The 286,993-nt window shown below is 42.6% G+C and overlaps 6 protein-coding genes across 26 annotated transcripts in view; 5 read left to right on the plus strand and 1 right to left on the minus strand.

Moving 5' to 3' along the window:
• The window catches only part of AMN1 (antagonist of mitotic exit network 1 homolog), a 43,132-nt gene extending 29,267 nt beyond the window's left edge, over nt 1-13,865 (plus strand). For all 7 annotated transcript variants that reach the window (XM_021389089.1, XM_021389095.1, XM_021389079.1 and 4 more), the window contains 5 exons: nt 482-626; nt 4,014-4,231; nt 7,521-7,577; nt 10,429-10,540; nt 11,444-13,865. In XM_021389089.1, coding sequence (XP_021244764.1) covers nt 482-626; nt 4,014-4,231; nt 7,521-7,577; nt 10,429-10,540; nt 11,444-11,517 — 606 coding nt within the window. In that variant the 3' untranslated portion in view covers nt 11,518-13,865. The remainder of the gene's footprint in view (nt 1-481; nt 627-4,013; nt 4,232-7,520; nt 7,578-10,428; nt 10,541-11,443) is intronic.
• Nucleotides 14,433-21,363, minus strand: ETFBKMT (electron transfer flavoprotein beta subunit lysine methyltransferase). 2 transcript variants are annotated; one of them, XM_021389129.1, is made up of 4 exons: nt 21,057-21,363; nt 18,928-19,324; nt 16,728-16,858; nt 14,433-15,353 (listed from the first exon to the last, which is right to left on the minus strand). In XM_021389129.1, the coding sequence occupies exons 2-4, from the start codon at nt 19,221-19,223 to the stop codon at nt 14,989-14,991; spliced, it is 792 nt and encodes a 263-aa protein (XP_021244804.1). In that variant the 5' UTR covers nt 19,224-19,324; nt 21,057-21,363; the 3' UTR covers nt 14,433-14,988. The 2 variants fall into 2 exon arrangements, with proteins under 2 accessions (XP_021244804.1, XP_021244810.1); XM_021389135.1 differs by lacking the exon at nt 21,057-21,363 and adding an exon at nt 20,030-21,050.
• DENND5B (DENN domain containing 5B) lies at nt 32,320-146,145 on the plus strand. 2 transcript variants are annotated; one of them, XM_021389162.1, is made up of 22 exons: nt 32,320-32,494; nt 78,778-78,843; nt 85,323-85,432; nt 90,869-91,535; nt 104,201-104,388; nt 107,932-108,468; nt 109,827-110,058; nt 112,064-112,214; nt 120,964-121,057; nt 124,087-124,218; nt 125,092-125,244; nt 125,696-125,774; nt 126,960-127,041; nt 131,289-131,417; nt 132,586-132,707; nt 133,794-133,939; nt 135,672-135,790; nt 136,883-137,070; nt 140,053-140,135; nt 140,292-140,418; nt 141,212-141,386; nt 142,241-146,145. In XM_021389162.1, the coding sequence occupies exons 1-22, from the start codon at nt 32,383-32,385 to the stop codon at nt 142,422-142,424; spliced, it is 3,876 nt and encodes a 1,291-aa protein (XP_021244837.1). In that variant the 5' UTR covers nt 32,320-32,382; the 3' UTR covers nt 142,425-146,145. The 2 variants fall into 2 exon arrangements, with proteins under 2 accessions (XP_021244837.1, XP_021244846.1); XM_021389171.1 differs by lacking the exon at nt 78,778-78,843 and having other exon boundaries at nt 32,321-32,494.
• On the plus strand, nt 160,987-178,063 carry FAM60A (family with sequence similarity 60 member A). Of its 5 annotated transcripts, XM_021389183.1 has the most exons (7): nt 160,987-161,096; nt 161,766-161,866; nt 169,740-169,887; nt 171,771-171,870; nt 173,146-173,272; nt 174,711-174,861; nt 175,739-178,063. In XM_021389183.1, the coding sequence occupies exons 1-7, from the start codon at nt 161,002-161,004 to the stop codon at nt 175,899-175,901; spliced, it is 885 nt and encodes a 294-aa protein (XP_021244858.1). In that variant the 5' UTR covers nt 160,987-161,001; the 3' UTR covers nt 175,902-178,063. The 5 variants fall into 5 exon arrangements, with proteins under 5 accessions (XP_021244858.1, XP_021244868.1, XP_021244879.1 ...); XM_021389193.1 differs by lacking the exons at nt 160,987-161,096; nt 161,766-161,866 and adding an exon at nt 162,292-162,436; XM_021389204.1 differs by lacking the exons at nt 160,987-161,096; nt 161,766-161,866 and adding an exon at nt 162,295-162,436 and having other exon boundaries at nt 169,737-169,887.
• Nucleotides 196,477-227,923, plus strand: CAPRIN2 (caprin family member 2). Of its 9 annotated transcripts, none has more exons than XM_021389236.1 (21): nt 196,477-196,601; nt 197,527-197,789; nt 199,640-199,702; nt 202,960-203,046; nt 205,357-205,595; nt 206,907-206,989; nt 208,073-208,234; nt 208,686-208,729; nt 210,117-210,959; nt 211,834-211,875; nt 214,855-214,986; nt 215,176-215,263; nt 215,943-215,998; nt 216,583-216,693; nt 218,226-218,336; nt 218,998-219,150; nt 220,909-221,092; nt 222,044-222,229; nt 223,234-223,334; nt 225,459-225,525; nt 227,002-227,923. In XM_021389236.1, exons 2-21 carry the CDS (start codon nt 197,541-197,543, stop codon nt 227,568-227,570), a joined length of 3,570 nt encoding a protein of 1,189 aa, XP_021244911.1. In that variant the 5' UTR covers nt 196,477-196,601; nt 197,527-197,540; the 3' UTR covers nt 227,571-227,923. The 9 variants fall into 9 exon arrangements, with proteins under 9 accessions (XP_021244911.1, XP_021244917.1, XP_021244928.1 ...); XM_021389242.1 differs by having other exon boundaries at nt 222,047-222,229; XM_021389267.1 differs by having other exon boundaries at nt 196,511-196,601; nt 197,516-197,789.
• Nucleotides 231,553-278,677, plus strand: IPO8 (importin 8). Its single transcript, XM_021389225.1, has 25 exons — nt 231,553-231,937; nt 237,461-237,542; nt 239,556-239,712; nt 241,879-242,037; nt 242,987-243,143; nt 244,162-244,251; nt 245,057-245,151; nt 245,712-245,796; nt 248,796-248,930; nt 249,651-249,750; nt 251,396-251,472; nt 252,761-252,877; nt 255,923-256,012; nt 256,609-256,774; nt 257,343-257,503; nt 257,921-258,046; nt 259,835-259,901; nt 260,403-260,528; nt 261,020-261,117; nt 262,148-262,243; nt 263,244-263,464; nt 269,066-269,271; nt 270,641-270,859; nt 271,516-271,632; nt 272,326-278,677. The coding sequence occupies exons 1-25, from the start codon at nt 231,614-231,616 to the stop codon at nt 272,421-272,423; spliced, it is 3,369 nt and encodes a 1,122-aa protein (XP_021244900.1). The 5' UTR covers nt 231,553-231,613; the 3' UTR covers nt 272,424-278,677.

A 286,993-nucleotide genomic window follows, 5' to 3' on the forward strand; every position in this document is an offset into this window, starting at 1 on the left:
AGAAAGGAAGACCTATGGTCTCGTGGGATTTCAAGAGCCTATTTAATGAGGATTTGGTATCTCTGCATGTGTGTGGGTGAGGAAAAATACTCTGGGGCAAAATATTTGTCAAGTCTCAACTTAAATCTGGTGAAGAGATAAAGGTTTGTTTACAAGCAGTATTTATACTTCAGCTCTCTGCCATCCAAGTTCTAATAAGTCAGAGAATATTATCCTTGGTAAACATACTGGTGTTAACAACTGTAGCATCCACTGTTTAAATAGTAGTGTTAATGTGCTCCTACTCTAGATTTGACTGCAGAAATGGAACGTTTGTGCTGTAGGAGATGAACTGTTTTGGCAAATGTAGCATGTTTTCTTTACGGATTTTAATTTCAGGACTGACAACTCCATCCTCTAGTGGGTGTTTTTCTATGTGATATCTAACTAGTATTTTGGATTAAGATATGCAGTTCTGTGACATAGCAGGTTTTCGTTACAGGTATTGCACCCTGCTGTAGAGTCCCTAGACCTCCGAGAATGTGATATTTCAGATAATGCATTATTGCAGCTTTATAACTGCAAGCAGTTGAAAAAAATCAACTTAAACTCTTGCAAAGAAAACAGACTGGGAATCACTTCAGAAGGTATGTTATCTGTGCATAGGTATCTGGGAGCTTGTTTCTGTTTCATTTTTCTTGTTAGGTTGGAGTAAACTGCGAAAATTCTTGGGGTAACTCTTGCTTTAAAAAGTCCCCAGTGCCACACCAATACTAATTGAAAGTAACTTCAGTGGTGTAAATTATCATTGTTACAGGCCTATTACCTTATGAAAGAGGGCTATCAGGTTACTGTAATGCTAGTTTTCTGATAATTCTGTGGTGCGTTTGATATTTTCCACTTCATTTTGATTATTCCTTCCTCAGGATTTGTTTCAGAGCCTTGCTAGTACTACTGGGGCTTGCAATTTCCTAAATTACCTTTTTTCCTTACGCTAAGTAAATACATTTGTTCTTTAGTAAACAAGTTTGTAGCATTTCCTCTTACTTGAAAGATTTAACTTACTTTAGGATTTGGGATTTCAAGTATTATTCTTAGCCTCCAGTCTCATGTTGTGTCAGGAGCTATTGGCTTGTAAGAATTACGTTTGCTAAGTTTCATTTCCCACAAGTTTTGTTCTGTCATTTCATTACGCTTATTTCTTTGCTCCATCGTTAGCTCATCCCTACTGAAAACTGAGGCTAAATATTTATTTAGAGTTACTATATACCTTACTTCGGATCAGCCTTTTCTGTATTTCCTCAGCACTGTGTATTGATATGCTTATTTTTCTCCTTACGTATTTAGTGAAATGGTTTTAGTTGATTTTATTTACTTGTTTTTAATGTTCCTGCATTGCTATGCTTTTTAATCACCGGGACAATTTAGTAGTCTTCCCTCCGTGCCTTCATCAGTCTACTGATATGTAGTACATTTCCTAAGGAACCAGCTGAACATAGAGGTCTTTGTGTCAATTTTTTCTCTATTTGGGTAGAGATTTCTGATTACTTTGCTGTTAATAAGTTGACAATGACATGTTCCTAGTCTGTTCAACTTTACTAACTTTCCTACTCACAAACTGAGCCGTTTATAAACTGAGAATCAGAGTTACAAAGCTTTGAAGTTGAAATAGTTCATATTCAGTCATCTCAATTATGTACACATGCACAAGCAGTTTAAAGAAACGTTAGCTTTTACTAACTCACTGATGGGTTCTTTTTGGTGGTGGGTTTTTTTTTCTGATGAAACCTGCTAGCTTCCACAGCCAGGAATATCTGGGCACTGTCATTACTAGGAAACATTTGCTCTGTAAGTTGCACATGGAGCTTTTAGTGCCCTTTAAAGCAGTATCCAGTAGTACTTGTCTCTCTGTGTAAATTCACCTGCCATTACCATATTTTCTACTGCAAACCAATTCCGAACCAAACAAATACTATTTTATCCATGTATCTTTGAAGTTCTTACATGGTAACATATACTAAAAGCATTCAACTTTTTGTTGCTGTCTGTCTGGAAATTATGTAATTTTCTGTAGTACTGGAATCACCAAGTTTCTATGATCTCTGAAATAATTTCCTTTCTTGAACTCCATCTGTAGTTCATGTACTTCTGTTATTTCTGGGGTGGTGAGGCCCTGGCACAGGCTGCCCAGAGAAGCTGTGAGTGCCCCATCCCTGGAGGCACTCAGGGCCAGGTTGGATGGGGCCCTGGGCAGCCTGAGCTGCTGGGTGGCAGCCCTGCCCACATACCTCGATGAACATTAAGGTCCCTTCCAATTGAAGCCATTCTGTGATATGATTCTGTGGTCAGGCGCTGGAATGGGCTGCCCAGGGTGGTGGTGGAGTCACCAGCCCAGGAGGTGTTCAAGGAACATTTAGACATTGTGCTGAGGGACATGGTTCAGTGAAAACTGTTGGTGATAGGTGGACGGTTGGACTGGATGGTCTTGTAGGTCTTTTCCAACCTTGGTGATTCTAAGATTCTATGATTTTATTGGCTACTTGCTGACACCTCTGTGCAAATGTTTTGGTTGTTGCTAACCCGCAGGTCTGTGAGGGCACCAACAGCCCTTAATGACCAATGTCATGACCAGTCTCGTCACAGCAGGTACCCATAGGCCTTCAGGCCCGGCCCGAGCTGTCGTGGTTCCTGTCATGCTTCTGAACTATTATTTTGATTTTTTTGAGTTGACCTTGGACGTGACCTATTGCCTTGCTTTTTGTCTGGTGTTCACTGGACTGTCAGTGGGACCTGGTACTGTCATCTCTCTGCTCTGCTCGTGCAGCTCAGTGCCACGGGGCTGTGGCCTGTGGTTGAGGGCACTGCACTGCCTGTGTTGTATCTACCCTATGCTCATGGCTTGCATTCACTTACAGAGCAGCCCTGATCTTGCTGCTCCCTGACTTCAATCCTCTACTGATTAAGCACAATCTTCTTACTAATTGTAGTTCCACGCCAAATATTGTTCTTAATTGGACTTAACTCTTCTTTTGTCTTCCTGTCCACTGATAATCACATATGTGGTAGTAGTTTTGTGTATCCCAGCTTTGACCCTCCTATCTGTTGGAGTTGTTTTCTTCCTAGATTTGCATTTAAAACCCTAACCTATCACACTATGTTCTGGATTTGCTCTGGTTGTCCGTAGCAAGGACTTCTGATGCGTATAGAGTAGCAAAAATATTTCACAAAGTATAAAAAAAAAATCTAAATATCTATCCCTATCATTCTGCATTATCTTTAAAATTACCCTTCTTATTCTTCCTCAGTTTCTCCAATCTCAGCCTATTGCCTGTCCTGTTTCCTTTCTCCTCTGGAGCAGCTCTCTCCACCACCATCCTCTCTGTAACAGGATGCCACTCCATCTTTTGTTTCTGCAAATTTCATGTGCCTGTTTTCCAGCACAGCATAATGTTGATTAACTTGACTTTTTCTCATCCCCTGTCTTTTCTCTCACTTGACTGTGTGATCGCATGTTTCCATTAATCACATTGGACCTACAGTCTGTGTAAGTGTATTGACCAAATGACTGAAATACTTCGGTTTATATGGATGGACATTGTTGCACCAAAACTATGATGCAGCTACAACACCATTTCCAGAGGCATCTCAAGCCATCGTGTGTTCATTCTTTTTTTTTTTTTCATGCACTCCCTGAGGTGATATCTTATGTAGACAACATCCCTCAGGTGTCCCTTTTGCAGTGTGGAAGGGAATTCAGCATTTAGAAATCTTTATCAGCTCTGGTATTCTTCAGCAGTATCACTTATCAGGTCTCTGCTCTTGTTAGGTGATGTGAGTTTATTTTTCTCATCCTCCAATTAGCAAAACAAAACAACCACCACAAAATGATTTTCTTGTACAGTATCTTCCTGGCATTGCATGTGATGAAAGTTGGGCAGTCCGTGACCACCAGAGGGCAGCTCAAAGATTTCAGCGGGGTGGTTATGTTAAAAAATGACTGATTTTTTTTTTTAATTGCTCTTTTTCTTTGACAGGTGTCATAGCCCTGGCCTTATCCTGCCCTTACTTGCGTGAAGCGTCCTTTAAAAGATGCTGCAATATAAGTGACAGTGGAGTTCTTGCTCTTGCACTCAATTGCCAGTTCTTACAAATACTGAACTTGGGCAGCTGCTCAGGCATCATGGATGCATCTCTGCAGGCACTAGGAGAAAACTGCAAATTTCTTCACAGTGTGGACTTTTCATCTACTCAGGTAACTATGATGGCAATAGGCTAATTGACTTTTGTTTGTTTATTTAGTTATTTATTTAAGATCGGCATGATAATCTTTATTGAACGTGATGAACAATGTCTTTTCAGGTCTATTCCTAACAAGGCTTAGGACCACAGTTTATTTCCACATTTCTCTTCTTAAGGAAGAGGACTCACACTGAACATAAAGTAACCACTCACCACTACAGTCAACTGAATGTTATATTTCATTATCTCCAAAATTCCCTCTTAAGGAAAAGAAAGATATTTTTTTGTATCCTGGTAATCAGAAGAATACATGTTTTGGTATTAACGGCACACACTGAGGACTAAAGATACATTTATTAAAATCCATGTGCTATCAGAGACTTTAGTGTCTTTATTTAGTACACTCGTGTTCTTCAAGTTATAAAATACTTGATAAAAAGAGAGTAAAACCTTGGACACATTAGTATATTCTTTCAGATAAGACAAACCAACCTGAATAGTAATAATATATAATGTTGAATTATATAAGTCCATAATGTAAGCAAGGAGTCCTTAATTAGTTCTAGTTCAAGAGTGAGTGTGTTTTCTGAATGGCTTTATCGGAGTTATGCTATGGAGTCAACGGGGAAAGAACGACATGAAAAATGTAGGAAAGAACAGATAAGAGGATTTAGCAGCAGTTACTATTTAGCATAAAAAGGAGAGAATTGGCTACAACAACACTACTAGAACAGGCTTTATAATTACGGTTAGATAATGAAGTGGATGAAAGGAATTTTTGAGATAATGAAGTGTAGCATTCTGTTGACTGTGGTGGTGAGTGATTACTTTATGCTCAGCGTGACTCATACACAGAGCATTCATAATGAAGCATCAGATATGGAAAACATGAGACACGTTTGTATTTTACATGCTGTTCTTCTCCTTGAAGCTTTTCTGATGTAGGGCATCAAAGTCATTTTTTTCTTTTCTGTGGTAATTTTTATTGCTATCTGTTACTATCACTCTGTTTCTTTAAGCTTATTTCATGATTTTCAGTTCCCTTTCCTCTCTCTCTTCCTGTCCATGAAATAGGTAAGTTTCCCAGTATGTGTTTTAAATGGGATGAACTCCTCTTGAATAACTAGATGTTTGAACATCTTTTGTTCCTTTCTGACAATTGGTCATATGGTGATGAAACCTAGAATTCTGAATTTCATTTGACTAAAATATGTGGAAACATAGTAAGTATCAATTAAACAGTCTTAACATCTTTCTCTGTGACATTGCCAGTTACAGATAAGCACACTAAAGGAGAGAAACTCTTAGTGGCTTGTGCCTGTAGAGATTGCAAGACCTAACCACATCCTGATGTTTGAGTGCCAGAAAAAACAGTAAAAATGAAGTGAAAGTGACAAACAGCGAGAAAGTTGGAAATAGATGAGCAGGCAAAGAAGGACACACAGCCTGCTACAGGAACAAGGAGAGAGGCGTAAGATAGACTGCAAAGGGGCAAGTGCCAGAGGGTGGTGTAATTGTGGGAAGAATCTTTCTGAAAGGGCTGTGCAAACTTCTGTGCAGGGCAGTTTAGTTCTCTGCAAAATGTGTTGGCAAGAGCAGGAGTGTTGCTGGTTAGCTGTTCTGTCTATCCAGACACTTCTCATGTAGAATAGAGTTGGGTTGTTTCTATGTTTGACTGCTGATAATGGAGCAACCTAAGCCTTTGCTGCGTGTACAGGAGTTTGATGACTGGTCTGTACCAAGAGGCTGATGTATTTGTGGCTTGATACTAACCACAAATGGTTAATCTGTAATGTGAGAGTATATTTCTTGATGAGAACTGGCAGTTGTAGTATTATGGATAATGCAAATAGATACCCTACTAGTAGGGTATGAAACCATACAAAACCATACCAAACTGCCATACTACTTCTACAGTATAGCAATACTTAAGGCAAACTTTTATAGAGAAGGGAAGGGGCTTTTGTTTTAATAAAAGCTGGTTTTGTGATTAATATATTAACAGTCTTAAAGACAGTGTTCAGATGGTTTGTGTGGTGTTAAGGCACCAGCCAGGAAGTCTGGTCTAGGTTTGTTTTGAGGATGTGGAGGAGAAGGGGCACGGCTATCAAATCTTAACTCGGTTTGTTCTTAGGTTGGTGTCCATGTACTGGTTTTGGATGTGCCATCTTAGACCCCTACAGTGATTAATCCCTCCATTTTGTCCCACGGAAGGGATTTATTAGAGTGTATTTGTTTACTGACTTTTGTCTCCTGGTCTGGGTGTCTAGAGAAACTAAATGTGCTGTCATCTTGATGACGTGCTGAGCTAGGCACTGCCATTCATGTAGCCCTTTGTGTACTTTCACACTGAGTTGTTAATTCTTCATTTGCTCTGATTTGATCCTTTCTATTTCAGTTCTGTATAGTCAACTTGCTATAGATGGCCAGTAGCCAAGAATACAATTTGTGCAATGGAAATACTCAAATCTTTAAACAGAAATGATGGTTGCGGTATCTGGGTTTTAGCTGTCAAATTCGGCTGAGTCTCACTATGTATAATTGGTGACTACAGTAATACAAGGCCAATTGGAAATGAGGAGGAATTTTAATGAACTTAGTTCCCAGAACCGAACGTTTAAATAGTTTTTACTTGCCTTTCTGAGGAAAGTCCTTTGTGTCTCTCTTCTTCTCTGGCAGATAATCATTGTTTTGTGGTTTTCAATAGCCAATCTTTGATAAAACCTTTCAGTGCAAATGTATGATGAGTGCTGAAAGACCGCTCGTTTGAGGGAATTTTGTCCTAATTAGCTGGTTTGCTTCCATATGAGTAAAAGTAGGACTACAGATAAAAGGCTGCTGTGATTACTCCTTTTTTTCTTTTTTTTCTTTTTTTTTTTTCCTACACAGGGTACTTTGTCCATGAACATTTCCAGCGGGGAACATTTTCAGCAGTCGTGAAAACAGCAGGAAAATTCGTTCACGTAGAGCAGAAGTGCTTTAAGGCTTATAAATTAAAAATGCCATACCCTGACCGTAGTAGTGCACCCACTGTTAAATGAGCCGGTGGAGCCGCAGAAACAGCAGTTCCACAGCTAGGCTGAATCCCATGTGCAGTATGATGCAAGTGGTTTTTTGGATGAATAAAAAATATACTCGAATAGTTTTCTCTGCAAGCCTAGTTTGGAAGAAAATACATTCATGTTAGATGTATTCAGTGACTGTAAGGAAAGAATAAATTCATATAGAAAGTTTTTTCCCAAATAGTTATGTTTGAAAACTCGAGCTTTCATCCAATGTGTTAATAACAACTTTTTTTCTAGGTAACCGATGATGGTGTTATAGCACTAGTGAGTGGAACGTGTTCAGAGAATTTAAAGGTAAGCTATCGATCCCAATAACAAAGCAATTAATTTAAAAAGTAAATTCCTACATTTGTGTTAGGAGTGTTATTACTTTCGAGGGAAGTTTATTAATTATTTTTACCTTTGTGCACACACTTGCACACTATTTTTGGTTATGAATTAAATACTTTCCGCCTGTCTGTATAGGTACCTCAAATCAATTCTTTTTTTACAAACACTATCTCTTTTTGAGATGTACAAGTTACCTTCTATTGAGTGTAGAATGCTTTCTTTAACTTGTGTTGTTTTAGAGAAGTGTATAATAAATGCAAATAGTTGCTTAACTTTTTTCCATGACTTGTTTGGAGTTACCTCCTTATTCTTTTGAACTTCTAGGCAGAATTTGTAATGTGGATAATTTCACGGGTTTATGAAATCAAGTTGTTTACATCTGCTAGAGCCTAAAGATTTCTGGCATCAATTGTCTTATCTTCCTTTGATTTCTAACATAGATGTGGTCCTGTTTAAAAAGTGACTAACTGAACAGGCCACACAAGTGTAATTGTACACATTATTTTCCCTTGCTGTGTAGTGATAGGGTGCCAAAATGGTGGCTTTGATTTCAGAAAAATGAATGGAAAATTTCAGTCACGGCTTTTTCTCTTTTGAATGACTTCATTGTATGTAAGTGTGGGATCATACCTGTTCACATGTTTTAAAAGTCCTCCAGGGTGAAAGTAATATAGAAGGAGATAGACTGAATAGTAGTGTGGATTTTTGTTTCTTTGCTTTCCTGCATTTAGTAAAATGTTCCTGTGCTTTAACTTTCTTAAAAATGGTGTATTTAAATGCTTTTGCATTTAGGTGGGTTTTTGTTGCCAGTTTTAGTAAGGCAAGATTTTATATCTTTATGTGGAATGACTTATTTTAAAAACAAAACTTTAGCTCTGTACGTTGATAGAACACGAAATGTTTAGGTCTGGTTTACAAGCAGCGACAAAAAGAAAGGAAAATGTGGCATTATTTGTTACAGTCATTTTTTCAGTCTCTTCCTTGTCTATGTCTTGATCTGCGTACGCCTGCTTCATGTCTCAAAGGTAAAGTGCAAATTTATAGGTAGTGGTCCAGTGTCAGGCACATGGTGAAATAAGTAGTGTCTTAAAGTAATCAAACTAGTCAGATCTGTCAATCTTCTTACTTCAGAGGCGTTCAGATTCCACACTTCACTTACTCATTATAATGAACTAAGAACATACACACGTACAACAGCTTTTCTGTATCTTGCTTCAGTGAATACAGTTCTTGTTTTCTGTGTCGTCATTCTGTTCAAGATTGCATTTATTGCAAAAAGTCCTTTTCATTTATGTGCTCTTTCAAGATCCTTGGAGCTCATCGTTTGGAAAGAGACTTCACAATAAAACAGTGTTTTGTTGGGGTGCCTGAAGAATATTTTCCCAGATTCTGTTTTCATTAGCTCTGATGTCTTATTTTCAACATTTCTTCTCAAATGTTGTGGTTTTTGATATAGGAAGTAGTCTAGAGAGTCCTGATTTTAACAGGAACAACAAACATTTGATAATAACCTGTTAAAGCCAAGTGGAAGAAAACTACCAGAAAGAAAGAGGATGACTTTGGGTATGGAGACTAGCAAAGAGTAAGGGGACCAGAGTCTACTACTGTATGGTGTGGAGAAAACCATTCTCTCTCTCCTTCCCATCCATGAAACAAAGATAACGATCTTTCCCTTATTCAGTCCTTTGGTTTTTTTCTTGTGCTGAAACAGCTGTTAGAGACAAGGAGTTTTGGCATTTTTTTGTTGTTTTTGTTTTTAACCTAGGTGCATGCTCGCTTCATATTACACATGACTAAGTTTGGAGCAGTGGCTTAAAACTGGAACGTAGGAAATGCTGTACTAACATGCAGAAAAACTTCTTTATGGTGAGGGTGATGGAGCACTGGAACAGGTTTCCCAGAGAGGTTGTAGAGTCTCCTTTTAAGGAGATACACAAGACCCATCTGAACACCTACCTGTGTGACCTATTGTAGGGAACCTGCATTAGCAGGGGGGCTGGACTTGATGAGACCCCTTCCAACCCCTGCGATTCTGTGAAGATCTGTTTATTAAAACTAAGCAGCAAAGATTTTTTTCTTAAACAAAATTTTTGATTACAAACAGCTGCTGAGTTTATTCTTTTTCCAGTGCGTCTAACAGGTAGTGGTTCCACAGATGCACAAAAATGAAGACAGTGACTGTTAGTCTAGTCTTGGAAGGAGTACTTTTAGGAACCGCTTATTACGTGGAACTTATTCCAGCAGAGACTGATGTTTTGTATCTGTTCTGGGAAAACCCAGAAATCATTCTGTCCTCCTGGACAACAAATAGGTAGGAGAACAGGTTGCCCAGGGAGGTTGTGGATGCCCCGTCCCTGGAGGCGTTCAAGGCCAGGCTGGACGTGGCTCTGGGCAGCCTGGTCTGGTGGTTGGCAACCCTGCACGCAGCAGGGGGGTTGAAACTCGATGATCTTGGAGGTCCTTTTCAACCCAGGCCATTCTATGATTCTATGAATGTGCGATAGGAAAACTGTTGGGACTTGAGCTCTGTAGAATCTCATAGAAAAGTGTCTTGAATGATATTTGCATTTGGAGAAAAGTTAGATCTATGTTTTCAGATGTTTCGGTGTCAAAACTAAAAAAGCTGCCTTGATTTTCCTGAAGGTGTTTTGCTGGTCTGTACACAACCACATAAAGGATTGATGCACTGAGGAACAGTAGGTTGTAACTTCTTCTGGGAAGGGAATCTCTGAAGATCATTGGGCAAATGAAAGCTTTACCTCCGAAAGTGAGGGTGCTCTGCTAGGCTTTTTACTTATTTCTGTCATCTTAACAGGAGATCCACATGGAACGCTGTGTGAATCTGACCGATGTTGCAGTAGAAGCGGTCCTTACTTGTTGTCCAAAGATACACATTTTTCTGTTCCATGGATGCCCATTGATAACAGGTGGGTCAAATCATGCTCTCTCTTTCATTCTTGGTTTTCTAAACATATTACAATTTTTGCCATTCTTGCTTGTCTGACAACAGCCTTTATAGATGGATAAATGTTCTATATGAAACTAGATTTTTTTACTCTTAATAAAGCAAGCTAGAACAAAGTCCTACAAAGTCAGAAAAAAGATGAGGCGATCGGTATTGCACAGTGATAAATATGCTTAAGAGAGTAGAATTACAGCTACTTTAGGAATTCTAACTTTGATTTTTCTGAGTTTCATGTGATTGAAATGATTTTTTAAAAATTTAATTTATATTAATGCAACAGATGCATATTTATTGAAAGTGGTACAGGGAGAAAGCCACTTAACCATAGGTCGTATGATTCTATGAACCAGTTAAGAATAAGCAAGATGTAATGGTATCAGTGTGGACCCAGTTTCAATCTTCTGTGGAGGGTGATGGGGTAAATTTTATTGAAGGAAATGAACCGTTGTCTCTGGATTCAGAAAAATGTGCTCATGCTAAAAAAAACATAAAATGCCTAAGAGCATGAGAAGCCTTTTCTTAAGGCCAAAAGAGGCCTTAATTCTTGCATGTTGTTTTATTTCCCTCTGTAAGAGTGAATTTCTATTTTAAAAAATAAAACTATGAAGTTGTTATTAAATTATGAAGTTATTTTTAAAATAGAAGTTTAGTCTTGTAGGGAGAGTAAAGTACTTTTTAGCGAGTACAGCTCAGGACAAGATGTTAAAACAGTGGTGATCTGTGTCCTTTCCATGTGTATTTATTTTCAGTGTGTATTAAAAAGTTGAGCATAAATGCAGATAAAATTGATTTATTTTGTCAGCCTTTCTAAACACCACCTATGTATTCTGAAGAAATAATAATATCTTGCATTTCTCTTTTGTAGATCGTTCTCGAGATGTTTTAGAGCAGCTCATCATCTCAAACAAAATCAAACAAGTGACATGGACCGTTTACTGACTATTTTTTGTCTGCATATGTATGAGTGTAAAGTTTACAGATGGGAGAGCTGTTTCAGAAAACAGGCACCTCAAAGAAACAGTTGGTGACTTTTTGTACCTGTGGATTGCTTCTCTCCTTCTTCCCACCAGAGGTCTCCATTGCCATTCCAGTCCTTGAATGTGAGTCTGGGCTTCCCTAGTGTCTCTGCTTAGAGCCCTGTTTGTCTTCGCAGCGCTGACAGTATTTCATTAAGAGGAAAGTTAAATTACAGTCAGCATTACACTGTCATCTCTCAGCCTCCTTGAACAATCAGATTTGGCCATTATTGAGCATGTTTTAGCATTTTAGCTGCTTATACAAACCTGGTTTTACTAAGTCCCTGTTCTGAGTTTTTAATCTCAGAGGGTAATTGCAACTAAAAATATCAAACCTACGCATAGTATTAACAGTTATGCAACACTGGGACTTTGACAAAGCCAGCAGACAGAACTGGTAAGTGGAAGTGTCATTAACAGCAGTGCAAATATATTTTATGTAGTAACAGTCTCCTTTCACCAGGAACTTTTGCTTTGCGTGGAGGAAAACTGTATGTACCTTTCATTTGATGTTATTGATGCTGTGGGTTTCGGCCTTTATTTACCATGAAATATTTACTGCAGTCTTACATATCCAAAAGTACAGTCTGAACATGTAAACACAGAAGAAAATTGGAATTGCTGTAGTGCTTTAACAAATCTCAGAATAGTGCTGATGACCGATAAAATAATCTTATATGATACTGGCTCTGGCTTCTGCCTATTGCAAAATCACTGGAGAGAACAAAACATTGGTCTTGTAAGCATAGGTGAGAGTGAAGTAAGACCGCATTTAGCATCAGAGCACGTGAATCTCAAGACAGTAGAGTTCAGCAGAGTTTGTGTTCCGCTATATGTGGTTTATTACCTCTCCTGTGGCCTCCAGAAGATGAAAATGTCTGTTTATGTATTGTTTGACTGTAGTCACTTTAAAAAAATTCGAAATATAGAATTGATTACATGACAGAATAATGGTTTCATCATAATTACAAGTCATGCTCACTGGCTTTGTTGAAGCAGTATAACTTACAGTGAGACCTGTACGATTTCTGCATTAAACTTTTAAAAATGCTAGTAACTTCAGCAATGCAGAGAGCAGACAGCACACCATGTTGATACTCTACATTTGGGAGTAGCAGGATTTAGCTGGGGAGGTCTTACATGGATCCAATGACTCTCAAAAATGTATCAGTTTAGGCAACAGTGAGGAGAGTTTATTTTATAAATTAGCCCATGCTAATTTTAAATGTCATAGAAATAAGAGTCTTCTACTAACCTATTTAAAGTTCACGTCAAATTGCATAGAAGATAATGTGTTGCATCCAGTACCGTAAAAGGATATTACAGTATCTGACAATTATCTCTGCTCCTCTCTTGATTGTATGGCTTATGGAAGAGCAAGTCCATGTAGGAAACTTGTTCATGTGTAACTTCAACTCTTTTTGCAAGAAGTAATTTATCTGCTGTGTCTGGTTTCAGGAAAGGTGCCGCATTAGCTACCTTAAGTGGGAAGGGGTCCGAGGAGCCTCCTGCCCAAAGCAGGGCCAGCTTGGAGCTCAGCCAGCTTACTCAGGGCTTTCTCTGACCAAATCTCTCAAGTGCTACATTCAAAAAGAAAATTATAAATGGAAACATGTAAAGCAGCTTAAGGTGGAAGACCACCTAGGCCTGTAAAAGCAAAGGACACTTGTAGTGCTAGCCCTTTGCTAATGTAACCTTGGATTTGTCATGTTAAAGGCAAATGCAGCTTACACTGTCCTTAAATGTGCATGCAGATTTACAGTGTTCTTCTGCAGTCTCTTGTAAATGCGTAATTTAGTGCTGTACCTCACCTAGTGCTTAAAAAAAAAAAAAAACAAAAAAAAAAGTACAGCAGTAAGATGAGTAATGCTGTATTCTTAGGTTTGAAACTTTGAGATTCAGTAATTCCTTCACTTCCAGAGCTTAAGACTGCTCTACCATAGGTTTGTTACTAGCATCATTCTACTGGAATTGCTTTCGATTCAGGTTGAGTCACAGTCATTTTCAAAAAAACGTTTAATAAGAGTGCAAGAGTGGATCTGGAGATGAACATCGTGTATGCAGTTACCAGCTCATATTGATACTGTGCTTGGATGTTACTGATGTAAATTCTTGGGTGAGCACTACAGAACATTTGTGTATTGTTTTGAATGTTAAAGTCAGTAAGTCTTCTGTTTAGCTATTTCTGAAAAACGTGTTAAGATAGACTTTATAACATATGAATGTCATATTTGTATGAGCGTTCATAAACTTTCCACTTCATAAACAGTCTCTTTTTCTGAGTGCCACATACTTTTTTATAGTTAGAAGCTTTTACCACATCATCTGGGGTTTGGATAGTTGTGGTTGCTTTGTGTTCCCTTCTTTGGTGTTTAGCTCCCTATCGCTGGTTATTTTGTAGTTAACTGCAAAGCATGATGCCTGTTTGCTTTGTTTTGAGGTTACATCTGAACATCAGGAAGCACTTCTTTACTGTGCAGGTAACAGCACTGGCACAAGCTACCAGAGAGGTTGTGGAATCTCCTCCCTGGAGATCTTCAGAAGCTGCCTGGACACAGTGCTCCCGAGCAAGCTGCTTTGGGTGTCCCTGTTGAGCAGGAGGTTTGACCCAATGACCTCCAGAGGTCCCTTCCTGCCTCAGCCTGTCTGTGATTCTGTTTCCCATCAGGATCAACTATCTTTATTTTTATGCTTGCAGTGTAACGGAACATAGACACTAAAATGTTCTCTCTAAAGGATAGTTACCCTGTGGCTGTCTAGACATTAAAAACTTTGGCTACAGCACAAGCAGCATGTTCTAGATTCATATGCAACTCCTAAATAATCATTCTTGACAGCTTCAAGGAAGAGCAGCGTTTTTTTTATTTTAGAGGGAAGGAGGAGCCTCAAATTAGTTACTTGGACATTCAGAAGAGATTAGCAAAAAAAAAAAAAAAAAGAGTAAGGCACTTGGAATTAAATATAACATAATAATCTACATCTTTACATCTTTCATCTTCACAGCTTTCTGTAAATAAGCCGCGGAACTGTGTGAAAGCAGCACAGTAATCTTTCAGCCACCCTCTTCTCTCCCCACAGTGGTATACTGGAAATCTAAAACATTTCACAATAGTGTCAAAGAGTGAGATTAGCACATAGATTGAAACATCAAGCATGCAAACTCCAAAGCGTAATTATCTTTGGATTTGCACTTCAGCATGCCTTGCTGAATAAAGTTTGCATGTAGTTTTACCTCAAACAGAGCCAAAGCCTCAATGAACATGACTGAAATAAGTACGATGAAGGAACAGTACTCTACTTTGTAGCAACAGATGTGTTCCACGTTCAATTCCCATTTTCATTCTATATACTTAGAAAACAGCCAAGTGAGACAAAGTTCACTAGAGAGCTACCTTTAACAGCTTCCTAAGCTGTTGGAGGGCTGATAACTCCAGACAATACTTGATGTTAATCCATTGCTTTCTTGTCTAGTATACTCGGGAAGTGAATATTCTATAACTTTACGCAACTGGTTGTGAATGCTGTGGCTTAAAAACTGATGCCGGCCAGGGTCACCAATCAGCACTTCAGTTTGATGTATCCTGATGCATTTCCTCAGCCAGTGATGAAGACCGTCAGCAAGTTGTTCGTCGTAAAACATATCTCCTAGAACAATGAGGTCCCAGTTGCCAGCCTCTGAGTTAATGATATTCTTAATGGTGATGGGAAAGGGAGTCACGTGGTTCAGTTCACAGTTCAAAATCATTGCTGTTCCTGCAACTGAAAAAAAAGTCACAAAGTAAAATTAAAGATGTTTTAGGATTCTACCACTCAGCCTCCCTGCAAATTTCTTTGACACAAGTTCCATCTCTCAGTTTCATCCCAAGTATTTTTGTTTATCTGATCTAGACTCCCACAGCTTTCATTATGGGTTAAAATCTAGCATGTCTTAGTCTATCATTATACTTCCTCCCTAATCACTGAGTAATCACATTATGAATAAACTAATTTCACAAGTCATATAAGGGAAGAATCACAGAATCATATAGAATCATGGAATGGCTTAGGATGGATGGGATCTTAAAGATCTTCTAGTTCCAACCTCCCTGCTGTGGGCAGGGCTGCCACCTACCAGACCAGGTTGCTGAGGATCCCATCCAAGCTGGCCCTGAGTGCCCTCAGAGATGGGGCATCCACAGCTTCTCTGGAACAGTCCAGAACAAACCCTGGGAAAAAAAAGGCAAAATCTAGGCCCTAACATATGAAACTGCAGGAAAATTCTGTGGGCCTACAGAAACCAACTTGCCAGCTGTAATGTCTCAGAACTAATTATTTGCCTTTTTTGCCTTATTAAGGTGCTTACTCAAAGTTATAGTTCTGCTTATAACTTCCAGATGTACTGCTTATCTGTGATAAATATTCTTCCTGACCACAAGACTTCTATAATAAGAGCAACATCCTTGAACTAGGGATGCAAGTCCAAGACAGAGACCAATCATCAGAGACCGGGTGTCTCGAGAAAGCCTGTGCCCAAACACGGACACAGTGAGTAGGGGGACACCTCCCCAAACAACCACCAAAGACCCCTGCACAAGTGCAGAAAGACTTGGCTATGTTTATGTAACCTTATACTGGTGTAATCCTATCAATATGTAGTAGGTATGTGTGACTTATGTATTAGATAGGCATATATTAAACATTTTTGAAGATGAATAGAAGAAGATGCGAAGACTCATTGTGCTTGATTTTGTGGAGATTACCCACCTTGTACCCTGCACAGAAATGAAGCGATGTCTCCTCTCTAAACACCTGTCGATTTAAAAATCTCTCAAAACACATTGAAAGGACAGCAGCTGCACTTGGAGTTCTCTTCCAAACACATATACATATGTTTGAAACATATAACAAATGTATAGGAAACACTTGATAGAAATTCAGGTGTTCATTCACTCTAAGGAGCTATGGAGATGCACTTGGTGCAAGACAGGGTGGTACAACCCAGCTTCTAGTACTGGCAAAAACCATTCATCTTTTTAGCATTCTTAGAACTCTGTTTGGAAACATGGATTTTGCCAAGTGACTCAGGGAAAAATGTTAAATATACTGTAAAAACGATAAAGATCTCTGCACAGAGGTAGGAAAAGAAGGGCTTACTGGGGTCAATGTCATTAGCAAGGACTTGAGATGCACCACTCATCACAGCAGCTATCGCTGTTGCTCCACATCCACTTCCAAGATCCAAAACAGATCGCCCTTTGACAACACATGGATTATCCAAGATGTACCTGCATTTAAAAGAAAAAGCTGTCAAAGCAATAACCCAGATACACAAGTTTCTCGGTTATACATTTTGCTGCAGAAAAAATTCTCATCGTACATGTAGCAAACCATGGTATCTTAAAGCACACTTATTCCAAATATACAGCTTCTACATAGACCCTTATTTGCCTCTGCTGATTTAAAAAAAAAAAATCAAGAACCTAGATCCCAACACATCTGTGTGCAGACAACCAGGAATCCAGACTGGGAAAACAAGACACCCTACCCGCAGACTAAAATAACAGTTGCAGATATTGAGAGATGGCAGCAAGAAGGTCAGGACCAGGAGTGAAGACACAGAACACCCTGATGAGGAACTCGGGACACGCAGAGGAGCTGGCATCCCATGCCTCTCATCCTGCATTTCATCACAAGGAATCCTACCAGAGAGCTTTGACAAACACAGCTTGGTGCTCGAGTATGTAGATAAGAGACCAGTGAGTGAAACTGACTTAGTTTTAATGAAAATAACCTTCTCCTGCGATGTCTGACATCCAGCTTTGTTACACAACACCAGGGCATCATTTGCTGCTGTTCAGTTGCTCTCCTTTCTGAAGGCACCAGGAAAGACATCTGTGCAGAAGTTCAGCAGCAGCTCAGCCATCTGGCAGCTGCTCCCCTCTGCAGCCGTCACTCCCCCGAGGACAGCGGATTTACTGACGGGTGGGACCACCATGGAAAGCACTCTGCTTCCTCCTTCTGGAGCTGTGCTTGCACTTGCAGTGATGTTCTTGCAGTAACAGGCAGAGCACGGTCTGGCCCGAATGCTGCAAGTGCTGTGTTTCCAGTGGAGTGCTTCTCAAGTTACCTCTCATGACTGTGGTGACTTAGGACAGTGGAACCAACATATCCCCTGGCACAGACACCGTGCTGGCATTGGAGACTGCTGTCTGCCATGCTGGGTTAACAAGCTGTCCTACATTGAGAGTTGCTTGAAATCTGGAATGGTGGAAATGCGAACTGTGAAACAAGCACGGTTAAAGAAGCAGCGTGTTCTCATGTTCCTTTTACAGACTGTGCAGCTAATTTCTGACGCTCCCAATGCATCAAAACAAGTGCATAAATAATAGGACAATCAAGTGGTGAGATGGCAATTAATCGGTATTGCTACAGAAATATCTGGGCAAATGAATCAAATAATCATATAACCAAATGTAGAGATTGCCTTATCTAATTCTATTGTGCAGTGTTTAGGACCACTCTAATTCATTTGGGTGGCAGGCTAATCAACAATTTGATTGTAAGATCCACGTTTTTCCTTGTTCAAAGTGCCTTCTTATTTACACATTTCTGCCAAAAAAACAGTAAAGCCCTAATTCAGATCTTCCCTTTTCATCTATGTTGACAATGTCTGACAGTTTGTACTTTGTTGTAACATTTACAAACTTTTTCTGCTATTCAAAGTGAGAGATTTGATTTTACAGAATAAGAGAACTCTAACTAGTTCCTGAGAATCAGGAATACCAGATGCATTTTGATTGTAGGTGGTGAAAATGAAAATGTGGCTTCCAATGTGACGAGGTAACAGTCACAGTAAGGCTTGATAATAAGGCTGCTGAAATCCTAAAGGATTGTAACAGTCCGACCAGCAGTCCCAGGCGCATCAGCACAAACCTACTTCTCTCAGTTGACCAGACACATTTCCACACTCCTGTCTGTCTCCTACAACTACCGCACGCACACACAGTCACCACAAAATAGCAGTGCTGTGTGGAGTGCCAATGAGCAATAGAATTAAACACCTTGCTGGGTTTCGGTAGTGACAGCACAGCTCTTTCATGGATCCAAATTTGGCCGTGTTGTCAACACACATCTCCACAGAAGACAATAGATGTCGGTGTAAGAGCTATAAGCTGCTCTATATACATCACATGCTGAAACTTCACTGCCAACCAGAGGAGATTGCTTCTATCCTGCATAAGCAGAGAATCATGTGCTAAGACAAATACATATCACTGTAAATCACTACAGCCAGAGCCAGGTCTGATGTCCTGGCCAGCAGTGGACTGAACTTACTGGCTTCAGTGATGCATACCTGGACAGGGCTTGGCCTCCTGGCCAGTAAATTGCCCAGAACGGGTCACCATATGGCCACAGGTCAGGCTTTTCCCTCCAGAACCTGCAGCGAGGGGTGAGGAGGCGCAGCCGGATCTCTGGCGTCAGGTGCCCACTGCTGGTCACCTCCGTATTCTCTTCCAAAAACGCTCTCACCTCAGGGTCCAGCGACTTGCCAGCACTCCAGTGGCAGCAGCGCTTCCAGCACAGAGCGGGGCCTCCCCTCCTGCAGGCCCTGCCCGACAGCAGCAGCCGCTTCCAGCTGCTGAAGGCCATGTCCCCAGAGACAAGCTCAGCTGGTCAGGGATAGCTGATGAGGCAGAAAGCTTGAAGCAAGTTCACAGCATACTGTTTTTTGTAGCGATGGGTGATGATTCCTGAAAGGAAAACATTGCTCCATGGCTTCAGGACCATGTATCAGTAGGGCTTTAGGAAGGGGAGGTTCATGTGCTGCTGTTCCATCAAGAACATGTGCTTTGCCCTGGGGAGTCTGTGAGGCCTGCAGGAAGTGTGGTAAGGAAGGAGCTATCCATCTCGGACAATGCGTCAAATATACCCAGGGAGAAACCACCAGCCCACAAAGCTAAAAACTAGACACTGCAGCCTTTTAACATCTCCGTCCCTGGAGGTGTTCAAGGCCAGGTTGGATGGGGCCCTGGGCAGCCTGGTTTAGTATTAGATATGGAGGTTGGCGGCCCTGCCTGCAGTAGCAGGGTTGGAGATGATGACCCTTGAGGTCCCTTCCAACCCAAGCTATTCTATAATTCTATGATTTTATGATCTTCCACTGCCTTGAGGATACATGCAGAGCAAGCCTCTCCCATTTAAGGTTCTACCACAATATCGTTAGTTTTGGTAGTAGGGCTCTGGAATTACAGACCTATGGACACAGCAAAGATTATCCATATGGTTTTTGAGAGATGCCACTAATTTTTAGCTTTATCACAGAGATAATCTTATACAAAATTATGTTTTTACATCAAAGGCAAGCAACTAAAGGATTTCCTCAGAAGGCTTTCCTCTTTCTCCCTCAGAATAGTCAAGCTTCCAGCTCCAAAATGAAAAACCAGCCCAAGACCAACCTTAATCAGAGTACTTCAATTTTTTGCACTTCAGGCCACATTTTAAAGGATCAGAGGCTCTCAGGTGCAGAAGAAAGTAAACCTCCACCACGGTAGCCCACTCCCTGTAAGAAACCACACTGACATGCTCCAAGCTAACACAAGAGAAACCAAACTGAGTGCATTCCAAGCTGCCTCCAGAAGCCAAGAAATCCAGACTGGGCACAGTGGCAGTCAGGGACCTGCTGACACCACTTGGGGCTGGTTTCCAGGTCACAGGCAGTGAAGCCAAGGAGAGTGGGAGCACGGTATATCAGTGTCCTACGTTTCATGTGACATTTTGTGTGTGTGCCAGCCTACGCTTTAGTTCATAGAATGGTTTGGGTTGGAAGGGATCTCAAAGCCCATCCAGCCCCAAGCCCCCGCCATGGGCAGGGCTGCCACCCAGCAGCTCAGGCTGCCCAGAGCCCCATCCAACCTGGCCCTGAGCACCTCCAGGGATGGGGCACCCGCAGCTTCTCTGGGCAGCCTAATTATTGCTTGGTGGCTTCCTAAAGCATTAAGTTGTGAACGGAACTCCCATAATGCTTGCTGTTTATGTCGATTTAGTTAAATCTTTTAATCGTTGGCTGAAGGCTCTGTATTTTTATTGCTAATAAATACCCGTGACAGTGTTTTGCATTGCTCCACATTTCAGAATGCCATTCAGCAGAGCCCACGTAATTAACGAACGTAATTAATGAATGCTTTCCTTCGCGAAGGCAGAGCTAACAGGCCCCATCTGCCTGAGGGAATCACGAAGTTAACCAGAATCAACCAGATGCATAAATCTTGTCAGCGAGCGCTGTGCGCTGTTTCTCCCCGCGAAAAGCTGCAAATCAGCAGGGCTGATGAGGCAGCTTATATTTCGCACTGCCTGTCACGACGCTGACCAGCGCCGCATTCATTTCCTGCAGGGACAAGCACCGCGCAGGGCACCCCGCGCCGCCCGCCAGACCCGGCCGCGCCGCGCCGCCTCAGGGCCGGGCAGCGCCGGGCCCGCACCTACCTGCTGCTGCCGGCACCGCACCGCTCCGCCCGCCGCGCTGCGCCACGCCACGCCACGCCGTGCCCGCCCCCTTAAAGCGGCAGCTCGGAGAGCTAAACTGTCATGTCTGGCATGGACTGCTCGGAGAAGCTGTGCGTGCCCCATCCCTGCTGGAGACATTCAGGGCCGGGTTGGATGGGGCTCTGGGCAGCGTGAGCTGCTGGGTGGCAGCCCTGCCCATGGCGGGGGGTTGGGTCTGGGTGGGCTATGAGGTCCCTCCCAACCCGAACCATTCTACGGCTTTCTGGTTGTATGAAGTTCCACGCTCCGAAAAGGCTCTCCGAGGGTGGCTGGCTGGTTTTTAAGTACAGATCGCGCGGCCTCAGCTGGATCTGCCCGCATCGCCTAGGTTATGAGGCCATCTAGTGACCTGCTGCCTTAGCACACTTAAAATGTGCTATTCAGACTTTCAGGACGTGCTTGTGCTGGTGACTTCAGGAACGTATCAAAACCCGTCCCCCTTGGGGAGAAAATCTTTCATGGGCACAGGCTATTTGTTTAGTTTAGATAGTAACATCTTGAGAATTTCTGCTGATCAAGTGCATGATGTAAGTTGCAGCCAACTACTGTAACTATGCTGGAATTTTCTCTGAGGACAAGGACGACTTTGATCACAATGTAACATCGATCTGGTAGGTGGTGAAGAAGTGCAACTCTTTCAAAAGGCAGTTGTAGAGTAGCACTCCAGGGACTCCTGTGCATCCGAGGGAATTAGTGGATTACTGGCTGATGCCACAACTGCCCGTGTCCCTGGGGAAATCTTGTTTGAGCCAATTAACAGCAAGGAAATGGAATTGCACGAGGACAGAAAGCAGGAGTAGATGGAGAGAAGCTACTGTCTCATCAGTGAGCTGATGACTCAGGAGACATTGCAGATACAAGGGTTAAACTCAAGGGAAGAAAGAGCTGCAGTGCAGCAGCCAGGTGATAACCCCAGCTTGTTCCTTCTCTCCCAGTTTGTAAAACTGAAACTCCAGTTCCATCTTCCAGATCTCGCTTTGGAAGGCCAGCTGCCACAGCTCATGGCAGAGGAAGGACCTGAGTGGAAATTCACAGAAAGGCATGTGAATGAACTCAGACTGCTATTGATTTGTAAAAAGCCTCCTCCTAACAACTCAATATCAGCAGCCAGGGTTTTGCACACCAGGATCAATCTGTGGTTAGCTGGAGGTGCAGAAACAAGTCATTACCAAAATGCAGCTGGCACATCAGCTAGTAGCTAAGGCAAAATTGAAAATGAGAGCTCTGAACAGGTAAGGGAGAGGAAGTTAAATAATTCTGTTGTGCCCTCAGGTACAGTCCGCACCTATCCATTTCAGAATCACTGCATCTTTTGCATTTGAGGAATAGATAACCTGAGAAAACAAATCACACGTTATGTATACAATGTCTGAAAACTCTAGATGTGTTCCTTGTAGGTTTACTTGTTCCACCGCCTTCCAGCTGCTCTGGGTTAGGAGCAGGAATGAGCAGTAGCTGGCAAACACAAAGGCATCAGGTGCATCTTGGCAAGGGAACCTGAAAGGTGCAACTTTGTGTGGGGTGAAATGAGCCGAAGCTGTATTAATCTATTCCTTGTACCAATGCAGGCTTAGTCTTCCTGAGATTAAGAGTCCCAGAGGTAAGACCAAAATGATGGAAGATCTCTCATTTGTCTGCATATGTAGTTAGGGCACACCTGGCACAGTCAGACAGGAGAGCATTTCTGTAGCGTGGACAAAGCCTCAAAAGACACATGGAGTCAGATGGTTTGTGCTTCTCTGTGTTCACTGCTCTTAAAAGAAAGGTGTGCCTTGCTGATGCAGCTATGTGCTGCTCCGGACTTTGGTTACCTGCTCCTGCAAGGATACCTATTTGGATACCTGTTTTGATACTAAAACTAGAGAGTACATACTTTTAAGTGTGCTTGAGTCCTGTTTTTTTAACAAGTGAAGTCTTCTTGAAATACTGGACCTTAGTTCCCACAGATCTCCTAAAATAATGGTGCTTGGGCTCCTACGTTGCAGGTCCCAGCAGTGTATTGCGACAACCAGCTAGCACGAGTGAAACCTCACTGTGGAGGAAAATTAAACAGAAACCAGCCCAGCCTGGTGGGCTGGTCTTCCTATCAATTGAGCCACATCCTGTACAAACAGGTATGCTGATGGCTTTGGTTGCCAGCATCCTATCTTGGATGGCCAGGCCCTGAATTTCAGTGGTCTATGGGAAGCTGTTGGGCATCTCCAGCTCTGCAGCCAGACCAAGGTGGGACAGAACTGCTCAGGGGAGGAGGAGGCCTGTAAATAGAGCTGAGGAATGGCTGTGACTGATACTACAGCATTTATCTGTGGTTGCTCCTGTTCTGTCATGTTCAGACTGTACTTGCCTGCCAAGCCCTGAGAAGAAGGTGATGGAAGCTGCATGCAGAGGGGCTGCTCGCGCATGAGGAATCCTTTCCAGGCAGTCTGTAGCTGTCTAAGTCTTCCTGGGTGAAATGAAGACGTTCACCATGTACCTATCCTTCCTGGCTTTCTATGATAGGAAAATCCATTCCTCTTTCCTTCTCCTCGGGGCTCTGTCTCACAGCTCCTCCATTTGTGATGTTCCAGAGATGATCTGCAGGTCTCATGGCTTCAATATTTATTAGAACTTAGCATTTCCCAGACGGGACAAACAACGCCAAACAGGGCTAAGTCAATGTTCAGTCTGGAGCAAGAGAACAGAACAGCAGCTTGGGGTCCCAGTGCAACCAGTGCTTCCCAGGCTCAGCCCTGCTTGTTGCCAGGCAGGCTGCATTCACTAGCATGTTCAAGCCTATGACTAATTCCTTCTCTCTTCTCCAGGCAGTGCTCCAGCTTGCTCCAGAAATAAACCCTGATACTGAAGTACATTTTGTTGTCTGATTTTTAAGGACGATGCTAATGCACTGGTGGCAGGGATAAGATAAGCAAATAAAGTTTTCAAGGATCTGCATCAGTTCACTGGAGCCAGTGAACTGCATTGATTCTGCGTTTCCCCAGAGCCAAAGAACTGCACAGAATGTTTTAGTTTCCTGCTGGTGCTCAGAGCCTGGCATCAGCTGAACTCCTCCTTTCACCTTCTGCGTGGTGGTCTGACAAATGTTTGGGCTCTTGTAGGGATCTGGGGACAGAGGAAATGACAGAGACGTGAGGCAGATGCAAGATGTGTGATGCTTACTGGAGAGTTCCTAGGGGAAACTTTGCATACAAAATATCTCCTTTTCTGGATGATGTTTGCTATTAAGAGGGCTGTTCCAAAAATAATGCCTCCTGTTTTATGATACTGGCAGATGTTGGTGATATAGCAGTAGATGTTAAACCTTCCCACCAATATTGCACTACATTTTGTTGCTGTGTGACAGATGGCAGGAGAGGGGCAGTCTGACAAAATGGCATCCGACTTGGAAGTAGGTATGAAGCAAAAGTGTGTCACTGAATTACTCCACGAGGAAAAAATGGCCCCCAGTGACATTCATTGACACTTGTTGAACATTTAAAGAGACCAAATAGTGAACGTGAGCAAAGTGAAGCGGTGGGTGGCATGTTTCAACAATGATGCTGTCATTGCTGCTGTGAAGCAGTGGGTCACCTCCACAGTTGCAGATTTTTATGAGTGTGGCATGCAGGATTTTGTACATCACTGGTGAAAATGCATAGCTAGTGGTGGTGACTATGTTGAAAAATAGTGTTGTGGAGCTGAGAATTTGCTCTATCAAATGGTGTTATTGTGCTCTTTGTATCTATTGTCATTTCCACAGAAATAAATAGGAGGCATTATGTTTGGAGCAAGCTACGTACATTTTGGGGCATTTCAGGTTCCTCAAGAAACTTAATTGTGAGTCAGGGTCCTGCTCTATCAGGGCAACTTTGCTCTTTGCTATTTTGCACTTGTGTCCAATGGATGTGGAAAACAAGTGGTCTCACTGCAGCGGTGCCCAGAGGAATGAGAATACAGTTCCCTGCATCCCCAGCTGGCTCGCTCATAAGTGTGTTGGAGCTTCAGTTCAACATCACCAAGCACAGAAGAGCTACTATTTATACACATGGAGGCACGGAATGGTCACAAGGGATTGGAGAATGTCCCAGTATTTGGGCTTGTCATCAATGTTTAGTGATATCTACAAAGTGTTAGTTCCACTGGCTTTCCCATCCATGCTTAGCCATGCAGGTGTACCCTCCAAAATGTGTTTGGCAACTCTGTTCTTGGGATAAAGGCAACCCTGCCATTTTTGTATTGGCAGGTTTCAAATGCACGCCTGGCCAGATCCACAGGGTTTGCTTATAGCACAGCTTGAACTGAGGTTATAATGTCTTTGTGTGCTTCAGGCCTCTCCAGGCTGGCTGGGCCCATCAGCAGCACACAGCGGTTTCCTTCCTAGCAGCAGATGTTGTGATGCAGTGCGCTCCTCGCAGCACACTCAGCCCAGAGGACCCCCAGCTTGGCACTAGGTGACCTCACAGCTCTGTCTCTATCAGCTGAGGGGTCAGGTCTCCTACAAGGAGCCGCACCCAGCCCTGATGGAAGCAGCAGCACTGCTGTGAGCATGCAGCACAGCCATTGTGCATGGCTGCAAAGATCTCTCGCCCTCAGTGCTGAGCGCTGGGAGACCAGCAGCTCTGGTTTGTCCTGGGGAAAACTCCTGGGATCGCCCCTAACAGTGATGTTTGGGCTTGGAGGGAGGCACTGAGCCCACTGCCACATCAGAGAGTGTTAAATGCTCCCACCCCCAAAGGATGTGCCTGACAGGAACCGCTGGAATTGCTCAGCATGGATCCGAGTTTAAATAAGTTGTGGCTCTTGGTTTGCAAGGAAGTCACCAAGAAACATGATCCTCAAGGAGAAGCAAGCTGCTTTGATCTTTGTTCTGTTGTTAGATGTGAACTCAGAGCAGAACTCCAGTACTTCTAAGCAAAAGCATGAGTGCAGGAAAGCTGTCATCAGTAGTAAGAATCCTAAGCAGCAAAGTACTTCAAGGCAAAATGTTGTTATCTGGCATGGGGAATGAGTGGCAGGAAGATATGACTGAACCTATGAATATAAATGTTTAGATGCCTGCTAAAAAACACAAGCTGCAATAGGGAAAATGAAGCAGACCCTTCAGTGCTTTTAATTTACAAGAAGTGCTTTTAGATTTGTAACACCACTGTGACGATCTGAGCATGTATTACAACAGCACACAGCAAAGCAGCAGTCCTTGCTAAACAGGGAAATAATTCACAATGCATATTCATTTCAGGAAATACTTTTCATCTGTCCTTGGTCTCGTGTTGTATATTGGCTATGGATTTGGTGCATTTGGATTTCTCTAGCACGCCCTTGGGCTTTCAACTGTGCGAGGATGCATTGTAATGTAGATGTGGGGTGTCTGGCACTTCTTAGTGAATAGATCTTCAAAGGGAAGTTGGGAAATTGAAATCAGGGAAGTTGAAATCAGACTCTAATTACATTTGTACAGGGGCCAAAGGCATTTTGACAAAGAGCTTACGTGCTGTTCACGAACAGATTTTGTCCAGAATGCATGAAAATGTAGCGTCGGTTCACGCTCCCACTGGAATCAGCAGACATGGGACTGGCCTGGTTTTTATGAAACAAAGATATAAGGAAATTGTGTTAGTGAGGTATATGTGACAGCCTGAGTGCTTTTGTTCTGGAAGCCTTCCCAGTGCCAGAGACAGGCTAACTGGGAGCACTGACTACTGGCACAGCTGTGCCTCAGCCATCGCAGCCAGCATCGCTGCGAGCATGTGGTCACGCAGCTATCCAGCTTCTCCCACCTTTCCCCCTGCCACAACATGTACCTCCTGTATTTCCTTGGATCTCTCCTGAGTGAAAGCACAGCAAGCTGCTGGGTGCTGGAGCACTGATATCAGAGGGATAAGAGTTTAGAGGCAGGGAAACAAACAGCCCCAGCAGGGAGCAACCCTTAACCCAAAATACGCAGCCCATTTCCAAATAAACAGGAGGGCTTTGCTCTGCACCCAGCACACACCTGCTCTCGGGACTGCTGGGAAGGCATCTGCCAGTGCTGCTGTGCTCTGGCGCGGGGCTGGACGGGCTCGTTGTCTGCCTAAAGGTGCAGGTGCATCTGCCCACGGTGCGACGCCAGCGGGGCCGCCTGCCAAACAATAGGGCTTTGTCCTGCCAGATGTCGGGGCAGCGGAGCAGCAGCGTTGGCTCTGTTCTCCTGGGTGCAGCTGAGGAGCGCGCTGACCTGATTCCAGGAGGCTGGCGCTTCAGCGCGGCTATGGGGGATTTGGCCAAGGTCATGCAGCGAGGGAGTGATGCTGTCAGAGATGGATGGAAATCGGCGTGGCGCTTTAGCTTGATGCTCACAGCACAACACCTCCATTAATGCGTGACAAGCCGGTGATTTATCCAAGCAGCATACTTTGCTGATTAGGTTTTATCTCAGACTGTGCGTCTTCTGTGACCAGAGAGCAGAAGGCAAACCTCACAGAGCCAAATACAGGCTCTGACCTCTGGGTCTTGGCACTGAATCATCTGAAACGTAATGGCTGCATACGATCCTGCTCCTCACTTGATGAGGATGAAAGCCCACCTAGTCAGTCACTTGGTAGAGGAGGTAGGTGCATCTTGCATGCTCAGTGTAAAATCAAAGGCAGAAGCGGAGCGAAGTGGCAGGCAGGAGCCCTGGGCTTTCACCATTCTGGCACAGAACGTGGATCTGTTTTCTGAGGGTGAACTGGGTGCACTAGCCAAGAGAGTGGACAAGACTGCAGTTTTTTGGGGACATAGTGCCAGTAGTGGGAGGGAGTAGTGGGAAAGAAGATGCAGGTTACTATTCAATCATTTCAATTGCCCTGTGAAACCTCTCCGCCAAGGATCCTCTCCAAAAGCAGATAAGAGTGGAATGTGTCTGTATGTGATTGCAGTGAAAGGGGATGCGTGCGATGGACGTACATAACGTGAATAAAACACAATGAGCTACAACAGGGAATTAAAGATTTTAAAGATTTAAATTTTAAATCACAGAAGCTTCAGAGATCCTGTGGCAGAAATGCAGGAAAGTGGTCTTTTGCTTCGTTATCTGTAATTCTGCTGTATGAATAATAATTATACTATGTGACAGAGGAGAGCCGTGTGCTTTTATTCAAGCTTAATCTTTATAGATACGAGGCCAGTATAGAAGATGAGCTACTTGCTTTAATGGTATTATAATTTGATTTAACATTAGAATATGTGCCTGCAGTATCTGCTTTCCAAGTAACAAGGAATTGCGCTGGAGGAAATGTTCTTTGCTTTTCTTATGGCTAGTGATCTAGTTTGCTTAGTTTTAAAGCCTGAGACAGCAAATACCTTTCCAATGTTTTAAGTAGTCTTCTTGCATAAGCTCGGAGAATAAAATTTGCTTTACTTATGAACCTTGCTGTGAGATTCACTGCTGCTGTTGTTTTTCTCCCTGTTTCTGCTGTGTGCTCTTGCCTGCCCTGAGCCTAGGATGGCTTCAGTGTCAGTCAGAAAGTCCATCCTTAACAGCAGCCTGTTTCTTCCAGCTATTTGTGCTCTGCGGCTTGCAAAGTAGCTCACAGCACTGCAAACTTCTCAAAGGAAAGTCAGCCAAAAGTAGAGAACTGTCCTTCTCAGCATCGCGGACATTCATTTTCATCTTATTTGTTTTCCCTCTCTTCTACCTGACCAGACCTTGCGAATCTTGTGAGTATATAGGTATTAGAGCAAAAGAAGGAAGGCTTTCAATGGAAAATCAATGTGGCTTGGCAGCTGGTGAAAGACTGCATGCAGGAAGCTGTAGAGCTGTGTTAAGGAGTTGAGCAATCCATCACCAGCAGCACGATTTCCAATTCATTGAAGAATGCTGAAGAAAATAAAATGTGAAGCAACAGAGTCCCAGCAAGGGTAAGTGAGATACCCTTCAAATAGCAGGGTTTTCCACCTCTCTGAAACATCGGGCATTGGCTCCTTGCAGAAGTAGGACAAAGAGCTTGACAGACCTGTAGTCTGATCTCTTATGGCAGATCCTAAGGATCTTAAGGCTTGTTAGCATTTGACCCAGTTTAAACTAACAGATCATGTAAAAAAGAAGACTTGCTGAGAGATTAAGGAGAGAGAAAGCTGAAAAAAATTTGACACTGGGAGAAAGACTCCCTGCAGCTGAAGACACGGGTGCCTAAGGAAGAACAAACGCACCAAGCCAAAAATCTTTCCTTGCTGTCACACCACTGTCAGGTGATGGGACAAAGCTGTTGCCACAGGAGATGTGAAAAGGTCATGGGTGATCTGGTCTATGCTATGAAGCTTCTGCAGTTCAGTCCTACCGTATCCCTGTTCCTCGGAGGAACACGTTGGAATCTCCTTCTGCTCTGGCACTGCTCTGTATTCTGCTGTCCTAGGGCCAGGCTTCATCTCCCCAGGATTATTCTTATCTCTGCCATCAGAGTGGTTCCAAAGATTGTTTATCAGTATGGTAATAGACACTTTGTGTATACAAATGTATTTTGGACACAGGACATCCAGCCTATCCATCATGCCTTGTGGAGCTTTGAGACCCTTGGCTGATGAAAGAAAAAATCCTTATATTCCCCAGTACCTTTGATCATCCCAGATGCACCCCACACTTCAACCCTATTGGTCACCACCTCTTCTCTGGCTGCAGAAAATGTGTGAAGAAACTGGCACAGCAGAGCATAGGGTGGGACAGAACTCTGCTGGGTGCTGCAAGCCAGCAAAACAACTGGACCTTGCCCTGCTGGGCTGGCTCCAGGCAAAGCCCCTAAGGTCTTTCCCTATGAGCAGCTGCTTGTACTTGGGCAGAAGCAAGAAGGGGCTAGGCTTGGTTTTCTGTGAAAGAAGATAAACAAAAAAAAAGTAGTTGTAAGCAGATATCCACTCATAGAATCGTCAAATTGTTTGAGTTGGAAGGAACTTTTAACGCAGCCCAGGATACAGTTGGCATTCTGGGCAGTGAGGGTGCATTGCTGTCTCATGCCCAGCTTGCCATCCACCAGTACCCCCACGTCCTTTTCAGCAGGGCTGTGCTCCATCCTTACATCCCCCAGCCAGTACTGAGAGTGGGGGGTTGCCACAACCCAGGTGCAGACCTTACAGTTGGTTTTGTTGAACCTCATGAGGTTCTCCTGGGCCCACTGTTCAAGCCTGCCTAGGTCCCTCAGGCATGTCAGCTACACCACACAGCTTGGTGTCATCCACAAACTTGCTGAGGGTGCACTCAGTCCCACTGACAATGTCACTGATGAAGATGTTAAGGAGCAGTCCTCACGCTAGAGCAGAGGAAAGAGTCACCACTGGGCAGGAAGAAAAGGGTCCTGATGTAATTGAGGTCCTCCAAGAGGGAGGCCTACAGTCAGGCCAAGGTGGTGGTTCTCCACAGTAAGAGTAATTAACTGTGAATGAGTGTCAGACTGGCTTAACTCTTATCCTCTGACCTAGGGCCCAATGAGTAGACAGGTACAAGTTAATAAATAAACCAAACTAAATAAAATAACCTGGTAAAATAACCTCTCAGTGCAAAGTCGAGGACATAGTGGGGCTCCTGGGACTCTCCTGCTTGGATCTGGAGCAGTTTGGCTTGTCATACTGAGCACTGCAACCACCAGGATCAGTGACACGAGAGAGTACTTGGGTCTTCTTTTTCCTTGGATGTTCGTGGAAATTGTTTCAGCTCTTGTCTATTTTCAGTAGAGCACTAGAAGAAGATGAGACATAAAAGGGGCGTATAATTTGCAAATCCAAGGGAAGGAGAGAGCAAGAGATGCCATTGTATTGCCAACAGGTGGGAAGCAGCAGTTCTCCATGCCTCTGTTTAATGACCTGTGCTGCAGATGAAATATCAAGTTCTTTGGAGGCATTTCCTTTTCATGGGGGGTTTTTTGTATAAGGACAAATACCAACCATGTAAGAATATGATATATGAATAAACATGGCTCGTGCACAGTCAGAGACTAACAGATTGACCGAGAAGGATGAAATAGCACATTGCATTCTGCAAACAACCTCTCTAAAGTGTGCAGATAGCAGAATTACCAAATGCCATGGTTTTATGATTTTCGGTTATTGGTATTCCACATCATAACATCATGTAGTGTATGTACCTGGTTCTCAGAAGAGAAGGACTACTACATTCCCCAGGGTACTTTGCTCCTCTGTAACCTTTTCCAGCCAGAGGGAAAAGATAAAAACTTGCAGATCATGAGACCTTGTCCCTTTTCTTTCTGCCCGTCTCTCATTCTGGCAGCATCTCGCTCCCCAGCCGTCTTATCGTCGGTAGTAGAGTAAGGCCTACCTTGATTTTGGACATTCTCTCTCTCTGTATTGGATTTATCAGCTTAAATTTTAATTATATTGTATTATAGTGTGTTGTTTTGCATTCCGATATCTTATTTAGTAAATTAGTTTGTTTCTCCTCAGATTGTTGCCGCTGTTTTTGCTCTCAGGCCCATTTCCTTATCCTTTTTTCCCTTTTCCCGGGGCGTGGGCCCATGGGTCCCCCGTCCCATTCATCACGGAACCGGGCCAAACGCCCAAAAACTGTTGACACCAAACATGAGCGGGGAGCTCATCAGATTGGAGAAAATAGCCTCAGAACTTCAGAATCATACAAGTCCTTTTAGAAGGAGATGCTACTCCCTAATTTGACTGCAGGAGCCTTGGCAGTGAGTGAGTGTAACAGGAGGACTGTGCATATAGGGATAGGATAATACTAATTTCTTCCTGGACACGGTGCAATGGCTATTAAATCTTAGGCAACCCAGGCATGAAGAAATGCTTTAGATTTTGCCTAGTGTATGTAGCAAGGAGACAGTTCTCTGCGTGACAACCGTGATATGATTAAAACCGTTAATGGTACATGAGCAGAGACCTCTGCCCCATGCACATCCATCACCCGCCCTCCGCAGCTCGCTCCTGCCCTTCGGACCTTCAGTCCAACAAAAACCCACCGCCCTCACCTCCATTCCCACAAGAAGACGCTACGGACAGCCGGAGCGCTGCTTCCCGCCCGCTGCTTTTTGTCTGGAAGCCGCCGCCCCCCATCACCCAGTACGCCGAGGGTCCCGGCGGGGCGGTGCCGCGACCGCGCAGCGTTTAAAAGCCCCGCGGGGGCGGACCGGTAGTGCAGCGCCGCCCGCTGCCCGCCCCTCTCAGCTGACAGCGGGGCCGGAGCCACCGCTCGGTGCCCGCCGGAGCCGCCCAGCGCCCGCCGCCAGCGCCCGGTGCCCGCCGCCGGGGATGGAGGGCGGCGCGCCTTGAACCCGCCGCGCTGCCGCAGGGTGACGGAGCCGCCGCCGCCGGGATGAGCGGGAGCGGCGCCCCCGGGCCCGGCGCGGCCCCGTGCCGCTTCGCCCACTACTTCGTGCTCTGCGGCATCGACGCGGAGAGCGGGCTGGAGCCCGACGAGCTCGCAGGTGAGCGGCCGGGCGCGGCGCGGGGCCGGGGAGCGGCTGCCGCAAAATGTCCGCTCCCCCCGGGGAGGGGGCGCCGGGCCTCCGGGGAACGCGGGCGGGGGGCGAGCTCCGGTCCGGCCGAGCGGCGGAGTCGGCCCGGGTGGCAGCTCCGGCCCCGCTGCTGAGCTGCTGCGGAACCCTGCAGAGCCCCGCGGCCGAGCTCGGCGCCGGGAGAATGCGTGTTCTTCCCTGTTGTGTGCTGCAAACCGGGGGGAGGGATGTGGGAAGAACGGAATAAATGCAATCGCATCGCTAGTTGCGTTGCTTTCTTTCACGTCTTCTGTCTGTTCAGAAATAGTCTTCCCGCATCCTTCGCTCTCCACCCCCAAAAAATGTTTCAGATCCAAGAATGAGATTATTACTGTAGGATCATAGAGATGCTCACGCGTTTTCTAAAATATTTATTGTTGGAGGGCTTATGCTTGGATTTGAGTATGTTGGGAGAAGACTGTACTCTCTCGTAAATGTCACTGTGCTCATCTAAAATGAAATGTTTAAGTCATTTTTTTTTTTTTAATGTGTAAAACAGGGCTGACTGTAAGCTTTGTGATGGGGTGTAATTGCATGGAAGCAGAATGTTTACTCTCTGAGTTAGGAGCCTGAAAGCACTGAGGTCCATAGGTCCTGCTGTCCATACGCACTCCCACTGCAGGTGAGGGACCTGCATGGGACAGGTGCGGGCAGTGGGGCCTGTGAGATCTCTCCTGCCGCAGCAGGAAGGACGTGGCCTTGCGTTGTGTAAGAGGGAGGCTGTGTGATCTGCACTGCTGACCCATGCACCCTGGTTGAAGTTCACATTTACGCTGGCTGTAGAAGGGCAGATATGAGCACCTGAGGTGCCACAGAGCCTTCCCTTGGCTTAGGTGTCTGTATCTTTTCCCATTGTCTTTGCACTAAGCGCAAGCTCGAGGCAGCCCTGGGGTCTCAGGGCTGAAGCGTTAGCTAAGCACTCTGCCAGCTGTTTGTTTTCTAACACGTGCTAGTGACCACAGTCGTGTGTTTTGGTTTTATTGCTTTTAATAGCAATCTCCTGGCTTGTGAGCCTTCGCCCAGCTGATAGCACACAGGGTTTGATTTGCATAATGCAACCCACTGGGGCATGGGCAACTCATGCTCTGAGTTGCCTCAAATTCTGCTTTCTGAAAAGAGCTCATCTTTAAGGCAGTGTTGGCTAGCAGTGCGTGCCTCCCCCAGTGACTACCTGGACTTCACAATGTGCCTTTTGCTGCTTTCTGCTCAGTTTCCCAGCAAGATGCACAGGTGTGCTCTTGGGGAGTGCTGCACAAGGGCAGGTGAGCACTGCGGGTTCGCACAGTACCATGGCTCTGTCTCTTCTGTGGCAATTTAGGAGATTTAGTCCAACTCTTCCAGTGAGACCAATTGGATATTAAAGCTAATTGGATAATAGGAGCATTCAGAAATTTTTGGTGATGACAGAGTGGCATTGTCAACACCTAGGAGGGTTGGGACATAGCGAAGGAAGAACTGGAGTAACAGAGCTATGATGGGACTGCTATTAGCCATGGTGTATTTTTAGGGACTCGTGACGAGAGCTTTCTGCTATCAGCTGGGAGCTGAGCAGTTGGAAGTGCTGGAGAGGAACAGGCAGTGCTGTAAGCCACGCATGTAATGCAGCCCTGCAAAAATTAACTCTGGCTTTAGATGTAGCTGAGAAAATGTTTCTGCTAAAGACTGGGGAGAGCTAATGTCACCATAGGCAGGCACAAGGGAGATCTCATCTAAAACTCTGTTACAGTTCCAAAAATGGGGCTACAAGGATTCAATTCTTAACTGGAATATGCAGAGAGAAAGATGCTCAAGGGAGCAGATGGACCGTTCTGCAAGAGGACACCCACAAATGAGGCTATTTCTTTCTAAAAAAAAAAATGCTTTTACAGTGTTTTCTGGAAAGAAATGATCCTATTATTTCGGTATTGAATTGTAGCTGTGATGGCTTTCCATGCCGCCGGCCTTGTGCTTAAGGAAGCTGCTGAGGTAAGTTGTGCCTTCCCTGAGAAGCGCTGTCACTTAAGCTGCCGTGCAGATCATCCCTAATTTAGCAAAAAAAGTAATTAAGAACCTGCTTATCTCCAAACACTTGAGTCCCTCAGCAGCTCCAGCACACAAAGCTCAAACACGTCGAGCTGCAGCAGGCCCAAGTGCTGGGTGGAGGAGTGGGGCAGGAGGTGAGCTGCAGGCCCAAGGCCTCTCCTGTGAGCAGAGGAGCAGAAGTTACAGATCCTCATGGGGTTTTCAGCTTCCAGAGGGCTGGGCTGGGGCTGGCTGGGAAGCTGCTCCACAGCTGGCTTCAAGGGAATTCGTTTTGTTATCTAAGTTCATTTTCATAGAATCACAGAATCTTCTGAGTTGGAAGGGATCCCTAAATGTCATCTAGTCCAACTCCTCCAAAATATTGAAAGCTGTTTACCTATTGCTGAACTTGGTAGTGTATCCAGGCACGCAGCAAAGCAGCATGTGGATGATAATGGTCAGTATATTTGACATGAAATATCTTGAAAAGCATGACATTTTCAATATTGGTTTCTCTGTGCTGCTGAACTGCACTCAAAAAGGATGAAGAATGCTTTTCTCTCATGTTCAGGGCTGATAGAAAATGTATTTCAGTGTGCTTTCATCTTCATGCCCACTTCTTTCAGGTAAAGTCATCTCGAGACCAGCAGCCCTGCAAATGCATGTGCTCAGATGAACACATTATAGTAAATACTTAACGTTGCCTTAAAGAAAAATACCTAATAGTTCATTGAACTGTTTCTATTACATGATTTTTCATACTGTGTGAACTTCAAGTGCGTGTGCTAGGCACAAGGATTTTCATGGCTGTAGCTGCCATTACATTTTGCTTTGATGACGTATTAAACTTTGTAGAAGAGTTGTGTATAAATTCTAAATTCTCCAATTTATAAAAAATCCAGAATACATGCGAGTCAGTCAAAGAGAATGCAATGCCTTTTAGCGAGGGAAGAAACTTGGTGTTCTGGAGGAAAGTCAGAGAGAACTATGTGTGGGAATTCTGTTGCCAAATGGAAGAATGGGTCTGAGCTCTGCACAGGTCACTGTCAGTGGAGTGGTTTGGAGGGAGAGGGGGTGCAGCGTGAGGAGTGGGGCCTGAAGGGCTCTGTGAGATGATGCCCTCTGTGCTGAAGAACATGAATATTGCTGGAGTCGCAGTAATCCTCTTGCTATGTAAAATAAAATATTATAGCTTTTCCTGTGCATAAGCCTTCAAATATTACCTCAATACTGTGCTTACAATTGGGATACAATTTCCAGTTATTGTATCTTGTCCAGCAGAATATTTTGCATTGTCTGTTTTTGATGAGTGTGTGAAGAATCAGTATCTTATAGTCCTGATTCAATTTATACTGTAAAGCTGTAGAGAGCTTCACCACTTCTAAGATCAGCTATTTATTTCCTCACTGTGCCCAGCCCAGCAACTGCTGGGAGAGCTTATAGTCATGCTAACTGGGCATGTCAAGTATCTTGGGGAAACTAATCACTGCTTCTACCTCTTGCTATAAATAGTCAGACATTGAGAATTAATTTCCTTCAACAATGAAACACTATCTGAGTTAATAATGCTGAAAAACAAACTGTGTGTGTGTGTTGCAGTCTGGCTAACTGTGCTTCTTGTCTACAGGCTCTTATTTTTAGAAAGCCGAAAGCCTTTTATTTTCTTGTGTGCTTGGCACCTGCATGCTCTTGCGTTGCACAGCCTGGCTGCAGCACGCCTGACTCTCCATCTGACTTCCTCTGCACCGGTCACGCTGGAGGGCCAGACTTTAACAAGAAAAATGTGGTGGCATTACTACGCTGATGCAACGTCATGTGTGCATGACCCTTTTCAAAATAAAGGGTTGGGTTTTTTTCCTAGGTTACTGGAAATATATTAATGAATTTCCCTTGACCAAGGAATTTCTAAACAGTTGCAGTTCCTGTTTGTGACTTACTCAGTTGTGACAAATGAAATACATGCTATGAGAGCTTTGCTTTTCATTTTTAAAGGGTAGTCTAGAGCACCACAAAGCATGCATGGGGAAAGTGTTTAGGTTAAGCAACCTGGATGTGGGTGAGACTGGTACCAGCAGAGGAGAAGATGGCTCATGTACAATTTAACAGATCGAATGTGCACCTCAGAAGCACTTGTAGTAGGATCGTAGAATTGTTTCAGATGGAAGGGACCCGTAAAGGCCATGTGGTCCAACCCCACTCAGTGAACAGAGACACCCACAGGTAGATCAGGTTGCTCAGAGCCCTGTCCATCCTTATCTTGAGTGTCTCCAGGGACAGGGCATCCACCAGCTTTCTGGAAAGCCTGCTCCAGTGCCTCACCATCCTGATTGTGAAAAGCTTCTTCCTTATATCCAGTCTAAATCTCCCCTCTTTTAGCTTGAAACCACCTCCCCTTGTCCTATCACAACAGACCCTGCTAAAGAGTCTGTCCTCTTCTTTCTTACAGCCCCCCTTCAGATACTGAAAGGCTGTAGACTGCTTAGGATTTCTGATTATTAAAGGGCTTGTGAAGGGGCGGGACTAACATTCTCTCCTTTCATTAAGACATGATGCTCAAATGGAGCACTAAATCTTCTGGGTTTGTTGCTAGAATAAGCAAGTTTCATGGAGGAGGGATAGAATGGAGTAGCTGGCAAATCAAACTGACTTTTTTTGCTAACTTGCTATAATAAGATGGAAACACAGGCTATATTAATGTAGGAAACCCTTTTGATAGAAATCTAAGTTGGGTTAAGATTTTATAATATAAAACTAAAGCTTTTGACTTTGGTCTGTTTAAGTAAACTGTTATTTATTTTTAGTTAAAGAGCATGGAGATAATCCCTGCTGCCATGCAGTCTTGGCTCAATTCTGAAGTGAAAGCAGTGGTTTTGCTCTCTTCTACTTCTTCAGAGGTGGTGGCATGGACAATGGCCATAACAGCATGTTCTTAAACATGAGGTTTTTAGCTAGCTGGGGAAAAACAAAATTCCATTGTAAGACAACACATTGTTTTTTTTAAAGATTTCTAAATTATTCACTGAAAACTTAGCTTCTATATGAGAAATTCTGCAGCTGAAGGAAACAGAGCTCCTTATAAAGAGTTGTCAATATTATTGACAAGCATTATAGCCAGCTATGGTAACCTTCTCCAAGGAGTGACTCTCTTGGATAACAGACCATCTGTGGAATTGCTAACGGCTGTGATGTGTTAATATGCTTTAGTAATATGGGTTTCATTCTCTACCCTTCATATATGCCAGAGAGATTTGAATGCTTCCCTCCCCTAGTGTAATGCTTCTGTTATGCGTTTGCTTTCCTTTGAGTTTTTATATTGTATTCCTCTGAAAGTAAGGAACCAACCAATTGGTTGGATTGGAAAATCTGTTCTTGTATTGGTAGCCCTGACTTGTTAATGCTAAACCAAAGAGAACTGTGTTTTTTCTCTTGCTCAGTAAGCTGATATTTCCCCTTAGACTAAACCCTCTCATACCCTCAGAAGGCTTTTTTACTACCAAAGGCTGCTATAATAGCACAGTAGAAGGCATACCACTGTCTGTGGGAGTGGCATTTTCTGTTGTTTTGTTTTTGGTGAAAATTCTAGTAGCAGGCCTGTTTAATATTGTGGTATGCAGACTTTTCCCTTCCCATAGTGTTAACAGCAGTACAACCTAAGTGCTTGCAGGCACTGCTGATGGCCTGACTCCCAGCCACGTTCCTGCTGTGCTGTGCCATGTGATGTGCCATGTCCTGTGTGGGGTCACCCCAGCTGTGTCCTGGCAGCCCCAAGGGGTGCCAACTGGGCAGAGACCAGGAGAAGGTTCCAGCACCCTGCTGGGTGTAACGGGGCCCTGTCCAGCCACACTGCAGCTGGGTGTTGGTAGAGATGTGAGGGAAGATGGTGTTTTTGAGGCTTGCTGGAGTAGAGACATGACATACATCAGTACCACTAAGGGCGGTGTGAGAATGCAGCGTTGATTTCTGTGCTCAGCTACTTGCCCAAGAAGCCTCTCTATCCTCACCAGTGACATGCCATTGCTGCAGGAGCCATGCCAGCACCCTGGTGCTGTGCCTGAGGCCTTGAGGCCAAGCATGGAGCTTGCCACTGAAACACCTCCTGAACGGCCTGGGGAAATGTGGCAGTGTGAGGCAGCGATGTGAGGATGTTGCAGCTCTCTGGCCTGCTGAGAACTGTAATGGACAAAATACATGAAGCTTGTGGATGTCAATAAAATTCAGTTTTTATTTTCCTTATCTGCCTCTGCTTCTGGTAGGAAGTATTACATTGAGGAAAAACAAATTGTGTCAGGAAACAGTAGGCCTTCATAGTCACATGAGCCATATAGATAATCTCAGAACTAATTAGGGAAGAAATGGTGATGGGTCATCGCAGTAAGAGATACTTAGGAGATGACTAATATGTGTCAGACTGCTGAGGTGTCAGATATTGGGATACCTGAAGAAGCCTCTGTTGCATTATCAGCATGGAAAATATAAATGACGTAGTCTGTGCTCCTTGGCTGGAGTCAAACAAGTTTCACTGAGTGGTCTGATCACCGTATCTAAATGGAGAGCTTTCTGATTGGGGTGTGCTAGGCAAAAAGAAAGTGCCTGACTGGGAATGTGAAGCCATGCACCTTCAAGGTGTGGAGTCCTGCTTCTTCCTCATTTGTCCGCACATCAACCAAATCCATCAACAATAACTTGAAGACATAAAAACAGATGCTCAAAGAGTGAAATGGAAAGAGTATTCCATTGCTAAAATGTATACTTTGTAGAGCAGGCTGAAGGGCTTTGCTAGATCCCAATGACCTGCTTTGAGTGACAGTGAAAAAATTAACTCTTGGCAGAGTACAATCCTAGGGGGAAGTGCAGCTGGTTTTAGTGGATCTGCATAGAACACTTCCTCTGAGTGGAGAACAAACTTAAACATTCTGTACAAAAATGCCACCAGTTCTTGTTTTGTGTTCGGGGCGATGCTGCTCTTGGAAAGCAAGCTTTTCTCCCTTCTTAGAGCATGAACTTAGCTTTGCTTTACAGCCATATTATTCCTGAAATTGCAATAATTCTGGGAGCTGGTATTGATTTTGTTGTTGCTGCTTTTTAAACAAATTGTGTATCCAATGGAGTCAAATTCAGCTTTGAAGCTGTGTGAGTGATAGGTTGCACAACATGAAGGGTAGAATCCTCCCTTCTACCTCCTCTTCGGTGTTCTCTTGTCATGTTAAAGGCTAACATGTGGAAGGGTGGGGGGGCTTAAGCTGAAATACCAATCTGTGTAAACAATGATGGGTTAAAAAAAAAAAAAGAAATGGAAAAAAAAAACTCAATTGCCGTGGGTGTGTAGTGGCTGCTGCTTTTCATGGATGGTTGAAATTATCTGTATAAATTTGCATTTTTTTCTTTAGCTTCTGTATACATATGCTCATTTGCATGCATAGCTATTTTCATGCACAAAGCGATTGGCGTGCAGTGGCATGTGATGCAATGTTGCCGGTGTTAGCAGTAACTATAGATGCAAGGAAAAAGTGAGTGTGACTGAATGCTTTTTACGTTGGGCTGCCCAGGTGTAAAATGTGCTTCTGGTGTCTTGTGACTGAAAACCAAGAGGACACAGCTGTTTGTGATGAAATGATGAAACCAAGCGTGCACCCAACTGTTGATTTTCTAGTAAAACATTGATCTGATGGGCCAAGCAGCCTGCTTTTGACTGATTGATGTTCTGGTATGGCTGGAGCCTGCTGGCTCAGGAGGATGCTGCCATGGTCCACATGTGTATTGCTTATACTGCTGGGAGATGGGATCCAGAATGCAGATTCTCACTGCTGGGGAGGCTGCTTGGAAGCTGATACCCCAGCTTCAGTGTGACCAGCTGAGATGCATCCAGTGTGATGTGGGAATACCTTCTGCTGCACCTTCTGCATTCCCAGGAGATGATCCAGAAAGAGACAAGAGAGAGCTCTATTTATTTTTAAATTCAAACTATGAAGTATTTGAGTGAAGAATGCAATATATAACTGAGTAAATATTTGGCTTTTCATTGAGGGAGGGGAGGATTTGCTGATCAGTTGGTTATTCACGCAGTACTGTTTTTTCATCAGTATTCCCACTTGGTATTCTTGTTTGCTTTATGCTGAGCAATACTTTGACGTTAATTTAAAATTCAGAATAATTTTATGCTGGAAAACAAAACAATAGCTCTGTAAACACAGACTTTGTCACAGCTGTGATGCTGGCTGGAACAGGAGAGATAAAGGGTGGCATTACAGTTTCTAGGATGGGACCTTTTGTCTCATGGATGTTGTATTCTTTTTATTTATTCTTCCAGTATTATGATGTGTAAATATACTGCACCAAGTATTTGGGGGCAGAATCTTACTATTTTTTTCTTCTTTAAAACAGAAAGAAAGCCACCTTTGTGTAATACATGGAGATGAGATGCCAGGTCATGACTTGCAATGCTTAAAAACTGTCAGGTGCTTTGTAAAACTACTGATTGTGGATGTATGCCCTGACACAGAGCTTTGAGTGGTGCATTCTCTTGCATGTTTTGCCTTGTAAGCACTTCAGCGATGTCAAGGTTCGGAAGAATGGTACTAAGGTGTCTTTAATGCACTCCTTTGCAGGTTGTCAACCTTTGTCTTTAATGACTTCCGTTATGAATCTACAAAAGGGAGAATATTTATCTCTGGAAATCAGCATAGCAGCTCGTCAGCGCAGATGGATCACATGTTTAGCCTTTTCCCAAGATGATGCTACTCAGGATAGGCTTGTCTTACTAGCATTTGCAAATATGTTGGCTCTTTCTGGCTTTAGCAAGTGTGATAACAGATGTTGTTTGACTCCCTTAATTCAAGCAGGGATATGTGGTCTAATGTTTCTATCTTAAATTGAGGAATGACTAGGAACTAAAGAATGCTATTAAGCAAGCATTTTTTCTTGTATGAATATGAACATCTGCACAGGGTGAGGTAGCTGTAGCTATTGTCTTATGTCATACTCAGAGAAAGGGGAATGGTGCTGGGAGATGTTAACTTTAACGTTAGCTGTTCTGGTTAATAACTTCTATAGTTTCTGTGCCTATGTCTTTGTTCTCTTTCTTCTTGGAGCCGCCTGCAGGGTAGTGAGTTGGGAGGGGAATGAAAGAGCTCAGTCTAATGCACTGATTTAAAAAAAAAAAAATAGAAGAAAAAAAAAGAAAAAAAAAATGAGAGAGACAACAAAACCCCTCTAGTTTAATGCAGGCTGAACTTCCCATGAAAGCCGTGCCTTAATGAGTGCTGACCCCTTGGCCGTGCTTTGTCCCAGCCAGCAGGTGAGAAAGAGCGGAGGTCCCCGCAGCGCCTGCCCTGGCTCTGACCCGGGGGCTCAGGGCAGTTAGTTCACCTCTTGGGCCTTCAGCAGGAATGAGAATGAGCAAACATGATGTCTTGTGGCTGGGATTCATTCGTGCTCCTTGCCTGCAGGTCTGTGCTAGCGCTGGGGAGAAAAGGTGCTGATTTGGGTCTTGCCTAGAGCTGAGAATGAATTGCTCGCAGCAACTCTGCAGTGGAGCGCCCAACATCTATTGTATTTAATAATGGTTAAGATCTGAAAACTACTTGCAATTCAAAATCTGTCTTGGGTTTCAGTCATCAGGTAATATTTTGTCAGCGCTTCATGTTGATGACTTCTGACTCTGTCCTAGCACTCGCCTGCAGTGTACTGAATAGCTAAAAAGGGAAGTTCACACTAAGCAGCAGGCCATCTGTGTTGATGATGTTGTAGTATTATCACACCCAAAACTGAGGCTTGTGTGATTGATAATGCGATCACACTAGACCCATTTACTTTTTTTTAAGTAAAAAAAAAAAAAAGCCGAAGTAATTGGTATTCTTATCTTCTGAACCCATAGGTCAGTTTAGAGTCATAGAATCAATAGGACCATAGAATCACCAAGGTTGAACAAGACCTCCAAGATTATCCAGTCCAACCATCCACCTACCACCAATATTTCCCCCTACAGAATCACCAAAGTTTAATTTTGTCAGAAGTGAAATAGAAAAGATAGGTGGATTTTAAATTTTCTTGTTGAGTTCTTGCAGCTGGAGCAGAGAACCTGATTAACCTCCCAGTAACACAAAGGCTGCTGAAAAAGCAGCAGCACTTCACCAGGCAGGACAGCCTGGGTCTGTGGGCACGCTGGTGGGCTAATGGCAGCAGTGTGGCTGGACCTGCATACAGCAGGTGTTGTCCCCTGACTGTCCACTGGGCCAGGGGATGTAGGATGATTCAAGGTAGGAAGGGGGAAGCAGGACAGATTGGAGCTAACAGGCTTGTGTGAGCAAATGAGCTAATGGCAAGAGGACCCAAGTTTCTGTCCTGGTGTATGGCTCCTAGCACTCTTCACCCGGATCTGTGAAAGCATTCTGCTGTGTTTAATGCCACTTCCTCTGGGTTGCAAATGAAGGGTATTTGTTAGGGGAGCAATTCTGCTACAGCATCTGCAATGTGATAATGGGGGGTGGGAGCAAAACTTATGTTTGGCAACAAATGGCTGTGTAAGAATGGTTGTCTGCTGGGTTGTGGATTTATTTACTTATTAAACACAGTGAGATATGTAGGAGCAGAAAGTGCAGGGAAGGGGAGTTCTGCACTTTTTTCTTTAGTTCCTAATCTGCCTCCTTCCCATGTTTAAAAACAAACCAACTCTTCCTTACGCTTTGTTGTAACCTTTCTGATAATATTGTGAAGAACCAGTATCTGAATTGTGATGTATTATAGCGCTAACGATGTGTAAAGAGTTATAAAGCTGTGTTAACTGCATTAAGTTTTGAGTGACTAACTCCAGTAAAAGACACCACAAGATGTATGGCGAATCATTTGTATTTAGGTTCTGTTTTAGGAGTAAATGGCCATATTCAGTTGAGTCTGTTCACCGTAACAGCCTGAAAGGATGTAGCGTTGCACTACAGTACGGTGGGAGGCTGGTAGTCTATGCTTGATTCATCTGATCGTGCCAAAGTGGCACTGCTCCGTGTTTCCAGCAGGCTTTTAATAGATGAGTGCATCAGTGAGCCCCACAGGGCTGAGAGGATTTAAGAAATGCCCTGGTGCTCCTGCAGCTGGGCTGGCTGGTCACTGTGGGGCTGAGTGCCTGTGGTCCCACCACAGCTGGCTGTCATCTGCTGAAACGGGCTTGGGTGCACATAGCCAAGGCAATACCAGAGTGGCAATGCCACTAAAAGACTTCCCTTGTGAGCACTTTTCATATGATTCCCTAGCAGATGTGCCTGACGGACTGTATTTTCGGTTCATGTTTGGAATAGGGGGAAGGGTTTGGAGAGGGAGAGAAAGCAGAGCTTCCCCTTGTGAGTGGAGTTGTGAAAGGCCTGCCAAAGGAAGTTGGCCACAAGAAGACTTCCATTGTGAGCTCTTCTTATGAGCCCAAGGTGGGGTGTGTTTTGGACTTGGATGCTTACAAGCATCTTGGTTAATATTAAGGTGTAGGGTTAGTGTTTGGAGGGAAAGTCAATCTTCTTTGAGTGCAGTTTTTGTTGAAAGAAGCGTGAGGACACCAAAAGAACTCAAGTTTTGTAATTAGAATTAAAAAAAAAAGTGTATTTTAGTGTTTGTCCTGGACACAGATGAGGATTTTAGTTTGTTTTTGGTGTACAGGTTCTCTTTGGAGAAAGGGAAAGCACAGACTCACCTTGTGAGTGGAGCTGCCACTGAAAGACTTCCCTTCTGGTGGCCTTCAACTTCCTTTGGCAGTGACCTTTCTGATAATATTGTTGAGAACCAGTATTTGAATTCTGGTGTATTAAAGTGTTAATGATGCATAAGGAATGATAAAGCCATGTTAAGTGCATTAAGTTTTGAGTGAGTAACTCCAGGAAAAGGCACTGCAAGATATATGGCTAATCACGCTGTGTTTATGAGCTGTCTTAAGAGTAAATAGCCATATTCATCTGAATCTGTGCACCAAAATGGCCTGAAAGGATGCAGTGTTGCACTACAGCACAGTGGGAGGCTGGCAGCCCTTGCTCAATTAATCTGATCATACCGAAGTGGCATTGCTCCCTGTTTGCAGCAGGCTTTTAATAGATGAGGGTGTTGGTGAGCCCCTGTGCAGTTACCCCCCCCCCCCCCTCCCAGTACAGTGTGTGGATTTAAGAAATGCCACTGGGACACTGTGGGGCCCATGTGTAGGAAGAAGCCCAGTGGGCCTGCTGTGGGCTGCCGCCGCTGACACAGGGACTTGGCTTGAGAAACAGAGCTTGGGCCTGCTACTCATCTCCTAAACATGTCTTGTCACCAAGAATGCCACTAGCAGGCCAGCACATACTTTTGGTGAGGAAGTAGTTATGTGGGCCCTGAGAGAGCAAGCTGAGGTCGCAGACTCCTGCCTTGCCCTCCCTAAGCTGCTGGTGTCAGTGCGTAGAGGATGAACGTGGCTGACTCAGTTTCTCCTTCTTGCGTCTTTCTGGTTACTCTCTGCTAGACTGTGCTGAGCCTTCTCTCATGACGGAGATGGTGTGGCCAAGCCTCCCAGCAGGGCCAGACAAGAGCTCTGCGGGGCGCTGGCTCTTTGGTGAATTCCACTAAATGCGTGGTAAAGTGTGCGGAGGTCCCTGAGGACTGACAATAATCTATGGGTATCTGACAATAAGCTTAACAATTATCCTGGCCTTCAGAGAAATTATTTCGGGATGCTATTTAGCTTTTGCAGAATTGTTTGTCTTTTCCTTTTTCTAATGTGTTTAATAAAAATGGGATTCTAGCTGAATTCAAGCAACCTCCTGTAGTCAAGACTTAAATTTGTTTTCCTTTATTGTCATGGCTTACTGGTGATTGTCTTTGTGATGCATTTGGATTCTACTCCTTAAAAATGTATTATCTGGTTTATTTTGGGTGAGGTCATGGGTTTCACAATATTGTATAAAACCGAAACCAGATCCTCCTGTCTGCAGCTGCAGTGTTAAATAGAGCATCATTGTCATGGGGTGAGCATGGCTGTCAAAACACTTCGGGCAAAGTGGGTAACATGAACAGTTCTTGTATGTTAAATATTTATAGAAGAAAATGCAAACTCAGAATGCTGCCAGCAGACAGACTGCTCAGGCACATTGTTGTGTCGGTCATGGCACAAATCTTCACATTGTAACTTTAGGAAGGACTTGGAGAGTTATTTCTGTTCTGTTGAAGCTCAGTGGTGTAACTTTTCTGCACATAAACTTTCAAGTCTAAAACCTCAGGAGAAAAACAGGAGCTTTACATAAGTAACTTGGTGTCCTGCTAGGGCAGTCACAGCACAGGCACTTGTGTGTCCAGCCTCAGATCCAGGGCCAGCACGTCTTCATTCCAGGTCCTCTGGTGCAAACGGGTGGTAAACCACAAGCAGAAAGACACTGAGGAGAAAGCTGTGTCATTAACTCTGGCACTGTAGGATAATAAATCTCCACTGCATTCTTTGGCTTTCTAGATGTTTTCCAAGCAATATGCAATGGCTGTGATTAAAATGACTGTTGTATTGTTTTAAATAATCTGAGCCTTCAGATCAGTGATGTCATTGAGCCACAATGAGCACCGGTTTCATGTGTTTGATCTCAGCACTTTGAATTTCAGCGTCATTGTTGCCACGTCCTTGAGAGACTGTTTTATGCCCAGGAAAACTGGTAAAGGGAGATGGGGGGGCAATTCCTATGAATGTGTGAAAAATCTAACCAATATGTTGCCCTGAGGACACTGCCTTTTTTTTGGCTGCATCTCATTTCTAAATGTGCAAGATGAAAGCAGCTGCATCATTCATAATCTGCACAGTGTTTTTCAGAGAGATTTTTTCTCTTTGACAAACACCTCGCTGGGAGGTGTCTGCCCATGGTGCCAGCGATGGGCATTTCCCTGTGTGCATCAAGCTGTATGAATACCCACAGCAAGGAAAGGGCTCTTCTCTCCTTTCCCCACCTGTCTGCCAGCTCGGCAGGCTCCTGCCTTGTTTCCTTCTCCACTGAAGGCAGCAGCTCTTTGATAGAAGTTCCTATCGCTTTCACATTTTTCTTTCCATTGCTTGGGCTCAGCACGCATGGGAAAAGCAGGACAGAAACTGTTGTATTCTACTGCCTGCAGCTACCTGGCAGCGCAGGAACAGGAGGGCTGAGAAACTACAAAGCACATCAGACCTAATTATTCACCTAATGTAAAGGCCTTTCTGGCTCTGGATATCCATTCTCGGCTGACAGAGGCGGCTGACTTCAAAGCTGTTGGACGAAGCGGCATAAATGTTTCAATCCCAAACCCATCCTCCTCAGTGGGCCTGGTCCGCTGGGCAGCCCTGGCTGCAGGTTGGGGCCCTGCCCCTCCGAGCGGGGTCGGCAGGGGCTGTCCCCCTCAGCATCACTTTTGTAGTGAGGGGGGAAAGGGATTTAAAATCCCTCACCCTTTCCTATTGAGTCTGACTCATTTTTGTCTGGTTTAGCACTGTGGCAGAAAGAAACATAATGGATTTGTTAGGGTCAGTGCTTCACAATGTGATGGTTGACTTTGGGCAATAGGGCCTAGTTTGCCACTCCAGACAAAGGATTTGTAGGTCTTGCAGGCTGCCATCTGTTTCTAAAAGCAAGTTTTTGTGGAGAAGTGATGCAGCTTGCATGCTGAAAAAGTGTGGGGCTTTTTTTTTCTTTTTTGAGAACTGCTGAGCCTTTGTGTTTCAGCTTTTAATTTCAAAACTAAGCAGAGCTTATTAACAGCAGGATTCCCCCTCCCTTGGGCAAGTTGGTCTTCCCAGTCTTGTTATTGATGGGTTGATGTCTTCTGAAATACTTCTGTTTTAGAATACACATACTCATCCCCAAATTGCTCGCTTCTTCTATCTGCCCCCCACCTAAACTATCTGAAATGCCAAGTCTAACTGCACTCAAGTTGCTTGCATTTATTTTAATATGTAATCATATAAGGGACAGATTGGAAAAGTAACACTCAGCAGTCATCTGACTTTTTCATCTAGGCTGAAGTCTGATCTTGTGCTCTCTTTAAAAACAATCCAAATTAGAAAGTCTCTTTTCTGCAGTGATTCCACTGCAGAGCCTCCCAAATAAAAGGGCCAGCCTACCTGTAGGGCTTAAGCATGCTGATAAGTACAATCTATTTATGGACCATGTGTTGCCCTGGCTGCTAGCTGATTGTTTCTATGTATAGCTACTGGAGCGGGCACAGAGCTGTGCAATCCAGGTCTGGAGGGCAGGAAAACATCCTGCTATAGGACTTAGCAAAAATAATGAACCAAGACTCTGCAGTTTTTCCTCTTTCCAGCTGCACACAAACTAGACTGACAGTGCTGATGAAGAGGTCCTGGCTCACAACCTGCCCTGCTCATTTGTTTAGCCGCTTGCTGTTCTGATGCAATGGCATAGCCAAGGCAGGTTTCTGTGCCAGTTCCTCTGCAGTGCTGCCAGGTCACTTTGGGATAGGGAGAAGCTCAGCTGCAGCAGTGCACAGTGTATCTGCAGCTTAATCTGAGTCCAACTGTCTTGGAGAAGGAGGGCAGGCTTTTCCTGCCCCTGGGCTAACAGCCGAAGAAAGCTCTCCCGTTCCTCCCTTTGAATTAGATGAATAGTGCTTTTCCTTTCTGTTTCTTGGCTGATGCTCAGACATCAGTATGGCTTTTTATCCTGAAGTGCCTGCTCCGCATGCTGCTCCTCTATGTAACTTCAAATGCCACAAAGCTGTACAAGGCCGTACCCTGTGCAGGAGGAGGCAGTGACTGGGCTGCAGAGTGTCCCTTGCCTTGCTGCACAATGGGAGTGTTGCCTGGGGTGAGAGGTGGCTTATGGAGGAAAATGCCACAGGTAAATATGGGGACTGATCCCCAGTGGGCTGTCCTGGGTAAGCGAAATACAGGATTGCGAGCCAGGTGGCAGAACTGCTGTCAGCTGGTGAGCAGCATGACAAGCTTTAATTCCCTGCCCTGACTCTCCTCAGGGCTCTGCATGGAGCCTCCAGTGCTGCTTACGCAAGGAGTGCTTTGCTATTGTGCAGGCTGCTGATGAACAGAGGGATGTTTGTTTGTTTATTTATTTATTTTGAGGGAATTACATGAATAAAATGACTGCCTCTGATGTAGTGGCCTCGTTCTTTCTGCCAAGCTTCCTTCTAATGGCTTCTGCAGGGTAGTTCCTGACTGCTTGTGGAAGTTGGGCCAATTCTTCAGTCTCTTCCTAGTCCCCATCTAAATTTCCCTCCTTGCATCTATAGTCCTTGGAGGTACCATCATCCAGAGTACTGGGAAGTTTTTCAGCTGGGGGTGATTCTAGAGCCAGCATGCAGCATATGTGCTGAGGGAAGGCAGCCTTCAGAGCAATCTGCATCTCTCCTCTGAGGAGGTGGGACTTCAGAACCCAAAGGGTATAATAAGCCTGGAGCCACACCATGGAAATACCCAAGGCCTGGAGAAACAGCATTCCTGGTCATGGGGGTTAACTGAAATGAGAGAGTACCCAGCTCTTGCATAAAGACCGGAGCTTGTGTGTTACAAGCAGTCTGATCACAGGCTAGTCCTACTAGTGCGGGCTCTGAGCTGCTTTACCTGGGCAATTTGTGGAGCTGAAATATCTTGCCAGGGAAAGGCTTCTGAGATGCTGCTATGCAATGTGGCCATCTCAAGATAGACGATACTAGCAGTTTGCTTTGCAGACCTGTGTTGGTTGAGCCATCAGGTGCATACCTCAGAAATCAGCCCACACCAATCCCCATGACTCCTTTCAAGCAGCAGAAAGACTTCCTGTCTCCTTTCAGGTGCAAGAGTGCCATGGTGTCATATCCTAACACCTACATGGCATCCTTGGAAGTATGCTTGAGGATGCCCACTGCTCTCATGCAGTTTACTTTGAAGTGCCAAAGCTGAGAATCTCTTTGTTCTCTCCCAGTAAAATACATGGAGACACAACAGGCTCTGCAGAAACATTTTGTTAGCTTAACAAGAGCAGAAGAAAATTCAAAGCGCTTCCTTTAAGGCAAAAAAAAAAAAAAGTCAGAATGGGATGCAGTAGTCAATAATTCTGCATCAAGTACTTCCTGGTGGTTGCTTTATCACTATCCTTAAAATGAGCATTTAGTTTAAGAAGCCAGTGTGCTGCTTATCATCCATTTGTGGTCTCTGGTCTTTTGGCAAAGTTTGTGTGCTGCTTCCTCAGAGCCATCAAACTTGCTGCAGTGGTAGGTCACACAGATCCTCTGCATGTTTTCTTTTTGTGTGGTCTTTTTACCTTTTACACTTTATTACAAATAAATTTAAAAAATCTACAGGTACCAGAAATGTTACTAGAAATAACATTTCATTTAGTTGGTTCAGGCAATAAAGCTTTGCCACTGTCAGAGAGGAACTTTTCTGCTTCACTCAGTTGAATTTGCCAAACTGGAACAAGTCCTGGCATAGCAGTTTCAACCCCTGCCTCTGCATCTCAGCAGCATGCAGAGGTAAAGAGAAATGCTGAGCAAATGCTGTATGAACTGGAGAGTCAGCACTGGAATGCCTCCTTGACCTGGTGGTGACAGCGGGTCACTTCCTTCCCCTGAGTCAGTCTGGGACACTTGGGCAGTGTCCAGTGCACAAAGACCAACCCGTGCGGGCAGCAGGGGCAGCAGGGGTTACTGCCCTTGCAGAAGTTGTTGCTGCCCAGTTGGGTGTCTGTGCCAGCTGTGCTCCGATGAGCGGGTCCTGTCTGATGCAAGCCTTCATGGAGCAGGAAAACTGAGATTACTCAGGAGCTGCCAAAGGAAGCAAGAGTGTTCACAGCCAGTTTCATAGGAGAGTTATTTCTGTCAGGAAGAATAAGCATATGGTCAAGGAGTCTAAATGCTGAACTTTAATCCTGATGTGCCGTTGACTATAGGTCTGGAGGAGCTTTATGTTCTGTTTCTCCTGCAGTCTACTGGAAAAAATGTGTTATTTGTACAGGGCATTGAAGGCGTTCACTGTGAAAGCTGCAGTTATGTGCACACAGCTTCTGAGCTATTTCAGTGCTGAGTGGTTCCAGCCATCCTAGTGGGATGGCAGGGGACTAAGATCCTACCAAATTGGTTATTGTTTTAATTGGGAAGGGGAGGAGTGGCGTGTAAATGAATGCCTTCCATTTGAGCTCACTTGGAGCAGTGGATGCTGTTTTTGCTTGATAAACTTGATAAACCTAATCTGCTGTAACCATGATTTCAATTGAAGGAAGATAAATTGAGGTGGAGAAGGAAATCAGAGGGCACAGACTCAAGCCTGAGCAGGAAGGCTGTTTTAATAGCCTTGTAAAATGCATGTTGCTTTTGTTCGGGATGAATGCCAGCTCTTCAAAGTTTCCAAGGTAAAAAGACAGATCTCAAGTTATTTAGGTATATTTGAATATCATATTTGAATATTTTTGAATTCTCTCTGAGAAGTAAGCGAACTTTGAGTGGGCAGACCAAGGCAGAAGGCTCTGCAACTTCCTTGGAGAAACAGGCAAGCTCTCTGCTTGGATTGCATTTATGTTCTCAGTCCTACGGCTAGAGCTTTCTCATTGTGGTATCCAAATTACTGATGAGTCAGATGTGCTGACACAAAGGAAGAATTTAACATGGGCATGGGAAGAATGATGGCATATGGCATATCTGTGAGCACAGGTGTGCCAGTGTGGGTGTGAGACTCCTGCCCTAGATTAAGGGTGGTCACATGTGCTTCTGTTGGATACAGAGGAAATGACTTTAACTGCAGGGAATAGTATTTGAAGTACGAAGAATAAGAGGTACTGTGCACAGCTTTCCTTTTAACTTAAGGTTATCACTGGGACTTGGCTTTTGTTTGATGCATCACATTAAAATAGCCAAGATGTATGGCTTCAAGTTAAAAAGGCACACTAAAGCTGGAGTACAGACTGCTGTATGGAAAAAGCAAGTGTGCAGAAATTCACAGATGGGGTTGTTTTGCTGAAGAAACAGGCAAAGTGAATAATATAGACCTGATAGTTTTGCCAGGTTATAAGGGAAAAGTTTATGAAACAGAAGGGATGAAATATGCTTGGTGGTGTTGAGTCAAATAATGTTACAACACTATTAAAAATCCTTGAGGAAAGATCCCTGATGTCTGTGAGACTGATACAGAGGGTGGTGATAATAGTTCTTTGCCCAAACCAGCAGGGAAGTTAGAGGTGTTTGTGCATCTGTGTGCAGATTGTGTTCCCATTCCCCCTCACTAGCTGCAAATTCAGAGTTTCCTGATAGTCTTAACTTAGAGACAGGAGACCTCAATGGACAACAGGCACAGCTTCAGGAAGAACCATGGGAGCATAATGGCTGCTTGCGTGTGGTTTTCCTGCACTGGGTCTGGGAATTAAGTAGCTATAATGATCTCTTGCATGGGTGTCCAGTCAATAATTACTGAGAGCAAAGAAGCCTCCCATTTGCTGCCAGTGCCCTTGCAGATAAAAACAGCGCAGTGACATTTTATGGCAGTTGACAGCTGATCCTAGTGCTTCATTCAGAGCCTCTTAAGCATATAATTCCACCAGGGTTGGTGCTCTAGATATCTCCAAACTTTTCACTTACGCTAAAGGTAAAAACTTCTGATTAGTTTCTTTGCTCTTTCCTTCAGTTCCCTAACAGAACATTGTAGAAACAAAAATCAGGTGTGTTGGTTTGGTTTGTGTGTCTGCTCATAGTAAGTCAAGATCACATTTTTAGTTTCCTTAAGTCTCTGAATGTAAAATCCATATTTTGAGATCTACAAGGCAGATAAGTAGAAAGATGTATATGCTTTTGATAAATGTATGTAAGAGGATTTGTTGAGATAGCTATAGGGATTACTCCATATCTGTGTTCTAGAAGATAAACTAATGTTAAACCTCTGACAGACCAAGTCACAGTATTTCTTAAATAGCTACAGCGTTCACGTTTTCTTGAGATGTGGCTCTGAAGCAGAGTCATTTACCATAAGCTAATCCAGAAAACAACTTTTTTTTTTTTTTTTTGCTGTAGATGCACAAGGTCATTTACATCTGCATTCACCAAAGTATTTAGTGGTCTTAGAGGCAACTCCTGGCTGACAGCTGTCAGGTACCATGCCACCTGTGAAGGTGCTGTTTTCAGGGCTACGTGACCACTGCCCATGCACTGCAGTTACCACATCATTCTGCAAAGTGTTGAACAGCTGCAGAAATTGTCCAGCTGCTCCAGCACACTGATGGTGGTTACTACAGCACTAGCAAAGCAGTGATCAGGTGAAGAGGAAAGTTACAAATTTTAGGGAGTATTGTGACTTAATGCAGACTAGCCTGTCTAGTGGTATTTAAATACACAAAAAGACTTAGCTGAATAATTAAGACAAAGATTTCGTTGGTTGAAGTGTGGAATAGATTTCAGTAACTTTCAAAGAATTAAATGCATTACTAATACCTGAATTTCTTTCCTTCAAAAAGAACATTCAAAAGTTTTTGTATTCTTTAACCTTTGACAGTTGTATCGGAGTATTAACAAAAAGGAGCGGGTTATTTGAAGGCCTGTATCACTTTACTTATTTTCTTCTCTCCCCTCAAAGGGCATCAGCGTGAAAAAGCCTTGGAGGTCTTGCTCTGATGGCAGTAGATGCCCTTTGGGAGACTGCTTTGTTTAGCAGCCTCCATCTTTCTCAACAATACTTAATACCTATTTAGTAGGCAAAAGCTCTCTGAAGACTCTGTGCTTTCTGTTTTCCCTCACAGTGCCTAAAGAACAGTTTCCTTTTCGAAACATAGACATGTTATGTAAGATGGTCAGTAGTAGTTGTTGCCGTATGTTGTATGAGTAGGTTAAATTTATTTGGAAGACTGAATTAAAAACTAGGTTGTCTCATTTAGGCAACCCCACATGCAGATGCTGTTCCGTGCTATGTATCAATGTCTGCCTTGATCACTGAAGAGTCATCCTAAAGCTGAAGAGAATTCAACATCCCTCCTATTAACCATCAGTGGGGAATGACTCATGCATGGCTATTCCTGTTCTGGTCAGATATGCTGTCCATCTTGTCTAATAGCTGGTTGTAACGCAATGGAAATCACAGCAATGACAGCAGAGGAGCAATAAAAAAAAAAAAAAAAAAAAGCCATAGTAAGCAAGGATTCACTCAGATGCGATAGCAGTGGGCACAGAAATAAGGAAAAGAAGCTGCTTACCTTCAGAAGACCTGTAAGGTCCTCAGGTAGGCAGGAATCTCTAGTAAGATACCCTCACCTCTACTGCCAACCCTGAAATGAAGTCTGGGGAGGGGTGGATCCTGGCTCCACCCCATCTGGTCACTCAGGTGCACTGCATGCACGTGAGCTCCCCTGGGTTGGCCTTGCCTTCCTACCAGGTGCTCAGTTACTGCTTCAAGCTGTGACTTGGCATTTCCACTACAGTGGTGTATGCTGTTGCTATGGAATATGATTCATAGATTATAACTCTCCCTAAGGGACACATCTTTATGCTTATCAATTGGAGAGGTTGATTTATGCACTGAAATACTAGGGAGCTTATTTGTGTGCACGTGCATCTTTCTGCTGAGCTCATTGTGCTTTGATGGCCTGACATGGGTAATGGTCAGTCAGCTTTTCATCTTCTACCAATATCAAAAGGGAATTTAATGTTGCTGTCTCTTACATACCCAGAATTCTTTTCTCCGTGAGCATTCCAGTCAGTGGAACAAGTCAAGTGATGCGTGTTTGATGGCTGGATGGAATTTATCCCCATCACTATACTTGTTTCTATTGCAACTTTTAACCTGATTTTGGATGTTTTTTTAATTTAAGGGTAAGGAGTTGGGGAGTTCAAAGCTTCTTGAGACACTGTGATATTTTTGGAAGTAATGGAGAGATTCACAGAGGCTGTACGATTGACTTTCTGAAGACTGTATTAATGAAAGCAGTACTGGCATTTTTGAAGTATATACTCTTTTACATAATATTAGGAAACTCTTCCAGGTCAAGAAGGTTCTGGGCCCTTCCAGTTGCCTAAGAAACTTGAGCAGCAGTGTGTGCATTTTTTCTGAAAGGGAGCCAGTGCACCCTGCTTTTTTGGAAGCTTATTTCAAATAGTAAAGTAGCCTCTAAGGGCGCAGTTATTCATGCTCAACAAGCCATAGTCCTCCAAACAAAGGCAAAAATAGGAAGAATAAAATATTAGGCAGATTGAACTTCAATGTAATCACCATGTTAATCAAAAATGCCCTACCATTTAGCAAAGAAACAGCTGACACAAAGTAACAGATTCAGTGATATGGATTTCCTTCATTTGCAAATGATTCCATTGGTGCTTTGTTCTTTGTATTCATTTTATCCAGTTTACCTGTTGTGTAGCTGCTACTTCTTACCAGTAAGCCTCAACCTTCCATAACAGTCACTTTTTATTTAGCATATCAGCATGTTTGTTTGGTACAGGTTTTGCAATCAAGCATGTAGACAGTTGTTGATAGGCCTTAAGTTTGAACTTGCCAATAGAAAATTCCTGGAAAAGCTTCAGAATCCCTCTAGGAAGAGCAAAAGTGAGTTCCTAGGTCCCATTTTAAAACGAGTTTTATGTTCTGGCTGGCTGAGGATTCAGCAGCCCTGAACCTCTGGGGCATGTGGGAACCAATGCCAGGCTGAAAGGGGTGTGCTCTCTTCTGATGGGAATTGATGCATAGTACCTGTGGGGTTGAGGAACGAGAAAGTTACCTTCCTAAAACTCTTCTCACAAAGAGGATTAGTACTTTGTTCAAAGAAAGCCTAAGGTCACGCTTTTTATCATGGTTCCCTACATGAATCTATTCTGTAAGAAAAGTGGGGAAAAACCCACCTCTGAAAGTTACGTGAACATGTGATATGGGTAGAATTGGCTGCTGCGTGGTTTCTGAACCACTGCTCCTGGACAAGTCAAGAGTGAAAAGATTACATATCCTTATGGTATAAGTATCTTTTGCATACTGTCCTGTGGTTTATATTCCAAGGTCATATCAGAGTTTTGTCTTTCAAGACAAAACCTTTTGATTGTGTTGTAGTGCTAGAAGTAGCTCTACCAAGCGGTTGGAAGGAGTGTATTTTCCGAGAACAGACGACAGGTCACTGGTTTGTTGTGGTATGAAGAATCTGGCTGAATAAAAAGCTTTTGCAAGTTACATAAACTATTTGATACACCATGACACTGGTTAATGCAGTGCATTATGAAATATTAATATAGAACTTAAAATCTTGCTGTAAAAATGCTGGTTAAACTTTCATTAAAACAAGCATGGTTTAGGCACCTCATTAAAATATTAGAACTTGATGTGTGAGCTCAAGCAGGAGAAGGTTATTCTGAAATATGCATGCAAACAGGGTTTCCCCTGCCCTTTTCCTCTTTCAGAATAGGAGAGAGGAAGCACCAGAAAGTTACGTGTGACATTAACAGCACCAGTTACAGGAATCTGCCCAGCTTTAAGTCACTAGGTTCACATCCATAAGAAGACTTGTCCCGGGAAGTAAAAAGCAGTTGTTCATCCTATTCTGCTTAATGGGGCCCATAAACCTCACTGACCCAGTGAAAACTGCAGAACACAAGATAGAATCCAGTTCTGTAATGCAGTTACATGCTGAGGCTCAGAGTGAGAATGAGGACGTTCCTGTCCCTGTTCCCAAGATTTGTTCCTGGGTAGTATTCTGATGCAGACAGTTCAGGTATCTCACTTTGCAGCACTGAGCTCATCCCTGCCAGATAGGTGGTCTCACCAGGGAAATATGGAACTACGCTCCCCTTATGGGGCATGTCCTGGCCATTTCACGTATGTCCTGGCTTAGCCAGGCATTATGATTCTCCTTTACCAAAGTACTCTCTGTGACATGGAAACACTGAAGTAATTAGTGTAGGCTCTGAAGGGTGTGCAAAGTGACTGACTTCACAGCACTGCGGAGCACCCTGTGTGCAGCCTGGGGGTCTGTGCCTCTGGTATGGGTTTCACTCACGTGCTGTTGCATGCATCTACAAGTGTGCTTGGACACGCTCTTGGTTGGTTGGACTAATTCCTCAACAACACAGGCAGCAGCGGTTGTTGGTGCTGTAGAACTGGTAGTCTTCTACACTCGATTCTCCAAGCTAATCATTAAAAATAAACACTAAAAAAATCTTATTGCAGGGATGAGTATTCCAAAGCAGTGAAGAGCCTCAGGCTGATCAGGTGTAGGCTTCTCACTGCAGTAGTTGCCTTGGTGTAAATTATTAATGCAGTAATGTCAAATAGCAGTGTATTATTGCGCTGCCTCACAGCAACTTGTGTGTAGGAGAGTGGGAAGGAGGGCAGAAATGAGCTGTATCCTAGGAGGAAGTTGCTAGCTAAACATCTGGAAAACCCCATGATTATCCCTTTGAAAGTCATTTTTTGATAAGGTAGCTACGGGAACCATCTTTCAAAAAGAAGTTACTAAACGTTTTTCATCATCCTGCGTTTCAGGGTAGTTTTCATGTGTTTCAGTCTTTTCCTCCATTTTTCTATGTGCTATCACTTTTACTTTGGAAGTTTGGAGTCTCAAATGCTAGAGACTGTCCTTTCTCCCTCTTTTTTCTTTTTCTTCTGAAGCAGTGCACCTTAAAGTCTTTTGTCTGAATAATGGAAATTTTTATTTAAAAGAAATTTAAAACCTCTTTTGCCTATGAGACTAGAGGCATTTCTCTTAACTGTTTAAAGCTAGTGCTGCTTGCTTCTTTTTCCCCATATCTTCCCCATCCTCCAGGTGTTATTTTAACAGAAGAGACCAAAACCACCTCTGCAGCATCACTAGCATACCATGCAATGCAGTGGTACTTGTGGAGACTTGAATGTTGTAATTAACTTGCAGATGTGTAACATGAAAAAATTATACATGGATCTGAATGAAGCATCATTTACCATCTGTAGATAAAATAAGGACAGGGCTTTACAATGACTATAGGACTCATCAGTCAAAATAAGTGTGAAATTCTCAAGCAGAGAAGTAAGAGATCCCTTTGTGAAGCTATTAGCAAAGTAAATCTGTTCAGATGCGCAGGTGCTTAAAACAAGACAGATGTAGGAAAGACAAAACTGAGGTTTCTCTCTTAAAACAAAGCCAAAACTGCTTCCAAACACAGCTAGAGGCTGCCTATTTTTAGCTAGGATAAACCTTGCTGGCAGGCCACCCATAGACTTCTGCCGACAACAGCGTTGCATTAAGTGCTGCTGGCTCAGGGTGGGACGTGAAGCATCAAAGTGATGCAAGCCTAAGTCGTCTTCAGTTTTCTCAATTCCAAAGACTGTAATTCTGAAGCTCTGATGGCAACTCCAAGGCAATTCAAGGTGACAGACATTACCCAAAACAGAAAATGGCTTGGGTTTTTACATGGTACTTACTACATCAGCTGTACCTTTAGGGAGAACTGTGGGGTCCTGAGCACCCCTGAGAAGCCGATCACTGCAGGTGAGGAAGATAGCCTCAGCATTAGCTCAAAGTGAACATGAATAAGATGGACCAGGCTGTGTTTGAGCAGGTGGAACAGACAGGAAATTATAAATTGACAAGAGAAATAGTAACATTTAAAGTTCTAGGAAAAAGACGATGGATGTGTCTGATCCGTGCTGTGTACTTGACAAGTGGTCCTAATGCAGTTGGGAAAACAGCATGTTCATCTCCTTTCTCCATCCCAGCCATAGCCCATGGAGCAGTGACACAGATGAGAAGCTAACAGAGGACTGCAGCCACTTTGAGGGCAGCAAATCTGGTTCCCCAAAACAAATGTATTTTGATGGTTACTGAAGCTTGATTATATATCATAGAATCATAGAATTAGCTAGGTTGGAAAAGACCTACAAGATCATCCAGTCCAACCATCCACCTACCACCAATAACCCCACTGAACCATGTCTCTCAATGCTATATCTAAATGTTTCTTGAATACCTCCAGGGTCGGTGACTCAACCACCTCCCTGGGCAGCCCATTCCAGCGCCTGACCACTCTTACAGAAAAGTAGTGTTTCCTAATGTCCAGCCTAAATCTCCCCTGGCGCAACTTGATGGGAGATTTAGGCTGGACATTAGGAAACACTACTTTTTAATTTTTTTTAATCCAGCTACAATTATTGACATAAATAGGCTGAAATAAGCTATACCTGCTTGATCTCTGATGTTGATTTGAAGCATTGTAAATGCTTCAAATGCTTTTTCTTTAGATTGTGCACATATGAAATCAGAAATAATTGCTTAGAAGTTACCATGTTTGCTAATTTATTAAAAAACAATAATGATGGGGAGAGCTGAGGCACTGAGCTTTCCTATTATATACAGGGCTGTCCCTTATGATTAATGCAACATGAACATGTTCCCATCTTTCATGTCCAGTTGTTTAACATAGAACAGTGTTTTTAAAAGCGGTTACAGAATAATTGAACATGTCTCCAAAAAGGCTTTCCGATGAGTCTTACTGCTGTGTGAAAAGTGACAGATGCTTTAGGGGAGCTGTTATCTTAATGTTATTTAGAAGAAATGTGTAATTCCATCAGTACAGTGTGCCTAGGTATGCATTTTCAATCCATAATTTTTCATTTCGCTTGTTCTTAAGTGCTCCTTTTAACACTAATAGTCTACTTGAGCTATGCATTTGGTTGGTTAACTCTATTCCTGTAACTAGATTTCTTTCAAGATCGATGACTTGGTTTTGTTCCTATTTCTTTAAGGGAGGAAGATGATCCAGAATTGAATAATTTTATACTTTGATGGATTAAGCAAAACACGGGTTATTAAATTTACTGCTTGGGTGGATGTGGCAGTGAAGCTGTCGTGTTACTCAGGACCTGCGCTGTTCAGTCTCTCTGCTGTGCTTCGTTAAACAAAACGACAGCTACCGGAAACATATGGTCTCAGTTTTTAGTGGCACAGTATGTTAGGCAATTCATGATTTGTGTTCTTAACCTGTTTATTGAGCCCGGCTTTAGCAGGCTCTATCAATAGGGCTTGTTTGTCCTTGGGTGCCTCGTGTCAGGCTTCCCCTTGCCAATTTATTTGCTGGGCACTGTGTCTGTTTACTCCACAGATGTCTGTCTCCTACAATACGGTCATACAGTTCCTGTTCAGATTGAGCTTTTTTTTCGAGCCATTTGAATGTTTCTAATATTCAAGCCCACTGCATTCTCATAGCTTAACCTACCAGCTGAAGTGAAGGCTTTTATGAGACTCTTCACTGCTGTTTCCATGGTTACACTGGAATAGACACCTGCTAAATGCAAGCCAGAGGGGCATAGAAAATCTTCTAGTAACAGTCGCTGTCATTATTACAACTTTATAATTTCCAATTTATTCTTTCATTTCCTTTGCAATAGTTTCTCTTTAAGTGGAAGCACGTATTTCTGAGGATTAGTGGCTGCTGCTATTAGAAAACAGTAGTTAGAAAAAGATGAGGGAGACAGACCCCCTGGAAACACGTTTTTGTTCTGCTTGCAAATGGATTTTTTCCTTTTTTTTTTTTGGTGGGGGGTGGAGTTCACTTTAATTGCAAAACACTCTTTATGTGTGATTGTAAGAGATGGTTCATATTCCTGAGTTGGCTGTAGGTGCCTTGCATTCAAACTACAACCCAGCCTCAAAGTACACATTCCTATCGGATGGTAGGAGTAATGAGTGGGATGTTAACTGCTATTGTGGGGAAATAATACATATTTAAAGCAAACAACCAGCAGTTGCTCAAGCACTGGAACTAATGGAGCCTGGGTCTCCTGTGGCTTTGCCTTATGCATGATTGATTTTTGCCATTGGAGAATGAGTACAAGACATTCTTTGCAGCTGGGGCATTTTGTGGTGTTCCACTCGCATCATGTCTCTGGGGGAGCCTCACACGGCAGTGCTGCTGGAAGCAGTGCTCTCCTTGTCCCTCCCTCATCCTCACCCCACACCCTCTGGAATGGATAAGGGTCTTGCAAATGTGCCCAACATGGCTATCTACTTCAGCCAACACAATCATGCATCAGGTCACCACTGCTGCTCATTCCTCCCACACACTGGAGAGGTGGATGAGGGGTCAGGGCATGGGGTGTCCTTGCTGGAGGTGCTAAGGATATGGCTAGCACTTGGCAGTGAGCGATGAAAATGCCTGATGGGATGCCCAGGGTGATAAGACATATATAAAAATAACACTTTAGAACCATTAAGACAGGAAAAAAAAATCAGCTGCTGTCTGGATTTTTTAATTTGCTGTGCTTCTTAGGTTATTGTACAGGATAGATAAAAGGATTGTCACAAAAGATGAGGAATGGAGGTCAGATTATATTCACATAGCAAGTTTTCATAGAATCATAGAATGGTTTGGCTTGGAAGGGACCTCTAAGATCGTCCAGTTCCAACCCCCTGCTATAGGCAGAGACACCTCCCTCTAGACCAGGTTGCTCAAAGCCCCATCCAGCCTGGCCTCAAGTGCTTCCCAGAGAGGGGGCATTCACAGCCTTGCTGGGCAACCTGTTCCAGTGTCTCACCATCATCACAGTAAAGAATTTCTTCGTAGTATCTAGCCTAAATCTGCCCTCTTCCAGTTCAAAGCCATTTCCCCTTGTCCTGTCGCTACCTGCCCTTATAAACAGTCCCTCCTCAGCTTTCCTGTAGGCCCCTTCAGATACTGGAAGGCTGCTATGAGGTCCCCCTGGAGGCTTCTGTTCTCCAGGCTGAAGAGCCCCAGCTCTCTCAGACTGTCCTCATACAGGAAGTGCTCCAACCCTCTGATCATCCTCTTGGCCCTCCTCTGGACCTGCTCCAACAGCTACATGTCCTTCTTGTGTTGGGGGCTCCAGAACTGGACGCAGTACTCCAGGTGGGCTCTCACAAGAGCAGAGTAGAGCGACAGAATCACCTTCCTCAACCTGCTAGTCACTCTTCTCTTGATGTAACCCAGGACATGGTTGGCTTTCTGGGCTGCAAGCGCACATTGCTAGCTCATGTTGAATCTTTCATCAACTGACACTCCCAAATCCAGGGCTGCTCTCAAGCCATTCTCTTCCCAACCTGTATCTGCCTTTGAGATTGCCCTGACACAGGTCCAGGACCTTACACTTGGCCTTGTTGAACTTCATGAGGTTGGCATGGGCCCACCTTTCAAGACTGTCCAGGTCCCTCTCAGTAGCATCCCTTCCCTCTAGCATGTCAACTGCATCACTCAGCTTGGTGTCGTCTGCAAACTTGCTGAGTGGTGCACTTGATCTCACTGTCCATGTTGGCTACAAAGATGTCAAATAACACCGGTCCCAACACCGATCCCTGAGGAACACCACTCATCACCAGTTTCCATTTGGACATTAAGCCATTGACCACAACTCTCTGAGCATGACTATCCAGTCAATTCCTTATCCAGCGAGTGGCCCATCCATCAAATCCATTTTTCTCCAATTTGGCAACCAGGATGTCATGCAGGGCAGAGTCAGACACTTTGCACAAGTCCAGGTAGATGACATCAGTTGCTCTTCCTTTATCTACTGATGCTGTAGCTCTGTCTTAAAAGATCACCAAGTTTGTCAGGCATGACTTGTCCTCGGTGAAGCTGTGTCAGATACCACCAGTCACCTCCTCTTTAATTTCCATGTCCCTTAGTAGGGCCTTCAGGAGGATCTATCTGCTCCATGATCTTGCCAGGCACTGAGGTGAGACTGACTGCCCTGTAGTTCTGTGGATCTTCTTTTTTTCCCTTCTTGAAAATGGGGGTTACATTTCCTCTTTTCAATCAGTGGGAACTTCACCAGACTGCCATGACCTTTCAAATACAATGAGTAGCAGCTTGGCAACCTCATCCGCCAGTTTCCTCAGAACCCATGGATGGATCTCATCAGATTCCACAGACTTGTGGACTTTCCAGTTCTTTAGATGGTCTCGAACCTGATCTTCACTTACAGCAGGCAGATCTTCCTACTCCAAGTTCTTATCCTTGCTTTCTGCAACTTGGGCGGAGTGGCTAGAGCCTTTGCTGGTGAAGACTAAGGCAAAGAAGTTATTGAGCACCTCAGCTTTCTCCATATCTCTCATGACTGGGTCTCCAGTTTCCTTCCAGAGAGTGCTCACATCTTCCCTGACCTTACTTTTATCACCTGTAGAATTTCTTCTTGTTCCCCTTTATGTCCCTGGCTAGATTTAATTCTGTTGGGGTTTTAGCCTTCCTAACCTGATCCCTGGCTGCTCAGACAACTTCTTTGCAGTCCTCCCATGTAACCCATTCCTGCTTCCACTCCCTACAGACTTTCTTTTTGCACTTCAGTAAGTCCAGAAGCTCCTTGTTGCTGCACAGAGGCCTCCTGGCATTCTTGCCTGTCTTCCTTTTTCTTGGGGTGCACTGCTTCTGGGCTTGGAGGAGATGGTCCTTGAATACTGACCAGCTTTCTTGGGCCCCTCTTCCTGCCAGGGCTTGTAACCCTGCCAAGCAATTCCCTGAAAATCTTGAAGTTGCTCTCCTGAAGTCCAGAGTAGCAAGCTTGCTGCATGCCCTCTTTGACACCCTAAGGATTTTGAACTCAACCATTTCGTGGTCACTGCAGCCAAGGCTGCCCTTGAGCCTCACATTACTCACCAGCTCCTCCTCATTGTTGGTGACAAGGTCCAGCATAGCACCTTTTCTCATGGCTTTTTGTACTACTTGGAAGAGGAAGTTATCATCAACACATTCCAGGAACCTCTTCAATTTCTGGTGCACTGCTGTGTTGTCCCTCCAACAGATATTGTAGTGGTTAAAGCCCCCCATGAAGACCACATTTTGTGAATGTGATGCTGCTCCTATCTGTTTATAGAGGGCCTCATCCACTTGGTCTTCCTGATCAGGTAGCCTATAGCGGACCCCCACTACGATGTCTCCTTCCCCTGCCTTCCCTTTAACCCTAACCCATAAGCTCTCTGTCAGCTCCTCATCCATCTCCAGGTGGAGCTCTGTGGACTCCAGGTGGTCATTGATGTAGAGGGCAACACCCCCTCCCCTTCTCCTCTGCCTGTCTTTCCCAAACATTTTATACCTATCTATGCCTACATTCCAGTCATGAGAGTCATCCTACCATGTATGCCAATGACATCATAGCCCTGTAGGCGCACACACACCTCCTGCTTTTTCCCCATGCTCTGTGCATTAGTGTACAGGCACCTGAGCTGGGCTCCCATTGAGGCTGATGTACCAATTGGAGTTCTCTTATCCTGTATCTTAGGTGCTGTCTTACAGGCCTGTGGTCCTACTCCAGGCCCAGGGCATCCATTACCATTGTCAACCTCAAAGTGCAGTGATTTGAGGATCCTCACCCCTGGCAACTCCAGTTTAAAGCCCTCCAGATAAAACTGGAAAGCTTGCTGCCAAAATGGTCTCCTTGTCTGGCAGATGAGCCCCATCTTCCCCCAGAAGACCAAATTTCTCAAAATTAGTTCCATGCAATAAGTAGCCAAAGCTCTGTTCACAGCACCACTCCCTTAACCATTTATTGATTTTCTTAATTCTGCCAGTCCTTCCATCCCCATTCCCCTAACATGGAGGATTGATGAGAAGACTACCTGTGCTCTCAAGTTCTTCTCTGCTACTCCCAGCTCTTTTTAGTCCCTCTTGATATTCTTCAGTTTGCTGACAGCTGTGTCACTGGTGCCTATGTGAAACAGCAGCAGTGGACAGTAATCTGTGGGATCTACAAGGTCTGGCAGCCTGTCAGTCACATCCTTGATGCAGGCCCCTGGCAAGCAGCAGACCTCTCTAGATAGTGGGTCAGGATGACAAATGGGTACCTCTGTACCCCTCAGAAGAGAATCACCCACCACTATCACCCATCACTTTTTCTTTGTTGCAGTAGTTGTTATGCAATGGGGAGCAGGTCTGGCTGCCTTACTTAGTTCAGATGACTAACCAGTTATAGTTTCTTTTTCCTTCTCAGCCTGGAGAACCATGAAGCAGTTCTGCAGAGGCACCTCAGCTTTTTCCTCTTGTTAGTCTTTCTCATGGCAATTCGCCATTTCTCATCACTGTTTCTTTCTCCTCTAACTGGATATGCCAGTGGGGGAGTTTCCGGCTGTTTGGCCCCGGACTTCTGCCCACTCTGCTGCTACCAGGGAATTGAAGTTATTGTTCCAGAAGCTAGTGTTTTATTGGTGTTAATTTTGAGAAGCCTAAAATCTTCTCCAGTTCTCGGTATGGTTACATTTAGAACACTGTAGGTCTTGGAGGTAAAATGGGGAACTTCAGAAAAGCTGTTAACTGCATGAATAAATTCTGAATTTGAATTAGTTACATTTCTGTCTTGTCATAAATGTAAAAGTTGACTCCCACCTCCCTTGTGCTCTGTCCGTATTTGATTTTTGACACAGTTCCTTTTCTCAGCATTTTGAGTAAGACTGACTTTTTCTTTTCTCTGTGTGTAAAAGCTATCTATTGAATAGCCAATGAGTGAAAGCTGTTTAAATTATGACTTTGAGGCTAATTTCTGCAGGGCCAGGTCATTCTCAACCAAGTTCTCCAAATAACATTAAATGCAAAGTTCCTTTGGTTGACATGCAGACACTAAGAACTAGTGAGAAATTTAAATTCTTCCTGTTTCTGTAATGAGCAAGACTTAAGTCTAAGATGAGCCAGAAAAGGCTTTAGCTAAATTCCTTCTCTTGGCAGTATTTCAATGCGAGTTGGTTGCTGGGATAATTAACTAGCAGCCAGTATCTCTGGGAACCTTTTCATGATATTGAGAACCCTGCTTTGCCCTGTAGGGGTACCTGTAGGTACCTACATGATGGGAGGATGCCTTAAGACAGCTGCCAAAATCCTTCAGACGTGTGTTTTATTTGCTCTTAATATAGTAGAAGAAAGCACTACCTCTTTAGTCAAGGTGCTGCAGTTGTCCTAAAACTTTGGTGCTATACTTGTGTGGAATGAAGCGGCATCTTTTTAAAATGAGTAAGAAAATAGATTAAACTGCTCTGGTAATACGACAGCATGTGTTTGATTCATTTATGGTTAGTTAATGTGAAACAAAAGACCCATAGCCATCACTAGGAAAGACTAGTCGAGGCATTTTCTTTTCAGTCTTTCAAAGATAACATTTTATTTCCCCTATCCCAGCCCTCCTTCCAGTGGTCTTGAACTATACAATCACAGAATGGCCTGGGTTGAAAAGGACATCAAAGATCATCTAGTTTCAATCCCCCTGCCATGGGCAGTGTTGCCAACCACTAGACCAGGCTGCCTAGAGACACATCCAGCGTGGCCTTGAATGCCTCCAGGGATGGGGGATCCACAACCTCCTTGGGCAACCTGCTCCAGCACGTCACCACCCTCTAAGTGAAAAACTTCCTCCTAATATCTAACCTAAACCTCCCCTGTCTTAATTTAAAACCATTCCCCCTTGTCCGATCACTGTCCACCCATGTAAACAGTTGTTCACCCTCCTGTTTATATGCTCCCTTCAAGTACTGGAAGGCCACAGTTGAACAAAATGAGCTGAAAAGATGAATCTTTTATTTTCTTACTCTTTCTGCTGTTTAAGAACCTATGGGACCTGAATCCTGTTAACAGGGAAAAAATGTATTTTTAAAAGGACTTTATAACTACGATAGCATATTACTTTGTTGGAACATTGCAGGTGACATAAAGTAAGCCTAAATAAGGAATATCTTTCCCTTCTTGCCCTTGACTGCTGTGATCTCCTTGCTTTATGTTGGCTAGACATGTCACTTGGGAGATACCACCCAGAGCCCGCCCCACAGCTGTCTGTGTGCTAGTTCCTGCTCTCAAGCTGTTACTTAAGCTTGAGGCCAAAGGAGATGCTCCTTAACAAATCCATAAACCCCCAATCAGTGACCTGCCAACTCTGGAAGTTCCAAAGCTGGGATTTTCATATATATATAGAAGAAAATTTTTATGGCGCTGAATCCACTTTGGGAAATGGGTTTAAAGTTTTTCAAAGGCCAGAGAGCTCAGCACTCTTACTTTTCCATTAAGTTCATTTTTGTAAGAGCCTGAGAAGTACCAGCTGTGCTGAAAATAAGTTTATGAACACAGCTTGTGTGCAAGTGTTGACTCTGTGCGTGTGCTGCCTCTGGGCAGACGATGTGATTCATGTCAAGAGGTTTATGCATCATTCTGCAATCTGAGGCAATGCTTCAGATCAAATCAATAGATTGCTCCTGTGCAGTAAATCTTCCAAACGGGATACATTCTGCATCTTAAAAGCAAGCAGTATAGCTTGCAGATACTTACTGATAACCTACTGACAAGGGCATCTTATTTCAGAGACTTTGGTAGCTTCATAAGCTTTCTTTAGAGGATCTTTGAAATTGGTGAGTGTCTTTTGCATGTAATGAGTAAGGCCATAGCAGCTCAAGGCTCTCCCCAAGGAGAGGAACAGGTAACTGTATGCCTAAGTGATGACAGAAACCTCTTTTCAGACTGCTGTTGTACAAACAACAGGCATACCCTTAACCTCTTGCTATCCAGACAACTTCCACAGCTAAGCCTAACATAGTTTTAGCCAAACCTGAGAACAGGTAGATGAGGAAGGAACAAGCACCTGTAAAAATAAATAAATAAATAACAACTTGATTTCTTCTCTTCAGAAATCTTTCTCAACTCTTCTTCCTTTCCCTATTTCCAAACCAAGAGTAGCAATCATTTAAGTGAGTCTTTACTTACACTGCTTCTCTCAGTCTTGATGCATCCTAATTTTAGTGATGCTCTGTGATCTGAAGAGTAGATTGCCAGTCTGAATGGTTTTGCACCTCGGGATGATCCATCCTCAAATACATACCGGAATGACTTCAGAAAGCATGTTGAGCTTCTCACTGGAAAGTCTGGAAGTGTCTGTGTACTTGATAAACTGTATATTGCTGTCCAATATCATCATATAAGCATCTTAAGTTGTCTGGATAAATACAGATTAATTCCAATCTTTCAGCACAGAATAGGAGGAGAAAGAAGTAGTGAGAGCATGGTCTTGAGGAAACTGTGGGACTTGTAGGGGTTGGAGGCTTCCCTCTTTCTAGAGCTGGAGCAATCAGTAATAATAATAATAATAATTACTAAATGTTCCAGGTAAAGTATGTACTCTGTCACTCAGGCTCTGGAAACTGAGGGCATTCTGCTCGTAAGTTTTTTCCCCAAATCATCTTTTTTTTTTACACCCTAACTTTACCCAGGCCGGGGTGGGATACTCTTTATACGAAGCTTATGCTTCCTTCATGGCTTGTTTGAGTCAAGGCACTGGGGCCTGACAGTTGCATCTCACACCTTCATAGCAGGTTGGCATCACTGGCTCCTAGGATTTGCTCTGTCCTTCTGTCTCATGCTGGGCTAATTTAGCCTCATCTTGGTAAACAAGAAAACGGTTCTTATTCAACAGATTTGAGCTGGAGTGACTGCAGCTGTCGTCTGGCCTGTGCGCAAACCAATTTTGTTCATTCCCTTGCCTGGCAGGAAGCCTGCACCAGAATTGTGTCGGGACTAATCAGCATTAAACCGATGTCAGGAGGGCTGCCCTGTAGCAAGGCGGGAGCAGCAGGGATGTTCAGGAAGGATTAGCCTAAGTCCTGCCTGGGATGCAGCTGGGCGAAGAAGGGCACAGAGACTGTACACAGTGTTTGTCTTGGGTCTTGTTGTTGTGAGAGTCCCTAGCCAACTGCCACAGCAGTGAGCATTGCACTGAGGAATCGGTGTGATTTGCTCCACAGAACCACAAATAGGAAAATGAGGGACAGTGCAGTGTCTGTGAAATTGCATGGCTAAGGCGTAGTGGTGGTACCTCTGAGCATGCTGGGCTTTCTTCTCCTGGAGAGGCAAGGCAGGGGGATGACAAAGCTCACTGTGCAGTCTCCAGCCGAAAGGTGATGCTGCTGCTTGTCAGATTTGTTAGTGCTAAGCAGCACGAGGGCTGGGAGATGGGAGTATTTCTGATAGAAGTCCTGAGCTTTGACAAGGGGAGATTCATGCCTCTGATTTCTCAGTCTTTGTTTACCTGCCTGCTATTTTCACTGCAAGTTTATGAGTGCCTCCTGGTTTGTGCTGTCAGCATTAAATCAGAGAGATCCGAACTTGTGCTTCTTGCTCCGAAGATGCTGAAATGTTGGAGTCTTGCTTTGCTCTTCCCTCCCTGCAGCTCTTGAATTGTCTTGGCAGTTTTTCATCTCAAAAATGTTTTCTGTCTTAATCCTGAGCGACAGGATTTAGCTCTGAAGCCAAGCCTGCTTCGAACAGGAGCTTGGACCAGGGACCTCCAGGAGTGCTTTCCAGACTGGTTCATTTGATACCCTCAGTTCCTGTCCCTGGCAATTACATGCCTGTGTTTTCGATAACGTTATGCCTAAAATCCTCCAGCTTCCTCTCAGAGTCTGTTAGGGGTCTGTCTGTCTGTCAGTCAGCTCTGCATTTGCCATCCCTTCTCTATTAATTGTTCAACCACATAAAATTGATCTGCTGTCGTATTACCCAGAGCAGGCACAGACATGCTGTAAATGCCTTTTAGTCCTCCTAAACTCCTAGGTAAATCTGCATCTGCCTAAATTCATACATCAGAACTGTTTTCTAGTACAGAGCTAAGCCCAAATGAACTTTTGAACCTTGTCCCTGACACATTAAGTGCGTTGTCGCTATTTAGGAGGCTGACTTAGATGGAGCAAGCGGACCTTCTGGCCTAAGATGCTCCAATTAATTATAAGCTACACAACATAAGAAATCCTGCTCCTTAGAGAAAAATCATTATTGACAAACTTGCCTCGGATGAGCAGAGACAGAGGAAGACAACAGCTTTCAGAGCGCTGTCATTGCTAGAAAAATCCTACAGGCTAGAAGGAAGAAGGGGCCGGCTTACCCAGCTTTGTGCATACATGAGATGGCAGCTTTGGGGTCATAGTGAGAGCGTGTTTGTCATGGGTGTGAGGATGTGTACAAGATACAGTGCTTTGTTACCAAAGCTCACGTAACCTGTCTGCTCTGCTGAGGTCTCCTTGGGTGTGGTTTATTAGCTGGACAGATGATGCTCTTGTTGTATTTTGCCAGTCATGAGCAAGAAGGAACCTGGCTGGTGTGGGAGCTCTCCAGAGCTGTGGGGCAGAGGCTGGACCTGGACCCTCCTCGCTCCCATCTCCCATGCAGCAGAGCAAACCTAACTGTGCTGTGCAGAATATGTCTCCTCCCTCTTGTTCCTTTTTTTTTTCCTTTTCTCCTTAACATCGTATTGTGACATCTTACCTGCTTTGCTCATGCTAATCATGTCTCACTTTTTTCCTTGACAAAAATGATGGAGAACTACTGTTTAAAATAAAGGGAGGGCCAGGAGCAGCAATTCCATTTTTTTTTAATTTTATCTAGTCTTTAAGACTGGCATTTTTTCTAAACAAATAGCCACTCTTTCACAGTCTATGTATCAGTCTCTGGACCTTCAGAAATGACTTTCCTAAATGCAGTGTTACACATGGATGCTGGGAGCCTGTTTCTTATGTTTAACCATATGCCATATGCTCTGCTGGCGGCCAGGAACGTCAGGCTGCTGCCCTGAAATCACTACCTCTTGCCATTTTTGATGCAGGCCTGCCCCTGCGCTTTTTAATTCAAGCCGTTTGACAAGTCTGAGCCCCCTTCCTGCGGGAGCGCAGATGGCAGCTAAAGGGATGCTGGAACTAACTCTCTCCTACCTCACTGGTGACAAACTGAGTTGCTGGAGAGAGCAGCAAGGCTCTCTGTGATTTGTTTGAGCAGATCCCTGGGGCAGTTAGCGCTGGGGCCCGGGTTTCTGCCTGCCAACCCGGGCTGTCCTGCTTGAGCATTATATCCATGGCTCCCCTCCTGTCCCGACCTCAGTTTCCCAATTACTAGTGCTCTTATGGAGCTTGCACATGTAATGTTACACGAATCCCTTTTTGGTTTTGTGAGTTGTTGTTTTTTCTCTCTCTCTTTTTTTTTTTTTCCCCTTGTACATAACTCTAAATGTCATTATTGTTTACTGAAGCGGGATTTTGTACCTGGTTACCTTTTCTCATTTATTGAGGTGTTATATTTTCTGTTGCAATATGTTCCCTTGTTTTGGGTAGTAGTGCCAGTTTGTGCAGCCCCGTCCTCCTGCTGTCCTTCACCACTTACTTTCCACCCTCCTGCAGCTTTTGTCCAGGCGTGATGAAATGGATGAAAAGAACAATGATCTTTTGGGTGTCTTTGCAGAGCTCTCATTTCTTTTGTGACTGGTGTACACTTCTTTGTAGCTTGCTTACTTGACCACACAGGATACAATATTACTCAAAAGAGTCTGATTTCTGAAATATGGAGTAGGAGAAAGGTTTGGGAAAGGGGAAAACTGACCTTCTGTCAGGACAGAACATGCCTTAAAATAAGTCCTTTTGCTTCTGCAGGTTGACACAACGTTGTGATTAAATGCATTTTCAAAGCAAGAACTAAAAAGGTTTAGGAAACCTACACTGTTGTAGATAATGGTGGTGGTGTTGCTTCTCCAGCACGCCCTGACAGTTCAGGGAGATGAAGCACTTGTATTATTTGCCTGCATGCAAGCCTTTGTCACGGTGTCAGCTGGATGACATTGCAGAGCCATGTGAGTCTGGATTTTATCATCTGGGTAGGGCAATTGCCCTTTGTGCCAGGCTGGAGGAGGAGCTGGACTTGTATGGGGCTCAAGTTTTGCTGCCATAAAGTCTGCTGCCATATGAACTGCATCAGAAGCCATTGTCTCTTTAAAGGAAGTGACAGGTGAGCAGGTGATGTGGGATGGTGCCATCACAGGGTCATCCTGTGCCCTTGCTGCTCAGGGGAAGCATTCCTGCCACTAAGGGAGCCGGGCTGAGTGCTACCCAGCAGCTGCATCCAGTGTGGTGCGGGAGCTCCACCATGGGCAGGTACCGCAGTGCCTGGACGCACACACCAGAGAGCCCAGATTGCTGGGGCAGGTGGTCAAAGGATGTGTCTTAGCCTTTGGAGAATGGTTAGTTTGGGAAGGGGTTAACCAGAAGCCCCACCAGAACTACTTCAATAGCTGGCTTAAAATACGTGGTTCCTTAGGCTGTTTATAAATAGATACTCTGATGCCACAAAATACAGATTCAGGTTGAAGTTTCACATGTCTGTACTAAAATGTCATATTCAGGCTGTCATGCCAGTATAATCACAGAATAAACCTTGCTGAATTCAAAGCTCAGGATAGGATCTTGCTTTAAGAAGCAGTGAGTGGCTTTTTATACGCAAAAAAAAAAAGATGTGTTTTTGAAGCCTTGTTGTTTTGGTTTACAAGCTTCAGTAGAAATCTGGGTATTTTGCAATTCTTTGACCCTTGAATTTGCAGCTGTAAAATGTATGTAAGTGCTCAGATTTATCTGGTGTACCTGCATACTCCTTTTGGTTTCAGAGAGGAGTTCTGTTCCCCACATGCGCCGCCTGTTTTTGTGATGACTTGGAGAGCAGCCCCACGGGGCTGATTCTATGTATACGTGTGAAGCGCTTGAAATATTCATTGCAGCTTGTGGTAACCTAATATTAGTCAGTCATCTTACAGTCCTTTTCAAGAAGGTATATTTTCAGCCTGATAACAACAGTGCAAGCTCAGTGTAAACAAATATCCAGTAATACTTGTGCTCAGCTACCCTCACAGCTGCATAACTGCTGAGATCTGCATCACTTGTTGTCACAAATATTTATAGTTTGGGTCTTTTCCCTTGTGTGTGCTTCCAATGTAAGTATCCCCCCCAAAAAAAGAATTGTTTCCTTAATGTAAATATTTAATGCAGTGCACACATGCTTGATAAGCTTTGCATAGAGGAGGTATCCATCAGGGATGGTCTTGCTGTATCTGCGTGTTACAGAATTAATCACCAGAAACTTGTCAGACCCTGGAGAGAGATGCAGATGCCTGCGTCTCTTTCATCTGTCATGTGTGCATCCTGTTTGATTTGAAATGGGAACTCTAGTCCCTTGGGAGCGATGCAGGCACTCACGTGCTACCACAGAGCTGTGAGAAATTACGAGGCAGCTGAGTCCAGGTTTTAGGAGCACCATCTCTGTTGTTGTGTAGGCTGCTTTGTGGAGATGGGAAGTGTCCTGGATGCAAGGAACAGCATTTGGATGTGTAAAAGAGCATTCCTGCCAGCCTTCTTTCAGAGAGAGAGAGAGTGTGCACAAATATCTGGCTGTGAATACCTTACACCTGTACTGTCTTACAGAGAACAATGCTCTTTAGTTGGTAGGCTCATGTGCTATAGGGCATGTGAGTGGGGGACTATTGAAACCCATTCTTATGCACCATAAACAACTCTCTTCTGTTTTAATCAAAGGAATAACAACTTCTCCCACCATGCAAAAGGATAATATTCTTGTTTTCTGTAACTGGATGCTCAGTTTTAGCTGTCCCATGTTGCCCCACCAAGAAGTGCCACCTTTGTTTTCAGTCACATTGCTATACCCATACATTTTGTTAATTCTCTTGTCTTTTGTATGCACTTCCCTGCATTTACTGAACATCTCCAAGATCTCAATACGCTCACAGAGACCATAGGTATGAAGTGTGCTCAACTCTGATGTAGTCCATGCCTCAACCAGCCTTAATCTGCTTAGTATGAATTACTTTATATATATACTTACATATATATATATATATATACTGAAACAGTTACAGAGCACTCCAAACAGCGTGGCACAGCTTGCTCTCTTACACAAAACATTGTTTAATGCCACAAAATTTCCCTTCATGCAAGAAGAAAGTATAAAACACTCCTATCTTTTTTACATTGAGATGTGTGCAGTGCCCAGGACAGCTGTCATGTCTGCCTACAGTGGCTCTTCATGCTTTGTTTTTGAATTAACCTCTCTGTAGATGGTAACAGCTCATGCTTCCTTAAAAACAGGAGCAGTAAATTGCATGCCTTCTACCTGTGTGTTTTTATTATGCCAAACAATGTGAGACCCAGGCACTAAGAGATTAGTGGTAAAGAGAAAATATTTTCTTAATGCCAGGTAATTTTAGGGTTATTTAGATCTCTGGTCACTGCTGCTTCCATCCCTACTGAGTGGGCACTAACACAGCAAGCAGAGTAAATGCATGAGTTGTGCGTATGGACTTCTCTTTCTTACTCTTACTTTTTGTGCATCTCTCCAGCTCCTCCTTCAGGGCTCCACTGGCTCTTTCCAGCCATTTTTTAGGCCAGGAAATGATCCTTGTTCCCTTTTGCGACTCTGTGTGGTCATTTTACATTCAGAAAGGTAAAAAATAAAGACTTCCCAGAAACTTGTACTGTTTTTCCATGGGTGTCTACGTTTATGTTGGAGTGGCAGTGGAAATTTGATGGGAGTGTGAGCAAGACTCTGCATTGCATCATTGGGTTAGGGCAGAGTCTCATAAGACATAGTGCTTTTTTTTTCATAGACTCCTTTGCCTGTCTGATTGGACTCTACCTTCATTCCTTAAGAGACGTTCCTGATGACAGTGGAAGATTTATCCCAAAGTCTATAGCTGGGTTTTTGGGAAAGCAAACAACCTCAAAAATGTATAGAGCTCTGCTGCAATGCAAAGGTGGAGGAGGAATCTCCATCTAACTAGTCATGGTTTACTTAAGGCATACAGAACATTTTTCATGTGGCTTAGATGTGTGATCACTGCGCACTGATAATTTTAATGATCCCTTTTGTGTAAACTCACTGGCAGCAGCATGATCTTCAAACAGTTTCTAAGCACAGGTGGTTTTGACCAAGACCTGTAGGTTCTTGTAAAGATGTTTGTGGCAGAAGAGTTACAAGGACTTCTTGTCTTCTTTCTTCTTTCAGTCTGATGATGATATTTGTTCTTCTTTACAGTGTTCAAACATTTTTAGTTGACAAAACTCAACTGTTTTGTTTTTTTCAGGAGCTAGTAAGAACTGTGTCACTCAGCACCTTGTTATAAACGTTTTGTTCCTTTGCTGTTACTTTTGCCTTCAGTAGAAGAACTTGCAGCAATACACTGATCTCCAATTACTGTAATACAGATGAGCACATTCTCCAAATTGTAGTGGCTTCTTGAGCAGCTCCTAAATAGAAGCATCAGCTGCAAAGGAGCCATTTGGCTGCTTGGGCAGCGGGTCCTTATCTGCCCATGCCTTATGGTTCCTGCTTATCACTCCTCCATCCAGCAGTTCTGATATCTTCACGCCTTGCCTGCGGGTACTTGTGATTTTTCAGGATGTGGAAAGACTTTTGTCTCTTTCTAAAAAGATTCAGTTGTTGAAAACTGGTGGAAGACTGGCTCTTGGAGGCTGTTGTATGGACAATTATCTATTGGCAGCAGCTTAAACAGAAGTTTCTCAAACAAGGTTAGTTTTGTGCTACAAAAAAGAGTGTTTCTATTCAGTGCCAATGAAAGAGCTTTCCTGATTACAAGAAGTGAAGATATTTCTCTGCTGGAACCTCTTCCCATCAATAACAAATATAACTAAATTTTCCTAAAGCTTAGCACTTGCAGCCCTTCAGAAGCAAGCACTGCCTCACTGTAAGCCTTTGCTTGTGAAGACCATGGATAAAAGTAACTCAGCACAGTGAGCTTACTCTGCACCCGCCTCTTGTCCCACCAGTTAAAAACAGGAATGCCTGTTGCCCAGTGTATCAGTGCTACATCCAGAAAGTCAAGGCCTCAAGTTTGTGTGAGATGAGTGAGAAGAAAGATGCTATAAAGCACAAGCCTAAATAGTGCATAGCTGGCTGTCAGAGCTGCTGGATGGGCATCTTCCTGTTTCTGACAGTGTTGATTAGTGCTGAAAATGGTGTGGGACAAATTAAGCTTCTTTCTTTTCTTGTCCTGATTTGCAAGCTGAGCTTAATTACTGTGACAGAAGGTGTTATTGTGAAGTTATTCACACTCTGGTGCTGGGTAAGTGCAGCTGTTGTGAAATTCGTAGCACCTGAAATTTACCACCCTTAGGAGTAAAGGGGGACAAATCCTGATGTGTGATGCTATGCCTATCGTTGATTGGTTTTAAAAAACATTAAACCTACCTTAGCACAGCCTGATTTAAAAGTTAATTAAATGTGCATTCCTCTTCTTTTCCTGAATTTCTGCACACAAACCTGAACTGTCATGGCACAGGGGCTTTTAAGATTGGAAGTTCTGGTTGTGTTTTTCATGTTTCTCCAGAAATACCAGCTGAAACAAGGCACGCCGTGAAACAAGACCCTGCGCTGCCTCTGTCCCACAGCAGAGCAGAGAACAAACTCTGCTTTAAGATTCTTTCCATTTGGAAGTGACTTTTGCATGCATGTTTCTAAAATCAATCTGAGAACATGTCGTCATGTTTTACACAGAAATCGGTTTGTTTGAACTTCATCCTGCCCTTGTAAATGAGGGGGAAGCACAAGCATGAAGGGAGGCCTGCGCAGAAGGCTGACTGGGTTTCTCACCCTACATTCAGTCTGCGGAGAGAAGCAAATATGTGAAATGAGGAGTGGGAAATGGGTATTGTGGTGAGAAAGAGGCCACCTAAACTTCTCAGAGGACAGGATGGCCTATGAAATGCTTTTTCTTGCTTGGCAGCTCAGTTCGAGCCCATAGGCTTATGCTTTAGTGGCTGCAAAGCCAGGAACCCCTTGCAGGCTGGGCCTTGGCATCCCTCTGTGTTTAGAGATGCAAGTTGGTGTCTTGCTCTTGCTTGAGCTTCTTTTGCACATCATGATCATTATCCTGGAACTGGGATAGATTTCAGGAGCTGGCTCAATGATCCTTGTGAATCCCTTCCAACTCAGGCTATTCCATGGTTCTACAATTCTAGGGAACCCTTTGGTTTCCCAGTGTTACATACATTACTCACTTGCTCTGTAACTAACCAAAAATCCAGCAGGTAACTTAACAATAATAATGTGTGAAACTTTAGATTTAAATGAGATTAAAATTTTTGCTCACGTTGTTATCTCCATTAATACAGACACTTACTCACTCCATATCAAGTATGCAAAATGAACAGGAGATCTGAGTATATAAAAATGCAATAAAAATAAGTGTGCCACTAGCTGTAGATGAGCAGGATAGACCAGACAGGCCTGAAATGTAACTAACTCCCTGTATGTAGAAGTGTAGGTCCAGTTTTACACTGCATTCACTGTTTCCCATTAACCAGCTCCAGCCATTGGGAGCAGGTGCCTGTTGTATAGATGCGCTGTGCCTCCATGTTTATTTATTGAATTCCTCTTAGCACACTGCAAAAAATTCCCCCAGATGGCATAATCATGATTCTTTGAATTTGACAGGTTATGATGCAATTTTATGCAAACCGAATTCAAGCAAAATGTGTAACTCATACTAGTTTTCTGGGGTAGTGGGATGCATCTGGCCTGCTGGCAGCTGAGACTGTGGCTATTTTAAGAAGCTGGCAGTGCTGGTGCTGTATAATGTTACTCTGTAGGCAGATAGTAAGTATCTTAATCAAGGCCAGAAGAGAAGGGATGGTGGCAAACTAAACTTCTGCTAGGTTTGAGCCTTTTCCTCATTAATTCGATTTGCGCAATAACTTTATATGAACAAATCTCCATTTTTAAAGGATCATTGACGTACTAAACCTATTCAAGGTGTAATTATTTTGGCAATAGCCAAACTCCATTTCCCTTGTGTTTCTATAAAGAATTAGTTTGCACTGTCGTGTTTGTGGCTGAGTAGCTTGCATCACTGTTGTCAATGTTCTTCTACAGTTCTTGTGCAGGAACTGGCATACCTGCTATGGTGGGTTTCTAGTACAGTTGGAAGGAACGGTCAATGAGGGCAGAAAGAGCAGAACCTGCCTTGCACATCAGGCTGTGCATCCCTTTATGAGTTACATTTTCCCTTTTTGCTATTCCTATTGCAAAGGTGGTGGCCAATTCTATGGAAGCTCAGGGCCAAATTGGTGAATGACAGTTTTGGGAAGGGCTTTTAGGGAGGGCTGTGAGGGCAGCATGTCAGAATGGCTGTAGAAACACTGTGGGTACAGGGCAGACAGAAAGGGGAGCTGCCAGCTTTGCCTTGGAGCTGTTGACCAGGAGAGTTTGGAGTCTTGGTCATGGCAGAAATCAGTAAGCATCCCTGTGTCAAAAATATGTTGTGCTTTTTGTGCTATTCTGTACCAAAATCCTAAATACATGCTCTGACAGTGTGTTTCCGGAAAAAAAACATAGGGCATTTTCTTGTTTTGTTTCCTTTAATTTAAGTATCTGTGCAACTTTTTGGTTCAAACAGCTCAAAAGTAGAACAGAAGCTTAAAGCACCTGGGATGGAAAAAATCCTCCTGCAGATATGAATATGGGTTATCTTTATGTATTTCCTAAAGAAACAAACAAACAAAAATTCCTAAAACACAAATGCATGTCTGTTTATTGAAATTACTTCTTGTGCCCTCTTATAGAGGCTACTTTCCAGAAAATTAAGACTTGACGGAATGATCTGGGTCCTTTGAACTGGTGCCTGGATTAACAGCTCATGTGGAGGGCAACAGTGGAAATCACTCTGAATTTACACCTAGAAATGGAATGAGCAGAGAGGTCAATGGCACTTCAGCTTTGATATATGCTTTAATACAGAAAAGTAAATTTAAGTTGAGGATTGCAAGTTGCCTTTGTGCAATTTAAGAATGAGACTTTGCTTGATGAAAGAACACTATGGTGGCTGTGAAAACATTCTTGTTTTGCTGCAGGAGAGGAGCCAAACAGTTGGGAGAAACCTCAGAGAGATGTGCTAGGACACCCTTTTGTTTATCATTACAAGTGCCTTTGGGGGAGATGTAACCAAAACAGTTTAAAAGTGCTCATCCAAGTTATATAGAGCTCATTTAGTCAAAACTTCATCTGAAAGCAGCCTAATTCTATTCATAATGTCCCTCTTGCAGTAGGTAACTTTAAAAAGTCCTGAAAATGTTATCCAGCACTGTATTGATGATGTAACTACATGGTTAACAGCATTAGACTGAAGAAAACCTCTTGGCTTTGGTTCAACACCAGTTAAATAACTTTTTTTTTTTATCCCCAGGCTCTGGAATGTCTTAATGTAGGAGCAAAACAGCCTTTCAAAATAAGGAAACTATATGACAGCATGCTGTTTGAAGTACTTAGAATTTAATCTTGTTACTAATTTTGACAGGCATTTCTGCAATTACTTTCAATGTGTCCAACAGCTTTGTAGTGAAACAATCACTGAGTTTTCATTTGTCACATGTATTTACCCTTTGTCAGTAGTGGGGTAGAGAGGTTGTGAAGGGGACTGTTCGCTTGTTTTACCTATTTTTGTTTCTTTTTACCCCCAGCGCACTTGTATGTCTTTCACGTTGCTCATACCTGCTTTTTTTATCTCTCTTTGTTATGTTGTGTAGTCTTGTACAAATGGCTAGAAGCAGACCTCCATGGCAAGAGCTCAGATACCGCAAACAAAGCCTCAGGTAAACAGGGGTTAAGGACAAAGCAATCAACAGCCCCTCTGTGTCTCTTTACTTTCCATCTTCTAGCTAGCTTTGAATCAAATTAAGGATCAAAGCTTAAAAACAGAAATCCTGGCCTTTTTCACCCTTTTACCTAACTTAAATCAATATCTGGTAAATTGTATTCTGTTTCTTGAAGCTCTCTTGGCAGATGTGCTTCTCCTCTCCCAAGAAATGCCACTAGTGGCATCAGGAATATTAATGGATTGATATACAGGGCTAGATCTGGTGTGTGCTTGATAAAGACCAAAAAATACCACGTGTGGGGCTGCATTAGAGCACACTTAGTGAGAAGTCCAGCTAAACTTAGTTATGTAGATTAGTGGATAAAATGTGCTGGAAGGTGTAGCTCCACCAATTTCTGCTACAGAGACTCAGGGGTTCCTGAAACCTAAAGGAAGGATCTTTTGGATTCTACATTTAAGTAGGAGTATTAGGGAGGTACACACACTCACTCACTCATATAGGATACACAACCTGCTATGTCTTCTTGCTTAAATATGATCTATCAATTCCTTGAAATATGCAGGAGTTTTAGTAGACAGGGTAGACCCTGCTCACATCCCCTCTCCGACACAAATGGATGAAGGCACTGCCGTCTTACAGACAACAGTTGCCTGCTGAATAAACTGAGATTTAAAAATTTTGAAACAAAAACCATTTAGATTGCCTTGTCCCCATCCTCCCATTCATATCATCTCCCTCCTCCACCACAAGATTATGAGAATATGTGGTAGGAGTGGTGGGAGACAGTGCCTTTGAGTTCATGTCCTTGAATACTGAGTAGCTAACCACTGCTGCCTCAGTGAAACGCAGAAGCACAAAAGAAGAGCAGCAGAACACAATTTCTGTGCTGCTCAAAATAACTGATTCCTGAACCTGACAATTAGCACTGTTATTCCTGTCCTCACGTTGTCCCCACCTGCACGCTGTATATTACTTGCTTCTCATGCAGGGTCACGCAGTTATCCAATAAGTTCAGCCTGCAGGGAAAACATAGCTGGATGTACTGAACACTTTTAATTAGAAATAGCTATCAAAGAGGTTGTCACCATGATGTACAGAACTGTGCACATTCGTGTTCCCAGTACATTCCTCCAACGGAATAAAAGATATTTTTATTTCGGTGGTCATAAGCATTCCTGTCTGCGTTCCAGAGCCCGTAAGGACCAGCAGATAGTTCACATTCCCTGGACCAGAGGGTGTGGGTAGAGGATGCCTTTGCCTATTTAGTATGGTTTTTTAATGCCTCTGTAGCGGCTTTCACTTGTGTGAAAGCCATCATGACTGACAACCTCACAACTGCAGCTTAATTTTCCTAGTAATTTTGTCCTTCATCCAAAACACAGAGACACTTAGTTTTCTACTTTTGAGAATTTTTATCACTTTGAAATGAAATTACCATGTTTTTTCTTGATCTAGCATCCATCATATCAGCATTCGCTTTTAATTTGAAACTAAATGCCCTTTAAAAATGATTGCCTTTAAGGGAAGGTGCAAGTCCCATTACATAAGGCACAGTGTCCAATTGAAACTGAACTTGAATCTGACACATTTCACAGGATTTTGAGAAATACTTTAATTGATTTTTTAAAAGCATCCTGAAGGTGAAGGGATTCTATTTAAAACCAGCTTCTTAACTTGCCTCTGGAAGGCAGCTTACCCTACTAAGTTGTGCTGCTTGCATGAATGGGTAGCACACATCGAACATGGTGTTACTATCGGTATTCACAGTACTGTTATCTGGCCATTAATATTTTAGAATATGGATTCAATTCGCATTTGATACTTGCTTCATTTTTAATGTGCCCTGCTAAATCCTCTTTTGGAAGCTAGCAAGCAAGCACTTAAAAAAACGTAGCAGATTTAATGAAAATTTGCCATTTTCCTACAGTTTCCTACGGCTACAGAAATTTTTCTTGCCACATGACTCCTCAGCTCAGACCTGAGAATGCACCACATAACATACCTTTCAGTCCAGGCCCCTTCTCGTGTTTGCCAAGAAGGTTTTGCTCTCTGTGGTTCTCCTCCAGCTCCTTCTCAGCGTGTCCACGCCTCTTACCTTGTGTCAATGAGAGTGGCTTGGCCAAATGAAAACCAGGCTGCTTTCTGTCACACCCTTGTGCTGTTTCTGTCCTAAATTATTTTTCTTATTTGAAAGCTTATCCTGCCTGGCTTCCCAGGGGGCAGCTTTGTTTGGAGGGTGCCGTGCTGTGTCCCTTCTAAGTAATGACCGATTGATTCCCTCTGGTGTGGCTTCATGGCTCTTCTCTTGTCATGATCACTGATAGAGAAAATTGTGATTTGTGTGTGTTTAATCATTAGTTTAATTTAAATACGTATAGATCTATCTGTAGTAGTAAAATGCAAACCTTGCAGAGACCGTACAAAGGTAAGTTATTTGTGTCTTTTACTTTCCTGGATAAAATGAATCTATGTTGTCAGAAGATTGTGACTGGAGTTTTTGGAAAGCTGCATTCCAGAAAGTAATGCTTGTGCTTCACAAACAGAATGTTTTAGACATCTCTAACATCTAAAGAACAACGCAAGTATTTGCAGCAGCATACAAATTATTGGTCATCTCCAAAAGCTGATTAAAAACCTCAGTTTTTCATGATTAATATTGCTTACTGGCAAATAGGCCTTGTTCCTGTGCAGATGTTTCACATAGGCAGAGAGGTTTACAGGGAAATTTGGTCTAATTTGGAAATATGTACCGCTTTATCTAGTGGAGTACTAACACCAGATTGAGCCACCAGACCAGGAGAGCAGGGTATTTTTCTCTGGAGGAGCCTTCAGGATACCTTCCCAAAGCTCTCTGAGCGATCTGTTGTTCTTCAACCAATGGTGCTCTCCTGTCAGAGGACACTAAATGCAAGGTTGCATCTGGCACCAAGCACCAGCTGCCCTCTCCTCCTCCAGGAGTGTATATTGCCCAGCTTGTAGAGGGCCCCCAAACCAGATGCACAATGCTCTCTGTTCCTGTGTGCACATGGAAGTCATTTAGGGCAAAACCAGGTGGTCTGATGTCACGCTCGATCATCCCATGCACAGGGAGCCAGGCAGAGCCTGCCCCACTTCTCCAATGCCTCTGAATGAGCGCAAGTGTTAGAAACAGTCTTTGATGTCATTCCTGTGCATTGCTACCAGACTCTCATTTGCTTTCATGTGCTAACATGGGGTGATTAATCAATTTAGTTCTTGATTGTGGCACATTTTTCAAGCAAAATGTGTTTTTGCAACACATGTATGGTACTGATGGGAAAACAGCCCCTTAAGAAACCTGCAAATGATCAGCCTGTGTGCTGTCCTCAAGCCTCATGGATTGCCCAATTAGCATCAGACAGATTACTTCACTAATATTTGTTTTAGTCATGAAAAAGGGAACCTTTAAAGAAATGTGACCTCCAGCGATCTCCACCAGCAGCAGAAAATTTAATGAAGTCATCCAGATGCTCTTCAGAATTTCAGCAGAAACAACCAAGCACGTTCAGCATGAGCTATCTGCCTTTCTGCTCATTCCGAGCTGTAAACAGTGTCAAGCGCATGAGGAAGACTGAAGACCTAATAAGAAAATAACTTAATGCGTATTTATTTGGTTTAGCATGCACATTAATTATGGTTTGTTACTAAGAATTTAAAGTGTTTCCAAATATTTTTAAGTGCATAAAACTGGACAGAGAATTTTTGCTGGGATTTTTATCCGTGAAACCTCAGGAATCAGTAGATAACACTGTGTCTTGTACTCTAATGGCTCAGCAAAGAACTTCTGGATCAAAGTGAGAGGTTATTCTACTGACATGTCACGTAATAGAGTGCTAGTCTCTGGTTTTGTGTACTTCAGTCATAGTCTTGTAACAACATGCAGAACATCTTTGCAAATTTTATGCTTCAAACTACTATAGAAGCTTGTCCAGCTTGGAAAATGTGGTGAGCTAATCAGCTAAATGCTGACGTTTTTAATTTGATCCAGGTTAGTTGATACCTCTGGTTTTCTTCACTTCTACAATGCATACACTTTTAGTGGATTTAGGAGTTGCCTCGAGTAATTTGAGAAGCAGACTGGATTCCCCTGCCAGAGCTCCTCACACCTTATCATTAACAGCTGTTGCTGCCCCAGGAAACGTGCAGCAATGACTCATCTTGGAGCATCTCTCCTAGGCACAAAATATCCTTGTAGAAGCTTATTTTTCCCCCATGTTTTTCCACAAAAATAAAGAGAAACTTGCAGTGCTAGAAAAAAACAATGCAGAAACTTTCCTAAATCATGTTAAAAATGAGCACTGGATAGAGATACCTAGATCCTTAAAATCACAAAAACATCTTTGAAAGGAAAAGTTTTTAAACTCATTCCTTGAATGCATTGAAACAGAGCCATGGGAAGAACTGGCTGGCTCTAGATCTTGCATGGCATGGCAGCTTCTAGTGGGGCACAGCTGGGTCTTGTGTCTCCAGGAATCTGCCCACAGAGGGGGTAGGTGCCCTGTCTCTGGAGACACTCAAGATCAGCCTGGACGGGGCTCTGAGCAACCTGATCTACCTCTGGGTGTCCCTGTTCACTGCAGGGAGTTTGAACAGATGGCCTTTAAGGGTCCTTTCTATCTGAAGCAATTCAGTGATTCTACAAATTTTGGCCTGCCCAAAATAGGTGTGAGAAATGCCTGACCTTTGCCTCCTGTTCCTCTGCCTGTCAGTGTGCAGGTAATGCTGCTACGGTTCGGGCTGCAGGTTGGGTTCTGCCCTCTGCATGCAAGGTGTGTTCAGGGTTTCTGTGCGCTCATTAATCTCATTAACTGTTTCTATTTCCCACCCCAGCCTGGAAAAAAATATAAATCCACGTGGTGAGGACTTTAAAAGCACTATTTTATACGACAAATGGTTTACAACTCTCCTAAAACTTTGCAGCTTTGCCAGGATAATTATTGCCTTGTGAATTGCAATGGTGTATTTGTTGTTTTTCCCTCAATTATCAGCAAATCCTAAGCTTTGCAAAAGAAAAATTGAGAAGTTCTACTTGCAAGTATCTGTTTGAATTAATACCGATTCATACCTTTCTTGCATTATAATGATAATCAATAATTATTATAAAAAATGGTCCATTGTAAGCCAAACAGTTGTGTAGCCTGTGCTTTGCAAGGAGCAAAAAGCATGTGCCAAATGGCTGAGGCCTCAGTAACATCAAGGTTACTGCACAACTATGAATTGTGCAACATGGCTTAAAGGCTGTTAGCTGTGCAAATGTTAGACTGTCAAATGGAGCTCAACAGGCACAAATTATACTCCCACAGTCCACTTTGCTTTCGGGGAAGGGTTAGTGACTCGTTTCTGCATTAATAAGGGGTTGCTTTTAGAGCCTGCCAAGTAATTGAATATTTTTTTCATCCAAAATAACCACTCATTAAAAGCAAAACAAACAAGCAAAAAGCCTGTTTCTTAAGTAGAAAGAGAAATTAAAATATTTCTATTTTTAGGGAAAATAAATTATATTTCAGTAAGAGAGTGTGTTTTTAAAAGTATCTAGGTAACACTGAGAAGTCTCCAAGGGGACCTCTGAGTGCAAAGTCGGCTTTGGTGAAAACATTTAACATTTTGAACATAAGGTTTTCAACCCATTCTCCTCTCCCAAGTGAGAAAGGGACCGAAGAGGGAAGACCTTTCCCATAGTCTTTAAAGCAAGAAGCCTTAAATTAGTTACCTGATATCTAAAATGTGCACTATATGGTAGTAGAATTCACAGATTATTTCCTATTTTAACTTCTGTGTAGCATACTGTAGACTTTCCAATGGTGGAAGCTCCACTGGCAATATCACCTTCACATACACCCTTTGTATGCTGATAATTGGATGTGTTTCTGCTTGAAGTTTAATTTCAGTCTTCCTCTTTGCACTTTCTGGAGTCCATGTGTGGAAAAGGTCTGTCCTTGAAACTCGACATAGAAAAAATAAATGTTTAATTTTCATGCAAGACTTGTGATATGAATAATAATCCATATTGAAGCCTTAAATAATTTGTAATAGCTGAAAGGTGCTCATACATTTTATTGATTCTAAGATGGTTCCTTACAAACTAGAGAGAAAATGCACTTTTGGCATCTAAGTAAAGCCATCTCTTGCTACTAAATCTATAGAGGAAGATGGAGATGTGGTTGATGGTAGGGTTTTTTCCATGAAACTCCAGCAATTATTTTTCTCCTAGCAATGCATTGTTATGCAGTAAATACTGAGCTGGAAGCTATGTTGCAACTATACTGAGATTTTGTGGGAAAAGAGGGTAAGGTTACACTGAATGTGAATCTTCTCTGCTTCTTCTTCAGAAGAGTTGATCTGTTGGGAAAATGCACTTTCACCAGGAAAAAAATGAAGTAAATGAAAGCTACCCAGGGCAGCTCTCAGTGAAACCTCACTGTTGTCTCAAGTCATTGTTTCTTCATTTTTTATAGGAGAGAATTTTGATCAGAGTCCTTTAAGAAGAACCTTCAAGTCCAAGGTTTTGGCCCATTATCCTCAGAACATTGAGTGGAACCCCTTCGACCAGGATGCTGTCAACATGGTAGGTAGAGAAATTCTCTTCTCAAGCTGTTTCCTGACAGCTTCAACTCTAACATGATTCCTGGGTTGTTTACAATAGAACATTCATATTGTTGTCAGTAGGGATCTTCTGCTGGGACTAAGTGCACCCATTAGGCATGCTGCTTTAACTGCTGTAGAGGAAAAGATATTGTGAAAATACACAATGCTTTCAGGCAAAATGAAAGTAAATTTTGTATTTCCCTCACTAGTTCTAAGTAAATCTACTGTGCAAAGAAACAAGTCTAACCACCATCTCAGTGACTGGCTGAGAAGGTTGTAGTCATCCATGATACACGTAGACTCATAGAATCACTAAGGTTGGGAAAGACCTCCAAGATCATCCAGTCCAACCGTCTACCTAGTACCAACATAGCCCACTAAACCACATCCCTAAGTAGTATATCACCATGTTTCTTGACATCTCCAGGGACAGTGACTCCACCACCTCCCTGGGCATCCTGTTCCAGTGCCCGACTGCTCTTTTTGAGAAGAATTTTTTCTTAATATTCAAATATTAGGAGTATCCTAATGTCCAGCATCAGATGGGAAGCAAACAAACCAAGGAATTCTTAAGATACTAATATTCATATGAAATTTTTCAGTACAAAAAAGTCTCGATGCTTCATATAACGAAGGAGAGAGGAATCTTTTGTCCGGTGATCACTTTTAATGGTACCTCTGCACCAGTGCATCCTCTCTACATCTCTCCTCATAGCTGAGTTTGTGAGTTTGTCTGTGTGGCTAAGTGGTGACAGAAGAGAAAACAGTTTCTGGAGTTTTATATAGGGGCAATGAGAATTAAAAGACCACTAGAAATTTCTGAAAGACTTTATATTCAAAGGATGTTTCCAAAATCATCAAAGCACGTGTTAAGACTGTCTCCTGACAAAGGCAACAGATTATTGTCATTTCACAGAGTCATACAATGGCTTGGGTTGGAAGGGACCTCAAGGGTCATCAACTTCCAATCCCCCTGGCCACAGGCAGGGTTGTCAACCACTAGACCAAGTACTAGATAATATTGCCCAGGGCCCTATCCAACCTGGCCTTTTCCACCTCCAGGGATGGGGCATCCACAGCCTCACTGGGCAACCTGTTCCAGCACCTCACCACTCTCTCAGTAAAAAAACTTCCCCCTGACATCTAATCTAATAGTATCAAATAATATTTGTTTTATAACTTAAAAGTAAACAGTTGTAATAGTATCATTAAAGCCAAGTCTGTCTAAGTCCATTTGTTTTAAAAAACCGTGTGTTTGGCCTAACTAAAATAGGGGAATTAGGGAACCCCTTCCCCCTGAGTTGAGTTCAGATGTGCTTCAGACTTGAGGAAGGTAGGTCTGCATAGTGGCTGCTTCAAATTAGAATCAACTTCAGCTTCTGGTGCAGAGATGAGAGCAGGAGACTCTCCTGGCCAAACGGAGACCTGGTGAACACACAAAAACCACAATAAAATGGCTCTTGGAAGCGCAGTCTGAATGGCATTTAGTTCACATTTTGAAACTTCTCTGCAACAATGAAGGTCTGGAAGTCTCCAAAGATCATTTTACTTTCCATGGAATTGAATTTTTTTTTGTATTGGGCCACGTATTTAACATGAAAACACAGGAGAAAGAGGTAGCAATGACACTGAGAGCTGGCACGATGGCACTGCAGTCATGTGCAGAAAGGCAGAGAAGAGCCTGAGGCCATTATCAATCACTCTGCCCACTGACAGCTGGGAATTTCTGTTCTCTGCTTCCAGATGTGCACTGATGGAGATGGTGTGATATTTGGGTTGGTCTCTGTACTACTTTGCATACACAGAAGGCACAGAGCAATCAGAATGATGCTTGACAAGCACAGTTAGGATGATAATAACTGCTGAGGCTATTTCTGCCTTTTAGTTCTGGCTCTGAATTAGGGATGATCAGAGGAGGAAGAATGATGGGGTTGGGCAGCAGGAATATGACAGCAAGAGGCAATAGCTGGAATTGCTGCATTATTTGTCCCTCACATTGAAAATGTCTTGTATTCATGAAGTATGATCACATTGTCATACGAAAATGGAATACCAAAAGCAACAAGAGAACTATTGAAATAAAATAATTGAACAAGCTGCATTCAGCTAAAATCAAATAGCTGAAGAACACAGCTCTCATTTGCAGTATCTTTGGAGGGGAAGAAAAAAGCATTTACTAACAGCAGCAGTATTTAATAGTCTTTTAAATCATCTTTTTGAAAACTTCTTTATTGTTTTGATCTGAAACATCATTTAAAGTAATATCCACCTCCACAGAATCCCTTGAGGCAATTACTGGCCTTTCTGATCTTGCCTTGCTGTATTAGTTCTGCCTATGTGTTTGCTTTATGTGAGTTTCCAGAAGCAATTTTCCTTAGAGAAGAAAATGCATAAATCCTTGAAGGTTAACTTGTGAGAACTCGGCGCTGCTGGATGCCTTGGGAATTTCAATTGCCTTTTGAAACCATCCTGTCACTTTAAAAATAACCCCCTGAAGTCCTGAGAAATCACTCTGCCTGCTAGTCATTTTTTTTCTCTCTTTTAAAGTATGCAGAGTTCTATTTAATAGGGAAATATTTCTTTCCCCCCACACTGCTTTCAGTGATTATCCCTGCCTTCTGTCACATGCTATCTTCTGTGACCGTTCTGCGAGTTATCTCTCATGCCAAACTGAAGGTCTCGGTACAGAGCAACTGTGAAATTGTTAGGAACTAATACTCCTACTTTAGTCCTTTTAGGTATGTAAATAACCACATATATTCCAGGAGTCCAAGGAAGCATTGTCTGTTTAAAATTTCATCTACTGAAATAAAATAATTACAGGTTACTTTGAAAGAACAAGCTTTAATACAAAGAATAGCCTCCCTCTCTCCACTCCCTCACCCACAGCTCAGGTTGGATGTGTGCAGCACGTTGGGAGCATGAAAAATATACAGGGGCTTAAAAAGCGAAATAGAGGATCTGATGGAGAAGAGGTGAATCATGCTGATGGGCAGTGGTCCACGGGGAGCCTTTGGTTTAGAAACATCTGAAATAGGTGATTGCTGGCAGGAGGCAGGCATTACAGCCTACATGTCCTGCCTGCGTGCTTCCGCGTTTAAGGGAAAAAAAGGCGTCTCCTACTCATCAATTCTAGAGAGGAGGTATTGATTAATTGATTATCTTTTTGTCCTGCTTTGCACAGCTTCCTTTTGTTTTTGCAGGCGATGTTATGAGCCTCATGCAAGCACAATTTAATCCCCCATTTTCCCACTGATAGATATGTTTAAATATTCTTGTAAATAGTGAAATACTCTGGAAATGAAAATCCAATCCTTGGCTCAGTAATCTTGGATAGTTTTCTGTGTTGTACATAGAAAACATATCCAAAATGCGTTTTGCCAACACTTTACTGTGGCATATATAGCAAACACAGCTATGACGGAGTGATTATGTCCAGGGCACTAAGATGAAAGTTTTCATGCATTAGCTGCAAATATGAAGCTCTCTGTGTTCCTTGGGAATGAGCGCTGGTCATTCCTTTTGATCTTAGCAGCTTAAGTGGCTCTTGGTCATTCCCTTGCCTCAGTGCTCTCCCGTCTTTTCTTGCTTTTCCCATGCCTTGTTTGAGGGCAAACGCAGCATTCTCTTTGCCAGGGTTTGCAGCCAGGCACTTAAAATATTGATATTCTGCACATGCTGAGCTGTGGCAGAAACTTAATGGATGAGAGTTCCTTTGTGTGTGTGCAATGAGTATATCAGGGAGGAGGGAATCATGTTTAAGACTTGTAGGAAATTTATTTAACAACTGTTTCAGGTGATCTGAACTTCCCTGGTGTTTATCCTTTCTTATTTGCACCAGTACGTATCATTTGCTTATCCATGTTTTTTTTGTTTTGTTTTGTTTTTTGTTTTTTGTTTTTTGGTTTTTTTTGTAAAGCAAAGAAAATATCATCTGTGACTGATAGTGCAGAGATTAAAACCTATGATTTCGGACTGGTCAGATTTGATAAGACTGTAGCCACTGTTGGAAGCCCACCTTTTTATTTTTTCAATTTGTATTAAGCAAGTCTGCCAACAAATGAGGTTAGGATATTTATTGTGCAAAATAAATTTAAATAAAGTGTAAACCAAAAGGTTTCCTTTATTGGAGGATTTCAGCACAGCGTTCACCATGGCACAGCTGTAAATGCCTCAGTGAAAACTATGAATATGTGGTTGCTGTTCAGAAATGGTTCAATCTGCAATGTTACGGTCTAGGTCAGCAAAACCCATCAATTGAATTAAATCCTTCTGCTAACTGGAGGCCACTTATTGCCCTGTATGTTACCTTTTAGAGCAATACATGGGAGCTGTCCTAGGTAACTTAGTGGCTTGCTAGCATGTTGTGAAGTGAACCTGGAAGCCTTGCCTGAATGCCAGCTGGGCTGGTCCTGACTTTATCAGGCTGTTGCAAGGTGTGCTTGTGAACTTCAGGGTAGGATGTGGCTGAGCACGTGTAATTTTTTCTCTTGACCTATTCCACCATGAGAAGAAATTACTCCTGGTCAGGATGAGATGTTAGGGGAAGCGCTCAGCTGAGTGGAGGCTCACTGCCTTTTTGACAGTTGTCTTCTAGTGTTACCTTTTGGAACAGCAGGAGTGCTTTGAAGGGTCTCCCTCTCATCTCTCCTTTTCTTCAGAGAGAAGATATGAAGGAAAGTTTCTTTATAAGCACACCGATTTGGTCAAAACATAAAAAGTTTTGTGTTTATGCACATTCCAACGTGTTTTGCTGGATACTTGTTATTATGTATTAGATAGCTGACAGAATTGCTGAGGAATGCCTGGAAGAATGCCTCAAGTTATCACTGTGGCTGTGTCTCAAAGAAACACCCAGCACAGTGTAACCACTGCAAAATATTTTGCTGAGTGTTTAATCAAAACTGAGGTTTTCATAGATTACTTTTTTTCCACTTCTTCCTTCTGCCAATCTAAGCTGTTTTGTAGTACTTACAGAGGAAAGTAAATGTGATAGCTGTCCATCAGCTGCTTTATTTTCTTTTAAGAAAATTAGGAAAGATCAGTGAATTACAAGAATTCTGCATAACTTGATTTTAAAGTACTGCGAGCGCAATTTATGCGAGAATAAATCTGAATGTCTTCATATGCTGCTTAAATAAAAGAGATAAATGCTACACAGTAGTAATGAAGATAAGTCATAATGACTTAATAGATGGGTGATTTTTAGGCTTGTTTTCTTTTCTTCAGTCATGACTCTGTTCTTTTAAGTAGCACCTGTTTTAGGCTGTTTGTTCTTGGGCTACCTTTCAGAAGGACTGTGTTTAATAACAAATAGTTTGTTATGATGCAGTGGAAAAAAGAAAAGTGCCCACAGAGCAAAGGTAACAAAATAAAATTGTAACTTAAATAACTGTTTATTTTCTCTCTTCCTCAGCTATGTATGCCCAAAGGGCTGTCTTTCAGGACACAAGCTGACAACAGAGATCCGCAGCTGCACTCATTCATAATCACCAGAGAAGATGGCTCTCGTACCTACGGTTTTGTGCTCACCTTCTATGAGGAGGTCACGAGCAAGCAGATCTGCACGGCCATGCAGACGCTGTACCAGATGCACAATGCTGAGCAGTACAGCAGCGTCTGTGCCTCATCCTCATGCAGCATGGACTCCCTGGCCAGCAGCATCGATGAGGGCGACGCCACCTCCCTTGCCAAGCTCCAGCGGTACAACTCCTACGACATCAGCAGGGACACGCTGTACGTCTCCAAGTGTATATGTCTCATCACCCCTCTGCCCTTCATGCAAGCCTGCAAGAAGTTCCTGGTCCAGCTCTACAAGGCGGTTACCTCCCAGCAGCCGCCACCGCTGCCCCTGGAGAGCTACATCCACAACATACTCTATGAGGTGCCCTTACCACCCCCGGGCCGATCGCTGAAGTTTTATGGGGTTTATGAGCCCATCATCTGCCAGCGACCTGGGCCCAATGAGCTGCCACTCTCCGACTACCCACTGCGGGAAGTCTTCGAGCTGCTGGGGCTGGAGAACTTGGTCCAGGTTTTCACCTGTGTTCTGCTGGAGATGCAGATCCTTCTGTACTCACAAGGTGAGAACTCATCCAGTGACGCATGTGGGTCTGCTCCCACCGGGCGGTTCCTGGGCAGCTGCAGTCATGGGAGCTGATAATAAGCTGCTGGTTTTCAGCAGATTTGTTAAACACAAGTATATAATGAAAAAATGCGAGAGAAATGAGGCTGTCCTAATGAAAGCACTAAATAATTGTTTCCTCCAGGCAGTCTAGGTGCCGCTTGTTTAATTATGCATCGTATTTATCACTTGTGACAGCTAGCAATAGAATTCATTTAATTATCATCCTTACACTGCCCTTGATCATGCTGCAAGACAGCATGAAACTAATCCTATCTTCTGCAAAAATACCAGCAGAAAACAATACATCTTGCAGAAAACACTTCTGCTGCCTTTATTTTGAACTTTCAGCAGCATATTGAAATTCAGTGAGACTTTTTTGTCCTATATGATGGGATATGTTCTAGTTAGGGCGTGGATGGTTTTTTAGCACTTAGAGGCTGAAGGTTTAATGCTGTGTTGGATTTGAGTGGAGATAGAGGCATTCCCTCACAGTCCTGATTGAAATACTTTCTGACAAGATTGCTGATGCTTATTTTTGGGACATTTATGACTGTAATTGGCAAAGGCTAGCTGTGCTGGCAATGGTTGCTTGCACAGAGCCTGTCCACGCTGCAGTGCGCCAGCAGGCTTTTGAAAATCTGGCTTCTACCTTTCCTCTTCTGGTTTTCTTTCTGTAATACTCTGCTGCAAGTTTTGGGAACCTTTAGTCAGTGCTGGGCATGCTCTGAGGTTTTACTCCCTGTTGGTGTTTTCTGTGTGTTGATGGTTGAGTCTGGCCCAAGAGCTAAAAGCTATATGCTGTGACTGCTGCACCAGCATGCATCGCAACAAAGAAATCAACTTCTAGTTTCCTGATGGCTTTCAAGGGGATGTCCGGGCTTTTTATAGGCTCCATTAAGTTTCACTGGACACCTGACCAAATTGTTTTTGTTCCCAAGTTGCTTCTGCGATCCTAAACTATTCACATGTGCTCTGGAGAAGAAGTTAGGGGGAGGATGTTCGGTCAGACTACAGTGAACAATATGAAGCTTAGAGGTATGAGTAAATTCTAACAAAAATGAGAAAAGATGATGCTTGCCTAAACTTCTCAAGAGATGTGGTTCAAGCAACATCTGAGAAACCAGAGAGCTTGAAATTGACAATAATGTATGATGGGTGGTTTGGGATAATGAAGTCCAGGCTCCAAAAGCGAACACTTGGTTTTATCATATAAAAGAAAAAGTCAGTAAGCGTGTAAAGGTAATACTAATGAATAAGGGACTCCGAATGGAAAAATGTTGGGGGAGGTGGAAGGAGGATAGTTCTGAAAATGACTGAATTCAAAGGGTTGTCTGTTCTTTGTGGAGCACTTCTCCACACAGACTCCAGGGGTTTGCTTTCAAGAACCAGAAATGAAGGGCTTTAGCTGCTTTCAGTTTGAAGTGTGAGCAGAAATCCTGCTGTTAAGTTTTGATTAGGCTGCTTCTCCCCTCCCTTCTGCTTCCATGTGTGGATGCTTACCTCTTTCTTCCTCTGATTTGTGTGGCCTGTGCCACCTGACAATGGGGTTCAGTACTAAGCAGCTACACTACTGAAGTGCCTCCCCATCCCTGCTCATCATTCTCTCCCTGGTCCTTGCCTGTGAACTCACTGAAAACTGGAAGTTTTTAGTATAAGCTAGTAGTATTAGCAGGGAAAAAAAAAAAAAAAGCCACCAAAGAAAAAGCCCTGCTTGTCAGATTGCATTTAAGTGGTATTCTGTGCAGATGTAGAGCACCTGGCTATTCATTACTTTTGTAGAAGTCCTTGAGATGGATGCAAAATATCCATTAAATATTTTTGACTCAAATCTCAAAGTGCCTCTACCAGAAATTCAGAAATTCAATCATAACTGTTGTTCTCTTCCAATTATTGGTCATAGTGCGTGAGTTTACTTGTTTCTGTTTTCACTGTGGGTTGTTCTTTGGTCTGGGATTGGGTTGTTTTTTTTGTTTGTTTGTTTGTTTTAAGAGGAAGATAGTGAGAATTAATCATCTCTACCCTCCAAAATTCAGATTTTTTTTCCTTTCCCTCTACTGGTGAATGTAGAGATATCCTTGAGATGACCTTTATTTCCTCATCCAATATAGACACATCCTGATGGAGCGTGGGGAAAAGCACTTGGGTAGTTGTGTTAGAGAAGCAGTGGGATTATGTAAATAGCATCGTAATGCTGATTCCCAAAGGTGAGGCATGCGGAGTGGAGTCAAGTGCAAAGCCACAGTTTTGGCATAGCCTGATAGCTGAGCACTTGGCTTGTGCACTGCGACTGCTTCTAAATGTCATTCTTGCCATTCCTGAAAGAGAAAACAAAACAGCCTTCCCCTTTTTGAGATATCACTGGCCTAGGTATTACTGAAATCTCTTCTCTAAGCTTTGAGATCCATCAGGGAGAAACACTTTCTTAACCCCAAGTTCTTTCAAAGGCAGAAGATGAAAGGAACTAATGAATGAAACAAAATTGAAATTTACCCTTCCCTCCCTTTCTGCTTTAAAGAGAATGGACTCACTGGACTGTTTCCAGTGGTCTGGGCCTTACTGAAGCCTTCCCAAATTCAACAGGAGATTAGGAGATGAACTTGCTTCCACAGGGTGTGATCTCAAGCAAGAAAGCATTATTAACCCAAAGTCAGAGTTCACTGTAATGCTGCAGTACAGCACGCAAGACATCAGAGCCCTGAGCCAAAACCTGCGTCAGCTCACTGAGCTATTTCAGTGAGTAAGCTGCTAACAACATATGTGAAAAAAGTAAGCTGACTTTTTTTTATGGTTCCCCTGGCCGTGTTGGAAGGAAACTTTTCATTCAAGCTTGCCAAGAAATGTGTTGCTTTTTTAAAGAATAAGGTCTATTTTTTGGCGGTTTGAGTGAAAACATAAATTGTTGTGCAACCCTGAGCATAGAATAAGTTTGCTGGCTGTCTGCTGAGAACCTTAAACTTCTCACAAAACATCTGCCTTCTAAAGGCAGATTACATTTTGAGGCTAGGAAAAGAGAGAGCTTTGAAAACCTCAAATACTGGGAACAACTGGCCAGAGTTCCAACATCTACTGGCTTTAAATCTTAGCTTTGTAAGCAACCTCGGGTAGTGGGCTGCCAGTGCAAAGGATGGTGTTCAAGTGAAGGTACACCTGTTCACTGACAGAGATGGGTATTAAGCAGCAAAGGTCTGGCAGGAGGGTTACACAAAGATAGTACTGTCTTTTCTGGAATGTTTTTTTCCCTTGTGAATTAGGAGTTAAGGATGAAAAAGTTTATTTCTAGCCACATTGCTGAAGAATAGTGTTTCCAGCAGCCTGAGCAAAAGAATGCTAGTGAAAGAGGAGGTGAGGGTGTTGGGTGACTTTCTACAGCTTGCCCTGAAAGTGTTCCCAGCCTGATACAACAGTGTAAGGGCCAATTGGTAGGTATGTGTGCTGTGGCTGCAGCAGTCAACTTTGGTATCTAGTTACTCTGGTTTTGGCGTTTTATGGATTTTATTTATCCCATTTGTTGTTCAAAAGAAGGAATTTCAGTGGGCAGAGAGACTACCATACGAAAATGATGAGCTCATTCTCTTAAGCTCCTTGGTTCCCAAACTTTTTGGGCTGCGGGCAGCTACTTTAACCTTCAATTTGTTTCTGGCTTACGGTTTGAGCTTTAAAGTGGTCTTGTGCTGCAGAACTGACACTGTGGCTTTATGAACCACAACTTGGGAACTGGTGTGGAGGATTGTGTACTCCTAGAGCAAAAGCCACTCTGACCAAAGTACTTCAATCCAAAGACACCAAGTATGTGGTCAAACTGTGCTGTGGTGGTGGTAGAGCAAACCTTGGACAAAGACAGAACAGGTGAGAGCTAGCAGGGACCTGTGCTTGCACCATCAGTGGCAGGACAAAAAAGACAAGTCCTTAACTCTGTTGGAGACAACGCGGAGTTCCATGGGCTTACTCTAGTTGTTTTCAGTAGGTAGGTGCAACAGACTGCTGGAAGTGCCAGATTTGGCTTGCAAAGGTGGAAACTGTTCCTGGAGACAGAACTCCCGTGGCCTCAGGCTACAGCTTTCTGGATATGGAGAATATTTTGAATAGTGCCAAATTTTAACACTGGACATTTCAAAACCAAAGTAGGGTTTAGATATTTTTTCTCTGCAATTCTACAGGGTGAAGTTTTTGTATTGCAGCCTTTTAAACTTCATCCTCTAAAAATTATAGATTGGATTATAATGTATTCCTATGACTTTCAAGAGACCTCAAGACTCCAGATAAATTAGAAAAAGCTGATATAAATAGTCATGCTTATTACTAAGCAAGGCACATGGTGTAGCACACAGCCAATGTTGTCTAAGCTTACAGACTTTCCTTTATGAAACAGATTTGCTGTTGTACATAGTTTTATTGTAGTTTATTCAATCTTAAAAATTAATACTCTTGCAAGTGCCCTTTATTTCATTCAGATCACAGCTTTCCCATGTGACTCAGGCAATGTAATGGTATTGTAAGTGTCCAGGCTTCCAGCAGTGTCCAAGTTAATAAGACTCTGTGATAGCTGCCACAATTTCCCAAGGATCGGTAGCAAAATGCTGCTGGCGTGAGATGTCAGCTGGAGAGAGATGAATTAAATCACAGGCTCTGTGGAAACCTCAGCAATCCGTCTGTATGCCTGCCTTTCTAGGGATTTAAACATGAGAGGGAATGTGGACGAGACAAAGATAAACTTCTTACAGCTTAGGCTATTTCTACTCATTATAATTTTAAGCATTTCCCAAGTTGTTTTTCAAAGGGCTTGAGTAATTGCTCCTCAAAGATTGAAGCATTCTTTGCATTATTTTTTTTAAATCGTAGGAATTATGGTTGAAATGGCTATGCTATCTGTGCTATAGATGTGCCCTAGAAAAACGTTGTGTCTGAAAGATCTTTCGTATGAAGACTGTTTTGGGTGAGATTATCTGAAACAAATACATGAATGACATGTTTGCCTGTTAGAGCATTCTAACATGAAATAGTTATGGAGAAAACCTTTGTTCTCCACTATTCCTTATTTAAGTAGTCACACTTCACACTGGTATTAGTCAAAATATATAGGAAACTATTGCAGAGTTAGTGCTAAACAATTCACCTGGGGACAAAATATGTCTGTATTGTGATAGAGATCAACGTTTTGGGCTTCAGCAGCACCATGGTCATAGGAGACCACAGTGCTTGTTCCCGAGGAAAGGAGATGAGTAGTGTGATCCAAAGAATCAAATATCCTCTTGACTTTTACCTTCAGAGAAAAGTCAAAACTGTGGTTCAAGTTCAAGTTACTCAGTTTACTCAGTTTTGTTAGAGAAGTCAATTCAGCCTGAAAAGTCAAACAGTTTTTAAGCAGCTGCAAACAAGTTGAACTGCTAGTACAGGCCTGTTCTACAGCCTCACTCTTATTAGTAATGAAGTGTAGAGGAAGATTAGTGCTGCCTTTATTGCTGCACACACACAGTCCATCACTTGGCCACTTTTTAAATTTGATCTTAATATTTCCCATTATAAAACATCTCTACATTTAAGAACTGGAGAAAAAAAAAATTGAATTAGGGCTTTGCATTCCAAATATCGCAGAATCACAGAATTGTGGGGTTTGAAAGGGACCTCTGGAGGTCATCAAGTCCAACCCCCTGCTAAAGCACATTCCCTTGAGCAGGTTCCACAGGAAAATGTCCAGGCAGGTTTTGAATACCACTAAAGAAAGAGACTCCACAGCCTCTCTGGACAACTTGTTTCAGTGCTGACACCCTCATCTTCATATGGAACTTCCTGTGTTCCAGTTTGTGCCCCATTGCTCCTTGTCCTGTTGCTGGGAACCACTAGAAAGAGCCTGGCCCCATCCACTTGACTCCCACACTTTAGATATATATGAGCATTGATAAGATCCCCTCACAGCCTTCTCTTCTCCAGGCTGAAGAGCCTCGGCTCTCAGCCTGTCCTTATAGAGGAGGTGTTCCATCCCTGGTATCTTTTTTGTGGCCCTTCTCTGGGTGCTCTCCAACAGGCCCATGTCTCTCCTGTGCTGAGGACTCCACATCTGGATGCAGTACTCCAGGTGAGGTCTCACCAGAGAGGGGCAGGATCACCTCCCTCACCTGCTGGCCACGCTCTTTGCAGTGCACCCCAGGATACCATTGGCCTTCTGGGCCACAAGAGCACACTGCTGCTTCATGGCCAATCTGTTGTCCACGAGTGGAAAATGCCAGATTAAAAAAAAAGTGGTCCTGAACAAAGTCACTTCAGGAAAGATGTCCAGTGTTGTAGGATTATTATTGTTTTCCCCATGGACCAAAAGCAGGAGCACGAGCTAATTCAGGATGCCCTTGACAGCACAGGTGGGGCCTGCAGCCTCCACCCTACTGCTGCCTGAGCATACCTGGCCTAGGGCCACTGCCAGCGGGGCCAAGCCAGGGGCCTCCCTGTGTCACTGGGTACATCATCACACATCTGCTGCTTTATTCTCAGCTTGACACAGGCTCGTGCCCCACTTTTGGAGGCTTAACTGTGCTAGTAGCAGAGCTGATTCAAGTTTTCCTGTGAATTAATTCTTAAGGTGGCTCTTAATCATAAACTAATTTATGCTGACCTGCTGTCTGTGACATAGATAAATGGTATAAATGGAAACTTATTGAAGTGGAAGTGATTTTTTCCATTAAGCTCTTGCTAGTGAGGGAAAAATAGGAGAAACTGGCGTCAGTGAATAGTGAGCTCGGGTTGTTTTCCTTTAGGCAGAGCTGACCCGCAGTCTGAGGGGATAATTCTTAGTTTATGCAATTAGATGCAGACTTGTCTCAATCATCCTGTTTAAGAAAACATGTACTTTCAGATCTGTATAAATTGCTACTCTGCTTTTATTGTGTAACCTGTATGCTGTGCCACCCGTCCCTGCCTAAGGTGGAAGACAGTGATGCCCTGGGTCATTTCCCTACAACTCTGCAGGCTACATCCCCATGTCCCCAAGCTGCTGATGTCCCCTGAAGGCAGTACGGCAATTCCTATGGCAAATAAATGTTTCCTGTAGTGAACATGCATTTCATGTGAACATCTCCTGAAAGTCACCTGACCTTATATGTCAGTGATCACTGCTTCAGTGTACAAGTCAGACATGAGAGCTTATAAACAGGAGTGAGACTGACTTTTTTACATGGGCAAGGACAAGGGGGAACAGTTTTAAACTAAAAGGAGAGATTTAGATTAGATATTAGAAGGACATTTTTCTCCCAGAGGGTGGTGATGCAGTGGCAAAGGCTGCCCAGAGAAGCTGTGGATGCCTCATCCCTGGAGTGTTCAGGGCCAGGTTGGATGGGGCTCTGGGCAGCCTGAGCTGCTGCGTGGCAGCCCTGCCCATGGCGGGGGGTTGGGGCTGGGTGGGCTTTAAGGGCCATTCCAGCCCAAGCAGTTCTATAAGTCTATGATCCTGTGCTTCTATGATTTATGATAAGGAAGCTTCCAGGGCACTTTGAAGTATGAGAGATTTGTATGCATTGCTTCCAAGAATCTTCTGAGCTCTGGTTTGAAAACCTTTGCTTTCATAAACAATTTTTGTCTCAGATGTGAATTTCAGATCTCCTTTTTCATCTGCAGAGTGCTATATATAAAACATCACAGATCTGAGGGTAGCAAGTCTCCAGACAGGTCTCATGGTTGTAGGTGACAGAGAGCTCAAAGCAAAGTGGTAATTTCTATTTTCCAGTTTCTTCAGTATACCTGACTCAGCTAATCCATACCTCATTACAGAAGTAGATGTTGAGCAGCAATTGCTTGTAATACTTTGACTGAAAAGGTAGCATGTGAAAAAGCTACTAGTCACAGAGTGTTTTAAAGCCGGGTCAGGCATTTCCCATTGAAGAATTAGCTCTTATTCATTAAGATTCATTGATTTGACACTGTCCTACATGACATCCTGGTCACCAGGATAGCGTCCTTCCAGTACCTTCAGAAAAGCTGGGGAGGGACTCCTTATAAGTGCCGGTAGTGACAGGTTGAGGGGAAATGGCTTTAAACTGAAAGAGGGTAGATTTAGACTAGATATTAGGAACAAATTCTTTACTGTGATGCCGGTGAGACACTGGGACAGGTTGCCCAGTGAGGTTGTGGATGCCCCTCCCTGGAAGCATTCAAGGCCAGGCTGGATGGGGCTGTGAGCAACCTGGTCTAGAGGGAGGTGTCCCTGCCTGTAGCAGAGGGGCTGAAACTGGATGGTTTTAAAGGTCCCTTCCAACCCAAACCATTCTATGATTCCATTATTTTTCCTTTTTTCTCTTTTTTGTTATTATTTTTTAAAACTTAGTTTTTAACTATTGCTTCGTTTTGATTTATTCCTTTCCATAAGGCACTCTTTGTGGATGTGTTTTATCATCTTCCAGGGTACGCACAAACTCGAGGGGTTGCAAAGTTGCAACTTTTATGTTGCAAGTTTTGCACATACAAGTTGTACTTGTATGTTCAAAACACTGTAGAGAAAAGGAAGCGGTGTCCAGCTAGCCCAGCTTTTCAAATACTTCCAAGTACTTGCAAATTGGATATAAAACAGAATGGCGAAAGGAGAAAAAATAGGAGGCATGGCCTATTTAGAAGATCCAGACTGGGACTTCAGCTCTGCTGTAGGCTTTGTGCTACCTCTGATAGGCTGCTGGAACGTAGTTGGAGGACTGCTGTGTTGTTGTTTTGTCAGGAAAACAGATGTAATGGAGCTAAAATAGTGTTGTACTGGTGACAGCAAGAATACAGTTTCTGGTTTGAATGGGTGTGTGTATATCCTCTTGCACATGTTTTATAATCAAATATTCTGTGATTGAGCATTTGTTGAGAAAGACCCAGGTGGAATTCTCTTCTATTTGATTATGGCATAAGATTTTAACCGGTTTTGAAAGAGTCGCCTTAACAAGAGAAGACTCAACTGTTCTGAGCAGAGTAACTGTGATTTCTCTTTCCCTTCTCAAAGGATATTTGTTTTGCTTTGCTGCAGCGTGGGAAGGATTTTTACATTTGAGACTTCCTCATACAGCAGGAGAAGCAATTTTTATGTTGAGCTTTTGAATTGCTCAGCATCTCAGAATTTCTATACCCAATCTGTAGAATGAAAGGAGTGAGATCACTTCTGGTTTGTTTTTTCAACCACTGCCTGGGTTTGAACTGCAAGTTCTTTGGGACAGATATTTCTGCATGCACAGTGTCTGTTGTAATATCATTCTGCTTAGTTGTTTGCCTTTTATTATATTATGAAGAATCAGCAAGTCTAAATATTTACCTCACGTTGCCCTCTGTCAGAAAAACATTTAGAGTGAGTTTATATTCAAATTCTGAAACAATTTCCAAACAAAACAGTGACCTATAATTACATAGGAATCTTTCTGGGCTTGCAGTTTAAGCACAGCACTGTAACTTGTGATCCCCATGAGTATTTCCACAACTTCTTAATGCTGAAATGTGGCACACACACAGCAGAGCTGCTGACCCGTGCTGGAGCGGGTCCGCACTGCAGTTTTTTTCCCTGCACAGGGAATTGAGATGCAGAGACTTGGCCGAGGGCCTCCAGCAGATGCTGCCAGAAGAAGGCATTGGATCCAGGCTCTTTGAACTCAACTCTGTTGCCCTCTTCTTCACACAGGAGGAAGGTTAAGTGTGAGAGACAGACCTGTGCCAAATCCTGCTAAGCAGCGGTTGAGAGGCAGTGGTTACAATAGAAGCCACAGGGGCCACTTGCCCTGGGATTACCCTCCTTGAGCAGTTTCTCTTGGAAGACATCCCTTGTATAAATGAGAGATTGAACATGAAGAACTTGTAGGCACTGCATTCTCCAGTGTTGTGTGTGCTGAAGAAGGTGTCCCAGAAGGGCAGGGTGAGGGAAGCAGGTATAGCTGCCAAAGGAAGAGAGAAAAATAGCCATAGAAGTAAGAGAGGAAGAAGGAATTGATTTTACACACCTCAGGAAATTGCCTTGATTTGAGCTTTTCCTCAACAAGTTTGTGACTCCTTGTGGGTAACACCCAGACAGTTTTTCTACTTTTCATATCTTTTCCGGATGTTTCCTGATGTCCGATGGATAGATGGGAAGCGGGGCTATTTTGTATGTTCTGCTCAACAAGCAGACCTTTCTCCAACCACACTTCCTGTGCTGTTGAGTACTATCTAACCTCCTGTTCTGGCTCTCAAGACTGGGTTAGGATCAGAGAACCATTTTCCTACCCAGGCTGACATGCATCCAATGGCAGGCAAAGCCTGGCTTGCAGTTGGAGGTTGCTATCGACATCTGATAGCGGTGGTGGGATAGGATCAGGAGACCCTTCCACCTTGACACAAACACACACCATCTGATTTTTCTTCCCACTTTCATTCTTTCCCTCCTTCCTTTTTTCTGTTCTGCTCTCCTTTTTCTGTCTCTGGTTTTGGAAAATGAATGAATCCCTTTATTTCCAGGTTGCCTTCCGTAACTACACAAGCTTCCCTCATGCGCCTTTAGATACAAGAATCTCAGTCAAAAAGGACTTTTTGCCTTGCAGGAAAACTTAAGTGTATCTAACCTTTTCCAGCTAGAACTTCCTTCTCTTCAGTGAAAATTTCTGGGTACCTAATTGCTTTTATTTGACAAGTTCTGCTAAATGGTAATGATTAGCTTAATAATTTGGTCATCTTTTTTTTTTTTAATTTAAAAAAAACAACACCCACATTCCTCATAGCAAATTGTTAAAAGAAATCCTGCTTGTAAATTTGTTAAATATTATTAGTACCATCAAAAAAAAAAAAAAAAAAAAAAGGCACAAATTTCCAGAGCTGAATGCCCTTATTCAAAAAAATGCTTGCAACCATGCCATGAAGATCTGTCCTTTCACATGACCATGCAGGTCAGAACAGACCTTAAAGTCATCTTATGCCTATTAAAACACGCTATTTTCTGTATTAATTTTAACAACTTTCAGAGTTATGGAATGTGTACAAAATATCATAATTCCTGAGACATCAGCAGATGCTGTAAGTTATTTTTGTATAAACTCTCCACAACAAGACCGCCAATAGTCATGAATAATTACATGCTATTTCAAAGGGAGAGATTCCTAAATGACTGATCTGCAGCTAGGGGTGGTTTTGAGGTGTAACCTTGAGACTGACTTCTATGTATGAAAATGGTTTTGAAGACTGAATGACTAGCTATTAGCAGGACAAGATGAAAACTGTTTTTGCCCTGCCAGCTGACCTGCAGATTAGAGGCTGGTTTTCTGCAGAGAGGTGCTAGCAGGAAGGAGAAAGGATTATGCAATTTGTTGTTTTAATTTACATATTTATTCAAATGCATCTTCCCAGCGACCTCCTAAAGGCAGAGCAGTGTCAGATAACAGCACTTTGCCTGTCACTGATGTCTGCCAGGAAGTCAGTCTGGCTTGTTCAGGAGCAGGAAGAGCCAGGCTGGGATCCTGTCCCCACGAAAGCAGTCAGTGGGGCTGTAGGAAAATAGGAAGAACTCTTTTTGTGATAGCACAGAGCAGTGTTCCTGTCTTTAGCCAATGGTGTTAAATGAGACATGCTGCTTCTTCATGATTATTTAATGCTTCTAAGGAGCTAGGTGTACTTTTGCACTCTTAAAAATTTAGGGAGAGTTGTTAATGCAGAAGATGCTGTAATACAGAGCAGAAGCAATCACCTGGTTTCACAGTCTTTAACAGCTTACAAGACCTAAGCGTCTTTACTTGCTTCTGAATGGGTCATTTGCAGTCTAAGTTTTGCCATAAGGATGGCTATCTCTTTAATACAAATGTGCCAATTTATTTATTTTATAATTTACTATGTTCTCAATTCAGTTCCCTCATTTATATTAAGTAGATAGTGGAATTACATCTTGCTAGCTGACTATTTGAAAAATAATCTGCTCTTATCCAAAAGCTGAAATATAAAATATTCTGGTGGCTCAGTTTGACCAAATTAAATTTCAATTTAAAAGATAGCACACAGTGGTCGTACTTGCACCACGACACTACAAAGCAATAAACTACTGAATTAAACACAAATTTGGGAAAACAATACAATGTAAAATGCTAGCTATATAGAATGTGTTAAGAACTGAATTTCCCTTGGTCTTCTCTTTGGATTTCTTTTTGAAACAGTCCTTTTCTATACCTGGGGACTATAAGCTTCTGCTGGAGTGTAAGCAGAGTGAGTCTCTTGGAAAGTACACTCAGCCTCGGTAGAAGCAGTGAGTGCAGCAGAAGCAGGTGGGCAAGAACAAGTGAGAAAACCTCACTGCAGTGTTTCCTTGAAGCTCACTTCCTTTCTTCTCCTTTTTTCTTGTAAAATGTATGCCTTTTATAGAATCAGAATATTGTTAAGCTGTACTTTAGAGAGAATTTTTGGTATCTTTTTAATAAATGAATTTAATGATGGAATAGATCTAGATAAGATATGAATATTTATGTTCAGCAGTTTCTTCCTGGGGGTAATGAGTTTTGATGAATTAAGTAATGCTTTAGGCTTTTAAATACTTCAGTACTGTCTTATTTTCAAAAGAGCATCTTACCATATAGATACAGTTTCTGTGTTGTCACTTCTGTCCTTGTGAACCAAGGGAAGGCAGGAAGGTAATCCAGTGTCTCTCTTTTTCCCCCTACCTAGATTACCAGCGCCTGATGACGGTGGCAGAGGGGATCACGACGCTGCTGTTCCCATTTCAGTGGCAGCACGTGTATGTCCCCATCCTTCCTGCCTCCCTCCTGCATTTTCTGGATGCTCCGGTTCCCTACCTGATGGGGCTGCAGTCCAAGGAGGGAACTGACCGCTCCAAGCTGGAGTTGCCACAGGAGGTAGGCCTTTGCACTTGGGGCGCTGCTCAGAAGCACTTAACTGGTGTTTGTGTGAATCCCTGCTGGAAAATACCAGGCTTTGTGCTAGGAATTGTCTCTGGTACTTGTGAAGACTCTTTCCATAGAAGCTCTGTTTTCCAACAGGAGAGAAATGGAGGGGAGAAATTCTCCACAGCCCTTCATAGAGTCATAGAATCTCCCAAGTTGGAAGGGACCCACAATGACCACCGAGTCCAGCTCCACGCAGGACTACCCAAAATCAAACCCTAAGCTTGAGAGTGGTGTCCAAATGTTTCTTGAACTGCGGCAGCTTGGGGCCATGCCCACTGCCCTGGGCAGACTGCTCCATGCCCACCATCCTCTGGTGAAGAGCGTTTTCCTAACACCCAGCTGACCTTCCCCGACACAGCTCCATACCATTCCTTTGTGTACTTCTGAATTTAGCAGGTGCAGCTAATTATGACTTCTAAATTCTTCTACTTCTTGCTGTGACACTTGAAGTTTCTCTACTGTACCTACATCACACACTGCACCATGTTTTTGTATTGTTTGTTTGTGTCACAGTCCTATTGGCCCAGAGCTAAGGAGCATTTCATTTGGGGATGGTCTTTATGAAACTGGATCTTGCGTACAACAGCTAGAAGTAATAATGTTGTCCCTGTCACCCTTTCACCAAGCATGTCCTCTTTTGCATCCGCAAGGACACCCACCTTGTCCTACCTACACGTGAACCCATGCATTCCAGACTGGGTCAAGGTCTACTACCAGACCAGCTTCCTGGCCTCAAGTCAACCAAACCTGCATTAGTACTGTGCTCATGAACCACAAAGAACGTCACTCTAGCAATGGTCTTTTGGAATAAGATCTTCCTGTCTACCACTCTTTCTCCAGAGAAAAAAACACAAAGAAAGGAGAAGTTGTCCTCTGACTGTCAGTGTTGAGGTCACTGGTGGTAGAGAGTGAAATGGAGATTTTCCTACATGGAATTTGACCACAATGTTCAAAACTGCTTCTTGTTTTAATCTGGCCACTGATCACTCTCCACACTGCAGAGTCTATGGGATATTGCTAGCCTGCTCCGTCTTCCAGAGGGTGACTGCTTTAGGACCCATCTCTTGAGAAAGCTGTATCTTTTAACTTGGGTTTCTTCTTAAAATCAGTGAGAACACCAAGAGTAACATTCTGCACAGCTGCAACGTCTTGCGGCTTCAGCACTGCAGCACCAAACTTTGTGCAGGGACCTCTCCTGGAAGCAGGAGTTTGCAGTAGGCGCTCCTACTGAGTGGGCAGTGGGAGCATCAGCAAAGGAGGATGTGTAAGAGGGTGAGCTTATGTGCGGAAGTTGATGGATAAACACAGAGCAAAGGTAATGTGGTTTCTAATAAATGTTTATTTCAGGTGTTAGGTGGAGGATTCTCAGCCTAGATGGCATGTAACAACACAAATCAGATCTTACCTCTTTGATGCAATGGCCCAATTATGTGAAATTCATACAGCCTTGGAAATGAAGCTGGTATCTAGCTATGCTTTTTAGTAAAACCATGTTAATGTTACATAATTACCGTATTAAGTTATTAGTCATATGCTTTTAGTTAGCAGATTAAGCTGTCATTTTCCTTAAATTAAAATTTTAATGTGATGGGCTTGTGGTACCACCGGAATAACAAATTGAATATTTCCAATGAGGGAACAGTAATTGGGGAGGGTGAAGAAGCACCCTGTTACAATGTTTAATAATTGGCTAAAAATTAACAGCCCAGCATTTATGGACATTGTAGGTGCAGTAAATGTGGGAGAGGGAAAGGAGACGTATTGAGCAGGGAAATCTTGAATGTCGAATTCCTCTAGACAATTAAAAAATAGTAATTCAACATGCAAGCCGCAGTGAAGCACTGTTTGCTTTAGCATTCCTTTATTGTTCAGGCCAGAGGCTGGCCTGTCAAGCTCTTGGTCTAAATATAGACCATTTGTATGTCAGAGATAAAAATTCTAACAACTGGCCATCGTGCTGTCTTAAGGTTACTAATCTCTCTGCATTAACTTTAATCATCAGATGTTTTTGAAGAGAGAAGTGACACCAATTCCCCGAGGGTTTTCTGAATCCAAATCTCATTTTTCAAATGTTGTAAATGATATGCAGAGCTGAAATTAAAAAGCCTTTGAAATGAAATATTGATGTAGATAAGAAGGCAGTCCCTGAGCTAAGGAACCGTACCGACACATCCACAACTCTTTAATGGCTGTGTAGTTAAGTAAAGCAAATTGTTTTGTATGACGGAATGCTTTTCTTTGTACAGTCCAAATTTTGTATGAAAAGCTAAGCTGAAGGGACGCTTCTACCAAATGAATCCTAATACCCTTTAAGTATTTATGCAAACTGCTATTAATGTCAAACACGTCCCTGAAATATGCAAAACATTGTAACCATGTTTGCTGTGGCATATATTGCCCTGTTGAAAATTGACTTTTTCAGAAAAGGAGGATGACAAATCCTTTCCATTCACAAAATCTGCAGGTTAGCTTGCAGTGTTTTGTGAGAAGCAGAGAGCAGACAACATGCCTTAGAGAAGCCAAAGGAGCTGTGGCAGTGGCCACCAACACAGACCTGCTCCTGCTGCCCCATGGGTGCCTGCAGCTTAGGGCCAGAGTGAAACCCATCAGAGCTTAGTTCCCTGAGAATCTGAGTCGCTTTAAGATCTTATTCAGCATGGTGTACTCAGTGAATTTCAGATGTAAGCCACAGTTGAGAAGATCAGTTACTGATTTTTGTTCTGCTGTTATTCCTAAGGGTGTACTTGCAATGTAATTAATTTTTATGTAGGGTGCTTCCCTCCCCCCGCTGACTGCTAGTATCTGCTCTGCTAGATTCATGTCTCCACTTAGCTTTAATCTTATGGGCTGAGATCCATCTCCATGCACAGAAAAGCTGTCTGAGAGCACTGTTTATATCTCAAGCAGAGCAGTTTCCAAGATTAAAAGCCAGAAGCAGAGAGATGGGAGGAGTGGGGAAATAGGACTTGGTCCCACTTGAACAAGGTGTAGTCAGCCATGATCCCAAAGGATTTAAGGATTTGCGTGGGAACCCTCTTGCGTAGCGCCACTTCTTCATCATCTTTCTCGCTTAAATCCTTGTTCCTCAGTAACTACAGAGGTTCCTGCAGAGGCTCCTGATAAAATGAACGCAGCCTTTGGATGCGGTGATTGACACAGCTAGTGGTTACACGAGCTGGGAAGTGGTGCTGCACATCCCAGCTGCTGCTGCACACCTAGCTGTGCTGGGAGGGGATGTGGAGGCTTTGCAGGAAGCTTAGGATCTGTGAATCCCAGGACAATGAACTGGGGAGGCTTTTCTCATTTATTAAATCACTGACATCCACTTGGCCAACTTTACTGAAGTCGCTCTTAGTGACTTCAGACACACTAAGACTCTTGCAAATATTTGTTCTTATCCTTTTGTCTGGACACATTCTAGTGAAATAGGGCTACTTAGAGAACCTAATTCAGTGCTGAGTATCTATTTTGAAACCCTTCTTCATATTTCAGGCAAACCTGTGCTTTGTGGACATCGATAACCATTTCATTGAGCTGCCGGAGGAGTTCCCCCAGTTTCCCAACAAGCTGGAGTTTATCCAGGAAATCTCCGAGGTCCTCCTGCAGTTTGGGATCCCACCGGAGGGCAACCTGCACTGCAGTGACAGTGCCACGAAACTCAAGAACCTGGTCCTTAGTGACTTGGTGAATGACAAAAAGAACGGGAACATCCCAGGCAATGCCCTCAACATGTACGAGCTGCTGAAAGGCAACGAAACCATCGCCCGCCTGCAAGCTCTCGCCAAGAGGACAGGCGTGACGATGGAGAAGATGACCATCACGGCTCCTCTTGCAGAAAAAGAGAAGGATATGAAGTTGCAGTGTGAGGAAGTGGAGCTGAGGGACTACAAACTGAACGTGCAGCTCCGTGAGGTGTTTGCCAACCGCTTCACACAACTATTTGCAGACTACGAGGCATTCGTCATCCAGGCTGCCCCCGATCTGGAGTCGTGGCTGACCAACAGGGAACAAATGCAGAACTTTGACAAAGTAAAGATAGCTCTATATTTATTTTTACACCTGAAAGTGCTTTTGGGAGGTGTGGGACAATAGCTATATTACGTATATGTAGACTAGATACTCTTTAATCCTCCCTTCTTTGTCTGACTCCCCGAGAGATTCATTTGCTTTGATTATACGGGACCAGGCCTTCTGCCAAAGTAACCGGTGTGGGTCCACTGAGCCAGTTAGAGCTGTCCTGGTGGGTACCAGCCCAGCAGATGTATTGCTGCCTGGCTAATGGGGCTGTCCTGTGGGTTTTCTGAACAGCAGCGATGGAAAGTGACTTTTTTTTTTTCCTTTTCCTTTTCTTTGCTGATAGGAGAGGCGCACACACAAGACAAATAGAGAATCCACTTTTCGATGTTTCTTGTTTCCTAATCTCACAGTAGGGCTTTTTGTTAGCATGTAGTCTTGTTCTGCAGAAGGTTATCGCGTCATTATGTCAGTAGAGTACTGTTATGGCTCCATTGTAGTGCATACACAAGAGTGAAAAGGAAGGTGAGATTAGAAACGGGGAAATAAGTAGACTGTGGGTTAGCAAGAGGAATGAGAAATGTTTGAGAGCTTGCACAATTATTATTTCTAAATGACTTTTCAAACTAGATAATGCTCTTAGCCATAAGCTTTTAAAGATACAAGTCCTACTCCGAGGAGAATGTCAGAGGGATAAATGGTAAGGAATAGACTAAATATTGATTTCAGTCAGCTTTTGACCATAAAAAAAAAAAGCTGCTATGTCTATTCTAGGTGTTGTTGGTACTTAGGTGTTGAGCAGTGTGGCACTCAGAAATAGGGGTTTGTTTATGCAGGCTCTGCTAGTACTTGTACAGTATAGTGGGCTTTTAAGGTGAGAGTTTTCAAAACTCAGAGATTTAGGCACACACTCAATTTTAATTGGAATTTCAAGAATAATTGCCCCATTTAATTTCACAAAAGAACATTAGCTGAATTGCACTGAGCACCTCTAAATGTACGTGGCACCTCTGTGAGCAAGCAGGGATGTGCAGACCAGAGACACACACGGGTTGCGTATGGCTCATACCTGTAGGCAATAGCCATCAGACTTCTTTGAAAGAGCTGGCAGCACAGGTACTCCTTCAGAAGCTCCATATTCCAATTACCTGAGCTGTCGCAAAGCTTCTTGTTCCTCACAGTTGTGACCAAAGGGGTGATGCATGAGACAGACTGCTTTCCAGCTGGATCCCATTCTCTCTGAGGGGTGTTTCTGTGGTGGGGAAGCCTTGCTCAAACCTCCCTGGTGGCTGCTGCACCAATTCACTGTAGGACAGCTCAATGTGTCAAGGCATGGTGTGAGTGTGGCACTAATGCTCTGCTCTCTATTTCAGGCTTCCTTCCTCTCGGACCAACCTGAGCCTTACCTCCCATTCCTATCGCACTTCATTGAGACACAGATGTTTGCAACCTTCATAGACAACAAGATAATCTCCCAGTGGGAAGAGAAGGACCCTTTTCTGAGAGTTTTTGACTCCCGAATTGAGAAAATAAGGCTATATAATGTAAGGGCCCCTGCACTGCGGACATCCAATTATCAGAAATGCAGCACTCTGAAGGAAGCAGGTACGTTCAGATGGCCTAATAAAATATTCAAAAATACAGTGTCAGCCACAAGGAGATACAGGTCCTCAGTCATCTGAGTGCTGAAGCTTGAGCTACCCGAGCAGTGCTCTTCAATGTCATTATTTCCATAGGCAAAATCTTCAGTGGGCTTTTACGTGCTAAGGACAGCAGAAGCCCCCATCTTTCCTTCAAGCCTCCTTGTGTATTTAACAATCCCAGCCAAGCCCCAGGGGGAAGCTCACTGCATCCCCTTCCAAGCAGCTCATGTCTGTCCATGGCAGGGCTTCCCCTTGCTGCACAAGTGGGACCAGTGCCAGCCACACTGAGCCTTGGCACTTGAGATGCTCACCCTATCTCCCCCTTTCCGTAAAAGGGATGATTTTTGACTTAGGCCATTTGACTAGAGCAGCAGGGGGTGTTGGGGACATAATCCTACGTGGCACATTTGGTAGCTCGTGCAGTAGATGTTCAGTGTTAGCAAACAAAGTGCTGTGTGCTGCTGTAGTCACAGGACACATTTTTCAAATTATACTCGAGTTTCTTACTGTGCAAGTCTTTATTTAATTTCCAAGTATAATGCAGAAAAATTATACTCTGTAATTCACTGGGACACAAATTAATGAACTGAGGCAAGCACATTTCTTTTGTTCTTTCTGTTCATTTTCTAATTTCTTGAGAACATCTTACTTGTTACAAATGTGACAGAAATAGAAAGAAATCCTATATCTGGTTAACCCTTTCTCTTTAAAAACAATCCTAATTTGCAGGTTGCCTGTCTATTCATCGTCTAGTTTTGGTAGACATTGTGGCACCGGAGCCTCATTTTCTGTCTCTTGAAACGCAGCAAGCTGATAGTAATGCCAGCTTTATTTCATATTTACCACTCACACACACAAGCCCAGCATCAGCACTCGTTTGTCTAACCCACTGTTTTTGAAACCCTCCAAACCCTCTGTCCCCCACTACCCAGTCCTTATCTCCAAAATAAAACCATGCAAAGAGACTTTTCTTAGGGGAGAAAAAAGCTCCTGAGTTTCTGATGATAATATGTGTAAATCTTATGACAGTTTCTTCTCAGTCACAGTTGTATAAAATAGGAAATGAGTTCTTTGTTGTTCTTGACAAATGGAAAATGGATTTAGCTTCCCCATCTTGCATTTATATTCACAGTCATGACGTGCTGAAAGAATGGCTCTGCCCATTAATGGATGGGCTGAGGGAGCTGAATACTGAAATTGTTAATTTGCTGCTGATCTCCCCCACTCGCCCCCTCTCCCATCTCGGTTAGAAGCACATCTGACACAGTGTTGAGAGGCTGATGGGTTTGATTTGCATTCTGTCAGAGAGCTGAGGTGAAACCCTCAGGCCACATCATGAGAAAACTCTGCTGGCCTCAGTGGGGTTTCCATAGAGCCCTCTCTGCCCTTGTCATAGCCTCTGGCCCATCCAAATATCTGCTCACCTCCCTTGCCCTGCTCACCTCTCAGGCCTTGCTATCTGTCCTGCTTTTTGAAAACCTGTCACCAGTACTAGGTCCTCCACTCTCAGGAGGAGGATAGCTTCTGTGCCAGGCATTTGTTAAATTTGGGTATCGCCCCAACGTGTCTGCCCTAGGAAGCATTTCTCAGGCAAAGAGAGGTGCCCAGCCCTTTCAGGGAGCTGCTCCTGACCCATCTGGCCCCAGCTGTCCGCACAAAGAGGCGCTGAGGCCAAACACCAAGCTGCAGGGAAGCTTGCACTGTCCTTGGAAGCAAGTAGTACATCCCATCCCCCAGCTCTACCAGCTAGTTTAACAGCTAACTTGTTTGTCTCAGCATCACTCGTGTGCAGTATGGAAACTAAAACCCAAATAACACAATGACACTTCTATAAGTAAAAGATTTCAGGGACTAAAATGAGTATTTAACTTCTAAGAGACTTACTCGGGATAAGAGCATGACAGCTTCTGTTGTAGTCTTCGGGTAGCTGGATAACGTGGTTGTTGACGTATGGGTGTAACTTGCAGCCCAGTCCATCGAGCAGCGGTTGATGAAGATTGACCACACGGCCATCCACCCGCATTTACTTGATATGAAGATTGGTCAAGGAAAATATGAACAAGGATTTTTTCCAAAGTTGCAATCAGATGTCTTAGCAACGGGACCTACCAATAACAAGTAAGCACACTTTTTATTTTCCGAACTTGAAAGCAGGTTTCTGTTCTGAAAGATCCATGTCAATAGACGGCAGTCCAAATTCTGGGTGGTTTTTGACCCGTTTAGTAAAGCCAGCTCAACTCTTTCCATTTCTGGTTTGTAGGTGCTGACTCTGAAGTTATAGCCATAGCTTGGGTTTTGCTAGAAAGTGTTGGCTCTGGTTTTATGAAGGTTTCTTAGTACTATTTTCTGTTCTAGTAGAAAGCACCATGTCTTCTCATACATATTTTTAGTTTTATTATTATCATAATAAATTTATAATTAGTTTTCTGTTTTGCACTGAAGAGGATAATTTGGAAACCCAAGCAATAATTCAGTTCATGAAAGAAATTTTGACATGCTGAATGAAATCAGTGTCCACTCTGTTCCTCTCTTTTCCTTTACCTGTTATTATCTGCCCCAAAGATGTTTATAGCTCTTTCAGTTTCCAAAGTGGAATAACCTGGAAAAAATAACTCAGTGAGGGTGGAGACTATGACGTTCTGCATCTGGATTACTCTTCTGAATCCAGCGAGGTTCTGTACTGTGATTTGATAAGAAGGCAGGGAGTACCTACAGCTGTGGAATCAACCATATTATTATGTAGTTAATTTGACTAATGTAAAACAAGAACCTGTAGCAACTAATGAACATGACTTTAATATAGATATAATGGAGAGTAAGTGCTATATGTTACTTTCTTTTCCTTCCTCCAAGACTCGGGAGGGAGATTATTTCCCCTCCTACCTTCAAAAATTGAATATTTGTGCATCAGTGATTACTACTTACAAAATGACGAGCTCAGGCCCTAACTTCCAGTTTCAGTGGTAGGTCAAGATGGAGCACAGATAAATCTGAGAACTCCTAAAGTTACGATTGTTCAAATTTTGAAAGCTATCTCATTCCAGAAAACAGCACGCACACATGCTGCTCTGAGCTCCTCTGTGTGATGCCCACTCAATTCTATTTATATACCTTTTGTGCCCCCCAGTGCTAGCTAATCCTATTTTAATAGCCTGCTATGCAGAAGACTTGCAAATGATAGAATAAGATATCCATGAGCACTGAATATTTAAAGAATTGCAATTCGTTTTCGAGTTAACACCCACAAAAATTAAAGGAGGAATCTGTACTTCAAAGTTCTTTGTAACCTTATTGCAAACCAAGAAAAAGGTTTACAGGTAACGTTCTTTTGAGAAATCAAAGATATCTTCAGCTTCTGGGAGAAGCTGTGTTTAGCAGTCTGTCTTTTATCCTTATGCTACGTCTCAGTTTTAGAGTATCAGCGATAGCATGAGCATGCCCAGCCTCCTCAAAGTCATTTATATGTTCAGGCTCTGTCGCAGAATCTCATTGAATTTATGAATAATCATTAAACTAAAAACAGCTTTTTCGTGCCTTCTGAGATGCTTCTGCTAGATTTGTGCCTACTCTGAAATGGGAGTTTAACTCCTTGAGTGGTAATTTTGATTTAGGTGGCAGGTTCTGGTCTTCAAATGACAGCATGTTTCAGAATTTGTAAATACCAAAATCCCGTTACTTACTGCAGAGTGATGTCGAAGTGACAAATGCTTGGAATTCCTCCAGTCATATATTGCCAAAAAGCATTGTAATTGGAAAATCTCAGGACCATCTGTTTATATCTTTCTGCTTCCTGGCATTTTATGTGAGCAGCTGAGAGGACTCTCTTTCTCTCTCATTTAAGACATGTAATTCTGCTGAATTTACACCCACGGATAAAACAGATAGCCTTTTCCTGCTCTCTGCAAATACAGCATAATTCTTTTGACCACAAAATCAATTGAACTGTAGCCTTCCATTAATTTGAATTTCCCAGTGTGTGCTTCATGGGGATATGTTATATTTGCACACGGGCCTCAGCCTTTGAGTATGGGCACAGGGGAAGAGAACATTTCAGCTGTATTCCCATGCACTTCAGTTGTAGCTAGTGTGTGCCCTCATAATGTTATCTAGCTCTTCCCTTCCTGCATCCCAGCAGAGCACTGAAGGTACCTCTGTTACTGTGCCGTTGTATGTGTAATGTATTATATGCAAGTCAGGAATATAAAGCTCAGAACAAACATTTTTAGTGTCTTTTGTCCTAGGCCCTGTACGTGATCCCAGACAGCCCGTTGCTTGGACAGGCGGAAACTTTGTTTGGAAGAGAAGGTGTCTGGCTCTCGCTTGCGGGCCGTGGAAAGTAGGGCTTGGGGGCAGAGGGAGGGCTGGCAGTCATGTTGGATCGCTTCCACCTAAACGCAGCTGGGAACAAATGTTGGTCACATTACCATGTATAAGAGTTAAAACACTGAGGTCTGTCATAAAATGAAGCCTAATAATGTTTCATCTGTCAGCCCGCGGCCGTGCTGGGCAGTGTGATTTGCCCCACTTCTGTCACTGCCGCCTCTTCTGCCATGATGTCCTTTAGAAGACCGGACAGGGGGTGGACCTGTGCTCCCCTGGCCCTAACCAGCATTATGCTCCTTGCTGCTTTCTCTTCTCTGCTTGCTCACTTGCAGGTTGGCAGAGCAGCTCCTGTTGCATGAGCTGCCGCATTCAGACTGCAGGTGCCTGCTTGGTGTCATTAGGGACGTTGGGCACCTCTTTCCCTGACTGGTTAGGAAATGTCTTGCTCAGCTGAGCGGAAACCTCACTGACACTACATCCAAACTCAGCCTTACTGAAAAGAAATGAAAAACTAAGAAGAAAAAAAGGCACACCAACCTTCCATATAGCTGAAGAACAGGCTCCCAGAAATACCATTTCTAACCATCTTTTTAATCAGAACTGACAGAACATGGAAAGACTTCAGCTGCAGAATACGTAGATCTTAACTTTAGTGAAAGGTGGTAACTATTGTATCCAAATATTTGTTTAAATTAAAATAAATGTATTTTTCAGTAAGGAAAAGGCAATTAATCCCAGCCAACAGCATCTGAGGAAACAAGCAAACAACGAAAAAAACCACAAAACACAATTCTGTCCATTTTCATATCAGGTCTCAATGTCCTGCTGAGGGGGACACATTCTGCATATCCCCCACTTCATGGGAAAACTTTCTAAATCTACAGGCAGCAGCTGCAGCTTCCTCTGGGTTCAGCAACATCCCATCCACACTGCTATGACCTCCTAAAGCAGCAGCTTCCTCAGAAGTCCTCCTAGAAAGCGTCCTGGGAGGAAACAGGCTGCAATCATTTAAGCAGTTTGTCTGCTAGCCTGGAAAAGAGCAGCATTTCCAGAGCTGTCCTTCCCTTTTTCGAACACCAGCACCACATTGTGGTTTCTACATTTTCCCCTCTTCCTTCTCTGTGTGCATTTTCTGCCAGACTTTTAAAATTGGAGCTGGTTCTCCACTGGCTGATACATTTGCAACCGTTCAAGAAAGGAATTTGAATGACAAAAAGGAAGCAAAGTAAACACTTCATGGTTTTTGATTAGCTAATTGTTAAATTATGGTGTATATGCTTACAGTGCAGAATTAGAACAATGAAGCAAGCTGTGTTTTCAGTCTAATTGATTACATTGTAACTTAATTTGTACTAAGAAGCTTGATAAATGAGATTAAATATTGCAGAGGAAAACATTGATTGCATGTCAAGCATGGGAGTATATTAGCATTCTGGCAATTTGTAGCAAATGCCCACAGAGAGCAACTGAAATTATTTTTTCCAGAATTTCTTTTTTTTTCTTTCTTTTTTTTTTTTTTTGGTAAAGGAAGGTTTTGCTTTTTTATGGTCTTACAAAATGTCTTAAATTATCCTTTTTTTTGCCTTCCTCTTTGTTTAGCTCTTTTTTTTTCCCCATCTTCTTCATCCATGCCTGGCGTTCTCCCTTGCATCCTTTTCTGACTGGTGCATTTTCCCTTTTCTGGCCACATCCCTCATCTGAGTCCTTTCCCTTGTTCTCTGGCATCCTGTGAACTTGGTGCTTTTGTCTGTCCTCTGTGTCCCTTGTTACCTGCAGCAACCCTCAAAAGATGACTCCATGCAAGTCTTCAAGCAGAAATCCCTCTGGAGCTGGCCTCCTAGCCTCAGGGTTAGCTATGTGATACGTTATTCTTATCCATAATGCAGATTTCAGAACATTCAATTGCTTTCTCCAGGTTTTCGTCCCTGTGCCGTGTTTTGCTTGAACTCATGGCTGTGTCAGTATTTGTAAAAGCCATGCATTAGGAATGTACCAGATAGGTTCATCATTGAGATCCAGGTAATGGTGTGACTTGTGTGCGTGCAGCCTTGTAGCTTCCATCACCCATTCCACTTTGCTGAATCTCTATACGACTGTAGAATTCATTCAGGCTTTAACTAAGTTATTTTTTATATGACAAATAATCTGTGTGTCTTAGTGAGTGTTCTGTATTATACATGCTTTTTCTACCTCCCTACATGTTGGGTACTGTTTTAAGGCTGGGAGTCTTTAATGAAGCTTTTATTTTTCTTAAGTCGAGCCAGACAATTGCAGTTTCAAGTGGTAGAGAGTAGCATCTCTGCAGTGCATCTCTGTGAGTAAGACATGAGTCAGCACCGAGCCATGCACACACAACACTGATGTTATTTAAAGCTGGCCAGTAGTAAAAGCTCACCTTTTAAGTATGAAAATCTGAAACAAGTGGGTACTGTACATTAGGCAACCTAATGGAGCAAACCACTGACAGGTGCAATGGGCATGTTAGCTGCTTGTGTTCAAATACATTCATTTTTTGAGAATAAAATGTGAATGACTTTGACAATCTGCTTAAAAGCAGTTTCTGAAATAGGAATTACATGCTGTGGGAACTTAAAACCTAACGGGTGATCCTTCTGCGTGCTGATCCTTGGCTCAACCCCTGTGAGGCAGTAAAAGAACAATTAACTTCTTTCAGTTACTGTATCATTTTATGACAACTATGTAGACTTAAAGTTTACAGGGAGAAAATGTGTACTGGACCTTGTGCCTCTCATCTCTTCACTGTGCCTCTCCCCTGGGCAGTGTTGCTGTCTCAAGTTTGCAACCAGAGTACCACTTTGGGCAGCGGCTGATCAGGTCTGAGGGTGGCCCTGGCCGATTGCTCCCACTTTTGCTTGCAGAGGATGGTGGTGTGGGTGCCACTCTTCACAATCGCTTCTTCTCACATAATGTGCCAAGACAGCCTTTAAAATGAGGGAGATAAGGAGAGGCAGGGAATGGAGATGAAGGCATGGTTGCAGCTCAGCACGTCCGGGCTGCTGTTTTGCTAGACTGGTTTCTGACAGTTCGGCTTTGATGCTGACTGTATTTCCATTTTATTACAGAAATCAAGCATCACAGGTTAAGGGTTGTGTTTTACAAGTGCCATCTTTACAGATCCTCCACCCCTTGCAAACCTGCTCCTATGCTTGTTGGGTCTAATTTGGCATCAAACAATACTGATTTCACTGTTGACCTTGCAGCCTTCGTATGGAATGCACTTAATGTAGAGAGCCTTTTGTTTTATTTCTCTGTATTAAACAGCACACAATCTTCCCACGTTGCTCTTCTGAAACAGCGCTCTTTTTTCACAGTCCCTGAAGGTGAAGTGTGTTTATCTTTGGATACGGGCATCAGGAGATAAGGGCATTCTGCCAAAAAGAGCTTTCTCTTCCCTGCTCCGTGTAGGGACCATGCACCACAGCACCTGAGCTGCGGCTGCTTCGCCCCCAGAGAGTTAGTGCTTGGAGCAACACCTCTGCTGTGGGGAATGAATGAAATACCTCAAGTGGGATTTCAGCAGCCCCAGAGGACGTGGTGAGGGCTTCCTGTCAGAAATACTTGGAGTGGCTGAAGGTTGAGGAGAGGTTATTTAAAATGTGACCTCTGCTGATGAGGAGCAGAGCAAGCAGTTCTTTTGATATTTAAGCATTATTTCGGGAAAATTCTGTGTGGCCCAGTAAAGAAGAGGCTTTAAAAGATTTAGCCGCTTAATGCTGCTTATCTGCTGTTAGATCTTCACCAAATCTCCCAGAGAGATTCAGAGCTTCATCCGAGTGCACAGACCTCACCCAGAACCCAGCAGCTTCTCTTCCCTCACCTGCTGCTTGGGGATGCGGGGACGTGCAGCTCACCATACGTGTCATTGCTCCACCTAATGAGCAGCCATCGCTTCCCTCATAAATGATCTTTCCACTTGCATGCTGAAAATGTTCACATAGTTCTGACTAATAATCTGGAGAATGATCTGTGCACTCTCCCAGCCGGCAGGAATTAACTGAAAATGCTTTAATGATGGTGTATTACTTGTAATTATTCTGTAGGTTTTGTTCTGCCTTCACCTTCAGTGAGACGTGTTCTCTCGAAGGATGCTTGTACCAGATCTTAAATCTTTGAATAACGGCAGAAACGCAGGTGGAAAGGGATCAAATCAGAATATATAATATGAATCAGAGCAGAAAAATATGATATAGGTAATATATGATTTATAACATAAATTTGAAATGTATTATTGACATTCTATTATGTCAAATGTAAGCATGGTATTAACTTACATTAAATGGAAGGTATCTAGAGCCAGGTAAATAAAGTCAGTTCTGCGTCTGTGTTGAGCTTTTGCCATATTTCAACTTTCTGAGATGAACAAAATACAATTTTCTTCCACTCTCAGTCATCTAATAAGGCGTTCGGTGTTGCTTTCGCAAAAAAGGTGATGATTTATTAAAGTCATAGGCTGTATATTTTTAAGACTTCTGAGGAGGTGCAAAGACGCTTATGTCAGTAATGCATTCCTCTGAGAAGGTATAAATGTTTCCTGTTCAGACACCTATTTAGTTACCGGAGACTTGAGGCTACAGGGCTCTAAAAATAAATTCCTTGTCATGTGGGTTGGTGAAGTGCTGAACCATGATTATGTGCAGACCCAGATGTTTATTTCTTACTCGGTACTTGTTTTCTTGATGTTATTTGGAAGGTGGGAAGACACTTTAATTCTGACCATAAGAACGTCACTTCTCGTGAGTTTTATTTTTTTAAGCCTTTGTGATCCTGTCAGCCAAAGTTTGGTCTTTGATTGCCTCACTAGAGCAATTGGTGAGGATAGTTAGGCACATGCCTCGTTCTCTGAAAGCAGCAGGGCTCAGATGACCAGGGGTCATGCCTGGACTTCCCACAGGCCAGGTTGCCCTGCCACACCTCCAGGGCCTTGTCAGCCATGTCATGACCCAACTCCAGCTCCAGGCTAGGGCTTCCTCCTCCAGGCTTACACCCACATATCTGCTGCCAGACAGAAACCTTGCCTGGGTAGTTCAGGTCCCAGATCCTACTTGTATATACTTTTGTTTGGGATGCACATGGAAATGGGTGGATTTGGGGTCAAGTGACTCCTGATCCTGCAGATATCCACCTGTGTGGAGAGGCTCAATGAGTACATGCTGTTTTTTGCTCTGGAATTTCTGAGTGCAGGGCAGAGGAAGAGGGTCTTTGTGAGGCGACTGAAGGGTTTAAAGGCTGTTATTATTTTCACTATATTTGAAAAGGGTTTTTTTTATTTTAATAAATGCGACCACAGTAATTATTCTGAAGATGTAGTATTCGTGTGCTTATTTTTAATGCTTGATAGATTGCTTTATATCATGTTATTTTGGTTTTCATCTATAAATAATGTATTAACTTATTTATTTTCTGCACTAGTTGAACATTTTTGTTTCAAGGATTTGACAGAATGCTATGATATTATTAGAAACCCAGCAATCACTTGAGATTGTAAATTAATTGGCACAGTGTTATCTTGTGTTTTATTACAGTGTCCGGCATAAGGAAGCTTGGACATTTGGGATTTTTAAGGTTGCTCAGTTTAAAACCTGGTTATCAAGTGCCTGCTTTAAACAACAGCTTAAGATGAGAAAAAAAATTGAATTGGACACAAACTAAGACATTGCAAAAATAGAATTTTTGTGTGCTATTTAGAAATCTGATATATAAAAAAAAAAACCACAGACATGGTGAAGACAGCAACATGATTAATCCCAGGAATGTCAGTTCTCTTTAAATCCTTTAGATGTAGGTGCTCCCAGTATCGTAGTGGAATCACCGAGTCATAGAATCACTCCAGTTGGAAAAGACCTCTAAGCTGGACCTAGTCCAGCCATCAGCCCATCTCCACCATGCCCCTCAGTGCCACATCCACACGGTTCTTGAACACCTCCAGGGATGGTGACTCCACCGCCTCCCTGGGCAGCCTGTGCCACTGCATCACCACTCTTTCTGAGAAGTTTTTCCTAATGCTCAACCTCAACCTTCCTTGGTGCAACTTGAGGCTGTTCTCTCTCATCCTTACAATCATGGTGACAGGGTTCTCTGGCATAATTCCTGCTGTGGAAACCTCACAACAGAGGATACATTTTAGAAGCTGTTACTCAAAACATTTGTATTTTGTTTGTTCATACAGATACCATTTCTGCCAAATCTCAACAAATGCAGCAAGAAAGGGCATTGCTGAGGACTCAACAGTGATTTCCCAAGTTTTGGCACCAGTGCTGCAAGGGGGATCTGTGGTGGGTTCTGCCCCACTTGGAGCCAACTATCAGTATGATAGCAGGCAGCAGGCAGGTCTCCAGCAGGTCACTGGGTTGAGTGGTGGCCTGTCACCTGCCCTGTGGTTTCCCACAGGGACGGGGGACACCAGCTTGCACCAACGGCCATTGCAGCACCCAAGTTTGCACTGTCTCTTCTCGCCCTGTGTGTGAAGTGGCTCTCCCTTCCCACTTGTTCTACTCACGTGTCTCCTCTCTTTCCAACTTCCCAGCCGCTGGGCCAGTCGCAGTGCCACCACGCAGCGGAGGAAAGACCGCCTCCGGCAGCATTCAGAACACATCGGGCTGGACAATGACTTGAGGGAGGTAGGTGGCATCTGTGAGTGGCACGAGATGTTCATCCTCAAGGTAACGTTCAAATAAAGGGACCCTTGCTGCTTTGGGCAATGTTGTTGCTACCCTAGGGTTTGCATAGGTCTTTAGCCATTTAAGTGCTGCTCATTGCCAAGGTTTGTATACGCTATACAACTTCAAAGCACACAACACTGATGATAAGCTTCTGTTAATTTGGAATAGAACAGTTCCCATGTCATCAGGAAAATGGCTTATTTGCTGATACAGACCCCTGTTGTGTAAGTGCACGTGGAGAGTAGAGCTCTAGTGCCTTTCTGGGTGCAGCTGTGAGCTCTGCCCAGGGTGAAGGTCTCTGGAAAAGCCAAGTTCCTGAATAAATGTCAGCGAGTGGACTTTTTTTTTTTTTTTTTTTTAAGGATTTTTTTTTTTTTTTTTGCCTTTACATAGATTACTGATGGGAGTAAGTCTGTTAGAAAGGTTAAGACTTCAGGGTCCTTCTTCGGCCTGAAGCTTGGGAGCTCCCACACATCTCATAAATGTCAGTCGCATGCATGCATTTCTGTCCCATCTTTTCAGTTTCTTGTCATTCATTAAGTATTTTCTGCCATATTTTTCCACTGATACCCATGTGCTTCCTTCATATGTCACTAGCAAAAATAAAACATTCGTGCTGTTTTGCAGTAAGGCTTGCTGAATAATGCTGACCAGTGTTGGCATTTGCACTAAAAAACTCAAATGAATGACTGACTCCTGAATCGCAGCTTCCTATGGTGTTTCGTGGAAACACAGCAAAACAGCATTTGTGAATGTTTGTTATTGTTTCTGCTAGGATGACTTTGCAAGTATATTTTAAACTATGCCTTGTGAGTTTATCTCAGCAAAGCCTTTTCAGTACTTTGTCATGTATTTACTTCCTTCTTTTCGGCTGTGGATCATATGCATGGTTCTTTTGCTTTGTTTCTCTTTCTGGCTATTCTGCCATCGGGGCATCTGTCTCCTCTTAGCCCTCGGAGGAGCTTTTGCTTCGCCAGAACTCAATGGCCTTCTGGGAGTGGGACCAGGGGCCGCCCCCTCCTGCACGGCCTCCTAAAAAATCCTTCTCTGAATGCTGCCTGGTATGTTTTAGTTTTTCTTGTTGAAAGCTGCTTTTGAGGTTGTAGTGTGAGGAACCACTGTGCTGCATCCCAAACCTTTCCCTTTCTCGTAGAGTAGGATCACGTCCTTGTAGTGCTTGGAAGTGTGGTTATAATCAGAAAAGTAGCTGGAAAACAGCTCTTGGCTTCCATGCCAACTCCCTGGCAAACATGACAGTTCTGAGACCGAAAGATGAAGATTTTGCTTTTCTTCCTTTTTCCCTGTGTTGCTCAGCTGGCAATTCAGCTTAGGATGTCAAAACCAAAAAGCATTGTTTTGACTGCTGAGTCTTCACATCTCAACATGGAGGAGGGTGGTGGTGTGTGTTGAACAGGCAGAGAGCATTCTGTTGGTCCTCTCATCCCATATTCATTCTTTTGTTGAACTCATGAAAGTTTTTTGGTTTTTTTTTGTTTGTTTGTTTAATAACAAGATATTCTGTGAATAAAATAAGGTTATCATTTTTTGTACTCTTCAGACTATAACCGCACTTTGCATTTTATTTATCCCTTTGCCCTTAGAAAGAAACTCTAGATTTCCTATTTACATATTCCCTGTATTACTTTTTCACTGTTCTCATTGCTAATTTTTGCACTGAATTAGATAGAAGTCACCTGTGAGATTGCTTGCTGAACAACATGCTTTCATCAGCTGTGATTTTTATTCCCATATGCAATAGTTTTTCAACTATTTCTAAGTCCATACGGTATCAGTGAAACTGTAATTACCTAGCTGAGCACTTGCTAACTAGTTGAACACAATTTCTGTGATAGAACCCTACTTTCTTGCCTTACTAGTTGGACTGATGTGAAGTGGTTCTTGTCCTTCTGGGAGAAGAATGAATGGTCGCTGTCACAAACCATCTCCCCAGAGAGGCAGCATTAATGTGATAAAAACATACATTTGGAAATTCACATATCTTGCACAAAAATTGAGAGTTTCAACATCAGGCTTTGAGCACAATGTTTCAAGACTGGTTTTTTTTTGGCAACATCCTATCATTTTACTAACAAAAACTTTATTAACAGTGTACAGATGACCTTTTGATAAACTTCCCACTTGCACACCTAAATGTGGCCAACTTCTTAGCTTTGCTCAGCACATGGTCCTCTCACTGATGGTAGGGAGAGATGACGCTTCTTGATGGGCTTGGGTTTTTTGTTCAACAAGCAAACAAATGAAACCCAACTCCAGAACAACAAGGCAGCGGAGCAAAAAGGTTTAAAAGTCTTTAATTATAGCTTGGATCTTATTTTAAAGAGCATGACATTTTTTGTCCATACTTCTCCATTACCACCCCCACAGTAAAAAAAAGCATGATCCTAAATGCCAGTTTTACTTAATATGAGCTTCAGTTGTAATTAAGAAGTTAATTGAGAATAAAATCAAGTCTTAATTTTTCCCACTTGAACTATCCAAATGCCAAGTAACTGAATAAATTTTTCTCCTTGACTACGTTTATTTCTGCTTCTTGTAATTTGTTTTTGAAGGTTTTCTTCCATTCATGTACAGTCTAGTCAACAAATTAAACAAATGGCTTTTATTTATTAGTGAAGATGAAATAACAATGGAAAGAAATTTTGCTTGGTACTTTGGCTTTGTTGCTGGATGAAGGTATCGCACTTTTATACACTTGGTGTGGCTAACTTTGTGCTAGTGGCTAACAGCACAGTTCACCAGCCAACGCTGATTGTTTCAGTACTACACTTGAAAACATCTTGCTTTTCCTGTTGTCATAAGGGAGCATTCCACTTCTCCAGCCCAATACTTCAGCATCAGACAAATCATGTTGTTGTTAGTAGATTAACAATAGCTCATTCCTTTTCACCAGCATCTGCTTGCCTAGGATTAGGATGAGGAGAATCCCTCCGACTTGTAATATCTAAAATTATTCTGTTTATTTTTAGAAATATATGCAGGAGGCGAGGAGTTTAGGAAAAAATTTAAGGCAGCCCAAACTCTCAGACCTCTCTCCGGCTGTGATTGCGCAGACCAACTCGAAATTTGTGGAAGGCTTGCTGAAGGAATGTCGCATGAAGGTACATCCTCCCCTTTTTCTCTGCTCTCTCACTGCTCTCCAGTTGCTTATGCTGAATGTAAATAGCATCTGCAGGTTGTATCCTGAAAGTCCTTCACAGCTGGAGCAGTGTTGCTCTGTTGGTTTAACAGGCTGTTTACAAGGTGGATATTTCTTTGTGTTATATATTTTTCATCTGCTAAAAAAAGAAAAATTGCATTATCACTCTTCTGTTTATGCAGTCGAAGTCGATGGGAAGAGTAAAAAGGACAGGAAGGAGAATCAGGATGATCAGACATCTGAGGGAGGATTTCCTTTAATTGTTCATATTTAAAGGTAGCCTAAACATAATGAGATTGAGACCCGTGGTCAAAAAGGACGTGCTCAGCATGTGCAAATTGTGCATGATATTTATGCAGAGCTAACATAGCATATCAGTTTCTAAAATTGAAGAAGCTTTCGTATCCATTGAAATATAATTTATTTTTGTCCATCACAGTTGGTGGTATAATGCATTGCCTGAGTTTTAAGCTTTGTTACCTGTAATAAGAACAACAGCAGATACTGAATAAGACTGAAAATGTATAGCTCTGTATTCTGTCTTTGATACTGGCCAGGAATAAATCAGCAGTGTAGGAACAGGAAAACGGGTAAAGGGGATAGAAACAGGGCAATATGGATTAATAATACATACATTATTTTAATTATTCTCTTTTAATTCACAGTCTCTATAAAAGGGATTTGATGTTTCTCAAGCCAGGCTGTTAGCAATGGTCTCTATATTGCTTTCTGCAAGAATGTTTTAGTAAAGAAACCTGTAAATTCTGTCCCTGGAGAGATAACATTTTTATAAGCTTTGTAATTTTTTTTTTTAATTATTATTTGTATTTCTTAGACTAAACGTATGCTGGTAGAGAAAATGGGCCATGAAGCAGTTGAGCTGGGACATGGAGAAGCCAACATTACAGGCCTGGAGGAAAACACATTGATTGCTAGTCTCTGTGATCTGCTAGAAAGAATCTGGAGTCATGGTCTGCAGGTCAAGCAGGTTGGTAATTAGAAACTTGGGACTTTGTTTGTACAACGCTTTAGCAAATACTGAATGCCCCCTGTACCTTCTAAGCTGCTAGCCTGTAGTGTCGTTTCAGCATGAAGATATCTTTGGGCTCAGAGTCATTGGTTCATGTTTTCTGAGGGGGTTTCTTTTGGCAAGGCAGCTCTGGAAATTGCAGTGATATTGTCATATAGATGTTTGGTTTCTTTTCTTTCAACCTTCGGAAGTTAAAGCAGAGAACAAAGAAACAAGGTAGGCAATGTGACTGCCAGGTCAGTGGGACCATCCCATCCTCTTCCTGAGGCCTTATGGCCCAAGAGAAATGTAATGACTGTCACTGCTGAACTTCTAGCCCACTGAAATGCCATCTCATTATTTTCTTCCATTCATTGGTGTCTTTTCTATTGGCCATTTTATTTATAGCTACTTCATATTCAATTTTCAGGGGAAATCTGCTTTGTGGTCCCATTTACTTCAGTACCAGGAAAGAGAAGAAAAACAAGAACATAGTGCAGAGTCCCCAGGTGAGTACCCAGCAATTCCCCCCCGATGGGTCCATCACAGTGAGTGAACTCAGGCCTGCGAGGAACAGTGCAACCACGTTCGAGATTTTCAGTATATTTGCTTGCTAATATCATACTTACATTTTGAGGCCTTTCATAATCATTATGAAGCTGTCTTGATGTCTGGACAAAATAGATTGATGTTATTGGAGGGAAATGAAGATACTTACTGTCGCTGTCTGAAAATCATTCAATGCCTGTTCGCTCCCTCCATTCCCTATTATCCATCATTGAGTAAGATGTCAGAAGCAGTGCTTTTGTAGAAGATTATTACTGAAATGGCTGAAGCCTTGGAGATACAGCTCAGACAGCTGACATTTTTCTTTCACTGAGAATAATCTGTCTCTCGAATCACAGTGCGAGTAAGTATATCTTTGGTGGATGGTACAGTTCAGAAGCTGTGTAATTAATCTCCATCCACTAATCCAGACACCTAGTTTATGCTTTATTTTGGCCTTTTACAATCACCAAATTACTTCTGTGTTGTGAGAGAAGCTGGTTTTCTGATGACCTTGAGATCTCCCTGCCCCGTGGCTGCTGCAGCACATTGTAGTAAAGGTCGCTGAACTTCCTTCCAAGGACTGAAATCCTTCATGTCCTGCAGAGGGGAACTTCTATGATCAGTCCTCAAAGACACATCGATGAATAAACTAGTCTCACGCATTAAGAGTTTTTAATAAGCTTCAGTGAGTAATGCATTAAGCAATGTGACTGGCAGGCACAAATTCCTGAGAGCAAAATGTTTCACTGCAAAGCGGTTTGATCAGAGGAGTGGAGCAGAAATGCATGGCATTCTTAACATCTAGTGCACAACTGTAGCTTAATTTTATCATATCCTCCTCAGTTGTGAGTTTTCCATTAAAACATGCTACTAATAAAAGTCATCACTGTATAGATCTATGTTAAGGTATTTCACATACAATAAAAGCAAGCTTTTATATCCCCAACGTCAGTGCTGGAGTTAGGAAGGAATGGGTAATCAGCCTCTTTGCTTCTACATACTTTTCCAGGATAGTGTTAAAGATAATGCACATAAACATTTCAGTTTCCAGTGACTTAAGATTGTTTTCAGCTTTATATAAAACAAGTGCATTGCAGGCCATCCCTATAACTTTGTATTAATTTCACATATTTTCTCCACTGTAGTTGCTGTTGGGACAGAAAGACGGAAGTCTGATACAGGAATTACTTTGCCAACTTTGAGGGTTTCCCTGATACAAGATATGAGGTACACAATTTGATTTTATTAAAGCATGATTTTAATTCGGTAGCATAATGTAGAGATCCTCACTAGCTTTGATTTTACAAAGGTTAAGTCGAATTAAACATTCTCTACAGCCTGAATTCAAATTTAGAGTTACCTTTTTGATTTACTAAACTTTTGTGTGTATTTTGAGTAAAAGATGCACAAGTTCTCCTGGGCTTCTGGCTTCGTCTTCACCAGGGCTATTTATAGCAGTAGAGCTAGAGCTAATAACAGATATGTTGAATTCTTTGGTACTTTATTTCTTTTTGTTTGTTTTAAATTATTGACCAACCAAGTACAGTTGATAGATGATGCAAGGGACAGACAAATTTTCTTGCAGTTGCTGAGCAATGTTCCTTTTTTTCAATTAGCATTTTATGACAAATAGTAATAAATGCACAAAATTAGGACTGTGCACAAGCCTAGCGGGTGAGCTTCAGCTTGGAATGTGAAGTGAGGGCAGGTACTCTGTAGGAGACAACAGCCTGGCTGTGGATAGCTTGTTGTGAAGCATTGTTTGAGATCCTGAAGGATTACAGAGTAAGAAGGATGGAGGCTGATGTGATAGCACCAGACAGTTGTTCTTGAGGGCATCTCTGTGATCAAGCCAGGTCACGCCACTGTTCTGACACTTCACTTGCCACAACTGAGTGCTTCAGTGGGGTAGAAGTGCCATAGAAAAGAGGGCAGGAGGAGTGCTATAATGCTCATCTGTAAAGAGCTGCTAGCAATTTAAAGCGTGAGGAAACATGAGCATTATTTCTTGTAATGCCTCATCCTTCATCCATGTAAAAAGAAGGCACTTCCAGCAGCACTTGCTGCTGCGTGCGTGTGTTTTGTCTTCCACATACTTGCCAAGCTCACTACTAATGGTAGTCCAGCACAAGCTCTGCTGCTTGAGTCCCAGCATCATTTCCACTGCTTTTCAGAGAATCATAAAATCACAGAATGGCTTGGGTTGGAAGAGACCTTAAAGATCATCCAGTTCCAACCCCTTGCCATGGGCAGGGATGCCCACAGTTTCAGAGAAAATGTAAAGAAGCAAAACACTACTTCTGAGTTTTGAGTATCTTGAGTATTTGAGGTTGTACACAAACTTATCTGGTCATACAAAATGCCAGACAGGTGGTGAGTTGAATTGGTCATGCAGAATCTTGTGGCATGCTTTCTCCTGCTTGGCAAGGTATTTGTTTGCACACATGGGTTTATGCTGAAGTTAGAAGGATGGGTAATTGTTAAATTGCTGGAGCTGCAGTGCTAACTGAACGGATGGCGACAGGATTTGCGTTGCCTTAAGCACAGCTTGTTTTTGATGGCTCATGCAAGGTTGTGTAAACAACTTAAACAGCAGGGCTGAATCACAGTCACACTTCTGAATGTGTGATGAGCCTGTGCTAGAGGTAATGCCGTGTGTCCTCTGCCTCCCTCGCAAAACCATCCATCTTAGATGTGGTGCAGAAAATGCTCAAGACATTTATTTTGCCTCTTGCACAGACCCCAGACCTTTGGCTAAGCTGGGCTCTGGTTTCATCAGCCAAGTTGTTCCCTGTGACTAGCAGTGGGGTCTTGCCGTGCCTCCCCTCCTTGGGGAGTGTCCAGCCAGGTGTGCACCTCGCACACAGAGGTGCTGTGTGACCTGCTGCAGCCACAACAGCCTGGGCTGTCAAAGACCTTTGCGGCACCAGTTAATATAGCTCACTTCTGACTGCAAGAGGATCAGAAGCATCGTGCCATCCTCAGTGGTGTGGTGATGCTGAGCAGCCGTAACCTTTTCTGGCAGCACAGCTACTTGCAAAGAGTTTGTCTCACCATATCCCAGGCTTACATTTGGCAGGGAAAAGAGATTTTTCTCTGTTGCTAATGGGATTAAAAAGCAAGTTTCAACCTGGGGAGTTGCACTGAAATTGCTGTTCAGCTCTCTGACAAAAAGAGTTTGTGCACTGGTGAGCATACAGGGCTTACACTGAGGTCACTGATAAAAATAGAGCTGTTCTGACTCTCAACAGTGAGAATGAAATAAATCTGAGCTCCTGAATGTTCTGTTCTCTTACACTCTGCTTCTGCTGACACCAAGACTGATCACTGAATCTTTTTAATGTTTCTGCCAACCTGCATTTTTCCCAAATGCACAGTTTATGCCAGTCTGGTCTCAACCAGAAACAAGTAATGAAGAGGCATAGAGCATGCGTGGAATACAGTTGAGTCCATCTGTATTTGAATCTACTCAAAGTAAAATAACTTAGCATTTCACATTAGATGTAATTTAAGCCAAGCAGAAGGGAGCAGGGAGGGAGATGGTCTGTGTTTTAATCTTCCCATCTCAAAAGACGAGAAATGTCTGAAGAGAGCGTCTCAGTGCTGTGTAGCTGAGTGGAGTGCGTGTCCTGTCCCCCATGCACCCAGCTGCCTGGGCTGCCAGCTCTAACACTGGCTGTCCCGCTCCGAGCCAAGAAGGGGCTGTGTCACACAGAGGGCTTTCTGGTGCCAGGAATGAGGATCTCTGCAGTGATTCAGCTGTGAGGCATCACTGCTGAAAGAGGGAGGCTCATGAGCTTGCTTACAAAGGGCAAGGACCTGTATGTGAGTGTATCGTGCCCTTCTAATTAACCTAGGTTTTACCAATGGCAAGCACCCATTACTCCTCCTATCAATCACGTATTACTGATGTGTGCATACAGCGTAGAGCAGCATGATGCAGACACCTCCGCAGGGATTGCCAGTGCTGATCTGTTTTGAGAATTTGAGTAGGTTAGCCTAGAAGGGAACAGTGCTGAGCACTGCTGAGCTGTGTCTGGTATCCACCTCACTTGTTCAGAGCAAACATGTATTTATGGACAGCGCTAAGTTGCTCATTGTAGATTTGCTCCTAAAGCCCTAGACCTGTTCCACTAGAAGATCTATAAACAAGGGAGTGGTTTTCTCCAGTAATGCGGGGTCTAAATATAATGCAGAGCACACACTGGGATATAACAGATGGGAAAAAACTGGAGACAGTGAGACTAGGCTAGTCAACATTGAAAGCATCAGTCACAGCATGACTTTGTTTGATTTTCTTTGGAGTAAATATTGCCACATTTCTTAACGCTCAGCAATGCACGGGGGGCAATAAAGGATGATGGCAACAAAGATTCAGCTGATGGTGTTTGGAGCGTGCCACGAAGGTTGGGAGGGCTGAATTGCCTGTGCACTTAACATGCAAACTGCGTGTAAATTAAGAAATTGCAGCCCTTTCTTTCCCCTGCTGGGAACTGTTACTCATTTTTCTTGCTATTTATTTAACTGAGTGGGGGGGTTTTGGAAGCAGCTTCAATCTGCCACAGCAGTTCTCTTCCTCTTCTAAAGCTCCTTATGCAGAGTTTCTGGCATCCTCCAACCTGAAATATGGGAAGTTTAAAAAAAGAAAGGCAAATCCATAGAAAAAAGCCCCAGTGGCACAGTTCTGCTTTCCTACAAACCAAGCGAGTGGTGTGCAGATTACCACTTACATGAGGACCTCGTATGTCCCTGAAAAGGTGATTCTGCCTGTCTCTGTTTTTCTCTAATAGCCCTCTTTTTTTTCCTTGGATTTCCAGTTGGGCTTGTTAGAGCCTTCAGACTAGACTGTGGTTTGGAGAAACTCTAGGATATGTATTGTCCTCTGCTCTCACAGACAACAAGCAGCTACTGAAGCATAAATGGGTTTCAGAGGTGGCTGATGGTTATTTGTGTTGAATTGGGTTTTTCTTTCCTTTTTAAATTGGGAGCAGTGTTCGCAAAGACATCTTCCCCAGGCAGTGCAGGGATGTGAAGGTCTACTCCTGCTCATCTTGGCTAAGCAGGTGCTGGGACACAGAGCAGCTGATGTAGAGCACTAGAAATGAACTTGCTGTGCCCAGGAGAAGCTACCATTGTTCCCAGGCCAGCCAGGGGCTGCTGGGGGTCTTGATGCCATGCTGTATGGTGCAGGGCTCTGCAGGACCATTCCTCTATAAATGATTTTCATATAACTTTTTATACCTAGCAGTAACCACACAGCCTTCTGTGATACTTGTCATGTGCTGGGACTGGATGGGATTTGGTTCTGTCAATCCTGCAGCATTTAAATCGAGAAACATTTTCTAGTTCAGCTACTGCATCACACTGGATGCTGCTATTTGAAACGTGTAGGGTTTTTATGATTCATCTATTATTATTGTTATTATTATTATTACTATATTATTCATTATTATTTATTTTCCCACCCATTTCAGACATGTTCAGAACATGAGCGAGATAAAGACTGATGTGGGGCGAGCCCGAGCCTGGATAAGGCTTTCTCTGGAGAAGAAGCTTTTGTCTCAGCATCTGAAGCAGCTGCTTTCCAACCAGCCACTTGCCAAGTAAGTTGGCTCTTACTCTTACAGCTTCCTTTCCACATCTTCCTCACTGGGGAGCCGAGGGGCTCTGCAGGCTGTGGGCACAGCCTGGTGCCTTGTCTGGGTTTGGTGGTTTCCAGACAGAAGGGACTGAAGGGCTGTGGAGGAGGTTCTGCACACCCAGCAGGGCAGGAGTCCACTCGTCTGCCTGGTAAACTAATGTTCAGGAAGATGAGGTTTGATTTAGGATCAGTGGATTGAACCAAGCCACTTTGCAGCCTTACAGTCCTACCATCTTGTGCAAGTGAAGCTGCAGCCTTTTTTACAGCGGTGCTGTGTTATGACTCCAGCAGGCACACGTCCCAGCTGCAGCAGGGCTGGGCTGGAGGCCAGCCCTCCCAGCCACGCAGCACTCCCAGCTCTGTCTCCTTTTGCAAGCACAGGCACTTAGGGATCTGCCTGCTCCCTGACTTGGCTTTCTCAAAGCAGTCTATTCAAAAAAGTAAATCTTATGTAAAGAAAATGTCCCAACTACTGCGTGCAGTTCTTAGCAGAACTGGCGCTGTGATGAGTTGCATGCTTGATTATACTGGAAGCTAACAAATACTGGAATCTGCCAATGAGTGAACAGCTAAAGATGAGCTGCATGCCTCTCTGAGCTGGACCAGGTTAATTCCTGGTGGGCTTTTGCACTGCACTGGGCAACCAGTGATGTGCGCTGGGTTTGCAGACCTGGAAGGGTGGCAGCAAGCTTGCTGCTTGGTTTTAGAGGGTCTGGTGCCTTCTGTTTGGTTTCATCTGTTGGAGTATGGAGCAGAACAAAGATTAAGTTATTAGACGTGGCTATTCGGTGCTGGGAAGATATATCCCATGGATGATAACCATGGGAAAGCTGAAAGAGCCTTAAATGGGGCTGCTCTGTGTAGGCTCAGGTTGTGAGTAGCACTAGTTTACATCTGCGCTTTGCAGCAAAACCCAAATTGACCCTTTAATGAGAGGAGCTCTGTAGCCCTGCTGTGGCACCATGGGAGCTCAGCGTGGTCTGAAAACACATGTAGGGTAGATAGATGCTCTCTATTGGTTTCTGGCAACTTGCATGAACTGGGGAATCTCACTTCTTACACCTCCTGTGAAGATCAGCTCTTCCTTTGGTGCTTTTTCAACAAGACAGTAATGTATTTTTTTCTACCAGGAAACTTTACAAGCGTTACGCTTTCCTGCGCTGTGAGGAAGAACGGGAGCAGTTTCTGTACCACCTTCTCTCACTCAATGCTGTGGATTACTTTTGCTTCACAAGCGTCTTCACCACAATTGGTGAGCTGGAGAATCAATTCTTTTCCCCCTGAGTAAAAAATTCTTGCTGCTGGGATTTGTGAGGGGGGACCTCACTGTGGCCTTCCAGTACCTGCAGGGAGCTTACAAGCAGGAGGGGAGTGACTTGTTACACAGTCTGATAGTGATAGGACAAGAGGGAATGGCTTTAAATTAAGAGGGGAAATCTAGGTGAGATGTTAGGCAGAAACTCTTTACTCAGAGGGCAGTGAGGCCCTGGCACAGGCTGCCCAGAGAAGCTGTGGGTGCCCCATCCCTGGAGGTGCTCAGGGCCAGGTTGGATGGGGCCCTGGGCAGCTTGAGCTGCTGGGTGGCAGCCCTGCCCACAGCACAGGGTTGGAACTGGGTTGGCATTGAGGTCCCTTCCAACCCAAACTGTTCTGTGATTCTACGTGGCTGTTGCCACTGTGTGAGGGGCTGAGCCCTTATCTGGAGCCTTTGGCTGTTGCTGCCAGCTCAGAGGTGCTGGGTGTTGCTGTGGGAAACCAGCTGGAGAGCAAGACTGTGTGGGAGTGTGCAGGATAAGAGCGTCCTCACAAAGGACGGTAATCAGCGAAGAGTGCCGCAGCACTTGGCTTTCCTCTCTGCATTGTATAGTCTCTTTCGTTTTCCCTCCCCGGCAAGTCCTCTGCATCCTAACGCTTCTCTCTGGCATCCCCTAAAAGCACACCCAGCACTCTCCGCAGGCTGACAGAGACACAGAGGTCTCGGAGGAAGAGATGCGAGACGCTTTGTGCTCCGCTGTACGGCATAAATCTCTCCCTGTCTCCTCAAACGCCCCGAAGATTCGCCCTCCTTTCCTTTCCTCCAAGAACGAGGGCAGACATTGGACGCGAGTCCCTACCCCTCAGGCTGGCGGCGGAGCGCGGCCCTGCAGCGCCCCCTCGCGGCACCAGCGGGCCCCGGCTCTCTGCGGGCAGAGGCGGCGCTGCGGGTCTGCTGGCGGTGCTGCTGGGACTAGGGGCGAGGGTTGGCCTTCAGGGGAATGGCATGGTTTGCTCCATTCGCTGTATTTACCTCAGGGGGAGTAAAAGCCAAGACTGATGTTCCCTCCCTCCCTGTTCTCAGTGATCCCTTACAGGGCAGTGATCATCCCCATCAAAAAACTGAGCAATGCGATAACCACATCAAACCCGTGGATTTGTGTTTCGGGAGAGCTAGGAGACACGGGCGTCATGCAGATCCCTAAAAACCTTCTAGAAATGACGTTTGAGGTGAGTGCACACTCTTTCCGTTTTACTGTTCAATTTGAAACACGCTTCCAAGTGAACTTTAACTTGGTGAGGATTTTTTGTTTTGAGAACGCAACATTTCACATTCTGCCCAGCTTTTCAAGGTAGCTGGAAATTCAAAATTGGGAAAATAGTGCTGCTCGCCCACACCGTGCTCAGTGGAAGTTCCCCTCGAGCACGTACCACCTGTTAACCACAGGCTGTACCGCTGCCCCTGTTCCACCCCAGGGCTCCACTTCTAACCCTGTCAGTCTGTTGCCATATCTCATTCCCTTCCAAGTCTTGCCAGCTATCCAAATTTTCCTTTTCCTGGCTCACTTACAACTTTTCATTTCCCTTCCAGTTTTTTTTCCCTTCTTTCAGTCTGCCTTCCTTCTTAACATCACCCTGGTCCCTTCCAGCCTCTGGCCAGTCCCAAATTTCCACTCCTCCTGCTACAACTCCTTGTCTGACATTACTACATCCCTTCCAAGCAGGCAGTCTAACCCCTGTGCTCTTCAGTTTCCCAGCTTCAGGTACTACCACAACCAAACTGTAGAGCTGCCATCCTCATCGGGCTCTTTTCTCAGCACCTAATGTGTTTACCTCTTTGCATTTGACTTGCCTGTACTTCCCTCTGCCTTCTCACCCACCATATAGTATAGGTTGGCTTGTTGCCACCTCAAAGCAGCTGCTGGCTGCAGGAAAGGCTCAGTCAGGCACCTGTAGCTCCAGGCTGTACCGTATCCAGTAAGCAGAGATTATGCAGGAAAATCTGCTACTAAAATTGAAGTTGCATCCATTGAGTGTATGCAGACTGATCTTAAGCAACAATAGGAAAAAAAAAAACCAACCCAAAAACATCCAAACAAAAAACTCTTACTCATAAGAGAAGTGAATTTTAACACAAAGAGAGAAATTATTTCCCTGCTGCGATGTCTGACTCATTGAAACAATGAGATTCTGTAGTAAAGTTCTCCAGATTTCTAACAAGCAAAATGACAGACTATACTAGCACTCTCCTGGAATATCCTTTTGGCTGAAGTTTTGTAAAAAATAGCAACTTGGGTAGCCATATGCTATGGAAAACGCCAGCTCAGGCTGCTTGTTTGGCAGTAACAAAAACCAAGATCTTGTAAGGGAAGTGTTTAGGTGACGTTAATAGATGTTGCTGCCAGCCCCACCTACAATTACATATTGTGCTGGAATTCGCAGTCCCTTTTTTCCTTGTTCTGTCTCATGAGAATGATTTTTGTCTTGCTCAACGATGAGCAAGCTGATTTTTGAAAAAGGAAGGATCTAGGGACTGCATCATAGTGTGGGGTGATTCCTTTTAAGCAAAGGTCAGTATGCTCAAAATGCAGTTTTGAGAAGCAGTTTCTTCTGGAGGTCTGTTTCTTCCACAAAAACACACCTTTATATCAACTTAGCTCAGACATTTGCAATAAACACTTCTCAGAATTACTCAGACTGAGTCCTTAAAACAAATAATGTCATCTCGTCATGACCTTTCAGCAGTTCTTATGTCGCAATATTTCTTTTCTCCTGTCTTACAATGAAACAGATTATTCTGCTTTTTGAAACATTCTGCCTGTTTGGTTGAAAACACTTGCTGTGTAAATCAATGAAATTGAAGAAAAGCATACATCTGGGACCATATGTATGCATGCGTGGGGGGGGGGGGGTGTTGTCTGTTGTTTTTTTTAAATGAAGCAAAAACTGTTATTCATTTCAGTGCCAGAACTTAGGAAAGCTGACGACTGTTCAGATTGGCCATGACAACTCAGGGCTGCTAGCCAAGTGGCTGGTTGATTGTGTCATGGTCCGAAACGAAATAACAGGACACACGTACAAGTAAGCAACAAGTTCTAATTGTCTTTGTCTGAAATTCCTACTGATTAGGCTAGAAGAATCAAGAAGGCATTCGTCTTTTCAACTGGGCAAAACTATGGTGGAGCAGCGTGGGCTGATTTAGGTACCAGATAGGGCTGGGTTGGTCTCCCCACCCCCAGTTCTCTCATTTCAGAAGCTCTAGTTGAAGCCAAATAATCTGATAAATATTATATGAGGCTTGAGTGTAGGATTTCCTTTACATCTCTCTGAGATAGGAGAGATGGTATGGATGCTTTTGAAGTGATTCATATGTTTACGTCTAAAAATTAAATCTCTTGATTTAATGTGGGGTGCTGGAATTGTGCACAAAAGAACTCTTAAAACCCCAAGAGCTGGTTTAGGGCAAATCTTTCAGCTTTTGGGGCTTGGGCTTTTTGGTTTTTTGTTGTTGTTGTTGTTGTTTTTAAAGCATTCAATTATTGTAAATAGTATAACAAACATACAGAAACTTAGATTACAATAAAATAAAAGGTTTTGATGATTTCTTAATCTTGTGTTGAGTACATACTTCATGCATGTAAATGATCTCCTAACTCATCATTGTTTTTACAAAACATCTGGCTAAACAGACAGTTCTTTTTCTAAATGTGGGCTTGGAAAATTCTCTCTCAGAGGGTGAGCTCCAGAGCTCAGAGCTGGGGGCAGAGTATGGGGGAAAGAGGGAGGACACAGCTACAAGCAGTGATGGCATGGATGTGTGTGTAGAGTCACTGGGACTGCCGGTGTGGTTGCAACTGAAAAATAATCCAGTAGAGAGCTACACGTGGCCCGTTAAATAAAGTGTATTGCACTTCATGTTTTCCAGTGCTTTCATTTAGGCTTTGCATATGTCCCTTTCCTTAAGGATGAAGGCAAATGTTGTTCTCTGGTTTGGTCTTTTCCATTGCGGTGCAGTGGAACACTGCCTGCTGAACTCGGGTTTGTGAAGAGCTCTTGTCTGCAGAGTGCTTCCTGCCCACTAGCAGTGTTTATGGGTGCTAACTGTCCCTCTAGCTTTGAGATAAAGCTACCTACCCGTGTGGCTGACCTGTGTATCTGCTGGGCACTCGGCAGGTTTCCCTGTGGGCGATGGCTGGGAAAGGGTGTTGATGACGGCAGCTTGGAGCGAATCCTGATTGGAGAGCTGGTGTCCTCCACGTCTGATGAAGAGCTGGGGAAGCAGTGCCGTACTCCACCCCAGCAGAAGTCTCCCACCACAGCTCGGCGGCTGAGCATCACTTCTCTCACGGGAAAGAACACCAGTAAGTCCAGTCCTTCCTCCCAGGGCTCTAGAGAAGGGGGCAGTGGCAGGACAGCTGTGAGCAGGACAGCTTCTGCTGGAGCAAGGCTTGGTGCGGAGGAACAGCCACAAGCTTCTGTTTTTCCTATTTCTGTGCCTGCAGCTTGCTCTGTGAGGGTGAACATTGCCTCTTTCATTCTCCTCTTCTGACAGTTGAGAGAGAATAAATCTCTGCCCTTGGAGCATGGAGATATGGGATGGGGGAAGAGGAAGCAGCAGAACCTGCAATAGCTGGTGCTGCTCTGCTTCCTGGCTCTCTCTCTGCGGTCAGCAAGTAGACAGACACCTCTGGGGGTCAGTTCAGAGTGATGTGGGTGCTGTGAACTGCCCTCTGGAGGATCCATCTCCAGAGAGAGTGTGGGGACATCGGCTTCATATCCCTCATTAGCTTTTGAGAATAGCAGCTACAACACAGGGCACAGGGCTGCAAGGGCTGTGTGAGGCATTCTCCCCTACAGCGTAAAAGGTGAACACAGTGCACACTGTGGGTCATATTCATAAATCTGTTCAGCTCTGGTAAAATTAGAGGAAATGATTGCTGAAATGTCAAGCAAGGAAACATGAGCCTCCAAGAGTAAATTAACTAAAAATCATTGCTGCAGCTCTTCACATGCACCAAGGAGCGGGCAGCAGAGATCCTTGCAGAGCATTTACTTAGGTCTGGGAACACTAAGGCCCAATAATTTGTTTTTGTTTTGAGCTACAGGAGATTCTTTTTCAGACCTGCCAGAGACTGTTGAGGTCATCATATACTAAAATCACAGAATCATAGAATCCTTAAAGTTGGAAGGGACTGCTGAAGGTCATCTAGTCCAACTCCCCTGTAATGAACAGGGGCACCACAGCTAGATCAGGTAAAACGATACTGAATTGTTCCATGCTTCCAGAGTAACAACTGTAGGACATGAAAATCTGTATAGATATGAAAATCTGGAAAGGAATCGTAATCATCAAAATGATTGAAGTCTGGGAGCCCCACTAAGGATGCCAGGGAGTTCCTCAGCGCTGGGGCATGCAGGGCTGGCAGGACAGCCCAGGAAGCCCCTGATAGGAGGCCATGAGGCTGGGGGTGACTGTCCTGCAGCGTGGGCATCCCAGCGGTCCTGCTGCTGGTGGAGCTCTGGCCCTGCAGCACCGGGCTGAGACAGTAGAGGTGAACCCCCTCACAAAGGGCACCATCAGTTCTTTGATGAACAGCTGCAGCCCCCAAAATAAGGCCACCTGGTCGAGCCCTAATGTACACAGGAAGCCCACAATGGTTCACTGCCCTGCCAGCACCTCCCACCACTCATCATCAAGATCCTCTCCATCTCTTCTTGGAGCCGCTGGAGCAGAGAGTCAGGGTCTTCTGAGTGTCCTTGGAAAAAGGCAGCCCAGACCTCGGCTGGGAAGTTGTGCTCTGGAGCGATGAGCACCAGCTGTGCAGGCCCCTGCTCGCCCTGCAGGCTGTTATCTGAGTGTTCTGTGGACAAGGTAATCGTCATCCAATCTCACCAAGTATGAGATGGTCATTATTTTGTCCCACATATGGCACAACTCAGCTTCTTCTTTGCCCCCTGGAAGGCACAGCCATAGCAAAGCTGATGGAAATGGGTCACAAAGGCGACATCATCACATGCTGTGCCTAAGGTAGGCAGCAGCAATGCCCCAGTCCCTCAGCAGCAAACCCGGTCAGCCCTTGCTCACCCCAGCCACCTTGGGGGCTGTGTCCCCACAACACTCACCTCCGCTGCTACAAGTGCACCCTGCGTGGCCCAGCTGCTTAAGCCAAGCAGGGCCAGGGAAATGTTGGTGATGCTGTGGGATGGGCACCGAGATCTGCTGCCAGCAGCCCTGCAGCACAACCCAACTGAGTCCTCATTCAGTGGTCCAAGTCTCACAGGTATGCTTGACTGGAATCCAGGCACTGGTCTCTGCCGGCACTCAAATGCATGTATTTGGGCACCACCTGGGCCTCCATCACCTTCCATTGTTCAGTGGCTTTCCTTTGCGATGCAGATAGATTTGGGAAAACAAAAATTGCACATTTACGCTCTCCACAGTAATCCATCTTCCGTGAACTGTATACGCTTTCTGAAACTTAGAGAGACACTTTTTGCTTGTTCTAGTTTGGATGCAATACAAATTGGTGTCAATCTTGATGTCAGGTTTGCTTTTCATACCAAGTGCTTGTATCACAACAGGTTGTTTGCTTGCGTATTCCTGCGCAACCTACTCCACAGGACCTGCTTTAGCAGGGGGTTGGGCTAGATGATCTCCAAATCCCTTTCAGTCCCTACGATTCTGTGATTCTGTGAGTGTGAGTGACTAGATAACTTTTTGGAGGTACTTGCAGAAGAAGATGAGATGGTAGCAGGTGGAAGAATAGCATCATTCAGTAGCAGAAGGATACAGCTTAACAATTTAGAGCAGAAATAGGGCATGTATTTTAATAATGAAGATAACTTCCTCTTGGAAGCATTGGTAAGAAGTTGCCTCTTGCCTCTACTTCCTCACACTGGTACAATGACTAGACACATATCTAAAGCAGTTACTTCTTGTGGCTCATGGTGGATTCAAATCAGGAATTCATAGGTGCAGGGTTTTCTGGCATGAGTTACATAGAAGCGAGTCAAACAACTTGCCTACAACCTTCCATGTGTCTTCATCAGAGGATTGCTGTACTCTGTGATGAACAAGATGTGATTAGCTCAAATAAATTTTTTATCAAGCTAGACCCTCGGGTTGTGCATTTTTAAGTAAGGCAATTTATTTGACTATTCCAGGATTGCTCCTCAGTTGCTTATAATTATGACTTGGGTTTACTCAAGACAAGTGACTCCCTGAACTCTTTCCTGTGAAAGATACAGAACAATTCCTGTAGTACAAGCTATGTCATCGTGAGAATTTGATGAATGTCTTAAAGTTGATATCTTCAGCTAGTGTCTTTTCCATGGTTTCACAGAGCCTAACGCAGGACAGATCCAAGAGGGAATTGGAGAAGCTGTGAACAATATCGTGAAGCATTTTCACAAGCCAGAGAAAGAGGTACTTCCTACTTATCATTACCTGCCTGTTGTCTACAACAGGTTGTCAGTATATTTATGAACAGAAATTGACTAGTAGAGATTGTTAACCTTTACATTTTAAGCCTGTTGGCATATGAACAGGACACGGTGTTCTTACAGACTCCCTTTCCCACAGAGAGGGAGCCTTACCATTCTGTTGTGTGGGGAGAATGGCTTGGTTGCAGCTCTGGAGCAGGTCTTCCACCACGGATTCAAATCAGCTCGCATTTTTCATAAGAATGTCTTCATCTGGGATTTCATAGGTAAGCCAGTGTGTGATTTGGAGGTAGAAGGAGATGAAAGATTAGGGCAAAATGGCTACTTATGTACAGACTTGGGATTCTGTTCAGCTAGGATGCCGTTTGTTCCTGCCTAGCAAAATCCAGATTGTTTGAAGGGAACGAGAAACAGAGTGGAAGGTGAGAAATACAGAATGCTACATAAAGAATAAGTGTGAATCTCTGCAGAAATTTAAGAGCACTTCGGGTTCTAACCACATATTCATAGATGAATGTTCAAACAGCTGTTTCCCTGCCCGAAAAGGAAGTAGGCTGGATGTTGGGGTAGAGTAGCAGTTGGTATTAGAAGAAGAGCTGGGAAAGCTCAGGGAGTGAGAAGTTTAGGTTTCTAGCTGTTTGAGAACTATCCTAACCACTGCACTGGTCTTCTGGTGATACCTGTCTGTAGGCCTGTGCTGCCGTAATTTAAGTCTTGCTTATTCCCTTAAAATATGCTGACAGGTTGAGATTCTTAGCCTGAGGGTAAGTGCTTACTCAGAGAAAGTGAAAAATCAAAGCTGATGGTATCACAGTGAAACCACTGATAGACACTGGTGCGGCTCCTTGATGTTGCATGTGTCGTGTGGCAGCATATCTGCTGACCACAGCCATGTAGCAAAGGTGGAGATCACCACCCACCTACTGTTTTCAGGGTGAGGAATCTATACATAAACTGTGCAGTCACTCTTGGCAGGTTGTTCAAGGACTCCCTTGTGTAAATCTTGGTTTTACTGAAGTGCTTCTCCTCACCGGGTTCTGATTTTTCTCCCTACCACAGAGAAAGCTGTTGCCTATTTTGAAACCAGTGACCAGATTGGAGACAACGAGGAGGCCCTTTTGCTTCAGAGATCTTCGTGCAAAACCTTCTGCCATTATGTGAATGCCATCAACACTGCTCCAAGGAACATTGGAAAGGATGGCAAATTCCAAATTCTGGTTTGCCTGGGGACAAGGTACCTAACTGCTCTTCATTATGCGTGTCCTCCTGTGCTAGACATTTTACTATTATTACCACCTCTATTTTTCCATTTTAAGAGATCTTGTACTCTATTTTTCCATTTTAAGAGATCTAATACCCAGTGCCTACTGTAGGTAATTTTAATAGTAGACAAAAAATTGCAGCAAAGGAGCAGTAACAATACACGGCTACTGTCTAAACCTCTAAGAATGTTTTTAGCTTTGTAAGTACCTGTTCACTTGACAGTCGTATGTATGAAATCTGTCTTGAAAGTGTATTTTTGATGAAGCGCAGATTTGGGGAACGCAGAGTTTCTTTACGAGAATTGGTGCATTTCTAAATCTCCGTTGAAGCACTTTGCCTATGAAAATGGGGTGTTGATTACAATTTGGACAAACTATTCTAGATTAGTCTTTCTTCCCATATAGGATGCTTCCTGTTTTGTACTTGTGGGGAGGAGGGAGACTCAGTTGTATTTTACTGGGGAGCTGGTATATCTGGAACTAAGTACCCGGACACTCTGAAAAACAGCTGAAAAAGCATATGTTGGTTTTTTTTCCCTGAGTGTTATTTACCCTATTCCTGATCAGAAAATATTGCTGAATTATTTCATAGTCAGTTGTCCAGTTTTGCTTTTATCTTTCCACTTTCATTCCTGTGTTACGGACAGTCACTTATATTTTATTAACAAAATTGCGGGTTATGATTACACAGAAAGCTTTTGTGTGCATACAACGTGCATTGCCCTCAGACAGAGACCGCGTGTTGTAGGTTCTGTTCTTGGAGAAGAATTTCAGCTGGAGATGTGTTGTATATCGTGCTACAGTCACTCCTTTCCTCCCTTGGCAGGGACCACTTGCTGCCCCAGTGGATCCCCTTACTGGCGGAATGCCCACTCATTACTAGGATGTACGAGGAGAACGCCCTGCTACGGGACCGCATGACTGTCAACTCCCTTATCCGAGTCCTACAGACATTGCAAGACTTCAACATCGTCCTAGAAGGATCGCTTATTAAAGGAGTGGATGTTTAGCATGGCTTTGCTGAGAACTTCATTATTCCTTTCCCAAGCAAGCAAGCCACAGTTGGGAGACCTGTCGGGACTTGAACGCGACGGCAGCGCCCCGCTGCAAGGCACCGCTGCCGGCTCACGTGGGAGCGGGAAGCCCAGTTTGTGCCCCGTCGGGACTGTCCTCTAAGGCTGCAGAAAGCTAAGATGCAGTATTGTAGTTTATTTGAAACAGAAATTTAGTATAAAATAGAGTATTTTCATGTGTTTAGATGTGTGTAAATACGCTATCTTCTTTAAGAAATTATATTACTCTAAGAAAATTTTCTTAGACTGAATGTTCTCGTTCTGTGAGTAGCTCAAACCCAGGGGAGGGGCCGGGGGAGGGAAGGACTGCGGTGGGAAGGGATGCTGCTACTTGCTTGCAAGGAAGAAGCCAATCAACGTGTAAATACAGCGCAAACTCAGCAGGGCTTTTTTCAGGTATTGCAAATGAATACAGCAAATATTCTTATGTAGCCATTGTGATTGTCTCACTCTTGGAAATGTTCGTGTATGTTGATTATCCTACTGTACATGGTCTCCCTTTGTTTTTTGTTTGTTCAGAGACCCAGCCCTTTCAATGCACAGAAGTTGTGAATTGTCTTTTTTTTTTTTCTGCAAGGTCTTTTGTGTCACTTCTGTTGATCTCCAGAAGGGGACACAGGAGCTGAAATGCTTAAACACTGGAGATGTGAGATGCTGAGCCTCAGAGCCTCAGAGCCTGTGGAAGTGGTGCTGGAGATGGGAAACGATGGCTTGTTGGCTCACTTGCTGTGTTCCTCATCTGTCTAGATGTTCTGGTGGTTCCCCATTATCCCTAGCCAGCTTGTATTGTGGATGGCTTTTTTTCTTTCCCCCTCCCATCTAGAGGAATTTGGCTCCTACCAAATTCTTGCTGTACTTGAGAGAATCATTGCTGCAGACACCAGTGTTGCTGTGCTACAGAGCTGGTCTTGAAATGCTGACAGGTTATTAGTCTTCCTTTATCCCACAGGACGAGTGCTCCTAGAAGTACAGGATCTTTGATTATTTTGGTGGTTTTGTTTGTTTGTTTAATTATCCAGGTACAAAAAAAAAAAAAAAAGGGAATGATGCGAAAGGAAAAAAAATGTTGGTGTTTTGAGGATCTCCTACGTTCTTTCCAGTTAATGTGTTAGTAATAAATACAGTGTGTTTGTATAGCTATGGTCTTGAAGAGGAACAGGGAGCAACTGAAGTCTGCTACGCTAAAAATTTAGCAACAGATTACATTAAAATTGTCAGATGTCATGCAGCAAATACGGAGTGTATTTTCCTTTTTTGTAGTTTGGGAGCTGTAAGGGTCTGAGGGCACCGTTAACTAGTTCCAGTTTTTCAGGTTAGTTTAAATATAGGTGTCTGCTATAACTTGTTTATTCTCTTTGATCTTGGCCATTTTGTCAGTGGATTTCTGTGGTTACCTCACAGCTGGAGCCATCAGCGGTGGCTTGGGGAAGCCCTGAGTGGTACTGTAACTGCCTGGCACTTTGCTTGCTGGCAGCATTAGGAGGGGCTTCTGAATGATGGGCAGCAGCAGGTCTCAGCATGGTGCACATGTGGTGGAGCAAGGGAGGAGAGCTAAGGAAAGGGAAAGAAGGTGAAAAGTAGGGTTTGCTCTCTCATCTGCCTCTTGTCAAGCTGCTCTCCTTTCCTGTGGTTCTTCTAATGTCCGGTTCTTACAGCAGCACGCATGTTGGTGTTGAAGGTTTGTATCATGTTCCTGGCCGGAAGGAAACTCTTCATGTGACTCCATTTCGATAGAAGGGAGAGTTTTATGTTATAGAATGGTGTTGGTTTTGGTTTTGTTTTTTAAGAAAGTAAAGAAGTCAGGAAGTCGTTGACTGTAACGGGAGTTCCAGCTTTTAATTACTGTTCCTTCCTCCTGTGCTTGTACTTTCTTAAACTGACTGAACTCATCCCAAACGCTGTAGGCAGCGCTCCTGTGTCACCACTGTGGGTGGTGAGCAACTGATGTTAGGGCGGTGAGTGGTGGCGTGAGTTGGCAGCCAGAGCCCACGGCTCTGTGACATCTCTCTCGCGTTTCCAGGAGGGTGAAATTCGAGGTGTGAGGGTTTTCTCAGTGGCCAGACAAGTCTGCTTAAAGCCTGCAAAAGATGCGTGACAGCCCTTCAGCAGCAATTGAAAATGTGTTCCTCTATCAGTAAATTATATGTTTAGCACCAGAAGCCGCATGGCAGCGTTATTTGGTAATGACTGCTTAGGCACTGTTTTGATTTCTAATACAACTCAGGCATTTTATGTCTAATAACTGCTATAGACGACTTTTTCACATGCAGCCCAGCCTAAGTGGCTTTCATTTAACTGAAATAACAACCTCTTTAGTCCTTGGATTTCTTTGCAGCAGCACCTGCATTTTCTAGCTGGATACTTCTCAAAAGTATACTGCTGCGTGGCTCTCAGATTAGTATTTATTTATGACTTAAGCAGTTATGACATTCACCCAAGAAGACATGGGTTAAGTGTGAGCAGGATAAAGTAGAAACATAGACACCTCTATAGGTCAGGAGTGGGTGAATGTACACTCCACAAAGGGCAATAAGATAAAGTATTTCTTAAGTTAAAATGAGTCAAAACCTGAGACATTTGAAAATTCAAAACAGGGACTTCCCCTATTTCAAACTACATTAAGGAACCTTTAGCACTTATCTCGAACACAGTTTCACATCTTCTTTTTTAGCGAGTGTTGACTTGTTTTATGTCAGGTTTCACATCAAATAATAATATGATAAAAATGATGTCTGTCTAATAGTTCTTTGTAGGCAATAAAGCACCCTACTGTCTGCTGAAAGGGGTGCGGCAGAGCGTCCCTGGTTCCCAGAAGAGGGAATGTTTGACAACCTTGGGAGTGCGATTCTTTGTAGTGAATTTTTATTCTTTCATGTATGATTTTTTTTGTAGACTACCTTTGTTTATTGAACTGTGAGGCTTTCTCTGTAAGGTTTACAGAAATCGTTCTGCCTGCTGGAGCGAGAAACCTATCAGGATTCTTCTAAGCTAACGCAGTTCTTACTTCAGTGTTAAAGCACCTTCATTGGTTGAGAAAGGGAATCTGGGAAAAGACCAAAGCTCCCTGGTATCTGCTTTTAAAAAAGAATTCCTACCCAATACCTGTTTGCAGATGTCTGAGTTTGCGTAGTCCTGTTATCCTAACATCCGGCATGGCGACTGGGAAGAGTCAGAGAATCCAGCGCCTCACTGTGTACAAATCCTGTATTTATAATTCTCTGAAGCGAATGCGATTCTACTGTTTAGTGACAAATCTGCTCATGTTTATTCTGAGTTGGCATGTGTAATTAGGAATCATTGTTCAAAGCTGTCTTTTTAGAATAGTTGTGCAAAGGCATACTTGAGAAAATTCCTTCTTTCAATCAAATGAAGGTGCGCATCTTATGGGGAAATGTTGTGTGTTACACTTGAAATGTACAGATGTGCCCTGTATGGCTTCTAATGACCCTTCAGTGTCTCCATTAAGTATATTTTGTCTTTACATTATTATTAACTGAATAAGAACTGGATTATTTTCAAGACAACATTAGTAAAAGTATTGTTCTATCAAGCACTTTAACATACATATCACAAACTGACATGGGTTTTTCAGGTTTTGAAGTACATTGAAATACAGCTTTTCATGCTATGTCCTTTACAAATAAAACTGTGAGAATAATGTTTGGTGTCACTTTCTCCTTGCAGAGGAACCAAGAGTCGAGTTGCAAGCCCGAGAGCTGATGCGAGCCTTTCCCCTGCGCCTGGGTTGTTCTGATACTCGAACGTGGGGTCAAAGAGCTGGAATACAATCCCTGTCAGCCTGTCTGATAGCACACACCGTGATGAGAGAGGTTGATAGAGAAGAGACAGATGGGTGCTGGCAACAAGGAAGCTGCAACAGATTGACAATGAAATGCCCTGCTTAGTAGGTGAAGGCTTTTCCAAGTTGGGCTGGATTTTCAGAAATGCCCCTGCCCTGTGCTTCCCAGCTCCAGCTCTGCTGGAATTGGCAAAAACAGGAGAATTTTTGAAAACCACACAGCTGAAATGCAATTACCTGCAGGTGTGTGTGTACAATGTCTGTGAGGTGGGGAGTGTTGCCCTTGTAAGGCCCCATCTGCAGTGCTGTGCCCAGGCCTGGGGTCTCCAGTACAGGAAGGATGTGGAGCTGTTGCAGTGAGTCTAGAGGAGGGCCATGAAGACGCTCAGGGCTGGAGCACCCCTGCTGTGAAGAAAGGCTGAGGCAGCTGGGCTTGTTCAGCCTGGAGAAGAGAAGGGACCTCATTGCGGCCTTCCAGTTCTTGAAGGGAGCTTACAAGCAGGAGGGAGACTAACTTTTTACATGGTCTGATAGTGACAGGGCAAGGGGGATGGCTTTAAATTAAAAGAGGGGAAATTTAGATTAGTTGTTAGGAAGAAATTCTTTACTCAGAGGGCAGTGAGGCCCTGGCACAGGCTGCCCAGAGAAGCTGTGGGTGCCCCATCCCTGGAGACGCTCAGGGCCAGGTTGGATGGGGCCCTGGGCAGCTTGAGCTGCTGGGTGGCAGCCCTGCGCATGGCTGGGAGGTTAGAACTGGCTGATTTTTAAGGTCCCCTCCAACCTAAGTCATTCTGTGATTCTATGATTATGAATCTGTGATGTTGACTCTTGGTTTTGCAAATGCAGATGGTCTCAGGAGAAGACTGAAAATCTCACTGCATGGGACTATGTATGTAGACATCCTCAAATACATCATTTGAGGTTACCACTGTTTATCAGCAGTGTAGCACCAAAAATATAGGATCCCACATAGGTGAGTAAGATTCACAGAACTGCTTGTTGTCAAATGTCAGTAGGAGTGATCATACTTAACACACTTCCTTACTAAATGCTTTAGGCTAACGTGTGTTAACTGGAGATAGAAGGGTCTGGCTTCCTAAAGACTGGAAATATTTGATGTACGGCAGGAGTGAACTTGTCCTGATGAGGAAGTGCAAATAACTTCCTCCCCATTACACTGCCAGTGATGCAATCTGGGAAAACTGCAGTGTTTTCTGCAAAGGGTAAGTGGAATAAAACTGTCTGAGAAAACACTCATGGGTAAGAGAACAGCTCACTGATCTGGTCTCTTCCTTGTGACATTTCAAGTAGGCTTGCTGGAACAAACTGTGCTCAAGTTAAGAGCAAAGCTACTTCCCTCTCTGTCAGCCCATCAGCTCAAAGGCTGAACTCCTGTCGCTGCCATCAGGGAGCATTTCATTGCTGACATTCACATTTTTTCTCCCATTCTTCCATCAGCCGTGTCACTATAAACTGGTTTGAGCTCAACACAGGATATGAAGGAAATGGGAAATTTTTCTGTATGGCTTTCCTCTACAGTGGCTTGTTAAGGTAAAGTGTCTGCCTTAGTCACCGTGAAGCTGATTTGTCACTGGAAAGATGTAGTTCTGCAGGAGGGGCTGACATGGTGATGCCCCATCTGTATTCTCCATAGACCTTGCAGAGCTCTTCTGAAAGAACTTTGTCAGAAGATGGTATGACCAAACAAATTATCTTCTCATGTGACTAAGCCCATCTTTCTCAAAGGGGAGCAGGGGGAAACAAACCCACCCCACAGTGCTTACTGGCAGCATATTTTTCAGAAAGCATTGCTGTAAAGGCTCTGGTTGCTGTGTAATTGAGTGACAAGCTTGTAATCATTCAATAATTGATTCAGTGGGATCCATAAATGTAAAATCGTGGTTTATGTCAGAGGGGCTCACATATATTAGAGTAAATTTTATAAGTAATCAAGTAATCTCTAAGATATTGTTTCTTCTGCTTTTGGAGGATATCCAAGTCTTGGGCAAGCCAACTTGTCTTGTATGAGGAGCAGACGTAGCCAACCCCCACAGCTGCGCTACGTGCTGCACAAGTGAGCATGGTGAAGAAGTGAGTTCTGCTTACAAAGATCAATTGGCAGAACTGTGCAGCAGGTTTAGTGCCTGAGAAGCTCTAACACTTACCATGGGGCTTCTTTCATCCCAGCAAGAGACAGGCATGGAGAATGCAAGGGGCACCCCAAGGATGCTCTGCAATCCTTGCGTTGTCCTGCTTTCAACAAGAGGTTTCCACAAAGGCTGCCATTAGCCTAGGGAAGCCATTTTCCTTGTGCTGCCTCCACAGCCAGAGGGAAGAGATGGGTTCCCCCAGTTGGCCCTGCGAGGGGAAACCTCAGTTGGCTGCTTTTAATTAAGCCTGGAGAAATCCAGCTGAGGCAACTTGTGGAGGTTAAGCAAACATTAATCTTTATGAGTATCCCCCTCAGCACTGTCCTCCCATACTGGGTTCATTTCTTTAAAGGGATCCAAGTGACATATTAGCATGTTCTTTACACATCAAAATAAAAAAGAGTTTGAAGACAATGAAATGTTAGGGGGACGGACTGAGGTTTTTGGTCTGATGGTGGATTTTTGTCTTTTTTTTTTTTTTTTGGTTTGGTTTGGTTTACAATATATTAATAATTTAGACATGAAGATAAATTCCATGTTTGTCTTGGAGAGGCACAGGATAGAGGCCAGAAAAATGTGAGTTTAGTTTCTAGGTCTCTTTGACTTCTACTGAGACCTTTAAGCAAAGTGCTGTGGTATGTCCCATTCCACAGGCAGGGAGCTGCAGTAGAGTGCTGGGACTTCCCTTCGGCCTGCCTTTGCCTTGCCAAGAGAAGCTGTTTGGCCTTTGGGTTGAACTGGTGTGTGACTGGGAGCAGCTTCTCTGTGCTGTTGTGACAGAAGTACCCTGGGGGTCTCATCTGCAGTTAATTCCGTATTAAAGGCATTTCTAAAACCTGTGGATCTTTGGCATGTGGGCATGTGCAAGTCTACCGAAATGGAGGCATGAATAACAGGTGGTTGCAAGAGCAAGTTCCCCTGGCTTTCCATCCTGAGTCCAAATCTCTCCTAGGAGGCACTCATTCTACCCCAGGAATGGTGGCTGCTGGGACACGACAAGCTGTCCAGGCCAAGAAGCTGCAGTTTTGCTCGGGTGGAGATGATGGGGATGCCTGCAAGCTTAAACTCCTTGTGCTCTGGCTCAAAGAGGGCATCGCCTGAGAATACTTTTGGAGACCGTGGTCCTGTACTTTAGATAGCTGAGAACTCTTGCATCGACACCTTAGTCTGTTTAATCTGATCGATGCTCTCACCTGAACTAAGTTTACCTGCTTGCACCCGTGCAGCTTTTCAACTGTCATTACCCAGTGAGATAAATAGGATGTGCTTAAATCAGACCACGTAGGCTGAACCCACCAGCTTGGAATTGTGTCGCTATTGGCTTGCCTGAGATCTAAACCTCTTGCAGATGGTCTGTGGTTCCTGACTGTATAAATAGCAGGAAGCTGGCTGAAAGTGGGTGTGGTGCACAGGACATTTTTCCTCCCCTATGTAAAAATGACTTTGAGCAAAACTGGGAGCTTAAGTAAAACACCACCCACGGGCTCTACCAGCTTTCATCTTGTTAAAGCTGTGGAGAAGATTTCCATTCCTGGTAACGGGAACACAGAAGAACTAGGAAAAACCTGCGGACCAGAGAAGCTATTGCATTCATCCTCTGAGCAGACTTTGTTACAAGGGAATTTCAGACGTCAGCGTGAATATGTGCGTAGCTGTGATGGGTGAGGGGCGGCTGTTCCAGGCTTCATCACTGGTGTCAGCGCAATGCTGAGAAATAAGGAATGATCAAGTACGGAGGAGTTGTGAACTCTCTGATCTTTGATTGAAACATGTGCCTGAGAAGGTGCAAATACAAAGGTGATCCACCATGGCTGCTGCACCTTGGCCTTGCTGAAGTCAGTGGAAGTTCCTAACACCGAAGAGCTTAGAAAGGCATTCCTGAGCACTGCAGTCTGCTGGTCTGTTAGCTTGTGCTCTCAGGAGGAGCATCTCTCTTTGGGAAAAATAGTAAAATGACTGTTGTTGCTGCTTTCAGGACATGATGTTTAGTGAGCCAGTGCCACCCTCATGCATAGATGTTTGTGTCTAGATGAGCTCTGCATTTTGAGTGCAGCATGCTCGTCTCTGTGGAGGGCCAGGCTCATGCCAATGAAGGTATTCAAAAGCCTTGTGTTCATCTCTTTGGTAGCCATAGCCTGTCAGAGCAGCAATAAGATGCTGTGTCTGACAGGCGGGAGATTGGCAGTGATGAAGACTTCTGCAGTATTAACTCTAGACAGAGTTAACAAACAGCATGTTTGGCCTTAGCACTAACTGCAGGAAACCCTGGGTAGAGCCCATCCAGCTTAGCAGCCCAGAGCTTTTTTCCAGGCAAATCTGAGAGCTCATTTTCCTTTAGATCAGGACCAAATAGTGCAAGGTAGTACAAGGAACAGTGCCCCTTTCCTTCCCAAGAGCTCACTCTGGGCCATAGGTACCAGAAGCACTTTGCCAGCTGGAGCTTGCATGCATCAGTCTCTTATCTGCGCTTGGCCTGCAGCTGAAGGAAGCTTTCCTGTGATGTTGTATCGGGACCAGCTCCTGCATGTTTTCAAAGCACAGGAATGTTTTCATCCAAAACTGATGCAGAGCGGCTTGCAAGTCTTCCCAAGCACTGCAAGCCTGATGCCTTGTCCTACTCCACCACCGTGGCTGGCCCTGTTCCTGGTGAAACCTCAGGCTGAGCCATTGAGTGAGGCTGCTCCTCAAGAGCCTCCTGGGATGCCCTCATCCCCTTGGACCTCCCTCCCGTCAACTTCATAAGCAGGGGTATTCTGAGTAACTGACTGCTGTGCTGAGCATGAGGGCTGTGAAGAGAAGGAAGCTGAGTTTTGCAGCAAGATGGGGGAGGAAAGAGCCTGCTGCTCATTGAAATAGTTCTCAGCAGGCAGTATCACCATGGAAGAACCTCCTCAAGTCCCCTTTGTCCCCCAGAGTACTGCATGGGGCAGGAGGGCTCACACCCTCTTCACTCATTCCAGGGCTAGAAGAGACTTTCTGACTCTGGTTCAGGCAATGAATCAGATATGTAAAAACTATTGAGGACTCCAGGCACAACACACGCTGTAACATCTTCATCCATCTCCTCATCCCCCCTTTCACAAAATGATTGCCATCAAGGGACTGTGCTATTTTCTTTTCTTGTTTTTAGCTATGTAGGCACAGGAACCATGGGTAAGGAGCTGGGAAATGATGGTAGCAGCACTGTTTCTGTCTGTATAATCACTCATGGCTCTTACTCAGCTAATTAAAACCAAATCCCCTCTAGCTACCCTGAAAAATGTAAATAACATGTATTAAAATATTGTTCTGTGGTACAACCAGCACTCAACTTACAGAAAGGCTGTTACAAAACGGGGTTTTTCTCGCAAAGTGGATGGCTGCAAATCAAGCAAATGCCATGCTTTCTTCATGAAAGCACTAAGCTGAGGACAAACAGAAGAGTGTGCAATTAAAAATGCATGAAATGCACAAACAGCTGGGAGGGACCAAGGCTATCTGAACACCTTCCTACTGTCCTTTTCCTGGCTTTGGAGCTAGCACTCATACACAGCTGTGGTATGTGCAGCAAGACAAGGGTTTTCCAAGGGCAGTGTGTTCTTAGCATGAGTTGCAAGGAAATAGAAAGGCAAAGCACATTGAAGCAAGGGAAAAAACTTTTGATGAGGCTGAAAAGAATTCATTCTTGAACCTCTAAATAAATGCACAATGTATGTTCAAGGGCTTTGTCATAAAGTAATAAAAAGGTACAAAATGTGAAAGGGAAGAACAAGGTTGAGTCCAAAGTAAGGATGCACAGCTTCGATGTATTCACATTTATATCAGAAAGCAGGAATGTTTTGTAGAAGCACAAAATGAGCCCTGGGGCAATAGCAAGCAAGTGAAGCATCTTGGTTGCTCTGTGCACCTGATAAAGGCACTGAAGAATAATTCTGATGTAGTTCTCCTTGAACTGTGCCTATTTAAGTCTAGCTAGAAAGGTCTCAATCCAACTTATGTTGCCTTATTCTTTGCTGTGTTATTAGGTTTGCAGTTTCACACTTTGGCTCAGCATGGGCAATACCACACTGTCAGGCCTGAGAAATGCTCAAACTTGTAGATTAATATTTGTAAGCAATCCATCTGTCCTAGAGAAGGTTGATTTTTCCACTCTTTGCCAAAATGCAGCTCTGTGTAGATGCAAGGGTTGGCTGTCCTGTGCCTGCCGAAGCATCTGCGGGAGCTGCAGCATTCTGTACCTGTACTTGCAGCAGCGCTGGCTGATCGCAGCGACTCCTCAAAGAAGGAATCATAGAATCATTTTGAGTTGGAAGATACCCTTAAAGGGCATCTGGTCCAACTCCCCTGCAATGAACAGGGACATCCACAGGTGGATCAGGGTGCTCAGAGCCCCGTCCAGCCTGACCTTGAGTGTCTGCAGGGACAGGGCACCCACCACCTCTCTGGGCAGCCTGTTCCAATGCCTGATCACCCTTATCCAAAAGGAATCCAAACAGATGAGGAGAGGTAGCAAAATAAGTGAGAAGACCAAATGGTTATCGAAGATGTAAAATAAATTTAAAATGTTTGAAATGTGGGAAGCCAGTGCGGGCTCAAATATAAAGTAAGAGGAGAGCTGTTGGAGAGAGGGTCTGCAGAGAAGCACACAGGCTCAGAGGGTCTGCAGAGAAGCACACAGGCTCAGCGGGCAGCAGCTGCAGGGCTGTGAACAAAACAGCAACTGGAGCATGAAGAATTTGCCTCCTCTTCCTCGGCTGCCACGCCTCAGGCCTGGTGTGTGCAGCGGCCCACCTCAGTGCTCTCAGGCAGCCGGCGCCCGCCTGCGGAGACTTCAGACAGGGACGGAGTGAAGGACTGAGGGAAACCAGAGCCATAACCCATCGAGGGGTGACAGCCTCAGTGAGCTGCAATGGCATCCTCCTGCCCACAGGAGCTGGAGGTCTCCAGGCCCTGCACCGACCACCTCCGAAAGCACGAGCACCACCTCTGTGTTGGTGGAGGTGCTGTGGGGTCAGGGCCCCTCTGAGGAGGAGAGAACCAGGGTGAGGATGTACCTGTACATTTCTTTCCTAACTGATGGGCAGCAGTGCAGCATGCACCTTTGAAATGCTAAGATAGCAATGGATCTGAAAGCCTGCCCAGATGGCAAGTGACTTAAGCAGGGGTCTCGTGTGCGCTGGCTGTTTGGGAGTTCAGGTGTGTAACTCACCCTCAGAGACCAGACATGAGCTCAGCCCACAGCAGACAGACGTGCAGGCTTTGCCAGAAAGGTTATTCTGCCCCGCAAGGCCAGAGCCACATGTGCCACTTTACATTTGAAACAGCTTATCCCACACCACAGCCGGCATCACTTCACAGCTGAACTGACCCGAGGGCACAGGAAGAAGAGGAGCCTCCAATGGAAAGAGCCTCCCGGCCCCATCACCTGTTCATTTTCATTCTGTCCAGCCCACTGTGTCCAGGTCTGTTGTGAGGGCCATCGGCAGCACGGCACAGGTTTGTTCTCTTCCTGCACTAAAACCTTCAGTGCAGAATGCACAGCCTCTCCCTTTCACATGGCTGTCACATCCACTGTCAGTGAGGGCAGTGCTGCTCTGGCACCTGCTCTGGGGTGAGAGGTGGGAGGAGACAGGCAGCCTCCACCTGCAGGATTCTCCATTCCGGCTTCTGTTATTGTGCTCAGACATAAATACAACTTCAGAGCATTCATTGCATATAGGGGACATTTATCCACCCAAAGCACGGAATTCTCTGACCCAGTGGTGCTCATGAATCAAGTCTGCCTTGCTTATTTAAAAGGCAATTTCTGCTCTCTGTTTTGAGCAGGCTGGCAGGATTTGGGTGGGCAGGTAAGTACTGAGCCTACGTACTATGGTTGGCGATGATAGGAACCGAATCATTTATAAAGGGTTTGGAAACATTAAAGGTGAGAGCAAGTGCTTTACATCTTATTTTCTTTGAGTCATCACATCGTGTGACCTCAGTTTCAGCTTCTTATTCAAAAGTATCAGAAACACAGGCACGAATACCATTGCCATCTTACAAGCAGAGCAGAGCCACAAGTATTACTGTATTCCTCTGTCAAATCAAGAATCACAGCTTCTGTCTTGTTCTACTGTTAGGAGGTGATTCTGTGTTCCGTGAAAACACTGGCCTGAGATGTTGCTTTCTGGCCTCAATCCTGCCCTGTTCAGTGCTCAGAATTTGCTCTACAACCAACAAGAGGCCCCACAGAGTAAGCTGCTCACAGGAATGCAAGCTGTGCAAAGCAGAAGTAATGCCAGGTAATAGCTGTCAGTTGGTTTTCTCTTTCTCTTATCACTCACTTTCTCATACATCCTGGGCATCCTGTATTGGTGAATAATTTGGGGTGTCAGAGCTGGCAAGTTTTATGCCCTTCTTACTAAGTTACATCATATACAATTTAAACCAGATGTTTTTCAGCAAGTTTTAGCAATCTCCAGTTCCTTAGCAGAGAATATCTGGGGCTTGCTTAGCATGCTCTCAGCAGAACCCACCTGCACAGGTGCAGGCACTGATTTCTTCCTTCTACAAAGGCTAATCTCTATTGGCTTGAGCCACCCTAGGCAGGTGGTCATGCTGGTCAGATTCATCTCACAACCCTAGAGCAAGAGGTGGTCTCTATGCCAGCTTCCTGATAAAAGGCCAGGTGTTGTTGCTAGACACAACAAGGCAGCTCACTTTCCTGGAACAGGATGTTCTCTACTTTATTATCTGTGATCCTACGGCTATGCATGATGTTATGCATGGTCCTACAGCTCTTTCAGTCCTCATGTAGAGTGGATGCTGTAACTCACTTGAAGAATGCTTTGGAAGGTGTCTTCTTATAAGCTCTTCTTCTTTTTTTTTTTCATGGTACATATACTATGCAGTTTGTTAGGGTTTAGTATTATTTTTAGTTTTCCGTGACTGGTGTTACCACAGGCTGCCTGTGGTACCTGATGGGTGTGGGGACTCTGCTTTCTTCTGTGCATTTAAGGTCTTAAAAACACATGGAGCTGGAAGCAGTGATGGTGGTGGATTACGTAAGCCTTGGAGGGAGGTATATTGTTGCAGAGCAGATAGGCAAAAGGTTGTGGGGACACTGCTAAGCACTGGGATATGGTGGGTGTAAAACCAGCACAGAATAATCCCAACTTTAAGGCAAAGAGTGGCAAGAGCATGGAGCAGGGGCTTAGGAGGGGACCCTCATGGCACAGCAGCACAGTATTTACTAGAGCTAAATAGGCTGCTGCTAAGGACAAAGAGACCTATGCAGGAAAGTGGACTATGGCAGTGAGCTACTTCAGAGTCTGTCCCCAAGACACTGAGTCTCTGGCATGTAGTACTGACATGTCACACCCAACACCCCGATCTGTTTTGGGATAGACAGAGAGGTGACACTGCTTTCAGCTGGCCTCTGGGATTTAGTGGTTGTTATTTGTCTCCCAGCACAGCCCCAAATACTGTTTTCAGAGCTCCAGCTGGCAGCTACGTGCTGACTGACAGTAAGGAGCATGCTGGGAGCCCATTGGCCGCAGCTTATAAAAGGAGCTTTAAAGGGCTGCTGCTGCGCTAAAGAATGGCACATACAACCCTCCCTCTGTTTTGTAGACCTGCTATGAATGGCTACTTTACAGCAAGATGTGTTTCATAGGTTAGGCTTGGCCCAGCCATTCAGGTGAGAAGCATTTGAACACTCTGCACACACACAGCTGGGAAACACCTGGGCCTTTGCAGCACATGCGTCTCTGTGTTCTGGCCACCAGTGCATCCTCACGCCAGAGGGCTGCCTGGAACCAGGGCAGGTGCGAAGGAAGATGTCTGGAACCTTGAGCTATCTTCCCTCTCATTCAAGCCATTAGCAAAAGGTCTAAGCAGGAGAGCTTTATCTCTTCCACAATTCTGGTTTTGATTTCGTGGATTGAATAAGATGATTTCCCAATAGCTGTTCAACTTTGAGTGCAAAGAAGGTTCGGTTCAAGAGGTCACTTTTGTAGTTATCCAAAGTCAGCCATTTATCCTACCTCCATCCTACAGATAAAGAAAAGCAACCAGTAAACATTGCTTTTGTTTCTGAAGCCTGGTGTTAGGACTAGCTCAGCCACTGCTAAGGGTAGTTGTCTTGACAAGAAGAGTCACTTATCCAGCCAAGGACAGAGATTTATTCTGACAGCATGCTTAAAATAGCATCTCACAAGCCACACTGCTAGCTGGTTTTAGAAAGGCCAGTTTTTGGAATGTCTCTGACTGACCAGTTCACGATGCTGTAAATTGCAATCACATTGCTTAGCTGTTTTTTGAAAAGTGCCCATGCCTGAAGGGTGGTGCCAGGGCACCTCATGCAGGTTGCTCTCTGCAGCTTTTCCAGAAGCCCCCAGGGCTCTTTAGAGGGGCAGGAACTCATTTGGGGCTCCATCACCCAAGTTACTCCCCAGGCACTCACCCATATTTCCTGTGGACCTGGGTGCCCCCTACATCCCGCAAACTTCAGGGCACTGCTGCTTGGCTGGGACCCCAAATGAGGTCTGGGGTGCTCAATCCCATAGAGATTATGTCCCTTTCCCATGGCAGCTCATCAGCCTTAAACCTTCCCATGTAAGGCCTGTCACCCCAGTCCAAGCAAGAAAGAGAAAAGCTCAGCTGGTAGGCTTTGCACATCTTCTGGGGAGAAGCAGACAAGCTGCAAAACACCTCCTCTGGCCTTACAGGATCAGTACCCCAATATACCCCTCCCCTCATGTGCCTACTTGTGCTGGTGCTACCTTCTTGGTGGTCTCTGCATCAAAGGGCCAGTGAAGACAGAGAAATTTTCCCACTGGCCCTAAGATGTCTGTCCGATCACCCTGTGCCTCTGCAGCACACTGCTCGTGCTGCACATAAGCTCTGATGTGCCCTGGAGGCAACAACTGGGTCCTTGTCTTCTTCGCATGCCATAATTTGCAATACGAACAGGGAGTCAGCCCTGCGGGAAGTCACTAAGGGTAGATGTGTGTCCTGGTTTGTTTGTTTAAGTCCTTCACCCCTCTGTACAGCTAGTCCCTGAACCATGAACAACCATTTTGACATTCAGCTCGCTTTTGAGGCTTTTGTGATCAACATCAAATTTGCCTGAAGCTTGCCCATCCTGCTTCTGTCCTCCCCCTATCTACATAGGTTTGTGAGCAAAGACTTTCTCTTGGAAAGTCTTTCACCTTTTCTTATCTTTCCATTTTCTGAACAGAATGCATCTGTCCTGAGGAGCTGAGTGGCTCCGTCAGCCTTCCCACTTTCTCCACCTTCAGTGTTGCTTTCTCCCTGCCTGCCCTATTCCTCTGTCTGCCCTTGGCGTGGTTTTTAGAGGATGTTAAATGTCAAATTTGGTTGATTTGTTGCAGTCCAATTAGCTGATTCAATCCAATTAAGCTATCTGAAGTTATCTGTGTAATGTGGTGGCTTTGTTAGCCAACTCCATTCCCTCTCACCCTTGCGAAAGTGTTTGCCTCCAGCTCCTCCCTCAAGATCTCAGTGGTAGATTTCCACATGGTTCTTGGCTGCTTTTTCAAAGCTCGTGATCGGGGCTCCAGGTTCTACAGTTTCCTTCACGGACCATCTCCTCCCACTCACCTCCTTCCCCTGGTTAGCCCAGGCCACCCACAGCTCTTCTTCCTCACCAGGTGACTGTAAATACTCTGCTGGTCTTTGGCAGCTTGGCGATAAGGTCAGTGTGATGCTAGCACCTCATGAGGGGTTATGAGCATGCATTGAGCTTAGTGTGGTTTGTATTGCTATCCTCTGCCTTGCTTTGGCAAATGGAAAGCTCTGTCCATAGAGAAGAGTGTTTTCTCTACATTTTCTGTGGCTCCCTACAGACAAAGTCCTCCAAGTCCCTACAGACAAACTCCTCCAAGTTTCCTTTCCTAGGGCTACTTGTGTGTTTTGTTGGTTTCATTCTTCAGTTAGCTCCTCCTTGATCTGGAAACAACTGATTTTTTTCCTGAAAAATAATCTTGTGGGCCTTTGTTCTGTCTGCTGGTACTGATAGTCAAAAAGAGATGTCGGTGGGAACAGACCTGTAGGCTAGAAGGTCTCCAGGGAGAGGATCATAGAATCACAGAATATCCTGAGTTGGAAGGGACCCACAAGGACCACCAAGTCCAACCCCTGGCTCCACAAAGCACTACCCAAAATCCAAACTCTATGTCTGAGAAAACTGCCCAAACACTCCTTGAACTCCAGCAGCTTGAAACTCCACTTGACACCAGGCCTACGCAACATTCTCTGAAGCAGTTCACAACTTTCATTTTCCTAAAGCATACTCCAAAGTTGTCCGTATGAAATTCAAAGTTTCTCCCCACACTGTTGGGAAAGACAGACCTCTTTTGGGTTTCCAAATATTTAGCCTCCAGTTTTTGAAGTGCCTCAAACGACAGCATAAGAGGAGATGATTTTCTTGACAGGAAACAGCCTGGCAGGCAGAGGGCTGATCTTCTTAATGGTGTCTTCAAATCGCCTTAATATAAATCCTCATAGAATAGTCTTATTGGCTTTAATAGGGATGAAAGCAATAGCACTGCAAAGAAATGAGTAGTGTCTTTGAAGCTGCGCTAAAGGTTTTTAAACAGTAATATAAAATTATCTTTTTTTTTTGTTGTTATAGAATTTGAGCAAACCCTGAAGAATTTAAGAGAATTATGCTCCTCTTAAGGAATTTGACACGTCAATTAAAAACTCATCAGAAAGGTTATTATTCTCTGTGAAGCCCTGATGACTTTACTACTTAGGCGAGATACAAATGCTCTGCTTTGTTCCTAGGTGAGAGAAGCAGTTTAGAGGTCTGCTGTCATTGATTCTCACAACTTCAGTGCTGCACTGAGCACTTCTCCTTGGCAGCATGAACAGAACCTCATACCTATCTTCAATATTATCAAACTTTGCTGGCACTGTTTATTTGTAGCCATCTGCCGTTTGGCCTAAATCATAACATAAATACTATGTTGCTTTACCAATATATTTGCTTTAAACTACCGGTTCTGTGAGCATTTATGCCTTCCAAAAATTCTTATGCTGTTACTCCTACAGACGACTGGCACACGTGGTCCTCATCTGTGGATGAGAGCTTTGGGTTAAATGTTACACCATAGCAAAGCCTTATTTAAAATTGTATGTCAGTCAACACTTTTATTTTCCTGAAGGAACTCCTGCTAATTTTTCAAAATCCTCTGGACAGGCATTTGGCCAATAAAGCAAATTTTCAACCGACTTAAGTTGTAAAAAGTGTTTTGTAGTGAAATCTTAAAGTGAGAACAGCTGCCCGGGTTTGGTTTTGACAGCTGCTCTTCACCTCACAAGAAGCCTATTTGTGTTTGTTTATTCATTAATATTGAAGAACAACACAATAGGATCAGATGTCGGAGCTGACAAATGCCCTACTTTTCCTGTGTTGGTGCTTGTGTCTCAGCATTCATAATATATGTATGTTTTGTATTTAAAAATCCCTTGTGGTTAGCTTTATGATTACATCGTTGACATATTTTAGCTTCCCCGATGAAACAATGAAGATCTCATCAAGGAAAGGTACCAGTTTAACTGGAATACAGCAGCAGCCGTTAGTTTTCTGGAGACCATCCATAAAGGTGAATGTTTTTAAAAGCTCTCCTGGATGAGAGCAAATTCTCTGGTCTGAAGCTCGTATTCCAGGTCACCTGTGATCCCTATGAAATCCCATATTCCTCCTTTATTGAGGTACTTAATTTTTCACAACAGCAGGACAGACAAGAGCCTTGACAGATGAGGCTTTACCTGTAGCGCTGGCACACTTCAGAAAAAAAGAGAAAGAAGGAAGCATGCACTGTTTCAGATGGCTGCACCTTCCAAATTAAACTCTTTTGGCTTGCTCTGAGTTTGAGGCTGTTTTTGACTCCTTGCTTTCCCCACAGTGTGGTCAGGCACGGAGTCCTGCTGAAGCTGCAGGGCTTGCTGTGGGACAGAGGTCCAAAAACCTCCAAGAAAGCCCATTAGCTATCTCAGTACTTTTAATTTCCTTTATTTATAAACCATTCTCGATTTATAGAGTAGCTGCTCCGCAATGCCATCAGCAAATGCTTCAAGCTAAAGCAGGAGAGATTTAGATTGGTTGTAAGGAAGAAAGTTTTACAGTAAGGGTGGTGAGGCACTGGAACAGGTTGCCCAGAGAGGTGGTGAATGCCCCATCCCTGGAGACACTCAAGGTCAGGCTGGACGGGGCTCTGAGCAACATGATCTACCTGTGGGTGTCCCTGTTCATGGCAGGGGGGTTGGACCAGATGGCCTTTAAAGGTCCCTTCCAACTCAAACGACTCTATGATTCTATGATCTTCAAGGAAATGGGAGATGTGCCAAAAATGAAAGGTCTGTACCATGCTTTTATGTTTTGCTCTTTGGACTCCTGTGCCTTTGGACTTTTGTTTTCCCCTGCAAGGGCAGGGAGGGCCACCCAACCCCAGGTGGGAGCAGCAGAATGCTTGAAAACTACAATCCTCCCCTGATGAGTGTTCTCAGCTGCTTTCACTATTGCAGGTTAGAAGCCTGTGTTCTCCACTGTGCTGAAATTTGAGGCGTAAGGAAAATGACCCTGGTGTGCAGGCGATCCGGGCCCACTGGGAGCTGGCCTGGGGCTGTGCAGCACAGTCGAGGAGGGCACCAGGAGCTGGGTTTGTTCAGGTGAGCACCAAGAGGCTGTTTGTTGTTCCATGCCTGGGAGGATGCTCCATGAAAGTGCCACCTCAGCCTCATATGGGAATTTAAACACCATACGGGATGGCGCTGGGCTGAAAGGAATGCTGCTGAGGGGACTTCAGGACTGTAGAGAAGAAACAACAACAAAAAAAGGGAGAATATGGATTTAGTGAAAAAAGGGAAAATGGTGGCAGCGACGGGGCCCCAGGGAACGGCACGGAGCTGTGTCAGGGGAGGGGCAGCTGGAGGTTAGGGACAGGTTCTGCACCAGAGGGTGGTGGGCATGGAACAGGCTGACCAGGGCAGTGGGCACGGCCCCAAGTGCCAGAGTTCAAGGGGCATTTGGGCACCGCTCTCAGACACGGGGTTTGGTTTTTGGGTGGTGCTGTGTGGAGCCGTGATTTGGGCTCGGTGGTCCCTGTGGGTCCCTTCCAACTCGGGACATTCTGTGGTTCTGATTCTGTGAAAACGCTGGGGAAAAAAATTGAGGGAATCACTCTGCCGACCAAAAAAGAAAGAGGCAAATAACAATAAACAAGCAAACAAAAGTTGCTGAGAGAGCCGGTGGGTTTCTCTGAAGTAGTGAAGTTCAGCAACAATTTTACATATGTATTCCGGGAGAACGTTTGGCAATAGGTACATTGTGTCCCACAGGTTGGAAGCGACTGGGATTAACTGTGTGTCGAAGAAAGACGGAAACTCCGGTCATTTAAACAACAAAAAGCCAACAAGCTCGCAGCTAAGCCCGGACACCGGTGAGGAATGCGCCTCGATGGCCGTGTTTGCATAGCACCGGCGGAGGAAATGGCCCGGAATTGCCCGGGATTTGCAAGTAAACAGCGACCGAGCCAGTACCCCGCGGCTCCCGCGCCGCGCTCCGGGGGCGGGAGGGAAGCGCCGCGGAGGCCCCGCCCCCGCCGCAGGGAGGCAGGTGTCGGGCCACGCCCACCGCAGGCCGGGGGCGGGGCCGGGGGAGCGGGCCGCGTGCGTGCGTGCGTGAAGTCACCGCCGCCGTCACAATGGGCGACGCCTCCCTCGTCCCAGGCTTCCCGCGCGCCTTTCTCCCTTAAAAGGACAATGGGGCGCGCGAGCGAGAGGGCTCGATTGTTGAGAATGGAGCCGTGGGAACGGCGCGTGCGCAGAGCGGCGGGCGCCGAGCGGAGGGGCGGGGCGAAGCGGAGCGGAGCTGGGGGGGGCCGCGAGAGCGCCCGCACGGGCTGGCGGCAGAGCGCGAGGGGAGGGTGCGCGGCGGCGGGAGCGCCGCACGGGGCACGGCGCGGCACGGGGCACGCGGCGCGGGACCGGTCTGCAGGAGCGGGAGCGCGGTGAGTGAGTTCCTCCCGCTCTGGGGGAACGGGAAGAAAAGTGCAGCCGAGAGGCAGCGGGAGACTTAAGGTTGGGAGTTTCTGTTGTTATTTTTTTTGCCTCTTTTTTTCTTCTTTTTTTTTTTTTTTTCCAAATCCTTTCCCCGGGCAGGCGGTGGTTTGCGTTCAGTGAGCGGAGCCGGGCGCTGCCTCCCGGTGCCTGGCGCAGGTGCGGCCGCGCACACCTGTGGCTTAGGGGGGCCCTGACATGCGCTGCCGGGGCGGGGGCGGAATCCCGGCGGCACGCAGCCCGGCCCGGCCGGGGGAAAACAAAGGGCCGCCGTGTGCCGCCCGCGCCGGGGCTGCCGGCGAGCCGGGGCTCGGAGCGCGGGGAACGGCTCGCGGGGGTCGGGAGGGACTTTCGGGGGGAGGTGAAACTTCGGCCGCGCCGTGCCGCTGCCCCCTTCCCCCCCCTCAACCCCCCCGCGTGCAGTGCCCGTGCCCCCGGAGCCCCGCGCCGCGCTTTGAAGTGCAACTGTTGCCATGTTTGAATTACGTCAGGGCCGAGCCATGAGGAACCCGCGCGCACCGCCCGGGGGTGGGGAGGGGGCGCCGCGAGCGGCCCGGCCGGGGGGCGGCTGCCGCACAACGCCCCGCACCGCGTGCTCCTCGCGCCCGGGTCCCGCCGGCGGCCGCGGGCTCTTCGGGGCCGCCCCACCTGGCCCCGGGGCGGCAGAAAGTAGGTCGGTCGGCCGCCCGCCCGGAGGGGGGGGGGCCTTTGTTCGCGGCCGGAGCGCGGCGCTGCCCCGCGCGGTGCCACGCGGTGCGGAGCGGAAAGCGGCCCTGAGCGCCCCGAGCCCGCCGCTGTGGGCGGGCCGCGGCGCCGTCGCCTCCTTCGTCCGCTCCGTTTTCCAACCTGGTGCTCCCCGCCGGTCTCCTTCTCACGAACCCGAAGTTGTCGTTTCCCTTCGCGCGAGTCCGCGCTGCTGCGGGATTTAAAGGGATCGCCGCCGTGCCCGGGGCCCGCGTTCCACGCTCGCTTTCTGCAAACCCCGAAAAGTTGGGGGGTGCCGCGCCGAGTGCCCGCGGCGCGTGTTTGTCGGGCGGGCGGGGGTGCCCCGCACGGCCGCTGCCGCGCCGGAGGCTGAGCCGTGCGCTCGGACACGGCCACCACGTGCTCGCCGCCCGAGGTGGGGCTGTCAGCCCCGCACGGCGCACGTGCTACGGAAAGCCCCTTCTCCGCGGTCCGCGCGGGGCCATCTCCCTGTGTGGTCCACGGTTTCCTTAAAATAAAGAGATGACACGAGTCCTGCGGCGCTGGAGCGGGCGCTGCGCTGCTCTGGAGGTCTTTGTGCCGGCGACTCCTTAGGAGCGCCCGGGTGTTCCTGCTGGCTGGGGCTCTGCAGCGAGCTGCAGTCATGGGATATTCAGACGCACCTCGGGGGTTGTGGCGCTGCGTTCCCGCGGGAAGCAGGGAGTGAGTTCCTCAGCTCCTGGGAGAAGTTCCTCCCTGCTCTCTCCCGCCCGGGGAATCTGTGCGAGCTCGTGGCTGTGTGCAGCTCTCCCTTTCAGAAGAAAGCGCTGCTCGCTGCTTAGGAGAGGAAAATGTTAAGAGTGCCGGAGCGTTCACCCAGATTACAATAAACAGCATTAGCCCTGTGATGGTTTGCCTTGCTTGTGCAGGACAGCTCTGTCTGCGTCACTAAAGTGCTTTGCATTGATTCTCAACGCAGTTTCTCTTGCATCTTCGGGGTGAGTGATGCATGCAGCCCCAATTCCTAGCCCTTGCTGTCCCAGAGCTGCCCCTCTTGGGGCTGTGAGGCAGAAGGAAGCAGCCCCTCGGCCCGGGCTGGGAACAGAGTGGCTCAGCACAACGTAGGGGTGGGGCTCCATTTCATGAGCTTGTGAATTTCTGTAGAATGTGCTCTGTCCAAAGTCTGCGTGAAATGACCGCTGGTACTACTTAAAGATATGGAAGTGTCTTAGCGAAGTCGCTTCACCTATCCTGCTACTATTTCTGTTGCAGTCCTCATCAGACATGTTGCCCTCTCAGGAAAATAATAAAACCTGTTTAGTGTCTTGTGGTCCAAGTGTCCGCGATGCTCTTCCAGCAGCAGGTGATTGCTGGCAGTGTCTGACAGCTGCAGTGTGCCCGGGTAAGTGTCACAGACAGAACTCATCCAGCAGCTCCTGAGTGCAGCTCAGGTTTTCCTCGTGGGGCTTCTGCTTAAGCTGAGCGTGGTTTTAATTTTGCAATAGGAGTTTCACGGGGGAAGTCCTCTTTGGAAATGGAATGTCTGCAGGTGGGGCAGGTTTGGGATTTCTTTCTTCCTTATGCAAATCTTACTGATTACTGTTTTCATGCTTTGGCCTATCCCTTCTGGAGCGGTAACCACATAGCAGTGTGCAGGAACGCCCGATACCTCGGCCTTTCACTCTTTGTGTAAATGGATCAGGTTTGCATTTCCCATAGAAGAACAGCAGGTCAGCAGGCTCCTCTGCAGCTTGGCTCCTGCCAGCTTCACTCAGGGTGGCTGTGACCTAGCTTGAGTACTGTGGGAGTCTTAAACAGGGAAAAGCAAGGTCTGGTTTAATTTCAGCGCTGTCTGGGAGTTGCTGCCAGTTGCAACTGTTACGCTGAGATTTCACTGCTGCACAACAGTGGCTGCAGATAGTATCAGCGTAAGAGTTGGCTCGCTGATTTTTGGCAGAGTAAAGATTCCTGAAGATGTAGTTTGACCTTTTCCTGCTTTAGGTGAGCTTATCAAGTTAGAACTCTGCAGGATGCTGCTTCATTCTGGTGTGCCTGGACTGTAGCGGTGGCCAAACACCATTTTCCTCCCAGTAAAGTTTTGAGCAGAGAGAGGAAGGAAAGCAGAGGGAAAATAGGAGGATATAGGGAGCACGAATGTACAGTATGTGAAATTCTAGGGTTGTGGTTGCTGGAAATCGGTCACTCTGGTTTGAGCTGTAAGGACAGATGTCAGAGTTCTTAAAAAATAAATTTCTATCAGTGTGGTTTTCTGTGGTCTGATTTTAACTTCTGTTCCTAAGTTTCTTTTTGGAGTATGTAAATTGGGAGTTATGTTTACATTTAGTCTCTGGTACAGTTCTGGTCCTCTGCTCTTCTGTCGTACAGCTGATTTCCAGCAGAGAGAGAGCCATTTGTTTCAGCAGAGAGGCAGGCCCAGGAGTTATTAGCTAGGCAGGCCCCTCTGCTTCTAGCACCCTAGGCAGCTCTAGAAGTGTTATTTCTGTGTGTGCATGTGCCTGGGTGTATGCACTTGCCGATGTAAAAGCCAGAGTATGTGTAGCCTTTCTGAGTTTCAAGGTGCTGGAAGCTTTGGGTGGCACAGAGAATGAATGATCCAGGCCCGAGTGAGGAGACAGGAGAAGAGAGTCATGGAGTAGTCAGACTGGCATCCCTTGGCTCTCCTGTAACGCGGGGGAGTGTTTTCTTTCAGCTTCATGAGAAGCAGGTGAGCGTGTTCCTTCTGAGTGGCCTGATAATTGTGTTACAAAGGGAGACGTGCCTGCCTTCTAGGAATTCCTTCCTCTCTATTATTACACATTTCTCATTCTTCTTGGGTGATCAAGAAGAATGCAGAGGAATCTGGGAAGGCAAATGAAAGCGGCTCAGCTTTTCTTAATCTGAGAAGTTCAGAAGTTCTTCCTTGACTTGAAATCTTAATGAGCATGTGAAGCAATACCTTTTAATTTAGATCATCAAATTAAATTTTGCAAAGAAAACTGAGTCCCAATTTCTAGTCCTGACAGGCAACAGAATCATGAAATAATTCTCAGACGCATGTGATGCATGCTGCTTTGTACCAGCCTTTCACAAACGTAATAAGCAGGGTGTGTTTTTCTTCCCTACCTACTCTGCTGTTCTCTGCTTGACTCTGAGCTTTCTGCTCTTCCTAAAATGTCAAGGCAGAGGTACAGAGAACTTGTACCTTGCATTTGAGTTGCTAATGCAGGACTTGGGGGAACAGCAGCTTCTCTGTTTGCAGGGGGACAAGAGATGAGGATTGCTTTCTCAGACTTGAGGGAGTAGTGTTCCCCACATAGTTGCAGGTAAACCTCCAGTTCTGCAGGCTGATAAATCTGCTCCACTAGGTTTTCTGGTTTTTGGGTTTGTTTGTTTGTTTGCTGGTGAGTGGTCCCTTTCACTTCTGTGCAGCTGCTAATTTAAAAGACATAACTCGTTTAAATTTGGCAAGACTGTCTTGCGTGATGCTTTTAACTTTTATGGAGCTGCATTCCCACCTGGCTTCTTTTTATCTGCCCCAAATTTCACATGGTTAAACTTCCATAGCTGATTCAGGCATTACAATAATAGGAAAGCTAGCCTGTGTTACACCAACTGGAAAATCTAACTAGCTCTCTGGTTCTAATTTGAGATCTACATTGCAGAGCTTTCAGTTAAACCTTTTAAATGGCCCAGTCACGTGTCCTTCTAACTACACCCAAGTCTATAGAGAAGCAGTGTCAACTCCAGCACTAGACAGACAGTTGTGGTTTAGAATGGAAGTTGAGGAGATGGAGCGCTTTAAGTTTAGTGGCATTGATAAGTACTTGTAGACTTAAACACAGTCTGCATTAGCTGCTGAGCTCTGCAGCTGGCAGAATATTTAGTGCATAATGGTCGAATGGCGACTGGTTAGGATTAAATGTGGAACTGGGCTGACGCCCTCTATTTACAACTGTACTTGTCAGAGAAATGTGTTCTACTTGTGGTTTTGCTACTAGCTTTTCCCCATTTAGGCATGATATATGGTAATACCGTTACTGACCATTCATCAAGTGGGAAACAGATGGCACTAGTTTCCTTTCCATTGAAAGACTGCGTTGAGAGTCTGCTCTTGTGAGAACGGCAGCAATGATGCAAAACAAAATATTTTTAGAATATATATGTCTGATGCCAGCCTTTGCCAGAACATTAATTGTAAAACATGCATCTTATTCTACTGTGATATAAATACCAGCTGGTGGCAGAGAGTGTCTTATCCATGTCTGGATTTCTGGGAGAAACTGGGTTAGAAAATGAATCAAATAGCAGAGATCAGTTCCCTGTTTTGCCCTGTAACAACTGAGATGCTCTTGCTGCTTAAGTTTTATAGCTCTAATGAACCTCGTGTCTGCAGTTATCCCTTGTCTTTCTAAAGAAAAGCACCAAATCACAGATTAAGGTAGTCCTATAATTAAAATCACTGTTTGGTAGCTAGAAATTCCCAGATGAAGGTGCTGTGCTGCTGGGTCTCAAGAGGCTTGTTAAACATGGTATCCTTGAGAGACACCCATCTGAAGGGCTGTGCTGGATGCCGAGAAGCAAAATACATACTTTTAGGTGTCTGCCTAAACACTCCTTTGTTTATTTGTCTTGACAGTCCAGGAATACTAATTGAATCTCCTGGCCAGTGCTGTGCTAATAGGGGGAGCAATGAGTCTCATAGGAAGCATTTGGGGTGATGTTGCTGGCTGTGTGCAGTAGCCGTCCTTGGGAGAACCTGGCTTGAGATGAGCTTGTGCTGCAAACATGCACAAAGGAGTCCAGCGCTTCAAACGTGTGCCAAACAGCCATGCGCTAACCTAGGTTGAAAGGAAAAGCATCCCCCGCATCTTTTTCTTGAACCTGAAGGATCTCTTCAGCATTGTGCTTGTGCCAAGTCCCTTACCTTCCCTCTGCAAGGGGTTTGGGCACAGTGAATGTTTTTTTTTTCCTCTTCAAATTTCTGTTGTCCTTTGCTGCCTGGGAGCCTTGGGCCTTTGTCCTCATCTTCCCCTGTGGGGTGGAGGTACTGCTGGAGTTAGTCCATATGGAGGACTGTGTCCAGGCCTGGGCGGTTGATTCACTGAATGTTGCTGTGATCCTGCAAAAATGCACAGGGTACTTATCCCTACACATAGCCCCTATCTGTCAGTAAGGTAAGTGTGATGCTAGGTATAGTCATTTCATGGAAGCATGTAAGTCTTCCCCTTGTCCTGTGAAGATCTGGGTACAGGCCGTGTGCCACCTGCATTCCCCAGTGACTGAGCTGGGTTTACTGGGGCATGGCAGTCCCTGGGCCTGCGAGGTGGCTGGGAGTTCCCACTGACCAGGTTCTCCCACATGGGGTGGAGATACTCTCCAAAAAGCCCTCCCCGAGCCACCAGACCTCTCAATTGATGTGGTGCGGAGAAGTCTGTTTTTTTGTTAGCTTCTATGAGGCTTGACCGTTTTGTTAGAGGAAGGGAGAAAACTGTGCGTTATTTGCATGGCTCTGTCTCCTTTCAGTTCTTAAAAGCAGAAGTTCTCAGTGGTGGAAGCCTGTTCTCGGGGAGCTTCCTGTCACTGGTGGGCTGTCCCCTCTGAGCAGTTTGCATATGATGGATGACGAGTGGCAGAGGCCTTGCTACAGCACGGGGTTGGCTGGGCACACCACAGTCCGTTCTTGGAGTAGTCCCTGCGTGGCCCTGACATAAATGTGCTGTGCAGCATGTGGCCATCAAGGCCTTCATGCACATCCTGGCCCTGCACCAGGAAAGCACCTGCTTCACTCTGGTTTTTTTGGTGCTCTCTGAGAGCTCTGCCCTCTGGCAGCCTCTCAGGCTGGGCCTGAAGGCATGCTGCACTGCAGAGCACCTTAGGCCGAGGATGAGGAGACCTTTCTGAGCCTGGGCAGTGGGGTGCCCTTCATGGCAGTGTGTGTGGGTAAGAGCTTTTGATGCTGTGGAGGCCGCTCGCCTGGGCCTGGCTGTCAGGATGAGCTTCTGGGTGCTATGCTCCAGACACAGCCACTGAGGACTGGGGGCTCCACCCCGCCGCTCTTAGAGCGGCTTTTCAGGTATGTCTGCCCCACAGCCTGGAGGTATGGCTGCAGCTCCTTTGAAGTGACTCCTACTCGCTTTCAGCAAGGCGGGTTTGCAGCGAGGGTGGCTGATGATGACAGCCTGGTTGCTGTGACCTGGGGCCGGGGCGGGTTGGCACGGCTTGTCCTGCGGCCCGCTTCGCTGCTGGTACACGGACAGTTTTCCTTCTCTGCATCTGCACCTCTGGGTTATGCTGCTGTTTTAGGTGTGCCCTTGGAGGAGAACTGTGCAGTCAGTGTGCTTCTCGCAATGGATATTGCTTGATATTCCAGCTGCTGTTCACTCTTCTGTAAGATAATAAAGTGTGGATTAGGTGCATCTGCTCTTCGGAAGCAATACAAGATAGGTTAGGCCAGTGCTCTTATCTGTCCTGAATTACAGCCCAGTGTTGGTTTGCCTAGTGAATCGAACAGGTTTTTCTTTCAGTATCTAAAAAGTGATAAGTAACACCAGTTCCTGTTTGTTTCAGCAGGCTACAGCTGGGAGGAAAAGATGTTTGGCTTTCACAAACCGAAGATGTACCGGAGTATAGAGGGCTGCTGTATTTGCAGAGCTAAGTCTTCCAGCTCTCGTTTCACTGACAGTAAACGCTATGAAAAGGATTTCCAGAACTGTTTTGGGTAAGACTCTTCCTTCAGTCAACTCTGCATCGGTCAGGGTGTTGATCTCCATGCTGCACACCTGATGTGCTGTCAGATGAGGTTGGCTTGGGAAGGTGTTGGGGAAGGCACCAGCCTCCTTGCAGCTGTGCCACTGTGGAACTCATTCCTCTGCTGCTCTGTGCGGCACTGCTGGGTTATCAGTCTGCTGTGGCTGCTCGTGAGAACTGCGGCGGATGACAGCATTGAAGGCTCTGGCCAATTCCTTCTCACCCTCACAGTGTGTGCAGTGACTTAGTCTTGTTCCTTAGAGGTGTAAATCCCTGCGGAGGGTGGAAGGCAGCAAGGATCCGTGGAGGCTTTTGGTCATTCTGGAGATTCAAGGACATTAGACAAAGCTTGTACTTTGTTTTGGCTATTGGTGCTGTTGCTCAGATAAGCTTACTGATATGTTATTAAAAATTCTCATTGGAGACCACTCTGATGAAGAGTGAGAATTAATTAATCAACTTTCCAATTAATCAAAGTTGTGACTAATGTTGTTTGGAAGCATCAGTAAGAAAAACTAAATGGCAGTGAATTCTTTTACCAGCTGCTGTGGTCTTCTAACTTTTTGAAACTTTGGAGTTTTGTCTAAATATGTGTCATCGACTTGTCAACAAGGCAAATTCTTCTGATTACCTCACTAAAACTTCAAAATAAGTAGCTTCTACTGTTTATGCTGTAGTTTTCCACAAAATTATTTTCCCAGGAAGAATACATTGTCGATATCTTGAGCTTTTTTCCTTCCAGTGTCATTGGATTGACTCTCATCAAAATCTTAGGCCAAAGTCAAATTTACCTACACTGTTTAAAAACTGCACGTGTTTTATCAGTATTGCTTCTCTTGTCTCAAGCATTTAACTTCATGTGGGCAAATCTTTGCAGTCTTTGTGAGTCTTTACCTTGTCTCTTTCCTTCTCCCCCACCTCCTCCTTCTAGAAACACTCCTTTCATGTATGGTTTTATAGTGCTTTGTATTGACCGTGGATTTTTGTTCATAAATCTGATACTGACAGTTTTTGCTGTCATAATTCTTGGCTGCTGGCCTTGGCAGTGGAAAGACTGTGAAGGCCCATTGCTTTTTTTATATAAATGGCAGTAAAGAAGCTTGCAGAATACTGGGGGTTTTGGTCTAGTGCTATCTGAAATATGTTTGCCAAGGTGAAAAATGCAGTCTTAACTCTGAACAAATAAGGGCTTATCTGAGCCTGCTCCATTCATCTGTACATGCTTCAAAGTCCTCTCATTTAAATAGCTGGAAAACCTGACGGTGTGTCCCCCTTTAGTGTGGATTCTTTTAGTGAGGATTAGCTGTAGAGATGGTTTCTGAAGAAAGCTTGTTAGAAGGAAGCAAGTATTGCTGTTGCTCCAGTGACTACTGCTTCTGAAACTCTATCCTGCATGTATGCAGCAGTGTGTTGGATGGTATTTGTTACTCATCCTTGAAACCCTGTGAGAAAGCTAAGAGCTGAATAAGCTTTTGTCAGATCTCAGAGTTTTGTTCCCCCCCCACGTACACTCAAGGAATAGGATTATTCCTTCTCCAATCAAATCAGCCCAATCACTGGAGCTGTGGTTTAAAAGAAAAACAAGACAAACAAAATATAAACAACAGAAGGTAATGGGGCTGGGTTTTTTAGCCTCCTTCTGGTGGTAAATTTCAGTGCCTTTTATTTGTGCATGCAGTAATGTTTTCTGAAAGTGAGACCTGGTCTTCAGATGGCACTGATTGAGCACCCCAGATTAACTGTCATGCCTGAAAATCAGAACTTGAGAACCCTGTTCTTTGTGCTTCTGACTGTTATCGTATTATTGCTTTTATTAATTGTTATAAAGTGATTTTTGCTTTTCATTCTTACCAGGCTCCACGAGGCCCGCTCAGGAGACATTTGCAACGCCTGTGTCCTTTTGGTGAAAAGATGGAAAAAATTGCCAGCAGGATCCAAAAAAAACTGGAATCACGTTAGTTGATTTATCTGTTTCTCCCCTGCCCCAAAACTAACTTGTCTTCTACTTCAGTCCATCCTACATCAGAGGGGAGGCACTGGCAAGGGCTTGGGGGTTTCTATTTCCTGCACTCTTTCCCGTCTTACCCCCAGCATTTCTAAAACTTGCCTGGAATATTTCCGATCTTTGTTGGACTTATGTGCAAATAGTGATTGTGCAAGCCACGGATGGAGTTGCAGACTAACCTTCCTTGTAATTCCTTGTTTTCACAAGCTCATAACTTTGTCCAGAAGTCTCTAATGACACTCAAAACATCACAGATTTGGCCTCTGTCCAAAATTGGTTGCTTTTTTTTTAATAGCTTGAACAAGCAAGGTGACTTGCTTGAGCAACACACAAATCAATGTGGTTTAATCAGATAATTAAGGACTAATATCTTGCAGCTATTCCTACTCATATGTTCTGTTTTGATCTATCTAATTTAGTTTGAGCCTAGGGCTGGTAAGATGATAAGGATTCTTTGTGTATGTAATAATATTTATTCAGGAAGGCTTGGTGAGAACAGGATCCAGAACTATGATTGTTACTAGCACTAGCTTTATTCAGAAGTTAAATTAATGATTTAAACAAACAAAAAAAAACTCTAGGGCAAATGCTCAGTTGTCACTCTTTTGATTGAGCCTCTATAGGTGTAAACAACCATTGCCTACTAAACTGAATCTGTCAAAATAGGAAGAAGGCATAAGTTTAGTTGAATGTGCTTTTGAAACTGGTTTGCCTTCTTTTTATATAGACTCAGCCTCTTATAAACCAGATTTAAGTGAAATATAAGTGTAAGTGCACAGAACTGCCTTGGTTTAACTAGGCTGTTTTTGAGTGTCTCTACAACTCCCTGGAAGGAGGTTGTAGCGAGGTGGGGTTGGTCTCTTCTTCCAGGTAACAGCCTTAGAACAAGAGGAAATGAGTTTAAGTTGTGCCAGGCGAGGATCGGGTTGGATATTAGGAAACATTTCTTCTCAGAGGCAGTGGTGGTGATGCATTGGAACAGGCTGCCCAGGGAGGTGGTAGTCCTCTGTTGCTGGAGGTGTTCAAGAACCGTGTGGATGTGGCACTGAGGGACATGGTTAGTGGGCACGGTGGGGATGGGCTGACGGTTGGACTGGGTGATCTTAGTGGTCTTTTCCAACTTTAATGATTCTATGAGCACTTTGAGCTAAATCAGTGCATACATCTTAACAAAGGCGGTATCTGGGCATAATTCAGGAGCACTGTGTGTTTTCTGTGTTGTAGGTGGTAGATGCCAGGGCTGGACCCAGTCTGAAAACAACACTGAAACCAAAGAAAATGAAAACTCTCTCTGGAAGCAGAATAAAGAGCAATCAAATCAGCAAGCTGCAAAAAGAATTCAAGCGGCACAGTAAGTAGATCCAAACAGATTTTGATTATAAACTTTGGCCTGCCCTAAAATAGCTTCCTGCTAAGTGTCCACCCTGAGTCACCTCCTGGGTTCAGTTGTACTCTCACACATTTAGGCGTTCTCTGTTCCTGTAACCTCTTGTTCTCAGTGTGCCTGGGGAGGGGGCGGAATGAAAGGGGAGACTTTGTGTGCAGGGTGAGTGTCTGAAGGGGGTTGGTTTGTCAGGTGGAGAAGTGGCAAGGAGAGGTTAGAAGCAGGGCTGGAAGGAGTAGGCAATTGCAGCTTATATCCCACGTTTAAGTGACATATATATTGGAAGAACTTCTTGGGCAAAGCTCTCATTGAAGTTGAAAGAGATTTCCCCCTGCTCTCATTAACATGCTATGATAGGAAAACTCTCTCTCTCTTCTCAAGAAAGGCTGCTCTGCTGATACCGCTATCAATCTTTTTCTTCCATGTAGGTTTTCAACCTAGGCTTTCTATTTAGCCCGTCTGTGTTCTGCCCCCCCCAGCCTACATACTCACTCCATAAGTTCCTGCCATGTTCCTCTGTACAGATTCCTTACACCTTCTTCTGCCAGCCTCGGTGATTTCTTTCCACTCGCACTTAGACTCTCAAATAGATATGGATTCATAGCTTCCCAACAAAGCCATCTGTCAGTAATGCTCTAAATATATGTCAGCAATCTAGGTTTTTTCCTCTATAGCAAATCTTTCAGCTTCTTAACTGTTGCTGTCTTGGTCTTTTCTATGTTTTCCATCCTTCTACCTGACCTGAAGGAAGCGCTCTCTGAAGAACCAGTGAAGGCCCTGACCCAAGGAGCTTTTATCTACTCATCCAGCATGCTACAGTTAATTCTTATTAATTGTGTTACTGTAGGCAGTAAAGACAATTAAAAAGGAAGCTAGCAGTACCTCTATTTAGATGTGCGTCTGCATACCTGGAGTTCATCGCTCACAGTTTTGCCCCAGCTAGAGCTTTATACTACCTAATCCATTGCACTAATCAGAAGAGCTTTGCAGGATTTTAAATTAATGAGTGAGAAAGGAGATTTGCAGTGAAGGGCTGGATCTGAAGCAAAGATCCTGACCAACTTCAACAGTGTTTCAGTGATTACAGAGAGGAACCAGGATCGTGTCTGAAGTGTAGCATGCTGCGCAGGCTGCATTTGAGAGCTAGGGACACTGACCCTGAACCTCTTTGCAGTCCTTCACACACAGGGACACGCTCTAGTCTCCCAAATGATGACAGATGTTCTTTCAAGGATCTTTTGAAGTAGGCAGGGGCAAGTGTGAAAAATGGGTTACTGTTAGGCTTTTCTTGTTAATTGTAAAAGTCTTTCTCTCTGGTTCCCATCTGCGTGTGACCTTCTGAAGTGAGGAAAAGGATGGGTTGCTGCATGTCCTAATTCTTGCATTTATTCTTCCCCCACTGCAGACTCTGATGCCCACAGCACCACTTCAAGTGCCTCCCCAGCTCAATCCCCCTGTTACAGCAACCAGTCTGACGAGGGCTCTGACACAGAGATGAGTGCTGGGTCCAGCAGAACACCAGTTTTTTCCTTTCTAGATCTCACGTATTGGAAAAGGTAAAATGAAACAGATAATGTACTTTGCACAGACAGCAGTTTGTTTCATATTCAGTGATCAAGGCTTCTTCCTCAGGAGCTTGCAGGGTGCTGCTGCTGCTGCCGAACTTGTGTTAGAGACAAATGATCATTTAAGTCACTGAGTATTCTACAATGTCTTTTATTGGAAAGGAACATTATGTGTTCAAGACTTGTCCCCCTATCTTCCTCCAGTTCCTAAACACTAATGCGCTATCTGGAGAAATGTTCTTACATTTTTGGGAGTAACAGTACTCTGAGCGTCACTGTCTTGTCTTAAAACTGTGCTCTGTAGATGTGATGTGTTACCATGTAAACAGGTTACTTTTAGTTTGACAGCAAAACATAGCATTAAATTTGGTTGACCTGTGATGGTGGTCATTTTTAAAAAATGTGGGAGGAAGCACAAGATTTTCTGGGAGCTAATGGGTTTGTTTTCTTTTATTATGTGTTGTGACACATTAATCCCTTGTTTAGCTAATTGCTGTATTGAAATCGTTGTGACTTTGCTGCCTCCTCTCAAATAGTGTTTTTAAATGCGTTGTTGTCAAGGTTAGTTTAGCCTAGATAGCTGTGTATCTGAAATTTCTCTGGGAAGCAAAATGGGAGACTTGGTTTTATACAGGCATGAGGTTTCTTTGCATGTATGGCTTTATTTGTTTGCTTGTTTTTTTTTTTAGTGGTGCTCTTATTGTGTTTTGTTTTGTTCTTCCTTCCCCAAAATGATGATGTGAATTTAGACATTGATTTGCTTTCTCTCTCTGGACAGCCTTGTCCCTCCTAACATAGCCTAACAATGCCGATGCTCCAGGAATCAGTGTCACAAACTATCTGCATCTCTCCTTGCCATTTCTTTCAGGCAAAAGGTCTGCTGTGGAATTATTTACAAAGGGCGTTTTGGGGAAGTCCTCATAGACACTCATCTCTTCAAACCTTGCTGTAGCAATAAAAAGTCTGCCACTGAGAAGCCAGAACAAGAAGGACCACAATCTCCAGCAATCTCCACCCAAGAGGAGTGGTGACTTCCTTGGAGAGCTGCAGACAGTTATACAGATCCTCTTATTCTCTGGAAAAAATACTAGAAAAGTGACTCTGTTCACATTGGACACCTGCTATGCTGCCAAAAGACTATTCCCTAGAATTGTTTTGGGTTTTACTGCTACAATTCCACAAACTCTGAAGCTAGTTTGTATCCTTTCAGAAAGACTGTACATAATATTTAAGATGCTATGGAACACTTAGTGAAGCTGAATGCTGCTGCAAGGTTGTCCCTCTAATCTTTCCCTCCCACTCCCTTCACAAGTGAACTTGAGGATGGGGTTTTGTATATTAAAGTATATGTAGTTCATCTTTCTGTATTGAAAGAAGCAGTGGTTGTAAGCAGTGGTTGTAAGGGTTTTTACTTTTTTTTTTAAGTTGGTTGGTAACCTCCCTTAAATCCCCAAGAAAATATTTCATTCTTAGACATGTATGAGATGAACTAATACATATAAATGTTGTCACCTCTCTAGTTGTATAAATATATATATTTTGAAGGTGTGGAGATCTCACCCTATACTACTGACATTGTAAGAAAGACAGATATGTGACAGACTGTTAACTACAAACATCTCTACTGTAAGTGATAGTTATCTGAGAAAGCCTCCCAACAACACATGCTCTTAGGGAAGGGGTAGGAGCACTTCCCTTCTTAGCTAGGAGGGGAGGAGGAGGACTTGCCTAAGAACTGAATACAGTGAAATGAATGGGAGACTTTTTTTTTTAACCTAGCAGCAGACCCTCTGGGCTTTGTGTAGTAGCTGACTGGTGATTAGAGGAGGACCAAGAAAACAACCCAATGCCCAAGTTAGGTGTAGACGATGGCCCAAACCAGATATCTGCTGGTCTCTTGGCCCAGTGCAGCTGAAATGTGACCACAAAAAAAGACTTCTTGCTGGTTTCAGGCTTGATATAGAACCAAGCCACTTGCTAAGCAAGTTAGGCTCAGGTCCGGGGACACAATCTGATTCCAACCTGTGGTTTGGATTCACGGTGTCTGTTTTGGAGCCCCGCAGCTTCTCACCAGCAGATCGAGGCTTTTGTGAATACTGGACTTCTATTAGGATTGGTGCTGTGCTGAATAGAGGCAGCTCTGTTTGCATACATGATCAAAAGATACTGTTTCTTCCACAGATTGCCAGCTGAACTTGTGTGCAAACCAGTGCGATGTTCCTTCAAACTCCACTTTGCCTTTAGGGTGAAAGCAGCTTCCTGGAAGAGTGTGCTGCAGTTTTAGTTCCCTATTGATTCATGTTCCTTTATGAAGGTTTAATTTGTGTAACTTGGGAATTATGCTTTCTTTGTTTGCTTTGGGGGGAGGGAAGGGATTTTTCTTTTTACTCTTTTGGGATGTTCTGCAATGGATGCTACAAGCTTTCCTTTTTGTGTGAGTCATCGGTATAAAACTTTGGTGGGTAGGGCTTAGGACTGGATTTCTGTGTAATCTCACTTCCTGAAATGGGAATAGTTAGCAAATGAAAATATAGGTAGGAAAGGATATGCAGGATTTAAGAGGAGCCTCCTCCCTCAAAGCTGTTCTTTCCTTTCTTCCTTCTGTTGGGTAGCCCAGCCTCTGAGGAGAGGACATCAGAAGAAGGCTTTGACTTATCACAGCCTTACATCTTATAGCTTTCATTGCTCTTTTATTGTGTTGTTTTTTTTTCCCAAACTCTCTGAGATTCAAAAGGGAAGACAAAGCTACATGCCTTGCTTTTCATCTGCAACCAAATGAGTGGATATTTACTTTTATAACTGCCTAATTGATCATGTCTGATAAGGGCTTGAGCAAGAGTACGAGCTATTTTTTGCAGACACCTGCTTCTGTTGGAGTTTGTGTTTTCAGCATCAGTAATTCTGTACACCTGAGGCTGCAGTATTGATGGTAGGTTGTGCTCTGATACGGATCATCTCTTCTGTATTTATTTATTTATTGCTAGATTTCAACTGCCAACTGCTTCCCCCACTCCCTCCCACCTGTTCCATTCCTGGTAGTAATGCAGAATGAACTGTATGTAGTCATGCACTTTGTATTAATGTATTAGAAATCTATGGAACCTGTTTTGTACTTTTATACTGTTCAGACACTTGTAATCCAAACTTTTTTTACTAGGGTTATGAATAAATTTAGACTTATTTAGAAAATGAACTCCTATTTATTTAACTGTCCACATAATTAAGCTTAGTGTTTGAACCAGCCCATGCATCCATTTGTCTATTTGAACAAGACTTCAAAGCTTTCTTTTTTGGAGGAGGGAAGGGGAGACAACTCTCTTCTTTGCAACAAGTCATTTTCTATTTAATTTAGGAAGGGGAGCAGAGCAGGGGAAGGATACAGTGCTTATTGTGGCGGATAGCTGCCTCAGGGCAGAATTCTCCAGCTGTCCCTGAGCACTGCACTGTGTAACAGCCATTCCTTTTCTGGAAATGGGTGGTGCTGTCTGGTGTTCTCCAGGGGCTTGCTGTCTGACAGCTCACCGGCATCCAGCAAAGCCAGTGGAAGCAGCGGCATTTAGAGCTCAGTGCTGACAGCGTGTGGGAACGTCCCTCTCCAGATCCAGCTGAGGCACTGGAAGAAACGAGTGCTCCTGTGCTGAAGCTGGAGCCTGTGGTGTTTCTTCCCACGACGGGCGTAGTCAGCTGGATGAGCTCCAGCACTCTGGAGGGAGTGTGGTCTAAGGCAGGAGCGGGCGGCGAGTAACGGTGTTTAGAAGATGAGAAAGCCTTAAGCTTAATGGTGTACTGCAAGAGATTATTCTGGACTTCAGTGGAGAAGCTCTTGATTTATTCCTGATGATATGCTGGCTTTTTACTATAAATTAAGCAAAATGATATCCAGAAGTTCACATAAAAACAAATAATTCCAGTGGAAGCTCTGCACTAACTGCATGACTACACTAGCACATGATTTTAGTGCAACACCATCTGTTTTGGACATATGTGATCTGCTAAAGATGCATGTAAAACCAGTGTGTATCCCACTCCTTGCCATGCCCGCCCTTTTCCAGATAATGAATTTTTTACCCTGCTACTGCACTCCTGTGGCTGCTGATATGTCAAGGTAACCTCAGGGTGTTCAACAGCAGTTTCAAGGGGGAATTCTTTTCCTGTGAAGCAGAAAATTTCATGGAGGACTGCAGCTGTGGAGGAGAGCTGCTCCTATGGAACAATGGGGAGACAGGACTCGCCATGGAGAGCAGTGTAGTGACAGCAGGAGGCAGAATTCTGGCTCAAGCCCTTCTGTGCTTTGCATGGATCAGTCATAATGGCAAGCGTAGTGTCTGCTAAAACAAACCCCTGCCACCACAAGCACTTTGAAGGTGCTTTACGGAGGATTGCGTTACACCTACCTGGAAGGTCAGAAAAGCAAGGCATGTGACCTGAAGGCATTTTGCTGGAGGTCTCCCATGGACTAGGAGTGGACCCAAGACTTCCAAAGCCCGAGTTCAGTGCTCTGTGCTGCTGCAAGTAGGTTTTGCACGGTGCTGCGTGGGGACAAATGATATTCTCATCTATACATTCTCATCTATACCACGTGGAAGTTTCTCTGTGCCGCTGAGTCTGGAACCCGCTTTCTGAGTAGATGACGGTCTAAAGTTGTACAAAAATTCAGTTTCGATATGAAAGAAAGAAAAAGGGAAGTTCGTTCTCAACGTCACTCGCAGCACATAACACTCGAGCTGTGCAGGTGAGCGCTCTGAGGAGCTAACCACGTGAGCACACGGGCGGAGAGCTGCTCGGGGCCGGGCGAGGGCGGCGCGCACATGGCGCCTCCCGCCGCCAGGGGCCGCCCTCACCACCCCGAGGTGCCACGGGACGCAAAATGGCGCCACCCCTCACGCCCGGCTGCGGGGCTTGGTGCGTGTCCCTCCGCCACTTCACAGGGGGTGAGGTGAGGGGAAGAGCTTGGCCGTGGTGGTTGCGTGACTCCGGGATCATGGACGGCAGGGTAGTGCGACTAGGGGTGTGCTGTGCTGGCCACCTCCAGCCACTGCGAGTTGCGTTTGGACTGCAGGTTCAGTTAGAAGAATCTTCAGGTGCTTTCTGGTTTTGATGGTGTTGAAATGTGTAGTAGGATCTGGTTCTTGAATTGCTTTCCATCCCAGTGATGTGTTATTGAACAACAACAAAAAAAAAAAAAACAAGAAGATACTCTTCTTTATAAGGAAAACCTAGTCTCCTGGCTAGGCTTGTGATCACATAACAAATCGCTGTTGTGGCCAGCCAGGAGAGCCACCTGGTGGAGGGGCTGGGAGTTGCCAAATGCCAGGCTGTGCTGCTGCCACATATTCTTCAGACCAAGGTAAGGAACGTGTGCAAGTGCATGACCCAGAAATACCATACAACAAACCCTGGAGAGGTGGGGAAACAGAGGCGGGATGTGTTGTAGGTACGAGCAGCTCCTGTTTCGCCTGGATTACTGTGCCCCACCAAGGTGCTTCAGCTGTTTCAGTAATCTTGCCTGTAAAAAAACAGACACCTGGTGTGCTTGAACCCAGGGGAGCACTAGGCCCATGGAATGGGAGACTGTGAGGTGGGCAGGTTTGAGCGGTGGGCTTAGGTGAACTGTTTGAGGTTGAACAAGTCCAAATGCAGCTGGCTTGCACCTGGGTCAAGTCAACATCCACTGCTAATGGGGGATGCAAGGTTGGAGCACAGCCCTGCTGAAAAAGACCTGGGTACAGGTGGATGGCAAGCTGGGCGTGAGCCAGCAGTGTGCCCTTGCAGCCCAGAAAGCCAACTGTATCCTGGGCTGCATCAAAAGAAGTGTGGCCAGTGGGTGAGGGAGGTAATGCTGCCCCTCTACTCTGCAGTGGTGAGGCCTCACCTAGAGTATTGTGTCCAGATGTGGAGTCCTCAGTACAGGACAGACATAGATCTGTTGGAGAGCGCCCAGATGAGGGCTGCAAAAATAATCCAAAGGATGAACACCTCTCCTATGAGGATTGACTGAGAGAGCTGGGGCTGTTCAGCCTGGAGAAGAGAACGCTGCAAGGTGACCTGGTAGCGGCGTTTCAGTATCTAAAGGGGAGCTACAGGAAAGAAGGGGATAGACTCTTTAGCAGAGTCTGTTGTGATAGAACAATGGAAAATGGCTTCAAGCTTAAGGAGGGGAGATTTCGGTTAGATAAAAGGAAAAAGTCTTCTACAGTGAGGGTTGTGAGGCACTGGAACAGGTTGCCCAGAGATGTGGTGGATGCCCCACCCCTGGAGACTTTCAAGGAGAGGCTGAATCAGGCCCTGGGCAACCTGTTCTAGCTGTGGTGTCCCTGTTCGTTGCAGGGGAGTTGGACTAGATGGTCTTCAAAGCTCCCTTCTAACTCTAAGCATTGTATGATTCTATGACTCAGTGATCCTTGTGGGTCCCTTCCAACTCAGGATATTCTGTGATTCTCTGAGTTTTGTTAGTGCTCAGCACCATTGAAGGACTGATCCCAGTTGGGCGGTGTGACTGGGGACTCCAAGGTGCTGACTGTTCAGCCAGGCTCAGCGTTGAATTCTCCAGCTACTCTTCGTACAGGTGTGTGGAGTAGCAGGCAGGCAAGGCACCGTGCCTCCTCAAGCATGCTCCTGCTTGCCTGGTGTTGTGTCTGTCCTTCAGCCCTCTGACACATAGTAAAAGCTGGAACATGATAAGGGGAGAAGAAAAGGAGCAGTACTCCCAGCACACTGAACAGATCATGTAAATCTTGTGTGGCAGGGAAGGACGTGGCTGGATGGAGGATGTTTCCTCTGCAAAGCTTCAGCCAGCCCTGCTGTCCTGTGTGGCGGACACTGAGCAGGCCTTGTGCACCTCCTCTCCATCTCTCCGTGCCATCTTTCCAGAGCTGCCTTTCACCTCTGGAGGGCAGCTTGCAGCAGCGGGAGACTGGCTTGAAAACATCTGAAGGCGAGGGAGATACTGTTTTATGTAGAAATAGAGATGTCTCTTGTTAGATGTCTGCCTTCTGGGGGGCTCATTCAACAGTGTGTCATTCCTCCACTGTGGAGGGTAGACTTCCCAGCTTCACACAGTTCCCTCTCACTTGCCCATAGGTAAGCTATCCAAGAGGCTGGTGCCACCACAGCACCCTTTGTCCTCTGGCTACAATCTAGTTTTTAATGTGCGTGAGGTGACAGACAAAAGGCAGAAATATTGAGATTTTCTACTTTTCCTGAAATTTGAGGGACCAGAGGAACCATTAAAATAATAATAATAATAAAACTCGTATTTGAGAGTTACCATCTAAAATACCTGAACTGTTGCAAAACTTCTTCCTTGGTGCCTTTTCATGTAACTAGAATGGAAGTAAAAAGTAAGAACATGAAAGCATTAGCTTTCATTAAGCTAATACTTTCATTAAAGACTTCTCAAATCTTTTCATGTAAACTCTTATTTTCAGATTACAAAACTCAGCTATAAATTCCCCTCTGTGCTGATGCCAGACACTTAAGGTCTCAGACCATCAGCTCTCCAGTCAATCTGATCTCTGGTTAAAGCAGAGTCCTAAAATCCTCCTACATATTCTAATTTGAATTTGCATTTTTTTCCCTTTAAGTCACTGTGCTTTAAAATACATGGAGTGGTTGAATGAAATTATTTGTGATGTGCACGCTCTGCAGGTTTGCAAATTAAATGCAAATGAAAAGACAGTATATTTGATTTGGTTCTTTTTGCCTTAAAGCAGATCTGATCCTGATGGGTGCTGAGGACATTGAGCTTCTTTGAAGATGGTAGGAAAGCCTCTGTAGTAGAGGAAGAGGGTATATATGAGGCGGATGTCACTACAGGGCTAGCACCAGAAAGCCACTGAGCAGCCATGAAACAAAAATTTCATGAGCAGGAAGAAAAGGATAATGTTTGCAGCCAGGCGAAAATCCATCCCAAGCCAGGGCTCGCACATGTTCACAGCTAGAGATTAACCTTTACTGGCAGCAAATTCTTCTGTTTGCCTGCCTCAGAAGCTCATAGTGAGGTGTCTGCAGTGTCCCAAAAGAACACTGGTCGTGTTCAAGAGGTTTGGTTGCCTTGCTAAGGAACTAAGAGTGAAATTAGTTTATCTAAAGGCAGAGCTCCACAGTATTTGTATTTCCTTGTAATGCTTCATTTACATCCATCTCATGTTGGTTACCGTTATCTGAAGGAAGCAATTGTAGAGGATTTGCTGCCCTTCTGCCAGGTCTGCTCTCAAATACTTAGCCTGCAGATTGGCACAGTTCCGTAACAGTCAGCAACGTTGCAGTTCGTGAGTATTTCACCTTCTGACACGTAGGGTATAATTGCTCTCTGGTGACTCTGCAGGTCTGACCTAGTTTAGCTCTCTACATTTGTGTGCTCCCAAGAGATGATCTCTGAGCTCCCCTTCTGCCTCAAAGGGAGCTGGCAAGAGACCATGATTTCTTCCCCACCTGTAACCATGAGAGAAGCTGATCTTACACTCACCTACAGCCTTTTGTCGAGCTTGCTTTTGTGAGAGTACACATCGGGCCCTAAATCAGGAGCTGGGCTTTGAAGCTGAATTGAGGAGCTCTGGCACCCTTCTTTTCCCCTAAGATGCCAATGCACTTTCTGTGATTTGGATCTTCAAGAAGTGAAATCGTAGGGCATGCAGGAGGCACACACGGCATCTGGTGCTTGTGGAGCCCGCTAAGTATCAGGGGCCACATCCTGCTCGTGATGCAGGAGTCAGAAGAGCCTGTTCTCTCTGCTGGGAACAGATACAACTCAAATGGCTGTGTAAAGTCACCCTAGAAAGGAAAACAGGGTGAAATCTGGTTGTGCTGACCCTAGCTCTCCCTCTCTTTCTCTCTTGTCTTTTCGAATCTTAGGAGCAAATGGAAACCGGGAACAGACAGAACCCAAGTGGATTTCAGTACACGAAGACTAAGCAAACATGGCTCTTAAGGGAGAAATGGAAAAGAATAACTTTTCTTGACATGAAGGCAATGAGTTTTCTAAATGTAAGCTGTAGCATTGGTATAATGCATTTCCCATCTCAGAGGAAAAATGCACCTTTTAGGAAAGGTCTGACAGAATATGGATGTAAGTGGGAGGGAACACTAAATGGAGAGCTGAGAAATGTACGGACTTCAACAGATTTTCAGTGGTGTTAGCATGCGGTAACCATCAGTTATCGCTTTTGCTTCTTTGTCAGCAGATGGGAGGCAGATCTGCTCTGTCTGTGTGACGAGCTCTCCATGCAAGGCGTGTTTGCTGTGCAGGCACTTTCTCCCCTTTGGAAGGCAGCTCTGCATTGCCTCTGTTGGTTTATGCAGGCAAACCTGCAGCTATTGTCCGTGCCCTGTGAGCGGGCAGCGCAGACAGGGCAGTCAGCTTTGTCCTGTCCACTTCAGCTCTTCATGGGTTCCTGCGTCACTGGAATTGGGCTAAAAGCAGCAATGCCTGCAAGCTTCAAGCCACGAGGCAGATTCCTCTTAATGTTACAGCTTGGAGATTATGCACCTTTGAATTGGCCAAAATAAAAGGGCAGTGTTTATGTTAGGGATTATCCTTTCTGGTTGCCTGTGGCTGCGGGGGCCCTGCACGGGTGACCCGTAAGTCCCCTCCCCTCCCCTCCCTCCCCCCTCTGTGCTCTGTGATGGGAACGCATGTGGGACTCGTACACGTTGCTGCCTGCCTCCCTGTTTGGCCAGCTACTGCCACGTTACCGCCTGCATTAATGAGAATAGCGCTCAAAACTGATGCTGCCTGCACTGCTTTTGTCAAACTGGAACAAAGTGCAAATTGCTTCTTCCTGTTTCAAATTTTCTCCTTGTGTTACAGTCCTTGGAGATGAGTAGTTATTTGAAAAGAAAGACCAAGAATCTGATTTCTGTTTACGTTCAGATCACTGCACCCTGTATTAATGGTGCAAATGGCCTTTAAAATGGCTATAAATGTCACATTTGGTAAGGGCTCTTGGCAATACTGTGAGATTAAATAGTAAAGGATTATCCAAGAGTCAGGAAATCCTCTGGAATCCCTGGAACTAATACTTCATTTCAAAATTTGTTTTGATTTCAGTTTTTCTAAAAGTTTGCTTTGTTTTTAATTAAAATACATGTAAATTAAGTGAGGGCGTTAGCTGACCATTACCACATCCTTTCCACCACAGCCCTTAGAAATGCATTGTTTGTTTGGAGCAGCACTCCACAGTGAAAAATTGGATCTCTGTTTTTTGGGACTGTTTTTCTGTCATCTATTACAAGCTGTAAATTCATTTACACTCTCAAATTAATTGAAAGCTCATGCCCACCAGAATAAATAAGATGTTTGGCTCTTTAAAAAACACATTTATCATCACTTCTACCTGCCTTAGAATCTGGATAGTGGTAAAAAATGACTCAGTCTTCAGTACATTCATCTCATAATTATAGTCGCTCACTGGGCTAAAAGTGTTTAAAGGAAATTAAATGTGCAAGTAACAGGCCTCATGACTATGCAACAGAGTCTGAAATTTTCACATGGCAGTTTTAAAGCATGCCTGTTAGCTCATCGTTCTCTATTATCTACTTAGAAATCACTGTCACAACTCTTATTAATGTACGCGGTAGAAAATAAAAGTATAATAATTTCAATCAACTTAATAATTTTAAGACATTGCTTTTATACTTTCAGTTATTGTATGCAAAATGGCAAAGTCAGTTCCACTGAATGTATTTCGTATGTTATTCCATCAGCATCGCAAATAGTTCATTGCTACATCCCTCTCCAAATAATGAGTTCAAGACATCTTTTCTTTTGCAGCGCTTCATCTGCATGCCACGCACTTCATCTTGTGTAATTGTCTGATGAAGAAGGGAAGCAGGTAGCCCAGGGCTACTAAAAAGAAGAAATGTCAATGAAAAAAATGCTTGACACAGGTGTTACTCCCTAAGGACAGTGGGATATTTGGAGGACAAATAGGAAAGGAAGAAAGATGAAACTAATCAACCAATGATTAAAGGAAAAACTCATTTAGCTTCCCTCCCTCGTCAGAGTGCTGCACATCACCACAAGCGTTCTCTCCTGGTGTGGGAAACTTCCTGACTGCAACGAGATTCCCATAGAAGGTGCCGGATGCAATTTGTGAAGCTCTGTGCAATTCTGCGCTCACAGGATTTGCTGGAAAAGAGGTGAACCTCTTTTCTTAACAAAGGACTTAACAAACCACTCGCTAGCTAACTGGTATACTTTTAAAAAGACTAAAGAAATCTAAAAATTAACTGGAAAAGTACTAAGCGTGTCTTTAAAATTGGTGTCAATTTGATTTCTTCTGCACTTAAGTGTGTGTTTTGCTGGGCTGACAGCACAGTGATCGCATAAAACGCACCTTCTCGGGAGTGCCCCCATTTCTTCTTCCCCTACCAATCATCTTCTCCATCTGTAAATCCTCTTCTCAGGTAACCAAACGCGATACCAGTTTTCAAGGGAAATTCCCCTGTCAAGTTTTGTTCAACTGCCTGTAGGCTTGGATGGTGTTTCTAATTACAGCAGCAACATCGGCTACGTATGAAAGAAAGTTAGAAACATTTTGTAGGCCATTAAACTGCTGTAATTTTTCTAAGTGAAGACAAGTAGAAGTTTAGAGAAAAGTAGTTGTATCATGATTAGTTATGAGAAAGGTCATTTGCTGGCGAGGGGAAGCTTCATAATAACGTTTACATTATTTAGGAAGGTCATTTGCTATTGTTGGGTTTGGCACATTGTGTTCGCTCTGCTAGATCCCACCGTGTGAAGCAAAGAGCAGGAGAGGAGCTGAGCAGCATCACTCTGTGATGTGTGGATCCCCTTTCCTGCTTGGGGACCTGCCAGGTCTGGGGCTTCTCTGTGTCATTTAAAAAAAACCCCACAGTTATCAGGTAAGGGAGAGTGAAAGCCTGTGAGCCACTGAAGTAAGGCAAATTAAGAAATGAGTTACAAATCATATTGGCATTTCATATAGCCATCGTAGCCGAGTATCTTCTTTATGAAATCAAGGTGATGCAGTTTGTAATGGATTTTTTTAAGATCCCCTGAGTTTTTACTGTATATTTCTGTATTCTGTTTCTCTGCAGATGGCAGAGATACCGAACTTCAACAGGCCACAGCTTTAGGGAATGTTCTGCCATGGTACAGTGCACTTGAACTATGCAGGAAAATCATGTTTTGACATGAACAATTGAAGTTGTACAGCTAGAACTAGTAAATTTTGGGCAGTGTGAAATTCACAGCAGTGCCATGGGTGGGCATTACAGCATAGTAACAGGGAATGTGGATGTTCTCCATTTAAAAGCTTTCCCATAAAACATGTCTAAATATTCATGTGGGAGTGAGGGGCAAAATACAGACCCCTAAGAAGCCCATGGCAATATTTCTAATGTTTTCAGTGAAGTCAGGATTCTGCCTTGCAGGATTACTTATGTTCCTAGAGATGAACCCACACACTTGCAGACCCAAGGCTTGTGGCTGTGTTTTCCATGTAGCTGAGCATTTCTGGTTGCTGCTGACATCAGAGGCAGCTGCGTGGGGCTCTGCTACTGGAAGTGGAGGCTTTTCACTGCCCAGTTCCCTGGTCATCCCAGGGCCGAGGACTCCTGGCTGCCCCAGGACTGTGGGAGGTGATTAGACACTGCTGCCTTCCCTTAACAGGAGGGTGGTGATTCTCGTATTCCACAGGTGTTTGGTTTTGATTGTGCTAGCGTACAACTGATTGAAAACCAGGAAGACTGCAAACAGTTTAGAGCAACTGTTCTCCTATGTTGTAATAGGCTTCTGAGGTGGTTCTTCATTGTCATTTTTTAATCTATAAACTGTTCCTCATATGCCATTGGCTCGAGGAGGTACAGCAGTGTAAGCTTTTGACAACATTATTCATTGCTTTTTTGGTAACTGTACATTTTGGCATGTTCAAAGTGCTGCAGGAACACTCATTCCTTTGTTTCCTTTTTCTTTTAATTATCAGGTTCTCTGGAGTGAGCAGTGCTTGTTATATTTTAAAACATAATAATACACAAGTATCAGAATTATATGAATAATTCAGAGAGTAAACAATTACGCAGAATCACCTTAAGTAAAGTTCTTTCACGCTGCTGTCCCATTAGCACACAAATACTATGCTGGAAAGCTGTGAAGATTTTTATCCCAATGAAGTACTTACTGCATCTTTTTAAGGAAAAGAACAGTCCCATTAGTATCACAATTCTTGTGAGCAGGAAAAACAACAAATGCAAAGAAAGCCCCATGCTTTTCAATACAAATTTATAATAGAAATGAAATATACAGAGTACATTGTCTTAACAAAGTCAGCAACTGACTCAAATGGTGAAAGTTAAGCATAGGCTTATGTGCATGTTTAATTTGCATCCCCAACAAACAGTAATTTGCAGAGTCAGTTGCAGCTGATGCTCCCTGGAGCTCCAGACTGCCATGTTCCAGCACTTGTGTGAGTGAATGGCTGCACTCGGGTCAACATGGCCAACCTAAAAATGCAATGTACTTCGTCGGATTCTTCCAAGTGACAGCATGCTTTTTGAGGCAAAACTTAATGAGATAAGCGAAGCAGATTGGTTTCTGCACAGATGTTTTAGGAGGAAGCATTTGAATTTCTGTTTATAACAAGTATTTAGAGTAAATGAAAATGGGAGCAAGGTGAGACGGATGAATAAAACAATGTCCAGCACTGATTTTAATCATACAAATTTTGAAACACGAGTTCTCAGGACCTCCAGGTAAATATCTCCTCCTAAATGTTCAAGAGTTTCCTGAAATTGCTGGGTTGATTTCGGCCTTGTTATGAACGACCGAAAGTACTTCTATTTCTGATAGAACCAATTTCTATATTTGTATGGACATTGATAGATTTGTGAGTAACTTATTTACCAGCTTAAGAAAATCGTGATTGCAATAGAAATGTAAGCTTGTTGAATACAAATTAACAATTGCCCTGAATTTTATTAAAAGGTGGGAAATTTAAGTATTCTAATCAAAATTGTTTGTCATGCTTTTAATTCAGCAAGAAGTCATTGGAAGTCAAGAAACAGAGGTCTTATCCAATAAATATTCATGCTTGTCTTTATTTGCATTCATGTGATCTGCGTTGTTTTATTTTCTGGGAAAAATAAACAGCATAAAATTAAGCACATACATGTACAGTTTAAGAAATAACTTCTCTACTTTATTAGAGCTATCAGAGGGCTGCTTTGGGTCTCTGGGTCTGGGGCTTTTCTCCTATCATTTTGTACTTATCGCACATAACATTTTGCTTATAAAATTACTCAGACTGTGCAGAGTTAGAAACAGTGCTATAGGATTGGAGCCCAGAGTTCAAGTCACAGATGTCAGGGCTGTCAGGTTGTCTACCACTCCTCCTTTCTTTCTAACGAGATAAGGTCAATGAGCAGGGCCAATTTTTTTCTTTCCTGACAATACATAGGGTAATGATATAGGGAAAGATACCATATGGTAAAGATGGTCTACAATGGTCTGAAATCAGGCTTTGAAATGAAATTTAACTGAGTCCCAGAATGCAGATGTGACATCAGTCAGATTCAGAGGAAAAGTGAAGGTGTTCTCTTTAGGTCCACCTGAGAATTCTGTGATCAAAGGTGTTTAGGTGGTGATAAGAAGAAAATAAATATGTCATTAACATTTCCCTAGGAATAATTAAAATCCATTAGCTTCTCTCAGAGAGTTATAGTTATTGCTCGTGGGATGAAAGGCATAAAAGCTGCTAAGCTGTCCAAATCATTACCGTTAAAATCATACCTGAGATGACTGATAGGAAAAAGAAACCCACCAAGTCAGGCTGTTGTAGGATGTATTTGACTTGGAACATTTTTGAGCCACGCACCCACGGTCCTTTGGGTACAGACAGCCAAAGATTTATGCTTGTGAGATGCCACGAGCTCCTCTACAAGGCAGAGACTGGAGCCATTAACAGGTAAGAGTCCAGCAGCTCAACTGGTGAACAAACAAGAGAATCAAATTCTGTAAGAAGAAAATATGCTTGAATTGGAACTCAGACACCTGAAGAAGGGCCCCAGGTGTTTGAAAAAGTTTTAAAAAAACATTTGGGAAGGTGCTTTAATGGAGGTGAAGACCGTAGCAAACAAGTTCTCTAACAGGTAAATACAACATAAAAGACTAATATTTTAATTCACAAAGAAGAAAAAGAGCAAAGAAGAGCTCTTCATATTTATGGAAGGATAGGAGCCATTTTCATGAAAGAAAAACTCAGCAGAATCTGGAAAGGAGAAAGTCACGGTAAGATAAGGAATGAGTTTACAGGGGAGCTGTACTGCGGAGTTCAAGTGAGAGAAAACCAGACAGGAAGTGATGGTAGGAAAACAGCATCAGAGAGAGACCTGTGCAAGGAAGCTGGAGGGGAAAGGAGAACATGGAGACTATAGAAGTTAACAAAATCAAGCAAATCAATGGGAAATTAAGGAAACATAAGTCTAGTGTGCCATAGTAAAGAACAGAGAAGCATAGGGAAAATTCAGAAGCGTAAAAAAGAATGTGCTGCCTTTTCATCAAGAAAGATGATGACAAGGGGCACGTTCCAGAGGAAAAGGGCTCTGACAGAGGTGGCTATCTGTGCTCTGCCAGGGGAGCTGGTGAGAAAGTACACCCATCACATTACGGTGGAGTTAACCTCTATACAGAATGGTGAGCATGCGCCGTTTGAAAGTTCCTATTCACAAGAAACTCTTCCAGTCACAGAACTCTCCTTTATCGTTAGTTTGTGGAAAATGCTGTTCATACTGAAACTAAATAACAGAGGTCTGTTTTGGAAACAAACTGACTTGGATTTTCTTTTTTATGGGGAAATAGGTACAGCAACCCTACCCCTACAAGCAGTCTCTGTTTTACTGGACTATGACTACTAGAAGATGCATTCAAAAATTAGGCAGTGCCAGAATAAGGTTGGTCTTTAAATTTGGCTCCTAAATGTGTCAGTATGTAGAAATGGTAAGTCCAGTGCTGATGTTAACAACATGCTGCAGGGACTACACAGGACTTGTACAATACATAGACTGGACAGTGCTCACCGAGGGGCTATTATTAATGTTAATATTAACTGCCCACCGTAAGACTTTCTTCCTTATTTAGGACGTACAGTTCCATCCCTGCCTTGAATCCAAAACACCGTCATTCCTTTTACATGCTAATTGGAATCATGGAGTCACAGAATATCCCAAGTTGGAAGGGACCCATAAGGATAGTAGTCCAGCTCTTGGCTCCATGGTCTGCCTGTTTTCTTCACACAACCTCTGGAGGGAGTTTTTCTGCCAAAAAACTGACACACACAGTTGTGAGCTGCACCTTGCAAGGTAGACTTTTTTCATAAGATCAATGAAAGCAGTGCTTCTGACACGAGGAACAAGTTCACTTCCATTTGGCAGTCTCTATTACAAAGAACTTAAGGGTAAACGTTCCCTTTGATCTCACCCCTGGAAACACTGAATTTTCTTTGAAATGTTCACAAACAAACACACACGAAAAGAAATGTGGTGTGAATCCCTGCTCTACAGTGTTTCCTCTTTTGCAGCTGATGTTTGATAAAATCATGAGTAGGGACAGAGAGACTAACAGGAACAAGTATTGCTGGTTGCACCACTTGGGCTACAACCTCCTTCTCCTCAAATGCCCCTCTTATTACTGAGGTTGCCCAGAACTTCCCAATGTATTTTTTTTTAATTAGGTTTTACTTCAGCAGTTTTTTCAGTTCAAGATGGAATGTTCTATTCCATGGAACAGCCTGCTTGGAGGCAGTGGAGTCACACTGTCCATGGAAGCAAGTATATGTGGCACTGAGAGATGTGGTTAGTGGGCATGGTGGTGCTAGGTTGGTGGTTAGACTCAATGATCTTAGTGGTCTTTTCCAACCGTTATTATCCTGTGATTCTAGGAGTTTGCCTCAAATTGAGTTGAGTGAGACCCGTGGAGTTTGCCATTGTTGAGAAAAAAATAGAAGTTTGCACTATCAGTGAAATTACAGAATCCGACAGTCTGGGAAAGGGAATTTCCACGCTGTTTTCAAGGAGTGGCTTTTGGGCAATATGCTTATATGCAGGCACATATTCCCCAGCAAGTTTATTCAGCAGGGCTTGTAAATTCTCCAAAGATGCTTCTGCCAATGAGTATGCCTCCGTTCCCTTACAGATCTTATACGTGTTAACATGGGCTTTAATTAAACACACCGTGTTTGGCCTGGAGCAACAGAAGGGGAATTTGACTAAACTTGTAACTGCTGCTCCCAGACAGTGGAACTATTTCAGCATACTTTCATGGCTCCTTTTCCTCTTTCCCTTGGGCATTGTGGAAGAATAAAATCTCTGATGAAAATGCAGAAAGCGGAAGAATAAAATGAGGGGAATGCAAAGGAGTCAATGAAATCAGGAGTTCTGGCAAGCTTAAGACTGACTGAGGAGATTAAAACAGGCTGGGAATTGGAAAAGGTGTCCTGGCACTGGCTGCACAAGAAAAGCGGGACTGTGAACCAGTTTGCTAGGTGAGATTGAACACAGAGGTAAGGAGGAAGGAGAAAAAGGTTTTGTATGAACAAACTGGAGCTAGGATCCTGTGAGGCTAATGCAGAACACAAGCTGGAGTGCAAAGGGTAAATTGGAACAGGCTGAGAAAAGACTGAGAACAGTACCTTTAGCAAGCATTTGCAAAAGTTAGTCAGAAATCACTGTGGTGTGCAGCAGCTCACGTATGGCAATGCTGGACACCAAGTGAAGCATCCTTTCACAAGGCTAGTCAGCTTCTGAACAGCAGACAGGTAGCCAGAGAGTGTACATGAAAAACTTCCTGCAGCATGGCATAGACTTGCAGCAACACATTTCCTAATATCCTCCACATCCTTCCAATAATTTGAGGATCAATCTAATATTCATCTTTGTGAGATCTTGTTTATCCCTTCTTGGTTCCAAGGTTCTTCAGTCTGCCTTTCTGACAGATGTCCCACCACTGAGGCTGGCTTCTCTAGTCCATCACCATGTTAATCTATGCAACATGGTTCCTGTGCATCTTTCCTGAAGTTAGCATGCAACTGATCTTATTTTACACATCCACATACTTTTGGGGGCTTCATAATACACTAGTAAAAGGGATGGCAGGGGATGGAAGTGGAAAGCTGGTCTCCATCTCCACTGCAGACAGATGGTATTGACTCCCTGTATCTGTAGGGAGGCAGATGGTGCTGGATGCTGTGGAGAACAGGAAGGGTTTTGGCATCTGGATGAAGAGTCAGGTGTGGAAAACTAGCAGCAGTTGGGCAAACAGCAGGAATCAGCAAAGTAGATGCTGCTCAACAGAGCAGCCTGCTCTCCCTGAAAACTGAGAGAAAAAAAAATACTCCTTAACACCAATGTAACATAAAGAGGCAGGCATTCTTTGTTGCAGCACTAGATACACGGGGGATCACTCCACCTAATGTGCATACCTTGCTTTTGGATGGTAGCTATACATATACAATTAAGCTATACATATGCATTAGATTTCTGAGAACAGTCATACATAATTGTATTGTTTCTGAGAAGTTCTTTGCATATTTCTCCGCCCCTCTGTGCTTGCATGCTGGTGTCATGAATCTCTCCTGGTGGTCCTAAGGACCCCTTTCCATAGTCTTCCTCAGTTGTCCTTTGGTCACCTCTTCCTTGAAGCACGCATACTGCAGAGTTGGCAGGGATTACTTGTTTTTTTCTTACTTCTGTCTCACAGCTCTTGACCGCATAGTTCCTGTATCTTAATGACAGATCTGTATTTACATCCACGTTGTCCCACCTGCATCTGAAGCAGTGCTAGCAAAGGTTGCCTTATAAAGTTTACTGGTTACAAATATTGGCTCTAAGGTTACATGGTTACTCAGGTAACATGCAAAGCTGGGCAGAAACGCTGACCCTGGGGTGCAGGAGTGGGAACTGGAAAGCAAGAAATGTGACAGGGATAAACCAGCGGGTCTGGTAAAAATTAGAGCAGTCCTCATTGGAAGAGATTAGCAGAATCAGTCAAACATGAGAAAATGATCAGAATATTCTTCTTCAGCCCCTTCAGATGCTGGGGTAAAACACAAGTCCCTGAGCTGGGAGTACTTGAGAGCCCAGGACTGCATGGCTATGATCTATATGTGGCCAGACGGTGATACTCTGTGATCATCTACTTAAATATGGTCTCATAATGGATCTGCAAAATGCAATTGTACTAATTAATGCAGGCTGCTCTTAATCCCAGCATTTCCTAACTTTGATGTGCTTGACCTTGGAACGTTTATAATACTCTTTAAAGTACTCTGGTGACTACACACATATGCTATACATGTACAAATAGCATCACTCTGAAGTACTTGTTCTGCTTTTGTTTCAAGATGAAGTTAATTTGATTTTAAATATGGATTTGGCTTCTATGAGTCCTCCTTCCATTTTTTCCTCTTTTATAGAATTCCTTAAAAGTGCATTATACAGCAGTTTGCCAGCTGTAATTAGGATGTATAGAATAGTCCCAGGTTTCTGCACATTAATTATAACTTGTTTTTAATATATTCATTAATTGGTCATTCATTTTATAATTACTTTGCAAGGATGCAGCCCATTGATTCTAGCTCTGAACAAACCCACAAAGAACAGAAATCTGTATGAAGGACTTTCAGTGCATGTTGCTGCTCCTAGAAGGACAAGTGAGCCTTGCTTTGTTTGGTGCTGCCACTGGTCCCACTCAAGTCAATGGCAAGCAGTCAAGCAGGCGTGCAAATTTCTTGAAGAACAATATTCTGTAACATTTGCTGCTGGCATTGCACCAGAAGAAGGCTGAATTTCAAAATGGTTCAGTGAGCTGAATAGTGCACTTATGGATATTTTGAGATCTTTTTACAACCTATGTTTTATTCACTGGCGTTTCTTCACAGTCGTGCAAACTGGTCTGCTACCATAGCTGACACTAATCTGCAAGTGAAGACTCTAAGAGAAGTGGTTTTTCAGACTCATGATTAAAGCAGAAGTGACAACATGGTGAATGCTATAGCTCGCCCTGGGCTGCCAAATCAAATTCTGTTTTATTCTATGAACTCCCCTCATCACCTGAACCATTTATTATTTGCCTGCTTTTTTTTTTCTTCTCTCAAATGTAGACTTTCTATGATCCTTCTCCTGTGGTTATCTCATCTATCCTGTGTACAGTGTGAGCACCTTTTTGTCCTGTAAAACCTCTCTTTACAATCCTTCCTTACTGACGTGTTTTCCTCTTTCAAAATGTCTCTATTTTCCTGGGCTGCCTGAAAAGAAGGGTGGCCGGCAGGGTGAGGGAGGGGATTGTCCTCCTCTGCTCTGCCCTCCTGTGGCCCCATCTGGAGCACTGTGCCCAGGCCTGGGGCCCCCAGCGCAAGAAAGGTGTGGAGCTGTTGGAGCGGGTCCAGAGGAGGGCTGCAAAGATGCTCAGAGAGATGGAGCACCTCTCCTTTGAAGAAAGGCTGAGTGAGCTGGGCTTGTTCAGATTGGAGAAGAGAAGGCTCCAGGGACACCTCACTGCAGCCTTCCAGTTCTTCAGGGTAGCTTATAAACAGGAGGGGGACTAACTTTTTACACGGGCTGACAGTGATAGGACAAGAAGGAATGGCTTTAAACTAAAAGAAGGAAAAATTGGGTTGAACGTTAGGAGGAAATTCTTTACTCAGAGGGCGGTGAGGCCCTGGCACAGGATGCTCAGAGAAGCTGTGGGTGCCCCATCCCTGGAGGTGCACAGAGCCAGTCTGGATGGGGCCCTGGGCAGCCTGAGCTGGTGGGTGGCAGCCCTGCCCACAGCATTGGTTGGGGCTGGGTGAGCTTTAAGGTCCCTTCCAACCTAAGTCATTCCATGATTCTGCAATTCTGTGATTCTATTGTCGTAATTTTCCCCGCAAATTTTGTTACTGCTTTTGAGGTAGTGGTCACAAAAAGTGAAAACCAGAAGACACAATTCCAGCTTAATCCTCTGGTCTTCAGAAGGTGTGTTTTCTCTTTTGATGCCTTGTGCAGCACTGATGACATTGCTAGAGGTTAACAGAAGTTTGCTTGTGATTATTATCTGTATTCAGGGGACTTATGTGCATTGCTAGCTGTTAAGTGTTTTAGTTTGCATTTGCAGAGGACATACACATCTTTTCCTGGAACAATCATAAATCCCGAGTTGGAAGGAACCCACAAGGACCACAGAGTCCAACTCCCGGCTCCACACAGCACCACCCAAAATTCAAACCCTATGTTTGAGAGCGGTGCCCAAATGCTCCCTGAACTCTGCCAAGCCCGATGCCACGACTGTGTTTTGTTGCACAAAATCAGGCTTGTAAAGTGTCTTTGGTGGCCCAGGAGACCCCCTTCTGCTTCCACTAGGCGCGGACCAACACTTTCTTTCCTATGGCCACCGGAACACACCGGTGCAAGCGTGTGATCTGACTGACGGACTCCGGGCGAGGCCTGGAGACGCCCCTCATCCCGCACCCTGACCTTGACGGGGGGACGCCGCATCCGCCCCGCCCCTCGCGCACACCGCCGTGTGGCGGCGCCCCGCCCCGACTAACGGTCGCCACCCTCCCCGCATCACGTGACGCCGGGCGGTGAGGCGGCGCCGCCGATTGGCAGCGGGCGGTGACCTCAGCGGCGAGACGCGTCCCGCAGCGCGGCCCCGCCCTCCCCCGTGCCCGGCGGCGCGCGGCGCTATATAAGGCGGGGGGCGGGCGGTGGGACGGGCCTGAGCGTGTGCGGGCACCGAGGTGAGCGGGAGGGGCGGCGGGGGGCCGGCCGCGCCGCAGCACCGGGAGCGGGCGGTGGCGGTCGTCGTGAACCTGCGGGGGCGCGGGCGGGAAGGAGCCCGCCGCTGGTGCCCTCTTCATCCTTCTCCTCGTTCCCGGGTGGGAGTGAGGCTCCGCAAAGGCGGACGGAGGGGCCGGTCCCGTGTGGGGGGTGTTGGTCGCCCGCGGGGGCTGGAGCTCCTCATCCTGCCGCCTGTCCCCGGGGCGGGCGCCGCAGGGCGGCGGCGGTGCGGTGTCGTGGCCGGGGAGCGGCGTGCGGAGCATCCCCGCAAAGCGGCCGCGCTCAAGGTGAAAGCCGGCCCCTCCCTGCTTGCCTGCCTCCCGTCGCGCCGCTGCCCGCCGCGCGCGTGGCTGTGGGCTGCGGGCGGGGCCGCTTCCCCGCGAGGGGCAGCGCTGCTGTACCCGGGCGCGCGGCCGCACCGCTCCGTTACGCAGCTTTTTGCCGTTTCGCTCTTTTCGGTCGGAGTCTTTTAAGGCTGCGGCGCTGCTCGGATTGCGGCGAAGGTCAGAAAGGGGTAAAACTGCTTTAATGGGGTGGGGGGAGCCAGGCACAGCCCGCAGGTGCGTGCTTGCGGCTGTTCCCTGCGGGCACTGCGTGCGGGAAGCCAGCCCGGTGTTCCACGGGCACTGGGCTTCTGGAAGCATACCTTCCGCTGCCCGGCTCTGCCTGTGCGAAGCGTTTCTGCTGTCTGGGCACGCCACGTGAAGTTTGCCTCGCTCTGAAATCCCTGATGCAGATATTCGGAAAGGGAGGGAGGAGAGGGGAAAGCAAAGCAAGGAATGCGTCCTTGCCGAGGCTCTGTGCTGCGGCTCCGCGTTCCTCTGTAAATGCACGATAAGATGTAACTTGAGAAAAGAGAGCTAAACGAGCGCAGTTCCCTTGCAGCTCCATCCCTTTCAATGGTGCAGCTTTCCCAAGCCCCTTTCCGTTGCCCATCGTCACCTTCAGGCCGGTCGGAGGAGGGGGAGGAGAAGAGTATGAAGGCAGCCAAGCAGCAGGTGACCCCGGCTGGGGACAGCCAGCCCTCCGCCAGCCCGCTGCAGGCCGCGCTGAACTCGGCGGCCTCTCCTTCCCAGGCGTACGAGACCTACATCGACAATGGGCTCATCTGCCTCAAACACAAGATCAGGAATATCGAGAAGAAGAAGGTAACGTGTCTTCCTGGTGGGGTGGCACTCTACTAAATGGCTGACGGGAGGACTCATTAATATAAAGGCATGTGTGTGTAATAATCCAGGGCTTCTTAAAATGTCAGTGTTCAGATCCTTTCATGAGTTTCATTTTGCTACTGCACAGTAAAAAAGTGTTCTTTATTCTCATTGTTCTGAAATGGGCTGCTTGCATTTGATGTGTGAACACAGCATTGCTTCATAGAAACAGGGATGTAGCTTACTCAGAACCTGCTCTGTGGTAATTAACTCAGAGGTAACAGTGCTGGTCAGCATCGGGGGTGCTTCTCTGACAGACAGTTCAGAGCAGACTTAGAACTGGTCTATCATGGTTTACTGCCTTAAAGAAGGAGTCTTTGTATTTCTAATGATTACATGCGTCTAATATTAAGGTATAGGGATATATGTAAAAACACAAGCAGTGTTTCCTCTGGCTAATGGCAATGTCAAATTGTTTTAAATATGTATTGCCATGTACATGGATTGACTGCTGTATTTTATATATAGACAAATGTTGTTCAGTAGAAGGCTTCTATACAAAAAGATGCCAAAGCCTGCTTCCTTGAGTTAGAACTGTGCCTTTTTTTCCAGGGAATACAGTTAATAAGTATTGATACTATACACCTAAAATATTGTGGCTGTAGCCACTCAGGCTTTTGTGTTGCAGGACTTCGCCATTGATTCCTTGGTGACTGAAAGTTACATCTATGTGTGATTATAAATCAAGAGAACGTTTTTTTTTTCCGGACTTAAGGAATTTGTTGTTTTTCTTTCAGTACTGGGTCAGGATTAAAAGCAAAGCAATAGTCTGACTTCTGTGACTCTAAATGTGTGAAAAAGACTTAATGCTGAAAGACTTAATGCGTTATGTTTTAGGCTGGGAAGAGGGATTTAGATAAGACTTAAGGCTATATGGCTCTGGGAATTGATTCTTCTGCAGGAGTTGCAGTATTACTGCCATCTCTTGTCATGCATCATGCTGCATTTCCAAATAATCTCAGATAAGCATGTTGTCTTTGTGATTAAGCAACTGCATTTATTCTAACTCCGGCCAAGGAAGCCTATTGTTGTGAGTTTCTCCAATATCTTTGTGTCATGTTAGCACATGACAATATGGCCTCACCAGCAAATGAAAGTGTGACTTGCTAGGATGAGTAGGAAGTGTTCCTGATCCTAGATACTGTGTTAGTAAAACCTATTTGGGCACATAAATGAAATAGTGTTCAACATTATGGTAGTGAATGCCTCATTTTTCCTGTGTTTAAGGAGACTTGCAATACCTAACAGCTTATTTTTGCATAGTTCATTTAGCTGATAAAGACTATTTACTTAAGTGCCTTAGATAAAAACTTTTTCTATTTGAAGACACTAGTCCATTTTCTTAGGAAACAGTGCAATAAAATCTTGAAGACCTCAGATTCTGAAATACATACAGTAGAAAATTAAGTAGGATTATTCCAGGATTGAATAACTAAATTATGACATTGGCTTGGAAAAATAAAAAAAAATACAGTACTTTCAAATGAAGACAGTGAATGTTTGGAGCCTCTTAAAGATCTAGGGTCAATGTATTATTTCTTAAATGAAACAAAGACAGTAAGGAAAAGAGATGAAAGGTATGAAATGGGGGAATGAGGCAGCCCTGGAGACTGAATTTGCAAAATCAAAGAAACAGCTAAATCTGTGTTCTTTTCTCCTGAAAGTTAAAGGAGGTAGTAAAATTCTTGTTTTGCTGCAGTATGCAGACTTCTTAAAGAGAAGAATACTTAACTTTTCTAATGTTAAGAACGAGTAATGAATATAAAAACTGACTTCAAATTTTCCTGTAGCTCAAACTAGAAGACTACAAAGATCGACTGAAGAAGGGAGAGGCCCTCAATCAAGACCAGTTGGTAAGCTTGCATTGTGTGGGAGAAGATGGATTTGGGTTGTCAAAAAATGCAGTGATGTAACTTTGCAGAAGAAATACTTGCAGACTTCTGGGGCTGGTTTTTTTTTTTGCCAAGCAAAATAGGCAAATTGGTAATTAAGCTGAATGGTAAACTTCAGCCTTCATGAGTACAGAAGTAATAAAAGGTTTTATGATTGCTCTGTAGACTTTCAGATTCAGTGTTCCTCTGCATCTCTCTTGATGAAGTATCCATGTTTAACATGTTTCTGGCATTGCCATGTTAGAACACAGACTTCAACTCTTCTAGGTTAGCTAATCCTCAGTACTTTATTAATAGATGTTACCTGAAATTGCATGTTAGCTATAAGTGTGCTAGAGTTTAGAATGCTGGGATGTAAGACTGCTAATCAACAAATGTGATGCACTCCATGAAGATAGCTTAAACTCACCTGGTGTTAAAGCTGTGGTTTTTGTCTTGGACTTAAGCAGAAAATATGTCTGTATAACATGAAAGCTGTTGCTGGGTAATGAGGTGCCACACAATTCAAAGGGTTTATTGCTCTGATTACTGAGCAGTTGCATGTTTTAAAGTGTACTTAACAGACATGTTAAGAGCAGTCCTGTAACAAAGGGCACTGGCTGTTCATTGCCAGTGCTGACTTCTAATGTGCCAGCTGGAAAAAGAATCCATTTACTGTTAGCTTCATCACAGTGCAGCTATATGGGAACACAAATGTATCCGTACTTTGAATCGTTCGCACTAGTCATGAAAGGGACAGGAGGGGGGAAAAAAACTTGCTGCTTAAAAGTAGACTAGTCCTGCTGGGGTGGATGATCATTTAACACTTTGCTGTGGAATCTGATGTCTCTCGCCTTCTTAAGCAAATGAATTAAATCTCATTATTTGAAGTGAGATGACCTTTTAGTTCTACACTCCACTTGGAAGTGGATGGGGGAAGTCATCTGTTTTGTTAGGATCCCGAGTGTTAAACTATCCGTTGTCTTCTGTTGCTAATAGACTACTGAGCAGTGTTTTCCTACAAGTTCCATTAGTCTTGAACATGCTATAAAGCTACTCCTTAGTGTGACTTTTTTGTTTGGTCTGTGCTTTGGTATATGAAAAACCAACAGGTGAAAGTGGAAATTAGTAACTGGGTCTAAAGAGACAGGGGATTCTGTAGATGTTTTGTTTGCAGATACAATGAGCTGTACTGACTTTAGAAAATGTGTAGGCAATGAACTTTGTTACTGGCTTTCACTATTCCAGCTGAGGTTAACTTTAATATTCAGTGTACTTATCACTGTTCTATTTTTGGGATGTCTCAGGCTTTTAAAACAGAATAAGATGCAGTCTTGCTAGTGAACTAACTTGGTAATTAAACCTCATGTGGCTGCTCTAGAAGCACATAACTCAATATGTAACTACTCTGATTAAATCCCCATTTCAGGTACCCCATTAAGGTACAGAAATACCGCATTTTTACATGTCAGATGTGAATTACCAATGCGTATACAGCTACCAGGATCTGGTGGTTGAAACTAGAACAGAGGTTAATAGTAGAGATGCTTTCCTAAGTAAAGTTTTACTGCCTGCAATACAGAAGAGCTCTAATGCAGCTTGCTGTCTCTATTTTTTCATTGTTTCTCACACAGAAGTACACATGTAGTGATGAGCTTGTTCTGCAAGCAATTTAAATGAAACTAACTGCTCGTGGTGTGTGAGCAGTGGTGCAAGCAATTAGTGTGCTTGCCTTACTTCAGGAAAAAAGATTCAAAAATAAGGAGCTCCCAGCAAGTTCATACTGTCTCCTGTGGGAATACTGTTCTGGCTTGCTGGCTCAGCTGACTCTTCCTTACTGTCAGACCAGGAGTTAACTTTCACTCAAACATTAATGTTTCTTTTAATGGACATTAAGAACAGGTGTGTGACAAAAAGGAGCTATTGATTTCCCACAGGTTGATATAGTTTGTAACCTGAGCAAGAGTAAGTTCGTGGTGTTTTAAGGCAGGGAGTTTTACTGTGGAGTCTGTGTGGTTAAAAGTACAAGTAGTGCAATCTGTCCAAGTTGTTAACTTGTGAGTCTTCCTTAAGCATCTCTTGAGTGGGCACTGGGGTCGTGAAGTCAAATTCTCCCAGTATTTGGTTAAGTTGCTAATTAGTTTTCGGAAGTTGCTTGATGAACTGTGTTCACAACTTAAATTAGTAGCTGAGAGCTTTACAGTAACTCATGGGCTTGCTCGTGTTAAGTAGCCTTTAGACATAGTAATGTTTTGCACAGTACAAATAAGTGAATACAAGTGACTGAACAATCAGACTAATGGAATAATTTAACCTGTAACTTGCTTTCTGATTGCTTAGGAACACAGTGAATTTGCAAATCCCAAATATTTCTGGGACAGTAGGTGAAGCTTTTCCACTGCAGTGATGAAGCAATTGTGTCAACAGTACTGCATTTGAAAGAGCTTTATGTTAGGCTGACAGGCCAATTCTAGTACAACTTTGAAATCTCACACTCAGTTTGGTTTATATTCATAGTAAACCACATATGTGCTGAAGTTAAATTTAGCTTCTTACTTCTCAGGCTTTCCTTATGATAAGTGGATATTTGCAGCATATCTGAACTACAGCATTTTGCTATCTTCAGAGCTGTCAAGGAGACTTACAAATGAACTGACTTCTCAGTGGGCAAGGGAAGGAATTCATAGGGTATATCAAAATGTAACTAAGAATCTACATTCTTTTTGAAGACTGTAGAGTAAAATGTGTTAAAGCCATTAATGAAGTCAGGAGCGCTGCTTTATTTGTAGGAATAAAATTTGCAAGACTTCAGGAAAGTATGACTTGCCCTCCCTACCATTAACTTGTGAAAGCTTTTATGAATTATCTGTAAAGGCATTCATCTAAGCATCAAGGTAGAGGTTCTGTACTAAACTTATCTTCTGTATTCCTTTCAAGCTTTCATATTAGTATCTGGTGATAAACAGCTGCTTTTATCTGATTATTGAGACTTGCAGAAACAAAAAGGAAAGTTGAAAAAATAGATGATATTTAAGCTTTCCTGTTTCAGTATTAATATACCAAGCATTGCATAAGTACGACTAAATTTAAAGTACCAGTTGTAGACAATGTAACTTGTCACAAGTGACAATGTCAAAGAAGGACCTACTAGATTACTAGTTCTCAATGAGATTAAAATAGGTTTGAGATATAACCAGTAGTCTTAAGTATTAAATGTGTTTTTATCTATTCCTTTATAGGAGGCAGTAGAGAAATATGATGAAGTAGTACACAACCTAGAATTTGCCAAGGAGCTTCAGAAGACATTTTCAGGTCTTAGCCAAGATGTAAGTATAAGATGTTGCTCATGATGTTGTCAGGAGTTGACTGTGAATTTTGTGCTGTTCTCTAATTGCTACATTTACATGCCACTATGTGACTGCTAAGAAGTTTGTCTCAGAACTTAGGTGAACAACCTGCTTATACTGTCTGGAACAGTGAGTAGATGAGAGTAAATACAACTGTGTAATGCTGTCTTCAATGTAGCGTTCACTGTGTACTGCTGTAAGAACTTGTGCGTATTCAAACAATCATTTGAACTTCTCTGTATTTGAGATGACTCTAGTTTACTTAGATTTACAACAGAACAATCTTGCTTATAGCTTGTGCCAAGGGTAGACTCATTCTCTGCATAGGTGTGGACTGGTGGAAAAAATGACTACTGAAAAGTCCATGGAGGGTCCTCTTTGTTGGCTGCAGCCGAAGTAAACTGTGCATCCTGTAGCAGTGAAGATGAGACTCCTAGCCAGTAATGAAAGGGAGCTGATTTTTTTCACTTCATGTTCATTAAACCAGTGTGTCTAGTTCTGGCTACTCAGTACATGGATGTTATAGATACATTTAAGTGAGTCCAGTGGTGCCCCTCTGGATTGCTGGGGGCTAGAGTGGGGGGGGGGAAAAATAAGAGCCTGGAAGAACTGGGCTTACTGAACCCAGAGAAGTGAGGGCTTGGCAGGAGATATGTGATATTAGCCCTCAAATACCATAAAAGATAGAGCTAGTTTTGTTCTGAGGTATGTAGAAGAATGAATGATAAGAAATTGAAATAGCAGGTTCCAACTAGATAGGAGGAAAACTGTCACTCTGATAACTGATCACTAGAACAGAGTGTCTAGAGAAGCCATGGAATCTCTCCTTGGAAAGATTAAGACCTGACTACAGTGAAGTCCAAGTGATCAGGTCTTAATTTAGCATCAGTCTTCATTGTTCTGGAGGCTGGGCTAGATGACCTCTCAAGGAGGTCTCATTCTAAATGGAATGCTTTCTTTCCAGTTTAGTTCCAGTATGGGAAAGTGCTGGGATTAAATAACTTTGGCTTCATTTAGTACAGCTCTTGGTAACAATTTTACTGAAGATTGAGGTCTTTACCACTTTTTCTGCTATAGTCTTCTCTAATTATGGCAACTCAGAGTTTTAGTGCTTTATTTAGGACTTTATTCAGAGTTCGACACTGCATGTTTTCATGTAAGGAAGTGCTTTCTTTGCTAGAGAAATTCGTTTCTTGGCTCTCAGGCAAATGCAGTTCTTGTGAAAAGATCTGATCTGATGTAGTGCTGGGGATGTAAAACATGATTAGTCACTGCTTTGGCATAATTTCTTGCCTCTTCTGTAATACTGATGAACTAGACTGGGAAAATGGCCTGTTTGTGACTGAGACCCAAGCAATTTTGCTTAGGCTTCTTTTCTTGTATATGTAGTAACTGCAAGTAGGGCTTTGAGAGGCTTACTGTATTGTGTGGTTTAAGCCTTTCCAGTGGTGTTACTGCTTTTGGGTTCACTTGATTACTGTGTTGAACACAAACCACTGTGCTGAATGTCAAAATATGCCTTATCTCATAGCTTTCGTGTACATAGCTTCCCATAAAATGGCAGAAATAAGGGTTTGTAACCCAGTGTACCTTGCTGCAGGTATTTTTAGTAATCAAAATCTTATTAGCTTCTGCTAGTTCAGGTTTATTCTCGAGCTTATGCTATATTTAAAGTATAAGCTAACATTTTTTTCTTGACTCTACTTCTAGTATGGACTCTACAGCAATTTCCCAGTATTGGAATGCTGGGGGCATGGAGGCTGTATATGTTCTGTGACTTCTGTTTCCTATTTGAGTGCTTCAGCCTTCTGCCAACAAAATAACTGGAGGATTCTACTGTATCATTAGAACTGGAATTTTCAAAGTGGGTGGGCAGTTTTCTCCCTAGGAAGAATTTGAGACAGCTTCTGCATCACTAACTTCACATGATAAATGTAGGATGGGATTGAGTTTGTGCACTGGTATTAATTCTATCAATTTCCTATATTCACTTTTGAAACCAATGAAAGTAATTAGCAGTGATATACTATACAAATATGGTAGAGGAATATTAAAAGTGAATCTGCCAGTATCCAGTTTGACTTAAAGCTATAGGTGCAGATAATTAATGGAGAAATGGGGAACTCTGCCAGAGGAAGAACTTAGAAGGTCTTGGGTATCTGAAGAAAGAACTAGGAGTTTAAGTGTATAGTTTTTTTAGTGTAGGGTGATCAGCACTAGAACTTGATGTGTTCTGTTCTAGAATCTTGTTATTCAGCTGTTTAACTGTTTAATTATATATTGAAATAGCTGCTGAAAGCACAGAAGAAGGCCCAGCGAAGAGAGAGTCTATTGAAGCTTGAAGCAGAGAAGAAAAAACTGCGTACAATACTTCAAGTCCAGTATGTGCTGCAGAACTTTACTCAAGAGCATGTTCAGAAAGATTTCAAAGGTGGTGTGAATGGTGCAATATACTTGCCTTCTAAAGAACTAGACTACCTCATAAGATTTGCAAAACTCTCATGTCCAGAAAGAAATGAGAGCTTGAGGTAAGTTCAATACTTCTGTCTAAATAGTATGCTTCATTCGCTACAGTAAGTGTCCTGTTTGACACTGCTGCGTCTTAAAATATTATGGTTTGGAACACTAATTAAAACTCTATGCAGTATACTTTCTCTAGTCTAAGTCTTGGAATCTTGGAATATGGCAGAACTACTTCACTCTGAGCTTTAAAGGAAAGCTACTGTACCCACTTCTCCAGTTGTCCAAGCTATATACAAACCCTCCTATGTTATATCTTTCTGTACTTCCCTGGGGAGGCACTGCAATATCACCATAAGTAGGAAGCTTGGTGGCATGCTGCTTCCCTGAGGTCTTGCTATACATCTAATACAAAAAGTGCAGTAAAGGCAAGAGATCTGTGGTCCCCTGTTCAACTCATGTGCTGATCAAGATGTGCTGCTTTAGAGTAAAGGAATGTAACACAGTAGTCCTTTAAGAAATGACAAACTTTAGCATTGTCATTCACTGTAAGGTTGTGGTGTATGGTAGTACCAGTTTGGCATCGTGTTTGTATTATGACTGCTAAGAATGTGTAGTTTCACTCTGTCTTAAGACTGCAGTGAGTTGCATGTAAACATGGTGGGGGAGTGGAACTGTTAGGTGGTAATCTGAAACACATGGTGGAAAAGTGATTTTCATTGTCAAAAGTGAATTCCTGAAATTCTTAATCCCTTCTCACACTTATGCTAAACTAGGCTAATCTTTGCTCTTAAAAGTTAACTTTTAAAGTTACTTACTAAAAATATAATAGTGTTTCATCTTGGAGGAGGAAAAAAAGTAGTTTTATCTTAATTCTCATAGTTATACTTCCACAAAATCATAACCCTTTCCTGTGACAGTAAGCTTCCTGCTGATGCCCTTTGACATCATTAGTGGAGGGAGGGGAGAACTGTGGGCCTATGACCAAACATTTCACCTAGCCAGAATGGCTTGAGCTGGTGATGGCTGCTTCTGTGCATGTGTCCAATAAACAAGGTGATCAGCTGTTTAAAAGGTAATGGTTTCCTTGATTGGGATTCCTGGCTCAGAATGAAGTCCAGCCATGTTGCCTTGTGGGATGATGCTAAGCTTTCCAATTTGTCTTAGTTACAATCAGGACAATTTATTTGCTAGACTGAATCATGCACAAATAAAAAAGGTAAATTATTTTAATAGTGCATATTGGGTGTTGAGGATTTACTGTTTTGAGCCTTATGCTAGAAGGCTAAATGTCAGCATTTTAAAGTGAGGGATATCGGGGATAGCGTGTGACTTGATTTTGGCTACAATTCTACCTGGTGAAATTGTTTTTTTTCTAGTGTTGAAGATCAGATGGAACAATCATCTCTTTACTTCTGGGACCTTCTAGAAGGCAGTGAGAAACCTGTGGTTGGAACAACATGTGAGTGCTTCATCTAGAGGAGAAAAACGAGCTTAAAGCTTGTGTGCTATTTTAATATCTAAAACATATGAAGTACTTAATTTACTTGTCGTCATGTATATTCAAGTGCTGTGTGCAACTCAGTTCTCCAAGGAAGAGCTGTTTAGTTTGTCTTTTTAAGTACAGATCAGTAACAGTGCAGTAATCTTTCCCTGGAGGAAGAAACTATTGTCTTCTACTGATGTCCTGTATCTTCAGCATATGTCTAGACTCTTCTGAGGAATATTGATGGTAGCAGCTCAAGTAACTGCATGAATTTACAGAATGGTAGTGAGGACAGCTTTTTTGGATAGCTGTGTAAATGGATTAAACGTGGAACCCTGTTCTTGACCACAATGCTCAGTTGAATATTCTGATGTCTTGGCTGAATGCAACTTGGGATACAACACTGAGGACCAGTAGTTGTTAATGAAACTGGGTGGGATCTCTGATCATGCACAGTGCAGTTTCACTCTGACCTATTGAAAATATCCTCACTTTATCAGGCACCAGAATCTGTGGGACTCTGCATATTCTTCTTTTTGCCCTTTCAAGTTCAAAAGCCCTTGAACAATCTTAAGCAAGGGCTTTTCTCCTTTTCCTTTTCTGTGGTTCCTATTTTTTTCCTCTTGGAACATGATCTTACTGCTGGGAGGAAGGTCTATAGGGCTGTTGCATAGTGACCTAAGGTAGCTTTACCTCTGCTACAACTAGCAAAACATGCTGTTAGTATCAACACTGTGTAGTTCATGGATGCAAAACAAATCCTTTTCTAAGCCTGTGGGAGATGCCACGATCTAATGTTGCTAATAATCACCTTACATGTATCTAAACACAAGCTGCGGTTTTACCTCCAGCTTGTAAAGATGTTTTCTACTAGATTAAGTGGTCTAACAGATATATTTCCTTTAAAGTATTTATGTCATTTGGCAAGGTGTGTAAGCAACTGGAGAAGTTGCAGTTTATATTTGGGAAGAAAATAGTCTTGGTCTGTAATCTAAATTTTTGAACTCAGTAATTTTTATTTTTTATATTTTAACTTCATAAGCTTTTTTTACTCTTCAGATAAACACATGAAGGACTTATTATCCAAGCTTCTAGACTCTGGTTACTTTGAAAGTATTCCAACTCCTCGCACCACTGTGCCAGTAAAAGAATTGGAAGAAGTGCATAGAAAATCTGAGAGGACAAGGCAGACGTCAAAAGGAGAGCCTATCAAAGAAACAGGTAGAACGTTTCAGGGTTCAATTCCTGTATTAAATGTTGGGATAAGCTTGAACTAAGCATTGACTTTGCATAGCTTGATGCAAATCTAATCCTGTAGCTTGCTTTCAATTCAATAACTAAAAGTGAACCTGAAGAGCTTGCAGCCCTATTTTGGGGAAAAAATATCTAATTGATAGTAATAGGTTGTTTTTATGTCTTGAGCATATCTCTGTGTAAGAAATACAGTCTTCTTACCAGACAAAAACACTATGGCTTCTGGTAATTTCTGCAAGTGTTACCACCTGACAGAAGGTGGAAGATAGCAGTCAGCATGAGATATTTAGACTGAGATGAGATTTCAGAGTGTCAAGTTTAGCCACTGGTATTAGTATTCAAATAGAATTAAAGACTTGTTATTTAGCTTGCCTCTCTGCATTTGATCAGTTGAAACAAATTAACATCCTTTCTCTAGAATCCCTTGTGGAGCTTATGAAGTCTGAAATACAGCCACAGGAGGTAAGATGATGCTCCACTGTTAATTGCTTTCCTTTAGTATTGTAATTTATCAGAAATATTACTGCATTTCTGCAGCCCTTCAAATTTCAAAAAAGTCTGAGTAACAGCTTAGATGCCTCTGTATGTAGGAACCGTTACAGAAGACTTAGTTGCCTTTCTATTTCTGACTCCACATTTGTGGCTCCTCTAAGGTATTTGGGGGTAAATGGGGAAAGATTACATAAAGCAATATGGTACTTCAGTGCTCTGTTTTTTTTCTGAATAAACTAAAGCATCAGTCTTCAGAGTGAAAACACTTATTTTGTGTGCTAAAATATAGAGGAAAAAATCGCATGTACTAAAGTTGTCCCTAAAAGCCAAGCAGAGGACTTAATATTGATAGCATGGAGAGTAATGCAAATCTTGCTGTCCTTTCTCAGAAGAGTAAGGGATCCCAAGACACCCATGTGTGCATAAGGTGTAAAGATTTACCTCAATAGCCCTTCTAACTCTTGAGTTAAGTACTCAAGTGTCAACTGGCAATAGCATGGAAGCTATTAGATTTGGTTCAAAATGAAGGGAAGGAGTGTCTTTTTGGAAGTGCAAATACTGTTTCTTTAAATGCTGAATCCCTCTTTCCCAGATATCTCATTAGAGGAAATAGTCCAGAACAAAGCTTTGTAACATCTGCTAACTATCAATTCTAAACTTTTTCTGATAGCATGTCAGAAAAATCATAGCCAGGAAGGATGTCTTGTAATCCTTCGCTTCAGATATTGACTTCCTGTTTATGATGAAGTAGTAACTCATGGCATCTCTAGGATATTTTAGTTGAAAACTGCCTGAATATTGATGATAAGCACAGCAGTGTAGGGTTGAAGTCCAACTGTATTAAATCAGAGAAGCTGATGACTTTAAATATTTAAACTCCATCTAAGAATAAGAGTTATACTCAGTTACTGCACACTACCAAGATCAAATATTTTGGGAGGAGATAGTGGTGCTACACTTATTAGAATTGCTATTAGTAGGTACTACAGACTTCTAGATGTTTAGGAGAGCTACCTTTTACAAAAGTTACAAACTGAATTTGATATTGTTACTGCCTGAGAACTTCAGTTAGCCTTGAGGATAAGGATCATAGAGTCACTCAGCTTAACTATATTTCACTTGTGCTGTTCAGGATTGTTTTCATACTTCTGTGGCACACCAAAAAAAAAACCCACTAGTCTGCAGCATTGTAGAATGAAGCCATAACCGGCCACATGGTTTCTATGGCTAGTGCTTTAAACTACATAGGTTCTACTTTTAGCCAAGCTTTGAGTAGCTGGATGACCTAACTTAACTGACCTGAACTGTAGTAGGAAATTGTTTTCTTGGAGCCATTAAGTTTCTTTGGTCTATATAGTTTCTCAACAGGCGTTATTTGCCTGAAGCAGAATACTCTGTCAAGAAGAAGCCAGAAGAACCCAAGTCTTGGGAAGCTGAATGTACTAGAAAACAAGAACCTCCAAAATCCTGGGAAATGCTTGTTGATATTGAAGAGCAGGAACAGAAGCAGAAACAAGAGACCTTAAAGCCTTGGGAATCTCGTGTTAGGCAGCAGGAAACAAAAAGGCCAGATTCACCAAAGCTTTGGGAAGCTCACGTTAAAGAAGAAGAACAGAAGCGTGAGCCTACAAAGCCTTGGGAGACCCGCGTTGAAGAAGAGCAGAAGAAGCAAGAAGCTCCAAAGGCCTGGGTAGCACGTGTTCGAGAGGAGCAGGAGTCCTCCAAACCTTGGATAGCAAAAGTTAGGGAAGAGCAGGAGCAGAAGAAACAGGAATCTCCGAAGCCGTGGGTAGCAAAAATTAGGGAAGACCAGGAACAGAGAAAACAAGAGTCCCCAAAACCTTGGGTAACAAAAGCTAAGGAAGAACCAGAGCAAAAACAGGAATCTCCAAAACCTTGGGTACCCCAAACTAGGGAGGAACCAGAACAAAAGAAGCAAGAGCCTGTGAAATCATGGGAAGTGCATGTTAGGGAAGAGCCAGAGCAGAAGAAGCAGAAGCCCGCGAAGGCTTGGGCTGCACATGTTAGGGAGGAGCCAGAGCAAAAGAAGCAGGAAACTCGAGAGGCTTGGGAAACAGCTGAGAGGCAACAGCAAGTGTCATCACAGCAGTTACAGAATCCTCCGAAGTCCTGGGGAGCTGCAAGTGTTGGGCCAAAGGAGCAGATGGGGCCAAAGAAGTTTGATATGGAACCCAAAGAAGTGAGTTGGCATATGTAGTATTACCTGTCATGAACTTTTGACGTTAGTGTATTGGACTAAAGCTATGTTATTAGCAGAGGCTTTACAAGATGTAGCTTGTAGACCTGTGTAGATTCCCATTTCATTCTTTCCTAGGTGAAGTAACTAAATTCTGTTAGTTAAGCCTTGTGTTTGAATAGCAAGATGGTGTGCTTAGCTTTTTACGTCAACACAGCATTGCCGTGTTTGAACCTCGAATAACTGCTTTATGTATAAGACAGAAGAATTAACTTAGTTCATCCCCAGCTATTGGCTCTGTCCACTGTTATCTGTACAAAGCAGGTATGACTCATCTGGGGATCAAATACTTTCTGTGACCGCATACAAATAGCACTTCAGTAATTTTTTAGGCTTTTGATTAAAATAGCTGATTCAAGAGATAACTAACATCTAGTTCAAGCAATACCAACTGTACAGGGGCTTAAATATGTATTTCCAGATGAATGCAAAGCTATACTGCTGCCCTGGAGGTTCTAACAATAGAATCGTTCGTTTTAGAAATGTAAAACGAAACCCACTGTAGGGCTGATGGCTGAGCAGACTGCCAGGCTTATGTTAAATTACCTTTTCTTACTGTGCTCAGGTAGCAACAATTATCTTTAGGGATGGACAAGGTAGTAGGAAAAGCAGAGTTCAGTTACACTGTTGAGTAAGACTTGAGGGAGAAAATGAGGAATTGCTCAATTCTCTCCTACAAGATGCTGTCAGCACTACTACCTTCTCTCTGCAAGAAAGCAGAAATTAATTTGCTTCATATTGATCATGGCAAATGGTTAAATTTAAATCTCATCAAGTAAACCTGGCAAAACTGAGAAATGGTTATTCTTGTTTCTAGAGGCGGGAGCGCAAACAGAAGGTTGAACATGAGATTAAGAGAGTAGGTAACACGCAGCACTGGGTGACCAAATGGGTGAGGTGCTTCAGCTTGATCTTCTACCCTCAAGCTGAGTAGAATCACATCTGGTGATGGTGGTGTAGGTACAGAACTTTGTTCTTTCACGCTATAACTGAGCACAAATAGGTGCTGTGCACCCAGCTATTAGTGCAATTGAGTTTATTTGAACTAGTGGAACGTCTCAAGCATTTTAAGATACTTCGGAATTTCTGGTGTCAGCAAAAAGCAAGATTTTTTCTAAAATGGTGGGCATCTTTTTTGCATAAGATGGGTGGCTTAAGTAGTAGGCAAAACTTTGTGCTGAGGAAAAGGAGGGACTCTGGTCAGCTGGGGAAACTCCAACTGCCATGAGTTCTCATTAATGTGCAGGTGTGTAAGTCCACCAAATTAAATCAGGTGGTGCTTATGTTGGCTTGCTGAATTAGTAAATGAGGCCTTTGTGCTCCAGAACTTTGCTTTATGTAGCAGGCCATAAAGAAACACCAGCTGGCTTTTTGCATAGTTGCTGTTGACAAATTGCTGTATCAAAAGTACACTAAATGATTAAAAAGTGTGCTATTGACCTAGCTAGCTTTTTATAATTCATTTCATAAAAACGAATGTTTAGCTTTACTTAAGCTGCATAATTTAAAATATTTTAACTTCTCAGTTAGTGAAACCTTTGTCATAAGTAAAAGCAAGGGGAGGCAATGCCCTGCTAAATCCACTTATTTCCCTGGGAGAACCTGCAAAATGACCTTGTGCATGGTAGATAAAAGGCTTGTGTAGCTTCTGCTCTGGAGCTGACATCTAACCTTTTTTTTATTTATTCCATGAAATGCATGTTAGAGCTTTGAGATTTTTCTCAAACTGCTAGGTTTTGAGGCTTTAAAGTATGCTTATTTAATTCAATGTTCATACTCGAAGTTGCAATACTTAAGAAGGTGGCCTGAGTGAGCTGATGCGTAGGTCTTTTAAACTGTTATTCTTGGGTTACACATTTATGTAGAATCCTTTTCAAAGCATCTTTTATGAAGATGCAAAGCCTGGTAAAGTCTGATGCTTTTTCATACATGCTCTGTGTGGCTCTTACCTTTTAAATAATTCTAGTTTTAAACATTTAAGCTGATACACTAATGAAAGAGCAAATGTATATTGGGTATCTTCACTACATCTACTTCTGTTTGGTGGATTTCATTATTTTCAGGCACTTGAAAATAAATTCTACAGAATGGAGAGCCTCTGCTTCATTTCTGGCTTAAAGCTCTGGTATCAGATCTCTATGCCTGAATGGATGCTTTTCTGGTTAAAACAAACAGTGCAGCCAGCATACTGTTGAGAACTGTAGTGCCATAGTATATTCCCAGTTGGAAGGGACCCACAAGGATCAAGCATAATCTCAAAGTATTGGACAGAGTAGAAGACTATAACGAATTGCAAAAGCATGCAGGGGTTGATAGTCTCTGCCTGTGGTTGTCAGTCTTTTTGGCTTCCATGTTTTGAGGCTGTCTTTACTTGTTCAATATGCAAGTTGAACTTAAGACTGATCGTTACCTACGTAGCTTCAGACACTGCCAGATTTACCTGGTTAGGTGACTTAAAGGCAAAAAAACTGATACGTGTTTGCAAATACATAGCAATGCCTAGTAATGTACTTATCTTAGTGAATTTTAATGAGGAGGGAGGGGGTAACTTGACAGCAAGTGTGTTTGTAAGAGGTGAGCAATAGGGATGGACAAGGAGGTTGTGACTCCTGCTTAACTGATAACTTGCCCAGACTTAATTTTATTAATCTGTAACTTTCATCTTAAATCCTTAATAGCTTTCCATGTTATTGGAAACAACAACAGTAAAAACTTGCATACACAATATTGCTTGTGCATCTACATTTCTAATTAAGTTGGGATATTTCAAAGGTACCACTCTTTGCTGTAGAGTAAAATAGAACTTCTCACCGCTCAACAAGTAGCTGTTATGTGGGTCATGTACTAAAATGGACTCATCCAGTGTTAATGCAGTGCTGCATGTACATGGATTGTGCTTTGTGAAGCTTGCTGAACCCTGCAGGCTTCTTTGTGCACGTTATTGGAACTTGTGACTAGTTTCAGATAGTTGTTGAAGAGATGTATCTGGACTTGTCCTGAAACTAGATGATGACACTAATTTCTTTTGAATCTAGTGTGACAATTAAAAATGTCATGTGTACTCTTCTGCCATGTATTTTTCTAATGACTTAATGCAAATAATCAATTATGCCCTTATACAGGGTACTGAAGCTGGAATCTGTTAGAAAGACAAATGCTGGTACTGTAGGAAAGCGTTCTGTATTTTGATAAAACATTCCTGTTATTCTTAAAGCAAAGTGAGAACCGATATGGAAGAACTAATAGGAGACCATCTGAAACAAGGGGTAACAAGGCCCTGTGGAAGTCGTTGTCGAGCTACAAAAAGTTAATCTAATGTGGGGGGCACAGGTGTATTTTCCATGCTGATCTCTAGAGTATAATAAAATTCTTCCTGCTGGAGCTGTTGCACTGAGAGTATACGGCTCTGAAAGCAAATGTGAGTTTAATCCTGAGTAACCTGCTTGCTGTACATCTCTTAGACATTCTGAAAAAATTACACCTGAAAATGCCATTCCAGTAAAAGATCTATACTTACTTACTGGCATGGGTTCTGCTGGTAGGAGGTATGTGTTAAATCTGAGTGGTGCAGTTCTGATTTTTTTGAGATTATTCTGGCTCTTTACTTGAATGTACTTGGTTGTAAGAAACCAAATCAAGTGAATTCTATGGCTTAACTAGTTATGACAACAGTAAGCTGATTCCTCTTTTTTCTGAAGTGGGAACTTAAATCAGAAAACATCAATAGCAGTATTTCTTGGCCTATGCTATCGAATATTTACATCTTACTCTGGAAGTACATTGGATAAGGCAGCTTGCCTTGCTTTTGGTGTTATATGTAATCTCTTTTTCTTTGTAGGTGCCTAAACCTGTACATCAGCCAGCTGCAGAATTTTGCTCTACTTCAACTCTTCCAAAAGATCCAGTACTGAGAAGGGAAAAGCTTCAGGATTTGATGACTCAGATACAAGGGACTTATAACTTCATGCAAGTATGTTTTTTTCTCTGCTGCTGTAGCAGATCCAATACCTTCTAGGTTAGAAAAAACACAGTGCTGACCATGCATGTTTGCATTGAATGAATGGATCTAGCTCTACTCAGTTAACAGCAACTTGTCAAATGAATGTTTCATTTGTATGTGGAATTAGTTTTCTACCAACCAATGATCTTTTTTCAAAAGGAGTCCATTCTGGATTTTGATAAAGCTTCACCAAGTGCCATTGGTTCATCTCAACCACCTTCAGTTACTCCAGCAAGTAGCCCTGTAGGTAGGTAATGTTGTAAGCGTAACCTGTATAAGCTTTTGCAAAAACCAGCAGGGTTTTATTGGCTATCAGTACACCTAGTGTGAAAGACAGCCTTAATAATGAAGAATACCAGTGTCTGTCAGAACAGCTCAAGCCAGTTAACTTTTTAAACTGTTGCTGGATGTGGTTTAAACTCCTTTCTGCTTAGAAATTGAATGTTAGTATAATCACTAACTTGCATGTTCAACCAAATCCAGCTGCAGTGTGGGCATGATGTCAATATAGCAAATTTTGTCTAGATATGGTATATAGCTGCTAGATGCGGCATATAGATACACACCATGAATGAGCTCAGGATAAAGAGCAGTTAACTAGTTATACTTACAAAACAAGCTTTATATAATTGGCCATTATAAGAAATCATTTGGGTGCTTCTTAAGCTATCAAACATGAATTACCCAGTTTGTTAAATAATAATTGCTCTTGGTTTTTATTTGGAAAGTGATTATCTCTACCTTGGTAGAGAGATTTTGATCACTGGATACCTGCTGTCTTTCAAAAACATACTGAGGCATTCAAATGGGTGTAATTTAGTGATGCAAGTCTAAATATTTACCATGTGTACTCTAAAAATAGTGCATCTTTGTATACCAAATGTTCTGAATTTGAAAACTGTTCCTTAACTCATGTTCTTTTTCAGCTTCAAAAGAACAGAAACTGCCAAGTCAAAGTGATTTTCTTCAACAACCCCTGCGAGTAAGTTGATGCTAGGGCCATCTTGAAGAGGCAAAGCAGTAGCTAAGAAATAATATAATGTTGGCTTTGTAACCAGTGTAATATAAATTCGGTTTACTAGCTGGATAGAAAAATCAGACAACACTAGCTGCTCTTGTGCTTATCATAAAGCAAATGCAGTAACAAATGTTAATTTTATTGAAATAAAATAATATGTTGAAGGCATGCTCAAATAGTTTAAATGTTTAACTCATAGTTTCAAGTCATAGCTAATGGTGTGCAGGAGAAAATACTGCTTTTCTAGATCATGAATGTCTTCATCTTTGAGATTGTTACTTATGCCAAAGATAAAACTTCTGCCATTGTTAGGTGAACCTTACGTTCACTTAATGTGCTTGCATATCTTAAGTACTTTGGCTTTTAAATAGGTTTACTTACCACTTTTAAAAACTCTTTTTTAAAAAAAAAAGCTTTGACTTACTGGTCAGAGGACTTCGTCCTGTGTCATTCTGAGATTTACTTGTAAATGCCTAGAATGAGTTTCAGGGACAACCAAAAATTCAGGGTAATCTTTCAGAATCCTACCTGTTTTCTGTTCTTGCTAGGCTACTGAATCATCCATGACGCTGCATGGTTCTAATACTTCCCTAGCATCTGCTGATCAGACACTTTCTGGCTCTGAAACGGAAGACTTGGTAACACCACAGACAGCACAGGTAATATTCTCTGGTGTTCACTGGCATTCAAAGATCTGTGGTGGGACCTCTCTTCAATAAACTGTATTTAACTGTGCAGAGACAGAATGCAGGTGACAGCAATAGTATATCATGGAATATGTAAAGATCATTGGAAGAGTCTTCCCAATACCACATGAATGTGAAGTGAACAGTCTGCCTCTTGAAATGGGAAAGGTGTGGAAAGAAAAATGATGGCTAGGCAGTGTAGTGCATATTCTTGCAGAGTTCTGTTGTGTTCAGTGCAAAACCCTCTGACTATGGAAGATCCATAAATTAGGATGGATGTTGTCATGCAATAGCAGGCTGTAAGCTGAAAGCAGATGTTCTCTCAGGCAGTAATGGAAGAAATGCTTGGCATCTGAATGTCTGATATCGAGCAAGACCTCAAAGTTTGCTTTCTTATCTGTATTTATATGCAATCAAATCTTCAGCTAGCATTCCTTAAATATTAAGAGCTGAAGAAATAATTTCAGTTTATGCTGATGACTGTCTTTAGATCTGTATTTCTGTGACTGGAAATGCAGTTGAGTCTTTCCCATTGATGATAATGAAGTGTTTTTCTGCTAATGTAGGTGCTGTCAGTATACAGTGTATATAGCATTTACTGTGTTCCTTAATGTACTGTATAGCTATAATCATCCCCATCAAGACTGTTATTCTTCTACCTCTTGAATCAGTGGTTTTAGCCTAGTTCTTGACACTATCTTTTACAATAAAATTTCTTCTGCTTAAATAGTTTTGCTCTTTACTGTGAATCAAGAAAACTTGTGCTATGCCAAACATCTGATTTTGGGAGAATGCTTTGTTTTTGCCAATGTAGTGTTTGCAATTAGGGTTTCTTGTGCCCAGTCCATCTCTAGTCGCTTAACTTTGAAGTGTTACAGCTTTCTTCCACCATGAGATGGTGCATGAGAAGCGGGAGGACTAGAAACCAGTAGTAAGATTATTTGGTCTCAGCATGACTAGGGAATATACTCCATAGTAAGAGTATACTCTTTTGTTATGGAAATGCAGTTCAGTTTGCACCTCTGTGGTGAGAATGAGACTTGGTAGTCTTCATCCTTAGGCTGTGTATCTTAGTATAAGCAGTTCTTAAACCTAGCATTGCAGGTGTGAGTTTACAAACTCTGTGTTCTCTAGTTAAGGCTGCCTGCTAACGTTTGTTTCTCTGAAGCCTTGCTAGACAAAATCTACCAGGTGCTTAATGTCAGATATATTTCCATTTTAGACTGATGTCACTTTGCTTTGAGCTATTCCAACAACTTAAAGTTTTTAGAATTGCCTGACTTTACAGGGCTAGTTGTTCAGGATACCTTGTCTGAATCCTTAAAGCTAATAACTTGAAACTTTTGGTTAAGGTAACATTTAGTGCACTTACTCTGGACTTATTGTTTATCCTGGTCCGTAAAAATCACTTGTTTCAACTTATGCAATAGTATTGCATAGCTTTAGCAGAACTTTTTGCTTTCTGTATTACTTGTAATAGCAGGTGAATGTATGGCTTCTTCCAGGTGTCAACATCGCTTTCTCAAGAGACTGAGAAGTATACTTCCCAGCCACTGTATCAGACAAGTCCACATATTTCTGAGCCACTGATACCTAAAAAGATTGAAATTGCCCAGGTGAGCTATTGCAAACAGTTGAGAAACTAATGATGTTGTTGAAAAGGGTAATACAAGGCAGATAGATATGTTGTCTGCTAATCCATGCCTAGATCATGACTCATTCCTTTTGTTTCTGATTTGTGGAGTATATTGGTATTTGAAGTAAATACTTCATTTTGCCACTCTACACAGATGAGTTTTAATATCAGTACTTTAGACAACTCTGCACCGTTTCTAATCTGAACCATAATTAAGTTGGAGGCAGGGAGAGACACAAACCTGAGTTCCTGTGGGAAGTATAAGTTATTTTTAATTCCAACCACAGAATCATCTTCCAGCAAACTGAACAGAGAGCATCCCATGTTTCCTTGGTGGTGGATAAAAATACCTAAGCCTCTTTATTGTGAAATTCATACAATGAGTGAGTGGTATGTATAGTAGCTCATAGGCGCATTTCACTTAATCAGCAGAGACTGAAATAGAAATACTGATTGCTGAGGATGCACAGCAAGATTTGAAATTGTAAGCAAAAGCATTTTGTAGCTTTACTATGTCCAAATGTCATCCTGTAGAAACTGCTGACTTCTGTCAGTCTAGGCTTTAGAACAATTTAGCTGCTTCTGTTACTGCCTGATAACTATCCAGTGACCTCTTGTTACATTTATATTCTTTCCCTTAGGCAACCGTTCCTCTCCCAAGTGAGCCACAGTCACCATTGCCAACTTCAAGCACCTCCATAACACCAGTACCGCAAGGGCAAAGCTTTCAGTCTCCTCCAGCAAGTAGCAGTTCTGTCACAATAACAGCAGCTCCCTTTCAAGCTATGCAGACTGTAAGTATGCTGCTTAAGGCTACGTACGAACGATTGAGAAGCATGCTAATAACTTAGTCCTAATACAGGGAAAGGTGGCCTCCCTCTGATGTAATATGGAACTCGATAGGTCATTTTGATGCTTTCATGTTAAACATCTAGATTAGAACTGTTTCCTCAATGACTGGGATGTCTTAGTATCCTCAAGGAACTAAGAAGTCAGATATTAAATTGACTGACTTCTACCTACTCCCCAAGGTGGAGTTGCTTGTACATACACTGTTTTTATGCATGGATGTGAAAGACTGAAGGGGAGAGATAGAATCCTGAAGTGCATCCCTATTGGTACCATGAAGCTTTCTGAAGCTTAAATCTGTTTTGCTGCTTCTTAAACTGTTTGCAGGGTAAAACTCAGTCCACTGGAGTCATGGAAAACATGTCCTTCATAAAGATCAAACTATCTCACTGTCCATCCCTAGTGAGATATCTGGAGTAGTCTACAGATTGAGCAGTACCTGTTGCAAATGTATGACCTGAAAAATAGCATTTCTCACTACTAATGTTCACAAACATTGCCAACACTGCTACTGTCCAGCAATTTGGGATGTAAGCCATTTGAGGGACCTAGAGGAAGGGTCTCTGTTTAGGGGTTAATGCCCCCTTCTCTGTCCTTAGGCTTGTATGTACCTGTGCAGTTCTACAACTTGCTGGACAGAGTTATGTAGTAGAATTGGTGAGGGGGGGAAAAGTAATTAATAACCTTTCAAAGCTCAGAACTTTAGGTACAGCTAAAACATCTTACATCTTGGTGTGTTCTTTAGTATATCACTACCATAATGTTTCTTTCCTGGCTTTCTGTATTTGTAGAAATAATGTAGAACCTTCACCAGATGTACAGAATATTAATGTAAAAATACCACAAGTGGTGGTGGGGAGGTTGTTCTAAACTAGATCTATTAAAATTAAGCTAAGCTGGTATGTAATGATATTATTTGTTGAAGTTAAAACAAACAAACAAAAAACAGCATGCTATGATTGAAGAACCAAAGTTTTTCTGGGGGACTGGGCCTGTAAGATAAGTGTCTGTACAATAGCTGCTCCTGAAATAAGATAGTTCATAGAATCACCAAGGTTGGAAAAGACCTATAAGATCATCCAGTCCAACTGTCCACCTACCACCAGTAGTTCTCACTAAACCATGTCCCTCAACACAATGTCTAAACATTTCTTGAACACCTCCAGGGTTGGTGACTCCACCACCTCCCTGGGCAGCCCATTCCAGCATATTCTTTCAGAGAAGTAGTATTTCCTAATGTCCAGCCTGAATCTCCCTGGTGCAACTTGAGGCCATTTCCTCTCATCCTGTCACTAGTTGCATGAGAGAATAGGCCAACCCCCAACTCACTACAGCCTCCATTCAGGTATACATAGACAGTGATGAGGTCATTCCTGAGCCTCTTCTCCAGACTGAATGATCCCAGCTCTCTCAGCTGCTCCTCATAAGGCCTGTGCTCCAGACCCCTCACCAGCTGTGTTCAGTCAAGCTACTTCCCTTGGCTGGTTGCCAAGTTTGCAAGACTCACATTCAGTAAGCTTACTGTGAGTTAAAAGGATGAGTTGAAACACCAATACCATGTTATCAATTCTTCATATGAAATGATGGGTGTTCTAGGAACTGATCAAGGCACTGTGATTTAAACCACAGTCAGTGTAGCAGGATGGTGACACTAGGCAGAGACTTTAGCTGGTAATGTTAAGCACTTACTTGAACTGTTACAGGTATTTAAAGTGAATGCACCTCTGCCTCCACGTAAAGACCAGGAAGTTAAAGAGGATTCTTCATATTCAGCAGGCTATAACCAGAGTTTCTCTACTGCAAGTACACAGACTCCTCCTCAGAGCCAGTTGCAGTCTTCTCATGTTGCTGAACAAACCTCCCTTTCACAAGAATCTCTGTCTTCAGGTGAGAACTGTACTAGTCTGCATTTCAAGCAGTCGTTACAGTTCTTCAGGTTATAGAAGTTCTTTGGGTAATACTACTTCAAATAAACTGAATATACTCACAGTACCTTAAGGAATAAATGTGTAAGTCAGTGGAATTCTTAACCACTGAAGTTCTTATGTAGCACCAGTTAACATTAGGGTTATATCAGCTGTAATTTAGTTGACGGTACTTCTGATAAGTAGAGTCCTGAGCTGCCTTTACTGAACAGAACTGATCTGCTTGACATTCAGATGCTGATACCACATGAGTATATGGAGCTGATGTTAAAGATTTGCAATGAAATGAGCTGCTAAATTTGCCTGGAACAGTTTCCAGGGTGGGAGATGACAAGTAGGAATCTGGATTTGAAGTTATCTAATCAGTGACTCAAGGTCACTTTTTTTTCTGCCAGAGGACTATTCATAGGAATTATATTAGAGGCTGATAGTTTGTGAAGTCAGTGAGACATTCTAAGGTTAAGAACTCCAAAGAACAGTAAGTACAGCAGTTAGGAAATCTTGTTTAGCTCAAATGCTGCTTCTCATCACAGACTACAGGAGGTGATCAGTAGCCATCTGTACAGCTTTTTGGTGAAACACCATATTTGATTGTGCAAAGCTGCTGCACAAAAATGAACTTCAGAAAGATTAGACATGCTCTACTTGGACCCATTTTAATCTGGTTTTGGACTGCTATAAAGCATAGATCTGTGGAACCTGCTCATGGTTGCAGGATCTGTATTTAAGGCTAATCACTTAGCCATGTTGTGAGTAAAAAGCATTCTTGAATACAATACCTGTTGCTTGAGATGAAACTGCTTTTTACCATGTGTAAGAGTGAACAACATAATCTGGCTGTTACTAATGCTGCACTTGCTTCTAGAAGCTATTGCAGCTATAAAAGCTTTTCACCTGTGTCTTTTGTTTTAAGCAGTGAATTATCAACCTGATGGAGCTGTTTCTGTTAGCAATGGTAGCCTTGCCTTTTATCCAGCACAGACAAATGTTATTCCCAGGCCCCCTCAGCCTTATCTTAACAGTCGTGGGTCTGTCAGAGGATCTGCTAGAGGTGGAAGGTCTCTGGCCAATTCATATCGTTCCCCTGGTGGATACAAAGGTATGTCTTTGTTTACTACTGCTTTAAAAATCTTATTAAATATTAGAACATTGTTTTAATGCATAGTATCGAATTTAGGTTCTATGTGAAACATTTTAAAACAGTATTTTAAGAGCAATGTGCAGAGATTAGGGCCAGCCTGCTTAAATTCTGAGGCTTTTTGTAGTCCTGTACTTCAGGTGTCAGGTGAACTGGCAGAGAGAGCAGTATCATAGCTGAATTATGAAAATGAGTGTTCAACAAGTAGTAAATTACCATCTACTCTTCTAAATTTCTTACCTCCCTTGTTTTTTTTTTTCTTGCCCTGTCACTTGCTAATACTTTGGGCAGGTATTTTCTTTTCAGATGATACTGATACTACTTGTTCAATGCTATTACTTTTATATTGCAAGCAGGAACTGGGATAAGGGAACAGGTTCCAGTAATGGAGAACCTTTCTGGAATAATAAGAAACTGAAGGATTTTAAGTGAAGGATTGTTTGGTCTATACAGTGCTGCTGCTGGCTGGAATGCCATGATAAGTTTCTGCTGACTTATCAAAGTTTCTGGTAGCTAGGGCCTCTTCACTTTGAAGTGGAAGCATGCTTAGTCTGAAATACAAGTTGTTTCACTTAATGGGCTGAGACTGCTTCTGAACTTGTAGGAACATGTTAAAAAAACAGTAGTTTAAACTTACCACTAGTTAAGGTTTATTTGGAAGTGCATGGTACTAAATTGCTTGCAGGTCCCCCTTTGTTACTTAGTTACTTACAGTCCTCTTTGTTACTTAGTCTAATAGCCAAAGAGGCTAAATATTGTAGTAAAATGTCATAGCTATGTATTTCTAATAGCAAAATGAGTGCTCTCTTATTAGGAGTTGTGATGCTCTGATTTCTGAAATGAGGAACAGAAGTGTAACTGCATAACTTGATTCACATGCTAATTGCTAGCAAGAAGTTCTAATTGTTTTCTGGACTTGTACTACAAACTAAATGGTTAATAATCAATAATTACTCTTTGAGCAGGTTTTGATGCTTACAGAGGGTCACCTTCAATAACTAATGGCACCTATGGCCAGTTGCAGTTCCCTGCTAGAGATTATGCTGGAATGCCATATTCTCAGAGAGTAAGTATTGACTTTGTTTTCATTAGCCTTCTTGAGAACTATAGAGGAGTCTTCTAATACTGTAGCTTTTCACTGTCAACAGGTAAACTATTCCTTACAAGCTAGAGGTCAGTTTTGTTTCCTAGACAGGTCTTCTGGGGGCAGTAGAGAGCAGCTGAAATAGGGAGAAAGCTCATATGTGGGACTGGTTGATTTTGGTCAGAATTGGATCTCTGAAATGCAATCAGATGGTGAGTAAGAAATGTCAAAAAGTCTTCTTGCTATGATTTTAAAGTTAGTACTCAATACCTCTGTAATGTATATGAACTCTTGAATGGGCTGACATAAATTGAGGTTAGGTAAGCTTCACATTTGTTCATGGCTAGGGCAATTTATTAAAAACACAATTGGATTGTGGTTAGGGGAGTAAATGTCTTCATTCTTGACTGTATTTGTGGGGGTAGCAAGAAATCCTGGTAGGAACCAGCCTTAGTGAACGTGACACTTGGATGCTTTGAATTGAGGGCAGGTTTCTCAAGGGTTGATGCATTTGACATGCAGTAGATCATAACCAAAAATGACTGGTTTCATGTTCTGTAGCCTGTATCAGTAGTGGTGGTAGAGCATAGCTGGATTAGGGATAATAAGAGTATATTCTGCTGTCAAACTCCAGATGATGCAAAAAAGTAAGCTTCACTATTCAGAAGAGTGTAAAGGACAAAACTTGTGAAGTTAAGCATTTCCAGCAGGCTTAAATATATCTTTAGCAGCAGTTTTGACTTGTTCAAGGAGAGTGGATGGTCTTAAGAGGTAAACTTCTGCTCAGGGTAGCTTTAGGAGGTCTCGAAACTTGTCCAGTGAAGCATGTTTCAGGTAGCAAACTAGCATACTTTAGAGACAGTGATCCTTAAACTTTCTCTGGGGTGGGAGAGGCAAGGTGGAAAACTCCCTGATTTGAGGAGGTGGTATATTGTCACTGCTGTGAGTTCTGTAGAGAGATCTGCAGTCTTCAGTTTCCTGCTGTGCCATGCTTTCTGTTGATTACTCTAGAACTTCAGCTGCCAAACTGTAAAAAAATAAAATAAAATAAGGGGGAGAGAAGTAGAGGGATGCAAATATATCAATATCTAAAATATTGGCTTGTACTACTGACTTTCAGAAGTGGGAAGAGGTACATAAGGTCTTAATTTGACACTCAGCATCATACTGCGAAAGTCTTCACTTTGTGTTCTGAGATGACTAGATTACTGCTGCTGGGGTGGCTAAAGGAACAGCTGCCTTCTAGGAGTCACTCTGCTGTCTTTTGAAGACACCTGATTAGTTTTGAAGGGGAAATGCATTGACTTAATATGCATCTCTGCATAAGGTCTTCATTATGTCTTAGGTGTCTCATTTAAACAAGTTTTGCCATGCCTGTTTCTATCAGCCTTTCAGTACTTTAATCTTTCTGCAAAAGTACTTGAACTTGGAGGAGGACTACTAAGACATCTTTTGCTGTATATACCATCTCAGTAAAATCTGATACATGGGATCAGCACAGATTGGTTATCCTTAGATGGAGATAAGTTGTTGCTTGTTTGGCAGGGGGTTTAAAGGGAAGTCTAAGGACAATCCTAAGAGGAGCTTTACATTACATACAACATTTACTGTCCACATAAAACTCACTTTTCTAATAGACACATCCAAGTCTATGCAAGTGTGTGCTCTAACTGAGCCAGTTTCTGGATTGTTAAAGTAGGCTTAATCCTTTTGTGGTTCAAATTATGATTAAGTGAATTAAACACTTAAGGTTTAGGTTAAGCTGTAAACTTTCAGGTCATGTCTGTGATGTTCTTTAAAGAAAAAAGTTCCTGTTCAGTGGTGGGGAAGGGTGTGTATTCAGCTTTGAAGTGAAATTTCTTCTATACTGACCCAGAATAGAGTTGAGATTTAAGGTAAAGTACAACAAAGTAGATTTTTAACTTCACATAAGCTGCTGTATAAGTAAATTTTCCATAAATAAGGCTGTTAATTGACAGTGATGGAGTTCAGAATCAAGATGTATACTTCAGAGCCTGAATTACTTGTGTACTTATGCATTGCACATTTATTTCGTAGCCCCATTTGTTTTCAGATTTGCTCATAATTATTTTCTGTTTTCTTTAGGATGTTAATTACCAGCAGTGCTATAAACGAGGTGGAATAACTAGTGGTCCTCGAGCAAATTCAAGAGGTAAGACCAACATCAGATTTTCAGGGATGTGTGTCTGCTTGCTGGATTAGAATGTTACTGTGAACAGTGACTGTACTGTTACTGTCATCAGACAGATACAGCTTAGTATAAATTAGCCAAGTTAAATGGAAGCATAAGTACTACTCTTAAGCAGTCAGCATTGCATAGCAGCAGACTTAATTTTACCATTCTCAATTTGGTGCTTCCTGTGTCAGAGTTCCGATATAGTGGTACCTTACTGAACTTTATTCATAAATAAGTTGACTAAAATACATGCAGAATAGTACCGCTGTTGCATTTGGCATCTTCACTTAGTTGTATAGTCTCTTTTCTTTGAGCTGCCTGGTCACAGAAACTTTGTAAGACAGCTTTTCTACAGAAAATAGTTGGTTTGTGAATGCAGCTTTAGACTTTGTACTCCAGCATAGAACTACAGAGTGAAGAAATTCATGCTTGGATATACAAAGCCAGTATTGTACAGAATGCATTTTGAAAAGATATAAATGAGGTGTTTTAATCCTGTATTCAGAATTTACCAATAGCAGTAAGTCCAGGTGGAAAAAAGTGAGAAGAATCTTCACTGTAGATCACTATTTTGAAGAAAAAGAAGAAATCTTGCATATCATAGCAACTGTTTCAGGATAAAGTAGTTTGTCTCAACCTGAGGGGGGACTCAGAATTTTTTTTTCAGGAAAAAAAATGAAATGAGATAGGGGTGAGTGAAGCTGACAGATGCAATTGTTAGTGTTAAGGTATCAGCAGCAACTTTACTTAGTCTTATCATATGTTAAGGTATTCATTTCCTGCAGTAGCAACAATGGCTTAACTTGATAGCAGCTGCTTTAAATTTCTGTTCTATTAATGCTTTCATTCTAGACTGAAACTAGCTCCTCTTAATTTGGATATTTGAACAGATAAACATTATTTTGGGCAGTAGGATGCAGAAAGCTGAAAAGCAATCCTAGTTTTCCAGACTTGTAATATCTTAGCGTGACAAGTTGAAATGACTTGACATGACAAGAATACAACTCCAGAACAGTCCTGAGGTAAGGTGAGGTGCAGCTTCAGGGCTTGAAGGTGTCTAAATAATTATTTGGCTTTTAGTGATTCTGCGGAGTTCTTCCAGAACTTGCTGCTTATTTCCAGTCAGTCAGTACATACTGTTTTATGATGAGGTATGGTCATTTTTAGCTGTGCAAATGCTGCAGCTAGAATTATTGCAAGCCACTGCCTTTCCTACTTAAAAGTCTGAGAAGTCATTGTTCATGGCTGAAATATGCTCCATCTTCCTGAATGCAAGTGTAATCAGTGTGAAACAACTTCAAAGTTCTGTTCTCACTGGGGTCCTTTGCCAAATTCCCGTAGCTGAGATAAACATGTTACAAAACATAGATCTGCTGCTTAAGAACATGCTTGCAGGTTTAAGGTACCCTTCCTTTGTAATACTTATTTATCATTACTAATGGTCTTTAACAGCAGGGTGGAGTGATTCTTCTCAGGTGAGCAGTCCAGAACGAGACAATGAAACCTTTAACAGCGGAGACTCTGGGCAGGGAGACTCTCGCAGCATCACACCTGTTGATATGCCAGTGACAAGCCAAGCTGCCACCATACTACCAGTGCACGTCTACCCCCTCCCGCAGCAGATGAGAGTTGCCTTCTCTGCAGCTAGAACATCAAACTTGGCCCCTGGAACTCTAGACCAGCCAATTGTGTTTGATCTCTTGCTGAACAACCTTGGAGAAACATTTGACATCCAGCTTGGTAGATTCAATTGTCCAGTGAATGGTACTTATGTCTTTATCTTCCACATGCTGAAGCTGGCTGTAAATGTTCCCCTGTATGTGAACCTCATGAAGAATGAAGAGGTCCTAGTGTCAGCATATGCGAATGATGGGGCTCCTGATCATGAAACAGCCAGTAACCATGCAGTCCTGCAGCTGTTCCAGGGTGATCAGATCTGGTTGCGTCTGCATCGGGGAGCCATCTATGGAAGTAGCTGGAAATACTCTACTTTTTCGGGATACCTCCTTTATCAGGACTAAAATACAGTGCAATGTTTACAAAAAAGCTGCTCCAAACACCGTGGTGGAGGGGGGGATGGGACTAGCTTTGCACTTACTACTGACTTTATAGAAGATGTGGTTCCATTATTGGGGGAAATGATGGTCCTGTTGTGCAAGGTGAAATCATGGAGTTGGGGTACTGAATCAGCACTAATTTGGCACTTTATCAGTTGTGATGTAGCCTTGCTAGTAAAGCTGTGAATGTATATTGTTTGCACTTACCCTAAACTGTATTAATGTCCAGCTTACTACACTATTGATTGCCTCAAGTATGGGCTATTCACAATGCCTTGTTGTGCCTCAATAAAACAAGTTAATATGCATTTTAGTATTAATCTTGCTAGTGGTCTTTATTTTAAAAATATCAGGCTAGTTATGCATGTACAGCCCACACCAGGAATGTTCTTACTCCGTATCAAACTGGTCTTCAGGTTTCAGTAAGACAGGGTAAACTAGTTTAAATGGATTACTTGTTCATTTGGTTCTTCATTGCTTCCTTGATCGAAGTGAATTCAAGATTTAGTTACATACTTAATTCTGATTTCTTGACCTTTCAGTTAAAACTGAAGTGGAAGTTGACATGGTTTATTAGGACTACTTGAAATGCACGTTCTGTCAACATGCAGTTCTGTTACACAACCGTTTGGTACTGCTGTAGTAGTTAGCTAAAATTCTTAAACCTCAAAACAGTCACTGAAGGACTTGCTCACATTGTTACGCCGCGTTCATTCAGATGTAATATCCTAAGCTACAACTGACTCTTGTGAAGTCCAAACTTGTACAGCTTCCCTCTCACATGAGGAAGCCGGTGTTTGTAGTTGAAGCCTGCTCTTTACATCCTAAATCAAACCTGAATACAAGTGCTAGGAGGCATTTATTAAGCATTTCTTACAGCTAAAGGAGGTGTATGAACACTTAGCAATCTCATGGCCTGGAAACTGGAAAGTGACAGAAGATCTTATCCAAGCTTCATGTCAAATACTAAAAAGCATTTTTCATGTTTAAAATGAAAGTCTGAACTTGTAAGAGCCAGAGATCCACAGTCTTCTTTCTACTTTTAGGAGCTTCTGTAGTCCCAGCAGTAGGTGTATTTTACCTGAGTATACTAGTAAGGGAGCTAGTGAAACAGACTGGTACATCTAAGGATGAACCCAAAGTACTCTAAGAGCAGTTCAGCTAACCACTTCATTTAAAAGTAAAAACTGATAATGGTGTTGAAGTCAGACCTGGTATAACACTGCTGTTTCTTGGTAATTGGTTTCAGAATGTCTGGCTTCAAAAACTCTTTTCCCTTGCTGCCCCATGGATCCCAAAACAAGTCATCTGGCATGACTCCATGATATTACTGTCATAAAGGTCTTGATTTTATTCCAAGTTTAGATTTTTTTCATAGATCTTCTTGGTAATAATAGTCTTGATTTAACTTTTGTGGTAAGTTCTACGAAGTTTGGGTTAAAGCTTCTCAGAACTTACATATGACAAATGTCATGCCATAACTATTGAGTAGCAAATGTGTATTTTATATTTTTAAGCATACTTGCTCTGACTTTATTGAATGTGATCAATGACGGATCAGTGGCAGGAGTACGTAAGATATTTAGTTTTTTGTAACCCTGGCTTTGTCAATTCTCCTTGCCTATTAATTTAAGAATTTAATAGGTAAATTTAAGTGCTAGGATAAACTTCAGTTTGCAACAGTAGGCATCTGCAGCCAACTTCAGGCTTTATTGCTTTTCTAGTACATCTTGCAGCTCTGGATTTTTAGACATCTTGAGCACTGTTGAGTCCCTTGTTTTCCATGCTGTCTTACTATAAGGCTAGGAAACAAACAAACCCTACTGTGCATATAGAAGGGTACCCCTTGCACTACAGTTGTCTTTAGGACCAGGTCTTTATTTGGTATATAGCTTGTCACACGTGGTTTTGCTGTATGTACTTGTGGTATGTATTTTTCACTTTCCTTTTTTTAAGAACATGCTTTCAGTACTTAAAAGATCTGCCTTTGGCAACCTCAGACGTGGTCACTGTGACTACATGAAGCATATGCTGTCTTCTAATACTCCAGCTGAATTGGTCTGGACAACTGGTTGACCAAGGTGATCGTTTGTTTGACTCTAACCTTACTTACCAACAGACTGAGCAAAGCTTTTATCTTTTGCATATATTTAAGATCTGAAGTAAACATCTCAGCTTCAAAGCTGGTTGTCTATTTGTATGTATAAAACTTTTAAGTTTGTAACTAAAAGTGTACACAGTCACAGCAAGAAGTGCTAATAGAGGAAAAAACATGAAATCTAATGATTACATCATGGCTTGATAGTGAATATGACCGTAAGATGCAGTGAACGACTTTACAAGATCTCATAGTTTTGTAAGCTCTATCAGCTTGAATTGCAATAATATCTACAGCACTAGTTGCTTTAAATGTCTATTTCTTTTTTTTTTCCTAATAAAGGAACTTTGTCAAAGTTCTCTTCCCATATGATAATTTGAAAATAAGGTTCAATTTATCTTACAGTTTCTTATAGGAGATCCTTCTGTACTACCTCCCTAACTACTGCTTTTCACTGTTCCTGGTCAGAGCAGTGAATGCAACTCTACAGTTGAATGGTATTGTCATAGAGCTGTGTTCAGACAAGATGTCACTTATAAGGCTAGTACTTATAAGTGCTAGAAGACTGCATTTAAAGGAAGAACAACAAAAAAATACACACAAAAAACCCCCCACCAAAGCTGCAAAAGGCCAAGCAAACCAATACTGTCTTCCAGGCCAAGAGCTGTCACATCCAAAAGCCACGGACAGAAAACTGCTACTCCAATCTTCTGAAGGCTTAGTAAGTAACGCATCTTCATCTGGTTTCATTTAATGATACGGCAGCATTAAGAGATGCGTACCTCAATCTTCATTTTTTGTTTCTAGACTGCTTGTTTTGAAAACTTCTCAGACTACTTCTGAAGACTTTCAGTACATTACTTAGAAACTGACGCAATTTTAGTTTACCTGTGTCTGGGCTAGATATTCACCTTGCTCTGAGAGCATACAAATGACAACTGATACGAAGAGCACAATAATGCTGTTTGATAGAGCAAATTCTCAGCTGCAAACCAAAGTCTTTCAATGTAATCACCACCATTAGTGGAGGTGCCTGGAGGAGCTGACTGAGACACCACTAACTTTGTGGTGTAGCAGCTGTGCATGGCCGTCTGGAACACAGCTTGTCTTTCATGTTGCTGTTGCCACTGGTGGAACACACCACTCACCGCCTCGCTGTGCTCACCTCCACTGCAGGGTTTCTAGAAACATTCAGTGGCTGCTGTTTTTTCCGCATGGAGGAATTCAGTGAACATCCTTTTGCTTCATACGCTCTTCCACGTCAGACGCCGTTTTGTCAGGCCGGCATCTGTCACACGGCAACAAAATATAACAGAATATTGGTGGGAAGGTTCAACCTCTACTGCCATACCACCGATGTCTGCTTCTCAGGCCGTGGGCCAACAGAATAAAATAGGAGGCATTACTTCCACTGGGTGTGGGGTGGGCTTCATGTAAAAACTGTGTAAGCCCACATGTTCTTTCTCTGTAATCATTAAGAGAAGTTGTTTGGATTGCTGTACAAAGCTATACACCTTAAGTATGTGAGGATGATAATAAGGTCTCGTTAAAACATACAAATGGACATGGCACTGGTTCTGCTAATTTGTTATTCCTGTTTTTCCTATGCAAATCTGATACCACCTAAATTCTATCTGCTTATCTTCTGTAGTTTCCAAAGATAAGGTATACTATGCGAGGCCCTGACATTAGATTTTAATCCAGAATGAGTGAACTTCCACGATTCCGTTTGGTAGCTCAGCGAAACGCTGGAACTACCACGCGACGGGAGGGCCACGTCAAGTTTCCCAAGCAGCAGCCCCAGCGGAGGGGACGCGGCGGCGGGCTGGGCGAGCTGCTGGCCGTACCGCAACATGGCCGCCCCCACGGGCGCCGGCCGCCGCACACGGCCGGCTGCCGTCCGTACAGTATGGCGGCCACCTCTCCTCGCCTCCGCGCTAAGCCAGAAGGAGGCGCCGCGGCCGTAAAGCAGCGCCCGCTTCCCGATACCCAGCTGTCGCAAACCGGTGAATGGCTCTGGAGAGGGACCGGGGGGTGGGGGACACGAGCTCGCGGTCGCGGCGCGGGGGGGCGGCGGCGGCGGCTCCGCTCCCTCCTCCTGCCCCCGGCGAAGCACGGCCTGCCGGCCGGGGGGCCACGACGGACCGAGATGGATCCCAACAGGATCATCCAGGCGCTGAAGGGCACCATCGACCCCAAGCTGCGCATCGCAGCCGAGAACGAGCTCAATCAGGTGAGGGGGGCGGACGCGGCCGGCCGGCAGCCGGCGGTAGGCCCGCCCCGCCTGGCCGCTCCGCACGGGGTCGACCGGCCCGGCCGGCAGGGGCGGGGGGTCGGGACGCCCCCTCCTCCGCACTCGGGCCCTCCCCTGCGCCGCGCGGGCGGGGGGCGGCGGGGCCCGGGCGAGAGCGGTGCGAGGCGGCGGGTGGGGCCGCGGCGTCCGGACTGCGCCCTGGGGCCCTGCCCCCGTCCCTCGCCCTGACGGGCCCGCTTAGCCCCGCTCAGCGGTGCTAAATCAAACTTCGGGAACGGTGCGTTAGTTACGGCAGTGTCCCGCATTCAGTGTAACGGCGCCGTGCGTGGGGCCAGAGGGCTGGCCGCGGCTTCACTTGGGCGTCAACAGTGCTGTGACCCGAGAGCTGCGGTACGGCACCTGATCCGGCCTATTAAAGAGCTCTGGGTCGCGGCCGTGGGGTAGAAGCCAGTCCGCGAGAGCGAGTTTTCGAGGCTGCCCTTCCGGCTCGGTTCGCTATTTGGGCACCTGAAAGCTCCTTTCGAGCTGGGTCCGGCTAATCCCCGCCTCACAGCCGGCGAGGGCTCACAGCAAAACGGATGGATTAAGTGCAGGGCACTGAGAACACTTCTGAGAGATGGATAACATGCAAAACTTTTCTCCTGCTTGTTTGGCATGGTTACTTCAACAATGCGTCAGTGCTTTTTTTTTTTTTTATCCCTACTGTGAACGGGTGAGAGGGATATGAACATTTGCCTGCAGGTTGTTGCACAGGGATGAGAATGGCAGGAAGGGCTGTGGGTGTTGGAGCAAAGAGACGTCTGTCTGGGTCCACAGGTCCTGCTCCCCACGCTGCCACTGCTGTCACCAGCAAGTGCTGCAGAGCTCAGGGAAAGGTAGAACGAGTTCTGAGATGGTGATCTGTAAATGTTTTAATTTCAAGTGATGGATGATGGAATTCTCTCAAAATACCTAGGTTCCAGTTTCAAGATTGCAGGTGCATTTATTGAGAACAGATTGAAGGACAGTTTTACTTAAAACAGAATCACAGAATATCCTGAGTTGGAAGGGACCCACAGGGACCACCAAGTCCAACCCCCAGCTCCACACAGGACCACCCCAAATCCAAACCCTGTGTGTGGGAGCAGTGTCCCAACTCCCCTTGAACTCTGACCCTTGGGGCCATGCCCACTGCCCTGTGCAGCCTGTTCCATCCCCACCGCCCTCTGGTGCAGAACCTGTCCCTAACCCCCAGCTGCCCCTCCCCTGACACAGCTCCATGCTGTTCCCTCGGGCCCTGTCGTTGTCACAGAGAGCAGAGCTCAGCGCTGCCCCTCCGCTCCCTGTGAGGAGCTGCAGCCGCCATGAGGCATCCCCTGAGCTTCTCTGCTCTGGGCTCAACAAACCCAGGGCCCTCAGCCGCTCCTCACACCTCTTCCCCTGCAGACCCATTTCCACCTTTGTAGCCTTCTTGTGAACACGCTTTCATAGTTTTATGTCCATTCTGGACTGTGATGCCCCCAGCCGCAGCCAGTGCTCGAGGTGAGGCTGCATAGCGCAGAGCAGAGCAGGACAGTGGCAGTGCAGTGCTGACAGATTTCTTTTTTCTATTATAAAGAAGGAACCTTGAAGTGAAGATGTGCCTATCGCTGTGCAGGCTTCCCATCATTAAATGAAGCATGATGTATGTGAGTGATAGAACACACTGATGCAGCACTGGGTCTGTTATGAATCTTTGAAACAAAAGTGTTCTTGAGGAATGTCGCTAATGTGGGCCTTTGACATCTTGAAGCCTTTCAATGCTTTTGAAGCAAGACTTCAAAGCAGCATGTCAGACTTCCACGCATGTAATGTCAGCATTGACATGGAGCTGGGAGCTGCATGAGCTGGCATCCAGATGCTGCTCTAGCTTTTATCTTGCTCTAGCAAAGAAACCAGTTGAGCTGACGAACCGAAACTGCTCCGACACAGAGCAGTTGGAGTGGTAATACGGTGCTTGTTCTAGGAGAACAGGGGTCCACCTTCACTTCTGTGCAACAGCTGCAGTGCTGCTGCTCCTGATAAACACCAAAGGGTGCTGGGGTGAAACATCCCCTGTGCCATCCTGTCTGCAGCGTGCAGTGCTTTCAAGCTTGAATCCAGGCAGTGACTGGTGCTTTACACAGAGCTGGAACCCGCTGTTACCATTCCAGCAATATTGTTCCTCTTTGTATGCACTTCAATGCTTGTACTGACACAGAGTCCTTTAGCAACAACCTCATAATGCCCTACTCCATCATCTGCTTGCAGTGTAGGATGTGCGGGACGGAGTTAAAGCTGATGAAAACTTGTTAACCTGTAAGGAGTCCCAAGATATCTGAAAATGTTTCTTTCTTTTCTTTAAGTTCCTGTACCTGAGTAAAGACGGAGAAAAATCAGTGCCTTCTGCCGTCTGGATTATCATCTAATTGCATTCAGAAATGGAATCAATACTCCATTTAAAGTTACTGTTTCTTTTTCTTGTCCTTATTATCTTTATTGGGAGGCTGTTTGTCAACCCTCTTCCTCCAGCAGCTAGAGACAAATGTCAGTTTCCATCCTAAACTAATTTATGGTCAATTTAGATCGATCCGTACCAATCTTACTTCGTAACTAGAATAGGCTTCTTGGTACCCACTCTGATGTATTGCTAGAGGCTGATCTCCACCAGCTTGTTTTCTTGGCCTCAAGCTGTATTTCCTTTGCATTATCGTAAAACTGAATTTTTGAAATCTAATAGCAGAAGAGGACAGCTCTTCTCTGCACTTATCTTTGAAGTAATCTTTCTTGTGCAATCTGGTCATCTGTGTTTGCAGCATGTCAGAACATCTCATGCTTAATGCCATTAATACCTCATTTTATATATCCTAAAGCTACAATTATCTCCTTCATGTTCAGCACTTACGTTATCTCTTATCATGTAATATACCAAGGTCCTGTTACCCTGTTCCTTACTAATGAGCCGCAAGCTTTTAGGAGAAATTCCTGTTATGCTTTAATGTACGGCCATGTACTTTGTCCTATTATTCCATTCCATTTTTGTTGCTGCAGTTCCATAGATAATTCAGTTCTCTGTAGGTTATTTCTGATCGTTCTCTGCTACGTCTGAGTCATGAACGAACTTCATTACTCTCAGTGACCTGAACGCAAATGTAAGTGTGGCAGTTGTCTAAAACGTGGTTCTTGATAAACTGGAGCAGGGATTTCCAGTCAGGTCAGTAATCTCCGTCTCATCACTGCTGCTATTTCCCTGTTAGCCTGTTCTTTCTCTAAGTGTACACATTTCTCCATCTCCCTCCTTTTCTTTCATTTTTCCATTTTTTTCTTCAGCTCTGTCGCATTGCGATTAGCCCGCACTTCAGAATCATGTTTATCAATCACAGTGTTTCTTAGAACAGTTGATTTCTGTACCGAAGAAAGATGCTCAGTTTCCACACACCCTTTTGTTCGTAATGCCCTTCTTTGATATCTGTGGTAGGTTATTGTCCTTTCTAGGTCTGTCTCATGGACCTAAGGGATTTTTGGTGGTTTTTGTTTTTTAATAGTGGCTTTCATATGCCACTTCTTAGAATGCTGTGGAATGTTATTGTCTGGATATGTGAGCATGCAGTCATCTCCAACCGTGCAGAGAAGGGCGTGTCGTACACCGCTGTGCATCTTGCTGTTGTGGCCTACCTGGGGCATTCCTGGGGCTTGCCTGTTCTGAGCTTGCTCAGCAGAAGAGGAAACAGCCTCATCTCTTCTCTGTACTGAGCTCACACCTGACAGCTCTGCCCCTGCTCACGGAACACCTGCAGCTTCACCTGCTGTCTTCAGCTGCCTCCTGTATGATTTCTAGTGCCTGGGAGGGAGTGGGTCCACCCCAAGATCTCAATGAGCGTGACGACAAACCAGTGAGAATGTGCTGGAATAGGAGAAATGTTGCTGCGTGCAGCTTTTTGGAAAGTCCTCTGTTCCAAATGTTGCGAGCAGCACGTGGTTTTCCTCAGCGGGTTTGCTGTGGCACCAGTGAGCAGTGTTTGAGTTGACCGGTGTAAGAGGAGCTGAGCCGTTTTACCTCAGAGTAGGCCAGCTCTGAGCCCTGCTATGCGGGGGCTGCCGGCCAACACGTTAAGGCTGGCCTTGGCGCTCCTGTGCACTTGCTGTGGAAGGTTTGGGACATGGGATGCTTCAGCCAGATGGCCCTGAAAGCTGGAGTTCCAGTGTGTCCAAAGATGTGTGGGGCTCCTGGGCTGCGTGGTACAGCTTTTCCTTTACCTCAAGCGTTGCTTATGGATAATTAGAGTGTACAGGGAAGGGAGAGTATGCTTTTGGTTTTCCATTGCTGCTTTTATCTGAGATCTCAGGTTGCTCTACAAACATCAAATGAGTCTCTGAACACAGGGTAGGTTAGAACTACGCTGTCATTACCATGAGAGAAATGAGGGTCAGAAAGTTAGGTGATGTGGCGAAATTGTTGAAAGATAAATTTGTGCTGCTGCTGTTACTCTTAAGTATCATGAAAGCTGTGTAATTTTACCTCATTATGGAAATGTTCGATCAAGCAATCAGGGACATGAACTGCAGAACACATCCCTTTATGTCACAGTTTTTGAATGAGGCTAAGCCTATGGGAGGAGGTAGCATACGTGTACTTAAAGCTAAGCTCTGGAAGTAAGCGCAGGACTGCCAGACACACTCTGGTTGGAAAGAAACGCGATACAAGGTGAAATAAAGAGACCTTCTGTCATCTAGCCCTCAAGAAACGTCTCTCTTTGAACATCAAACACATAGATCCAAGTGATGAAAGATCTGACCTACTGCTAACTACTGATGTTTCCAAGGCTTAGCAGTAGCTGCACCATGCTGAGTCAACAGTTCTTCACGTCAGTGGACCCCTGTTGAATGGCAGCAGTATAATGCTATCAGATTTTCACATCTTTTAAATCTAGCCTGCTTTGCTCAGAAGTTCAGTGAGCATTGTTTTCTCTTTGAAATTCTTCAGCTGCATGGCTGATGTAGCATTTGCTAAGTTCCCAGGGAAGCTGTGGGTTTTGAAATGTTATCTGTCTACACTTGGTTTTAATTAAAAATGGCTATTCCTTTTTTTTTTCTACCCAGTTTTTGTTTTTCTCTTATGGTGCGCTGTACATCTAGTCCATTAAAATATTGCTGAAAAATATGTGGCTTGGTTGACTTATGAGGCTAAGTTAAATAATTCAAGGACAGATCTGTACTGAGTCTCATTATGCGTTCTCAGAATTATTTAAATATTCATTATCACTAATCTCAGAGAGCCAAGTCACATTACTTATTCCTCCCCTGTGCCATTACATGCTCAGCTTTTATATGTAATTATTTAGAATGCTGCTGATTTGGGTAAATCCGTGTGCTCAAACCTTTCACACTTCATGAGAAGAGTCAAAGAACTCCTCAAAATCCCCTGCTTCTATTTCTTATTCAGCTTCTGGTAATACAGTCTTCTTTAAACAGCGATTTGGTAACTGTGTTTTACATATATTTCAGTCTTATAAGATCATCAATTTTGCTCCAAGTCTACTGCAAATCATAGTATCAGATCAAGTTGAATTTCCAGTGCGCCAAGCAGGTAAGATGAAATCCTTGTTTCATTTTCCTTCAGTAGAAAGTCAGTCTGTTAGTAATTTCAACAGAATATTGAGCTCCTGGAGTGCAAGCAAGTTCACATTTGCTCTGAACATGGAAATGGAAAGGATCAGCATGGAAACTTTTCTATCTTTGCTGCTTTTTTCTTACATCCCTGTGTTTATAGTGATCCCTACTGGATTACTGCAATAATGATATAAAAAGAGAATGACTTCTGCTTATATTGAAGATATTCAAGAAAAAAAAAAAAAAAAAGAAATGGATCTCATTTGAGTAATGTTTCTCTATTAGAGTCCTTTTTCCTGAAAAAGTGAAGTTTACTGAAAGATAAAAACACAATTTGTAGATCAAGGGTAACTACATAGGCTTATTCAGTATTTGTGGTGTTTGCTCACAAAAATGAAGGAAGATCACATTATGGTAAGTTATACATCTGGAGTCAGAGCACGACTAGAAAGATTGCCTAGCTGTGTGATACCAGGTACAGCTATGCAGGTAACTGCAGCGTGTACATTTGTGTAAGATCAGATTCTAAGTCCTCACAATCTTCTTTGACTACCATTATGCAGTATGTTTTACAGATTGACAAAATATTCAACTTTTTCAAGGAATTGTTGAGTACCGTTTCATTCACAGCTCTCTTTCTATGCTATGGAACAGCATTTCCCATTGAAACACGGTTGGTTGTATTTTTTTTTCGTACAGATTCTATTAATCCCCTCAGTGCGTTGAGGCATGCTGACATACGCTGTTTGTCATGCTGCCGTGTATATTTTCAAAGATAATCCAACTTTGAATGGCATTTTTAAACCATCCTGTGGTAAAGTTTGTTGATTAATTTGGACTCCATAAGGTCATTTTCATAAATGAATCCCTCATTTTATTATCATTCAGGAAAAACGTACCTATTTTCTTAAAACTTTTTTTTTTTTTTAAAGAGAATGGAGGTATAAAATAGAAAAACACATTTAAATTAAATTTGTAAATCAACAGGTTTCCCTAGGTTTTTGTAAAAAGCCAAGAATCTGTATAGCATTAAGACCTATGAATAAAGTAAATTAAAGTCTTTGTCTGGTCTTTCTGTACCTGTTTTTTTTTTTTTGTCTGAATATTCTAGTTTTTAATAGTCAAGGAACAGTTTGTTCTCTTCTTCCTATATAATATTTTGCAAATTTAATGTTTTCATACTTTGTAGTTTGCCATGATAAAAAAGTTGGACACAAGAATATCTTATTCGTACTTTAAACCTCTAGTCAGTAGTAAGCCAAAATCCTAAAGGGATAGAGTTTATTAAGAATATTACTTTAATGTCTTACAATGTATTTCCTGTGTTTTCTAAAGAATGTCTACAGGCATTTCAATGCCGAGGCATAAATGCTGCTTATTTTCAATAGAAGATTAACTTTATTTTGCATGGTTTTTCACATGAGACAGACAGGAACAATTCTAAGGGATTATGGGAAATCCTAGTAGTGAGATAAAGCTTAGAGAATTCACAACAAACATTTCTATCTGAATAGAAGGTAGGCCATGTGCCAGTTTCATACTGGGCATTTCCCCAAGCAGAGTGTCCTCTCTGCATTTACAATGATTTGTTTACATGAGCTTTCCAAAGCTTCACTTACTGAGCTTGATTAGTTATTTTAGATGTGAGTAAAAATGAAGATAAGTAGATTTTTGTTTGCTTGTTCTAGAATGATAACATACTATGCTCGTATGCAAGTCTGTTGTAGTGAAGAATGTACTCCAATAGAAGCTGACTGAAATGCTGTCCTATTCCGTGACACTTGATTCCGAGCTTGCCTGTTAAGATTAAAACAAAAAATGTTTTCTCTCTCAACTGTTCTTAGTTCTTACAATTGTTACAAACCAGTGCAGAGGTTTTCACTTGTCTCTTCTGTTTTTTGTTCTGCTTTTCAACTGTACTACGCATTGAGCACAGTAATGCAGAGATGCTTTAGAATTAAATTATTATTTCCACATCTCTTATACATAGCTGCCATCTACCTGAAAAACATGGTGACGCAGTACTGGCCAGACCGAGAACCACCTCCTGGAGAAGCAGTATTTCCATTCAACATTCATGAAAATGATCGTCAGCAGATTCGTGATAACATTGTAGAAGGAATAATTCGCTCTCCTGACTTAGTGAGGTATTTTTATGTTTTGTAGGGTTGTTTTTATAGCTCAGGTTTTCACATCTATCCAGATGTGAAAATCTCAATTTCTTGGGAAATGAAGTGAATGCTTCTTTTGAAAATGTAATAATAATAATTAATTGTAGCGTATTCACCTGCATTGGTTTTTCAGATATATGTTTACTTGGCTAAGAGCACTGTGATGTGATTTATTTTCTTACAGTGTAGTTGAAAGTGTCTTGTAATAGCAGCCTGTCTGTATGGCTGATTCAGGGTAGACAGCATCGAGGAATATAATGCAGAATTACTCATTCAAAAAATACTGCTCAAAATCCATTTTTTCTAATAGCTCTTACCTCAGTTACTTTCCCATTTTTTTTAATGCAATCCCAGCATTTAAACGTATGTTGACATTCTTGGTTTAAGATTTTAAAAGAATGAGAAAATGCTGTTCTGTTTTTACTGGAAGAATAGTTAAGATTCACAGATTTGCTACAATTTGTGATGGTTCATGATATTAATTAGAGTGAGGCTGATAAGAAGGGATTAGGCTGTGGTGTATAGATGTGCATCTTTGAAAAACAGATGAAAAGCTTCCTGTCTTCTCCCCGTCTTCTTCACTGACTCTGTGCCCAAAGGTGTCTTCTTTGTCAGTAGTCATGTCAGAAGAGGAGTGGTGGACTATAGATATAAATTAGGGTTAGGGAAAACACTTTGATTAAGAAACATTATGAAATACAGGAATACGTTGGGATGCTATAGCATTGCTGTCACTGGAGATCTTTAGGAGTACATTAGACAAACACCTGACAGGAATTGTGTACGGTATAAATGCTCCTGCGCCAATGCGAGAAAATGAACTAAAGCATTGTTTGCAGTTCAGCTTTTCTGAGCCTTTGACTTAAATGTTTAGAACCCCTACTAAAAGAACCACTTGTCAAGGCTGTGCTACAACGCAAGGAAGTTTGTGTTGTTTCTGTGATAGTGCAGTAAGGGCATGTTGAGTACCGTGTCACTGCATCATAGTTACTAAGGCTGAATTCATTCTAAAGAACACAAAATAATGGAAGTATGAGAAGCTTTTTGCACACTAGTTCAGGCATCTTTTCATAACATGATACTCCAAATATTCTGACATTACAATGACCATTTACACCTAAAAGGACAGTTGAAACCAATCCCCAGAAAATCACATGGAATAGAGTGTTTCTAAATATTAAGAACTTCTAGATTTGTCAGAGAATAAAAATGGCAAAGGAACATTATTGGGACTAGTCTGATGCCATGATACCAGTATTTTTCACTGTTTGCTTGTGAGAGTAAGGGAGGAGAACGAGCCAAATCAGCAAAGGCTTGAGGAGAAAGGTAAGTTAGTACAAAGCTCAAAATATCAGAAGATTGAGAGCCTACGATTGAATTACTTGGTGTTTGTGGCTCCATATCTACTAGACAGCAAGGAAGACTAAGTATAAAAGAAACTGTTTACTGCAGACTTTTATTCCTTAGCAGAGCCAAGAGCATGTACAGCTTCTAATTTAGGGCCTCTCAAACTTTTAGTCACAATACCCCACTTCAGGCAGCTAACAGTTCTGTCTTGCCACACCATTGTGAGTGGCTTCAAAGAGTGTGTGGAGGGAGAGGAACAATATGACGTTTTACCTCACTCACTCTGCCATATGCTTCAGAAGTTGTGAAGCACTGTTCTGGAAGATCCCAGGGAAATCATAATTTGATGAGGACCCTCTGGCTTGGATCATAACACAAATCAGTTTTGTTTAATTAAAAACATACAAATTTGTGCTCTTGTGGCTGCTTTCAATGTTGTAAGTATGTAGAAGTATAACCATTCATTTTCAATATGCAAAGCTAGCTGATTTTGTGCAATTGTTTTCAGATATTTCCTGGTGATTGTGGAGAGTGAGGAGGAGCAGAGAAAAGTGATTTAAATATTCTGAAATTGGTTTCTTCCTTAAAGTTAAATCCTCTGGGACGTTTTTTCTTTGTTTTTCTTCTGTTATCTCCCATAACTCTTTCAGTGTTATAACAATATGTATAACACTTATGGTGCAATATATATATTGTAGCTATTTAGCCAAGATTTGGGATCTGTGCTTTAATATTAAACACTGTGCTTTAATCTTACTTATCTTCTATTGTGTTTCTCTTTCCCTCCTGCTGTAGAGCGCAGCTGACGATGTGTCTGCGTGCTATCATTAAACATGACTTTCCTGGCCATTGGACAGCAGTCGTTGACAAGATAGGCTACTACTTGGAGTCTCAGAACAGTGGGAGCTGGCTTGGGAGCCTCCTGTGCCTGTATCAGCTGGTGAAGACTTACGAGTAAGTTGCTGTCCATCAGTAGACAAGGACACAGTACTTCAGTTTCTCATCCGATTACCAGGAATTACATTCGTAAAAGCACTGGCAGCTTTACAAGGAATTCAGATAGAGAATGAGATTTAATAATTGACATATGCTTTCTTTCCTGCAAGTAAATGAAAGCTTCATCATCCTTATATCATCGGTGAATTGTAAGCAGAGATTCCAGCAGTAAATAACCTGTATGACTTTACTGATGTTTTTTTTCTTTAAGCTTTGTAGTTTTGATCTGATTTACCGTATCTGTGAGAATTTCTTAAATGCTTATAACTTCTTTTGTTAGAAGATTGCCCAAATGCTGGGAAAACGAATACAAATAATTTTCTACTTTTGTGTCATAATACAGTACTGTCTGTCACGTAGTCTTACTGCATGTTGTTATCTGTACCATCCTTCTGATAGTCTAAATTTGGAAAGCATAAATTAGCAGAAGTGTAGTGAGCTCTCTCATTTAGGAAAAAAAAAAAATCTGATGTTAGGAACGTATGTATAAGCCATACAAAAGAAATGTAAATGGAGAAAGAAAGAATCTTAACAAAGCAAAGGAACTGTCTTTCTCTTTCGATGGTGGTTCAGTCCTATTTGTTCAGCACCCAGCCTGGGTTTGGCATTGGTACGATTGTCAGAGAAAGCCAAGTCCCTGTCGCTGTGAGCTTATAGTTCAGTAGCAAAGAACATTTATGTAAGGTAACATTTGTTGTTTTTCATTTCTGTATTTAGAGATTTCTGTATGATAGAGATTTTGCATGATTTGTTTGAATTTTAAGATGGGGGCTGGAGGAGGGAGAGTCAGTCAGTGAATGCTGGATTTGAATTGTTTTAGGGTACAATAATTAAATTATTGGCGAATAGAAGGCATGAGAGTCTCCAGCGTGTAGATCCTTGACCAACATTTTTCTTTTCTTTGCAGATACAAGAAAGCAGAGGAGCGAGATCCTCTCATAGCAGCAATGCAAATATTTTTGCCTCGGATTCAGCAGCAAATGATCCAGCTTCTGCCTGATAATTCCCATTACTCTGTGCTTCTTCAGAAACAAATTTTAAAAATCTTCTATGCTCTTGTTCAGGTTGGCATCTATGTACAGGAAAAACAAAACTTTTACATTGCTGGGTACGACAGTCCCCTTCAGTGCACTCATGGGTGTCTTTGAGTAAAAATACCAATTTGGATGGGAAAAGTAATGTTCAATAAATAGCCTTTATAAAAACGTGATTTTTATAGATTTGTCTACTTAAAAACTGGTCACATAATCCCCAGTGTTAAATTTTTAATGAACCTAAGTACTTCTGCACATCCTGTCCGTAAGCTTGCTGGAGAACTGTTTCTATATTTATAAAGTTAAGCATAACCTGATATGAACAATGAGCATCTAGAATCCGCTGTTTAGCCTCTGAAAATGACGGTAGTACATATTGTATTATAATTGCCAATCAGTGCACTTCATTAGGTGGTGTTTCTCTTGTTATCTTCTAATGATTTGGCAGAAATATTTTGTTGAGGCACATACGTTTTCAGAGATGTGTTTGGCTGTGAAAAGGGTGACTTTGGTGAAGAGGTACTTCTAAAGAATGAGAAACAAAACAAGATCCTACATCAGGCACAGCCTGAGAGATCTTGCTGAAGGTTAAAAAGCTGAAATAATTTATTATTAGATGGAGGGGATTAAAAAACGATCCAAAGATCCTACTTGATTTTGAAAATGCTTTCATGTATATTGTCACTGCTTTTGATTTTGTAGAGAAGTAAAATTTACTAGATAGTAGCTAGGCAGTAATTAGAAGTACATTTCTCTTAATAAAATGCTCTTGGTTTCTCTAAGAGGGGGAAACAGAAAGAATTAGCAAGTACTCAACCCAAGGAACTTTTCTCAAGTAGAATCTAATCAGAAGTTTCTCTGCAAGTTGTACCGAGAAAGACAGAGTTAGAGTAGTATTGATATCTAAACTAATTTTAAGTTTACTTGGAACTTCATCCTCCTGGAAATGTAACTGCTGTAGAAATATCTCCTACTCACTTCAGAGAAAAAAAAAGCAACAGTGTTTCATGGAAGTGTTTTTTTGTTTGTTTGTTTTGTTTTGCTTCAGTATGCATTGCCGCTCCAGTTGGTGAATAACCAGACTATGACTCAGTGGATGGAGATCTTCCGTACCATCATTGACAGAAGCGTACCTCCTGTAAGGTTTCATATTGTCAAAACCTCTTACACTTGTGTGTTGTCAGTGTAAAGGTTTTCTAAGTGTGGTTGTTTTTTGTTTCTCTGTTTTTTTGTTTTGTTTTGTCTTTTTAAGATGTTATTTATTTGAGTTTCTTATCTTAGAATAAGTGTTTTTCTGACAGAAATGCAGGAGGATCGTGTAAGCTGACAGATTTTCATGTCGGAGGTACTGATAATATGTAAACTCCAATATATGGTATTTTGGAAGCTTTCAATTATTTTAGCCATTTTCTCTCAAGAGGCAAGAGCTCATCACAAACCCATTATTTGTCTCTGTTTCTCTCTTTATTTCATCAAACTTCCACATTTCTAAAAGAAAAATGAAAAAAGTAATTAAATGTGTGAGCGTGCATGTATATACAGCAATAACTGTCATTTCCTAAGTTTATGAAAATTTATTTAACAACATTATGTTTAACAGCTTTTGCATTACTGTATGGTTAGGGCATATAAATTTGGAGGAGTAGTGTTTTGCTTGATTTTTAAGCAAAAGTGCACTCTACTGTGTGTTGTTGAAGTCTCTCTGAGAGTTTCAGTTTTTTAAATGTCATTTTGAAAATTCAGGTATGGGCATTGCACAGGTATTTCGCATACACGTTTGTATTTACTAATTAAGATAGTGTAAAGTTCCTGAACTGTTAACATAGCCAAAGTTTTAGTCAGTGCTATGAATTTGTATTAGTATATTCAGTGAGGTATATTTAAAACGTAATTTATCTCAACAATACACAAAAGTAATTCAAAATTCTCATGTTTATTTATAGGAGACTTTGCAAATTGATGAAGATGATAGACCAGAGTTGGTGTGGTGGAAATGCAAGAAATGGGCATTACATATTGTAGCTCGTCTTTTTGAACGGTAATGAACTAACAAGCTGATTAAAAACTAAAATAGGGTTACAAATCTTTAACATTCCTTGGGGATGGTTAGACGAGACAGCTGAATTGATGTAACAGCTCATAGTCAGCAAAGAGGTATTCCCACAGCTGTCCTCTGCCTTGCACTGGCACAGCCAACGACTTGAGCTCCTACTGAAGTGATTTGGTTTTCTAAGCTGGCAAGAAGCTAGCAAGGAAAAGTACTTTTTTTTTTTAATGTATTCATCTACAACTGCTTGTATTCTTGAATACAAAGGCAGGGAAAGATTTGAAAAGAAAAAAATATGGAAGTTACGGAGCTTATGACAACAGTGCAGCTATATTGGCTTGACTATATTACTATACTGTATGAAGTTCTAAGAAAAGAAAAGGGAAGTGAGGCATTATGTAGGAAATAATGGCTTAGCACAATATCTGTGGAGAGGATTTGTTGGGGATGGAAGGCTACTCAGGGTCATTTGGTTATAGAATGTACTGTATTTTCCTGACACAGTGGGCTCTGCAATGTAAATAAATATCTGTCTTCTCTTCATTTTAAAGGTATGGAAGTCCGGGAAATGTAACTAAAGAATACTTTGAATTCTCAGAGTTTTTTTTAAAAACGTATGCTGTGGGCATTCAACAAGTGAGTACAGTTAATTTGTTTCTAAATTTGATCATTTTGGCTGAACAAAGATATTGTTTTCTAATAGCATGCTTGGATCTTGAAGTGCGTAAAGCAAAACTGAACAGAATCAGATTCATTTTTCATTGTAGTGATTGAGGAATTCTTTAGAAATCTTCTTAGTACAGTACTTAACTGAGGTATAATACACAAATTTTCAGCAATTCAGAAATACCACGCAGGAAAGCTTTCAGAAAAGCAGATGTTTATCTAACAGTGTTAACAGCATGGGTAAATAACTGAGAAAAAAGCAACGATGTATCGTAGAGGGACTTATTATCAGGCCTCTCCTTAGTAAGTGATTTTGCTGCTGGCAGCTTAGAAACACTGGATTCTGTCCTGTTTTATGTCGGGAAGATGTAATCAGATTGGAAAGTGTCTGAAGAATAGAAATATTTTATACCTGGTTAGCATTATTTTGTGAAAATAGAGCGTATATTCACAGTTGATAAGTGATTTGTTTTTGTTGGGGAATGCTAATTATTTGTGTGTAACGTGGTATTGTGGAGAGGGTTTGGTTTTGATAAAGTGGCACAGAAGAGAGGCACTGCCTGTAAGTGTTTTCTGTGCTTTTTGCCAGCTTAACTGTGGTCCTCTGGGAATGGACTTCCAGCATCTCCCTAGTTTGAGGAAATAACTATAGCAAATGGGTACCTGGAAGTCCGTAGAGTGGTGGTTTGCAAGCTCACATGTTTCTGGCACAGCTCCTCTTGTTTCCCATTCAGCTTGCTATGTACTGGATTACTAGGAGTGGTAGTTCCTAGGCTTTGTGCTCAATTAAAGCTCTGGAGCATACAGGCTTTTGGTTGCATATTCCAAAGAAACTCCTGAGAAGTCAGAAGAGTGCAGTTCACTCTCCTGGTGATTCTGGGCTCTTGATTTTCAAATAACACCTGTTTGGATAATTTGTATTTGCAGGGTATGTGGCTCCTCAGCAGACTGCCAGATGAAATATCCCTGACAGGGCACTGGCAAGCTTCTCAGGGTTCAAACTTCCAGCATCTGATTCAGGGTGCCAGGCTGTTCTCACTTCAGTAGAATGGAATGGAAAAGAAAGTTCAGTTGGAAGGGACCTACAAAGACCTAGTCCAACTGCCTCTCCACTTCAGGGCCAATCAGAAGTTAGAGATGTTACCGAGGGCATTATCCAAATGTTTTTTGAACACTGACAGGTCTCTCAGCAAACTTTCTGAGGATGCATTCCACTCCTGTATCCAGATCACTGATAAATGTTTTAAGCAGGATTGGCCCTAGAGTTAAGCCCTGGGGAGTACTGCTAGTGACCCATTCAGTACAACTCTTTGAGCTCTGCTTCTGAGCCAGTTCATCACCCAGTTTAGTGTGAAGCTGTAAATTGTCCAATCTCACAACTGGACTATTTATCCATAAGGATGATGTGAGGGATGGTATTGAAGGCCTTACTGAAGTCCAGAAAGATTATGTCCACCGCCTTCCTTTTATCCACCAAGTAGACGACCTTATTATAGAAGGAGATCAAATTACTAAGGCAGGATTTTCCCTTCATTAACCCACGCTGACCACGCCTGAAAATTAAGTCACATTCAGACTATTTCAAAATAACAGGATCGTCTGCAAGAACAATTACTTTTCTCCATCCAGTTTGACAAAACAAAACAATTCATCCATTGGTGTATCAATTCTGTGTAAATATGTGAACGATAAGAACTAAAGGATGGTTGTGGGGAGACTGCTAAGCATCAAATGAAAAGGAAGGAGAAACAGTCGAATATGAATTTGAAGTTCTTTGCAACGGTTAACTCCTGAGCAGAGAAACAGGCTTTCATGGGCAGTGGTCATTTACAATACTTAAAGTTTATGTCTTTTAAAAGACCGGGATATGCAGCAGAGGGAGAGCAGTTTAACTTGAGAGATAAATGGTCTTAGATGATCTGCACATTTCATTCACTTCTCTCTCGTAAGTGCTGATTTGTCACGTTTCACGGCAGAGTTAGTAAGAATACTGTTGTGAATATTACATTACTAAGCCTTTGTTACATATTTTTCAGTTAACTGCTGACATTGTGTTAGAGTCTGTGTGAGACATAGCCAATCTTTGCCCAAGGAGTGTATTGTAAAAAAGAGTCAGATCAGACTTAGTACCCCTAAGGGAAGGAGTTATGTTCAAAATAAGATTTATTGTAGTGTTGTAAAGAATTATTAAATAGATTTTTTATTCTGAAAATACGATTCAACTCTTTTGTTGTGCTTTGTCCTTGATTTTTATTGTTGCTTGTCTGTGTGCCAGTTCTTTACGTTTACTAACACTCAGTGGTTCATTTGCCATTAATGCTGAGTAGTGGCTTTGTACTATAGGTTTTTCTTAGAAGAGCAAGCCTTTATAATAAGCATTGTGTTGCAGAGTTTGTGATAGCATGCTGTATGATGCTGTCTGATAGTTACAACAGCCAATTGAAGTTAAGATTTTTTTCATCTCCTGATTCACAGATTTAGATGTTAACCTGATTTCCTTTTTTAGTTTAGTATTTCTATTATTATCACTCTTTTTCCAAAGTCATTTGGCTTCTTTAGGGGATTGTCTGTTAGAAGTGAACACAAACTCCATTAACAGGTTTAGGTGCCAACTGGTTTGAAAATCTCTGTGTACCTTTTCTGCATCTGTTCCAAATTTGTTTGAGGCCTGTGTAAACTGTGAGTCTGTAAATTGTGAAGCATGTCTTTGGTTTACAATCACAAGTGATCACATAATGGATCTAATAGTAAAAGTAAATGTACCTAAATGCTTGCAGATTAAGGTCCTTAATGTTTAAGTGATTTGTAACTTCTGGATCAAAGACATTGCTGTGGTTACTGACACTAGAACTTCTGCTATGTAACTAATTAATCTGTGCTGAAATTCGCTGTAAAGGTGCCCTGCATATCTGTGCATGAGGGCTAATTTTCCATCTTCAATTAAAAGTGCCAATTCTTTATTTCTTTAGGTTCTGTTAAGAATCTTAGACCAATACAGACAAAAGGACTATGTTGCACCACGTGTTCTTCAGCAAACATTAAATTATCTGAACCAAGGGGTCATTCACTCTGTAACGTGGAAGCAAATGAAGCCACACATACAGGTCAGTGCATAAAACCTGATCAGAAACACTGCATGTCAGCAGAGTGATAAAAGAAGTCGTTTTCTGTAGTTTCTAAGGTTTCATGAATCTTACATGCATCAACCTTGGCAAAAAAAAAAAAAAGCATTCCCAGACTAATGCAATTCTTTTTTTTCAGTATCATGACTAACTTTTATTGCAGATATTGTCAAGTCGATTAAAGATTCTGTTCCATAAATTCCTTATTTTGCTGAAGTCTGATGCAAAGTTCTGGCTTTTATTAGTTGTCAGTGTTAAGAAATTGCTATAGATGTGGAAATTATAATTGATGGCAGTGTAAAGACAGTCACCAAAGATACCATATACTATGAGGAACTGAACTGTTTTAAGGATATATTTTGTATGTAGATGTAAGAACAAGCAAAAAGTGATGTTCACACCTCTTTTCTCCACGTAATAAGCTAGTTAATATAAGTTTGTTAATCCCACGAATGTTATGGAGAAGGATGTTGAAGACTGTTCTCATGTTAAGTGTTGTATTTATGAGAACCTTCTTCAGAATGCAGTGTTCTGTTGTTTACAGATTAGATACTGAAGTGTATTTTGTGTGTGGTGGTGAATTATTATGAAGTTAGATTATATAATTACTGCTGTCTGTATCTGTTGCAAAAGGAAAGGAGAATCTGTAATGGAATTTGATTTTCTATGTACTTAACATGCATTTGACTCCTCTAATATTAGAGTATAACGGAAGAAGTGATATTCTCCCTAATGTGCTACAAAGATGAGGATGAAGAGCTGTGGCAAGAAGATCCATATGAATACATCCGCATGAAATTTGGTAACTCTCTGTAGTTAGAATTTATTTTAGGCTTTTATCACAATTGTATACTGTAGTCCCAAATATAGCATGGCAACTGTAATGTCTCTATCTTCATGAGTGTCTTGAACAATAGGAAGAAGAGAATTTGTTTTGTAAATCTCACCAATCTGTAATTAAAAGAAGGCAGATGGAGTGAGTTTTGGCCATTTGGCTAGTGCTCTTAAACAAATTTTCTTAAAATTGTTTTCTACTTCAGATGTGCTCAGTGCAACTAGTAGACTGGTTTGCTTTCCTTATAATGCCAGTTTCAGAATCCTGAATTGGAGACGTGATGGCTGTCTGCAAGCTCTTGCAGCTCACGCTTTGACCAGAAGAGGCCTCACTTGCTCTTTCTCTATTGAAAATTGTTCATGTTTTTAGTATCTTTTGCCAGTTGTTATTACTAAGTTGTAAAACAGTTTTATATATATATATATATATATCTTCTTTCAAAAGTCACACTGAAAAAATCTCGGGAATTACACGTTGAACTTATGTATAGTAATTAGTCTTGTTAAAAGGGTCTTATCATTGAAAAAGAGAAGGGTACTTAAAAAATATAGCAAATTTCGCTGGAAAAGTCCAGTATGCCTGGCACCACAGAGACGTGTAGCATTTGGAAATTGTTAATTAACTGCCTTTTGGTTAGCATATGAAAAAAACAGAGTGTAAAAGGTCCTAGAATACTTAAAAAACAAACAGACAACCCTCCAACCTTGGAAAGTTACAGAAAAAAATTAATCACCATACCATTGATGATAGGAATACAAATATGTAGCTGATTTTTTGGTATCTAAATTCTGTTATTTTTGTGGAAGCAGTGAGCCCTATTTTTATCTGTAACTGAGAGTTAAATACAGATTTGGACTGTATTATGGAAGCATAAATGTACATTTACTTGAAATTTAGTGAAGAGTATTTGGATTTGCAACAAGAATGGTAGTATTTCTGAATCTTGATTTATCTTTAAGATCTCAGGAAAAGTTAATGTGTAATTTTAAACACATTTTAAGGTTATTTTTCTAGATCCTTCTATTTAATGCGATCTGTGTAGGAATATTTGGATTAGAACATGTTTGGCAGCACCGATTGTTTTTCAATATATAAATTATATTTTTAGTACAATTAAAGGAGGTTTACTTGTAATGAAAGAAGCTGAAAAGCTTCAGCTTTCAGCAGATTTAAACTACACCAGATCCAAGAATTTTTTTTACATTCAAAGAGTTTCCCATGAGGTTTCAATAAAATCAAGCCAAAATTGTGTACATATGTTATACAGATGGCACTGGAATGCATTGGTGTTCTTATTATGGTGGTTTTGATTAAAAGAAAAAAAAGAAAGAAAGCAACAACCAGCAAATAAAAAACAATTTTTCATCCATTAAATACATGATCTCAAAAGAACTAACAAGTAAATAATGCAACCTTGATAAAGGGAGTGACGAGTGGTCAGTAGATCAGGATGTCAAGAAAGAAATGTTCGTGTGGGTGATGTGAGCTTGAGTCTGACTCTTCAACCATTTATTGAAGACAGTCATGTCCCACAAAGTCAAGTTGATTTATCAACATTTTATTATGATGTTATAATCAGAAGATGAGTTTATTAATTTATTTTTAATGTTAGATGTATTTGAGGATTATGCATCCACAACAACAGCAGCACAGAATCTCCTTTATACAGCAGCAAAGAAGAGAAAAGAGGTATGGAACTGTTTTTTGGTTTTTTTTAATTTTTGCTTGAAGTTTCTTTAAAAATGTTATTTTCCCTTACATTCTAAGATGCTATTGGAAGCTAGTCTTAAAAAATCTACTAACTAATATATAGTCAAACTCATTCCTGGCTGAATGCCATCAATTTTGGGAGAATTAAAATATGTAAGTATAAATAAATAAATGGTTTCCTCTGACAGCTCTGAAATTAACCTGTCCAATAAAACCTGGGGTGGAATAGATGAAGTGATAGTTTCCTAAGTTTACAAACGTCCTCTGCCATGGCTCTTCAGAGATTCTCAATGTGTAGCAGGGGCACAAGTGAATCTAATCCTTGTTAATTTTTACTGATGCAGTTTAAAGTCCTGTTGTCAACAATGAAATTAGGAAGAATGAAATGAATTTCACGGAGCTGCTCTTTAAATGAGAACATAACTTTTCTATAGATCCTTTTATATGTACAGTGATATGTGCAAAAAAAGATTATTCAGCCTAGCCCTGGAAACCATATACGCTTGCTCAGACTACTGACTTCTCTGGCTGCCATTTTAACACGCAGTAAACATGGAGCTCGATTTCTTCATGAATTTTCAGAAAAGAGCATAGTCTTTGTATCAGGTGAAATAGCCTGTGACCTTTCTATTTCTTTGTTGTTAAAGTAATCTGTGTCTGCTGCCCTTCTCAATTTCATAATTTGTACTCAAATTGCCAAAACGTCATCATTTCTGAAAAGCGCGTAACGTCGCTGAAAACCACAATAAGCAATTTATTTTGCTAAGAAACCTTTCCAAATCTAGTAACTTTACAAGTTATTGCCAAGATTGACGGATTAAAATAAATCTTAGGTTTTAGTCCAAACTGCTCTCGAGTACGTATATGTTCATACATATATGTACGTGCCCACATGCCTTTACATATGTAGTAGGCAAGCCAGAAGGGAAGTTAGGGGGAAAAAAAATCTTTGAAGTACTGTTTGAGCCTCTTGTCTTTTCCTCACCTTTCCTGATTTGCCTCAGAACTACAAAAATACTGTAATCGCTGTCACTAATATGAAATTTCAAGGAGATGAATTCAATTTTGTGAAGCTTGGAAGAAAAGCTGGAAAAGGAACCTTTAAATATGGGAAGATGCTACATGTAGTACCTCCTGATTGCTTTGATTAAGATGAGATTTCTATTTAACAAATGTCATATGATTTTTTAAACTTAATGCTATGAAAATAATTTGTTTTAGATTCCGCACTGACAAATGGAGATTCTGTGTTTTTTATCTTACTCAGGTATTGCCAAAAATGATGGCATATTGCTACCAGATTCTGACAGAACCGAACATTGATCCAAGGAAGAAAGATGGAGCTTTGCATGTTATAGGATCCTTAGCAGATATTTTACTGAAGGTAAGTGGGTAAATAAGTAAAATAGGTCTATGTTTGTAATTCTTATTATCAACTCCATTTTTCCAGTAAAATATGTTAGCTTATTAAAGTCTGGCTAGCCCACAACTGTATTTATGAAATCAGTAGAAAGACTGCAAAGTGCAATAAGATTCTGAGGGTTTGTTTCTTTAAAAATATTTATGTTCTTTGCTGTTTTTTGTATTCCCATTTTATATGCTGATTTTTGTTCTCAAGTTTCTCCAAAGCTCTCTTTTTTTTCCTGCTGAACCATCCCTTGGTCCTCGCATGCTTTACTAGTAAAATGGAAGGGTGTTAGGAAAAACAAACATGCATTCCATCAATAACATTGCTTATTATTCTTTAGAAACCCCTCCCAGCAGCCTGCAGTATTGTGGGCTCCTTCTGGTTCCAGAAAAATGTTTACTTAACATGTTGTAGGAATGTTTTGTCTAGCTTTACAGCCTTTGTACCCTAGGATACATGACTTTAAGATCTATTTCATCAGCCAGCTGGGAGTTTTGCAAATAAGTGGAAAGAGGGAAATAAGAATTTCTATCCTTCCTCCATTTTTTATACACAATATCTTCACAATTTGAGTTTTTCTTTGAAATTTAGTACGCATTTGACCCATTCTGTTGCTGTCCAGTATAGTAGTTGTTAGAATTTCTCCTACGTTTTTGTAGGCTGTGGAGTCCAAGTACAGCCTCTTTCCACCTCAAAAGTAACTGCCTAAAAGTTATCACTTTTAGAATGAGAATAGAGCCTAATTTTTAAATTATGTAAAAATTTGTTTTATGTGAGTTATCTCTCTGTGCAGTAGTTTTCTTCATGGAAAGCCTTGCAAGGCTAAAGGCTGAGTGCTGAACTTGGGTCGTAACAACCTCAGTGCAGCGGTACAGGCGAGGGGAAGAGAGGCTGGAAAGGTGCCCAGGAGAAAAGGAGAGTGCTGGCTGACAGACAGCTGAGTATGAGCTGGCCATGTGCCCAGGTGGCCAAGGAGGCCAGTGGTATCCTGGTCTGCAGCGGAAATAGTGCAGCCAGCAGAGTGAGGAAAGCGATTGTTCCTCTCTACTTGGTGCTGGCGAGACTACACCTTGAATACGGAGTTCAATTTTGTTCCCCTTACTACAAGAAAGATACTGAGTTGCTGGATCGTGTTCAGAGAAGAGCAATGAATCTGATGAAGGGACTGGACAACAAGACTCATGAGGGGTGACTGAGAGAACTGGCACTGTTTAGAGGAGGCTGAGGAGGGAGACTCATTACTCTCTACAACTACCTCAAAGGAGATTGTAGCAAGATGGGGTTCAGCCTCTTTTCTCAGGTAATTAGTGATAGGACATGGAAGAGGCCTCAAGTCCACCAGGGGAGGTTTTGGTTGAATATCAGGAAGAATTTCATGACAGAAAGGATGGTGAGGCATCGGAACAGACTGCCCAGGGAGGTATTTAGAAGATATGTGTATGTGACACTTAGGGACATGGTTTAGTGGTGCACTTGGTAGTGTTAGGTGGATGGTAGGCCTTCGCGATCCTAGTGGTATTTTCCAGCCTAAATGGTTCTCTGATTTATGTTACCAGGAACAGTTTACCAACATACCCTAAATATATATATATTTTTTTTTTTTAACCACTGTACCATTATATAATCTGAAATTGAAATCCTGAAACATCAGTAACTTTTGGAAAAATTTTTTAGATATATTGGTTTATAAGCACCATCATTCATGTTGGAGTATAACAGAGAAAGAATAGAATATTCTTTATGTTATGAGAAGCCTTTCGTATTGAATCGAGTTTCATTTATCTCTGTTCTGAGAAAAAAGGAATTTATTCCATAGTACTGCTATTATTCGAAATTTTCAGTCTTGAAACATAAGGTTATATTTTATAAGAGTAGTGATCCCCAAAGCTGCATTCTTCTCTCTACTCTGAATTTCTTGTGTTTGGGATTTCGCAGATGGAAAAATTCCATGAACGGTTTCTACATAAAATACTTGTAAGAGTCTTCTGTGTGGTGAGTCGACTGAGACATAGATCATAAGTTGCTCAAAGACACAGTGACTCTGGCTTATCCACCTGGTTCTCCACAGACTCTCCATTTGAGTGCCTGCAAACCTCTGACCTGCGTGCACAAGGAAAAAAAAATTTTTTTTTCTTTTTTGTTGGGTTTTTTTTTTTCCTCTCCTCAGTTCTTCATCTGCCTCTCTGAAGGTTTGGGATTCTGCGTGGGGAAAAAATGATGTATGAATTAGTGAAATAGAAGTCTGATCACTTAAGATGCATTTAGTATTGTATATTCGCTTTCACCTCTTCTTATCTTAGCCACTCAGTCATTCCTCTAGATGGTAACACAGTCCCTGGTGTTATTTTTATTATTCTGATATACTGAGTCTATAGGTGCTAGGAAACTCCCCAGTCTCCATGCTGGTGGTTCTGGTGTTCTGTGAATATCTTGGAATTTGCCAAATTTGGAATATTGAAAAATGGTTTCCACTGAATATTAAAGAACAAAGAAATAACAAAGATATAACAAATTTCTATCATAAAGGAATTATTTTTCATCAATAACAACATTAAAAGCAATATTTATGAATATATAAAAATATGCGTGCTGTTGTAATGTGTAAAATAATCAGCTGTAATGCTTATAGTAATGGCAGGTCATTTGAATCTTGGATCTGTTTCATACTAAATTTCAATTTATCTTAAGCTACGCATGTACTCCGTTCTAGGAAGACTGAGAGTACTAGGTTCTTAATTAATTAATTTTTTGGAATAAAAATCAGCTGGAAACTGCTTTAGAGAAAATCAAAGTTCCTGGTATAGTATTGTAAAAAGTAACATAGAGTTGATTATTGTATGTACAGATTTTTTACTTAACCTGGGTTTGAACTTGAGGTTTGCTCAGTTGAAGGTACAAGATCCAGATCTCTTCGTATGTATTTCATAGACAAATCATTGTGTTTTTTCAAGATATCAAGATATTTAAAATGGTTTCATGAAATGAATGGTCTCCAAAATTTATTTTTATTTTCACCTACAGAAGAGTGTATTCAAGGATCAAATGGAGCTGATGTTACAGAATCACGTATTTCCATTGTTCATGTCTAACCTGGGGTACCTCAGAGCTAGAGTAAGTTCACCAATTATGTCAATTTCAGTATTTGGACATTTCTTTCCTTTGAGTTTAACTTCATTCTGAGTGTCAATGAAAGAAGTAAAGCAAATATATTGTAAAATTTCAAATAGCTATGTTGTACAGTAATTTTTCAGCATTTTGACTTAAAAATTAAACTGTCATTTAACTGAGTTTTGGGAATGTCTCTGTTACATTGTCGTTTACATCCTCAGTCAGACTGAAGAATTTTAGCAGTGATTGTGACCATTTTGTGATTGTTTTTCATTAGTATCTTGATAACTGAAGCTGTTAGACAGCTGTGAAGAACAGGTAGAATTTTCACAGAGTTTTGAGTGTAGCATGAACAAAATCCACAAGTGCCCGTGAGTCGTAAACAAATGTTAATTTTCTTTCATTTGTTTTCTGATTTTTTTTTTTCCTCAGAACGACCAGAACTGTAAATGCCAATTATGTGCACACTGGATTTATTGGAATTTGGGGAAGGAAAATAAAGAACTCCTTGACTGTAAAAACAGTTCTGCGTTACTGTATGAATACATTGCAATCAAGAAGAAAGTAATCCCTAACTTGCTTTTGCTTTTTTCATGCAGTCCTGTTGGGTACTCCATTCATTCAGTGCTTTGAAATTTCACAATGAGCTAAACTTGAGGAATGCAGTAGAGTTGGCAAAGAAGAGCCTGATTGATGATAAAGAAATGCCTGTCAAGGTAGAAGCTGCCATAGCTCTTCAGATGTTAATAAGCCACCAGGAGCAAGGTAGGCTACAGAGATTCATCAATTCTGTGTACTGATTTATTTTTATTTTTTGTTGTTGACTATGATAGGATTTGTGCAGATTTATCTGAACATTTTTACCATTTAAAGACATAGCTTTTGGAACATTTCATCGTGTTTTGACAGCTTCATTTACTCATTAGCTACTGTATACATCCCAGAATTCTGATGTCAAGTTTTTATGTCGGGTTTCTGCACAAAAATTGGTATCAGAATGTTTAATTTGATTAAGTAAATAGTATCTGTCTTTGTTTTTCTTTAATGAGGTGGAATAGCGTATATTTAAGAATGACTGTTGCCTGTGTGTAAGGGCATGTATTCAAACAGTGAATATTTTTTGTAGAAGGCTGTAGTATGTAGGGTTTATTTACTTCATTAGTCTCCTGGTTATGTGCTGTGTAAGTGCTTTGGGTAGGTTTTTTTTTCGTTTATTTGTGAATTAATCTTTTTAAAACTACTTCATTCAAAAGTAGTCAGTTACCTAGCAGTTTTAAGTATATTTGTGTTTAAGGATAGCTGATTTCACTTAATTTTAACTTTTTTTTTTAAGCTAAGGAATATGTGAAGCCATATGTAAGGCCAGTTATGCAAGAGCTCTTGCACATTGTTAGAGAGACAGAAAATGATGATCTTACAAATGTAATCCAGAAGATGATCTGTGAGTACAGCCAGGAAGTAGCTACCATTGCTGTTGACATGACACAACACCTGGTAAGAGACAATACTAAAGTTACAGTCCAATCACAAGCATACGCCTGGTTTTGTAAACTTCTTACTAACTTTGTTTGAAGTGCACACTGTTTAAAATAATCCCTGCTAAGGTTTTTCAGTCTGAAGCATCTTCAAAACTGTTTCAGAGGCTTTCAGAGATGCTGAATTTTGCCCTTGGTTTTAACGAGTCAAGTTCTGACTATTTCACCTTTAAAATGTTTTAAAATAACCAGACTTCTCAAAAAAAAAATTCATTTTCTATATTCACTTTTCAAAACTAAGCAGCATATTTTTCAACACTGACAGCTCTTACAGATTGGACACTGCTGGTTTTGCATTAGCTATCTTGTTTTTATGTGAAAAATGAGAAATGTGAGTTGTCTTTTGAATGTCAAATTGGTTGTTTTTCTTCCATAGGCTGAAATATTTGGTAAAGTACTTCAGAGTGAGGAATATGAGGAAGTGGAGGACAAAACAGTTATGGCCATGGGTATCTTGCACACTATTGACACTATCCTAACAGTTGTAGAAGATCACAAGGAGGTGAGATTTCCTATTATAGATCTGCTGTTCCCTCATGCCTTTCATTCATGACAACAAGCGCTTCTGTGTATGCGTTGCATCACCTGTTGCACATGAACGAGCATTTACTGTAGCAGGATGGTGAATTAGTACCAAGCGACCTCTGAGAAATTTGAATTTAAAGCCCAGTTTACTTTTGTGTCTTCTTAATTGTTCAACTTTGCTCTCAACCTTACAGAGAATTTATATCCTGAGTGTAAAATCTTCAGCGCTTTTTCTGGTAAATACTTCATTGGATAGTTATTGCAGAGTGTTTAGTGGTTGTTAGGAAGTAATATTTTGCATATGGGTAACTTTTTGACAATGGTGACTCATATTTTGTTCTTCACCTAGCAGTTTCTTGGATAGGATTCCTAGGAATTGGTCTTGTTGCTGTGGTACAAGTCTACATTTCACATATTCAGTGAAAAAAAGAGATTGTTTCTGCTTGTAGCTGGTCGAGGTAGGAAGGACTTCAGTGACTGGTGAGAGAGACAAAGTCTGTCAGTAACTGAGCCCAAGTGGCAAAAAGCACAAATATGTTTTGTCTGAGATTGTTTTGCTTCCTTTGATTTACAGTGAGCAAGTTTCATTGCAAATGTGAAATCTGATTACAAAGTTTATAATTTTAAAAATGCATTCACTGTAATATTTTTTGTGTGACCATTGTGTTCCTTTGGTTTTGAAAACACCTTGTATTCCTTCACGAGAACCCCTTGCATCTTTTGAAAGCTAGAATGAAATCTGGTAGCTAAACTGAGCATCAGGAGAGGTAGTCTGAAGCGGATCTTCAGGTTTTAGCCTAGGAAAACCTTCGGGGTTGGAGTATTCATAGTGTAAGTTTAGCAGCTTGTTTTTCTGCTGTGTGAAGAGCAAACTAAAATACTGTGCAGAATGCTCTTCTCAGGATTTTAATTGTATTAGAAGTGATATAAATGATATACAAATGATAATTGAGGCGGAAAACTCCTTAGAAATTCGTTTCCCTTTCATCATTAACTATGCAGAGAGCTTAGAGGATGATCAGCTCTAAGCCATGTGTCCGAATCAGTTGCCTGAAGATATGGTGGATGAATCTGTGATCACATGCTTAAGCCCTTCACTGGTGGGAAACGTAGGAAGCCTGACATCCTGCAAGATTTCATGTTTAATGAATGACTAGTGGCAATACCACGAGATGCCTTTATTGGAGGTTTTACTTAGGCTTGCAGCGTGGCCGTATAATTCTTCTAATTTGATTTCATTCATAAACGTAGTCTCTCTCTCCAACACGACAAGGCTGAATTAGTTATTCTCTCAGCTTAAAACTGCCCGCTCCAACAGATAGCTACATAATAGCTTTTGTCTGCCCTCAATGCAGTTTTATTCTCCCAAATTCTACATGTTTCCCTTTTGTTGAGCCTGGTCTTCTGGGAAGCTCTCCATAGATCTTAAGCAAAAGCATCACTTCCTTTCTTTTTTTCAACCCATTCTTCAAAGAATTTGGACCGAGGCCTTATTACCTGAAACAGCCTGAGTACAGTGTTTGCCATCTTTACATTATATCCAGAAAAGGACAACAGGCACAATTTTACACATGATCTGCAGAATAACCTTTAAGTTAAAATCCTTAAAATAAAGAAAAATGCCGTGACAAGTTTTAAAGTAATAGTGTTTATTGAAAAATTGAGTGCTCCCACCAGTGAGACCTTACTTCATAATCATGTGATCATTATTAAATTACTGCCTTTCTACATTCCTAAATAAAATGTTTTTTTTTTTTAATTTCAGATAACTCAACAGCTGGAGAGCATTTGTCTGCAGATCATCGGCCTTGTTTTGCAGAAGCATGTTATAGGTATTTGTTGGAGCTAATTTTTAGAAAAAGATTACAGGTTTTTACATGAAAAAATGTTTAATTATTACAAACAATACTTGTTTATGTGTTTCTTTAACACGCAAAACCAGAAGATGCAGTTCTCATTATAGTTCTAGCTAACTGTGTTAAAGGACAAAGTCTACAGTTATTATTTCGTGGGGGGGAAATTAAAAAATGAAAAAAAAAAGGTTAAGAAAGTAAAAATATTTTGCAGTAAGTCAAAGCAATGTCTTTGATGCATTGCTAAAACATTTTCCCCGTGTGTATTTGTAAAGAGAAGCAATGCTTATTGTTGTAGCTATAGCCAATATAACGCTTGTCTAAAAGAGTCTTTTCCAATTTATATTATTTTTCTTTGTACTGACATAGTTACTCATTGCCATCTTCCAGTAGTTACATGACACTTTGGAATTTAAGATATTTGCAAGGGAGACTTTTATTTTAACAGGTTGTTGTTTACAAAATGTTTCTCCCTTCCAGAGTTTTATGAAGAAATTCTTTCCTTGGCATACAGCTTGACATGCCAGATGATTTCACCTCAAATGTGGCAGCTTTTAGGTGTTCTGTATGAGGTTTTCCAGCAGGATTGCTTTGAATATTTTGCAGGTATTACCATTTCCATTCTGTTGATGTTTCAGCTGTTTGGGAATTCATCTCCAGAGCCTGCCTTACAAAGGCTGCTTCCATGTAGCGTTTTGGTGTAAAGTGATCGGATACTTGAGTTGTGCCCTGACCATCTGTTTAGTGTAGGAGTATAACAGGAGCATATCTAGCTTGAGAAGCGTGTTCAAATCTGTCAGTATGATCAGTTGTTGTAGGAGGTCCTGAACTCAAAGAAAGCTGAAATGTAGTTAAAGGGAAACTATGAATTCATAAATTAAAATGTAGTTCTGTTCTGTTTCTTCTCATGAGAATGCCTTCTTCCTTGTGCACTTTACAAAGAATTCTGCTAGAATAGACTTTAGCAATATTTGAATTTCCAACCATGTCCAGGAGTCTGGGTTAATGAATCCCATTATAGGATTGCAGTCTCACTGGTTAGCTATTTTATTGATTAGCCTATAATTTCTTTCTTTTTTGCTCTCCTTCCTCTGCAGATATGATGCCTCTCTTGCATAATTATGTGACCATTGACACCGATACTTTACTATCTAATCCAAAGCATTTAGAAATCATTTACGCTATGTGTAAAAAGGTAAGACTTCTGATTCTTACTGTTGTGCTAATCACTGGAACTTAATTATCAGATTAAAAGTGATCTGAACATGCCAGGTAATGGCCAGTCATTTCAGAGTGAAATGAAGTTTGGTCTCAGTTCCGAGTAGCCGTAGCAGCTTCACACTTTTAAGTGACACACTTCCAAAAAAAAAAAAACAAACAGCGCACACAAACGTGTGGGAGAAAGTTGCTGTGCTGTTGTTTGTGTTGGCACTCTTCTATGAACAGCTATTTTGGTAAGCAGAGGAATTAATGAAGTCTGATTTCCTTTGGTTGTGTATCTTGTGATTGGATTCTTTTGTTGTCAGCTAGGGTATGAACTCGTTCGAAGTTCTTTATACATTTTCCCGTTTCCCTTTTATACTCCCTCTGTCCTGGATAATAAAGTATGAGATCACACTGCGTTTTTTTTTCTCATTTGGGGCATAAAGTCTTATGCATCTATCTACGTGCTTATTTTTAAGAGACTCAGGGGGATTTAATATGATTGAGAATTCTGCTGCCCTGTCAGGTTTGATTGACACTGTCCATAGGGGTGAAACATCCTGGGGAAAAAACAGTTTCATGCATATGCACATGTACACAGAGAGATTGTACACACCTTGTTTTTAATGTGAAATTAGCCTAGGGATAAGTTCTCACTTTGCTAGGTTGTTAATCTGCCACTATCTATTATAACTGAAGTCACAAAGAAATAGAGCATGGAAAGCATCAGTGATTCTTATAAGTAACATTTCCTTTGAAAAAGAGAAAGCAATAAAGGACATATAATGATACTAACATTAATAAAAAACAATTTCTTCTGAATTTTTAGGTTCACCATTAGTCACCTATCTTCATTTATGCCCTGTAGAGATGAGATTTGTCATTCTTAATTTATCGTAAAATACAGCATGAATATACATATATGCCATTTAGAGGTTTGATTTATGCATGTACAAAAGCACTGGCATTCATAGTTGACAGTGATTAATACCAATAAACTAAATTGCCATTTTGATTGTTAGGTATTGACAGGAGATGCAGGAGAAGATGCAGAGTGCCATGCAGCCAAGCTCCTAGAAGTAATTGTTCTTCAGTGCAAAGGACGGGGTATTGACCAGGTGATGCATATTTAACAGATTTTTCTCTTTTACAGATTTCCAGTGCTGTGTGTATAATTCCTGTGAAAAGCAATTGGAATCAGAGAATTTTAGGGAGATGTGATAGGTAGGAAGGGGGAGAAAGACAGAAAAGTACAAATAAGCTCATGGGAGTTTGTAGGTAGCTTTTTTGGTGCTGAAGATGAGAGCTACTTAGGCATGACCAGAGTATGAATGTAACCTGAGTGGTAAAGGTATGGTTTGATGTACACAGATATACGATGTGCATTTTTTGTTTTTGTTTTTGAAAGGAATCTGAAAGGGATTAAAGTGAACTGTATGCATTTACACTGAAGTAAAAGTGTGGTGGAAGACTGAACTGAGCACCACAACTCTGAATTAAAACAGTTGTAATCTGAACCGAAACTCATGAACAGAAACATTCATAATGCTTCTTAAACTAATATAAAGCATAAACCTACCTATTGAGAATATATAGATGTTTATTTCATTGCGTAGAACTGTGTGCATACTCATTTTTGTATGGAAAAAAAACCCTCACTTGTTTCAAACTTTTGTAAGAAATTTAACATCACGTTGCATTTATTAGGAAAAACGTTTTTCTTGCAGATTTAGGTCATTTCAGTTTCTAATGTCTGTTAATTTTTAAATTGTTGGATAACTCTGTTCCAAGATGAGAATGTCCTTGATTTCTTGTCTTAGCCTTTTATTCACATTAAAATTCTGCCAAATGACTCAAAATATTCTTCTCTGTTCTGAGAATAACACTGGCAATTTTTTAACTCATAGAACAGTTGTTTTGGCGAAGATTTGTCAGCATATAATCAGGGAAACAATGTTTTTGTGTTAGGAAATAAATCTTAGGCATTCTTAGGATATATACTTGGACTTCAGTTAGCCCTAGAGGTCAGTTCAGATAAATGCGTTTTAAACTTTTTTATTATCTGACAACATATATAATACCTGATTTTGTTTTTTTCCTTCTTCTTTATATTCCCAGTGTATTCCACTCTTTGTGGAGGCTGTTCTGGAGCGGTTGACAAGAGGAGTTAAAACAAGTGAGCTCCGTACCATGTGTCTTCAGGTTGCCATAGCTGCACTCTATTACAATCCTGACCTACTTCTGCACACCTTAGAGAACATCAGATTTCCACACAATCCTGAGCCCATCACTGCACAGTTTATAAACCAGTGGATGAATGACACAGACTGTTTTCTTGGGCAAGTATTGTCTTTTTGTATTTTAAAAGTCCCTGATTTTGATTTGTTCACTTCTCTTCTCATCCCTAGTCATGTAGATGCAAAATATCTCATTCCCTGGCTGTTTGAAATCACATTTATCTACACCAGATCTAGTTACTATGATTCTAATAAAAGTGTCCTATGCATATTTAATTTTTCTTGGTCTTTTGAGATACACAAGTGTATTGAATTTTCTGTTTTGCAACGATACAAGAGTGCAATACAAATTATATTTCAGAATTCTTTAAGTTTCTTAAGTGTATAGACTATCAGACTTGATATTAACAAAAGTTCAGACTAAAAATTAGGAAAAAAATCTTTAATGCGAAACACTGGAACAGGCTTCCTAACGTAGTGATTGATGCCCCATGCCTGTCAGTGTTCAAGAAGCATTGGACAGTACCCTCCTTAGTATGCTTTATCATTTGGTTAGCCATGAAGTGGTCGAGCAGTTGGACTGCGTGGTCTTTCAAGGTCTCTTCCTCTTCCTCTCTGTGTTCAAGTACAAAACAAGTAAATGTGGGGAGAAAAAAAATCTCTTCTTCATTATAACAAAAGCAGTGTATATGATCACAAACATTCTGACCTTCTCTATTCCTATGCATAGGAAGTGTCTACAGCACATCTTATATCTCAACATAAATACACACATCATCATTTAGACATTTAGAGGGGTTACTTGAATTATTGTCAAAGTAGGCATAAAGTACCCGGAGTCCTTCATTTCTTTTGGAGCTCCACTGGCTGAAAAATGACATCTTTAAGTCTGTCTCTCCTGCATCTTGTGATAATACTACCATTAATTTTTAAATTACTTTTGAGTCTGCTGCCTTTAGAAAAGAATGAGACTTTTAGTATCAGGATTTCTATGTACTCGTTTTCTATGGCTGAAGAAAATTCTTTGATATTCAGCTCCTTATGTTGTCATTTTTTCTTGTTTCATACCAAATGCTGAAAGCGTACAGAGGCGGTATGAAAGCAGATATTCCCTATAGGTGGTAAACTTGTCATTCCTTTTTAAAAGAAATAAAAATGAAAGGGATTTATAGCCTTAAACAGTTCATCCAGTGAGAAGTTAGTGAGATCCAGAGGAGAAAAATACTGTCGAGCTGAATACTTTCCAACCTCAAGTACTCCTATATGCTGCAGCTTAACTTTCAGTTCTTTTGTGTTGCATTTCAAAAAGCATTAGTTTCTGCAACTTCTGTTGAACTAAATTCTCTTTCAGAGCTGAGACAAAAGTTGACAAAGCCTATAAAACGAAGCACAAGAGATTATCATGCTAGGTTCTGCTCAGACTATGAACTTGAATGGCAGCTGAAGATCAAAACCTATCTCTTTGATGTGTTGCTACCAGCAGTGAAATAAATATCTGTAATGTTACTTAAATCTAAAAATTGCTTTTCCTTCATTGCTGCCTTCTCAGTATGTGGCTTCCAGGCATAAGGCTTTCGCTGTAGTACTGCTTGTCAGGCACTGTGATGTGATGTAAGTGGCTTCTTCCCTTTCTCCCAGAAGGACAGGACTACTTCTAGAAGACCATTTAATTTTAGTAAGGGTTTTAGGGGTCATCCGAAGAGCCTCAGCTGAACAGGAATAGATAGCTGCAAACAAAATCTGGCTTCCTTGCTACCCTTCCTTGGTCCCACTGCTGCAGGCTTATTTTTGTCACTGGAGACACTAATGGGCACCCCTTTTGTGCAGTTCTTCCTTCCAGCTGTCATTCAGTGTTGTTTCAGTTTAGAGTTGGATTGCTTTCCAGCAAGAAGCAGTTTTAGGCGTAAATTCAAGTCAGTTGCTGTGATCACAGATCGTAGAGAAACAGGAGAAGAACGAAGTAGATCCACCTCCAGGTGTGAACCTTACTGCTATTTCTTCATCAGCCCTTCCAGCAGTCTGCGATTTACTGGTTGGTAACAGGGTCTCTTTATGATACTCACACCACATGACTCTCATGTGCCATTACCCTTCTGCTCCTGAAAGTTCCCAGTGCCCATAGATCCTCTGCCAAAGGGTCTGAAAGGCAGTGGGGTTTGTGTGTGTGTGTGTAGGTTCTCATGCTGGAGCCAGTGGTGTTTGCCAAAGTATGCAGTATTTCTTCGGCATTACTTGTGAACTCCTGGAATGGAATCCGTGGGAATAATACATCTTGCTGTGGAAGAAGGCAGTTAGGGTATGATAAGTAACTGCTCTTCCATGTCACTAAAAATATGTAAACTATTTAAAACTGTTTAGAAATTTGAAATATTAAAAATAATCAAGGCAAGGAGATCTCAGGACTCATTGCAAGACTACATGAATCCAGTATGTCATCGTGGATATTACACGTCTGTGAATGTGTGCCTATATACCCTAGTATTCTGTGCTTATTTATTTCTAAATATCTTTTCCGTGAGTACTTCAAATTGATTAAGGGCAAGGGACTGAGCAACCATTTATAGAAACGTGTTCCTTGCTGCCTTACACCTTTTCCCTGACAGCCTGAAATTTGAAATCTGGGTGAGACTTCTGCATGTCTTATGCTTATTCTTACACTAAAAATTCTTCTGTGGCAACTGAGGTGAAAGGAAAACCTAACTTGTTTTTAAAAAAATGAATAGATATTTTTATTTATCTGTCTATCTATTTAGACTTGGAGGATTTATTTGATAGGAGTTTAAATAGTTAGAAATCCTAGTGTATAACATCCTGATCTTATACAGGTCAAAGAAGGCTGGTTCCAACTTTGCAACTGTCTAATTACTTGCAGTTTGTCCAGGAAGCAGATTAATGTAATGGAAAGCAGGTTGATCCTCACATAAAAGGAGCACAACAAACCAGTAAGGGAAAGGCTAGTTATTTCCCTCTCAAACACTTTCAACAGAGTTTAAAATACAAAAGACTATTAGATCTTTTTTTTTTAATCTTGTATTGGAAGAAATGTATTAGCTACAAAAGGTCCTGAAGATCAGGAAGACCACAGAGCACATTAAAACCAGACCTGCCCAGGGGTTGTGCATTGCACTGCCATGTGTGATTCCAAGTACATATGTTTAGCATGCCAGGCTTGATATGTCTGTGAGACAGCAGAATGCATGATCGCTAAGGAGGACTACTGAGCAAGTAAGTAGGTGTCTCAAAGGACAAAGTAAGTAAAATTGGATCCAGACAGCTTTCTGCAGGCAAAAGGATACTGAAATAATTAGTCTTCTAGCAAAGGAATGGTTCCGAAACCATTATTTGCTATTACAAAAATATGTAAATGAGATAAAATTCTGCTTCACTTGTTCAGTCCTGTTGTTGTTTGATACAGCTGTGACATTGGTGTGCTGAACTTCAGACTTGTCCTGCTGTTTCTCTGTGCTGACACGTGGAAGAAACAAGTCTCCTTCTGGCTTAGGTTCACTAAAGATGGCTCGATGCCTGGATGTCCTGCTGAGCCTTCTAATAACATGCACATTCTTAAGGCACGTGCTTATTCTTACAGCTTCTCTGATTAGATGGTTGAAAATGGAGCATGACAAACATACTGCACTTCCTGGCTATTTGGGCCACTTCCTAATAATGTTTCTCTTTTACACAACAGTGTGTGTAACTTCCACTTACATTAGCTGTCCAGAAGAGATCATTTAATATGAAGCTAAGCCACTAATTACTATAATTTTAAAGTTATTTTTCCTGCTGTGTTGTACAGTTTACATTATATAACAGTAGTTTTTTAAAATGTATTCTAAAACCTAATTCCATGTGTCATTAAGGACTCTGCTGCACATATACATGAGAGAAGTCTTATTGCTTCCCCACGTCAAGATGCAGTTTAGAAGTCTTTCACATGCATTAGAGAGCTTGGGTCAAACTTGCATGAAGATTCTGGCAGAGAGAGAGCGTAGAGAAAGTAATTTCCTCTTATACTTGCAGTAAGAACAACTCTTCCCCTGGAAGCTGTACTTCATTCATAGGTGGCATCATCTTCAGATAGAATTTTAGTCTTCATGACATCGGCATGTGTGCAGGGGGTGAGGAGTTCAGTTTTGTGACAGATAAACTGGGAGGAACTAAGGACTTTCAGTTTTTTTCATGTAACAAAGGTGAAAGCAGACTCCCTTCTCCTGACTCAGTTTCCTTGGTTGTTTTGGATGCCGCCTTCTGTGCTCGGTTCCTTTCAAAAAGGAACTGATGCAGCTTGCAGTGATGGAAGGACAGAGCATTGCATTTTGGTGCATTTTTCAACACATGTAACATAGCAGCCAAACCCAACATGACACTGTGTCATTTGATATGCTAGTTGATTTCATTTTCCTTGGAAGGATCATAATATTTTGCATGGTTGTATATAATTTATCACTACTGTCAGCTACTCTGAGAATGGGGTGACATTGCTAAGCCTCACCAGGACTAGCAAAGTAGAAGGTATAATGAAATCCCTTCCAGAGAAGTTGAGCACTACTAGTGCTTCCAGTAAGGGAGGACTGAAGACTATCTGTAGAGGCAGTCAAATATTTTTCCCCTTATTATTTTCAAATGGTTTCTATTTCTGGAAGTGAAAATTGATTATTTATTTTAAGAGCATAGATTTTTACCTTGTTTCCTGGTTGGGATCACATACAATTATTTCTGCTGTTAATTTTACTTTTTTCTTTCTCTTCAATTATTTATCATGGAATCAGCATTTAATTTTTTTGTTTTCCCTCCTTCAGTCCTACGACTTGTTGGCTGATGATTGTTGTTGTTATTATTTTTTAAATCTTTCATAGCAATTAGTTTCCCTAATAATTTCTGTTGTTGACATGAAGCATATTTACATTATAGTTCGTTTGTTCTCCTGGAATTCCAGTCTACACATTTCCAAGTCCCCTGTTGAAACATACTGCCTGCTATTCTTGATGTTACACAGTCTGTTATATAGTCACAGTTTTCACTGGACTTAGCAACATGTCTCAAGGTGGTGTCAGAAACTGAATGTGTAATACAGCCATTGTCATGGACTCTTAATAAACGTGCTTAAATACAGCTATCTCTGTGGCACTCCATGAAAGCACCCTGCAATTCAGTGTGGTCCTGCTTGTCATTATTCTTCACTAATAGTCTTTTTACTAATTTCAGTCCTGGCTACTGAAGTAGTTTTACCAAAGCCAAAGCAAATTAATTTTCCATTCTACTTAGTAATGATAATCTTTATCAAATGGTTTATTAAAGACCAGACAGTCTACCTAACTGTTTAACTATTTCCTTTAGCATTACAAACTTTGCATTTGGTAATCACAGAATCATAGAATCACCAAGGTTGGAAAAGACCTCTGAGATCATCCAGTCCAACTGTCCATCTATCACCAATAAACAATTCTTCCAGGAATTTGGACATTGCTTGTTGACATAGCATTGTTGTTGGACATAGCATGTTGCTTAACATTGCTAATTGTTATTAGACAAGTGCTTTCCAGTGGGAAACTCACATTCAGAACAAAAGAAATCATGTGTTTAGGAGCTTTGAATGTAGACTTTGAAGACTTTCTCTGTCTTCTGCCATGTTGAGTGCCAGCACTTTAATACTCCTTTCAGTGAAATTCTGTTTTTTTGTTTTATGTTTGTGTGTTGTTTTAGTCTCCATGACAGAAAGATGTGTATAATAGGACTGAGCATCCTAATGGAATTACAGAACCGACCACCTGCAGTGGATGCTGTGGCTGCTCAAATTGTCCCTTCAATCCTCCTCCTTTTTCTGGGCCTGAAACAAGTTTGCGCCTCACGAGAACTCACAGAACACGAGGATCACGCTAAAGATGAAAAACACGTTGCAGAAGATAATGGTAAAATCTCCCCTTTTCACATTGTGGATTTTGTCTGGATTTAATTTTAAGGGGATAAGAGATTGCAGTTCACTTCCAAGGCTAATTAGTCCGCTGGAAATAAATAGGCTTATTGGGTGTTCAAAAGATCACCTTAGACATGGATTTTTCCTCCCAAAATGCAATCAAAATGTTTCAACGTATTGTAGGTAATACTTTGAGAGAGGATAACATTGGTTCAGAAGTAACAACAAAACTTGCAGATCCTCTCTTCTGGGTTGTGAATGTACTCCGTCTTCTCACATAGGCAGCAAGAAGCTTCCGGGGCTCCACTGGCTTTTTTCTTGATTCCTGGAAAGAAACTGTTCCTAGTACCCAGCTATTTTAAAGACCTATTCTAGTGAACTTTAAAGGAGATCCTTGCAAGTCTTTGTCCAAATGGAATATGGCATCCAGTGATTTGCAAAGTGGAGGCAACAGAGGTTCCTGCAGTAGAAAGACTTCTTATTGCTATGGCTGGCAGAAGGGAGAAAACATCCAAAGAGTACACTGCAGTGAGAGTTGTGGGAAGTGAATTTTGTGCAGTGTTGCGGGCAGATAGGTGTGGCCTTGCTTGATTTGGAGTAGGAGATGGCTTGAGGTCTGAAAATCAGAGTGGGTCTAAGTAGACTATACAATCTATTAACATTTCATGTGATTATTCTGTAATGGAATTACAGAATTCCTCGAAATGGGTAGGAGTACATACAGTATAGAAACAGCACAGTAATTTTCAAATCTCTATCCTGTGATACAGTCCCTCTGCTTGCTGCAGATACGGCCATTTTATACTTTTTATCCTGTTAACACAGGAAGAGCTGAAGGTTTGGAACTGGAGGGGATTTTTTTTTTAACCTCAGTTATAAGTCAGCAATATCTTTCCGTAAATGAGAAGTAGCAATGCTTGGAGTTGCATGTTGGAATTGCATGTAATTCAGGATATAATTATTGTTTCATAAGCAGAACGGAAGGTAGAGCTAAGCAAAAAGTGGAATTTTAAGTTTGTTTGGATAAAGATGGTGATGGGAGATTTTGTCAAAGACAAATTTACACAAATTATTTTGGATCCTATAATGGCACAAAGACAGTGTACACAAAAGAAGGAAAAAAGATGTCAGTTTCACATTCCCCAAGCATTTTTAGAAACAAAAGTCTAACAAAAGATCTTGAATATATGAAACATTTTAATAGCCTGTTATTTCCAGTTCTTCTGAGATTTTGGGGGAGGGTGTTATTAGAGGATCTTCTTTCCAACCTAAAATGAGATTTATTAATTGTTCTTCATTTGTAAGTCATTGTTTCCCAGTACTTTTTAAACATAGCTTTACAAAACACATGAATGCTTTTGCAGAAGAGATACCAAGTGATGAGGAGGAGACAAATGAAGTGAGCCAGGCAATGCAAGAGAACCATGGTGGAGGTGGAGGTGGAGAAGAAGAGGATGACGACGATGATGACGATGACTGGGATGAGGATGCACTGGAAGAGACGGCTCTTGAAGGGTTCAGCACACCTCTTGACCTTGAAAATGGTGTTGATGAATACCAGTTTTTCACACAAGCACTTTTAGGTATGTGTGTGCTAGTGGATAGAATGATACGATACGATGAAATAGTTTTGCTGCCATTATTGGGAAAAGCCCTCCTCTTTGTTTCTAGTAGTAATTTAAATTATTGAAACTGGGAATGCTTTTTAATGTTAGTCCTAAGTTAGTCCTTTTTTTTTTTGCTTCCAGGTACTGCAAAAAGTAGATGACAGTAAATACAGCTAGAGATTAATTGTCTTCATGTCATCTTTAAGAACTTTTCAACCACAGCCTAAATAAGTGAGACTCAGTCACTAGAGGGACTCCTATATATATGAACGTTTGTCACTTTCTAAATATTAAAATTATAATGGAAAAATTTTTTTTCTCCCTTTCCTGTTTGCCTAGTCCTGCTGCTTTTAGTTGTGATAAGAATCTTCAGTTAAAAGATTCACTTCATCATTGTCCATGAATAATGGCCTCACCGTTAACTCGCTGTTTCGGAAAGCAGAGAATGTAATGAAGTTCCCTCCAAACTGATTGTTTGCAGAGGGGATTCTGTGCTGAGAAACCGACAGGAATACTGAATCCAATTTGCAGTTCAAGTTCTGTTGGTTTTTCCGTGTGTTTCATCTTATTCTTCTGAAATTACCTCACAGTGTAAGCTGATAATCACTTTCCATCCATTCCTGTTCTGACAGCGGTGCAGAGCCGAGATGCTGCCTGGTACCATTTGCTGACGGCACCGCTGAGTGAGGATCAGAAGAAACAGCTGCAGGAAATTTATACATTAGCAGAACACCGGCGAAATGCTGCAGGTGAGTCTCTTCTCTGGGGCCATTTCAAGTGTTGCAGGGGTGCTGGAACTGCATCTAATCTTTAACGACAGAATAAATCTCTGTGGTAATTATCATAAGTCTTACAAGAGGCTTGAGAAGCATGAATAGGATATTGTGTTTATACTATCTTTTGCCTGGAAGTGTGTGCTATTCCGATTACCAATGCTTATAATTAATTGCCCTCTTATTATTGACATGTGCTACTGCTAGAACAGGCTATGAACTTGTTTTGCACAACCTGACATTTGACATGAAAAGCAAATTGAGGCAATACCTCACCATCAGCCTGTCATTGGAGGAAGATTACTGTTGAACGTTGTGTTTAACAGCTTTGTTGCTTTTCAACTGCTACCCTTGCCTTCACAGACAGTGTACTGTTTTGAGTGTTTAGAATGCTTGCATCATGGAAAAATAAATTCATATTTAATCAAGAAGCATGCAGGATAGTGTAAGATACAGTTGTTCTGTAGAGGATGAATTTCTCCATTCTGTTGAAGAAGCGTGTGTTTATGCATTTATAGAAAAACTAGCTGTGGTATAATTTATTACTGTCACTGCAGTTAGGAAATGAAAGTTTTTTACACAACTTTGCATTGTTAGATGAATAGTATTATCTCTGGCAAAAGTGTTCTCTACAAGCTATTGCTCATATCCTTTCTCTTTGAATTCTAGAGACTAAGACAATAGAACAGCAAAGTGGCTACACATTTGACAACAAAGGACTGGTCTTAGCTTTTAACTTTGCTGGAAGTACTCCTGGTGGAAACTGAAGGATCAGCTATGAAGGTCAATGAGAAGGGTTTCATCGTTACATTTTCTTAAAATCATCCTGACTTCTGAGTGATAGGGGAGGGTAACTTAATGCTGCTGAAGGTTTTCTGGAATATAGCAGTGTGCTTCCCCCACCAGAATGCTTTTTCTAACCAGCTACTGTAATTTACAAATTCTTGTGGTGTTTTTATAATTTGATGGACTGAAAAGGAAACATTTGTCCTCAAGGAACCTGAATGACTGGGAGGGGCCAGGCTGCATCTAATTGAGTTGCACTTCTCAGGTTTTTGCTGTGCAGAATTGATAGATTCATATGGATAACAGTGCCTTCTGTTGTACATGGATTGCCTGAACAAATGGATTTTTGGAGTGCATTATAATTTTTAAGTGTAAGAACATTTCTTGATAACACTGTAAGCCTTGGTTCCATGTTTTTCTGTCATCTGCTTTGTACTACACCGTTTAACTGTTTGTTGGCTGTATACCTGTTGCTGGGTTATTATCTCATCTTCCCAATTTGGTGCAGGCCAAATGTGAATAGGGAAGTGTCTGCTGGAGTTGCAGAGCATACACTGGTTGTGTCAGAGTGTCTTAACAAAATTGCAGATTTTCCCTTGATGTAGTAGTCTTAAATTATTTCTCTTAGCTATGGAATCAACTCACTTGAGTTACGATGGCACACGTGGCAGTTGGATATCCTAAATCTACACTGACATTACCTCCTGCCTGCACAAGTGGCATGGCCCTCTCATGTAGATGTGCTACATGACAACTTTTTTATTTCTACTATTTTTGTTGGGTTCCTATAACCTGATTTTCTGTTTTTATTCATTCATTACCATTCCAGTGGTAGTACTGAATGCATAATGTGGTACAAAATATTTACAGTATTTTATTTATCTTGATAGAAGAAAAACAGTTCTGGACTTGCTTCTTACTGTTACACTTCTGTGATAGAATTTCTGGTCTGCATTCCATTTGGCTGTTCTTGTTCAATGCTGAAATTTTGTTATCTGCCAGATTTTTTTTTCCTGAATTTCAAAGGCTGGTTTCTCATAAATTGAAACATATGTAATAGTTGGGTTTTTTTATGAATATGATCATTTAGTGAGAAACTTAGCATTATGAGAAACTGATAGCAATACTAGTTTGAGTGGGTGCCCCTTCTCTAGATCTATTGGGGTCTCACCAGTGTAGCCATAATAAGTCAGGGTGCTTTAGAATGTGAAGTTTGAATTGGAGATAAAATGTTTAGTCCAGATTTTGACTCTATGTGTTAATTTCTATAAGACTTAAAAATACTTACAAAGCAATTTTAAGCGCATACTGATGATGTATTTCTTTAGAGCATTGATCTGACTGGAAAGTTGTAGCCCTTCCACATAACCTATCAGATTTTCAAGGATTGTAGATAATTACAGATTGCTGGCCCTGCAGTGTGCTGAAGCTGATTTTTTTTTTTATCAGTGTCAGAGTAATTCTAATTCATTCTGATAGATCTGAAGCTCCCTGTGCCTTGGCATCAGGAAAAGGCCATAGTGTTGCTCCCTTTTCCTTGCCCCATACTTTGGAATCTTCTCTGTCTTGCATTCATGGCACAGAAGGTTCCGCTCTGTTTCCCTTGTTCCTGCACTTTGGTGTGAGACTTAATTCCAGCACTGTTCTCTGATGCTGCTTTTTTTTTCCACAGGGGCTGCAGAGTAAAAGTGGTTCATATAGGCTTTTCACTGCTATTATTCACTTAATAGCAACTGTGAAAATTTCCCACTTCTAGGTCTGTTGTACAAATGGAAAACTGTGGGAACTCCAGGGTCTGTATTTTCAGAAATGAAAAGTACATTGAACTGCATTGGACAGGCTCTCACAAGTCAAACAGCAGAGGGCAGGAAGGCCAGGAAAATCATAGGTCACTTTTACTGATTTAGGCCTGGAGGTATATTTACTAAATGACAGGAACAACTCACTTTGTTGGTGAGTTTCTCAGAAACCGCTGAAGTTTTTAAATCTTTACAAATTTCAGAAATGTCTTTTGGAAGTTAAGGATATGAACAACTTCTCTCCTATCTGACAATTGAAGTTAAGTATTAGGTAGGTAAACTGTTTGAGACCTTTATTATTTTATTTAAAAAGAGATTGTTGAACAGAATTTCTTTCAAAACCTGATCTTCTCTTCTACACTGGCATGCAGAGTAGAAGGGGGATTTATTTTTCTTCTGCTAATAAGGTTGCTTGCACAATCACAAGTTAATAGTTAGAAGTTAATGTATTCAAGGAAAAATCTGCTTTTGCATAGCATTATCTCTGTGTCACTCAGCTGAACTGTGGCTGCTCCCTGGTTCTGCTTCTTGTATACTTTTCAAGTCCACTGCCAGGAAAATTTCATCCAGATGTTTCTTATAAGGGGTTTAATCAGCTGCATGGAATCGGGAATCTTTGTTGTCCATTTTGCAGTAGGGGTCAGAGATATCTGAGGGGATGGCATGTAAGAAGGTTAAATGCCCTTCCCTTCCCGGGAAATCCATGAGCAAATGTTTCTACTGGCAAAAGCAAATGTTAATTATTTTATTTCTTTTCTTGAAAAAGGATTCCACCCAAAAAGATTTACTGGGCTCCAGCCTCCACTTCGACATATGGTTCTCTTTTAACATGATAAATATCCGTTTGTACATGATCATAAATAGGTAATGGATTTTAGGGATTTCTTTCTGAGTTGTGTCCAGCTTTGTACTACATTAAAAAGAGAGTAACACAAACATGCGTTACTGTCTGACTTTCAAGCCAAGGTAATAATGGGATATCACATACCAGCGTTGGCCAGCCAAGCATGATGGCCACTGGAAGCGCAGAGAATCGTGAACATATTGTAAAATAAATTAAAAAAAAAAAAAAAAAGACTGCTAAGGACTGACCAGTGTTCCCCATGCCCATGTTCCAAAAGTGTGAAGATGACTTGTGGGCATCATGAGGGCTTTACGTATGAAATTAGCATTGTGTTGGTTATAATCACATCAAATGTTAATTTAAATTAACAAGTTTCTTTTCCAGATTAAATTAACCCATCCTGGGTGTTGAATTGCTTATGCTGTTTTGTCACTCTTGAAAGGAAAATAAGAATCGACAAGTGTTTGGGCTGCTTCTTTTTGCTGTCTTTCTTTCAAAGTCGAAGTATTTGATTTGCCTTCATGCAACAGCAAAATCTTTCAACAAAATGGCCAGCTACAGGAAGAGAGCAGAATATCAAGCAGAAAACAAGTCTTAAAAAGCAAAAAAACCCAACCCTGCTTATGCACACAGTCAGATTGAAGTAGATGTGCTTTGGGATGTAAGTCAAAGTATATAAAGAATGTTACAGAAAATGATATTTTGAGATTCTTGGTTTTGGGGGAAAGGGTGTCTGCATGAGACATGAAATGAACTGCTTTAGGATATGCCATTTGCTTATGAAGTGCAGGCAGTTTGTGGTTCTGGATTCCATCATACATTGTAGAAGAGAGAAGGTAGGACTGTAAAGAATTTTATTACCTTTTTTTTTTGTTCCTTTTACTATAGAGCAAGTGTCTGTCTTGAGACTTGTGAGCCAAAGGAATTGTGGACAACACGAATGATTAACCGTCTTTTGTTTCCAGAATACTTTTCAGTCTTTTTTCTTCCCTCATTTCCTTCCCTTTGCCAACCATTGTTAGCAGATATTTCAGGGTATATACAAAATATTTGAGAAAATTAAACTTTAGCAAAATTTGTTAAATGCTGTTGCTCCTGAAACAATAGAACCTATCTCTATCTCTAGAGCAAAGTCTCTTGTTTAACATATGCAAGTGATACAGAAGTCCAAAAGCCCTCACTTTTGTCTGCTGTTTGAGAGGAGCCTTTCCATGATTTACTATGTAAAATGAGTAGATACCAAAATGGTATTTTGAGATCCCTGCACCTTGCACTTAGATTTGCTCAAATGATAGACAGAAACACACTGTGTAATTGAGATACTCACCTCTAGTTCTGGTATATGCAATAGTCAGTCTTTCAGTGATGTTAGACAGTCTAATGTTGAGTTCCTCAAGGATCTCTGCCTGCAAATGAGAACATTAAACAAGTCCATGTGATTCTTTATCTTTGCAGCTGCATATGGAATCACATTTCCCTCATGGCGGCAAAGCAGGTATTGGTACCAAGGTCTTGGTAGTGTGAGTGAAAACAGCACCCTCTTCTCTCACATGTCAAGTCTAAACCAAAACAGATGGGAAGCAGTAAAGGTGGATGTTCTGATGTGTTAGAAGCCAAACACTATGCCAGATACCAGAAAGTCTTAGCATAAAATCATATCATAAAAAGGATATATGAATAGGCCAAGCTGCTTGCTTTTGACATCTCTTCCACTGCTGTTACTTCTGTAAAATGCAAACCACCCACCCCATAAAACAAACAAAAATCCACTAACAAATAAAGTACAGTGTAAAAATGAAAGAGAACTAAAGAAATGCTTGTGCACTAAGTGGGTGGATACTTCCCTGGCATGCAGATCTAATCGCAATGCTCCATTTAAATGCTCTGAGTTACTCTTAAAATAGAAAATGCAACATCTGTCCAGATGTCAGCAACATGAATCTGACAGCCATTACTACAAGGTAAAGACTTTGTGGGATTTTCTGTAGCAGAGAACAAATGGATCTCTTTAAAAAGTCTTGACAACCTCTTGCTGTGGCTGATGTGCAATCACCAGTGGGAGACGCCGTGTGGGTTTACAGCATTTCTTAAAAATTGTCAGCATACCTCCCATCAAATCGCTACCTAAGGTGCTCTGTGTCAAGGGAGCCAGCTCAACAACTACTGCCTGACTGTTGAGCTCTGGGGCTTCAAAGAGAGTCTGCAGCCATATGCAATTATGATGAATTAGGAATCAGGAAGGCATCCCTTTACATTAAGATGCCATGTTTGATACGATCCTGCATTGTTCCAAATTTTTCCTGGATCTTCTAGAGGAACGTTCAAGAAATGTGTTCCATGCCCTTGTTCAGAAAAAGAATGCACTTGACTCCTTGGGCACCCCCACATTGCTGCAATGCTGTGAATTCAGGTTCAGAAAGCAGGTTTAATTACAAACTGGTAGATGCTCATATCAGAAAAAAATGAGACAAGTGGATGTTAATGCTACAGTTCTCTTTGTAGGCTGTAGATAGGTTCAAAACTGTAAGTGTTTGGCTATTGCATGGTGGGATGGGATATACACATTCAGATGGATTGATTTCTCCAATGTGAATGGAGAAGTTTTAGTGTTTGCCTGTGGTGAAGGGAGAGAGTTGGTCAGATTCTGCCTACTGGCCCATCTTGGATTATTTCATAATGAAGTGAAATACAAAATCTGAAAAATGATTTGCTAATTGAAGCTGCTGAGCAACAAAAACGAGTGTTTTCTTGAAACTGGATTTCGATATTTTGTCTAGTTTTAATTTTCAATCTTTTTTGTCCTCAGCATGCAGAATTACTACATGAATTACTACAGATTACTGCATTATGAATTTTTCACGAGACTGTTAACCATTGAAGGTTAACAGAACCCAGGAATTGTTCCTCATTTTTAGATGTTTTCAACATGGCTCTGTTAGTAACGTTGCACATATCCCTCTTTCACTACTTTCTACACGCAGAGATGTTGGAAATGGACCTAAGAGGAAAGTGGATGGTGCTTTGAAAGGAGAAGACTGTGTTAAAACAGGTTCTTTTGAGAAAACAGAACGATAGCCTCTGAAGACAATAGGAAACAATAAATATTTACACAAAAGTGCATGAGGTAAAGAAATGGATATAGAACAATGTAAGCTAGGTTCTGTTCTTTGATCATAGCTTTAATTTTTTGTTGTTGTTGCCAAACATAGTGTGAAAATTGCTTTGGGTTGTATGTGCTGTTGGTAATGCACTTAGCATAAATTGCCTGAGGTATTCTTGGTTCAAAAAGGGACCAAGGAGGCCATGCAGATTTCTTTTGATTATTAAAAGCAAAGGTATCAGCCCCTGTTTGTAACGAGGAGAGGGAGATCACTGTGTTACATTGTCAGGTTGGACTGCAGGGTCATCGCCTTTGTAGAAGCCTAAAATACTGAACTGTGGGTTGGCTTTGAGGGCAAGAATTGACAAAGGCAAAACATGCACTGATGACAAGAAGAATCTCTTCCTAACTTAAAGAATTATGTACGGTGTTCTTTTAAGCTGCGCTGAATTTGCTTTAAAAATAGTAATAAATCTTACTGCTTAGGTCAAATGTTACATCTGTTGTGCATTTATATGAGAGGAATAATATTTCTTAAAAAAATGTAACATGCCACCTACCAAGGAGCCCAGTCTTATTTTATAGCCTCTCTTCATACAGCTGTAAAACTTATTTACAAGTACACCCCAGAATTAATTTTAAACAATAGCATGTGTTACCCAGAGTTAATAAGTGCATTTGCGTATCAGTGTGCTTGTCAATCTCAGGCTTTCTCAGGCTACTATTCATGTGCGTGGTTTGTCTGCAAAAGAACGTAACTGATGTTTGTTGTAGATGAGATCGTTACGGATCATCCAAATACGGTTTTCAAAGTGTAAAAATAGTGAAGATAGTGATCTTGTATTCCTGTGAGAGGGGATTGTGCCAAGGCTTAGACCAGTCTTCTGCACATGGAGTTCATGAAGAGGGTAGTTTCACCAAGCCTCCATAGAAGAGATCAATCTTGCTGAAACCCTGAGCCTGGTGTTTTTATCGATGTAGTATTTCCCTCATGGTGAGTTGCTGAAGCAGCCTATTTGCAAGATTGTAATGTTTGATAATGCCCTTTTCTGTACAGGGCACTTTTGAGAATCCTCTACAGTATCTCTAAGAGCAGGGGCAAGTGGCACATATTTATATCTGGGAGGCTGAGTTAGTGTAGTTTGCCCAAAACTGTAGCAGTATGTTGCAGCTGGTACGAGAGATTAAATCCTGGTTCTATAAAAGTACCTGGGAGCTTTGCCATTGGCTCTTATGGAATCAGGATTTCACCCAAGAAACTCGCTGGGTTCTAGTGCTTGGTTCAGTGTTAATTGCTTCCAGAGAAGCTCTGCCAGAACATAGATAATTTATGAAATTGCTTATTAGCAGTGAGCTCCTCTACTGAGCTGCAATTTTAATCTATCTAGCAGGGACACTGTTCACTTGTATCTTGTGTGGGTTGCTTGATGTGATGAGCCCTCCTGTAGAAAAATGGTTCTCAGCTGTGGGATGAATGGCATGCCAGTTGTCAGTTACTCTCGAGGCCTTGAAGTGAACCTAAGCACATGGGACCAGTACATCAGGTGACTTGCAGTATCATCTCCTCCATGCATCAGGGTGCTGTGAAGCTCATGGCCTCTCTGCAGGTATTAATAAACATGCTGGATCCGTTGTGAAGGTGTAGGCTGCTGCCACTTATAGCAGGCTCTGAAGAGTGTATTTTTTACTGATGTAAATACATTGCTCTCATGCCTCTTTCTGCCCTCTGACAGTGTTGATCTTTAGCCAAAGTTGTATTTGTAAGCTGAATTCTAACTCAAGATCCCTTAAGTGGTAATTTCTTTTAGTCAGTCCACAGTAAAGGTGAAAGATGATCAGTGTTTGCTTTCTCTTGGTATTAGGTATGTTAAATGCATAATTGAAATAATTTAATTACCTATTGGATGAAAACATTGGGACTTCAGTCGCTCCTGTGCAGTTTCCTATGGAATTTGTTTTTTTCTGGCAGAGTTCATGCTACATGGATTTGTGTGTATGTCAGAAAAACTCTCCGTAGTCATACAAATAAAATTCAGAATAATAATAAAAAAAAAAGACATATATATTCTGAATAGGTCATATCAGTATATGTATAATGGTTGCTTTCTCTATTATTAAAGCTACTGACCTTTTATCTCTCAGCACCTTGTAGAACACTGTGTGCAAGAGCAACAAATACGGGTGCCTGCAGCTTCCAAGTCTTGCTGCTCCGTTCAGTATAAATAAACCACACAGTCCTTTCCAGCAGGCCATGCCTTGCACCTGATTCTGCCTCAAGAGATTATGCAAGGTGCAGTAGTGGAGATAAATGGCTATACTGTTATGTAAGCATTTGACCACAGCTATAGGGCTGACATCTGCACCTCAGCAGTGGTTGTGGCTGTGTTCTGGAAGAGCTCTATGGGTATCAAGAAGGCAAACCCTGCCTCACATTTTCCCCCTGCCACGAGAGTCTTTCTGGGTTGAACAAAATCACACCATAATGTGTCTGAGTGCGTGCTGAGCAGAACCAGCTATCATTTCTATGAGTAGACATCTCCAAAATCTGTCAACTGGAAGAGAGATTAAACAGCTACATGGAATCTGGCTCTTCGGATCACAATTGCTGAGTTTTGCCAAACAAGAATCAATTCAATTTGAGCAAATCATGCTGTTTTTGCCCTATTTTTATTTTTATTTTAAGAAAAACTGACTATCTTCATCATTGAGAGGGAAAAAAACAGGCTAGCCTAGAGAGAAACTGTGCCCAAGAAGCATGGATTTCACTGGAAAGGCAAGCATGGAAATCGCCACAAGAAAGTTACTGCTTGTGACGTTCAGTTGCAGAATATTTATCCTATAAATTTGCTGATCAGATGGATCACTGATCTCGTGAAGGTGAGTGTTCTGGCAGACTGAGGTAAGGAGGATGCTGACCTTCTCCCACTGAGCTCCTCCTTCCTGCAAGCACAGCTATGTTCGGAATCCCGGGCCTTCTAAGCCAGCAGGCTGGGGGAGCCAAAGGCCTCTCCTGGCTGCCAAAGGCCGTTCTGTCAAGAAGGGAGTTCTGCTGTCTCAGGCTGTCTCTGATCTTGTGGTTGTTTCCTCCTCAATGTTGCATAGACATATTTGATTGTTTAATGGAATTTTCTATTACTGACTGATTGCATACCGAAAAACATTGCCACTGCATGACTGAAGCAGCAGCTTTTTGTGGTTGCAAATCTTGCCTTGCTGCCTCCTACAGAGAGGTAGAGGTGACAGCTTGTATTTATCTCCTGTCCACTCAACTACATTTTGCTATCATCTCACTTTTCTCTCTGTTGCGCAGCTTAGGATGCAGCGATCTTCTAGGGCATGAAAATCTTGTTGTAGATCTTCAGCTTCTGCTTTCTGTAAGCAGGGAAATATTTAGCTGTGGCTCTGGCTTCCTCCTCTCACATGCATTCACGTGCACAACCTCCTCTCACACGCATGTCTTTCCCCCCCTCCCATGCGCTGCCCTTGGGGGTGGCTGCTGTTTGCAGCTCTGCTGTACTGAATTAGGAAGAACTGCAGAGCAAAGCCAGATTTTCCTGCCGCTAGATATTGCCACAGAGCATCGATTAGTAACCGTGGGATTCTCTTATTGTTACTTGCTGTAGATACACTATTGTGTTAAAATGCTTTTAAGCAGATCTTGAGCAATTTTTTCAGTGTTTCAGTGCCTAATTACTGAATAGTAGCCTGACTGAATGAAATTCCATAACTGTACAGCAGGTTGGGGAAGATGTCGGAAACATGAGGCAAACAAATCCTACCTTAAAGACGACAGGAAAAAGAACTGCTTTGTTTATAAACTATAACTAGCTCATAGCTTGATATTCTTGCTCTGTTTCTGAGAAAGACAAAAAAAAAAAAGTTTAATTTTCTTTCACTTTTCATTGGGAAGGGAGTTGTGGTTGACTTTTAACTCCAGATTTTACTTTCTGCCAGTACTGCTGCAGAAAATAAAAGCTACTTAAACATAATGTCAAAGGACATATGCTAGTTTATTTTGCTGCCATCTCTGTGGCTTTCATCCAAGGTCACTCTTATTATGGGAAGCCTGAGCCCAAGATTTATTCTGCTGCAGGAGATTGCCTAACAGGACACTAACAGTTTGTAATCTAATGAATTTCCAAAGCTGCGTGAAAGCACTGGGAAGCATTTTGTCCTTTCCTGGATGGTTTCTAGTTCACAATGTAATTTTTTCATATTACCCTTTTCTTCCTGTTTATTATAATATCTCCTTTTTGGTTAAAGACAAATAGAGGAAAAAATAACCAGCTGTAGGTATGATCTTTGAAGACACAAATTTGTAACTGCTAGTATGTGTAGCCCTAATGGGGAGATAAGAAAAAAGAAAGGGAAAAATAAAAAAAGGCAAGCCATCTGATTTCAGGCACTGAATTTAGGAAGCTTATCTTGTTAGGCTTCTGTAGTAGAGGAGGCAAGAGCCAGAGGTGTGCGTCTAAGCCATTGGCTGCTCTAAATCACCCTCCCGGAAAATGTGCTTTCTTTTGTTATAAAGAAAGCTCAGGGGAATGAACCATCCAGGTCGAGTGGGTAAGTGTGCTAACATGAATACCTCAAGAGGTTTTATTTGGAGGAGAAAGAGAAACAGGAGGATTATAACCATCCGATTAGAGAAAAGAAAGCCTCCACTTTTTGTTTGCCAATTGTGTGCAAGTGTGCAGTCAGTTTTGCTGACGTTCATACATGAGAGATTCTGAAACATGGGAGTAATTTGATGCATATGCTTTGCTTGCTACAGTAAATTGCAGCTTTTCCTTGCCCAGGAGCTGAGCTATAGTTTTTCTTCTGTTTTACAGTGTGATACGTTGCCTTAATTGCACCATCTATTGTGACATTTTTGATGCTTTTCATTTTTGTCTTTCATTGCGGGTGCTCCAACACAAGTAAATGACACTGCAGTGTTCAGAAAGCTTGTCAGGCTGCATTCAGGTCAGCACTTTGTCAGTGGCTGCTGTGAAAAATAGTCAGGGAACATCAAAGTTGTAGGGCCTTGAAAAAGCAGTCAGGAGGAGCAGCATGGAAATCTGCTGAACAGAAGCACCTAAAGGTAGGTACGGTTCTGATTCGGGATGTGGCGATATGTGGCGAGCCTCTCTACATGTGTTGTCCAGATCCTGAGCTCTACGCTGGCCATTTGCCTGACCTTTAGGATTAAGAGAAAGAAGGAAGATGTAACTCATGGGGCAGAGTATGCTACACAGTGAGAGTGTCTATCAGTGTATGTTACTATCCCTGTGTGAAAACTTAGAACTACAGAACACTTTAGGTTGGGAGGGAGTTTGGGAGGACTCTAGTCAACCTTCTGCAGAGTCAGCTCTGAGATCAGGTAAAGGTCACTCAGGATTTCATCCAGCCAGTCTTGCTGCTCTTTCTGTAGGTTGGGCAGTGGGAATTTGGTGATAGTAGAGGCAGAGTAGCTTGGGTGGGCTGTGTGTGCAGAGATGATTAGGATGGCAGGTGTTCTTGCCTTGTTCAACATATCATAATGGCAATAATCTTGAATGAAGTGGCTCTGCTTCTGACAGTCAGAGGATAATTAGAATTTGCATTTGAGAGGAAATGAGCAGAAAAAGCAATAAGCATTAGGCATGAGTCCCACTACTATGCAGTTTCTAACCCTGGAAACTGCAGCTTGCTTTGAAGTACCATTAGCAAGGGTATGTCACTTCCTCAGAGCAGTCCAAATGCTGGAGGATGAGCTCAAGTGGTCTGTATCATGTCCGGAAGTGCTCTACTAGAAATGCTGATGTGTGGGAGGTAAGAGTCAGATTAAGAATGGGAGAATCAAACAGCATAATATTGCAGCAGTGATCATTCTTAAGTCTCTCTGTTCATGCTTGTGCGCTCATCTGAGCAGATGTACAGGGGTGGCTTCCCTGCAGACTAGTTTGACATTAGTGTATTATATTGACTTCTGACAAGTTACTTATGATGAGGAGGAGGCATAAAATGAGAAGCGACTTCAGAAATCAGCAGTGTATCTTTGAATTGCAAAGTTTCATCGGGTGTCTGGTGGATTCTGCTTGCTGGAAGAAGTAGGTTGCTCATTCACATGAGAAGAATGCGAGAAGGAGAAACACCACGCTTATAAAGGGTCTAAGCATGAGGGACTTGGAAGAATGAAAGGATTTCTGGAGTCTTCAGGGAAATAGGTTGTGACTTCTGTCATCTTAAGCTTTTCCAGGACAGCAGAGCCAATTGTTGAAGGAGAAAAGGGTACATGGGGAAGTATGGGCTTTCAAAGGTTAAGAAAGGCACCTGGAATCATTTATATTGCATTACTGCAGTGAAAAGGAGGGGTGCACTCATGACCTCAAAAGCCCTAGTCTAGATGATAGATAGCCACAATAACTGCACCTTCAAGTCTGAAGCTCTGCCACTGAGATTTTTTTTCTTTGTGAAGGTACAGCAATGAAAGGCACAGATGCATTATCTTCTTATGGGTGTATTGGAAAACCAGGGAGAAGGCTGTGGGAAGGTCTGGGATCAAAGTGTGGCAGTGAGGCAGAGGGGACACCCAGGTACGCACAAGTTTAGAGAGAAAATACAGAGCTATTAATAAAGGATCCTTTTTGTTTGTTTGTTTGTTTGTTCGTTTGTTTGTTTCTTGGCGATTTAGAGCACCGGAACTCTCTTCCAGATTCCTGATGTTATTTTTGAGAGAAACATTTTTCCTCTGTTACCAAACCCAGGTGACTACCACCACCGAGACAGAGCCTTCCAAGTTCAGGTGCAGCTCTGCCAAAACACACCCAAGCCCAGCGCTTTCCCACTGGCTCCTCTTCACCTGGGAGCGCGGCCGGGGAGCACGCGTGGGCAGGGCGGGAGCGGGCGGGCGCTGTCCGCGGTGCTGAACGGCGGCCGGCCGCGTCCTTGAGATGGGCGCGGGCAGCTCGGCAAGCGCGAGTGGAAGCAGCACGGGGACCTGTCCTCCTCTCCTGCTGCTTCTGCTGGGCAGCGATCACGGGCTTTCTGTAGGCTTCCCGCTTGGTATTGAAAGGGTTGGCTTTTCTGTAATTTTTTTTGTCTACAATCTCTGTCATTTCTCAAATAGCATGGCTTTGTAGCCCACTGGAACCCAGAGATTTTCACAGTCACAGGTAACTCTGAACACCTCCAGCCAGGCTCAGGACTACCTTTTCTATTTCCTTGCAGAAAGCTGCTGTTACTGAAATAACTATCCACTAAGCTGAGCACAGTGGGGAGTTCTGAGAAAGATCGTACTTCTGAAAATGACTGTGCTACACTGAAACAGGGAGCAACTACATTTATACAATCCTAGCACATTAACTAAGAGAGCTGTAAAACCTGAATCTTTAAAATCCTGACTGAACCAATATAGCTGAGCTATGCTCTTGATTACAATACTTGATTGCTTAGAACTGCTTACAGTAGCTAAAAATATCTGATATATTCAAACCACCACCGACACATCCAGAATATAATACTGGATGCCACCCACTGGCTTGAAACATTTTTTCACCATGTGCCTTGCCTTGCTACAGGAGCCAGAAAGCAGGGAGAAAGATGGTGAGAGGTAACACTGAAAGAAAGGCTTCCTTATTACTTGTATATCTGCTTGTTGTGTCAGTTAAGTCCTACAAACCAGAACCACAAAGTGTGATTATTTAAATTGGTGTGATCTTTCTGATGGTGTTGGACAGCTGCTTCAAGTTGAGCATTTCCTAGGGAAGCTGATAGACGTTTCTGTAGGTTTTATTGATATTTCTCATGCTATTGTTTGGTCTATAGCAACATTTTGGTTCATAAGATTGTACTGGGTTTGGCTGTAAATGACTAACATTTAAATACCTAACATTTAATAAATAATAATAGATTTATTTTTCACTTTGTTGAAGTGTTCATGGGTTCCTTCTGGCAGTGTATGTACGCCAGGCAGACTTAAGGAAGAAGAAATCTCAACACTTAGCATCAGCTTGATTTTCTAGGCCAATTGAGCATCCAAGGAAGCAGTATTTGAGAGAAGAAAATCCTAAGTCTCTGAACACATTGTTTTTGATGCTGTAACCTCCATTAAGCATCCTTTTTGGCAGTTTTCCAAAAAGCCCTTGTTAGCAATCTAGGTCACTTTTTTTTTCCCCCTCCTGCTCCTACCTTTATCTTCCATTTGGCCTGATGATTATGTAACTCAAGGAATGATGGAATGCATTTATTCAATACTCTTGATGTTCAAGAGCTTTTCTTCTATATGTGTCATCACCTTCACTTGCAGAATGGTTATTAAGTTTCATTTACAACAAGCTTGCTTTTAGCATAAAGGCCTGTCCTCAGGATTATGAGCCTGGGACATTTTCTCAGAATATATTAGAATTCATATAATTCAAATAATGGCTGTAAAAAGAGACAACTCATCTTGCCTGTGCCAGACAGAACTCATTTCTGCAATTGATGTACCATCATCCAGTCTTTGCCTGCAGGTCTATATTCTGTGCTTGGGAAGTACCAACCATAGAGAAAAGGCACCAGGAGCAGAGTACTACCATTTATTTCCTTTTGCAGTAAAACTCAAAAAGTATTTCCAATTATGTGCCAGAAATCAAGCTGCAGGATTTTTATCATGTATGATTTCTCATCCCATGATCCTCAGGAATGATGTACATGTAATTTATTTATTTTTTTAATAATGATCACTTTTAGGAAGATCAGGTTCAGGTAGAGCTCAGCTAGCTATCAAGTCCTCATCCCTGGAGGTATTTTAGAGACGTGTGGACATGGCACTAAGGGACATGGTTTAGTGACAGGACTTAGTAG

The sequence above is a fragment of the Numida meleagris genome, chromosome 1 (genome assembly GCF_002078875.1).
Source record: "Numida meleagris isolate 19003 breed g44 Domestic line chromosome 1, NumMel1.0, whole genome shotgun sequence".
NCBI classification, from domain to species: Eukaryota; Metazoa; Chordata; class Aves; order Galliformes; family Numididae; genus Numida; species Numida meleagris.

Coding starts and splice junctions, on each gene's coding strand:
- ETFBKMT (XM_021389129.1), bottom strand. CDS start 19,223: ATGGCCTTCAGCAGCTGGAAGCGGCTGCTGCTGTCGGGCAGGGCCTGC. Junction 16,859..18,927: donor GGAGGCCAAGCCCTGTCCAG/GTATGCATCACT, acceptor TTTTAAATGCAG/GTACATCTTGGATAATCCAT. Junction 15,354..16,727: donor TGCTAATGACATTGACCCCA/GTAAGCCCTTCT, acceptor CTTTTTTTTCAG/TTGCAGGAACAGCAATGATT.
- DENND5B (XM_021389162.1), top strand. CDS start 32,383: ATGAGCGGGAGCGGCGCCCCCGGGCCCGGCGCGGCCCCGTGCCGCTTC. Junction 124,219..125,091: donor TGAAGGAATGTCGCATGAAG/GTACATCCTCCC, acceptor TGTATTTCTTAG/ACTAAACGTATGCTGGTAGA. Junction 125,775..126,959: donor ACATAGTGCAGAGTCCCCAG/GTGAGTACCCAG, acceptor TCTCCACTGTAG/TTGCTGTTGGGACAGAAAGA.
- FAM60A (XM_021389183.1), top strand. CDS start 161,002: ATGACCCTGGTGTGCAGGCGATCCGGGCCCACTGGGAGCTGGCCTGGG. Junction 161,097..161,765: donor CAGGAGCTGGGTTTGTTCAG/GTGAGCACCAAG, acceptor TGTGTCCCACAG/GTTGGAAGCGACTGGGATTA. Junction 161,867..169,739: donor GCAGCTAAGCCCGGACACCG/GTGAGGAATGCG, acceptor TTGTTTCAGCAG/GCTACAGCTGGGAGGAAAAG.
- CAPRIN2 (XM_021389236.1), top strand. CDS start 197,541: ATGGTGCAGCTTTCCCAAGCCCCTTTCCGTTGCCCATCGTCACCTTCA. Junction 197,790..199,639: donor GGAATATCGAGAAGAAGAAG/GTAACGTGTCTT, acceptor ATTTTCCTGTAG/CTCAAACTAGAAGACTACAA. Junction 203,047..205,356: donor TTTCAGGTCTTAGCCAAGAT/GTAAGTATAAGA, acceptor ATATTGAAATAG/CTGCTGAAAGCACAGAAGAA.
- IPO8 (XM_021389225.1), top strand. CDS start 231,614: ATGGCGGCCACCTCTCCTCGCCTCCGCGCTAAGCCAGAAGGAGGCGCC. Junction 248,931..249,650: donor AAATGAAGCCACACATACAG/GTCAGTGCATAA, acceptor CTCTAATATTAG/AGTATAACGGAAGAAGTGAT. Junction 262,244..263,243: donor AAGGACGGGGTATTGACCAG/GTGATGCATATT, acceptor TTATATTCCCAG/TGTATTCCACTCTTTGTGGA.